Genomic DNA, 283,824 nt, shown 5'->3' on the forward strand with positions numbered 1-283,824 from the left:
AGCTGCAGTTTTCAGCCTCTTGCTGAATTTTGGAGGTTTGAGCATTCTTGAGAAAGCTTGGTGAGCCTTGCAACCCAACCACAGTGAACTGACAAACAGGTTTTGCTTCTTTGTCCTTTATCGGCTTCTGCTTGCCACTGTTTCCTTGGGTCTCCACTCTTCATCCATAAAATGGGCACAGTAATGCCTTCTTTCCATTATTCACCTGTCTAACCATCTCACCCGCCAACACTACAAGCCACAACTCCAACCTCTTGCTGCACCTTTATGCCCATCCCACAAATAGCCCTCCTCACAAAAAGCCAAATAAACACACAGCATTGATGAGACAGCCATGAGGACATCGAAATGTGAGCTCAGCCTTCAGTATGACCCTACTGAAATATTGTGTATAGGGGAATAGTTCATCCTGCATCTCACCCTGTGTGCTCATACGCAGCTGCTTTCCTGCCCCAGCAGTTCCCACCAAAATCTGACGGTTTGTGTTCATCCCCTATAAATAGGAATGTGTATAAAAATAACTTTTCTGCTTCGTTCCCTAAAAATAGGCTGATAGAAATCAGTGAGAAATTAGAGATAATTTTATTTATTTCTTCTTTGGTGAATGAATGGTCACAGACCTGAAAAAGTTGAAATCGGAGCAAGAAAACTGGCTGAGCATGTTGTTCATGCCCTCTGTGTCTTAAAATGGATTAATTTGCTAGGAAGATCATTTTGGATAAAAAGGGTCACGGGTTATTTACAAGCATTGTTTCTCTAGCTAACGTTGCTCAAAATTGCAAGGAAAAGGAGTTTATTGTCCTTCCATTTATTTCTGTATTCAGAGAAGCTCCTGTTTATCAGATATATTTTTAAATACAGAATTCCTTTAAAAGGTAAAGGACATATTAAACCCTCCCAGGAAGTGATAAGATTTCTGGTCTAATTAAGAAAGGATTTGGAGCATTGTAGCATCCTCAACTGCCTTCAGCGGAAGCTGTGGGCACACAGCCCCTGTGGAAATTCACTCTGCACATCCTTCACAGCATTGGACTAAGGAATTTGGGTTTGCAAGGTTTGTTGAGTGCCTGGCAGCACCAGTATTTGGGGCTCACATTCCTGAGACTCAGAATCAGGTCTGGACCAAGGCTGGGGTGCTTTGGTGGTGCGGTGCACAGTGGTGCTTCAAACTCAGATGGATGAGCAGAGGGCTGGAGGAGAAAGGAGATCCACAGGCAGAGTGAGAGTGTCAGCAATAGCAGGAATAGCCAGAGGATGGATGTTAGGACTGAAGTGCATCTGCAAGCCCCACCGAGCGGGTGATTTTGTACAGACCTTTATGTATTCCAGGCTGTGCTATTTCTCTCTTCATAAACAGCATCTGAGCAGCAAACTCAGCAGGCATGTGTGTTTGCCCAAGGCAAACACGGCTCTGCTGTCATCACTAAGGACTACCTGCCTGGTTCACACCCAGCCATATCCCCACCAAACCACTGAGGTTTCTGTTTGAGGCCTTGAGATGCGCTCATGGACTCACTGCAGGAAATCAGAATCAATCACCTTATGCCGGCAGCTTGCGCTTTCTGCCGCTGCTCTGTTAACCAGATTATGTTCCCCTGCTACCTTATTTATTTTGCACTCATTAAAGCCAAATTTAGAAAACTGTGAAGGCAACTCTGTTGTCCTCTGGGAAAGGTAGTGGGGGAGTCCTTGCTGCAACAAGCTGTGAGGAGGCAGAAATAGCATCTGGACAATCTCTCCTTTGAGACAGATGTGTTGCTGAGACGGAGATGGAAACTTGCTCTCAGTTTCTTTCTGCACTGGATGCAGGCTGGACTCACACATCTAAAGAAACGTGTGAAAATCACAATGGATGCATGCAAAGAAGGGCTTGTCCAACCCAAATCCCAGTCATACTTTACTGCAAGCGATGACGTTGCACTGACTGGGTCTGTGGAGTGAGTAGCTGGTGGCTGACAGATGAGTTCGGATTGGATATTAGGAAAAATTTCTTCTCAGAAAAGATGGCGATGCACTGGCACAGCTGCACAGCAAGGTGGTGAAGTCACCATCCCTGAAGGTGTTCAAGAACTGAGGAGATGTGGCACTGAGATGTCCCGTTCCCCATGGTTCAGTGGGCATGCTGGGGATGCTCACGTGGTGATGCTCCCGTGCCACACGGCATTACAAGGAGTGACTTTCCAGAGCAAAAATGACGTGTGACCATCGTGGGAAGAGGTAGCAAGGAGGTCTGTCAGCACTTGATTAATGGAGTATTTCCCAGCAGGCAGCTTTGAGCACAGCTTTCTGCCAGGGATGTTGGCAGTGCCAAGAATGAGACATGGGATCAGCACCTCTTTCAGCTGAGAAATACAAATCCAGCGAACAAACACAGCCAGCTTCTCTGATAACTTCCAAGGGAATTTGCACTTATCAGCACCACTTGCTAGGCAGAAAAAATACTGCTGGCTGACCACTGTCTTACACCTACGTTTTAATAATACTTTCCAGTGCATTCCATGGCAGGGAGGCTGGTGTGGGCTCTTTTGCTGAGCTTGCTCCTGAAATTTCCCTGGCTCAGGAGCTGGGTGATCACAAGACAGGCATCTCTGGCTGGGGGCTCGAAGCAGCACCACCAGACCATCTGCTTTTGATCTGCAAGTTGCCTGAAGCCTTTAGGCAGCCCCGAGGTTTCTCTCCATGCGCCCAATTTTGTCCTGGTTCATTTGCACTCAGTTGGCACCAGACTGAGATGGGTTGTGAGTGCCAATGTAATTCCTTTGGAAAGCAAAAGCTGCTTTGGCTTTCAGGCAGACAGCGATTTTATTTCTAGAAAATAGAGCTATAAACCCAGCTTGTGCCAAACAAACACTATGCAATGTCTGCATTAAGCTGGGGAGTGGGAGTTATTTCAGAAAGAGAGTGATATTTGTCATTCACCTGTCTGAGCAATGGGAAATGCTCTTTTCTTTACACCCTGTGTGCTTAATTTTCATCCTGGCCTTACTTCTTGCTCAGGTAAATTCCAGTCTCGAGCCTGCAGAGCTCAGTAGAAAAAAAATTTCCTTTTCAGAGCAGCACATACGTCTGCAGCAGCAAAGAGCCATAGGCAAGAAAGTTGCCTAACTGCAGGGAAATACATGAACAAGAGTATTTTGTCCCCTCAGCAGGCACATATAGCAAGAAGGAGCAAGATAAAAAAGATCATGTCTTCAACTGTCCATCTACCTGACAGGCACCCAGACAGGTGCATCAGAAACCCAAGGATAAAACAGGCAAGGCATGAGTAGCGGGCTGCTAAATTACATCAAGTGCAGCCACCAATTGCAGGCACAAAGGAAGGAAAGACAGCTTAAAAAAAAAGTATAGTGTAAGTATCCATTTCTAGACCAGAACTTGCGATGCTTGCAAACAGATATATCATTTGTGTCCAAAAGAGATGAACTATTTATTTAGTATGAAGATTGCCCCCAGCAATTGAGAATCGAAGGTTATCTAATGTCTTTGCCATAGGCTGCAAGTGTCTGGACAGTTAGCATATGCAGGCGAATTACTCACAGATAAGCATCCAGTAATTTATACAGCGCATTCCAGATAGAAACCTCTTCCGTATCAATTTCTGCCTGCTCTATAAACTGTTCCCATTCATCAAGTGGGATAAATGCACAGGCGAGCGATGAGGGTGTGCTGTGATCGGCGTGTACTTTATCAGTTAATATTCACTGAGGTCCCTTTGACATGATTGGAGTAAATCTTTCTCTCCTTTTCTTTGGTTCTGACCAGTCTATAATCTTCCAGTCTGAAAACCATTTCCACGAATGAAGAGTATTACCGAGACATAGGGTAAAAAATAATACGTAGAGAGAAGGCATTTCATCTCACTTTGGAAGTAATGAGACAGTTTAGTACGACATGTCATTTAAAATCGGGTTTTTCTTTTTCATAGATTCAGTATCCCTGAAGAAGTGACTGACAGACAGGTACATGGCTTATATTTATCTTAGCAAAAATACTGAGGTTGGCGCAAGCGGGGAGACAGTGGAGTCACGGTGATCCTCAGGAAGGCAAAGGGCAAGGCTCTGTGCATTGGGTGGATGACACAGACCTGAAGTTAAGCAAGCCGAGTTAGAAGTCTCAAAACCGCTGTCCCACGGTCTGGGAGGAGCTCTGATGCCAACATCCTTTGGGTAAGTCCTGGAAGAGCTTCCACGACTGGCCCAGGAGGCAGCAGGAGCAACGCATCCCGAGCAGTGTTTGAGGGAATACCTTCCAAGACTGAGAGTCTGCTGAGAAACATGGTTCCTGGTAGCTTTGTTTTGTACAGACCGCCAGTAGCCCACCCCAAGCTATCCAAAATGAATGCACAGCTGTTCCCTCAAAGCAGACAGATGCTCTGTGCCTTCTGAGGGTGAGGACTTCAGAATGCATTGCAAATGGAAACGGCCCTTTTCTTGTGTAACGAAGGTGTATCGCTGCCATCCCAGGCGTGGGAGATGCTGCCACATGGCTCTTAAAGGAAGAAAAAAATAGAGAGAGAGGCACATAATGAGGGCTGGCATGCATGTACTTAAGGCCATCTGCTAATGTGATCTGTTGCCAGTTTGTAGAGCTAGGAACCCATCTCCGCAGGTCATGAATGCCAAGAGGAGATGGGCTTTCAATAGGCACTTGCATGTGCTAATGGCTGCTGTTTATTAGAAAAATCTTCCCAGCAATGAAAGCTATTGAAGGAGGACTGTGATGCTTCTTGGGATCAGCAACCACATCCGCTGCTAGCAGTGGAGGGTTCCTTCCATTCCCTAATGCCTCTGCCCCTGTAGGGCAGCCCAAAGCAGGATCCTTCCCTCCTCTGCTTATCTCTTAGCTCTACCTAACCTCACAGAACAGATAAAAAAGGAGCGTTGAGCCACTGTTACAGCTACTGGATGCCTTAAAAACCAGTATATTGTTGGTAAAAAGAGCCCTGAGAAAATCAGATTTACTTCCTAATCAGCGCCTGGCAATGTCATCATCATACATTTGCATAAGCAGAATGTTTTATGCATTGTTTTTCTTTGAGCAGGTACCTCTTCATTCGTGTGCACTTGCTGATGTGTTCTCTTAACCTGCCACAGGCTTCCCCAAAGCTAGTAGCTGTGAATGCTTCTCAGATAATAATTAGAAGTATTCACCCTCTCCACATCCTTTTTGTAACAAAGACTTGAAAAATGCAACCTGATTATTATTATTTTTCTCTCTCTTTTCTCCCTTGTTCAGGTATGGGCTGCATGGAAGGCAGGTGCCTTTTATCCAAAGACAAGGAGCGTTCTCCATAGGAAATGTTTATGTACAAACCACAACACCAATCTCAGAAAATAGATTACCTCTGAGGAAACCATCTGTTTCAGCATACCGTGAACTTTCAGGTTAGTTCTTGTCTTTTATAAGACATTTATTCAAATGCCTGTGATTTCTCCCTCTCACCTGTCTGCTTGTCATCAAAAATATTCTGAAGGTTCAGTACGTTGATTCAGATATAATTTAAGAAAAAGAAAAAACCTCAAAAAAGTTCCTGTTACACTTTAAGGTGGGTGAGTGCAAATGAATGGAAACTGGACTGGAATAGTTAGCACTGATCTTGTGCCTCATTTAGTCATTGGTGACCCTGCCCTCATCAGGGGGTTGGAACTAGAGGTCCCTTCCAACCTAAGCCATTCTATGACAATATGATTTTTTTACATTATTTGATAACAAACCAACAGTCCGAAAACACAAATTATGAGAAGAAATCGGTTTCCATAGTCAAATCTGTAGATTTCCAATGAGATATTGAAGTTTTGGGTAGACTGGCCACCCCCAGCTGCAGGCTTCTTCTTGGAAGAAGTCATTCTGAGGAAATGTGTCACTTCTCCTTACAGCCCACACTGAGCCTCAGAAAGTTCCTTTGCTCCAATTACATTTTCTTCCATTTACTTGCCCTCTTCTACTCACATCAGAGTCTCTCAGTCTTTACTTAAAATCCAAGTGGACATAAAATGGACCAGTGCCAAAAAAGCACTCTTCATATCCCAAGTCTATCTAATAAGTAGCTTTCCCAACTTTATACAACACATATTCTGCAGTAAAATACTGAGGCTTTACAGAGCATGTGCCAAAAATACAGTTATCACAAAAACACATAGAAATCACTGTTAATTTCAACCCCTTTAAACATGTTTATTTTTGGAGTCATTAGTTGATGTGAAGGACGTGATAATGCGCTACAAATCTTTTCACCCCTGGATAATGGGTTACAACATGGTTTGGAAAATTAGTAACTTGAGTAATTAACATCCACTATCTGTTCAGTAGAATGAGTGGAAATAGGATTGGTCTGTCTGTCCGACACCAAACCAACCACTGTCTGCATTACCAAAGCCACCAGCACAATTAGCGCTAATGGACATCTCGTCCTGGAAAGACACGTTGTGTCACGTAGACAGCAATTTTCCCCGTAGGAAAGTTATTTAATGGATAGATTTTCATCCTGGAATCTAATTGGGTGCCTTTGCGTGGGAAGGATGGCTCAGGGTGATGTTCTGTAGTGTGAGGACTGAACTGGGATGAATAACTCAGTGGGTGTGGTATCGCAGTAAGCCCTGCTCTGGGATTGCTTGATATCCTCAGCATTGTATTTGATGTATGGGAATATCAAAATAAAGATGTTTTCTAAAACAGAAGTAAATAAATAAATAAAGCCATAGCAGCTCCATTCAGAGCTGGGCTCTCCAGAAAGGTTGCTCTGCCCTGGCGAGCAGCTTGAGAGCTGCGTCGGCGTTAATCTTTTCACTTTAGAGTTTTGCCCTTCCCAGGAAAAAGAGAGGAGGTTTTGTTATCTCGGCGAGACCCTACTAAGCCCAAAGTAGCATGAAACCTGCTTGCCTTGTAAACAGAGCCCAGCACAATCTGGGTGCCCCTGGGAGAAGCCGCCAGCCCCACTCACTGTCGGCCCTTTGTGCTGGGGAGGTTTTAATGCAGCTTTGGGCAGGGTAAGGATTTTTGTCGCTGCTATTAAGCACAGCCAATCAGTGTGCTCCCGAGCGTCCCTGCAGGCTGCAAACAAGCCTCGTAACCAATCAGATAGCTAAGCTTACACTTTCACTTAGGGGAAGCTTTGTTCTCCATCACTATATTGATGCAGAAGGGAAGGAGGGAGGCTTTCTCTTCCCATTCAGCAGCAGATGACAGGAGAGGTAAAATTGAACATCAGACCCTTGTCCATGGCAATGAGAAGTGATGCTCAGTGGCCCCTCCATGTCCCAGTGGAGAACTGCTGCCACTAAGAGTCTCACAGAGGTTTGTCTCCATTTGAATCAAGAGCTTTGCTGTGCAGGATGGATTTTGTAAGAGCCCTGCTGCTGTTGCTGCAGTGGCTGTGATGAAGCAGGAGTGTTGGTTTTCTCACTATACAGATACGTACATCCCATGTCTACTTCCCCATTCCCCAAATTGTCCCTTTATTCTTTCCAACATTCTACCATTTCTTTGGTATAACCTCTGATCTATTCCTCTGACATCTCCTGCTCACTGCATGCTATGGTGTTTTTCTCTTCATCTACCAGTCCATTCCATTTAGCAGAATATTTCCATGTTACAAGAAAAAATGAGTTCTTAGCTTGAATTAATTAACTGAAATTAGCCAATGTTAGTTTTAATTCAAACAGAATTTTCTATTTCCTGGTTTCTTTTCTTCCTAGTAAGGAAATATATCCTATATCTTATTTCTCTATTTTTAGTAAAGCAGGTCCTGGCTTTTTTGCTTCTCGGCAAAGCTTTCCTTCTGTTTAGAGGAAATCCCCTTTCCCTGCCTATTGAGTCCCACTTCCGCAGACCTTTTTCCTGGAAACATTCTTCGTTTAGTTTGTTCTGCATTTACTTTGCATTTCTCATCCTAATTTCTATCTTCCTCCCTACGGACATCTCATTTGCAGAGGGATGCTCCTTGGAGGTTTGCACTGTCAGCTTACGCCAGGTTTGTTGTGATCCAGCAGGCTCCATCCAGGGTGTGCTTGAATGTCTCGGCTGAAAAACTCCAGCTGTGGACTTGCCTCCACTCGCAGACACAGGCAGACTACCGGCTGCTTGATAGTTTATTTTAAATCAAAATATCAGTTACTCACCCTACATTTGTGTCTAAGCATTGATCACACTGTAAACAGGTACTTTGAGATTGCTCGGAAACTGTGTTGGAATAGAAATAGGGCACTGCCAAACACAGATTGCAGTGCAAGGCTGTAGTTATGAGCACAAGTATTGAGCCATGAATGAGGAAGGAGGTAGGTGGTGGTATGGAGATATTACACCTAAATACAAGGTCATTGAGTTTGTCTTTGATACTTTCTTTGCTTTTGGCATCTAAGAAAGAGGTTGGAAAAATCTGGAAGGTTTCAGATGAGGGTTCTAGGAATTATCTAAGATTGTGAAAACCTGCTTTATTCTGAGAGGCTTAAGCCCTAATCTATTCAGTTTATCCACATGCATGCAAAAAGCTCACTCAGTCACAGTCTGCAGCTCCCTACTTGGGTTAGAGATTGCTCACATTTATGGCTCTTTAATCTTCGTGCAGTGGGAACTGATCCTGGATACACCCAGACTAGCAATATGGCATACTTCAGCAACGCAGGAAAATAAGCTTTCAGCAGCTGACCTGCAGATGTGATGAAGTCTCTGTCGCCTGGGATCTTTAAATCAAGACTTAACATCTTCTAGAGGGTATGCTACAGTACAGAGAGGACTTGCAGGCATGCCTGCAGTGTAGATATTGCTGGAAGAGGTTCTGCAATCTTGTTAACAAATGCTGTATAAATAAATTAGCACAGTCATTGCTTCAAGCCTAAAAAAATCTATTAATACTCTCAATACCTGGTTTTTGAAATAATCATGCCATCCTCTTACAAACCACATGCCTGAAACTGTGGTCAGACTATGGGTTAATTATGCCTGCGAACAAGTCTGGATTGTACAGCTGAGAAATCCGAGGCAACAAAACCTTAATTGGCTTTTCCAAGGGCATCCAGCAAATCACTGGGAACGCCAGGCACTGAGCCCAGGGGAGAGGTGCTTCCTCCACTCCCTGCATCTCCCTCTTCCAACCGCTGATAACAGCAGCAGTATGGGCTGAAATCAACTGCAGGGCATGGACTTGACTCAGCATCATCTGGTTCTGTGCTGAGGGAGGCATCTCCCAGTCATGGTCTCCCTGTTGATGTGTCCAGCTCCAGACACAAGTATGTCATCACGCCATTCCTGAACTCCTGTGTTGATGGGCAGCCTTTTATTTGGACTCTCTTAAAAGTCACATCCCAGACCCTTTAGCTTCAATTTTAGCAGTTGAATGGACCTGCCATCTCATCCTGCCTCTTCTGACCATCTGATTCCTTGTGTTAAAGATTGGTCGATTCATTTCCCAGATCCACTCAGTCATCAGAGGTTAAGCAGCCCTTGGTTTATCTATTAAAGGCAGGCAATTAGTTCCCTCATGCTGACTCTCACTGAGAGTTGGTAGGGGACACGATAACCTTGTCCATGAAACTCCTACAAGAGTAGGAGCACGATGGCTTCACACAGACCCACGGCAGTCACCCACCTTGGAGAAAAATGGATTTCTTTCCAGCACGCAAACAGCTGAGTGAACATCCCCAAGGGCCTTCCAAACTGCTCTGAAAAAAGGAATCTGGGTGAAAAAGCTGCAAGGTTGGCAAACGTTGCCGCAGCCACGGCTGGTGCCCGGGAAAGGACAGTGCTGGGAGCTCAGCTAATGCATGTCGTCTCTGCCTCGCAAAGCCAGCAGAGGAGAAAATGTCAGAGAATTGGCCTGTCAAAATGACGAAGCTGAAAAAGCAAGAGCGGTGCAGAAATTCAAACTGTCGACAAAATGCTTGAAGCAGCCTGCTGGGACCAGAGCCCATGGATGTGCTCAGATGTGGGGGGAGAAACCACTAGCCCCATTCCACAGCACTGCTCCTGGGCTGGTCATGACCACCCCTTCCATACACCCAGGAGCTTGGGGAGGGGTTATTTTCTTTTATTTATTTATTTTTTTTCCATTTGGTTTTGGAGTGTTTCTGTGTGTGTGTTCAGCCTGTTTTTCCCAGTCTGATTGTTAAATTCTGTCTTTAATTCATGCAACTGATTCATCTGCAGGCCATTCCTCATCTCATTGCACCCATCTGAAGCACCCACTCTTAGTCCTTGGTAGTTTACTCTTCTTTTTTCAAACAGACTTGCCATTAGCACCTGTTCAGTCATCACTTAACCAACATAGGTAGCTCTACTACATGTGTCACCATAAATCACAGCCTCCAGACCGGGATATTTTTCACTCCCCTTCTGTGAGCTCTCCCCTGTTTACCAAGATCTTCCTGGGACTGGGTTTTAACCATATCCTAAGGCCCACTGCAGTAGCCTCTAAGGAGGCTTTGAAATTATATTCCCAATGGCTTGAAAAAACAAAACTTGAGGCTGTGGTGGCCCCTATGTGGATGGAATCCCTCAGGATTCTGAGAAGCTTTGTGACAAAATCCTTGAGGAGCTCCTCTTTGAAAAAGAGAAGCTCAGTGCTTCATCTCTGACCCAGGAGATCTGGTTCTTTAGGATCCCTGAACAAAGCATCTAGGTCCTCAAAAATGTTAGGTGAAAGGAAGCACCTCATTACTTTTGAGGACTTCAGCCTCTATGCCTCAGCCACCCAGCTCGGAGCTGAAATTAGGCATGAGTTAATTTGCAAACAGTTTCCCAAGAGGTTAACATCAGCATTAAGCTCATCTAAGTCTACAGCTCTTTGCAACAGGGCCAGGTCCTGGTGACAACATGGGGATATCACAGGCACAGCGGCCACTTACAAAGAACTGGGCTGCATTCAGCGGTAGCAATGAGATGTTCCAACCTGGACAATGGTCTATGAAGCTGTAAAATGGAGCAAGCAACAATCCCTTCCCCACGGGTTTATTCTAAGAATAAGACTGAGGCAATGGATGCTAAAGCAATCAGGGCTTCTCCAGACATGTGAGGTAGTTAGATTGACTGTGCCTCCACGAAAGCGGCAGAAATGCTTTGTGCAAGCTTGGTGATAAATTGAATGAGAAGGCTCATGCAGCCCATCTATTAACAGCTGGCCTCTGCAAAGGCTCCGGCAAACAAACACTGCAAATGAAGTCGCAAGATGATCTCTTTTCACAGAAAAATAACTTCTCTCTTTCCCCTTTTTCCCTCTCTTTTATACTGACTTCCATCAAAAGGCAAATGTACTGACAGCTTTCCTAAAGCGGGTGCCCTTCAGAAACGCTACAGCTCTCACCTGTTGGTTCAGCTCATTGGAAGCGGGATTCAATCTTGGCGGTGAAAAACAATAACAAAAGAAATTAATCCTGAAAGTGCTCAGAATATGCAGCAGGGTGGATGAGGAGCATCAGATGCCAGAGCAGACATCTGATGTCGGCTCTCCCCGCCGTCCTCTTTCCAAGCCGACAGATTCCCTCAGAACAGCAGAAATTCACGGCTATTTTTGCCTCCCTGATTAGTTTGTTTCAGTAAATCCCACTCCACTGATAGGCCCAGCTCACTTTAATTAGCTCTGGCACATTGACAACAAGAGGGAAGACAACACCACAGCACCGTGCCGTCCGGACACACATCACCAGGCAGTGACAAAAATAACCCTTTCTGCGATATAACAGCCAACTGCTTTTCCGACTGTCTGCTTTTATCCCTGTAAGCCTTTCACCTAGCTGGTGAAATTAGTCGGACCAATCCAACACTTTACTGAACAAAATCTATTTTTCATCTTGTGCTAGTAAATAGTCCCAAAACCCAACAGAATCAGTGGCTGTTTGGAGTTATTTTTCCACTGTCTCTCCCTGCTTCCCGCACCCTGTAGTATATTTTATCTCCTGCATGTTCAGGGCAATCTGGTCATTGCTAGGCAACATGTCATAATAAATATTTAATCGGCAGAGGAGCTTTCAGAGCTGCAGCCAAAAATTTTGATCTCCCCGCATAGAAAATGAATGGGCGGACGGCCCTTCTTCTGCAGCAAGAGGAGCCAGCCTGCATGGTGCACCCTTGGACTGGCAGCATTGGCCCTTGGAATCAGATTTTTGTCCATTGGAAGACAACTGCTTGCACATGTATGCATAACATGGAGAACTGGGGTGGGTAGACAGAGAATGGGTGCTGCAACAAAACCCAATCTCACTGGCATGTTTGTCCTTGCTTCCAGAGCTCTCTATCCCAAAATAGCCACACCCCTCACTACTTTCATTCCCCTTCTGCCGTCTCAGTTCCCTGGGAGGAGGAGCCCACCTGGAAGGTGCCATCTGAGAAAAGCTCACAGCTGAAGCTCTTGAGTTCACCAAGCAGCACTGGATGGGAAGTTGCCTCATTTTGTAAGACCTTAGCAGCACAGGGAGTTCTTCTCATGCAGCTGTCCATCACACTGTCATTTTTTCACAGCTGCCTTATCTAAAATGAGCCCAACCTGCCTGTCTTTCTGTGACTCCATAGCTGATTACTGCTGCTTTAAGCTCTGCTGTATCAGTGTTAGGAGCTTGGAAGCAAAGTGGAACCGTTCTACCTGGTGGGCTGCTCCTGTTTCTCAGCTGTGCATGACAAACATGAGTCTAGAGTCCTTGGTGATCCCCGAAAGAGTCTGTGTTGGCTCAGAAGCTATTTGGGGCTATTGCAGTGAGTACAAGAAGGTAGGCAGACAGTGACTGCTTTAGGGCTGCATGTGCCAAAGAGGATGCATTAGGAAGGTGCCTTTAGATGGCAAAGAACAGCTGGGAGGTGACAATTACAGCATCTTGGAATATACATTCATAAAATTTAGCTGCTTCCAATTGCTGCTGATTTGTGAAAGCATCAGAGACCCAGTTTGGGTCCCAGTGGAATCCAGACTCGGGCAGTTCTGCTTTTACACAGAGATATGTGTAAGGGCAAAGATCTGCATAAAGCAATGTCCTAACTTCTGATCTATTGCTTGAAAAAGCAATCCTTCTTCATTTACACTGGCCTTGGCAGCTTATCCACTGCTCCTTCTACTCTCAATTAGGAAACAGGATTTGTGGTCATGGCTCACTGAAAGGTCTCTGCTCTCCTCCAGAGGAAGATGTGCACCTTCCTCCCTGCTTCCAGATATCTGTCACAGTCAACCAGGACCTTTCTTCGGTTGTCCTACAGTCCTCGTCTGGCTTTTCTGCAGGGCTAAGCTCTGCCTTCAAGGCACTGACTCCTCTAAGATTCACTTAATGCAGAGAAGAGCAATAGGCATTTGTCAGATGAATGGAGCGCTCTTCTGTCTAGACTCCTTGTCAAACCAAGCACAACCTTAAAACAAATGACTGCAACAGGCTAACACTGACTCTGGGATGTTAACAGAAGTACAGACAAGGCTAGGGAGGGATTTTGAGCTTATCTGTTTGTTTTCTTCTTGGCACATAATGTGTGCTTTCAGCTGTTTGTGCACATCTGATGGTGCAGGATTTTGCCCACCAGAACAGCAAGCTCAGCATTGCCTCCCACGAGGATGGGAAATCCATTACTCAGGCAGCAGTGTTGTGCCTCTGATTGGGATGCTTTCACCACATCTGCCTGTGATCATCAATCAAGGTCTTTATTTCTTTGCAGGCTGAAGAGGAAGTGAGGTTGGAAGAAGTCTTCTGGAGCTCCTGTTAGCAGAAAGGAACTAGTAAGTAGTAGGATCTGTGTATATTTCTAAGTATGTGGGAAGCGTGATGTTTTCTGATCAAAACCTCAGTGCTTTGTGGCTGATTTACTTGTTTTATTTTGAAGGCTCCGAAGGAACTTTTTTTGCTAGAGAAATGTGCCCAATAATCAGGTGTGTGGAAAGGGTCTGATGCATAGCCCCACTTTTGTTAGGTGGGAGAAATGGAAGGCAGGGAATTTCTATTTCCCTGGTCTTTCTGCTAAGCTGTTGAGGAGCTGTGCTGATGCAGTGGTCCCTGCTGGATGCTCCTAACTGAATGGCACCACTTGGTCTCAGCCCAGTGGAGATGAGCTGACTTGTTAGCAAGAGCATTTCACCCTTACCTTAGGAGGCTGAGTTCTCAAAATGTCAGTGCCCCAGTGAGTGGGAAGGAGAGACCCAAGGCTGCCCTAAGACATGACTCACCTATGCTGCAGACAAAGCGTCTCTATGTATGGGCTTCAGATACAGCCAGCTCTGAGCTGCTCATGTAGCTCTGCAGAGCTCTGAGTTGCAGCACATGGCCATAGCTGTGGTGGTAGCAGTAAAACACTGGTGACCTGGGCAGCTGGGAGGCTGAGTGGCTCCTTTCGGTCTGCTGGCATGCTCTGAGGGAACCAAGAGTACAAGTGCCCAGTGTTATCTTGACAGTTTTCAGTAGGTAGCATTGCCCACCCATATCTCATATAGAGATGTTTCTCTTGGTGTGTCCTTTTCATCTTTAGTTAGAGGTATTGTATGCACTTTGAGGCCAATGTTTACATCTTTTTTTTAATCAGCTTTTGAAGATTTTTTTTTTAAAATTATTTTGGCTAAATATGTGTTAAAGTGTTTATCTTTGTTTGCTTAATTCTTTAACTTAGTTTTCATTCGATGATCCCCCATTCTTCTGCTGTGAGAATGGCAATTACATCGCTTCTATTCTCCTTCCTCTGACATACCTGGTTGCCACTCCAGTTCTCCTTTGATTTCATGTGCAGATATACCAGCGTATAAGTGTCACACAAGTAAGTTGATTTAGCCACACTCAGTTTACTTTGCGTGGGTCCCAGCAGTAATGCCAGTGGAGTGATGTGCACGTTGCCATGGGTTGGCAGACCATGAATTTGTATAGCTCACACAACTGTCTATTCCATCAGACCTCTGCTATCATTACTATCCACGCTGGGTACATCAAATCCAGCACAGATACGTCTCCCAAGATTGCATTCTCTCTCCGTTAGATAGAACAGGGCACCAGTTCAAAAAGTCACCGTTTCGAGTGATGGCGGCTGAGAATGTCTATTTGTCTATTAGTATGACATAAAGGTATGTTGAAGGCCCAACTGATAGTTGAAGATTCGACCAGGGTATTGACTGCTAACAGCATCTCAAGATGAGAATTGTATACTTTGAAAACCCCTAATTTTCAGAAGTCCCTGATGACTCTGCACTAACCTTTAGCTGACTCTAGGAGTGAATCCACTCTGGAAGTACACTGGAAGCACACAGCCTATTATTGCCACAACTTTTTTCCTCTGTACAATACCAAGAAGAATTAAAGACACTGGTAGTTTTTTTACCCCAAGCAATAATATATAAAATCCAGCACAGGGTCAAATCCCTGCTTGTCTGCACTCATTTTGTGTCATCAGAAACTCAGCTGAAGTCAACACTTAACTTCTCAGTGCAGAGTCAGCCTCAAAATTATCCACAGCAATCTGTGTGTTGTCACCCCCCAGAGCTAAATGCCTCTAGATAACGAGGGCAACTCAGGGCTGAATCCATCCTGAGTCCCAGCTGGAGGAGCCAGTCATGAATCATTACAGCTTAATGAACCCTGTGCTGAGGATTATGCATTGATGCAGGAGGTAGCATCCAAATTCTCCATCAGAAATGAACTGATTGCTTTGATTTTTGTTTTTTGAAAGTGCAAATGAAGGGAGTACACCCTGGAACCAGAGTTCACAGAGGAATATTTGTATGCTAGGATTCAGTTATAGTTCTGTTTGATTTGGGAGTGGAGCATACAGTTGCATTTGATTTGAGATTTGGACTATAATGGTCTCACCTGCTGCTAACTTTTTGTAACGGTAGAATACAAATTCTCAATGAGGTCACAATCCGTTAAAATGTTTTGTTTAAATTGTCACCTTTAATTAAATCATTTCATGTGTTTGGAGGTCTAGCCAGTTCCAGTACAGTCTTTTTGAAGACATTTTTTCCAAATATGAGACCATTAGACAAATAGTTTCATTTTATGCCAGCTGAGCTCATCTCTCGGAAGAAAGACAAGAGAGCTTTTTGTTTCCTCTAATTGTGAGGCATGGGAAGGCACTGGGAATGACGTGGCATTGCTGAGCAAGACATAGCATGTGATGTAGGCACCTTGGAGAGGACACTGGAGAAGGATGTCTCTGGTTAAGCTGCAACTTTTCCCTTTGAATAAGGGAGAAAGAGAAATTATGAATGTAAAAGTGCCCATTAGATCTGTAGTCCCTCTTTGTTCTGTCTGTCATCCTGAACATCCTAACATGATCACCAGTGGTTTTGCTCCTTCTGATTGCCAGGTTATATGCCCATGAGTATTAAGAATGTTTCTTCCTTGACTACAGCTTGGACTCCTTTAATTTCTTCTCATTCATCCTAACTTTCTTCCTTTCTCTAAAGGGAAATGTAAGCAGGACAGTTCAGGAGCCCACAGGTAGAGAAGAGATGTGATAAAAAGGGAATAGCTGAAGTACTGAAATAATGTCATCCCTCAGTATTTCCTGAGTTGCTTAGCACGATTTGGCAGAACAGTGATGTAACTATGAGCCAGTGGCTCTGAAGGCTTAAACAGACAGGAAGTCTCGGACATAAACAACTGCCCTCCATCACTGCAGCATCATGGAGGGGGGGAGGTGTGGGAATTAAACCAGACTTAGAAGTCAGTTTGCTTTCCATCAGAATGTTCTTATTTGACACGAAGAAAGGAAAAATCTCTTTAGCCACATCAGTGAAGCAATGTCCAAGTGTTCTCTTTAATCTTCCTTAATCATGGTGTTGCTGATTAACATTTGAATAGAGCTTCTAATTAGAAAGAAGAGACACATGCAACCTTACCCTGCTGAGGAGGTGAATTCTCATCTCCTACCACTCATCCTTGCATACGCTGTGCTGATTAGGGCTTCAATGGGACAATGATTAAAGAGGCCACTGCCACTTTGCAACCTCTCAATAGCATAGCTACATTCAAGGATTTATTTTCAACTAAGGCTTGAATAAATGTTTTGCAAATGTGAGCCACTCCTGCCAAATGGAAAGAGCTTTTAAACACTTCTGAAGCACAAGATGGAAATCTTGTTCCTTCCTTTATCGCACTAATCTCTGCCTGGGTATAACATGCCCTGTTCAGCCATAATGTGTTTCAATTAGGATCATGGTTTAAGCATATGTATTTCATTTGTTCATCTACTTCATTATTCAAAAAGCAGCTGAAACCTGGTGAAAACCTGAAAAGTACGCTATTGAAAAATCACTTCTGCCTTTTTGGACAGGAGTGTTTTGTTTAAGATCTTCCATCCATTATATAATTTATTACACTTATTAATTTGCAGTAGGTCTAACCAAAGACAGGGGCTCTGTTGTAATAGTAACTATCTATATTCAAAGAAGACCATAGCCGTAATCTCCAAAGAGTTTTTGATCCCTCCTTGAGTCAATTTATATCAATCCACTTAGACTGCTTTTCTGTGACTACCCTCATTGCAGGGCAGGGGAACAAAATTAACTTGATTGACCTAAGGCTTGGAAATGGAAGTGTAGCCATGTACTCAATAGGACCTTTGGGTTACAAAATGCTGGCAGGTGAACCTCTGCTTCAGTTTCTAAAGAAATGGGATCCTCCAGCTGCTTAGTTATTGGCCAAAGCTGCCCTCCTTCAATTTAGCATTGCAGGCTCTTCTGCACGCGTCTGTCTTGCAACCAGTGCTCTACATTCCTCACACTGTCCTCATTATCCCAAATAGCACACAAAGCCATCCCTGTCTGAGAACTAAAGACGTTTTCACAAATGGGATCTTGACAATATTTTTCATCCAGGTATCCTACTTCTTGTGATACAAGTGGACTCATTATGAGGAAGCATGGAGCTCTCGTAGCTTGAAGTCGTTATCAGACTGGGTGGAACAGAGGCAAAAGCAGGTGAAAAGGCATAGGCAAGGCTTGCAGTGTCATATCAGTGAGTTTCATTGAACTCTGGTGTAGATTTAGAGAGATTTTACATAGAACTATTGAAATAAATCCTAAGAGACCCTTCCCTTCAGAAGCACCTTTTCAGTAGTGAGCTATTTATCTAAACAGGTAAAAAGCCAATTAGCCAGATTTTTTTTAGCCCATTAAAAAAAAAAGAACTTTTTGTGTTTTGCAAATAAATTGTGAATGGTAGAGCTTGAGAATGGAAATCCAGCTTTTGCTGCCTGGGCCCACTCCATGTGAAAGCTGAGGGAAAGCCTGCTCAGCTCATCCCATCCTCTCCCATTCCCAGGTGTGTCCAAGTGTCACCAGCACCAAGTCTGCTCTGAAAATCTCAGACATGGCTGCACACCCAGTGCATCTCCCTTGGCTCTGCAGTGAGGCCTGGTTTGCAGGTGCCATCGCTGCTGGGCCTACCCAATGTGAACGCTCTCAGCAGTAAATAACAGTGGTTTGCCTCTTTGGCATTTATTTTGTCTGACATCTGGGTGGATTTACAGAGTGTCACTACACCTTTGAAAGCAGGAGAGTGAAAGATGAGCCTGACAGCCTGTACCACCCAGATCAAGCTTAATTCAGAGCCACAGCCTATACATCTACAAAAACCTCCCAGGAATGTCCTAAGCTAACTGGGAGGTGACCTCTACCAGCTGTGTCGTTCATCAGGACCTGTTAGCCACACTGCTGGGGTTCATCGGGGAGGGAACGGGCTGTCTCAGCCTGGTCCATCACTTGGTGCCACAGGACCTCCAGATGGCCACAGATCTCAGCAGCTGTCAGAGTGAAACAGAACATCACTCAATTGATATGACATTCAGCTTCCCGCAGCAGCAGGAGGAGCGGAGAAAGAAAAGCAAGGCAGGTGAAGAAGGGAACAGGTGAAAGGCCCTTTCTGAAGAACACAGAAAGCACAACGAGGTGGCATCCACGCATGCTTAGAGCTTATCTGTAGAAGCCAGAGTTCGCACAGCAGTAGGAATCACTGTATGTATGCACAGCAAGAAGGGACAGGCAGGAACAACTCCCTAAGCCAAAGTGAAGTGAGGAAAGCTGTTGGTCTCCATGTCCAGCTAAAGAAAACAGGAAGGTCTGTGCCTCAACTGTTCTGCACCAAACGATGTTTTTAGGGTCAAATTTGCTCTCTTTAGGGAAGAATGTGTTTCCAGCCCATGTTAACAGGAAGCTAAATCACTGCCCACCCACGCTGAGTGAATACAATACATTGGTCAGGGTCACCCTTGCTTTTAAAAGTCAAAAATAACACCATGTGTAATGTAAAGGACAAAGTTGAGCACTGAAGGCCAGTGACTCATACACAATATAAATTCAAGTGTTCTAACAGAGCAGTAGTGAACCAAATTGCTACAAAATGCAGGGCCTGGTAGGTAGCAGCAGGGCACTGAAGATGAAGCTCACGGGGTGATTTTAACAGGTTTTGAAACCTGCTGCCATAGCTTGTTTTTGAACACGGTGGTTCTATTTGGGTTCATAAGAGTGTCAGGCCTTCTGTGAGGTGAGGAGTGTATTTAGCTTATACTCGTCGTACTAACCTAATACATTAAGTCTAGAATACTGCATATAATAATAATAATAATTATTTAATTAATAATAATTAAAAAACAGTTTAATTACACAGAAGCCTGAGCACATTATGAGCAGAGCAACCCCCTCAGGGGAGATGCAGCCAGAGGAAGGATGGAGGACCTGCAAGAAAATGGTGTTAAAATAGCTGTACTGTTGTTACTTCATTGAGGTGTTAGATGTATATACATGTCAGCTTGGTGAGTCACTTGGTACAAGACGTTAAAAACACAACAAAATGCCTTAAGAACAGAATTACAGGTACCCCAGAGAGAGGGAGCAGATGAGTGCACCTAGGTACTGTGAGGCATTTTTTATTAAATCCAAGTGCAGAAACCCCCAGGTAAGGGCTTTTCTCTGGTCTCCCAGCTCCAGGAGGCTCAGATACGCTGATGATCCATTTGTTTTCCTGAACAGTAAGTAGAAAAAGCAGTGAGAGCCAGTGCCCATTGGAAACAGCAGCTCCCAGGCTTTGGCATTTCTATACAGCCCGTTATGACAAGAAAAGTGATTAGAGAAAGCCCAGCAGGCCCTGCCCATCGTTACAGCTGGATCTAATAGCAGGAGAAGATGGAACTAAACTTAAAGGGCTAATTGTGGCTGATCCTATTGCTCATGGGACTAGTTATTTCTTTGGCATATTGGCTGATTTTGGTACAAGGGAGTAGTAATAGTTTTGGCTTTGGTCTTGCTGTAGCCAGTCCAGCTGCTTGGGTTTGAGGTGGGAAGGGGATGTTTTTATTCCCATATTCCATGCCACTTTACCAGGCACGCTTTCAGACCTAATTAAGCTTAGCGTTATCATTGTTTTTATCACATTAAGATCCCACTTGGCTCTCAGCAGCACAGACCACAAAGTCAACACTGCATCTTTAAACAGAAACAACAGATTTTGGTTCAATTAAAAATTCATTAAAATGTAAATTAGTTTGTAGGGTTTTTTTCCTGCCTAATGCCTATTCAGTGTGGCACTCTAATGGTGCAAAGCATTAAGAGGAGGTTAACTCACAGCACAGAGACAAATTGCTCTCCATATACTCACTGCTTAAGGGATCTTGAGAAATAATTTAACCCTTTTCTCTCATCTACCTGGGTTTCCACCTCAGGATCTCCATCTGATCCCACCAAACTCAACCATTTGTCATGAGCTGGACTCTGCTTTCTGAAGTCTAAACTGCATAATTGACTTTATTGTGCAACTTTGCTTCCCCTTCTCCCTTGGAATTCTGCAGCTCTTTGGGATTTCTTTTTCCTGGCAAGGCCTGTCGTGAAAGCCAGTTGTTTCCTACCAGACTCTGTTAGAAATGCCAGAATTAATTTATTGGTTGTTTCCCTTCTAGCGGTTGCAGGAGATGTGGTGATTTAACCACACAGTTATTAAACCATTTGTTGCTTCTAATGTGCTATGAAGCCACGTGAGAGCTTTACTATTATTATTTTCCTTATCGTTGTAAACTCAGTCACTACTGCAAGTTCATTAGGTGTCGTTAATTGCTAACAACACATTCAGAACGTATGGTAAACGCAATTTAATTGAGAACTAATTAACTTGTTACAGTTATCTCATTACATGCCAATTAAACTTTTTAACATTCCTTTTCAGTAGATAAAGGAATGCTTAAAATCCCAGGGACCTAATTCAGGGCTGGTGTAAGGGGGTCAGCTTCACCTCCTCAGCCTGTAATGCGTTTGCTGACAGGGGTTTCGCTTTGCAACCTGCTTTTTTCGTAAGTCTAAGGGAAATCTAGAGAGTTCAGGTTCGATGCTTTATGAGATAAACGTGGCCAGAAAGTTTTGTTTTGCAGCTGAATCAGCCCACAGGTTTTGGTAAACAAACCTTCAGCTTTTCTGCATGTAAGGGCTGGGCTATTTACGCACTGTGCCTGCTCCCAAGTCCACATGAAGGTATCACTTGATAGCAGGCTTTGGATCAGCATTGTTGTGTTGTGTAATTTCAGGGGACTCTGTGCAGCCAAGCTCCAGCTGATTGCACACAAGAGTTCAAGGCAGCATGATTGACTGCGCCTGCCCCCCGCCAGCTCTGTGATCAAATCACATTTGCCTAGTTTATGTTTCTCCCCTTTCTCTGCGTGAATGTGTCAAGCAAACAAAGGAGAGACAAGTAATGGAAGAGAAGAGAAAAAAAAAAAAAAAAAAAAAAAAGCAAAGCCATACGAGTACAGAGTGCTTCCAGAGACACAAAATAAGCAGTTTGGAAAAAAATTGGGAACAATATTGCCTTTAATCTCAAAGATAACCAGGTGCAGTCATCCTAGATGTTACTACTAACATCTGTGGCTTAAAAAAAAAAAAAAAAAAGCAAGTCAACCTGTAGCTGAGTCATTAAGTTCAGAGTGTCAGTGCAATGATGGCTTTAAAAACAAACACAGTGTCTTCGAAAGTAAGAAGGATTTGAGTGGAGGTTGTTAAAGTGAGAGATGCTTCTTTTGTCACCATTGTAGCAAGGGACAAAGTCAGTACAGGGACTGATGATTGATTTCTGTTTTATCTGCTCACTTTAGTGGTTGTGTGAGCTTAAGGAACATGCGAGGAGGCAAGAGGGCACATTTGGTGGCCAGCTACACTAGGTTTTGATCCAAGCAACTTCCCCAGATTGTGAAGCAGGAGAAAAACTAAGTCCAAGAGTGTGGCTACCATTTCTAAGATATCTCAGCACAACACCATGAAAGCCACCTGAAGTGAATAAAAACAGCAGAAAGCAGAGGAAGGATGGACAAGTATTTTTGTTGCTGAGCAGAATTCCCCAGCCCATGTACTAGAGCAGGTTCAAGCACTGATTCATCTGCTGTGACGGCAAGCCACACTCCGTCAGAGAGAGGTGTAAGAAAAAGCGCTGGGAAAGGAGAAATAATGCTGGGTCAGGAAGGCAGTGCAAGTTGGTTGCGTGTCCTTCATGGTAAACCAGAGCAGTGGCTGTGAAGATGGACCCTTCACTTAAACCACAGGGAAGAAGAGTGTTGACAAAGCACCTATCTCACACTGCTCTTCCAGTAAGAGCCTTGCTACAACAAAAGAGGCTGAAGAGGCTGTTCTTACCCAAATTTGCAAAGGCGAAACTTGTCTGAAGACCTTTTGTGTTCTAAGTTTGTTGAATCCAAACAATTACATGCACCTTCCATAACCACTGTCATTTCAATTGACTATATTCCTCGAGTGGAAAGAGTGGGTGTGATGTAGTGTTACAGAGGTTAATAGGACATGCCAGAAGTCTCAAGAACAACTCTTCAGCATCTCTATCTGGGATGTGCTAAGATGGCAGTACTTGCATGGTGAATATATTTTTACTGTGCCTTTTTATGATGTTTTCATTATGTGCTTTTATTATGTGGTTATAAGCTGCTAGAATGGAAACAGGAGCGATAAAGCTTGATTGATCATTATATTCCCATCTATAAATGGGATTTTTTTCTGCCACCATGAACAACAGACAAGTTTGATTGGGATGCAAGTCCAAGCATTAAGCCCATTAAATCCAGCTCTTCAGGTCAAATCAGTGCTAATGTACTCAAGCCTTCTTTAAATCATCAGACCCTCATCTTTGAGCAGCTGGAGAGGCAGCTGGGAGACTTGGTGCCCCGTGTCACCCACAGGCCGTATGGGTTCTGCCACTTCTGAAATCCCAAAAGCTGGAGCTAAATTTGGAAACAAAAGAGGTTTTCCCAGGCTATTGCTTAGCATCTTGTTTCTGATATGGTCCAATTATGCGGCTCTAAAATGAGAGTTTTGTGCTCATTTAGTGCTTAATGATTCACAATGTGAGCAGCCTGACAAGTACCTCCAAACACCCCACGTCCCCATCACTGTCCCCATGGCATGGTGCAGTTTCCAATGTGCTGCTGCAGGTCCCACTGCCAACTGGTCCTGGTCTGGAGGAAAAGTGAGTCACGTGGGGGACATCTGCCATGGTGATTTCAGCCATGGCCAAGTATTGGGCTCTTTATCAGGAATTGTAGGTACACAGCACCTCACAAAATCAGGCTTTTAGGGGAGTTTGGTTCATCTCCGTGAAGTTCCATTACGTGCAATACCGTTCTTTATAAATGCTCCCATCTGCCAATGCAGGGTTTCATCAGGCTGATGAACACTGCTGCTGTTTCAGCTGACACAGATTCTGCATCTTTCTGAGCTGTACCAGAGGCCTATTCTCTGCAACACTTCTTTCACTGTTCGCCTACTATGGAGACAGCAGCTCTCAGGAAAATTTATCTCCCGAAGATGTCGGTGTGAGAAGAGGCTTTTCTCACACAGCCCTCCCAAACCTCCCTGCTGAGTCCTGCAAACAACCTGGTTGGACAGACGGACAGCGTGGGGAGGTGAGTGCTGGGAGAGGAAACACTCTGGCTTTCAGGGAGGCAAGAAAGGCAAATCTTGGCAGAAGCATTAATTTATTTATTGAAAGAAGCAAGGGAAATCCTTCTCTAAATAAAATAAAACTCTAAATAAAACTCTCTCATTCCCCAACTCCAGTCATTCACAAAGAAAGGAAGCGTTTTCCCATCCTCTGTGGATTTAGTGCCTTGTGTTGCTTGCTAAATATACGCCAGCATGCCACTTACTGCAGCGTGCAGGCTCGTGATCTTTGCATGGCTTCCTCCCCTCTAGGAATGCCATAAATAAATCACTAGGTCAGGAAGTCTGCTACATGCCTCTGGTCTGTCTTCCTCATTCTCTCTCTCCTTTTACATTTGTACAGAGCGCTTAAACCTGCCAGGAGCATTATGTGCAGTCTCCCTTCTGATGGTGTCTTGCTGCTCTAGGTGGAATCCAGCAGTGGATCAATCCCTCGTATTCCTCACCGTGGAGGAAACTAATGATCTAAGATCAAAACAAAAATCATATTTAGGCACAAGCTGCACTGAAGTTTTCCCTTCCTGAGGGGCGTGTATTGGGTTTGCAAAGAGGTGGCTTTTCACATGCATAGTGCTGCACAGCCAGGGTCATGGATGCAAGAACTGTTACATAGGATTCAGAATGGGAGCGTGACTGCAGTGCATAAAGAGCTTTTTGGATCAAATGTAGGTGATTTTTATCTGGCTGTGGTCACGCAAAGGCAAGTTCTTACCTGAGTCCTGGGTGGAGAACTTCAGTTCTTGCTGGCACAGGTGGGGCTGATCCAGGGCTGTGCTCACTGCATCTTCTAGCTGGAGATCTTTGGGAAAACCCCTTTGCCCAGCTTTACTCTTTGAGCAATTTCTTGATTCTGAAGTCTGGGCAATTCAGTCAGCAGCTCAGCACAGTACAAAGGACATGAAGGATGAGAAATATTAGTATAAAAGAGGAGAAAAAAGCATTCATTATTGATGGGGGGAGCAAAATGACAATCTCTATAGACAGAAATCAAGTGCCTTTCTGGAGCTGAAATGAGGTTTCACATTAAAGGCCTTTTGCACAGCAATTTTTACTTGGTAAAGAGAAGTGAAGAGAAGAAAAGGTTACGCACTTTACATACCCCTAAAGATTTTGTCATTTTGCTAAGTGGAACATATTGCTGAATCTCATGTGTTCCTCGCAGAAAAGTTCTCATTTGCAAAGGACCATGTGTGCATGCAGGATTTTCTTTTTTCTTTTTTCTGCATGTTTTAATTGCTGTTGAAACCTTTATGTTTCTGACTCGAGATCAGAATTTTCCCAAAGACTGCAAGAAGGTCGGGAGAGAGCAAGAAAGCTGTATGTAGTTATCATAGAAGCATAGAATCACAAGTTTGGAAGGGACCCACAAGATCATCGAGTCCAACCGTCCTTCTGTCACCATTACTACCACTAAGCTTCTAAATCAGTTCTTCCCAGGTGTGCTATTCACTGCTGTGATGCACTTTTGAGAGGTCAGCAGTGCTGCCCTTATTTGGATGGCCCCAAAAGAAGTTTGTCAATATATCCACTTCCTTCTTCACCTCTTTTTGAGTCACCTTCTCCAGCCTTTGTCTTCACTTGGACATCTCACAGGTGAGAACAGAGCCTGTTACTACTAATTAATCCTACAAGACCTCCCTGGAAATCTGCTCTGTGCCCATATGCAGTTTATTTCTTCATTTCCCATGCAGAATTGTTTATCCAAACCAGGTAGACTTACCCACGTGTCGCTGTTGTGGAGAGTAATTGGGCTTCTGTCAAGTACAGGACAAAATTAATCAAACCTGCCAACTCGAAGCAGGCCACAATGAGATTCAGATTTGACCTGTGCTTTAAGGGCCAGAGAATTCAGAAAGCAGTGTGCTGATGAAGGTGTTCTGCAGAAAGAAAAGCCACATTTTAGCAGCTTTGAACTGAGATAAAAGACAAAACTCAAAAACAGATGGGGTCTGAATTTGGCATCTGAAACTTCTATCTGTTTATCAGACACTTTACATCTAGCATTGTAAGTGAGAAATATCAATTTGGAATTATCTCAGAGGAGTGTGTTGTTAAATTCAAATAATTGCTAGTTGTATGCAAGAAAGGGGAATGCTTCATGTTTAACTGAGCACGTCACATATCCTGAGTCACTGAAAATGTGGCCTTGCAGAGAGCATTTTTTTCTCTGTGGGGTGGGAAGAGCATGGGTGAAGAGTGGGCTATGGCACAAAACCTTCCCAAGAGCACATCCTCCTCCCAGGCTGGCACACAGGTTTCAAGAGAGGAGAAGCGTGCCAGCTCCATCCATTTGCAGATCTCACTGCCTTAGCATCGGGTTCAGATAACGGGCAGTTTGCAGTTGTCACACGTTTTCTACCTTTCCCATTTTTTTGTGTGTGCGTGTGGTTAATTGTGAGGGGGTGGACGGCAGACCTTATCTGCTGTGACTAGTGGTGGTAAAACTGAAAAATTGTTTTCATTACCAGGTAGAAGGCTTTTCACATGCAAATTATCAATATCATTGTGAGGTGGCATTTTTATTAATCCAAACCAGCTTATCTGACCAAAAAGAAAGAAAGATCGTTCTTGTTTTATATCAAACATTTTGCTCTGACAATGGTAAGTCATATTTGATGAAATATTGCACAGATCACACCATTTTACCATTTACTGCAGGAGAGAAAGAAATAGAACAGACTAATGGATGGGGTTGGGTTTCTTTGTTGATGGTGTTCAGTTTGAGGATTTTTTTTGTTGTTTTTTTTTTTTTGCTTTTGCCTTTCTTTTTCCTTGTGGACATGTCTCCTAAGTGCCAGTCAAAAATGAAGGCTTACAAAAGCATTTTAACTTCTCTCCTTCTACACTGAAGAAACTGATCTGATTTTATAGATATGCGTATTTTTGTCTCTCTATTGTGTGCACTTCTCCTTCAGACAGTGGGAAAATAAGGTCATGTTCCCTATTGAGTCCATCCTTTTCTATTGATTTTACTTTCTTAAAATCGTAATAGAGCTTGAAATTAATACAGTTTAATTTTCCTGGCCCTTTCTTACAAACCACCAAAGCTTTTTTTGTTGCTGCTGCACCACTTTGGTCATAAAGACCACGATAGGCTTGGATTCCTTCTTCCAGTGGCAAAAATCCCTGGGGTGAGAAAATCACTGAGGGTTTTGGTGTCCACCCAAGGGCTGTCAGGGCTCCAGCTTCCATCATACAGGATGATATGCGGGTCTGCTTCTTTAGGCAGTTCATCAGGGAGCGACAACACAAGTCCTTAGTAGGTTACCCAGAGAGGTGGTGGGTGCCCATACCTGGAGACACTCCAGGTCAGGCTGGATGGGGCTCTGAGCACCTGATCAGCTGTAAGTGTCCCTGTTCAGTGCAGGGGAGTTGGACCAGATGGCCTTGAAGGTTCCCTTCTAACTCAAACGAGTCTATGATTCTGTGATAAGTCCTGGATCTTTCTGACCACCACCACCAGGCCAGCTCTCAGCTAGGGCTGTGTCTCAGTGCTGTGCATTAATAATGAACTATATTCATGCTTAAGACATGAATGTGTCCGGCATTTGGGAGCCCTTTCAGAAGACTGCTTTTTCTCCCAGGAGGGAGGTGAATGAGCTTATTGTTGGAACTAGCTGCCTCAGGATCTGGCTGGAAAAGATGTATCCAAGGGTAAACAGAGCCTGGAGTTTTTCCGTGACAATGAAAAGAGACTGTGTGCTCTTTATGCTAGAATGGAAACACCCAATACTTCACCAGGGTGCTCTACTGGAAGGGGAAGGTGGAGGATGTTGAGCCTATAGCATCAGCTCCTCCCTTCCTGCTAATGGCTCTACTGGGGAGGAGAAGACACACCGTGCTCCATGGGAGTTGCCTGCCTTCAGGAACAGAGGTTTCATTGGGGAGCACACCCAGAGGCCAGCTTGTTGCCTATAATGAGGCAATGAAATGTTGCGACCCTGCTTAGTACCGGCTCCCATCCATCATGACTGTTTATCACACCCAAGTGCTGTTTAGCTGCATAAAATGGGCTGTAAACTTTGTTCACTTTGTCTGACAGCTATGATGAAGGTTGTGTGTGTTTTACAGCCTTACGGATTGGAAGGAGAAAGGTCCCTTGAGACACCTCTACCCGCTCCAGGTCCCACCATTTGTCACAGCATGGGACTGACCCAATGGATCACCTTCATGGCCCTCCTCTGCTCACTCGACCTGCCTTTCTCGATGGTGCTTCTCGTATGGATTAAAAACATTTTAAATATGTATCATTTTTGCGCTCTCTGCATATCTGTGCCTTTCATATCCACATCTTAAATTCATCCCCTCTCTGTCAGTTGTTTGTAAATGTCCCTGGGCGTTTAACTCTTATTCCCTCAATCCTCCCAGCTATTGTTGGCGAATATGGCTGTTACATATTCCTGCTATTTCTGAAAGGTCAAAAGAAAATGTAAAAGTGCCATTTCTTTTCTGTTCTCCCTTCAAAGCCGCAAAATGCAATGCTGTGCTTGTGCACTTACCTTTGCTGTTATGCAAAGACTCTTTTTCAGTACACTTTATATTGTATTTACTGCAAGTGTTCAGGATGCAAAATTATTTCCTCAAATTATTAGAAATGAGAAGCTGTAATAGCCTTTTACTCTGTTTCAGAACATACCGCTCTACCACAACAGTCTATTTTCTACACTTTGCTCTCATCTTCCCGCTACTCATCTTACAAATGAAATGTAAAATTGTGGCTCCGGATGCTTATGGACCCAACCCTGCAGCATTTACGCACCTGTACAAGTTGAATCATGTGAGGTTTTCATAGTGGATTGAATGTGTGGAACGGTGAATACTTGAACTATGGCAATTACTCCAAAGCAGTTTGCAGTTCTTCAAGAGCAATGCGTTAAACTGGGATGCGCTGTCTGCTCATCAGACAGTTCTGGACAGAATGCTGTAAAGGATGGACTTGGAGCAAACAGGGAGTAAAATGTGTTCCTGTGGTCGGAGCCTTTATGCTCGTTCCTTGCTACTGCTATTGTACAAGTCCTGATCGTACAGTATTTAGCCCTCAGCAATGCAACAGAATCCCCAGGTTTTCACCACGGAGCTGCCTTTGGGATGTTACAAAGCCTCATTAATTGATTACAAAACAGTTCAGCACGCTGCACTGTTCCTGCATTGCCTACAGAGCTGGCAGCCTCCTCGCTCAAAGCCCAGCTGTGTGCCCAGCGTCCGGTCCCTGCCTTTAAAGTCCAACCAGCTGAAAGATGACCTTTCTCTCTGACCTACATCTTTCATAGGAATAAAGCAACAGATGACTCCAAGCAGCACCTCCACGGCTCTTTATGCAAGACCCTAGCAATGGAGCTCCCCAGTGAAAGGCACTGAGTTTAGCTCATAGCTCTCCCTGCTAGGGAGACAGCTGATAGCAGCGTTGCCATTGCCTTATGCAGGAGCAGAGTCAAATCCCAGCATGTCTTTTAACACCAGTTACTCCTCAGCATCTCAGCAAACCGGGCATCCTTTCTCCTAAAAGAGCTTCCCTTCCATCACACCATGAACAATCCCCACTTTTTGCTCAGCATCCTTCGAGCTTTCTGCTCTTGCACATCGCCACCGTGATTGGCAACCGAAACAGAAAGATCAGACAAAAGAAACTGAGCCACCACCTGGGATGGAGCTGAAAGAGATGCGGGAGCAGATATCTCCATCTGCATTCTCGAGGATTTGTGAGCAGCGGGAACCAGCTGCAGTGCTCCCTGAAATGCAGGGATCCTACATCTCAGGAGGCCCCAATGGCACCTGCAAGGTCATCCCTGCTCAGGATGCTGTGGGGCTCCAAATATGGTGAGCAAAAGGAGCCCAGAATGAATAAAGCAGAAGGAAAATGAGTGTTTCCTCAGATGCATGCAGAAGGTAAATTATGGGGCTACTTAAATTGTCTAAAATCACTTTCTCTCCAGGGGTCTGAATATGTTCTATTACAAAAGCTATATACTAGACTGTAAATTTGCCATACATACAACAGTGTAATTGTACCACACTCACCTGTGTTGTATTTTTTAACCTATAACCGTAAGGCTGATTTGGTCATCTCCTCTTCCTACAACAGGAGTTGCAGAAATCCTTAGGACAGGACATTGGCTCTAATGGGCTCCATTCACCATTTAATCCACATAAAGGGAGAAGTGCTCCGTGGAGTGCGTGCACAGACCCCCATCAGACATCGCTGCGACACGCAGAGCACCTCAGCATCCCTGCTAGGAACCCCAGGATGCAGCCAGCAGCCCTCAGCAGTGTACTTTTGTGTCAATGCAAAAAGCCGTGCACAACACGGAGGATGGCAGCTTTCCAAGTGGCCCCAGTTAATAGCTCTGCTTTGCTTAATGGAGCCTCCCATTCAGCCGAAAGATGCTGTTTTAAATATGTAAGCAATTAGTATCTCTCTCTCTCTCTCTCTCTCTCTCTCTCTCTCTGGCACCACATCTGTGCTTCTCCTATCTGCTGCATTACAAAACCGCCGCGCCCCTCTCCAGCCCACCGGTGCGTGGACTTCAACAACTCCTTCCTGGTCCTCAGCAACTTTCTGGTCCAAAGCATCGCACCGGGCTCTGGGGATGCTGTGCCAGGCTGCCGTTACCTGACCCTCTGCTCCCTGTGGATGGTGCGGCACTAACAGACATCGGGCCTGCAGGGGAAGGACCTTTTGGTGCAGTTTTGGCCGTTCTTTGTCCCAGACCTGTTCTCCTTCCTCCCAATGGCCATTTCCATATGTTTTCTATGCAGAAAGCGAGAAGCACCACAGCCCTTTCTCTCAGTGCCAAGCCCAGCGTTAGGATGCTCGCTGGGGCTGCCAGGGATGCACCCTGGTGCTGTGAAGCAGTTTCTACTCGGTGATTTCTGTCTGCCCGAAGTCTCCTGAGATTTCCAGAGTAAAGGCAAGGCCGGCGCGCTAAATACTGATGGAGCGCGAAGAACTGTTGTTACCAAAATGTGAATCAATAGCAACATAGACAGGTGTGATTAGTTCTCAACCACCTTTATTTACAACGCGGTTCTCATCCCACAAGCCGCGCGTTATCGGCAGAAAAACGCAAAGGCGCCCATCTCGCATTGTTCCCCTCCGACCCCGCAGAGGAGGGGCGGCGAAACCCCATCGCGGGGCTGGGGGCGGCCCTTCGGAGGGCTCCCCCCGGTGCGGGGCGGCAGCAAACTTTGTCCGCTGGGGGGAAGCGGCTCAGCCCCGCGCCCTCCCCCTCCCCACATCGGGCGGGGCGGGACGGGAGCTCGGCGGGCGCCGAGGGGCGGAGCGGCCCCGCCGGGCGGCGGCGGCTGTGGGGCCGAACCGGGACGCGGAGCCGAGCTCCGCACCCCGCGGAGCGGCCCAGCCCGGGAGCCATGCCGCTGCCGTGCCGGGGCTGGACGCTGGCTTTGCTCACGCTGCTCGTCGGCTTCCTCATCTTCGCCGACATCTCGGAGATCGAGGAGGAGAACGGGTAAATTGACGGAGGGAAGGGGTGCCGGAGGAGGAGGAGCGGTGAGGGAAGGGGGGGTGCGCCCGGACAGTTTCTTTGTCTCCGGCTCTCCCGGTTTCTCGCTCGTAGAAGTGGGAAGGAGCGCGGAGATAGCGGGCGGGGAGCGGGGTCGGTTCGGGCGGCGTGGGGCAGCGCGGTTCGGGTGGGAAGCGGGACCCGGCGGTCCCGTTAGGGACAATGGGGTGTCAGCCCGACTGGAGCCGCACCGCTTCTCTTAGGGGCGTTGAATAGCGGTCCAGGTAGGGCTGCTCGTTCCTTCACTGGTCCGGGTAGGGATACCGGGCAGGTAGCAGGCTGCTCGGAGGTATTAGAGCGGATAGCGGCTCGGAGAGAGGGCTTCGGGTGCGGGCAGCGCTCAGGTGTGGACGGGCTGATGGAGGGGCGAGTGGCAGCCCGGGGGAGCGGGCGGATGGGCGTGGTGGAGCCGGCACCGGGCGATGGGTGAAGGACCGCCGTGCTGGGGCCGGGACTCGCCCGGGGAGCGAGGAGGTATGGAGCGGGTACACGATGTGGGATGGGGGTGATCGCCCTTCCCGGTGCCTCTGTATGGCAGAGACGAAAGGAACCCCAAAATCTAGGGAGAGGAGCAGTGCCCTGCCCACCCCGTACCACCTCTGAAGGCTGGTTAGGAAATTAGGGAGTGAGAGGAACAGGAACGGAGAGGAGGATTTGCATTAACCTGAGGAACTCATTGCAGCAGTGTGAGAAAACAAGTCAAATAATCACGGCAACATGGGGGGCACTTGTGATGGCACAGAGTCCTTCTTTCTGCATAGGAGCGGGTGGCATTTCCACCGTTCAATATCAAAACAAATACCTGGCACTTGGCTGAAAAGAGAAAGGAAAGGCAGGGATGTTTGTCATTGTTTCATTGTTGTGTTGTGCTCAGTGCCACAGAAGCAAGAAGTGCCCAGAAGCATCCAGCCTGTAGGTTACCAGGCGGGATGGATTATTGCTTTGCAATCAGCTGGCACCATCTATATAATAATAAAGGAAATTAAATGCTTATGAAGCATCCTCCCCATCGGACAGGCTGCTCTGATCCCATTGCTTTCTTCCCATCACCTTTCCCTTCTTCGGCTCTTTCTTCTCTCTCCTCTCCTATCTGCTAGATCTGTCCGCTAGAACTTGCTGTGCCCTTATTGAAAATCCATTCTGTTTTGTTAGTTGCTCGTCCTGCTTTTCCCCCTGGTTCATTAGGGATTCCCAGTGAGTGGCTTTCTTTATTTTTATTTTTTTTTCTTCTCTCTGTTCTGTACATTGTATGGAAATTGGATGTTTGCTGGCTGCTTATCTCCCAGCCCTGGCATCTGAGTTTGTTGCTGTACTTCTCTGAGGAAGTGCTGCCAAACAGTTCAGCGGCAGCGACAGCAACAGGGTCAGAGGAGTTGCAGAGGAATAATGAGCAGCCCGTTCAGTACCACGCTTCTGCCAGTGCAGGAGGCAACGTGCACAGCCCTGTGCAGTGCTCAGCCCTGCGCTGCCCCACATCTGCTGCCCTCTGATAAGTGGGCATCAGTCCCGTGCTGGTTTTGTAGACAAGCTACAGCATGGGCTGGGACACAGAGCAAAGGTGAGACCCGGCTGTAGTAAGAAATAATCATAAAGCAAGACAAACTGACACTTGCTCCTTACTTCTCTTTTCCCATGCATTTCTTTATCCCCATTGCTCATCAAAAATCCCAGATGTGCTCCATGTCTGAGCTCCTTCACCCCATTTACACAAGGGGCTGCTCAGTGATCATTGCACACCCCAAAGCTCTAAGCAGGGGAGCCTGGTGCAAAATGCAGCTCATCCCTGTGTGCAGCGATGGTCAGCGTGATGCTGGGGAGATCTAAAGGTCTGTGGTTCATTCCTGGGCTTCAGCTGTGGTTTTTTGGAACTAGGCTGGGCAGGGAGGTGGTGGAGTCTGCAGTCTGTGGAGGTGCTGAAGAACCACGGAGATGTGGCACTGAAGGACGTGATCAGTGGGCATGGTGGGGTGGGCTGGTGATTGGTCTGGGTGATCTTAGAGGTCTTTTCCAACTTGAATGATTGTGGCTGTAGGAAAGCCAGCTTCTGGGCTCGCATGGTAGCAGAATTGCTTGCAAGCAGGAGTTGTAGGCAAAGGGAACTGTGTGAAAAGTGTGTGTGACAAAATATGCATGATGGCGCAGAGGAACCTCAAAGTTTTCTAGGAGCTCTCAGTGTGCAAAAGATGTTTGGAAACTACCGGCTTTTGCTCGGCCCTTCCCCAGGTGGAGATTATTTGGATGATGGCTCATTGTCTTGCTCTGCACTCCCCATTGCAGGCAGCTGGCCCTGGCACGCAGGGCTGGGGGCTGCAGGCAGGTGCAACTCTTTTCTTCCTTTTCCTTGGCATCGAGGCACTCTCTAATTATTGTGCAGAGAGAACAGCTTGCCCACTTTTACACGTGCCCTGCCCCCTGCCTGCGAGTTGGATTGTCTTTGGAAGGATATGCCTTGTAGGGTAGGAGAAGGGGGAATGTTTTTCTCTCACCTACGAACACTGAGACGTCTCAGAAAGAAAGAACAAAATGTTCATTAGGTTCAAAGTAAGAGTGTAATATTGCTGGCAAAAGGACCATATATATATGTATCTCGTGCTGTTTGCCCAGACAAGTTCCCAGCATCGCAGGTGAAGGGGGCTCGGAGCCGAGGCTCTGCCTGGCAGAGCTGTTTGAGGAACGTGGTTAGAGTCCGCTTTGCTCCTCCAGCTACGCACGGCCCTTCCTGCAGGCGGAGACGCTGAAACAACGAGGTGAGGGCAAGGATGGCCGCTCAGCAGCGTGGCGGTGCCGGGGACGTGCTGTTCTCCAGTCCTGCGTCCATCCGGACACCCACATCCCAACTCGCGGGGGATGCTGGCAGGGATGCGGTGAAGCCGAGACGTTGCCGGCGTCGTTGGCGCTTCGGTCCCCAAAAGCCGCCCGGTTCGGCTGCTGAACTTTCCCTACAGCCTGATGGGTTTCCTTGCGCTTCTCCGCCTCTTTGTTTCTCCCGAAGAAAACAAAAGAGATGCTTTGGGTAACGCGAAGCGATCGCTGCCGGTTCTCCCAACAGCCGGGATGGAGGAGAGGGCCAGACGAAGACAAAGGGCTCGGCATCCGTGGGGATAATTATCGCGAAATTCTGCTCCTCGATGCCAGTTTAAAGGCACTCTTTGTTATGCGTGTGCCGTCGCGGTCCTGCGGGGGTCCGGCTGTGTCCTGATTGTCTGTAGAGGGAGCTGGTGACCCGCTGCCACCAGGTGACTTCTCAAATTAGCGGTGAGCCATCTTAGGGAGCACTTGACACTTGGTAATGGGTTGGACTTAATGAGCCAACCTTTTCTTTGCCAGCCCAAACCGCGTGCCTTCCCATCCTGATTACAGAAGGAATTCTGTCAGCTCTTTGAAGCGAGGAACCGCAGAATTGCATGTTGCTGCCCTGCCCCAAAGCATGTCCCCAGAGGGCCGCTTTTTCATCGTCTGCTCTGTCCCAGCGCCTGCCTGTCCGGGAGGTTTTGCTCCCTCGGTGCTGCATTTGCTGCGGGTGCTTGTAGCATGCTGCAGTCATGCAACGCTTTTGGCAGTGGAACCGTCCTGCTTAGGTCCTTCAGGCTGTGATTTACTGCATCTGGTAACAAGTCACAGGATCACTAAGGTTGGAAAAGAGCACTGAGATCACCTGGTCTGACCATCACTCTGAGACTTGCACTACACTACAAAGTTTTGGTGAAAAAAAAGCGCCCTATTCTGCCTATTCTTGGTTTTTGCACGCTTACACACGTGAACCACCAATGATCTGAGTGGGCCCAGAGAAGCATTGCCTCTGCAGGAGTCAGCAGAGAGGCCTTTGAGTCCATTGGGTAGGACAGAACTCTCACAAAAGCTCCATGCTTTTTCAGGCTGGAAAGTGAAACCCATGTCAGAGTAGTGATTTGAATAAGAAAATATCAGGGTAGGCTTTGGTTGCAGCTCTCCTGACAATAGCTGCAGCAGCTGGTTCTAGGTTGGTTGCACAGCTCCCCTTGCTCCATCCCAGCAGAGCTTCCAAGTCGTGCTCAGTACCACCCCAGCGACCACAGTAACCACGACAGAACGCACTCCAGCAAGTGCTGCAAGTTTCCCTCTTGCCCAAGTGGGCTTTCTATTTCCTTTCACTACACCTGCAAATGCATGAGTTAAATCCAGAAGGAATTGGACACTGATAAAAGGCTCTGTTTTCTTTTTTTTTCTTGTATTCTGTGTTCACATGCCTGCAGCAACCGTGGTTATTCTGCTCGGACATCTGTTCATCTTTGCCTACCTGCATGCCAAATGTGCTTTTGATCTTCCAGAGGAGCATATCGCAGGAGCTGCCCCTCCTTTCCCTGGGCTTGCTGGTTACAAGTGTTTTGGTTTCTCATCCCTGAGACCAGAACTACTTAAACACTTCTGCAGGCTATAAAAACCAGTTGTTTCGAAGACAGGCTTCCTCTAATTGCCTCCATCATTTGCTTTCCCTGGACCTGGGTCACCCTCAGCAGCAAGAAATAAGCCCAAACCACAATACTAGGCAGCAATTGTTTTGCTTTTTCCCTGGCTTCTTTTTGCAAGGAGGGAGTTCCCTAGGCCAGCAAATTCACTGTGGGAGCAGAATTTAAGGTGTCCTTCAGCAGACACCGTGGCAAAGCAAGACGGTGTCAGCAGCTCTGCTCCTTGCATTTTAATAGCGGGGGAAAAAAGAAGAGAAAGCAGAACCTTATATTGTGTATATATAACCTTATAATATATATCCTTATAATGCCCTTTTTCTTTGTATCCCACTGTATATCTGAACAGCCTTGGTGGTGGTGGCCTTGAGAGAAGCATGTTCAGCAGTGCTGATGGCACTGTGGGTGCAGTAACTTTGCTGGTCCTGCTCTTGAATGCTTACAGGTTTCCTGTTTGCATGGCATTCGATTCATTGAGCTGGCTGCTGGTTCAGAGGATCTTTCCAGAATGGAGCACTGGAATCTTTCTTCTTTCTGCTGCTGCAAACAGAGTCCATGTTATTGCATATAGAAATCCACTGGGAGGATCGCAAACAACACACACACAAAAAAAACACAAGCTAAAGTCTGGCCACCTGCATGCTGAGCACACGGTCCTGCCCATCTAACACAGGCTGGGTTGCTTTTAAAAGCTCAGTATTGTCACAGTGTGGTTTTGGAGTGCTCTTTTGATGAGCATCTCAGTGCATTCTGATGTCCCAAGTTGAGTTGCACTCCTGGTACCCAACGTCACACTGAGGGTGCTTGGACAAAAGAGCAGCACCAAGAGGATGTTGCTGCCCAGGAAAGGTCCTCAGCACTGATGCTGACAGTGGAAGAAACCACATGAGAGGCTGAGTATTCCAGCGAGCCTGGAGACTACAGACCCTCTGATGTGCTCTTTATTTGTCCTGAAGATGCCACAAGAGTCACTGGAATTTCTTTTAGGGTATGAATGCACAGGGTGACAGGATCTGCTGCAAGACTGATGCTCTACTGCTTGTGGCTTCCAATAGCGCTGCTGGCTTAAAAAATGATCTCAGGAAGAACGCATAGTGTAGACATGGGTATTTTAGCAGTGACACTTTTGTCTTTCTCAGCTCTTTTCGAGGACTCTTGGTATTTTTCTTCTCCTCTCCAGGAGGGAAAAATCGAAATCCACAGACAGTGCTCTCATCTCAAGGCCTCTTTGGATCCTTTCTGTCTGCTTCTGTGGCTTTTCCTGTGCTGGATATTTCATTAATGTGGCTGGAGAAACTTTTCAAGAAAAGGGTATATGTGACACTGAGGGACATGGGCAGTGGGCACGGTGTGATGGGTTGATGGTTGGACTTGAGGATCTTAGTGGGCTTTTCCAACCTTCGTGATTCTGTGATTCTATGAAGGAGTAAGGTCTGCCAGAATGCAGGATGGGGAGAAGTAGAGTATGTGACGTGTCACCCCTGTGAGCATGTAAGTAGTGACAAAACAAGAGCATTGTGCGATGATGGACATGTGCAGACATGAGAGCTGGTGCTGGCTGGGAATAGAGCCTGTGAGACGGGGGGTTAGTGCTGATGGTCTGGTTACCCCAAAGGGATCCCCTTTCTCTATCTTGTGTCCTTTCACCTTTGGAGCTGCGCCTTTCCTGCTGCCTCTTTGCTGGTTTTGTCACGTAAGCATTTCAGCCTAATTGGCTTATTCCCTAATAAGCAATAGGTGTCTCTGTTTTGCAAACTCATGCATCTCAATTCCTGTGCCCTCGGCATATGCTGGCAGTGATTGCACACAGTGATTTGCAGCCAGGCTGAGAGCTGAGAGCCAAACCCTGCACTGATTTACACCAGAGTTGGTGCAGAGCTGGCAGGCGGGGCTGCTTCAATGCTCCTCCAATTCCTTATCCCTTCTGGCCCTGGGATGGGCGGGTGATGCAGGTGGAGCTGGGGCATGGGAGGGAGCAGCCAAATTAGTGAGGCTGATTCACGAGGCTGACATCCACACGGGTAGATAGATGGCTTTAAAAGAGGGGTGATTTAGATTAAATGTTAGAAGAAAATTTTTCACTGGGAGGATGGTGAGGCCCTGGCACAGCTGTAGAGAGAGCTGTGGGTGCCCCTTCCGTGGGGGTACTCAAGGCCACATTGAATAGGGCCCTGGGCAGCCTGAGCTGGTGGGGGCAACTAGACCATGGCAGGGGGTTGGAGCTCGATGATCTTGGAGGTCCCTTCCAGCCCAAGCCGTTCTCTGGTTCTGTGATTTTCCTGAATGCCCCGACACGGGCACTCTCTGAAATGCCTTCTTATGACTCGATAGAAAGAGTGGAACTTAGAGCTGCAAAAATAGCGCCTGATATTTAGGAAGTTTTTGACACTCTCTCTGCCAAGCTGTGACAATATGAACAAGTGAGATTTTAAACACATCCAAGTGAGATTTTAAATGTCTCATCAAGATGTATTGCGGGATCTTTCATCCTAGCAGGCAAATGCTTTAGAAATGTTCTCCAAATTAATCCCTAAGGAGGAACGTTGCTCAATGGGAGGGCACACATTGGCAGGTCCCAGTCCCCTTCGCACCCTGGCTTGAAAACCTCAACAGCAACTGCTGAAATATCATCAGGAATGATCTGCAAATACCAAACATCCCAGTGTTAGGATGTGTGATGCAGGCAGGTGGGTGAGAAGCAAACCTGAGAACTGTGTTTCTGGAGTGAGGGGAACGTGGGAGTGGGCAGGTGGTGTTGCCTGCAAGCAGCTGATCTCCAGCGTGAGAGACACACAGGTGCCAGCCAGTTCTGCCTTTTGTGCATGCATATGGGGTTACCCATGTGGTTTTGGCCAAGCCACTTCTCCAGTACCATCCCAAAATCATAACGTGCACCTAACACGTGAGGGCTGTGAAGACTCAATGAGTGGGTGTTGCTCATTTACACTCCTCAGAGAGAGCAGGCACTCTGAGCTCTCTTTCTGAGGAATTCGGATGAATGCATTTAGTTTGACAGTCCCACAGTGGGTCATGTAGATGCTACTAGCTCTGTTTTCCATGGATGAGAGCTGGGGTAACCTGCCTTGCCCAAGGTTGGGAAGGTGACCCAACATGGTAGAGTAGACCATTTGCTCTACAAGAAGTGCAAATGCAGCTCATTATGTGCTCAGAATTTGCTTGTGTCCTTGGACCATTCATGCATGTTGTGCCTGCTTCCCGTGTGTATTCTGTTCTGGAAATAAGAAGGAACCAGAGGTTGACTTTATAAAATATCCATGGATAACACATTTTTAAATTTGTATGCCTGCACATAGGGGTGTGTGTAGCCTGCTGTTGGAGACCCAGTCACCCAAAGAGGCTGTATGACCTACTTGTTCAGTCAGAGGAGCTCTAGTTTCATGTATCAAAATGGCTCAAAGCAAGACCAAACTGTGCTGAGCAACAACTAATAGAATTATTTAAGAAGAGGACAATGATGAGAAGGGAAACAAAAACCTTAAACAACCCATTCGTTGACAGAAAATAGAAAAGTCTTTGCATACCTGGTATATCAAGAATTCTTTATCCAAGAAAAATTTGGGCCTGAATCATAAGATAATTTTTCTTTCTTATCCTCTGATATATGAATCAGTGTCACTTTGCAACTGAGCACAGAAATTTTTGACCTATATAATATCTTAGATAGTCAAAATTCAGCTTGAAGAATCTCGAGGCAAAAATGAGAAAGGATGGTGTAAGCCAGTAATATGGCATTAGCACATATAGACGTGACTTATCACTGGAAAACACCCAAGCAGAAATCAAAAGAAGAGCGTTTTGTAAATAATAGGATTAGGGAGCAGGTTGGTATTTTGTGGGACTGGCTATACAGTCAAACTGATAACAACTAGATTAATAAAGTAATTCAATCTAAACACGGTGTAGCCCTAGAAAGCTTTTCAAAATCAATGCCTATCTGTACAATTTTAATCAAGGTTGGTCTTCGCCTTTTGATGCCAAGAGATTTGAAACTTCAGGTCAGTGAGATGTAATAAAATGGGCTTTGTTTGTTTGTTGGTTGGTTTTACACAGGACTCTTTAATTACTGCCTTCCATTTCTTAATGTTTGGCTCTTCCCAGATGGGATGGTGAGGTGGTACAGGTGGTTTGCCTTTGTTGGAGGCTATGGCAGACGCTGGAAAATATTGTGTTTGGCTGAACTGCGGGCATTTTGAGCCACTGGAGGGCTGAGCTGGATACCTCCATGTGTCAATCATGGCTCAGTGCAAAGGGAGATTGTAGGGGAGGTGTCCCAAAGTTGCAGTATAGGGCAGGAAGGAACAGAAGGCAGAAAAGCAGCTGGTTTTGGATGGGAGAGTTTTAGGATTGACTGGACCTTCAGGGAAGTACCATGTCCCAACCTCTCTGTATCTCTGTGGTTTGGAAAGAGGAGCCAAGCCTGGTGCAGGAAGCAGCATCACTGCCAGCATTCAGGTATCTGCCAACAGCAACCCCGCTGCTGCTGGGCCAGGCATTGGCTAGCAGAGCCCTGCTCACTCCAGCACCAATGAGCCGTCCCTTCCATGTTCATGTAGGACAGCAGTTTCATGTCGTAATAGGATATAGAGCCTATAAATACCCAGAAGGAAGGCAGCGTTTCCTTGCCCTTTTGGGTGTCAGTGCCTCATCCCACGGCTCTCAGCTGATCTGTCTGCATCCAGCAGCTCCAGAGCCTGCTGGAATTCTGGGAGGAAGCGTGCACGGGGCTGTCACTGAGGGCACATGAAGCTTAGATTGGATAAATTCATTTGAATAATACGTTGTGATGCTTCAGATCCTGATGATGACAGAGCATGGATGGGATGGAGCTAAGAAGTCTTCTCTGCTTCCTGATTTCTGTGATTCCCTCCCGCCCCCTTTCACAGAAATGGTGAACCAGAACTTATCAGGGAGCAGCATTTCTTTTTCTAAGCCCTTAATCCAGTCCCTATCTCTCTTACAGCAAGTGTGAAGGAGTGTGAATCCCATTTGGAAGGCTCCTTCAGAGGAGATGTCTCTGAAAGGCTGCGTGGTTTGCACGCTAATCCTGCCTGCTCCCACACCCTGCGGTGAACCCCATTAAAGCAGAGGCTTGTTAAATGCCAGTAGGCTCTAGGAATAAGCTAGTCCTGCTGTTCCCTTGATACACCAAAAAAAAATGAAACAGCTCACTGGCTCTCAGGTTTGTCAAAGGGAAAAGGAGAGTGTCAGAGGGAGAATCTCAATGGCTTTGGCCACAGATTGTCTCTGCAGGAGGGAGAGAAGGGACAACCTCTGTGGCATTTCCAAAGGTTTCACATTATGCAGTGCTGAGGGCTGCACTCAGCTTAACTAAAGGGTTTACATCGCATCCCACAAGCCTGAAAATCTTTTTAATGCTACCAAATGGTCATGCTCACTATTTCATTTGTGTCTAATGCATTTGGGATCTTTTCAGTTCTACTAGAAATAACATACTCCTGAGATACATTTTCATTAAGATATATATTTCCAGGTAATAATATTTCTGCTGGAAAACAATTTGGTTCTTTTTATGAGCGTGTTCATGTGGATATCTGTACAATGGAAACAATAAAACAGAGCAGTGGGTACGTGGCAGTTGAAATGTGTCTGCCACTGAGCATCACCTGAAAACACGGTAAGAGTTCTTTGTGACCTGTTAAAAACTAGTGAGCTGAATCAGGAAGGGGCTCTGCAGCCATCTAAATGCTGGACGAGGTTGTATTCATTGAACTGAGGATTGATGGGTTGGATGATTGACTCAGGTTTTAAAGAGGCTTGGTGCCACCCATCCTTTGTTACAGCATCAGTCCAGTGCCTGGTGTTGGAAATTTGGGATTTCCACTGGCACTGTTTTGCTCAGGGAGGTTTGATGCCCTCCTCGTGCCGTTCCGTGGCAGTGGCACTCAGGATCTCAAGCCCAGCTTGTGAATGAGCTGGCCTCGTAGCTCCAGCCTGCTTACACCAAATGTGAGACTGGGGGCTTCAGGGCACCAGTAGAATCAGAGGGAGCTGGAGCAGGGCCTTGGGTCTTCGTGTGGTCTTTGGAAACCAGGAGGAGGTGCACGGTGAGGACAGGGTCTCTGCAAGTCTCCCAGGAGGCTAGCGGCTCATTTTGGCTACAGTGGAGATGCTGGGTGGTCTTCAGTGATGGAGAATGGCTTGCGTTCTCCAGGAGAATGACCTGGAATCCCATCCGGGTTGGTCAGTTGGTCCTCAGTGTAGGACAGGGACATCCCTTGGCAACACAGAGGTGGAGGAAAACTCTGGGCACTACTCCCACCCGATCTGTAAAAACAGAGACAAGAAGAAATGCATCTAATGCAACCTATGGGCTGCATGCTGCTTTGACAGCAGAAAGCAGATGTCTTTGATGGCTGGTTAGAGAGCGCAGGTGTTGTTCATTGGGTTGGGTAGGAGCGTTTTTGCTGTAACAGTTCTACAGCTGCAGCAGGGCAGTGGTGACAGTGGGTGTGAAAAGCCCTTTGCAGGCATCAGGACATCTCCATTCTGAGAGGGTGGGGTGTGAGCCCTGCCTCAGCTCAGAGCCCTTTGGAGCAGGTTCTCTTGACTGTTGAACAATGCTTGGCAAAGAGGAGCTGGGTTTATAAATAATGCATTTCCTTTGTCTTGCAGGAGTTCTGGAGGCAGAGGTACAATCAGATCAGCTGTGAACAGCTTACATAGCAAATCTAATAGGTTTGTAAATTAGATTTTGTGTTCATTTGTTTTTGCTGTAAGGCAGCTATTAATCTGCTTCTCCTCTTTGCTGGATAGTGCTGGTCTTATTTAGCAAATGTATCTGTTTCTTTTCACTTCTGCTTTGCATTTTCTTAATCGTTTCTCCCCCCTTCCTCCCCTAGCTCAGTGCAATAATCATTTGCAAATAACCAAGGATCTGCAAGTTGTGGTGATTGAGAGAATGGGAGAGTTACTTATTGTGAAAATAAGTCAGTGATAGAGTTGCCATTTGCGTAGTTTTACTGTGTGCTATTAGGGGAGAGAGAGCTGCTTTGACATCAGAACTCCATTCGGTTTTATCGTAATGCAGTTGGGTAACGTTGCTCCATTGCAGTCATTCCGTGGCATCACAGCTTCATTCTGTGTCTGTGTTATTGTTATGATGATGTTGTGTCATCCCAGCCTTACCGAGTGATGCGGTTGCGAAGCTCAATGCCACCACTCAAGAAAGACAGGGCAGTGCTGTTCCATGGTGACGTCACAAGGCGTGATCAAAACACAGAAAACAGACCCAAAAAAATTGTTATTCCCAAGATTTCTTTACTCGTTTCCTTTAAGATTTTGACACTGACACCTCGTAGTAATTTTTTGCAAGGCACGAGATGGTGTGGCAAAATGCAAGAGTGGGAAACAGCCTCCAGAGAAGGTCCGTAGTGTTGGTATGTACAAGCTCACACCGACACTCTGGCAGCCAGCCTTTATAAACAGCCTTTATGAACACATTTCCTTTCCTTTCTGCAGCGTTACATACTTGGAGCCACAGTGTCCCCCAGGAGCACCTTCTGAGGGCTGGAGATGTGCTCCCAGGAGCTACGCATTGCCATGAGCCCAGGCCACCAGCTCTGCCCCATGTCCTCTTCTTTTCCCTCCCTGGGCTTCACCTGCCTTTTATCAGCATATTTAGAGACCATTCCCCAGCTGGAAGAAGCCCTTTGCACTACAGAGGGAGATTCCCTTCAGCTGGTAGCGAGTGCTTCTGGCTGTGTGTTTTTCAGAGTGCTCTGAAGTGCGAAGGCTTTTTCGGGGCTGCGGACACATGCGCAGCTTCTTGATGAGGTGCTTGGGAATTCTCTTTGGAGGGCTGGCTGGAATCAAATATGCAGAGGCTCCTTTAATTTATGCCATTTGATGTAAATTGCACTGAAGTGCTGGGGCTCGTTTGCCTCTTAGAGCAGGGATTAAAAGCTGGGGTCTCCCAGTGATCATCTCGAAACCACAGCGGGAGTTTATCTGGCTGTTCCTCATCCCCGCACTCATTTCTGGGCACGGAGCAGGCAGTATGGATGCTGAAATCTTTCTGTTCTTTTTCAACAGGAGAAAAAAAAAAAAAGTGATCTGCGAGCCAACGTCCCCATTTGGGTTCCACGTATCCAATCTCACAAGCAGACCCAGCAGCTCAATTAAACTCATTTCCCCCTTGGGTGGACTGCAGGTTGCACTTCTCTCATGAGGTTTTTAGCCTGGAGCTGAGCAGGCTGTGCTTTGGGGCACAACCAATCTCTCGGTGAAGTCTGGGGTTCTGCGTCTCAGCCTGCCTGCAGAGCTCCTGCTTCCATGTGCATGCGTTTCTCCAGCCCGACATCTGTGATTGTGTTTTATGTAAACTTGTAGGTCTGTGTTCATGTGAGCAAGCAGGAATTTAAGGATTTGTGTCTGCTTGAGTGTAGCAGAATACAAACAGGCTTTCAGTTCTTGTTTGGGTAATAACTACCATTTTGCTTTTCTGATGAAGTTTGAATTCCAGCAGCTACAGGCTCAGACAGTGATTAGAAATGCCATTGGGATGCTAACGGATCCTGTCTCTCTCCCTCCATCTCTCTTTTCTCTAGAGCTGAAGTAGTAATAAATGACTCTTCATCTCCAGCTGTTGTTGACAGAAGTAATGAAAGCATTAAGCACAACATTAAACCAGCCTCATCCAAATGGAGACACAACCAGACACTCTCTTTGAAGATCAGGTACTGGTAATTACCTATAGGACAAGAGACAGATCTGGTCCTCTCCAGTGCAAGCTGGCAAATTGCCTCTGTATATCATCTAAAGAAGTCAAGGAAGAAATAAAAAGCTTATCTCCTGCTGAGCTAGACTTCATATCTGTAAGCAATCGCTTGGAAATGAGTTTCTGGCTAAACCAGCTGGCCTTGCAGCCATGAAACATGGAGCTCGAGCCCCGGTTCCCAACCAGGTGCTACTGGGGTGCTACTGATCTGCCCAGGGTGGATGCAGAAACCCCAGCAATGGGGGAACACCCACTGGAGGGGCTGGGTGGGGCAGAAGAGAGCATCCAGTTGGAGCTAGCTGTTTGCATGCTGTTCCTGGAGGGCAAATGGGAAGCAAGAGGCCATCTTCCATATTACCCAAATTATCAGATTGGATATTAGGAAAAAAATTCTTCTCAGAAAGAATGGTGATGCAGTGGCACAGGCTGCCCAGGGAGGTGATGGAGTCACTGGCCCTGGAAGTGTTCAAGAACAGTTGAGACGTGGTACTGAGAGACGTGGTCAGTGGGAATGGTGGGGGTGGGTTGATGGTTGGACTGGGAGACCTTAGTGGTCTTTTCCAATCTTAGTGATTTCATGATCTCTGTACATCACCTGATGGGGCCATTTCTTCCATGTCCTCAGGAAACAGATCTTGAAGTTCCTGGATGCAGAGAAGGACATTTCCGTGCTGAAGGGGACACTGAAGCCCGGGGACATCATCCACTACGTCTTTGACAGGGACAGCACCATGAACGTCTCACAGAACCTGTATGAGCTGCTGCCCCGCACCTCGCCCCTCAAGGGCAAGCAGTTCCCCTCCTGTGCCATCGTAGGCAACTCAGGGGTGCTGCTGGGCAGCGGCTGTGGCCCTGAGATTGACACACACAGCTTTGTCATCAGGTAGGGCACGTCGTGCTGCATGCGGAGCGTGGGGTTTTGGGGTCTTGGGGAGGTGCAAGCGTAAAGTTTACCCATGCCAACACCATGCTTCAGTGCCTCTGCTCCTGGTGCTGGCGTCCCTGCAGACACAGTGCCCCATGGGCCTGCGGTGGTGGGTCCCCATGCCCACCCCATCTCCTCCAGAAGATGCTCAAAGCAGAGAAGAAGAGCACGCTTGCTCTCCCATCCCCAGCACCCATGCACATCCCTCAGCTGCGGAAGCCCATGGATGATTTATGGGCGTGCAGACTTTTGCTTTCTGACAAGTCTATTATGAGGACAGCCCAATCTATCAGCAGCTCACAGAGTCAGTCCCTGTGTGACATAGGGGTGAGGATAATGTCCCCTATGCCCCTGCTTAGAGCCAGCTGCTGCCTTCTGCCCATGGGGGATGGGGCCGTGTCAGCTGCACCCTTAAATATAACCTGAGCAAGGGAGCAAATCACTTACTCCAGCTCTGGCGAAGTTCAGGGAGGTGGTTTCGTGTCAGGCAGCAAAACTGCATGAGAAAAGTTGTACTGAGAATTGGGATAGGATTGGGATATTGAGTGATGTCTCCTCTGCCATATAACCTGGTGGGCAATGCCCATAGCGGGCTCAGTCCAGCACACAGTTCTGTTTATTTTCAGCCATTTGACTCCTGCAGTGAGCGGGTCAGATGGGCTCCAGGCCCAGCATGCCACTTGCTTGGTTTTCTTTCTGTTTCTCCAGCTGTAAAGTGGGGAAAAGAGCAGTAATGGCTGATTATGGAGACAGATGGTTAGGATGCATTTCCTGCTTGTTAACTACTGTAACTTCTCTGGAGAGCACAGCATGGTGCACAAAACCCCATATAATGGAGGAGGGGTTGCTGGCGGCTTATCCCACTGCTCTTCCATCCTCATCCCTCGTAGCCCCCCCAGGCTTGTAGAGCCCCAAAGGGACAACTATTAAAATGACAGAATGCAATTGGCTTTTGAAGGTCACAGTGTCCATCAGCCCACATCCTGGCACCATCACCCGCCGGTGTCATTGTCACTGCTGGTGCCACCGAGGCTGCTGTGAGCAGAGACTCGCTGGCAGCAGGGAAGAAGGGGCTCAGGATAATGTTACTCTAGCAGGGTTCAGGCTAAGGGCTGTGGGTGTCACATTGCTATTCCTGGAGAGAAGGGAGGCTGCAGGAACTAAGCCCTGCTCCTGTGCATGAGCAGGTAATGGTTTCTGGCTGGTGTTTGGGGCACTGTCAGCTCTCTGTGCTGTGTGTCCCACCTGACCACAAGCTGCTGCCACATGGGAAAAGCCATTTCATCTCAAACCTGCTGTGGCAGCAAACCGGGAAGGTTTGTCGCTATGTTTTATTTTCGAACGGCACCAGGAGAGATACAAACCCATGTAAACGCACCCACCAGCTACGTGCATTGTTAGTGCTGCCCAGAGACATGTGCACACACATCTTGGTGCATTGAGGAATGATAACCTGATGGTAGGATGGCTCAGTGTTTCCAGGTGAGAGCCTCTCTAATTCATTGCAAGACCTCATTCTCCCTCTGCCACCTTCCAAAAGTGAGAGCAAACAGACACATCTGTCACTGCTCTGGCTTTTAGCATCAACCCATCGCGACACTTGTCAGTGCACTCTGTCACTAAGGGCTGTTTGGTATTTCCACTTGCAGGTGCAACCTGGCTCCTGTTCAGGAGTACTCGCAGGATGTGGGCACGAAAACGGACCTGGTGACCATGAACCCATCGGTCATCCAGAGAGCCTTCGAGGACCTGGTGAATGAGACGTGGCGGGAGAAGCTGCTGCAGCGCCTGCACAGCCTCAACGGCAGCATCCTCTGGATCCCTGCCTTCATGGCCAAGGGGGGCAAGGAGCGCGTGGAGTGGGTTAACGAGCTCATCCTGAAACACCGCATCAACGTCAGGACTGCCTACCCCTCACTGCGCCTGCTGCACGCCGTCCGAGGGTGAGAACGTGGTCGAGGTGCTCAGAGCTGGGGTTTTGTGAGCTTCCCCAGCAGGAGAGCAGTCACTGCATTTGTGCTCCCTTAAGTAGAATCTGGTCGCTCAATGTGGGCTGGAGACTGCTTTGCAAGCAGGACCCTTGCTCTGCTCTATGAATATAATGTCTTCTGGCTATGCAACAGGGCAAGCCTAAATATCCAGGTTGGGTACTAAGAAAATTCTTTTCTCATAAAGAGTGGTTGGGACTGCACAGCTGCCCAGGGAGGTGGTGGCGTCACCATCCCTGGAGGTGTTCAAGAACCGTGGCGATGTGGCAGTGAGGGATGTGGTTAACAGCCATGGTGGGAGTGGGTTGACAGTTGGACTAGATGATCTTAGAGGTCTTTTCCAACCTTTTTCATTCTGTGATTCTAAATCTGCCTGTGCTTTGCTGGCTGTAAGCCTGGATATCGTCACAACAACTCCTCAACCCACAGCTAGGACTCTGCTAAGAGAAACGAGTGTGGTGGCCAGCTGAGCTGGTGACAAAGTTTGTCAGCTTGTGCCTGAGGCATGTGTGGAAATCTCACTTAGCTCCTTTGTACCAGGGAGCTCATAGGGGGGGAGAGACAATGAGGGAAGTGAATAAGAAGCTCAGAAGTTCCTGAGTAGCCCATGGGTACCTGTGATAGTGCTAATTGCATTGTTCATCTTAAATGAACTTCCAAGGCATCCTGATCTAGTGGATGGCAACCCTGTCTGCAGTAGAGGTTTTGGAACTAGATGACCTTCAAAGTCCCTTACAACCCATTCTGTTCTTTGAACTTGAAAGGCACTGGGGGGTGCTCTTAGGGTTGTCCCCAGCACAAGCCAGCCAAAAGGCTCTGGTCAATCCCAGGCAGCAACAAGGAGTGAGAAAAGTTGGGTCTGCCCTCAAGTGCTTCTGTTTGAGATTTCTTCGGGCCTCAGAGGCTTTTTACAGAAGATTCTGGCTTTGAGGTAAAGAAAGAAGGGCAACAATGTTGTGCTCACAGAAAAGGGGGGAAAACGACCCAAATTCAGAGCTATTCCTAGCTGTAATTGACTTACTTTCATCTATCAAAATAGAATTAAGCTCCTGTAATAAGTCCTTTAAATCAACAGGCTGCTAATCCTGTGCTGGCAAACCCTCCTGGTGCCAGGAATGTCCCGCAGGAAGCTCTGCAGGGCTGGCAAGGGCTGGGCACTGCTTTCCCATGGAGGCAGAGGAACCCCCAAAGCTGCTCATCTCTTGGCACCATCCTGGTGTGCTCCTGGCTGGCACCACATTGTCCTCATGTGGGACCTCCAAGGCTGGGGTGCAGAGGGCTCTTTTGAGTGTAGTATCAGTATTGATGTTTTCTTTGGTGCAGTGTCTTTAGCTTTGGGCTCTGGGATGGATTTAAGAGTGATTCAGTTAGTAATGAGTGAGCTGGTCACAGCTGAGGGTGGCTGCTGATACTCTTGGGAAGTTTTTCAGGCACCCATAGGGTTGTCTTGACCATTTGGCATCATTCCTGTGATGTAGTTTGGGCTGTGGGAGTACCAGCATCACTAGGAGTTCACTTATTTGTCTTCTGTGGTACTGCCCGGTTCCTACAATGTTCCTCCTGTGCTGCTGTGCCAGCGCCGTCCCTTTTCCTTTGCTGGGTAAAGTTGCCCTTGATTTATAATCTGCCTTAAGTTGATTTGGAAATCACAAAGGAATGGGGAAAGTGTTTCAGCTAAGACACTCTTTGAGATATTTTATTATTTCTTGTAGAAATAGCACTTTGTACAAAGACTAACCTTATCTCAGCCAACTTCAATTCAGCCACAAAAGCTTTGCCTTTACTCTTCTTCCTTCACTTCCAGTGAAATACATTTGTGAGTTCTTGACTCCTCCTTGAACCACAGTGCTTATTGTCCTGCTCTGCTCTCCCCCAAACCAGAATGCGTTCCAGTGGTAATCAAACACTTCTTCCTATAATTTGCAGTGCATTTGGGGCACTTGTAGAGAGTGCATTGCTGAGATAAATAGAAAGCATTTGTTTTCTGTTTTCTTTACAGCACCATTTGAGACATCACCTTCCTAGCTCTGCTGGTATCTTAAATGTTTGCTGATAGCTTTTGTGCTGATGCTTCTGGATAACTGTGCTGTAGGACCGAGGCATTTTTCACACTGTTAAACTCACCAGCTCTGCTCCCTGCCTGCCAGTAATGGGGAAAGCCATCGGCATTTCGATGGAGGAGCTCAGAAGCAAACCATGAAAGCAACGAAGCAGAGTCACTAGCAAAGGTGCCTGTTTCCAGTGTCGTTGCCATGCATTTTGGGGTGTGTGACTCAATTCTAAGAGGTTCTCTAAAATGTCTCCTGAGCAACACACCCAGCAAGTACAGCACTCGTCTTCTGGCAGGGAAGCAGGTGAGCCTGTTAGGAGACATCTGCTAATGTCTCCAAAAAGCCTTGTAATCCCTATTGCCAGGCAGCTTTTGTTAGAGAAATAACATGAAATGCAGGAGGCAGAGAGAAGAATTGTATCTGGAGGTCTGACTATTGTGCAATAGAATTTGTGGACGCGTTTCTGTTTGCTTTGTATTATCTAGTCTAGCATTTCTCACCGTGTCCATCACAGGGGTCTCTTGGCAGTAACCAGTTCTAATCCCATAAGATTTTATTAAGAGCTTCTTGAAAGAAGAAAATCGATAAATCTTCCAGCTATCCCGTTAGGTTTGCCAGCCAAACAGCCCTGACAGCTTGCATGTGTGCTTCGTGACAGCGACTGCCCTGCATGGAGTCCATAGCTCCCATAGCACAGCTCTGCCACCTGTCCTCAGAAACCCAGCTTGGTTGGATGAAAGGTGGATTTATCTTTGCTTCAGATGTCTCCCTGAGTCTCACAGCCAAACAACATCTAAGCCTTTGAGGTTTTAGCACGGGAGTGCTCTGAGGTTGCCTTTCCCATCCATTGGCCATGATGGAAACCTTCCCCTGGTCCCTCCTTGCCTGCATCCCGACAGTGCCTATCTGGTAGCCTAGCTGAGGGCAGTGGTGTCAAGTGAGGGACACAGACAGCTACAGGGTGCACGAGGAGGGGAAGTAATGACTCACAAGTGTGTGAATGGAACAGGATGGAAGACTACCACCCCTTGTGTGAGCAATTGTTCTTGCTTCTGCACAAGGAAATAAGGCACGTTGTATCCAAGCTATGTGTGTTTACACATAGTCCCCATGACGTTTGATTTGATCCTTTGATCAAGAAGAAGATTTAGGCTTTTCTTGGTAGGAAGAAGTGGAAAAGTGCAGGAGGGAAGGGGGAAAGAAACAGAATGATCCTTTTTCGGCTGCATTCCTTGTGTTCAGTCTGTGTGGAAATGGTTTAACTTGTGGGTGTTGAGTACCCTGTGTGCTAAAACTGGCATTGCAAATACCACAACTAGGAGATGAAGCCCACCACTACCCCGTGTCCAGCTTTTGGACTCCTGGACAAGACCTGAGGGGGGTCAGCTGCTGTTTTACCCATCCAGCACTGACCTATATGCAGCTCTTGGTTATTTTGCTGGAACTAATGGTGGAAACTAGACACACAGCCCAACAGGAGGATATAGGTCTCTCTCCTGGCTCCATGCATCATTTCCATTCTGTGCTGTTCCCTGCTGGTACCAGTGGGTCCTAGCATGCAGCAGTGGGAGCACAGGGTGCCCTCAGGGTGCTGTCTCCAGCTGCCTTCAGACAGCTTTTCATGAGCATTAATGGGAGCAAGATGTGTGTGGCAGACTGATAACGTGCTTCAGACAGGCAGGGGCTAGCACCTCCACAACAGCTTGTGTTTGTATCGCACTTCTACAAGTAAGCTGTTATAAAAAGGTCTGAAATTGCATTATTTCAGCTATTCTGATTTGTATCAAGAAATAATGCAGCTGAGGCCGCTGAAACTTGATTTCTTCATTGACCTGGGTTTCTTCTACTCATTTTATCAGTGCGATAGATTTTCAGTTCTTTCATCCTGTAATTTAACCCTCGCCTGTAGAGAGCACATTACCCAAGGGTTTTCTTGGATGCATTGGGATGCACCCACCCACTAGCACAGTACTCTGAGCTGCTCACTCTGGAGCCTCCGTCCTTAGCTGCCATCAAGTATTAGTTCAGGTACTCGGGCCCATGTCTAGCTTGCTTCCTTACAAAAGATGGCCTCGATGATTGTGGTGGCATTTCCCATCTGTCATTATCATGATCCTCCAACAAGAGCTGTCTCAGGCAATTTCTGCCTGGCAGCACTCAGCTTCCTGCTCATGGCTGCATCCCACTCAGGTGCCCGACCACCTCCAGAGCTGCTCGCACCCCTGGGGTTTATTTACACTGGTTCTGAAGGAGGTCAGTACGTGGGCAAGGGCTCTGAGAAAGGAGATATTGAGTTTTAGGACTGCTCTTTGCTCTTCCCTTTTAATTGCTGTCTCTTTCCATAAAATGTTGCAATTAATAGTTATGGTGATTGGTGTAGCCAATTTGAAAAATAATTACTGCCTGCTTCAAGATTATCTTTCCTCCTAATTAAAATCCTGGACCTCACATATTAAAGGTGCGCTGTTGACACAGCATCCCATGTGCGCCCAGACAACCTCATTTGGATTTACAAAATTAATTAGGTTTTATTTCCATCCCCAGCTGTTCTCCGCTATACTGGGAATGTGGCCACTGTCTCCATTGGCTAGTGGTGGGAAGATGAGATCTTCCTGCATAGCTCTTACACCCCATCGCAAATGGGTTGTTAAAAAATATTCCCCAAACATCACTGGAGGGTTTCCCACCTTCATTGTTTAAGAGACAAATTGCAAATGCTGTGATGTGGTCTGTGGTGTGGTTTGGCCATTGTGTGTTATGTATGGCATCCATTCTTTTCATTCTAAGCATCTGAGTTGGTCCCTACCCTGATGTTGTTGGAAAGTTTGGAGTGTTCAGCTGCCATGTGTGCTTTGGGTTGTTGTGTTAGAACTGCTTTCGATGCTAGTTGTGCACGTTTGTTAGTGGGGCTCTTCTGAGGTTGCCCCCAATCCTTTTTGTCATTGTTAATACGCTTCAGGTGGTGATGGTGAAGTGAGATGTCCCATGGGCATCATATGTAAGTGCAGTGGTGGTTTGTGTCTTCCCCCAAAGCAGGCCCACTGACAGGACAGCTCTTCCCAAGTGGCTTCCCTGCTGCCTTCTGTACCCTAATTCAGTGCTAAGTGGCTGTGATATCCTCCCTTTCTCTGCAGACATCAGGAGTCTGGTGTGATTACCTTGAAAGCAATCAAGGAATCTCTCATCCACCTGTGGGTTAAGGTGACCTCAGCACCGCTGCAGCCTTGGCTGCCCCATAGCTCAATCCTTGGGGCTAGGTATTGTGTTTGTTCCCTCTAGTATTTTTTTCCTCTTTCATGCTGGATGCTGAGGAGAGAGAGATAGGTGAGGAGGACCTCCATCCTAAAACACCATACCCATTATTGGCCAGCCCTGGGGTGTTAGACCCCTATGAACTCTGCTGTCCCCCGCCCTTGCCTCTGGAATTTGATTCACCAGAAAAGTCAATTTTCCTCTTATCTAGCTCTTATCTAGAGAACAAACGAGTACATTTTGTGCCTTGGTTGCTAAATTTTAATGGCTTTTGTGAAAAGCTAATTTGCAGGATTATGGCTCTGCTCTCCCGTGGGTTCCCGCTGTCTGAGCCCCAGACCCTGGGGAGCCCAGCAGGAAGTGTGAATGAGGAGTGAGATGCATTCCGTGCTCAATCTCCTGCACCGAGTCCCTTTGAAATACCCATCATAAGTAATCTGCTGGCAGACCCCGTGGTGAAGGCTCAGACAGGCAGTGGCGGCGTCACACATATTTTGTGAGGAAGGAACATGCCTGGGGACCTCTTCCACCACCCCAAACTTTCTCCATTCTGTATTTCCTCATCTGACAGTGCTTTCCTGCTGAGCAAACTGGACAAATTGTCCATGCAGTAAAGCACTGGCACTGGACACTTTGTAGTACAGGGATGCTGATACTGCAGTAACTTTTATCAGCATCCCAAAATGCTACTGCTGATGCTATTTCTGCTCATGCATTGCTATGGGATGCCTCCTTCCCCCTTTCTTTTGGCCATCCCTCATAAAAACTAGCGTAGTTTGCAAGTGAGTTCATCTGATCTCTGTGGCATGTGGTGTATCGTGGTAGGCAGGTGTATTGCGGTATGCCCTATTGCATATTTCATGGACTGACTTTGTGCATTGTGGTGATGTATTTTGACACAGGATTGCAGAGCAGTGGCTGGGTATAACAGGAGCACGGCGGTGTGCTTGAGCTCTCTCAGCCAGCTGACCCTTTATTCAAAGGCAAACGTTTTTGCAGCCCTGTTGTGTTTACTGTCAGTAAATCTTCGTTCATCAATGAAAACTGTCAGCTGTGTGTGTGTGAGTGTCTGCTTCAAGGAAGGGGCTGCTGGAGTCTACTTGACGTAAGGATGGTTTGCTCGGTGGTATCGATCTCCTGGGTTGATTGGAAGATAATTGTAGGCTGAAGTACTGAAGGCCAGCGTTGCAAGCAATTTGTTTTTCATAAAGGATTGCCAAGACGTGAGATGCTTCAATGCCATAGCAACACGCGTGATGTAACCGCCAGACAGAGAGCAGGAGATGCTTATTCATGAACCAACCCCTAGAGAGGCTTTCTTGGCATGGAGAACTCTTCTGCTAGTCAGAAACCTCTCACTTTGAATCACCAATATATCTCAGTCACAGAAAAAAAGTGAGAGACACAAGCTTTGGCTGCAGGGGGATGACAGGCTCTCTGCTCTTCCCTTGCAGGTACTGGCTGACCAACAAGGTGCACATCAAGCGACCCACCACTGGCCTCCTCATGTACACCTTGGCCACTCGTTTCTGCAACCGCATCCATCTCTACGGCTTTTGGCCATTCCCCCTGGACCAGAACCAGCAGCCAGTCAAGTACCACTACTATGACAGCCTGAAGTACGGCTACACCTCGCAGGCCAGCCCGCACACCATGCCCTTGGAGTTCAAAGCCTTAAAGACTCTGCACCAGCAGGGAGCCTTGAAGCTGACTGTAGGGGAATGCGAGGGGGACACGTAGGGCGGCCCCGGCTGCGATCCTGCAGGCTGCACAACCGGGGCAGGACGGGGAGGGGGCAGAAAGGAGCCCAGTGGGGTTGGGTGTCTTTGTTAATGCGCAGAGCAGCGGCACAAATATATATACGTGGTACCTATATATATTGACCTGAGTATTATAACTGTTCGGTGTTTCACCAAGGAACGGGTAGGAGACACGCGTGAGCATCTGGAGGGGCCAGCCTGGGTGAAACCTTGGGTTTGCTGGGCTGGGCCAGGCGTTCGATCTACGTCCATGACGTGTGATGGTGACCTTGGTTTTTGAGGGTATGTTAGGTGATGGGTAGACGTTCAGCCGTTTGTCGTGACTGGTCCGAGGTTGGTAGTTAGTTTGTTCGGCCAAGAGCGCCGCTGCCGGCACGTTCTTGGCTCCGTGCTCGGGGAGGGAAGGGGCAGGGAGCGGGGTGGGCAGGGAAGGTTTGTTGGCGGCTCTCACAGCTCAGAAGCACCAAGCAGGACCCATCTCCTGCCCTGCAGGACCTGGTGCCCAGCAGAGTGGCACGCAGACCCATTCCAAGTGGTGTGGGCGTGCGAGTGGCCCTGGGGGGATGCAGCCTTCGCTGGATGAGCTGGGTGAACAGTTAGGAGGATGCTGAGGGTGAGTTTTGAGGATGGGTTTTCCTTTCCTAAAGAATAATGCATAAAGGAGCAGAGATGCTGGAATGTGGCAGGAAGAAGGTTTGATGCTGCAAACCAACACCATTAGTATGAAGTGTCTTACTGTGCTCTAGTATAAGACACTCAACATCTGCCAGGGCTCGTGAAAACCATAAGTATGACGAGCTCTAAATTCCCAAAAGCTACCTGCTAAGCAGCCTGCCTTCTCTCCCCGTCCGAAAATAACTGCTGATAAATCAGCGATGGGCCTGAGACCCAGCCAAGTAGAAAGACCGCAGGACTTCAAGGGACTTTGTCAAGTCTAAATAATTTATTTTCACTTCCCTGCAAGGAGCTAGCACACTGTGCTGTGTTCCTGGAGTCCTGCTCTTGCCTTTCTTTCAAGCTCCAATTAGTTGTTGCTGCGAACAGTTAAATAGGATGTCAGATGGATCTCAATGGGATGCTTGCACAGTAATGAACGTCAAAGAAGTAATTAATCTTTTCCCGTGCTTTTCTGAGAGTCCCTAAATATGAAAAAGTTCTTACAATCACACATTGGCTTTTCTGTAAATTTGGGGTTCTTTTTTTTTGTGGGAAGCAACTACATTGGTCTGATTAGCCCATTTAATTTTCTGTTTCTATAGCCTCCTCAATTCATCTCCTAATTAGCAACGGGTGCCAGAGTGCAGGTGGGCCCAGGGTTCAGTGAGTGCAGTTTGGGTTTAATTTGTGTGTGAGCAAATAACGTTGCACAGCCGAGCCCTGGGCGTGTGTTGCAGTGCTTTCCTGGCAAGTTTTCTGCACCTTTGTGCCTCCTAATACCACTGTGGTTTTGAAGTTTAAGAAACGTACCTCCTGGGTCTGGTATACTTGATATTGTTTCTTTAAAAGCAAAGTGCTTCAAGTGGTAAAAGGAAGAGCTCTCTTTCATGTTTTGGGATGTAGACAGTATGATGCCCATAGGAACCTCCAGCCTGCTAATTAGTGTCAGATGAAGATGCCGAAGATTAAGGTGTAAGCAACTTTATAGTGGATAAATGTGGGCTAATCTGCCACCGGGGAACGTTTCTTTCCAACTCCAGAAAATGATTGATTTTATGTATGCTTTTTAAACCTGTTTAGGTTGTTGGGTTTTTGTTTTTTTTAACTTTCTTTTTATTGAGTTTAGTGACAGGATAAAGCTAAATCTGGCTGTGAACCTCTGTTTAAGCTGCTGAGGTTTCCTGAGACAGGAGGAGGCAAAGAGCGAAATTGCAAGGTGGAAGCCATCTGAAGTGACGAGGAGCATCCCGTGATTCAGGAGTGGTTGTGAACTCCCTGGTTTGGTACGGAGGAGGCAGGGATGGAGATGAAGGCCCAGGACTGCTGAAGTCAGCTGTTGTATGGAGGGGCCTGGGCCATGGTACTGATCGCTGTTAGCAAACCTTCTTTTTGAATAAAAATACAAGAAATGAAACAGATGTGCAGTTGTGATGTATTGATGGGGTAAGAGCATAAAATACCCTCCCCAGTTAAATAGGGAGAAAAGGGAAGAGAAGGGACCCGTGGCGGGTACAAGGCTATTTGTGTGCTGCACTCGTGGCCAACCCAAATCCCTGTTGGGAGTGTGCTTTGCCTTCTGTCTTCAGCAAATAGCTGGGACCCAGCTTTATCAACCTTGGCCCTGCCACTGGACCTCTTTAGAGCCTTTTTTTCTGTGAGGAGAGTTTGGGGACTGGGCTGCTGCTTGCTGGATAATTTCACATCCCATTCAAGGCTCTTCCAAAGCTCAAGGAATGAGCCTGTCATTACAGACCCTGAAGCAGGGCTTGGGCAGGCTGAATGAGGGCCCTCCTGAAGGTTTAGCTTGGCTCATCGTGCTGTGATGCAACAAAGGTAGGTACTCACATATATTGATGTGAACGTGGCTCTCTCAGGGGATGTCTTGCTCATTACCTTGAACTGTTATGGGGTATTGCTCTGGTGGTCCTTTGCACCATTTATACAGATCTTAATAGAGAGAGATGCTGCCTTCTTGAGCATCACTTCTTTAAAAAAAAAAAAATTAAAATTAACCCAATTTCTTGCTAGTGAAGCTTGAAACTATGGAAATTAAAGCTTAAAGCTTTGAGATGGGATGGCAGGCGTGTGGTTTGCTCCAGAGTGCCCTTGAGCATCAAGAGGTAAAACCAAGTGTGTGATCTCTGGTGTGATGCTTTGTTAACCACACACTGTTCTACCCATTCGGTGTTCCTGTTCTTTTCCTTGTTGAATTACTCACGTTTCATGAGTGGTTTATGAATGCAGTATCTCCCCAGCTGCAGGACCAGTGAGAGGAGCAGATACCATGAGCAGGTAAATCTTGTGTTTGACATCCTGGGATGGCTCAAATCCCAGCTCCACGTCAGGTCATCTCACTGCAGATATTATGGCACTCCTAGCTTCAGCTCCAGACTGGAGAGCCCACCACAACCGGGTCATGGACTCCGTGCATTATTTTTCACCGCCCGGATGATTACTCATCGCATGTTTTTGTAAAGAAATGACTGAGAAAGGCTCTGAACAGAGGTCTGAGTGATAACCAAAAAATCATCATCCTCTCAAGAGGATGAACTTCTCTCCCCAGTATTAGCAATATCAAGGCATTGGGCAATAAGCTCCTTTTCCAGCTGGGAATTGCTCCCGTTTGGCTCTGTTTGATGCACGAGCAAAGCCGTCACATGCCAATTGCACTCATAATCCAGCTGAAGGCAGAGGCATTTAGTTGCTTAACAGCATTTCCAAGCAAACTTAAGAGCAGTTCTGTGGGAATTGCAGTCAGCTCCCACTAAACCCTTCCTACACCGATGCTCTCACAACTCAGTGCATGAGCTGAGCACCATGGGTGGAAATATCTCCCGTTTGACATAGGCGTTCCTAGCACTCAACTCTTTAAACAGCTCTTTAAAACAAAGCGCAAGGCAGAAAAGAAGGGTGGCCCTATAAATAAAATTAATAATAATGTTAATAATAAAATTAATAATAAAATGAAATATAAACAATGCACCTGTTCTATAGCTTGGGATGGGAACCCAGCTCTCCTTTAAGACTGCACAGGTGCTGAGTTTACTATTCTTGTGCTCCAAGCAGGACTGAGCTGTATCTGTTACATTGCATCAGTGACAAAAAAATAAAACAACACAGAGATTGAGCAAGGATTAAGCACTGGGAAAAACAGCACTGCCAAACACCTAAAGCCATCCAGATCTTCCCCAAAGCTCCTGGCCAGAAGAAGCCATCAAGCGCTGCTGGAGGAGCACAGCCAGCAGCACAAACTAAGCCCTGCTATGTTGAAATGGTGGCAGGCCATCTGATGCCAGTCCTGTGCTTCTTGTGAACCAACCCCTCCAGGCGTTGTGACACAGCCCCAGCTGTTTGCTGCTTTGGTTGCCTGGAGAGATCCCTCCAGCGAGTGCCGATGAAGCACTCCGTGTTCTTGCACAGCCTGTGCAGCAAAGGTTAAAGCACATTATAGGAGTGCAATGGGCTTTGTAACGAGCACTTGGGAAAGCCTAACAAATGGCTTTCTAGAAAATGTTGCAATTTAGGTTTCGGCAGGAACCACAGAGCAAAGAAAATATTATTCTTGGACCATCAGTCTTGCGGTGTCTTCTGTAGAGGTTCCAGATGAGCTTGCTTAGCTGCTCTCGTCTCTGCAAATGACTTTGGATGGGAGGTTGCTTGAAAAGAGGAGCAGTGGCACACTCTGCTCCTGGACTGCACGTCAGTGTTCCATATGGGTGCAGAGCCAAAGCATATGGACCTGCATCTGTTAGGCAGGCCTGGCCTGGCCCCATGGATGGTTTGTAAAGCGCGTAGATTCATCCAGATTTGGGCTTCCTCCAAAGCAAGAAGCGAGCCAATGACTCAAATATTGTGTAAAGCCATTGAAACTAATGGCACTAAACAACAGCCATTTGTCTCCAGTTTCGTTTTACTTGCTGTAAAATAACGAGTTAGTTACGGGGGTGGGTGAGTGTTGTGTTGTGGATGGAAGCGTTGAAGGAAGCATGGTTAAAAGAAAACAAAACAAAAATCATCAAATTACTGCAATATATTATTCCCCAGAAGGGAGGCTGTGTCCTTCAACTTCATAACGTGGTATTTACGCTCCATCTGTGATCAGATTTAGAGATTTGCATGCACAATTTAGGAAACTTTCAATGGCAAACATAAGGAAGCTGAAGAAAAGATTTTTGAAGTTCTTCCGTAACTAAGACAATTGTCAGAAAAATTACCTTGTCAGTACTAACCACAAGCCTTGGACTTGGATTTTTTCTATTTAAAATGGATTGCATGCCCCCAAAGATGCTGGGTGCTGGCATGCCGTGCTGTTCCTTGCGTTGGGAAGGCAGTGTGTGCTGGGACACAATCTGAAGGCCAGAGCCTGGCAATGCTGCTTCACTCACCCCTTCCAAGGGCACATTCCTGTGCCCAAGGCCAGAGCTCGGCAGCTCCACTGCAGGCACCGTGCTGGAGGACTTCTGCATGTTCCATGGAATGCTGTGGGATGCACGATGAAAGCTGTGGGCAGGCAGTCTGACCGCCAAGGAGACGTGCTATTGTGTCAGCCCCTGGGAGAGTTCATAGCAGCTAGAAAAACCTCTCTCCACTAAAGGAATTAATTACCATGCATGTTAGCTCTGTGGTTTGGGGAAATTACTGTGGCCTGATTTCCTTCAGCGCTTTTATTCCTGGCTGGAGACCAGGGGAGTTGTTGAGGTTGCTGACTTAAGACACCATCGCAAATGCCTTGAAACGACGGGGCAGGCATTATGATGTGTAACCTGTGGGGCTCACTTGCCTCGAGTACAGCCTTCAGGGCATTTTTCTGGTGCTTTTATGAGAAGGGCAGGTTTATGGGCATGCCAGCCCGCTCTTAGAGTGTCCAGGAGAGAGCAGAAGGGCTGCAATTCCTTGGCTAGAGAAGCCAGGCAGCTCTGAACATCCCGTGGTTTATTTTTGGAAGAAGTCATTCTGGTAACTGCACGTGTGAAATGGAATGCAATTAGGGATGGAGAGATTATGCGTGTGGTGGAACAGCGGCCGCTTCCCAGCCAAAGGGATGGAAATGGGGAGCGATGGGGCAGGGCTGCGGCGGTGCTCTGTTCTGTGTGTTCAGTGTGGAACAGGGGATGGAAACACTCACATCTGTGATGGGTCTTTTATGGTCCTCCCAAGTTTTTAATTAAAAAAGCAATAAAAGCACGGCTATAGGAAACCGGGATGTTTTTATAATCATCTGCTATAAATTTTGTGGGTTTTCTTGTAGGGGGGGAAGAAAAATCAAAGAACAATGGTTTGTTTGGAGGTGTCAGAGCACTGAGTTCAGATGGAAAAACAAACCATTTCAGAAAGGTTTTGCTGCTGGGAAGCAGCAGTAAGTGCAGGGAGCTCTGAGCCAAGCGGCTGCTCAGCACCGGGCACATCTGACACAGGGATGTCAGGAATGGGAGCACAGGGTGTGAGGTGTTGGGTTTGGGCTAGGATGGTCCCAGCACGGCTTGTAGGATTTCAGCAGGAATATCTGTGGTGATGCAGCACGGCGTGTTTGGTGACAGATGGCTCAAAATGCTTTCTGCAGCACCTGTTGCAAAGGCAGTGTGACCGCGGGTGGGAAATGAATGCTGCTGTGTGATGGATGGCAGGTAATGAGGCCCAGAGCGGATGCTGCGGGGCATGCAGGCATTATGAATTTGGGGCAGGACGTGTCTATGGAAAGGTTTGTCACCTATTGCACATCCAACTCCTGGCTCCACAGAGGAGCACCCAAAAATCAGACCATATGATACCAAGATCCATCTAGAGACAAACATTGAACACTCCTTCATGCCATTGTGTATGCACAGAGAAGGGAGAACCTTTGGGGGTGGGAGAACCTCACCACTTCGCTGCCTTCAGACCTGACATTTGCCTGCACACTCAGCCATCCTTTTGCAGGAGATGGACCAATAATACCCCAAAATGCTCCTTGTTGCTGGGGCAGACACGCTCTGGGTGGGTGTTCTCTCTGCCCTCCAGGTGCTCTCAATGAAAGCCCACTACAAGTAGCCCCCGAGGACCGACGTGTGCTGAGCTTAAAATGGAGATCAGCTTCTAAAACTTAACGAGAATCTCTGTGAAAACAGAGGCCCAAGGATAAAACAACAACCGTTAAAAAAAAAAGAAAGAAGAAAGAAAAAAGCCTGTTGAATACCCATCCAATTAGGGCTTCCAACCGATCCTCATTAAACATCCGCTCCTGACATTTGACAGTGGAGTTTAGATGAGAGCTGTGAAAAAATCCCCTTGAAAAGGCTGACTGACGTTTTGCAGAGAAGTGTTTTCATAGGAACGCTAATAGTTTACAAACCCCAAGCTTTCAGCCAACCATGACAAAAACCCTTCTGAGCACGGCACTGGGGTAAGGTGACCAACTACTCGTGGTGATGTGCACAGGCAGTCCCCGGCCGTGGCTCCCCACACGTAAGGTCTTTGAAAAGGAGCATTTAATAAGATACAGAAGCCGGATTTTTTGGCTGAGCTGAATATGGAATCGCCATGGCAACCTTTCTTCAGAGGTGATCCCAGTCAGGTAGCAACAGCAGCAATGAGCAAAAGGTCAGCCCCGCAGGGGAAGATGGGCACTGATGAAGCACTTTAACAAGACCCGGAGGAGGTGGCATCTCAAAGCAACCAAAGGGCTCAGACACGTCCTGGAAGGTGGAGAATTCAGAGCACAGCACTCATGCGGGATGCTCCCAGCCAAGGAGGAGGTATGGCCGAGCACTGTCACTCCTGCAAGGGCATGGAGAGCCGTGAGACCATGGGGATCCACCACTGGGCATCCTGTGCTGCTGGGGAGGAGCTGGGAAATCCTTTGCAAATGTGCCTGTACCCAAGGGAAAGCAATAAGTGTGGGAAGAAAACCATCTGAAGTGACATCTAAGGCCAATTGCAAACTGATCTGGGATTTGCACTTCCAGATGCCCCGAGGTTCTCCAAGGAACATCCTCATACGAAGGGCTCGGTGTGATTTATGACAGTGCCCCACTGCTGTTATTCTCACACCACAGAGAAGATAATTTCATAATTATTTCATAATTTCCAGAGCTAAAGCCGGGCACCTGAAACCGGTGCTTAACAGTGTGGCCAACCACTCAAACAGTGCTTTTGGGGCATTGCTGGGTCAGAATGGGTTGGTGCAAGTGGCTCTGGGAAGACCAGGGAACAATTTAGTGGCAGGTCCAGAGACAAAACAGGGCTAAAACTCTCAATGCAATAAGGTTTAGCAGCAATGGCAAACACAGAGTGGTGACGTGGGAAACGTCACCAACATCAGACTGTTAAGCAAGACCTTAGCATCTTGTCACGGTAATTAATGCTGGCAGATGGACCTGCTGCCTCTCCCAGCTGTGGCATGTTCATGCCACGTGCCCTGTGCTGGGCTCTGGGGATAACCTGGGGCCCTACAGTGGCAGCTCAGACCATGAGGATGGGGCTGGTGGGGGTGCATCTCTTTGCTGGGAAGGAAGAGCAGACTACAAGCTGCTAGCCCTGCAGCTCAGCCTTCCCCCCAGATCACAAAGTTATCTCAGAGTAATACCTGTGGAATCTTCCTATATGCCATCTATTTTTAATTTTGTTATTTTTCAGTAAGTCTCAGGGTCTTTTTATTTTTCCCAAGCATTTTGCCTGTAACCACGAGGGCCAGAAGCTCACAGCCTTTGTTGTATGCATGAAAGCGGAGCATCTCAAATAATCTTGAGTTCAAGAGCTGTGGCTTCAAATCCCCAACAGGTCATGTGACTGGGGAAAAAATATGGTGTGAGTTTCCATAGCAGCTCTCCCCATCCCTTCAGTGCTCAATGCTCACCCACAGTTCCCAGCCCACTCCCAGCCAGAACTTACTATCATCTGTACCGTGGCTGCAGCTCTGGGTCAGGACCCTCACGCTCAGGAACAGAGGGGAAAAACCTCATGGAGGTCAGCCCGAATGAGAGAGAAAGCAGAGGGTTGGGAGGTTTGGGAAGTGTGGTTTTGCTGATTTATTGCTGGGAAGAGAGAGTGGAGCTGATGGTGAGCAGAAGGCCCGCAGGTCAGCACGAAACACCCGCAGAGCCCTTCCCATCCAGCACCGTGTGATCATTTTGTGCCTCTTCTTTCAGAAACGGGGACAAAATGAGCCGTGCTGGGTCAGCCTGCAGTCGCCGTTCCATTTGTCACCGCGGCTGCTCTAATTTGAACTAATCCCACTGCTGCTGATGGCAGGGCACTGCCTGCCTCCTGGCTGCAAGCACACGACGGCAACAGAAAAACAGCCCCTCCTCAGTGTGGTGGGATAATATTTCATAGCGTTGCCAAAATGGACCTCGGCCATTTATTTTGACAGCTGTAGCTTTAATTATTAACGTGTCGATTTTACAGTGTGCTGGTAAATGGACTGCAAGGCGTTTCATAAAAAAGGAATGAAGCCTCGCCGTGGGCTCGCTGTAATAAAGCAGGAGGGAGGAATGGGGAAAGGCAGTACCAAGGGACCCCTACCAGCAAGGAGATTGTGAGGAGAAGCTCTTCCTTTGGGAAACCTTGAGAGACGTCGTAACGTTGATGAAAACTTGGAGGTGGGTCACACATTTACTCTTTTCCAAGGGAACGGACTGAGAACCAACCGTCAGCCCAACCAGTCCAACCATCAACCCATCACCACCTTGCCCACTCACCACGTCCCCCAATGCCCTGTCGCTCGGTGGTTCTCTGCAGGATGGAGGGGAGCTGTGAGCAGGACAAGCAGTGCTGTTCCACGCCTCCACAGTTCCAATCCCATCCCACTCACCAGACAGGGAAAGAACATCTCTGCCCTTCAGAGAACGGCGATGTCTCAGTCTTTGCTTTCCTGGGGGATGGAGATGAAAGCCACTGTTTTCACAGAGGAGAAACTGCACAGACACACACGCAGTGGGATTTAGAAAGACGAAAAGCTTTCAGCCCTGCCAACGGTTGCTGTGTTGCTGGAATGCTCCCCTGGAATTGCAGTTTGGATGTACCGTGCCTTCGTGCCCCTCCATGAAGCAGATGGCTTTGCTATGGGAACTGAACATTTCATCAGAAGTAGATTTAATGGGAAAATATTCCTGGTTCTCCTGGGCAGGCCTTGAAACTGGTGTGAACTTGAGGATAATTTTGCATCTCCGCTGCGGTTCTCCGTTTTCCAAAGGAGGAGAACAACAGCAGCCCACGTCGTTACAGCTCTTGGAGAGAAATTGCTGGAGAACTTTAACTAAAAGCTCACAGCTACAGCAGGAAGCGTTTGGGATCTCACCATTCTCTGTGAGGTTGGGTTTGCTTTGTAACTGAGGCGTGATTAATTGGTGCCCATCGTGCAGGCTGTCCCAGGGAAGCCGCAATCATTCCTTCAGTATTAGTCCGAGGGGACCCATCTCTTCAGAGGTGGTTTTAAAGAGAGATGTGAAATGAGCTGAGACTTAACACTTGCATATCGGGTGTGGATAGGTTCACAAACTGAACTGTCGCTCCGGGCAGCGGGGCAGGCTGATCCCTGCAGGGTCTGCTCGTATGGGTGGGTAAAAACACAGCAAGTGGGCAGGGATTGTGCATACAAATGTATGATGTGCTGAGATAACCCTGCTCTGGGGGTTGCATTCTGCCCGTGACATCTCCCTGTGCAAGGGATCTCCCATTGCCTCCTCCCAGCGTGGCCAAAAGGAGCTAAAGTCCCTTCAGGTGATCCCCAAGTGGAATGGACACACATGACTGCAGAGGGGGCTGGGCCCAGCCCTTTGCAAAGAGGATTAGGAGCAGTGGGGGATGATTGCTATCATTAATGTCAGGAAGCAAGCAAACAGAGAACTCTGCATTCAGTATTTTGACAAAAGCCACGGGGTCTCTATTTGCACTCAAGTTCTACAAAATGCTCTGCAGCAAGGCTTGAAACAACAAGGCAGAATGTTTACGGTACTAATAACTTCTTTAGTTAATGTCAAGGCAGGTGAAGAGGGTTTCTTGCACTTGATCCCTTCTTAAAGCTTCGGCAGTGCTAAATGCTGGGAAGGAGCAGGTTGCACAGAAGGAAGGTTGCACGCTTTATGTTTCTAATCAGAGAGGGCTGTTAATTGCACAAAGCTGACACCGGACTGCTGGTGTCCTGGCTCATAACCTGCACACAGCCTGAAATCCAGTGTCAAACATCTGGATCTCACCAATCGTAGAATCATTAAGGTTCATTAATTAATTAAAACCACCCAGTCCGACTGCTGATCCACCCCCACCGTGCCCACTGACCACGTCCCTCAGTGCCACATCCCCACGGTTCTTGCACACCTCCAGGGACAGTGACTGCACCACCTCCCTGTGCAGCTGTGCCACTGCATCACTGCTCTCTTTGAGAAGAAATTGTTCCTAATATCCAACCTGAATAATACCCTAATATCCAGTTGTGCAGTTTTAAGCCTGGGAAATGTAGGCCACTGATCTTCAGTCTGATCTAGCCAGAGTCACGTCTCAGTGTAAAGGTATCTATGGACACAGCTTTGTCTATTTTTGCCTTACAGGAAGGTAACAAAAGGAATTTTATCATTCCTACTATCTTTCTAGTATGTAGAACAGGGTCAGCAAGAATAAACCCAAACCCTGGCAGGTTCTTTTTGTGAATAAAGGAATATGCAGGGTGTTTCATATGCCTTATCCATCTTTTTTAACCAAAGTGCCAATTCCACTGATCCCTTCAGACTTCATCTTCGCTGCATCCATCACGTCACTTCAATACTTGGAGTATCTTTAGCCGTAAGAAATATGAATAATAGCAGCTGGATTTTGTCTGTAAGGTAAAAGGAAAAGCCCTCACAAGCCTGCAAGGTAGGGAGGATGTTTAAGACAACACATGTCAATTCAACAAGCCAAATGAGGACAGGCATTAGAGACACAGCACGGCAGCACTGAGCACCGTTTTGGGGTCCCATATATGAATGCAAGACATTGCATAGACCATATCTCATTGCTGTGAAATCTCAGCTGATGTGCAGAGGGTTTTCTCACCTCCTGTGGTTCTGGGCTGCTGCTGTTGCTTTGAATTCTTTCCTTGCAATGAGTGCTCCCAGGAGTGCTGGGAAAACTCATAGCAGCAATGGCTGCAGCCCGCAATGTGGCTGTGGGTGTAGTAATGTGCACATATATATTGGTGGTGATGCTATCCTCGTATTGCTGCAGGGAGGGCAAAAGAAAAGAAACAAAATAAAGTGTCCACATTGTGAGAATACGACAAGAGCTCATCAGCCAGGCACTGGCTGCGTGCTAAATCCACCTCCCCCTATCTTTCAGCAGCACCTCAGCTGGATTTGGGGCAGGAACCCTTCAGAAGTGCTCAGCACACTGAAGCCTAATGCAGGCTGAAACTCCTCTGGGGACTCTGCAGTCCCAGAGCAACTGATGAGAGTTGGCCAGCAGAACATGCCAAAGAGCTGGGTGGGTCCATAGGGCGAGATGATGTAAAGCACTGCCCATGGCAAGGGGCAGGGTCTGTGCTGACCTTCATGCTGGCAAAGGCTGCAGAAATCATAGAAAAACTCAAGCTGGAAGGGACCCATAAGGATCACGGAGTCCAACTCCTGTTGAATAAATTTGTCCTCTGCGCTTTCCTAACGCCATCCCAGCAGGGCTTCCAACAAGATCTGCTTTGCTCTGTGCTGAATAGGAGCAGCTGCACATAAGGGCTCTCTGACTACGCACACACTGCATTTTTTGGGAGTGGTCAAAGAAGTGGAGTGAAAAACTCAGTGCTGCAAAGCCCCCATGGCTGACACGTTGTTATTTGTATTCTGCATGCAAGTTTCCTATCTTTGCACACATTTACATTAAAGTTTAATAAGCTTCATTGAGGTATTTTCAGGTTCTGCGGAAAAACAAAATGCCAAAGGAAGCCTCAGACTCTGGGTTCCTAATGTCCTTGTTCAGATTTCAGCTTTTTAGATGGTACATCAAAAAGGAACATAATGAAGCTGCTATTATTACTAATGTCTTCCCCATTATCCGAGTTGCAGGGAACAATTAAATGGCATCAATGACGTGCTGCTACGCTTGGGTGCACCACCAGGCTGCAGCGTGATTCACCTCCTATCTGCTCCTGCTCTTCCCCACCTGCTCCTTGTCAGCAGGCAGAGCACTGCAGCTCTGCTTCCAGCGAAACTCAAAGAAAACTTCAAATGTTTGGAGCTCCTTTCAGAAAAATAAAATAAAACGTGTGCTGAAAGCATCGCCCCCTGGGGGAATTTGCCCCCTAACAGCAGCAGCCCCTTGGTGCCTCCAGCGTGGGGCAAATTGCACAGCAGCTCTCCGTGATGCTGAGAACTCAGTATCAGCCTTGAAGTTAAAAAGCTGAAATTCAATCAGTGTGCAAAACTCAGAACCTTTCAGCTCACACCTATACCTCTGCAAGCTCTGTTTTTGATTTGCAGCTTTATTCCTCCACCTGGGTCTGAATGATGAGGAGTAGGGTGGGAGAGGCTCCTGACCAAGGAGGGCAGCTGGAAGGCATTGGGTCGTTGATGGGATGCTGCCCAGGGCCCAAAAGTTATAAAGGGCACAAGTAGAGGACTCACTGCAGGTGGTGTAGTGGCTTGTTTGTTAGGGGCTCGTCCCTGGATCTCCAGGGGTTTCCCAGAGACAGGTAAGAAAAGGCTGGAGTTTTTTTTCCTATTTATTTAGGGGATGAGATGTCTGAAAACTGAACTTTGATGTGGGCAGTGGTTGAGCTGTCTGTGATTTCCTGTAGCAGCAGCGTGGGATGTGAGGGTGGGCAGGAGATCTGTACTTGGTCTTTGGTTTGCTGCTAATGATATCTGAAACATAAAATGCCCAGAAGTTGTGAGCCTGGGTGTGGCAATGGCAATTTGGAGAGCGAGTACAGGGCGTGCTAGAGCAGTATTTTTGTATGGCTACAGGCCTGTGCTGTGCTATTGTAGGCTTTATTGCAGGCAGGATGGGGAATTGATACATCTGAAGTGCTGCGTTCTGTATTTGACATCTAACGTGGTGTTGTGAGCTGTCTTGTGTGCGTGTGGGTATTTGCTCTCACAAAAGGCTCCTGCCTGTTTGCTTTCTTGCTAATGAGATATCCTCACTCATTGCTTTGTTACGCCAGCTCTCATTTAGAGCTCTTTGACACGAGCAACCATTTTTCTGTGAAAGGCTGAGATCATACGGCAGGATTATGAATTTACTCCTGAAATGTCCCATTAATAAATGATAAAGTGTTTATAAATATGCAAAATAGATTATTAGTCAATTCTACAGAATCTTGGCTACAGGAGCATAAAAGTGTGCCCTGCAGCTTGTATATCTATTATAAAAAAGAGGAAGAAACTATAAAGAAATCCAGGCTCCCTTTCTAACTTCCGAGCAGCAAGTGCTGAATAATTTACTTCTGATAGTGATTATGTTAAAAGCAAATCATTTGTTTCCTTGAACAGCTGCAAACAATGTGCTGTAAATATGTGGTTTTAAAAATGGTGTGCATACACAGAGGGACAAAGGAAGTTGTTCATTTGAACAGCTCATTAAATAGCAGCTCTTCAGCACGAGGCTCCCCCAGTCCATGGGCACCCTGAGAGGTACCGTTGCTTTCTTTAAGCTTAGCAGGCTTTGGGAATGCTAATCCTGCTTAAATAGACCTGACTTCAACAACAGGAGCTCGGAGTGGAGGCTTGAGTGAAGTCCTATTTAATTTGGTTGCTGTCAAGGCGAAGGATGAGCCATGTCTGCTGTTCCATCGAGGCCCATCCTTGGCAGCTGGTGGTTGCAGCAACGGTTTGACCATTGCTTCAAAAGAATCCACCGTATCTCTCCTTTGCTGTGACTTTATCTATGAGAGAATTGCTAGCCCATAACAGCTGGGGATGGCAGGGAGGAATTCAGGGTTTTTGTGGCCAAGTGTTGGTGGCAAGGAGGGCAGAAGGGCAGGGAGCCCCTCATCCACTTTCTGGTGCTGACAGCATTTGCTCACTGTCAACACCTTGAAGTGGTCTGACCTCCTTAGAAAACAAGAAAAAGTACTTTGAAAGCCTCTTTTTCCTGCTTACCTGAGAAATACTGTATTACTGGTGGGCTCTGTGCCTTTAGGAGTCCTTAAGCAAGGAGTGGGATGGAACCAGGTGATGGCAGACGCTGCCCAGAAGGCACAGCTGAGACAACGCTGCTGACAGCCAGGCAGAAATGAAGTGGGGAAATGTCAAATGTTCTTGACCCGAGCTAAACCTTCACGAATTGAGGGCAGGAGACGAGAGAAATGTCTGTAAAGAAGAGCTGCTTTTCAGCTAAATATATTTGTACCAGGGCGGAGGCAGTCTGGAAACTGATGGCAGCAGGGGGGAACATCTTGGGGGTGTGAGGGCTTTACAAGTGATGTCTTGAGGAGCTGAAGATGATTTGAAGCATTTTATTCCTCTTTGCTTATCAGCAGCACTGTGCTTACTCTGAGCTGGCATCAGGGCTGATGAGGAACAGCTACATCAGCCTAGACTGCTTTGTATCTCCTCTAACAGACACAGGGCAGCACAAACGCACGCATTACCTGGCACGAAATACAGCCACGTTCAATCTTTCTGTACTGCTGCTGTTTGATTTCAGTGCTTTCACCCCCAGGGCTGGAAGGAGGAGTCCTAATTCAAAGTCCTTGGGCACCTATGTGCCACCATCTTCCCATCAGGTTGTTGGCTTAGAAAAAGTTGTGAGGCTTTTCCATCCTCTCCCGGTGCTAATTTGATGCCTGTTAGGACATGGAGAACTGTATCTGAAATGGTAAAGCCATTTGCTTTTTAGTTTTAACAGCATCGTTCCGTACTGTTGTTTTTTCATCAGATGGAAGTGCTGCTTTGAATTAAACTCAGCTCATTGAACATGGCCCTGAGCAAACGGTCATTAGAAAAGCAAACCAAGTGGGAAGCTGGTTGGTTGAGCTCAGAAGAGCAAGTGTCTGCTGGAAACGAAGGCTAGGAGTTTCTGGTCTCTTAGAAATTGGTAATTGCCAGCTGGTAGGGAGATCAACTGTCTTCAATGATGTTTCTGTGCAGCCTAGTTACAGACTACTTGGTCTTAAGCAATTAGAGCCGTTTCTGCTTCATACTCTAATAGAGCTCGTTGTCAGGCGTAATTCAAATTATCTCAGTGCTAAGCTAATGTCTCTTTGATAGCACTTGCCAAACATCGCTGACAATTTTGTACTTTTAAGTATCAAGGCATCCAAAGATCACTGACAGACACAGGAGGGGCACCCCTCCCTTCTCCAGCATTATAAATATGTATTGAGTTAACCTCGCGCTTGGGTACAGACAGTGGCTGCCAGTGAGAGCAGTACCTTGTATGAAGGCAGCAACACCACGTCCAGCAAAGGAAAGGTCGTGTTATACCTTGGTCTGTGCAGAACTCTACCAGAAATCAAAATAACCTGTTAAGAGGACCCATTTAAAATATATATATATGAGGACGTGCCTTGTAGCTTCAAGTTTCTCCCATGTCAAAATTCAGAGAGGCTAAAATGAGCATCCCCTTTCTGCCCAGAGCCCCAGCTGCAATCATCTTTATCCAACTCCAGCTTTTCAGCTCTCAGCTAAGAAATTACACCAGATTTTTGGTCATTTATCTCCCACTTGAGTTCTCATCAGAAAAGCAAGTGTGTGCAGATTGCAGCTACTGCTTTTCATTTGATCTTCCCTTCTGCAGTGTGCACCAAGTAAGGGAGCTAGTGCTGTTTGAACGTGGCTGGGTGAGGCTGGTGCTCCTCTCGGTGGGTCAAACTTCCTACAAACACCAGCTTTGCTGCACAACAGCTGGCTCGTGGCTGAGGCCTGATTACATTTTGATAAGCATGTTGAATTGGGTTTAACTTCACTTTGGCAGGACGTCATTCAAAAGGCACTGGCTGGTTGGCAGCTCCCTTCATTTACAGCAATGAATTAGTCTGACTATTAAAATAAGACATGAAGACATCAAGTAAGGAGCAACTCTGGAATGTGGAAAGAGGCAGAACTGACTCACGCAAGGGGCACTGGATCAGTCTGTCCCATAACTAGCAGCCCCTCCTCACTTTATATAAACGTAGTGCAGGAGAAGTCTTCAGAGGACTCGCTCACAGTCCTAAAAGGAGCATTAAATCCCCACATGCTTCGCTGCCCTGATGCTTGTCTCTAGCTGTTCAGCATCTCGTGTGCCCTGAAAGCCACAAGGCGGAATTGCATCAGATTGGGAACAGGGACGCACACCCGGCTGGAGGAAGCCTGCCCACTGCTGCCACGCAGTCTGGCCGCCCCGGGGAGGGGACACGGCTCGGCTCACTCCACTTGGCTCATAGCCTGGGACAACAGGGCTGCAGTTTGATGCTACTTAACAAGGCTGGAACCAGCAGTACTGATATCTTCACTACTGCAGAGATGTTTGCTTTTTGAATCCAGATGTCAATCTAGCGTATTGATAAGGAGTCTGTGCGACTACACGTATTTCTCTTCTGTGCTGTCACAACCAGTTTCTCTCCTTGTCACGCTCTGGTTCAGGCTCACTGTACAAACGGACGTGCAGCTCTCTGTACCAAGGCAGTGTGCAGGGCACTCTGAAGATAAGTGCTCTTCAACAAACAACAAACCCTTTCCCACCCTCTCCCTAAACACAACAGCACAAGGAGAGGTTTCAAGAACATGTTTAATGATGGCAGTTTCTACTGAAACATGAGATGTCCATTCAAACTTGTCTTATCAATTTTTCTTATTAAAAAAAGAAAACAAACACAACTTTTGGTCACAACAACAAATTCTCTTAAAACACTTTTAAACAAAGTTCAAGCAATTGCACAAAACAAAATGCATGGTCCTGATAACTCCTCACACAAAGACTGCAGCAGCAGAAACTCATCTAACAAAAGAAAAAAACCTTAATGAAAACCATAGTGTGCCACCCTGCAGAGATTATGCCACGTACAGTGCTTTAGAGGGAGCAGTAATGAAGAAAATGTTCAAATGCATTAGCAATTAAGTGTTCATTAGACTTCTACAAGTCGTTTGGAGCTTAGGATAAGCACTGACCTGTGTACAAGTTAGCGTGCTGAACGAGTGTTTGCAGTCATCTCCACATCTTCCAGGGAAGGGAAAGATACTACCTGTGCATTTCTGCCTTAATCCTGCAGGCAAACATGGCACGCTGACTTCTGCAGTTGGAGTAAGGAAGCTGTGATTCTGTGCAGGGTTTTCCTCCGCAGCACAGCATGCACAAAGAGGAGAGCCTCTAATTTGCTTGCTCTGTTTGACTCTGCTACTAGTCAGTGGATTTTGTAAGCAGTGAGCAAGCTGCAGGCAGACATCTGTAATAATGTTTCTTTTCATTTTCTGTAACAGAAAAATGCCTTTAAAATGCTCTTGAACAAAGCAAGCTCGACTATGCAACACAAAATAGCAGCAAATACTACGAGACAATTGCAATCGGATTAAATCTGCACTGTAAGATGCACAGAATGTTAAAGTAAAACATTCATGTAGTGGTTAATGGTTATTCCTTTCCAATGAACTAGATCTACCTGAACAGTCCAAATTATTAAAACTATGTTTTAAACTAATTCCTACAATTAAAAAAATATTCTTATATATACTATTAGATGAGTCACATCAAGTGCTCTTAAAATCTTAACTAAATATAGCTATAGAATATTTAACTAGACAATTTAAATCACATACAGCAACTTCTATAGAGGTAAACACTGCCTCACATTTGCAACAGCAACTGAGCAACATCAAACAAAGAACTCAGGTTGTTTTCATGACCGTGAGCAGTGGGGGAGGCCGGCCTTTTATTTTCACCGAGTAGCTGCTCCCCCCCTCCCAGCACTCCTCGGCTTATGGCATGTCATTTGGGACCTCTCTGAGGAGCCAGCTGAGCACTTCCATCTTCAACATCTGAAATGCTTGGTCCCCATCCACCACTGAGATTTGTCCATGTTATAAAACAGTGGGGTTTTTAGCCACAAGCAAGTGGAGCAGATGGCCTCTGCCAGCTTAACTCTGCAAGTAACCTGAAGTTGGTGGAAATAATTCATTTCAAGAACCGACTTGCCCTTGGAAAGAAGTAGCGTTTATGCTCCTCTCATCTTTCTCCTTTGTCACTTGGTCTTGCCCCTCTTTTGTACAAGGAGGCTTTATTCCCTCTATCCCCACCACTTCCAGAATGCCTGATGCTCAGCTTAATGAATTTGGCAGAAGTGTGGACATGAACATGTTGCCATGGTGTTTGCTCAGAAAGCACAGCTACTGTCCTTCATCGCCTCCTCCAGCAAATGCAAAAGGAGCTTTTAACCTAGCTTTCCTCTCAGCATCGCCACTTCTTTGATTTAAGAAGGATTCTACCTATCTAAATTTAGTTCCTGCTTTTCGAAGTACTTTAGTCCTGAAGAGACATGCTATTTCCTTCAGAATCATCCAGCCTGAATCCGAAATCTGTTTTACCAAAGTGGGGAAAGATTCTCTGGCTTTCATCTCAACCTGCAGCGCTGCTCAACCCACCAGTACTTACATGTTATACCATCCTGGAGAACAACCTGCTCGGTCCCATCATCAGTTCCTCTACTATCACTTAGTAGCTGACATGAAATATTGCTTAGTAACAGTACTGTGGAATGACTCAAATTCATTCCATGAATGAAAATAGCAATGCATTTTTATATTGCCTTGATGACTAATGGTAACACAACAGTCTCCCGTGGGATTTTTCCATGCCAGCTGAGTGGGATGTTTGCGAAGCCTTTGCGAAGTCACAGTTACAGAAAGCAAGCTACATTATGGGAGCTACTCTGATGAAAGCACAAGGCTGCTGGGGAAAAAAAAATCTCCCTTCTCCTCCTCTTACGGACTGCAGGGCCCATGGGAACCATGCAGAACCAGCATAGGTTATGGTATCATGACAAAGCAGTCTGGTGTTCTCAGCAATCATCAATTCCACAGGAAAAAAAAAAAAAAGGCAACTCACTGCAAGGATGGTTCTTTGCCAGATACTCTGCAGTCTCCTTGAAGGGTTGTAACTGTAGGAGTAAGTCAAGCAAACACTGGGACGATCCTAAGACAAACAGAAAACGTGTGGTTCCCAAGAAAAGCAAGGTTCTCCAGGGAGCTTTTAAACCCAAACTATGAAGGTTTCAAGGGTGAAGCAAATGAAGAGTAAACGCATCAAAGAGAAATCTGAGCTGCATCTGTGGTTATTCTAGAGGAAAACCACAACGTGAAGAAACAAAACCAGTTAGGCTTGCCTTTTCTAATGACTGCCTGGAAAGTATACATGCTTGTGGTTTCCTTAGCCTGATCCATCCAGATGCAGCTATCTCATTTTATTAGTGTCCTCCCACAGCTCTGACCTCTGCAGCGCGAAGCACAGCAGGGAGTAATGGTTCAAAATGCATCCTTGAGTTTAATGGGATTTGCCAAGCAGGTGGTAAGGGAAAACTTCCAGTTTTTTACAGATTAAGATCACTTATATAAAGCTGCTGTGACATATAAGTAGTGGTCTTTCTGCAGTCAAATCATTCCGTGTGAGGACTTACTCTGCTTAGAAAAAAGGTAATACAGATGATTGGTACACAAGTTACAGTAAGCGTAGGACACACAACAGTACAAAACACTTAAACTCCCTATGGAAGGGCAGAAAATTACAAAAATATATCTTTTTTTTTTTAATCCAAGATTGTTGTAGTTTAGGGCATGTCTGTTTCCTCCTATTTCCCTGTGATCTCATTTATTGTTGGTCTGATCAGAGCTCCTAGGGACAATGAAAATGTCATTATGAAAGCATAGTGCAACTGTAATGTTTAAAAAATCAGTAGCAAGTCAAGAAAATTTTCTGCACGAGTCAGCCTCTCACCTTTTTCCCCTTAAAATCCTATACTAAACATAGTACTGCATTTCAACATGGCTTACATTTTTACCACCTAAAGTCACAAGTCACTTCTGTAAGGCCAGAAAGAAAATACCCTTCTTAATATTTAAATGTATGAGCTGTCCTACAGCGAGCAAAGTTTAACAGTGATGAAAGTACTGAATTGGGAAAATAAGTCCTTGAGGCAGCTTGATTGAATCTTCCTCTTCTTCCTTCTTCTGCAAAACTTATTTAGACCATAATGAGCTGCAAGTTAGTACACAGGGCTGAATCTTGTCATGCTTTAGTGACATAGCAGTCCTCTTGAAGCAAGAGGGAGCTGAGTTGGCGAGGAGGAACTCCATCATTCCAACATAGTGGTTTGGAAACCAGGGAACTGAATGGTGACGTTTTGGTTGGAAGATTTGTAGCCTGCCGTACAAACAGCACCTCGAGGAGATGAGGCTTGGTTTGGTTGTAATGCTGCAGAGATGAAAGCCTCTCCTTTCACAGTTATGGCTTCAGCAGGTCCCTCAACAGCAGAATGCCATCTGGCAGGGCACCAGTGCTCCACAGAACTGCTCTACCTGGAAAGAAGCAGGGGAAATTAGTGCTTTTGTAGATTTGCAATTAAATAGCTCACAGACAGAGATGAGAACTGATGTGCATGGTATGGGGAAAAAAGCCTCAAAGGCAGTGTTATTCACTGATTGCTATCAGTTCCCTCCAGCAGCTGATTTCCACATTGACAATGGACACTGATATGAGGTTACTGTTATGCCAGGAGAAGGCAGACCAAGCAAAGGAAAAGAGCAGCACACCAGACAACCACCAGATTGTGTGGTCAGCCACTGTGCAGGCCAGAGCAGGGAGCGTGCACACAGGAGGAGGTTCCCATATCACTGCACGTGGAATAACATCTTGGACCTAACAGCTTTTTTCACATCAGTGCAGCTCCTGGCCAACCAGCATGTGTGGATTATTCACCTTGCAATGGATTCTCCTGCTGACTCCCTATTGCTTTAACTGCCTCAGGATTTAACAGCTAAAGACAAAAAAGAGAAAAAAAAGTCTTAATAGAAACTTGTTATACTGTCGTGCATGAGGTGAGCACCTTCCCATAGGACTGCACTGCCTGCACATAATCAGCTGAACTGGCCAGCAGAATGTGGTGTGCTCTGTAACAAGTGTGAGGGAAGAGAAGCTGTCCTTCAAACTAAGCAAAAAGTGCTCTCTAACTATGTATTTCCTCCCCTGCTGCAGATCCACAGGAAATCATAAACAGCAGCATCAAAGCTTTGGTAACTTGCTGTATTTATGGCAAGCAGCTGACTGAGTCTGTGATTTGCACCCCCTTCAGATGAGGGTAAATGATACACCTCCATTTATACACAACCTGTCACTGCTGCTGAAAAAAAAATTTAAGCTGCTACAAACCCCAGTGCAATTCACCTAGCATCATCCATAAAGGCCCGAGGCTTTCACTTGCCAAAAATCCATTACAGCTGCTCCCTTGAGAGCAAACACGCTGCTTTAACAAGCAGACAATGCCCCGCTCTGTTCAGGGCTGCGCACGCAGTTAGGATCTGGAAAAGATGTATTCAAAGAGAAGACACCAATATTGCAATCGTATATTTTGCGGAGAGACTCCCAGAAGACTGGAGCACATCAAAGCTGAGCCCCACGACGGTGATGAAGATGTATTCGCACAGTTCAGTGCTATCAGCACCTGAAAAGGGGTGAATCCAGAAATAATGTGCTCTGCCAGCCCTTCGGTACAGCGCATCTTTCCTCTGAAACGTCCCACCAGCTCTCCAAAGCCCTTTAGTCCAATGATGAGTGCATAAATGTTACTGACCTTCTCTCTGCCTGCCACCACTCCTCGCACATAAATCTTTCCGCTTTCAAGAGCGCTTTGGAAGATGCATTCCTAAAATGCTTCTGTGCTCTGCTGGTACTGCTGCTGTTAGAGGGAGAGGTGGCAATCCACGTGGAAAACAAACTGAGACATTTCACTTAGCTGACAGGAGGGACAGAAGCTTCAATGTGCCCCGAGAAAAACTCGTGGCTTTCTTTCAGTTCTTATTTAGGAGTCAGACATCTGGGTTGGGAAAATTCCACCTCTGATATTTAATTTCTGAGGTCTTCCTTGACTGCGGGCTCTCGCGTGGTGCGTCTCAGCCTGGACTCCAAAGGCTCTGCAGGAACAGTTGTGAAACTCACCCAGCTGGGCCCAGCAAGTACAGCAGGAGCAGAATGCACTGCCTCGAGCAGCTGCATTTCAGCAGGGAGAGGAGATGCTGATCTCCCAGATTACTGAAGTGCTTTCAAAGTGTTCGGGTACAAGGTACCACAGAATTTATTCAGTGCTTGTTTTGCTTTTTCTATTGAAGCTGACAAGAAATCCCCCAATGAATGACGCTGGAGTTAATAAGCTTAATAACCTAACAATTTTAATTACGTTTTCAGAAACTGGTTCTTTTCACAACTGTTCTAATCTCTTTTTCTCCTATTACTTAAAGCATTCTGCTTGCATTGTGATGAGGGATGAATGAAGTTTATTGGGGGTGTTTGCCTGTCATCTATTCCCTTCCTTTACTCTTCTTGAGTATCATGCAGTGCTATCGTGTAGGAGATCAGAAAATCTATGTAACTTTCTTTCAAGAAGGCGAAGGAAAGTGCTAATATAGCAAAGAGGAAAGGAACATTTTAAAATCAAGACCTACTGATGGGTGAGAAAGCACAGCAAAGGATGGGATTTACCTTTCCATTTAGCTCATTTTCCAAGATGTAATCCCATCGTAAAACATGAAATAAATACCTGACAGGTGGAAAATGATGACCAGTAATGTTGATATTGTCCAAAATCAACTGGACATGGATAACTTTCAGCCTTCTGCAGCACAGATTGAATCGGTGATCAAGAAATAAGCATTCTTTATGTTCAGTTTGCTTTCTTTGTGTAGCTCTGTAATAACTTCAGAGTAATTCTTTAACTTTTTATCCCAATGTCTCATTCAAAACCAGAGCAAATACACCAAAAGCTATCCTCCATATTAAAGAAAGATTCCCATGAAGCTTTTCAAAGAGGTGCTAATATCCAAGTGATTAGGCATCTTTGCACTGTGACAATCTCTGATTTACACTTTCAGCCTCTTGTCACATAGAAATTGTGCTCTCAGGATTAGAGAAGCCATTGACGGAACCATTTCCTCTGACTGCAATAAGATTGCAAAAGGGGCATCTAATCCAGCACCCTTGAGCTCCTGTGTCTGACAGAGGCAGGCAGTGGGTGGCTTTTGCCTCCATGGAAAAGATTATATTTGGTTGAGATCTGAAGTGTCTCATTAGGTTGCTTTATGGAAAGAGACAGCTCTTCCTTGGCCCCGTGGAAGAAGAGAGTGGGGGATCTATTGGGAGCCCCAAATCTTAGAGCCTCCTCAAGAAAAATGTAAACACCTTCATCCAGCAGCCCAATTTACACTGCCTGCTGTTCTTTGATGCCTCATGTAAGGCTGCAAACAAATACTTGCAAGGACAAAGCATGAAAGGAAAGAAAATTAGCTGCATGAGAACAATTGGAGAGGTCTATGTGCCTTCTCCCCTGTTGCTGCCAGACATCAACTGCCTTTTAATTAGGGCTGTTTGCATTGCATGGGGAACGTGGCTCAGAATCTTAATTACTCCCCCAAACACAGACATGTCAATGTGTACATCTCAACAATCTGGAGGGGACCCCAAACAAACCAGCCCTGAGTCCACCCCCATCATCCTCAGCAAAGACTTAAGCTACAAACTCGAAATGAGACTCCATGTGAGCTGTTTATCAGCTTGAGAAATATGTCAATACTGAGGTGATATATTTAGTGTTATGTACAAGAGGCACCTAACGTCGTGGTAATCCAAGGTCAGCACTTCAGGAGTCCCATAACTGCCATGCAGGTAGCAGCCCTATGAATCTAAAAGCATGTAATTGTCTTAGAGCCCACGAGTAACATTTGAGCTGAATGATGCTCATACTCCGTTGTGGCCCTACTGCATTGTATTTTGGAAACAATTCCATTTCCACAGTGTTTTAAATATATTTATGGTGCTTTCCTGGTGGAAAGCATTGGGCAAAGGCTGTAGCAAGTCACAACTTTCTGGAGAATGGACTCTTTTCCTTGTACTTTACAGCCTTTAAATCACCACTGAACAGCTCCAAAGAACACAGCTAATTTTATATGACTTTCTGCAGCCAGGAAGGCTTCAAAAATTCTAGGTTTCAGTGACAGAAAGTTGGTTTCTGCAGCAGATGTGGTAGCGCATATGTTACAATATTGAGTGATGTGCCCAGCCAATAGGCTTATCTTTCCCTACCAGCATGTCATGAGGAAAGAAAGAATTAAAAAAAAAAAAAATCAGAATGACACCTCTTTTGTCAGCTATAGCACTGCACCAGCGGATCTTCCCATAGCACTGGGCTGAATGAGGTTCAGCCTCTCTGAAAGCAATCCTTGAGATGGTGCAGTCACAGAAGTGCTTTATGTGAAGCAGCACCTTGCCAAAATCCCCACGCCAGGAACTGGTAGCACAGACAGGGGCCAGAAGTCTGTTGTACCATAGGCCAAGCGAGTGCTGCTGCTAGGAGGTTGATTGAATAAATCCAAACAACTGATAGTGACTGCTGGCAAGGAGGCACCTTCGTGTGAATATAAAAATAAATACATAAAAGGGAGCACAGTACATCCTAGCCTATGGGTATTCGTCAGGAGGCACCTGTTGCTCCTGTATCCCCCTCACAACTGCTTCCAGGTTGCTGTGGTTCGTTACACACACTGCTGTAGTTTAGCTTACGAGCTGAGACAGCAACATCATGCCATTCCTCATGCAACAGCCCCAGTGACAACTGTGCAGGTTCACCTGATGTGTTTGCACTTTTTGGATATAAAGGAGAGGGGAAGCAGTTTTCCTGCTGCAATAATTAACAAAAGTTCCTTCAAATCTGCAGGCACTTGCTGAACACCTATAACAATCCTATCACTCCAGTTATGTGGGTACCCACATATATTTATAACTCCTTTTAGCTACAGGCAGGCATTAGAGATACCTCTCTTTACATGACCTTGCTGGAATCTGCCTCCAGCTGTGAAAAAAAACAAACAAAACAAAACAAAAGCCTTAGGTGGCAAAAGTCAACTATTATTCTTTGATGGGGTGGGGAATTCCAGCTTCTACCAGGTGTTCTGTTAATTCACCAAGCATTGAGGGCACATCTGAGATGCTCGCTTATCTTGACACAAGTGCTACAAAGGAGTTCTTGACTAGTTTTAGGGGGGATTTTGGTGGACAAACTTGGTATTGCGTGGTTGCAAAGATCCTTTACTGGTTAACAGGAGACAGGAACTACTCGAGATGTGGTCTCTGAGAGGCACAAAGGTATCAGGAAGCAAATGTATCTTCAAAGAAGCTTTCTGATGCTCAGTCCTGCTAAGGGATGTCTGTAAGATGATATTCCCCTCTAGACTGAAGTAGCACTGTTTGAGCTCAAACTGTACGGACTTCAGGAAATATGGAATTTAATAGCTGTTGTACTGTGGCAGAAAGGAGGAATTCCCACAGATGAAGAGAGGACAGGTTGGCTAAGAATCAAAATCCCCTGTTGTCTCTGAACAGAGAATCACACAAGGTGAGATGAGCCATTTGAACTGCAAAGGAACCCACGAACACTAAATAGCTTTTGGGAAAGCATCAGTACAGCATGTGCTCCAGGAGAGCAATGTCAGATTACATGACTCTCATGAGTCACAGACTTTCCAGCACGCTCTCTTCTTTGTTCATCTAACATTTTACTATTAGATATCTTATCCTGAAGCATTGCCATGATGGAGAATCCTCTGTTCTCTGTCTTTGGAAAATCCCTCTGATGCTGCTACTGTAAGGTCACAGAGAAAGTACTCAGTTATTTCTGCTTAGTGAAGAGGAAGCAGGGCATGAGAAGGAGGGCTGCTGAAGGAGGCTGTGGTGAGATAGATTTCTTCAAGTTTAACAAAGTCTGGGTCAAACAAGCTGCTTGAGGAACAGTACAACCCGAAATTATTACTGTAAACAAAGAACAGCTACAGGGAATGGCAATAGGATGTCAAGGACTTAAAGGAGCCTTCTAATTCAGGCACTAATTACTTATGTTTAGCAGCATGACTCACACCCTTCATTGTTTTGAAACTTCCAACTACAGCCTGACTTTTACAGAGAAATAATGCAGTTATTTTGATAATGACCAGCAGAATGTGTGGTGCTGTGTGTTTTAGATGCTGGCATACACGTGCTTAGAACAAATACGTCGTTCCCCTTTCTAAAGTTAAGAGATGGCCAACTTGAGTGAAGTCTGAGTACTTTCCAGTTAGGAGTTGTCAAGATGTGCATTTTTATAATTAGAAAAGCTTATTTCAGCCAAAGAGAGACAGATTTTAGGGTAGGCCATATTTGGTTAAGAATGCAACTCAAGTGCTGCATATTGCTGGATGCAAATAAAAATAAGAGATGCAGATACCCTCGTGCCATAAATCAGTGTGCAACATCATTACATGCTGAGTGTCTGCAATAAATCTCAGGTCCAGAATAGGCACCAAAAGGTTTGGATCGTCACATTGCTTCTATCTCAGAAGAGACAAACACATTTAGGGAAAGTTTGTTGCTAAGGGATAATTGCTGCAAGGCTAGGGAGTGACCACAGTCTTTTCTCTGTCACAGAACAACACCGCAGCACATCTGAATCCAGAGGTCAGTGCAAATTTGCCACTGTTTCCTTTCCTACCATACTGCAATAACAGTGCCTGAAAAAGCAGGCCTTGACACACAGTCCTCTATCTACAATGTGTGGAGGCACTGTGAGTGTGCAGGAATGATTGCTGACAACTGCTGGAGAGGGGAAGTTCAGTCTGTTAAACCTTGTTAGCTATGTGGGGCATGTGTATCCTACTGAGCTGCTCTGCAAAGGAAAGAGGAGGGCAGAGAGAGCCTCAGGGTAGCAAAGTGGTTATTATAAGCGAAGGAGAGTAAGGAGCAGATGTGTGCTGAGAAACTAGGCACAGGAGCTGTAAAGCAGAGTGATAAGGCTCAGGCAAAGTGAAAGGGAGACAGTGATTGCCTCATCTCTGTCAAGGAGGCCCAGTGGAGAGAAAAGAACAACCTTTCCTAATAGCTCAGTAGAAATTCTGACTGAATGGGCTTGCAGCCATACCTGTATTTCACATCAAACACTGTTGAGTCTTCATCCTCATCATCTTCTTCATTCAGAGGAGCCATTTCTACCCGCTCAGCTGGAGTGGTGATTATGTCATACTTCCTGGTCTTCTTAATCCTCTTTCCTGACCTGAAACAACAGAGGTGGGGAGGTTAAGGTTCATATCTATACAGTATTCCTTAGAGGATAAAGCTGTTTCCTGTAGACACAAGCCCACCAACAGTCAATCACCGGTCTGTTGGAGACCTCCCCAGACACAAAGGCCATGGAGCCAGTCTACAGCCCGTCCTCCTGCTGCCTTTCCAGGGCTCCCATTTGTTCCTGTCAGTGTACAGAACCATTTCTTGTCAACTGCAATCTGGATCAACGTCAGTTTTTTCAGCTGCTGACAATCCAGAGATCATTTGGCATCCAGGGCTAGCACTGAGCAGCAGTACACTGCGCCGTCCTGCTGCCATGCTCAGTAAGCGAGGCACAGGCTTAATCAGCAGAAGCAACCAGTGGTTCAGAGAATGTTTAAATGGGACAGCTCAGGTTAACTCTACTGAGATGAGGGTATTCCGGGTAGGATCCTAAGGAGTGAAAGGGTTGGCGATATTTGGGTGCAAACAGCCTGCTATCAAGCCTGTCTCAAGGCTCCTCCAGCAAAACCCCTTAGCCTTGTCTGAGAAGATCTGTGCTCAGTGCTGTAGGAGTGCTATGAAAAATAACAGTTGCGATTTGTAGCCAACTGTACCTTTCTCCTCCCACAACAGCCTCATGTTCCTTCTGAAATGGAGGTACTCAAGTGCTTGCACACCCCAGGATTTTGTAAGATCTATTTTCAAATACTTACTTTCAATTAACAAACAATTGGCACGTGCCTTTTTGGCTAATTCCCTGCCCTTAGTTTGAATTGGGTGGGTCCTTTTTACTTCACCTACTTGTCCAGTGTATATTATGAAGGTCGCACTGCTTATGCATGAATCCAGTTTCATGATCAGACAGTGAAGAAGGTGTTGATGTGTACAGCTTGCCTTCAGGAAGGAAAGACAATGTCTTTGCAGAATTTTCCCTTTAACCTTTAATAAAACAACTGGCAACTGCCAAGCATGAGCTGATGCAGGCACAAGCAAGCAACCCCTAATTTCTGGTAATCACAGCTATTGTTCAGAGCAGGTCAGGACTGTGCTTTCACTGTCAAGAAGCCTTGCCCTGGCATGTTGTGCAAGGTGTGCTGGATTTGACACTGCCATTTTTGCACCAAGAACAAATGTCCTGTAAAGAGTTACACAGCAGGGAGATCCAAGGTGTAGCCGTTACCAAGAGACTGGGACTTGGAGCTGGGACTTGAAGCTGGTCGCATCTCCACCAGAGCTGACTACAGTGGTCCCATCTGGGCTTAAATGAAGTTTAAATTAGTGAGCTTTAGAGCTCCAGCCTCAGTGCCTCTGCATAGTATGGCTTTTGGCTTTAGTCTGAGGCTGAAGAAAGAGGTGCCGTCCCCTTGGGATGGATGTGTTTGCATTTCCTCCCTGGTTGGTTGCAATGGAAGAATGGAGACAGACATCTTCTGTCACCTAATCCTTACAGCAATCTGTGCTGCTGTACCTCACAGGGTGGGTTGTGCCATTACTGCTGCTGGTGAAACACGCCATTTTATATCCAATACAGTAGGAATCTTAACCTAAACACTTGAAATTTTTTTTCTGAAAGCACTTGTCTGTATCATTCTGCTTCTCAGCCAAGACCCAACAGCTAAGCGATGCAGGGAGGTCTCAACTTACACGTAATGCATTGCTTTTACAGGAATCATTTACTCACGCTGTGAAGCATAAACACACACAAATTCTAACCTATGTCTACCTGTCAGAACCAACGAAGCGCAGTCTTAGCACTTCACCTTATGTCTACAGATTGCAATAGCTTTCCATAGGTTCCCAGTTTAAGAGCCTACCCGCATATCTTGCTCATGTTAATGAGAAGCAGCCTTCCTCATTCCCTTCTTATTCTGCAGAGTTCATCTTAGAACAGTAAGTCTGGAGTGTCTGAAGCAATTACTGCAGAATAGCTATCTTTAGAAATGGCAAGCTAGAACCCTTTAGCCTCCAGCAATTAATTAGTCTATTTGGGCTCCATTTTAAAGGGGACCCGGAGCAGAACTCGCTGCACAGTTATCTCTTAATCCTCTGTAACCCTCACTTAACCGTGGCATTCATTTAGAAAAGAGAAGAAGTTGGTTTTGCTGGTTTTTGGCTCAGCCTCTACAATCATTTGCCCAAAAGGCAAGCTATTTTCTCCATGAATTCGACACCATTTTAACTAGCTAATTTATCACGAATTTTTGCGACGGTCACTTTTCTCACACTGGCTCATTTGGACAACTCCCCTAGGCTTCATCAGCACCAGAATCATTACCCAGGCTACTTTGAAGGAAAACATTAAGACTCTCCCTGTACGCACGCAAAACAAGTTTGTCTGTTGGGAAACTGCCGCACATGAAAACTGCTCAGCCTCGGTAGGATCCCTTTAATCATCAGTGTTGGCAATGCGAAAGGAAAAGCACTGGATCCAGGGGGTGGGAGCAGATTATCTTTTGTCTGCAGGCAGACGGCAGCGTCAGCAGAGTAGTGCAGGGAGGAACTAGAGAATACGAATGTTTCATGAACTTTTGAGACCTCTCAGGTAGGATGAGGATACGTCAGGCTTCGTGGGTCTATTTTCTACGCGCTTTTTCCTTTTTGTGGTGGTTTTTTTAATATATTTTAAGCAAACAAGAAAGCGCTGAAAGCTGTGGCCAGAGTATATCCCTGCCATAGCAACAAGGTGAATGAAACCCTCAATGAAACCCTCAGAGTGATTTCATTTGGGTAGGAGTGATAGTGCATGTTGCTTCTGCTGTCCAACTCCAGCCACCTCCTGTAAATGGGAGTGAGGGTGCAGAGGCAGCAGGGCAGGATGGAGCTTGGGATCATCAGAGGCTGGGATGGAAGGAGGTACTGCGGAGTGTCTGCACTGTGCAAGTCCCAGCAGCTGATGCTAACAGCTCCTTATGGCTTTACCACCAACTCTGGAGCCGCCATACAACCAGCATGGGGTAGGAAAAAGAAGCTGGCTATAGCCAGAAATATCAGCTTTCCACTTGAGACCCGGTATTGCTCCCACCCAAACCAGCTAGCCTTAACAGAAGGCAGATTTAGTGAGTGCAAAGCTTAACTGAGACAGAACGAAGAAGAACTGATCGGACCTGACGTGGAGGGCTGCTTCCAAGCGTTCCTGAGCTATTCAGCCTCTGTCCTTCTTGCTTATTTGCATTCCCCTTGGGCTGGAATGCCTCAGGCACTGCATACCACGCTGGTGTCTGGCCCGTAAGAAATCAGATGTATTCCCTTCACCGCACAGCACGGGGAGGGAGGACACGCAAAGATGGGCTGGAGCAGAATGCTGACTTTGTGTCTCTGTATTTTGACCCGGGGCTATTTAGATCAAGCAGCAGTCACATGCAGAACTTCATCCTTCGTTCTGAGGCATCATGTGGTGGAGTAAATGCCCACGCCAACTCGCTGGTTCATTATTTACGCCTCTCATCTATTTTAGTCGACAACCCTGATATACAAAGATAATGCTTTTCTTGACCCATAGAGAGAGGTCTCTGCATTTCTAATCTACCATTTACACTTCCTGCCAACAGCTGCGAAGGTAGAAGGCCATGCCCTGGGGAAAAAAAGGAAAGAGAAGAAAAGCCACGGCTATCCTTTCATAGTAGAATGTTTATTGAAGCCTGATTAAGCCAGCTACAAACCTCCCCCTACAAATGCAGCAATGCTCTATCGAGAGCAGAATTGGGGCCAGTTTATTTCCAGTACGTGAATTTCTTTAGCAGTTAAATATGGAAAAAATATTCCAAAAATATGGAAATACTAAGCTGGGGAAACTCCAGGCTTATTAGTGGCTGATAAATTAGATCAGTGGTATTTCATTACTGTTGATCAGTCTGAGTATCTCTGCTCTCTGGGTGGTGCTGTACATACTGAAGTTAAACCATCAAGTTAAGTCCTCGTGTGCTCTCAGGGTATGTGGTGTCTGTTGCAAACCAAAGCCGTTTTTTATAGCAAAGTCCTTGAGATGGAATATACGTGGTCGCAAAAGCAAAGTGCCAACTTGCTTAATGGCATGGCTACTAAGAGGGATCTGATAGCTATTGGGAATAACTTCAGGAACATCTAAATGAGACACTGCTGTGGTTCCATGAAACCCACAAGCAATTAAAATACATCAGTCGTGGTGTTAGCCTGTACTTTCAAGCATTTCAGTACAGTCTGACTGGATGTGCTCAGGAACTATCCTTCTTTTATAGGACAAAGCTATAGAAATGTTTATGATCTACCCAAATGCTTTAAGCCAGTGAATCCCAAAACAAGAAACAATCTATTCTGTCATGACTCCTCAGAGAGCTGCAAAGAGCCCAAGACAGCATTACACAGAACCCATCTTCCTTCCTTCTGCCAATTTGCTGTCGTGCTCAGATGAAGTCTTACCAGGTACACGGCCTCTGAGACCCAGGACAAATGTCCCGTCTGTCATTCTTCTCTCTGTGGCTCTCACTAAACTGCACACAGCTTAAATGAAGCTTTCCATCTGGGATCACAAATCTATGCTCAGAGTATCCTTTTTTCCCTCCATTTAAAGTCCTTTTAACAGTGAGGATTTCTTTTCTGTTCCTGGCAGAGGTCTGTTCTTTGCTGGAGTACTCTGACTCGTTATAATATAATTAGTTTTAAATCAGTGCAACTCTCTGGGGTTAAGGCTTGGATGGCCCAGAGCCACTGCCAGCTTTTAGAACAATGGGTCTTGTATCCTGTGATCATATGCCTGAACATTTCTCTCAAGCTAACTAATTGATACTGGTTTTGCAATTATTGGAAAACCAAGCTTAAGATGGTATTTGAGGAAGGAATTGTAAAGAAACATGTAATGCAGCAAAGCAACGAGTAATAAAACCTGCAGTAGCTTTCCTCTAAAAATACAGGTAAGCAGCAGCTGTTTCTAGCCTGGGCTTTGTTCATTCAAGGGCACGTCAAGACACATAGCAAACACTATTACAGATGGTGCTCTGCACCTACAGCTTTGGGTTGCTTTCAGCTGGCACATTTGAGCACATGTAACTTCTCCAGTTTTCCCAGAAGGCATATGGCTGTATGTGCTGGTAGACCATATCTGAAACATGATGTTTCCTGAGAGCTGATCCCAAGGATTGTATTACAATTAAACGAACTGTGCTGCGCCAGGACAGAAAAAATATTAGAATCTGAAGGTAGAAAAGCAAAATTCAAAACACAGATCAAGTAGTCCACTTGAACTGCAGAGATCATTCATAAGCTGTTTCAATAAACTGTGCTTTTAGGGAATACAACTTACTCAGTTATTTGATTGGGAACAACATGAAATTTGGTCTGCTAGGGGAAGGATCTTGGTTTGAGAGCATGCAGTGCCCAGGGACATAAAGGGAGAAGGTTCAGAACTGGACTTGCAAAAAAAAAATAATAATAATATTCAATTACTGTAGCCAATTAAGCCTTGCCTCACGCAGACAAGCAGCAATGTGTTAGCAGGCCTTGCTGGTCCCCAGCAGCCACAGACAGACAGAAAATTCAGATCACTCTGGGTAATTCTCATTCTGAATCGCACAACCATCAAATGGATTCAGAGCATAACACTCCTAAAAGGAATGAACAGGAATCCCTGAAATGTTGTCTTAACAATAGAGCCAGAAAGCTAGAAATCCATCCGTCCACGCTGTAGTTAAACAACTACAAATAATATATAGAGAAATATATTAGAATGAAATTGCAAAAAAAAAAAAAAGAAAAAAAAATCCAATACTGGTGACAAAAATATCTGGCCACTTGATAGTTTATTTCATCTCTATAATTCATATCTGAAAGGATAATTTACTTCCAGCAATCCAGAGCAATTTCACAGTGAAGGTTTAATCAAAGATTGGATTCCAGCAAAATCTCTTTAATAGGAATCCATGACACTTCAAAAAAAAAAAAAAAAAAGCAATGTTTTTGACTAAGCATGAACAAAGCTCTTATTCTGGCAGAGGAAAGCTTTACATTTATTGAGGGTAAATCTCTTATCTCTTTTGCAACAGCATCTCCTCCAATCTGTTTTGTCAGCTACAAGTGTGACATGGTACAAACATACCTGTTGGTATTTTTGTCTCGTTTCCCAGCTGGGATAATTATTTATAAACAAGTGCTCTGCCTGATAAACGTTTTTTTGAAGCTAAAACCTTCATTTCCCATTTTTCTTGCAGGGTCGATTAAAAATATAGGAGAGATCTCAGAGGGATTTTTCTTTCTTAACACATCTTTAATGCAACATTAACTCTGACAAGTTGCATAACAATGACTTTGGCATGGGATAATTCATCCACCATTCCAATGTGACTTTAATGTGGACCTATTTCTGCTGATTATGGTATAGGGAAAGGTCTTTATAGGCTATCAGTTTGCATACTTTGGCTAGAAATATTCACTTATGCCAGATCTGTTTGATACAAGGTCTTGCTTTACATCCAGAAGAAACTGAGGCAGAGGGTACAAGCCCTCTAAGGGCAGAAAGCAAGAGGGCTACAAACTTATGCTTTTCATTCTGCACTTACTTACAGACTTGCTAATTCTCATGTTTGTCCATTAGAACTGTATGAAGCTGAAAAGTGGTCGATGTTGATTAAAATAATTATTTTTGATATTCTACTTGCTTCTCCTGACCCGCTTCGCTTTAACGAGCAGATCTTTCCTTGTGTTGTCTTTGCCAGCTACTGCAATGGAATTTAGTTAAATGTCAATTTCTTTAGAAAAACGGCAGTTCTGATCCTCTCAGTCTCTAAGTCCACATTTAATAAGACTGCAGTTGTGATCGCTGCTGTTCCCAACACAGAATTAATTCAGAAACAGGAGAAGGGGAGAATTCAGCTGCAGCCACCGTGTAAATACAAAGGAGCTGCTTGGAAACAGAACAAGGAAGAATCTGCAAACTCTACTTGTTCAGTCACTTCTGTCACCTCCGACGCAGCGCACGCCTCCTCCCAGCTCCTCTTCCTGGACAGCGAGCTGCTCCACTTTCCAGGCACCCTCCTGCAGCCTGTACCTACAAGTCAGATCACTGCTAACTACTGAAAGTTTGTAATCTTCTATGGCAAAGTTAGGAGAGAACAGGCAATAACTTCGTCATCTGCAAAACAGGAACAGCTTTTAGGACTGCATGGGGACTCTCACCACTACTCTGAGATAAATAATAACACTAACAGTGCCAAAAGGAGATTGATATTCATTTCTATTTCTGCTTCAGCAACAAGCCAACCGGAGGACTGGCTTTTTAAAGCAACTGAGTTTAAATTGTTCTTGTTCCTCCAAGCAGGAGACGTTAGATAAGATTCAAGGACTGTTGGCCTAACTCAAGCACGTGCCAGCACCAACCTGCTCCAGCAGCGTGACTGAATGGGTCTCCTCTGGCTGCACACACTGTGTGGACCAGAGATGAGCACCAAGCAGATGCAAACCACCGCCAAGCTTCTTGCTTCCACCAGCCCTTCTTGCAGCTCTGCGAGCCATCAAGAGCTTTTTGCCCTTTTGTAATGTGTGTGGGAATTTGCATCCATCAGCATCTACACAACAGAACACCCAGGGGTGTTGTTCCAACTGATGTACTGCCATCGGCTTTGGGCTGGACCTTCTCAAACCAAGCCTACCTGCTTAAGCTTAACTTAAAAAAGAAGTGTTCTAGACCTGGTGTGACTTCTGCAACAGGGACATCTGCACGGCCCCATCTGCAGGCAAAGCACCGAGGCTGGAAGGCTCCTCTCTGGGTCACTCTGTCCCATATAGGCTCACCGTGTTCACTCAGGCTGAGTGTCTTCATGGCCAGAGCCTCGCAGGGCTGCCTCCTTCACAATAACACAGCAAACTGTTTCCTTACATTGGGATGGAAAGTGTTGACTGTCTTCCCCAGTCTGCGGGCAGCGCTAAGAGCCTGGATCCATCTCCTTCACACCAAGTAACCTGTAACAATGCCCCGCTGTCTCACCCACCACGATGACGTGAAACAGAGCGAGGACCTATCCACACCACACTAAAAGGGCCTCGAAACCCCCTTTTTTTTTTTTTTTTTCCTTCCAAATCAAAATAGAGCTCGTTACATTTCAACCTAATTCCCCACCCAGAAGTTCCACGGGACGCCGTTCACCCTTCTTCCCTTTTACCCGAGCTCAGGCTCGACGAGGAAGCCGACGAACAGCCGAGCGCCCATCGCACCGCCCCGTCCCGCACCGCGCCGTGCCGGCAGCCCCAGGCCCTTCCCGGGGAAGCGGGAGCCGAGCGCCGGGCGGCACCTGCCGTTCCCTACCTGAAGACGCGGAGCAGCAGGCAGGCGATGAGCGCGGCCGTGAGAGCGCAGGCCCCGATGACGGCGGCCTTCAGCGCGGAGAGGTCTCGGAGCAGCGCGGGCACGGGGCTCAGCTGGGCCCGGCTGCGGTTGCCGGCCGCTCCGTGCGGTTCGGCGGGCAGGCGGCTGCCGTTCACCGCCGGGCTGAGCGCTACCGCCGGCGGCTCCCGGCTACCGCGGGCTTCCGGCAGCGAGAGCAGCAGGCAGGCCGCGAGCAGCAGCAGCAGCGGGCACGGGGAGCGCATCCTGCCCGCTACGGCCGCCACCGCGCCGAGCCCCGGAAGGCAGCGGCGGCCTTGCCCGGCCCGCCTCCCGAGCGGCGCCGCCTCCCGAGCGGGAGAGGCCCGGCCCCGCTCACCGCTCACCGCCCCCCGCGCTCCGGCTGCGCTGCCCGCGGCCGAGGTGCGCGCTGTATGCCGGTGGGGCATCGCTCCCAGCTGGGGTTGTTCCCGCTGCGGGGGTCCTGCGCGCGCCGCGGTTGGAGGTCCCGCTCCCACGGCTTGAGCGCAAGTGCTGTGGGCTGCGGCTGAGGGAGATGGGATGGTTCGGTGTGGGGAGGAGGAGGTTAGGGGGAGAGCGCGTTGTTCTCTACGCTCTCTGAAAGGAGAGTGGTGAAGTGGGGATTGGGTCTTTTTTCTCAGGTAGCGATGAAAGAATGAGAGGGAACGGCCTCGAGTTGTGCCAGGGAAAGTTCAGGTTGGACGTTAGGAAAAATTCTTCTCTAGAAGTGGTGATGCATTACAACGAGCTGCCCAGGGAGGGGATGGGGTCACTGGTCCTGGAGGCATTCAAGAACTGTGTAGATGTGGCACTGAGGGATGTGGTCAGTGGGCAGCATTGGTGGCAGGTGGATGGTTGGACTAGAGGGTCTTAGTGGTTTTTTCCAACCTTACTGATTCAATGACTCGTGAGCTTTTCTTTCTTACCAGTGGGAAGCAAGGAGGAAGGATGCTTAGAAGAAAGGCTGATGGCCTGTTCTCACCGGCAATGGGGGAAAGGGTGAGGCAGGACTGGGAAGGATAAAGCTATCACTGCCGGCTGGGAGCCAAGCAGACAGGCTGAAGTTTCGTGAGCAGCACTGCACCGACAGACAGATGTCATGCCCAGGCTGGCCTGCTGTATGTAAGTCAACCATTCCTGTGTTTAAAGGGTGCCAGAGGCACTTGCCAGCTGGTGAGGATCTATGCAGTTAAAGGGTGTGTTAATCCATAGTGACTGCTCTATAAATACAGACTTGGATCTTATTACTTGTCTGGTGAGCTCACGGTGCTCGTGTTTCCTTAGCAATTGCTGCAGTTGTTGGCTTAAGCAAACAGATACGGTATTAAATGTGCACCATCCCTTGATGTCCACTGAGGTGTTTCAAAAGTCCATGCCTGGCTTCTCCCTGAGACTCAAACCTGTGATGATGGCTCTGCACAATCCCCTTTCTGCATGGTACTGCTGTTTAGGAAGGCTGTGAGTGGGCCTTGTCCCTGTGACTGATTTTACTCTTTCAAATGTGTAGTAATGCACAGCACTTAGGAAGCCTTCTCAAAAATGAGAGTAAAATTGAAAAACATTTTGCTTGAAAAATGCCTGCTTTCTATACATGCCACTGGACTCTTGGGGAGGGGTTCAATTATCTTGTTTCACTCTCGTGTTCCTCTGGAGACATCTATCTAAGAAACAGATTGGACTAATTTTATTTTTGTATGCCTGTTAAGTCAGTGGGGTAACACCAGGGATGTATGTGGCCCAATGGGTTCCTTAAGAACTCATCTGCTCCTTATTCCAATAACATTTCCCTGCCAATAACAACTGTTTTTAATTACAACATGCAACATCTGTCCAAATATAAAATGAAGTGATCACAGAGTTCAAGCTGCGATGCATTTGCATGGGCATTCTCATGGAATAAACCTCGTTGTGTTGCTGATTCAGCATCATTTTATATCTGTTAAACTGGAAGAATTACTAAAACTGCTTTACTTCTTTTGCCTTCAGCAACAAAATACACTGATCACTTCGACTTTGGGTCTAGTTTAATATCTATCAAATGACGATAGTCCTTTTCTTAAGATTCATGGAAATCATAGTTGTGGCTGTGAAATTAATCCAGGTGTGCTGAGTATTTGAGTAGTGTCATTAAGCCAGACAGCGAGAATAAATAGGGAAGCCTATGCTAGGGTACTGCTAGGACATAACTTAGTTTTGCTTGCCATGTGTTGTATCAGATTAGCACAGGTTTCACTGCTGCAAAATAATTGCTTGTGTCTGGGGAAAAGGACACGTTGCCACTGAAATGAAGTGAGAGAAAGGAGGAGAGAAGAAGGAGCTGATTTCCTTCCTATTAAACTCCGCCTATACTTCGAGCTTATCATGGTAGGGTATAATCCATGTGTATGTGTGTGTCAATCAACTTTGAAAAAGATTACACTGCTGGCAGTGTGCAGTTGGAAAGATAGCAGTGAATAATGTGTGGTTCATAGGCTTTCCTGGCCAATTGGGATATTGTATCAAACACCACCCACTCTGTAATAAAGGCATCCTGTGCTTTTTTGCAGGAAGTTCTTTGGTATGAGGAAATTTTGACATGTACAATGTGCAGAAGGGCATCTAAGCTGTCTGAATTGGTCATTGTTCCAGCTTTATTTCATTGCTTGTTTTTGCGTAGTTTCCCTGTTTCTGACATGGGGCCCAATTTATTTCTGTTCAGCAAAAGAAAAGAATCCAGCTGGGGAGGAGGTCAGGTTGGTGATGCAGACTCTTTCCCAAACACTGGTGTGAGCACTGTTCACGTGATTTATTAATTGTAAATACTGACCCTGATGCTGGCCCTGCCTGTTGTGAGATGTTTGCCAGCTGCTGCTTTGCCTCTGTCAGACTTCACTGTGTCATGCACTGCCATTCCTCTTGTAGCTCAGTGCTTTGCCATACAATGAAGTAAAAGATGTAGGGGCTTCCAAAGTGAGAACTGATTCTGGCTTGTCACGAGGCTTCGGGTCCAAAAATGCATCTGTCATTTGCTATTGCTTTTATTTTTGCTATTATTTTCTAATAACACTATTGCTAAGTGTTATTAGAGCTTTGCAGTGACATGTACTGGTCATGAATCGAGACAAAGGCACTCTTTACCCTCAAAAACGAACATCTGTAACTGCTGCCTTCAGTGCCCAGTGGTTATGCAAAAATGAGGGGTAAAAAGCAGATCTGTCCCATGTGGACAGCATCTTTTGTGTTTCCTGTGCAAGGACAAATGAACCACAAAGATTCCTTCTATGCTTGCTCAGAACTGAGTGCTGCCATCTTTGCAGTGGGGTGATGCAGGATAGTGGGAAGCACAAAATCCTTTTTGAGTGTAAAAAATAAGAATTTCTGTGTCTACGATTTTCCTGTGGTCGTCTTTAATCTTCTCGTAGCATTGCTGCTGTAGTGCAGGACTGCAAGCCTTGTAACCCGTGTCAGTTTGTTTGTTTCACATCCATTTTTTAATAGAATCGGACTTATTCCCAAAACATTCTGCAAGTTTGCAACAGAATTTGCTGTATTGTATGAGTGCATCAGTCTAATTTTCTCTAAAATGCTTTGCCTGAAACATCTGTAACTTGACTAGCATAAAGCAGGCAGTGGTGGATGCTAAATCTAGCACTTCTGTTGGACGTTTATTGCTACTTTTGCTTTTTTTTTAATGTTCCTGCAGCAGATATTTCAGTCTACTAAGATTTATGCTGAAAGCCAGCACGGAGAATTAATATTTATCGACACTACAGAGTTCCTCTATTTGACAAGGTACAATTGTACCAGTATGTGCGGTGTCAAAGATATTCCAAACAGTTTAGAAATGATAAAGCTCAGGATTTTTCTGGCTTGTTTTGATCCCCCTAAGAAGCAGACTTGTGCTGTTGGATTTTTTTTGATGCTCAGATGAGAAGCAGCACAGCAGAAGTAAAAAAAGGCATTATCTACGTACAGAGTGCATCTCTACCTTTGCTCTGTCCCCTGCCTTTTAAGCTGCTTCTTTATGGCCATTTCTGTCCTCAGTAATCTGGTTCTGAACATAATTGGGTTTAACCAGCCACTCGGTGACGGTGATTAATGATTTGGGTACTTTTTATTGCACTCCTTGCATCCAGGTAATTTCTGCTCAGCGATGTCTAGACATATGTGGGAATAGAGGCGTGACTGTGTTTAGAAATGGGACCTGCTGAGTGGGAGTCCCATGGTAAGTTACCTCTGTGTACATCCTGCATGAATTTTGCCTGTTTTGCCTGTCTTTTCCACTGGAAGAGGTCAAGGAGTGTCAGAGAGATGCAGCTGTGACCAAAGGCAGAACATTTCACGAAGCTGGTTCTGAGATTATACTTCAGCAGTGTTTGAGCCACATCTGAATTTCTCTGAATGAGACCTATTGACTTAGATGAGCCCTGAATTTATTCCCTGGAATCTTCATTCTGCAAAGCAATAGAACATTATATTCCACCACGTTGTGTGTGATGCTGAGGTTCTGTTCAATTACGATTTAATTTCATTTTGTTCTTTAATTAGGACAGATTGGGATTTGTTCCCATCTGTTCGGTGGAAATCCCAAGTGGCTGATTCTTAGGAAAGTAATATCTCAGCTCTGATCCATTTTTTTATGAACTGCACAAGGTATTTAGTGTAGTCACTTCCTGTTCAGATGTTAAAAGACTGAACCAATGGAAAATGGCTTGACTTTCTTGAGAACAAAGCATGAAGCCCCAGGAGGAAGTATATCTTCCGAGGGCTTCCCAGCATCTCAGCTAATTTTAGACAACATAAACTGATCCAGCTGTCATTGCTGTCGTAACTTCTCAGGTGATTTATTTCTCCTTAGAGTCAGAAGAGAGGAAGTTTACCCCAAAACTGAAAATACTAAACCAGTGGCAAGAATCAGTGTTTTGGAAAGGAATCACAGAACTGTAATGCAGAGGGAAAAGAACCCTCATCTTAGCAGAGGTAATGTAAAAGGACCTTCGAGTTTTTTAACCTTGCAATAAATAGCAGCCATAAAAAAGACTCAACTTTTATAATAACAGTATACTTGTTCTTCAGATTATCCTTGGAACAAATAGGGTGTTAGAGCAGAGGGAGCTTGGAATCTTCTTTATAGTCCCATCCCTAAAGACGCCAGTAAAGTGGGAAGCAAGACATCCAAATTCTCTTCCAAATGGCAATATCCAAAGGAAATATTTGCAGATTGTTACTATGTAAATAATCCCTAAATGTTCCCCTGAAATTTAAATTAATTTCGCAATCCTAGCTCCACATTCTGAAGATACAGAGGACTTCTTCAGTAAATGTGTTTGAAGTAAAGCATCATTAGTATGTCAGCTTTGCAAAATATAATTTGTTTCACATGGCTTCAGGGTTGTTTTTTTTTGTTTCAGCCTTTTTTTTTTCCCCTCACGGATGCTTTACTGGTATTTTTTCGTGTCATTTGCCTACACTGGGAATCATTCCTGGTTCCTAGTCTGGAATGTGACATTTCGCAACTCTGTTCTTCAATGACATCATGTGGCTTGTTCTGAACAGAGCAGTAATAAATACAAGCAAGGGGAGTTTGCCAGCCCTTCTGCAATAAGCATTCTACTGGAACAGTCATTTGTCTGAGATTTGAACTAATTCATGGGGTTTCGATTTTGCGTAGTATGTCACATTTTCCATGTAATTAGGACAGGGGGTCCCACCTGGATAACAAGGAACCTCTATCTTTCTTTCATCTCCCCTTTAGCAGTGGTTAATGCAAAGGCATGCGCTCCCAAGAGCTTTGGTAGAAGAACGAGATTTTGAGGAGAAGAAATTCAGTCAGTGGAAAATGCAGGAAGTGTTTGGTTTCCTTTCTGGTGAGAGCCTGCTTTTCTATCCTGTTAAAACATGAACCTCAAGGAGACTTCACGTCAGGGGTGGGAGTTGTTTTAGCTTTTCCCCTTACTGAGCTGTTCTTTCAGTTTACACCTGCTCAGTGTCATTATAGACTTGAGCTCTCAGTAGCAATAATGCTTTTGGCAGAAGAGCCTGGTTCTGACTAGATAAAACTAGGAAGTGTTTCTGCTACTGCTTCTGGGAATGGCAGATTTCTCTATTTATGGATGCCTATTACAGGAACATCCCCATTTATGGAGAATGCTCTTTATGCATTGCTTAGAAATGCACGTGAAAGTCAGGTTGCCCATTGCTTTGGGCTTTCTGATGACTTCCACAAAGCACCCAGATGTATTATAAGGCACTCAGAATAAGGGAGAAATTGCAAGAAATGGTTCAGAAAATAAAAAAGGAGATGAATCTGGCTACATCATTGGATTTAGGTGAGTTGGGATTTGTGGGAATGAATACACCTTCTGTGTAAGAAATGAAATGTACTCACGTTGAGGCAAACTACCCTCCCAAGGAGTTTCTGCAGAAATAATGCATCTTCTGAACAAAGACCAGGTGGGAAATGAAGTGTGATGTATAAAGGAGCAGTGCTGAACGAGCACACTCCTTCCCATGCCTCAAAACTAAAAACTCAGGCCACTAGCAGAGATATAAATGCAAGGAGTGACCAGGTCAGGTATCATCAGAGGAGTCTTAGAGCTTGTATGTCAGAAAAGAGGGCACATGCCACCAGAGTTTATGTAACTTTAAAGGTTAAATCCTTTTTCTGGTGACTGTCTACAGAACCTCAACCAGCAGAGCAGTAAAACCCCAGTGCTTCATCTATCAAGAATGATCTGAGGGCTGCTGCCAGGTCCTATTGCTAATTAAAGACCAGTGATCTAGAGCAAACAGTATCTTCACATATGCTCGTCTGATTCCTTTGGATCCTCCTACTTAGCACATTATATTAGACTGTTATTTCTATAACCTTGTAAAGCGTTTATGGCTTTTTACAGACACTTAAAAGCCAGTGTTACTGCTGTAAAAGGCTTGCAATTTAAGTCTAGGATAAGCAACAGATTTCTTTTAAATAAAGGCTGGTGCAATCATTAAACTGGTGTGCAGAGATTATCTCTTAAACAGGTTTCTACAATAACCATAATATACACAATGTCAGAGTGTAGCAGTTAATCTGGGGGAAAAAAAAAAAAAAAGGAAAGGAAGAACACCAGCAAACCACAAATCTTTGTTTAGATTGAATAACAGTAATCAAAGAACACAAAAGCCAATGATGACTTTGCCTCCCACTGCTTGGCTGGCTATTCATGCAGTGAATCCCGGATGGCTTGCTGAAGTGCAACCTGAAGGAAACCAACACGTAAATTAAGTCGGTTTTTTTAGATGATTTGCAGACTGCATTCTTTGAGTGTTCTGCTTTATCTCAGCTGCATTAAATAAACTCATCGGGGTGGTAGCTAATAATCTTGTAGCCTCAGATAACTTCGGAGGTTTATTGATGGTGTTACAGTGACTGCCAAGTAGCAGGACTCCATACAGGGCTACAGGTGACCAGGATGTGAAACAAACAGGACAAAAAAAACCCTACTTTTCCTGTCTCTTGACCTGGCTGAACGACTGTCACCATCACACGTGGCACTTGTTTTGTCATTGCAGGAGATAAGTTGGATGAAGTCAAAACGGGATTTCTATGAGGGGATATGTGTATGCTGTAATAGAATTTCTCATGCTTCAGTACCTACTTACATCTGTCTTAAAAGCCCTGTACAGGTATAAGAAGCAGAGGATCCATCTAAGCCCATGTATGGTTTTGCAATAACGCATCTTGATCATTGTCACTATGAAGGCAACCCAGGGATATCTGCACACCATTTCTCATATAGACATCCTCTGGTGTGTGTAGCTGATCTTCAGCAAGCCCAGTGCTCTTGGAGCTGCTGTGTGACTCGCCTACCCCACAGCATGCATCTCAATGTGACTGATGTCTTTGGACATATTATGCACTTTTCCTGTTCATCCTCTTACCCTGCGTGGGTATGAGCCACTGATCCTAGGTGCTCTTGTGTGTGTTTCCATGCTGGGTACAAGTGCTGTGGAAGAGCTAGTTAATGATCAAGAGAAACTTCGCCAAAACATCTGCTTGTAGGAAAGGCAGGGAATCCTAACAGCTGATGAAGCATGTATAGGATGAGACAAACTGCCTCTTGGCTCTACTGGAACGTTCTCCTTTGAACAGTGGCGGACTTCAGCTCTGGTTCAGCAGAGCAATGCTTATGACTGTTGTCTCAGCACTGGCCTTTCCCTGTCATGCTGGTGTCCCCCTGGAGCGACAGCGATCTCACCCTGCCTGCAGTAACTCTGGGAGGAGATCACTTGGCTGGGGTCTGGAAGCAGTTCCATTAAAGCAGTTCCACCCCGTGACATCTAGCTACAGACTCAGCAATCAGTGGATGGCACATTCTAGATGTGCAAGTAGCATCTGCTCTCTGGGGAAGGTAGGAAAACATCTGTTAACATCTGCAGCCAGACTGCAAAACCCCCAGTGTGAAGCAGACCTAATGTTGCTTCATGGCAAGGTGCATACCTGGAGGGGGCATCCCAAAAGGTGCACAGAGGGAAATGACAGCTCTTGCTTCTGCTCAAAAAGGGCCTCAGTGCTGTGGCTGTTGGTGCTGTTTTTGTTTGGTATTGCTATGGTTTACATGAAGGGATTACTCTGTTTTTACTTTAGAAGTTCCAAGTCTTATCTTTGTTTGGCTGGAGGGTCTCTAAGGATGAGTGGAAGCAGTAGGATTATGACCTTGCTAGATCAAAAGATAAAAGATAAGCAATCAGGAAAAGAAAGATTATTTCATAAATTGCTAGAAACTCACTGTTGCTTCTTTTCATCTGTTTAATTAAAATACTGGAAAAATATGTGGGGTGAGAATCTAGATGTTTGAAAGATTCACGTGTCTCTCCACTTTAAAGAAACAACCCTATACCTACTTTTTCCTCTGTTTAAAATGCAAAGAGCAAAGAAGAAAGGGAAGAGGCCTGGATAATCCTCAAATAACAAACACATTTTTTTCAGCTAATTTTTAAGCCTTCTTTATACCTGAAGAGTAGGTGTAAAATGTTTCCTTTACAAAGTAACTTTAAATCAACTAAATAAATGCAGCTTTTCACCACAGAAATTGTCATTTAAGCCTTGCTTTTGTGAGCAGTAATTTCTACCCATCTCTTGTTTTTGCTGTCTGAAACACCATTTAAAATATTTTCCGCATCAACCCAAATACAGCTGACAGTTTTTGGGAGTAAGCACTTCAAATAAGGTTGTTTCTAAGGAATTTGCCTGGTGCCTAACATCTGCTGTCAGTGCTGTTATCAGCGCAGTGCCACAAACCCTTCCTCACCTGTGCGATGCTAATAGGTTTATTGCGGTCGAGATGAAAGATGTCTGGTCCATAAGCCTTCCTGTTTCTCTCCATTTTCTTCCACCGGTTCAAACACCTGAGAAGGGATGTAGTGTTTATGGAGTTATGAGTCTGAGCACTGTTTGGAGCCAAGTGTAACCTACAGTCCTCCCTAGAGGGGCTAATTCACCACGGTCCCAGCTACGAGGACTGGCTAATCTAGCCTGTGCTCTACCTCCTGCCCCATGCTAAATCTGCTGTGCCTCTAAATGCTGAGCACCAAGACTCCTACGTGCACACGTATCTTGAATCTGCCTATGAATGTTGGATCTCATCTCAGATCAGCCTATCAGCCTCTTGAAATTTCAGTCTTCAACTTTGCACGTTGAATCTCTACCCTGTGAATCTGGAGTAGTGGGGTGAATATTATTAGAGCATTAAGCCCTCACACAGTCCAGGGAGTGGTGTGCCCATTCTCTAGAAGATCTGATAAAAAAGCAGCTCATCTGAATTCAGCTTGGAAAATTTTCCACTTTATATGTGGTGCTTCCTGCCAGCAGAATGCAAAGCCTTTTATTGGAGTAAACCTTCTCCAAACCCCTGGGCAGTGGGTAATAATGTCTACTTCTATAGCATACTTGAAAGCATTTTTTCAAAGCTTCCACTACCTGAATAACACCATAATGACCTTTATTTTACAGAGGGATAAAGCCATGCTAGGGAGCAGCAGAGGCTGACAGAGGAAGGCACGGCAGCGCAGTATGTTCTGCAGGTCCGTATGTATCGCTTTGGTTGAGCGATGTGAGTGGTAAATTGGAAAGCACTTCTAGGTCACAGAGAAACGAAGTCATGCAGACCAGTTGCTCCCTGCTTTTGGGACAAACAGGCTAGAGGGCATCAGCTAATGCCAGACAGGGTGAGGGTGGACCTACAGGAAAAGATCATTCCTCCCAGGTATACAAATTCTTTAGCTTTGGGTGTTCCAGGGCCACGAAGAGCAATCTGGCATTGTGTTGTCTTGTCTCAGCTCCACAGCTGCAATGCTATGTCCTACTGTTCCTGCAGAATGCCCTTCCTTTGTTACTGACATAGACCCCCAAAGGAAAGGGGTGCCACAGCCTGGCAGGGAAGCCAGAAGAGTTGCTCTAGACTAGCCAAATGTTCCCTGTATCCCTAGGGTATAATGATACATGATCCATTTGCTTTGACAGTGTCCTTAGGAGCCTCCTGCTCTTAGACCACTACTTTCCAGCCTGGAGGTGCTGGGTCTGGTGCAAACTGCCTCTAGGCCACAGCACATTCTGAGTCCTAAAGCCTATCATGGTGAGAAGGCGGTGATGTCTAGAATCCATCTTTCAGTAGAGGTTGTACGTTTAAATCCAGCCCCAAATACTTAAAGGGAAGGCAGCAGACATTTTCATTTGTGAATTTTCATCTGCCAGCAGAGGAGCAAGTGTAGATCTCAGAGAAATAAGAGAGATTTAGTTATGCTTCTATGAATAATCTACTCTTGTCAACAGAGGTTGCTAATAGAGGCTGTGCCTGGGCATTTGGATGGAAATTAATGCACTGAGGAGACAAAGCCTTGTGCAGTTTGCAGACATGACACTAGCTCAGTGAATGGAAATGATACATCGAGTTTTATTATAGAAGATTCTTGGTAGACATGTTTATTAAATGCCTTACCTGCCAAAGGCACTAAAGGACTTCTCTGTGATTTTCTTCCTGGCTTGCTGTAACACGGATCTCCAGCTTCAGCTGGAGTGTGTCCCCACATACTGCATCTTTTTATATTTTTTCATCATGGCACAGTCTTAATGAACATCACCTTTAAAGCCTTTAGGCGTCGAGAGATCCAAGACTTCCAACCTGTCTGGCTCTGAAAGTCACTGAGATGTTTTCACTCTGTGTTTCCAGTCTATCCAGATTCCTTTGCATTCTCTTTCTGATTTCCCTAGCATTTGTGATCCCTTTCAACTTCATGTCACTTTTGTGAATGCCTGTCATCCTTTTGTTCAGTCCTTTTTTAGAGTCATCAATATCAACGTCAAAAAAGACCGAGGACCTGATCTCTCTGATGCCCTAATAAACATAATTCTGCAACACAATAACTCCCTGTTTAGCATTCTTCTTTGTCTGCAGCCATTCAGCTGTGATTCAATCCGTGGACTATTGCATTCAGATCATCCAGAGAGCTAGATTTTATGAGGTGATATCAGATGCTTTACCAAGTCCAAACGTGCTCACAGATAAATTTTAGGATAGGAAAAAAAAACAAAACATGAAAGCATCAAATCTGCTCTTTTCAATCCTTGGTTGAGCATGCTAATGTGTATCACTAAAGCTTCTCTTCTTGAATGACTTGAGTCGAAGACCTCATGAGATAGGAAATCAAATTCTTTACTTCATTAATCACGCATATTGCTTTTTTGTTTGAAAAACTTAGTGTTAAATTTAATCAGGCTTTACCTTTCAGCCATTGTTTTGTGTCTTTTTTCTCTAGATTAAAGATTGTCTAGTATCCAACCGTTCCGAGCTACGTTTATCAACGTTTCATGCAGTGATCTTTTAGTTTTGTCTTTTCTTTTCCTCACTAACGTTGCTCTTGATTCTGCAAACTCTTCTTACACACCTAGAGAAATCAATCAGTCTCTGTGAAGAGGAATATCTGCTTTCATAAGGCAATTTGCAGGCTTTGAACTAGAGTTTATAATTCTACCCATAAACAGATACATCAGCTCTGGCAATACTCCTTTTCCTACAAATGTTACTACTGCTTGTAGGTTCCCTGTTGTGTTTTAATATTCTTCTCTACATACATAACCCATTTTTGATCATTTAAAAGCTTAGGTAAGGTTCAGTACAATGATACATGTAAACAACGGTCCTGGATTTTCTACACACTCAAATACGGACAAATGCAGAGTAATGACTTTGAAGTCAGTGATGGAAAACAGGTATAAATGTCAGGGGAAGCAGATACAATCTCTTTCAATATCTCTGGAGCAGGCCATGCAGAAATAGCATCCCAAACAACATCTATAATCAGCTGTTCATCCCGTGCCTCCAGTCATTCTCTACATACCTCAGATCCCATCTCCCAGCTGACAAGAAACCCAACTAATCCAAAAATGGAATTACCTAATTTTCTTCCCCATTATCTGAGGCTCATAATAGAAATACGGAATGACCTGGGGTGTTTCCACAGTGAAACCAAAGAAGCTAGTTGACTCTCAGGTCTCAATTCTCACTACATCATATTTCCATTTGCTAAGGTCAGGGTCAAACCTGGTGGGTTTTCTGCTCCCTAGGTATTAAATGAAATTCTTTTAGGGTTAAAGAGGGAGGGAGGAAAGAAGGGAAAGAAAGAGCTGGAAGATTTATTTAATGGAAAAGCCTGCTTCGCAGGAGCATTGTTCAGGGTAGCTGAGCACCATGGAGGCAGCTCTCTCTTATTCTTGTGCCTGTGATGGATGGTAATCTCACAGGTAGGAATCAAGAGGAGGTGGAGATAGACATACACTTTCTTTACTCTCTCAACATACCTCTAAGCCCAAATGTATGGGTCTCCAGGTCTGGGCTTAAGTCTGAGAGCTATAAATAAGGATCTGTAAGCTGTCTTAAGCTTGCAAATCTCCTGATGCGGTAGCTCAGTCCTATGAGGACACACTTCATTACACTGATTACTCAGGGTCAAAACTGAACTTCAGCACATCCCACAGAGCTGGACCCCCTGCAGGCAGACACAGAGCAGGGAAGAAGTGGCACCCGCAGAGCCCACAGCTCTGTGCTGCTGCTGTGTCAGTCAGTGGAGCTGAGATTGCTCCTCTCCTGAACTGTAGCAGCGACACGTGCCCAGCAGCTGCCTGCAGTGCCATGTGTTCGGTTTCCTGGCATCCAGGTTGCTAAGGAAGCAAAGTCAGAGGCTCTCCTCCACCATCATCTCTGTTGTTTTGTAGTGCATGAAGTGCACCAGGGAGGTTTTTCCCCTGGGCCTTGATCTAGACTCTCGATGGAGTGTTTGACTTGTGTGGTAGTGAGATGCCAGAAAGTTAAACAAATTATTCCAAAAGCAGAAAAGGTTAAAAGCTCTTTGCTGTGAGCTCAGTGCCATGAAATGATTTTGCACTCGGTTTTGCGCTTGACAGTGTCAGAAAGGCTCATGTTTTATTTCTGAGCACCAAAGCTAGGTCCTGTGTCCTTGTCCGCACGCCTAAATGAGGGTCAGGCTATGAGTTCAGGCCGCGGTGTGTTTGCCACGGCTCATGTAGTTCTGCAATAGCTTTTCATAAAACTTCCCTGATTGCGTGACTTCCCATGCATGATGCTGCTTTATTGGCATTCGGGTGCTGGAGGGCATCAGGCCTGCCTAAAGTGTAGCGAGGAGAGCATTAAAGATGTCCTTTCTTCCCCAGATACCCCAGTCCTTTTACACTCCTTTTTTCCTCTCCACCGCTGCTGAGTAAAAAATACAGGAACAGTAATACGGGCTGGGAACAGGACTCCAGTTCTCAGTAAAGAAGTTAAATCCTGATGATTTGGTACCTTTCTTTTCCTATATATAAAAAGAGGGACTCCAAGTTCAGGAATATTTTGCCGAACCTTTGGGGGTAACAAAATGAAGTTTTCTCCCTTGTTGCAGTTTCCCTCTGGAGGCTGCAGTGGGACCATGGAAGTGCAAGTTTCACCAGGGGAAATGAAGCCAGACAGATGAAAGGAAGCAGCTTCTGTGAAGTGGAGAAGGTCAGTGAGTCAGGCAGGAGCACTGATCCATGTGGCGCATCGTGAAGATGCTATACAGCACATTGAGGGTATTTTGGAAAGAGAGGCCGAGCCCTGGCTGGCAAAGTTACGTTCCTATAGCTGCAGTGATGAATGGGGAATGATTCCTCCAGCAAATGTGCTACTGTGAATGGAAATCACTTTGCCAGAGAGTAGATGATGCTCGGCATGGCTCAGTTCATTTCTTTTGCCTCCTTGCATCTCATCCACAGGTCCTGCAGGGTACAGGTATCACAGCTCAGCCTCCACCTGCCCCTGGCATAGCCCAGGCTGTGGGAGTGATTGCAGGCTGTGGCTGTGCTGGAAGGACAGGCGGTGGTGCAGATCCCTTTGCAGACAGCTGGGAGTTGTCACAGCCTGGCTAAATACGTGGTTGGAGCCCCACTGCAAAGCTGCTCTGGCTGGAGGGAGATTGCGGTGACTTCATGCAAAGTCCTAGGGAGCAAAGGCTTGTATAGATGAAGGTGTTTCCTGGTTCAAGCTGTAAATAACTGCTCAAGTTGCAAAAGGATGAGTCCTTGGTAGGTAAGAGCGGAAGAATGAAAGCTGGGAGGATTTTCAGTGCTATCATTAAAAGATGTTTGAGATTCCAGGAGCAAGGTAGTCCTTTTACACTCCTTTTTTCCTCTCCACCGCTGCTGAGTAAAAAATACAGGAACAGTAATATGGGCTGTATCTTTTCCTATATATAAAAAGAGGGACTCTAAGTTCAGAAGTATTCTGCAGAACCTTTGGGGATAACAAAATGAAGTTTTCTCCCTTGTTGCAGTGCAGTGCAGGTGGGCTGAAAAGAACTGTAAAGCTGCAAGAACAATGCCAGTCTTCCTTAGAGATCAGTGTTGCTGCAGCTTTCTTTCCTGCTATATTTCAAGAGGTTTTTACTAACTCTTGGGTCCTCTTAAAACAGATTGTCTGATTCCTGGCAGTATATTTTGAGCGCCCAATTTGTTTCATGGCACAGAAGCATTTGTGGACCATGATGTTTCTATGTCAACACGTGCTTGAGGAGGCAGTTTATTCAGCTGAAGTGGCAGGTGTTAGAATCCAGATCAGAGCTCTCTCCACATCATTATTTTTAGTAAAGGACTTCTTTTTTAATAAGGCATGTTGATATGTTTTTCTCTACGTGGGATTAAAAGCACTTTAGGCTCATGCATGGAATTTCGCTTTATAAATCTCTGTGAGTGCAGATTTTCTCCACTCTTGTCCACTCTGGTTATATTGCCTTTGTGAAATGGGAATAATAAACCTTGTCTGCTTCCTGAAGGGGCAGGGAATTAACTCTCTGAAGTTTGTAAGACCATATAAATGCCTTGCTATTATTAAAGTTACTGCTATTCAGGGCTATTACATAGCTGCCACATTTCACTTGAGGGGAGGTTGCCTTGAACTGGTAGGTGAAGTGAACACAGTATATCAGGGTGTTATGTTGGAAAAAAGCTTTGGGATCTGTAGAATGAAAGGCGCTGTATAAATATGAGTTATTTGCAAAAATGGATTTTATAACCCCATCACTCTCCTCTGGTGTACCTCTTAATCTAAGGGCTCCAGTATTCTTTATGAACATTTAACAAGATCTATATTAAGCTTCAAACCTCTTCAGTGCACATATTTTATATTTGCATCACTTTACAGCCTGAGTCAATGCAGTGGGAACAGATTTGGTTTTCTGCCCAGCTCACACAGTAGGTCAGCAATGGACATGACTTGCCTGCTTTGATAATTAGTAATTCATAGTGACCTGCTGTCTGAAAATGGTGAGAGACCTGCCGTAACTTTAGGAACAGGGGCCTTTAAAGCTGTAATGGTCTTGGAACATGCATGCTTCTTCCTGTCCTTGCAGCTTTTCTAGGAATAACTGATGGTTTCACTTAGGCTCTGGGTAAGTGGGTTTGGATTACAGGCACAAGGCTCTGCCTCTCGGGCTGGTTTATCTGTGTTGGATCCATATTCACTGTTCCCATTCCTTTCATAAATATTGGGACAAGAATAAAAGATGAAAGCCTGTGAGTATCTCCATTAATGCAGTTATGGTGATGTGATGAGTAAACTATACAGACTGGGCTATGGAGGCAATGAGCTGGCATTTCTCAAAGTTCTGTATTCAGGCTGCCAGACTCTTCATTGCTAGAAGATAGAGGATGTAAGCCCAGATAAGCAGTTCTTGAAGGAAGATGATGAGAACTTCATTACTCCTGGTCCTTACACTTCTAACCTGTTGACCTTTTGAATCTGCTTTGAGTCTTTATTAGTGGAGCAAAAACATTGTTCCTAACCTTTGCTTTATTATTTCTTCTTGGGAAGATGTGAGACAGGAACCACATTTTGATCTGTGATACTTCACCAATGTGGAACGACATTCCTGAAAAGCAGCTGTTTCAGACTGAGTCTGGTAACTTGTTTTGAGCTTCCAAAGCCGCAGAGCAACAGCAGGGCACAACCGCTCTCTTGCTTCTGCTCAGGCAAAGGCTCTCCCAAGACAGTGTCTGTGGGAAGTCAAGCCAGCAGTATGTTACTGTCGTACCAATAGACCTGATGGAGGGCCATACTCACGGCTGAAGAACTTCTAGGCACAAACAGGCTGATGAGTCTCTTTCCTCCTCAGCAAGAAACGCTGTTGTTTTTGAATTCATCACCTGTGATGCTGAAGAGTATAGGAGCAGAGCCTTTCAGCTTGCTATGGGAAGCAGTGGGCACGTTTGCACAGGATGTGTGTGGACACGTGCTATGCCCCGTGGATTGGGACTGAGATAGATAGTGTGGGTATCCAGGTCTCTCTTTGCTCCCGTGTGCTCTGGGTCCCTTCATTAGTATCTCTGCCAAGTATCTATTGATTTCAGGCACACTAAACACAGTCCCTAAAACACATTTGTTGCTTTATGTCTTCGGAGTACTCAACAAGCATTAGCAAATTAATCTTTCTAATGTGACCTGTAAAATAGATAAATATTATTCTTGCTCTGTAGCCAGAGAAATGAAAACAAGGAGATACAGCAGCTCCATCAAGCTAGCCTGGAAAGCTTTGTTAAGGCCAGAAATAGTGAAGAATTCTGACTTTTGATGGCAGTCGCCGTCTGTGCTGCCACAGGGAGATGTACGTGTGGCATCCTTTTCTAGAGGAATTAACAGCAGAGAACTCATTTGTCATTGTGCTGATAAGCGAGAGGTAGCATGAATTCTAATTCTTAGCTCTGCAATCCACATGGACTTCACCAAGTCTGGAGCTGCCAGAAGGGACTAAGCAGAGCGCGATCCCTGTGCGCAGCATCACTTTATGTTAGATGTTCAGCTATCTATGCTCAGCTGCGTTTACAGGTGCCACAAGATTTAGAAAATGAAATACTGTGAGACAGCCTCTTGTTTTACAGCCACTTCATTTACAGCTGCCAAGTAAATTGGATTTTGAAGAGGCATCTGAATTTAGGATGTTTCTTTCCAACAAACCTCCTGGAACTGGTGAGTCTAATAAGCAGCCTTTCTACTGATACTCAGTAGTCTTGCTTGTCCTCATCTGAAATCTGGTTGGAGGGAAGGTGAACTATGGAGGCAGGAGAGTACCCTGGATTTGAAAAGCAAAGAAACTTCCTATTACTGCTCTCAGTTTGAGCTAAAATTTCTCTATAGCATTTGTAGCTGCCAGCATGCGGGTGGAAATTATTTGCCTTACTTTTGCTTGCCCGTGTTTTGAATAACGTAAGTCTTAATAAGAAAAAAAAATACAGCCCGAAAGCTTGACATCGTTTTGCCCCATTTGATGATCAAAAGTTCTTTTGTTCTTTGTGCTGCTCCTGTAGTTTTACATGGAGAAGTGGGGCTGCACAGGCAGTTGCAGAGAAGAGGATTAAACTCCAGGAGCGAGCACCGACGATACCTGGAGGTGATGTGTTTTGTACAGAACATTTCATTAGCTCCCATAATGCTGTCTAACTGATTCTTGTTCATTAGCCATATGCATCCCAAACCAATTGCCCATGTAGCTTTATCCCAGCGGTGCATATACAGAGCTGTTCTGGAATTCAAGCTACCCCGTCAGTAGGAGATGAGGGAGGTTGGTCCATCAATATTTCACCGCATTTCTGCCCTGCGACAGAAGTGGCTGTGGGATGTTTCTCTCTAGCTCTTGTGCTTCTCAAACTTATCTCCTTGACAACTTTAAACAAGGTTATTTTGGAACAGGAGCTGTCAAGAAATGACTCCAAGGAAGTTTTCTTGTTAAAACATGTTGGCTCGGCAGCACCATCTTCTGTTCTGCCCTTTGAACAGCCTTGGACATCACACAAAGTGAGTGAGTGTTGTCTTGGCTAGCTCAGGGCAGAAGAGAGTTTGAAAAAGATGGAGCTAATGCTTTCCACGCTGGGAGCCTGAACCATACAGCTGAAATGGGAGGTGTGGGTGCAGGTCTGCAGAGCAGGAGGACAGCAGGGCTGTGGGATACAGCGGGAGCTCCTTTGAGCAGCTGTGGGCACATTGCTGGCAGTACAGTGGAGAAAGAGACCATGTGCAGATCCAGACTCCAAGTCTGAGAACTCCAGGGAAGTTGATAGGTCCCATCAGTGTGTTCCCAGCACTTACAAGCTCTGTTGCCTTTATCTTTGCAGTATCAAGCTTGATATCTCACCATATTAATATATATGTACACAACTGCCTACATGTGTTACTATAGCATATATATATATATTTATATGAGAGAATATCTATATTTTACTTCTGACTTAGAGTGCTGTTGCAGGCCGTAAGTAATTAATACCTGAGCAACTCAGATCCTTGCATGGTAATCCCCACACAAGAGAAGAGTGTTCCTATAAAAAATACAACAAAGGCCTTAAATCTAAACCACAGCAGCTTTCTTGTCAGAGACACTCGGTGGCAGGAGCCTGCAACACAGCCATCAGCCCCTTTTCAATATCCAGAACAGAACAATGTGGGAAATACTTGGACAGCAGCCACAGCTCTCATAGCAGCTGCTGCTACATTTTTGTCAGGATTAAGTTCATTTCAATTATAGAAAGCCTTGTGATCACCTGCTAGGAGGTTTTCAGCAGTTCGGGTGGCCGAGGGAGTGTATACAGCTGTATTTAGCATTAACCCCCTTACGTCTCCAGCACCGTCCCATTTGCAGAGAGCTCTGCAGACATTCCCTAAGTAAGTGCTTAAATATAGATTCCTTCTTCCTTAACGGCTTGATACGAGTGGAATTTTTAAAGATCCCTATAAATCCTCATTTACTTCGGAGAGAATTTAAAGGAACTGAGGAGACCGAATGAAACGGACATCGCGTGGTGCGTCCCTTTGTTGCTGCTGCATTGCTCAGGCCGTGCCAGTAGGGGGCTGAGCACTGCAGCTTTTGGTGCTGTCCCACCCCTTCGCTTTCCATAGCGAAATGTAAATGGTGCCAAGGACAGGAGTGCTGGCCATCACCACAAAAGGGAGCATTTCATTGGCACAGGGGCTGGCGATGATGCAGGCATCAGAAAGCCACGGCTGAGAAAGCAGCGTGGAAGCCCAGAGTCCTCCGTGCAACTTGTGTGGAAAGGGAGAATAAGAGGAAGAAGAAGAAGATGCCCCATCCCTGGAGGTGCTCGAGGCCAGGTTGGCTGGGGCTCTGGGCAGTCTGAGCTGGCAGGTGGCACCCAGCCCATGGCAGCGGGTTGGAGCACAGTGATCCTTAGGTCTCTTCCACCCCAAGCCCTTCTCTGATTCTGATATGACTAGATCCTGCTTTGAGAAGTGGTTACAGCCAGAGGATGCACGATTTCACATGGGCCCCCAGTGATCTTATCCCGGGTGTAAATGAACCCAAGCAGCCTGAGTATATAGGTGGTCATTAATGCTCATCATCGTGCCATTCCTTGCTGGTTGTCACCAGAGTCACTACAAAGGTGACGAGTTGGCAGTGAGATGTGGCCTCCAGAGTGTCTGCACTCACATTCCCTGTGCCTGTCTGCTTTCACTCGTGTGTATCCTTCCTTTCCGTCCCTTTTTGAATGAGACAGAGAGGGATTTCTGACATTTGGATGCCACAGACCAACTGATGCTGTTCTGCATGTTTGCTTGTCATGTCCCATCAGGGCCATGGCACCATCACCCAGCATGTGTTGCAGCAAAAAGGGACAGAGAGCGAAGCGGCCGGAGGACAACATCAGCAAAGAGGAAGCCTTTGGTGACAGCAGCGAGTGAGGGGCTTGGCAGCTGTGGGAAGTGGCTTCTAAGGAGGTCTGGCACCTCACCTTCTGGTAATGTGTCTGGCAGGCGAGCCACAGCTATCGTTTGGCTTGAGGGGTGCTGTGATTTGGTTGGAAAGTGGCTAAAGCCAATTTTTAAGCATCTGAATAATTGAAGCTTCGAAGCACTTTCCAAAGTGCTGCCAGAAGGTTGTTCTCAAAGGAATTCATTTTGTCTAATTAAATATCTCTGTAGAGCTCTCCAAGTATCAAACCAAAATATCAACATGCAGCACTTTGCAGACTGATAGGAGTCACGCTGGAGCCTGGCACTGTGAGCTGACGGGCGGGCAGATGGAGCCGATGGTGGCGGTGGAAAAGTGAGAGGATAAACCACCCTTTCTACCCCTGCCCCAAATAAACAGTTTCGTCCCCCGTCTCAGTTCACCCAACTGTAAAATGTCTAGAAAATACTTGCTATGGCAGGACTTACCCAGAGGGAAGCTGGTCACGGTCATGGAGCGTGAGACAAAGGCTTTGTGTGAGCTGAGAGCTTTGTGCTTTTTGGATGGTGTTCTGATGAGCAGGGGCAGTAGCCCTGGTGGGAACCAGAGGATTGCATCTCTGTGCACTGCAGCGAGGCAACACTCAGTGCTTGCAAACCCCGAGCATCCAGGCCTGCCGGTGTGCCCACAATCTCTGGGTATTGTTGTATGTTGCACATCAGAGCACTGAGCTCCAGTCTGGAGCCAGAGGGCATCCACCGCAGAGTCCTGCCCTGGCACATCCTCCTCTTGGGTTTCCACCTCACATAAAACACCAGGAATTTCTGCTTTCAGCCTTCTGCAGCTGCCATCTCCTTTTGAAGTCCCTACGGAGTGCATACCTTGCATTACAGCTCCCCAATTGCTGCTGTCAGCTCCTCTCTATTGAAGCATAGTGTTTACATACATTGCTATGTTTTTGCAAGCCAGAGAGATTTTTCATGCTTGGAAAGCAGAGGTTTTAAAAATATTTCTTACCGTAACACCTTCCATTTTATAAAACCCCTAACAGTCCTTACAAATGAGGTTAAACAAAAAGAAGTGGAGAATGGCAAAGTCCTCAGAAGGTATAAATAGCAGTTGAAATGCCAGGTGCAGCCAACTGCTGCTTGGTGTGTGTTATAATATGTATGTTAAGTACCATCTCAATTACTTCTCAGACCATTCTGAGTTCGCTGCCTTTACCTACAATGAGCCTTTTCTCTATTTATAGGAGACTCTTCTATGTTGTTCAAATGCTGGGTGAGACTCCACAAGGTGAAAGCTGTCAGATGCTGATTACCTTGCAGCAGACAATAAGTAATCCTGGGGGCTCGTTTAGCGAAGCTACAGGCACTGAGATGAACATTTACATGCCGGATGGTTTCCATTGACAGGAATAAGCTTTTTGTTCGGTTAAGCAACTGAAAATAATAAGGGATATGTAAAAAACACTCAATGCTCTGTTTCTGTGTCTACTGATAATTTAGCACGTCTGGAAGCTGATGTTTTTAATGGCCCCATTCCTGTCAGTGCTGGAAGGCTCCCAGGGGTGGATAAGGGCTCAAGGTGATTTTTGACAGGAGGGGGAGCTCTCTCTGCACCAACTGCTGTGGAAACACTGCTTGCTTCAGGCGGAAGGGCAGAGGAAAAGCCACGCTCACCATTTTGTTCCTTTGTGTGTTTTCTCATCTGCTCGCAGGAATTTTGCTGTTCTAACCTCGGTGATTCAGGTTTATACATTTATAGCGAAGCTATATAAACCTAGCAGTAATGCAAGCTTCTGTGCAAGGTGTGGTTCAAGAAGAAACGTACCTGCTTAAATCCGACTGCTTGGTTGTTTTGGAGGAGGTTGGCACAGGAAGGGGATGGTGCACTGCTCACATCCCTCACGTCCTAGGGGAGAACGTCTCCCTTGTAACGTCAGGAGTTGCTAAAAGAATGCGAGGCAGTAACACACGGTATCCAAATTTCTTACTAGCAGCAGAAGATTTCATATCAGATAAAAGTATTGTTGCCCTTTAAACTCAAATAAATAAGAAAAAATCAAGGACTTAAACATTAAGAGGGGGAAGGGAAGGGAAGGGAAGGGAAGGGAAGGGAAGGGAAGGGAAGGGAAGGGAAGGGAAGGGAAGGGAAGGAAGGAAGGGAAGGGAAGGGAGGAGGGAAGGGAAGGGAAGGGAAGGGAAGGGAAGGGAAAGAAGCTGCAGCAGGATTAATTTCTTTGAGATTTGCATGTTTACAAATAAACATAATCTCAGTTTTCTGATCACGAGGACTCCATTGGGGCAGTTCCCTTGTTCAGCTGTTCAGCACTGTGCACCATAACTTGTTTGGGCTGTTCTGGAACACCTTTGTTTCTCACTTGCAGCATACTGCTGCTTACTTTTCAGTTTATATCATCCCTTTTGTCCAACGACAAAACACCATACATCCCAACACACACACACACACACATCCAAAAGCCCCAGCGATGCGAACCAATCCAGAAGCTAAAAGCATCATTTATTTCTCGGCGAGTTTTTCCTGCATTCCTAACTTCTGTTTGTTAATTTAATTATTTTTTTTTCCCCCAGCTATTCCGGGTTTTGCAGCAGGGCAGAGGCCCGGGGCTGTGCAGCCGGCAGGTGGCAGCAGCTCGTTTCCAGCGGGGCCGGAGCGGATCCCGGTGCGGGGCTGCGGGCACTGAGATCGGTGAGCGGAGCTGGAGGAGCCGAGTTCTATTTGCTCGCCAATTTTGCGCTTCGTTTCATTCTGTCCATTTGAATATCAGATGTAGTTTAATTCTCCTGGCTGTTAACGCGCTGAGCGAGTAGGGCAGATGAGCAGCCCTTGGCACTTGAATTCCCAATTATTTTTTTTTGTCTTAACTCATAAGGTGGAATTACTTTCCAGTTTACTGCAGTGGACAAAGTGCGTGGCAAAGACGTGTTTCCTTTTTACACGCTGTGCTGGTTTTGGTTGGATTACAGCTGTGACCTCAATCTCTGTACACGAAGGTATGTAATAGAGGATTTGCACAAGTTGTGATAGGTGTTAGGCAAAAAGCACAGCCAGACAAGCAGAAGTTCCTTTTTGCAATTCTGATCTTTGTCTCAGAACAGGAGGGATTTCAAGTCTGCTGGTATCCATCTGGTGAAGCATCCAGAACATTCTTCATTTTCATTATTTGTTTCTTCTCTGTTGAGATATTTGGAATTAAGAAATTGTGAGATCCCAATGACTGTTTTAACACGTCATCAAAACAATTCATACTTCAATAGCCTTCAGTCACAGTATGACTGCCTGCTGAAATAGTTTTGCTCATTGATGATAGAATGTTTCTGTGTTTAAACAAGACATCCTGTCACTAAAAAGCCAAGATGGAGCTTTCACTATAAAATTCCTAGCAGAATGGCATTTCAGGGCCAATTTTATCTCTGTGTATTTCACAGTTACTTTCAGGAAGATTCAGAGGACCTCAGCATTTCATGCTGACAACAGGATGGGATGGAACAGAGCAGCCCCACGCTCACCATGGAGGAGGAAATGGGACCAGTGCTGCACATTTTCCAGTTTCTGGCAGTCCCCTCTCAGGAGAGGTCAGTACAAACCCTTCGGTCCCAGTTTGCAGATGTGGGTGTGAAAAATCTGTCTTCACATACAGTGGTGGGATGGCAAAGAGACATCGTTAGAGTCAAGGTCCCCCAGAAACCCTTTCCTCATAGCACTGCTTTAGTCTCTAGCCTACCCTTGGCATTCACATTCATTTTTTCCTTAAAGGCTTTGCATTTATTCAGTGTAATGTGTCAGTGTGGTAGGGCTGTGCCAAGCAGAGAAGCAGCCCTGATGCCACCACCGCAGGCATTTACCAGCACAGCTGTGCCAACAGGACATGGGGCTGAGGCTGGGGTTCTGATGTGGGATCTCTCAGCCACCTCCCAAGTGCTCTCAGGGCTGCTAGATGGGCATTCTATGTGTTTTGGAGAGCAATATGCATATTTTAGCATATTTTTCCAGAACAGACAACTGGAACCCGTATCTCCATGAGCAGAAAGTAAATCCCAGTTTCCTGCAAATCTGTGTCCTTTATAACTGGATTCCACTGCAACCATCCCAGCTGCCTGCCCACCCACACTAGGCAGGCAGGATGTGTTGTGATTAACTGTGCAGTAATTGTCAGCTAAAGCACACGTGTGGGCTGGGGGGGCAGCAGGATGACAGATGGGTGCATTTACAGCCTCCTTACCCCCTGCTCAAGAGCATGGGATTTGGGGGAGAAAGACAGAGACTTCTGGTGGGTTCATGCACTTTTCAGACGGGGCTGAGGTCGGAGCTCAAAGCGTTGCAGGGAGGCACTGGCAGATGGTGCAGCACAGCGTTTCCATGGGGAAGTAAGACAGCAGGACTGAGCCAAGCTAAGCCAGTTACTGTCTCATGTGATTTCACAAAATGTCCACTTTCTGTATCTCTCAAACATCCTGCCCAGGTCTGCAGCTGCAGCTACCAGCACAGCAAAAAGCTCCTGTTGGCTGTAGCTGTTTCTGCATTTGGCCTTTTTTAGGCTAACACAGAAATACAGAAAATGTATAAATACAGAAACCAGAAATGCAGTTGGGTGAGTGGAGCTGGTAGTCTCTCTCCTTAAGTTCCTCTTCCTATATTTCCTCTACGTCTTCCTGTCCCCCTATGTGGTCAAACCTTACCCCAGCATGAAGGAAACGCAGAGCACGCTGTGGTGGCCGTGCTCTTTCTCCCCCACTGCTGTTTTTGCAGGCTCAGCAGAGAGGTACAAAGCTGCAGCAGGAGCAGAGGCACCAAGGGAATGCTCAGCAGTTTGTTATGAAGGGCCTGAAGCTGCAGCTTGACAAACATCTCCTGACATACTGGGGGCTGGCACCTGGCCTGGTCAAAAGCCCTCTGTTTCACTGTCACCCAGAGCTGCTCCCCAGTCCAGCAGCCTGCAAGGCCACACAAGCACTGCTGCCAGCTCTCTCTCATGGGTCTGTACCCAATTAAAATGACTATTAACTATGGCTCTCATTAGTGAGATTGACAACGACAACTTTTAATCATGCGCTTGGCTTGTGGAAGAGGTGGAGGAGGGAACGGCTCACTTTTCCATTTGCCACGGATACGCTCTTAAAAAAGCAACTACAAAAATTCCCTGCAAGTAATTTGAGTGCAGTGCAGCTGGATTTTAAAATTCAAGATTTAGGCCTGAGAAGGACAAAACATGTTTTAAATCCCCATTTTCTTTCCCTAGCCAGATAAATTTGAGCAAGGATCAGGTTCAGTTAAGATGATTTTCCACAATGATTTCTGTATTTCTGCCAGGACTGAATTTTTACATCCTATTTACAGTGGTGGGGTAGAGGTGCTGACATGGCTTCACCCCCACAGCGCTGCTGCTAAAGACACACATGGAGCTGGCCTTGGCAGCTTACCCAGGGCTCTTGGGAAACAGCTCTAAAAATAAGCCTGAGGAGAGCAAGCTGCTTGCACCAAGTGGGTACAGCACTGCTGCTAGCTGCACTACAGTCCCAAGACACTGCCTAGGGTTTCTCTAGAATCACCACCACAAGATGGGGTTAATGGCTCAAGGCGTGCTGGGAAGCTGGCCTGGTTTATGAATGCCTTTATCTGATATCCCGGGTGTATGAAAGGGAGAAGAAAAACCAGCTGAGCTAGAATGGCCCTGTGTGGCCAAGGGTGGGGTTGATCAGAGTGCAAAGATCAAACACAGCCAATCCGTGCTGTGTCCCTCTGTCCCTGTATTAGTCCCTGGGAGCTGTGCTCTGCATAGGGCACTGCCCTTCCCTCACCTCCTGCTGAGATGCTCGTTAGCCACAAACCACACGGTGAGCCCACTGCAGGTGCAGGCTGTGACAGTTCTGCTTGGTGCAGAAGGGCTGGCACTGCAGGAAACAGCCTTGTACTGAACAACACATAGCGTCTTAAGCTGGGGGCAACAATGTTATCTTGATTTTGAAAGAAACCCAGGCCAGACCTTTGAGCAAAGCTGAACCTGGTTGTTTGCAGTGGGGGGATCTGCAGAAATCAGGAAGCTTGAGGCTTGCTCAAGCAGAAATGCTTGCTCAAACCGCAACAACTGAAGGGGAATTTAAGAGAGCCAGGGACTTTTTACAAGAATTTGCTCTTTTCACACAATGTGAGTTCCTTCAAGCAAGCCAGGATGGTGTGAGAGGAAATGTGAGGGTTGCTCAGGGGTCACTGTGGGCAAGACGGAGCCAAAAGGCAGAGCACTGTGGGCTTCACAAGAGCTGGAAAAATGAATTCAAAATGAATATTCACGTGGATTTCTATGCCCACTCTGGCTGGTTATCCAGTCACTGCCTGCATTTCGTCTTTCCTTATGACAACAGTATCCGCTATGTGGAAACTCAGATTGCATTAGCAAAGTTAGAAAAAAGCCAACAAAGCCATGACACATCTGCGTTCAGCTCCCTCATGCATGGTTACCGAACTTAAACTCTTTTGCTGTCTGTCAGAGCATGGCCTCAGCAGTGCAGCAGAAAACACCAGCAGCTCCACAGGAACAGAAGCACATGGCCACAGCTTACTCCAGCCTCGGATGCTGGCACATAGATCTCTTCTGAGCCCAAGATGAGCTTTCACCCACAATGCACATTTGTGGTTCTTCCAGGAGGTCTTTGTAGCAGCATTATGCAGTGCTGGAGAGTTTCATTTCATTTTTCTATGCAGCTGTAAAAGGTTTCTCGGAAACCAGAGATCGTTGCATTTGACTTGAGTTTGCTTATCTGCCAGAGGCTGTTTCAAGTTACTCTTTGCAGCCTGAATGAATCCCGAGGTGAGAAGGAGGCAGCAACAAGTGCTCTTTATCCTTGTTTAGAAGTCACTGCTTCTAATTATGTTCCCTCCTTATAATCATTAATATCGAGAACTACAAAATAGGTCAACCTCTATTAAATGTAATGACTTTGCCTGCGGAGTTGGTGATGAAAGCAGCTTCACAGTAAAGGTTTCCATTTAGGGGGAAGCTTCTGTTTCAAGAAGTCCCCTAACCCAGTGCAGCGGCTTCATTTTTCATGTGCTGGTTATAACAAAATGCAGAGACTAGGATTGAGATTTTAATCAGCAAAAACCCAGGAAAAACAGAGTAAAATCTGAACATGCAAATTAGGAACACAAGAAGACCAAAAGACAGGTTGCTGCAGGTCTGGCAAGCAAAACCTTAATCTGCAGAGATGACTGAGAGCTGCATCCTCAAACCAACCCGGGGTCATCATGAGCAACAGCTGCATGCCGCAAGAGGCAAGCAAGAGCAGCAGGTTTGCCTCATTTACCTGTAGATAACTGGGAATTCCCTGCATCTGGTTCCCTATAGGTGCCCCCAGAAAGCAGATAGCGTGTGCTGTTTCTTATGGCAGTGAAGTGAAAAACTTGTTATGGATACAGGAGTTCATTTTGAGATGTGAAAGACTGCTGGCTGTGTAGCAGCACTGCTTCCTTCCTGGTAGAGGAGTCCTGTCCCATTGGTAAGTCCGTAATCTCTAATGTCTGATTTTCACCCAGCAATAGTATGCCGTTTAAATGGGGTATTTAGTGTTATTACAGCTATTTGCATGACTCTTTAGATTAGCTGTAAGGCAGGCAGGCATAGGGCTGCCTTAAGAAATTGGCCTCTTTTTCACTTGAAACTGGAAGTAAAGATGGCTACGGTTTTTCAAAGCAGCTGATAAAAGCCTTGTGACTGGGGAAGTGAGATTGTTCTTTTCTTAAGGACTCCTACAGCTGCTCAGGCAGATTGTTGCTGTGATTTCAGCTCGTGGTAACTGTTAACTGCACCATGCACAGGTTGCCATCTCTGAGGCCGTGCTGAAAGCAGGTCTACCATGTCTCCTCTTTGCTGCTCAGCTCTCTGCTTTCCATTTCTACCACTGCAGTCTGCTGAAATACCATGCAAATACTCCCTGCCTTATTAACGCCCCAGCGTGCCGCTGACGCACTGCAGACCAACCTTCCCCGCTTAAAGGGGATTCTCGCCCTTTAAGAAAAAGCCCGCAGTAATTTTCCATTGCCCTGCTCGCTCTTGCCTACGTGGCAAGAATTGTTTGCGGAGGCCGGAGCGCGGCAAGCACCGATCCTGCTGCGTTGCCTGGGCACCCGCCTCCCTGGCTGGAATTGGGATTCTGTCCTCGTGCTGCGGGTGGGTGACGAATGCTGCCCTTCCAAAGCAGCCTAGGGTTGGAAACACCAAGAGCCTCTCCAAATCGTGATAATAATAGATTGGGAGTTATCGCCTGTGATGATTTCTCTGCCTTCGCGCAAAGAATTGCTTTATTAAAACGAGGTTTTATGGTGTTTGCCATTGCAATAGTTGCTTCTGCAAAGCAGCGTGTCACATCACAGAAATCGTACCAGCAAAATCTCTTAAATCCCCCTGCTTCTGTTGTTCTCATTTAATAAACGAGATGGATATTAGCTGCTCTGCAGCCTGCTAAACAGATTTGTTGGGCAGCCCCTGGGGTGCCAGTGGGCGAGTCTCTGCCGCAGTCTGTGGAGGGCTGTGGGAAATGCCTGAAATATTTGCAGCACTGCTGACAAGCTGTGCAGCAGCAGGGAGGACTGCCTGTACGTGCTTTATCTGCCTGCTGATGCCAGGAGAGTGCAACAGGCATTGCCGTGGTGGCTCAGGGATCATTTATTTGTGTGAGGCTGGATCTTTCCACAGATAGCACAGCTTCTGTGTGCTCGTTAGCTGCCTACATTGTTAAGGATTTTCCCTACATCAGTGAGGTCTACCTCCTGTGTTGGGAATGACCAAGCGCCCAGATGCTCAGGACTGAGCTTCCACATCCCGAGGTCACGCTTCCCCTCATGAGTAACTTTGAGGTTAGAAACAGCAGCTTACCCACCTGGTTCCCTCTGCTCAGTTATTTTTTTGACTTGTTTCATCTGTCCATGGATTGTGAAAAACTTCAGCTGCTGCCTCTGAGCAATCTTACTCAACCTTGGTATAAGTTTAGCCTTTGAAAAGTAATCATTAGTAGTGGCTGTTTTTCTTTTCACTGTATTTTCAGGCATGAAAAGCAGGAGGTCTGGGCTCAAGAATTTTCCAGCCAACCCAGCAGCCTGCAAAGGGGGCCCCTTACTAACACTGGTTTGGCCCCATTCTGCATCAGCTCCAACGTGCTGCCAGTGCTGGACTTTGCTTGGCACAGTGCAATGCAGAGGATCTGGTCTGCCAGGAGCAGGACTCACCTCTTGTTGGAGCAGTCAGGAATGTGGGTGAGTCACTGCCTTGTCTGAGGAATGAAACCTTAGATCCGGGTTTCTTAAAACTCTGCTTTCAGAACTGCAGTGGTTTTGAAGGCAGCACATGCTCCTGGAGCTCCTTTGCCTCTCAGTCCTAACATCAGCTTTCGTATTTTTCATTTCTCTATCTTTTAGAAACACGCAGAAAGGAATACCCATTTTTGCATGCACTCGTAAGTCTGTAGGATCCCACAGAATTATCTAGGTCAGAGAATGCAAAATGACCTGGCATTGCCCATCCTTCTCTGAAGCACGGCCTTGATACTGTGGTCCTGCCAACTTCTGTCCCCAGCAGTCAGGGCTCGTGTTCTGTACAATCACTGCAGCAGGAACTGCTCAGGGTTCTTCCACAGCAATGTGACTAATTAAAGCCATCTCAATTTCCACGTGGCACTGGAATGGTCTTTGAGGCTGATTTGTTTAAGGAAGGTGAGAAAAGCAGAGGAGAGAATACGCAGGGAAAACAACAGAACACAGCATGGTCTTCCAACTTTTGTAGCTTTCAACTGTTTAATTAAGCATAGGGACCAGTGGCCATTTTGTGAATGGTTTATCTGATTTCAAAGGGTTTGGATATCTGAGGAGCTATTGCTACCTTTGAAAATAAGGCTTTTCATGTGGATGCTTCAGCATGAGCTTAGGTTCTTCCTGTTATGTTTGCAAAATGGAAAAAGATGATACTAAAACATTCCTCACATATTCCTCGTACCATTTTCCTTCATGAGTATTTGATATCTAAGCCTGACCATATTTTATTTATGTAATCAATATTCTCATTATCTATTTATTGCTGTTTTGCTTTTTACAATTTATGATTTAATTATACGAGTTATTCCCAAGTCCTCTATATTTATTCAGTAGAGAGCATGGACTGCTGTGACCACATAATTATACCAAAATGAATTTGGGTTCCTTTTGTTACAAAACATTCTAGAGCTGCAGATAGAAATTGAATGTATGATAAGCTCTGAGCATTGAGATTACCAGAAAAACTATCTATGAAATCCTACAGATTAAGGTCATGCATGAGTTACTAATTCTCCCTCCAGTGAGGTTTGATTGCAAGATACGGTGAGCTCCCACTGACTTCTTAAAATGAGATGGCTTGAAAAATTGACCAGATTCTGTCAAATTTGCTTTGCTGCTAGAAGAGCTGGAGGTGTCGAAGAAATAAGAAACTGTCAGGAAAGAAAGAAGCAGGGACCAAGAGAGGGTCAAAATCCCTGCTGGCTAGCAGCTTGAGAGTGAAGGAAATCACTAAGACTCCTCTTTTTTCTTTTTTCCCCTATCGGAACTTGATCCGCTGTGGAATTACGGTGCTCACAGCAGTGTTTTTGGGGCTGGGACTGAGGCTCCATTGTGCCAGAATACGCATCCTTCCAAGTAAGAGATATGAGAGCAGAGAAAATATGGAGAACAGAATAGGGGGGTAATAGGGAAAGGACCTCTATCCTACAGAAAATTCAGTCACTGTCTTCTCCCATGAAGGCAGAGATGCATCAGTCCACAACTGTATGGGGAAAGGCAACAGCAGCACATGCTTTTCTACCTCAATTTGCTGTTATCTACGTTTGGTCAACACGTTTCCCTGTGATCCGTGCAGCAGAGGGTTAGCACTAGGCTCATCAACTTAGAGAAAGTATTTTTATTTGTTGCATCTAAGTACCTTTGAAAGGTGCCAAACTGGATATCCCTCTAGCTTGTAGATTTTTGCTTAGTGTTGACTTGCAGTGCACCGTGTGGCTTTGTGCTTGCTTACCTCCTGTTACACCTTGAAGCAACATGCCACAAAGCCCTAGTTTGCTGGAAGGTAACATTGGATTATTCTCCATGGGCCAACCCTATGGGAATGATTTAGAGTAACTCATTTTGCCAAATGAGTGAGGTGTATCTTTACAGGGAGCAAAGCACTGTGACTTTAATGGTTAAATATCAGTCAGCTGCACACACATTCCTCTTGAAATAACCTGTGGCCGTAACAGTCTCATCCTGCTGGAGCTGTTATTAGTCTCTCCCTTTCTTCACGATGCCTGTAACTAGGGCACATTGCTGCCTGGCTGCACATCCCAAGGGAGCCTGGTGGTGTTTGTACAAATGTGATTGGGCTGCAAAAGGGGTGGAGAAATGCAGTTCTCTGTGCAGGATATATTTAGTGAATGCAGCTGTGGGAGGCAACAGGAACAAGAGAGCTTTTGTACTGCCAAGGCTCAGAGCTTGCAAGCCTAAATCTGCCGTTTGCTTTGCAATACATTTCTTCCCCTATACAGCGTTTATTTGAATGTAGATTTGCACTTCAGTGTAGCCAGAGCTCTTCTTGGAGCTTAGAAATGAGATGTCACAGTGCCAACCCTGTTAGCTCCTTCTGTAGACTCTGTACTTTCTCCTGGGTAAGGAGGGAGATTTGACCTCGTTTTCTCTATTGGAGAGACTAGTGTTCTAGGAATAGGTGTGTTGTAGGAATAGGTGTGTCATATGCTGTGGCTCTTGCCTGGAGTGGAAGCAGCCTTGCAGTACCAGGATGGCCTCTCCACAGCAGCAGGTGGGGAGCTTAGTGCATTTCGTGCTGCCATGTAAACACTCCTGGCTTCCCTGACAGTCTGATCCAATATTCTCTTGTACGTCATGGAATATGAAGAGAGCACAAAAATAGGTCTGCTGACCTGCCGAGTCAAGTGGGAGCCTGCTGCCCTTAGGTGCCCAGGCGTGTCACTGGAGGAAAGGGCTGGGAACTGAACCTTGTTTGTTTGTTTGCTTTGTTCTAATGCTGTTGGGGATTAAAAAAAATAAAAATAAAGATGAGTGTGTGGAGGACTGTGTCTGGGCACAGGGAATTATGAAGATTAGAGGGAGATGGGTTCTATCAGTGCTCTCCCATGCACCGAGGTGTTGTTCTGCCTGGAGAGGTTGCACAGGAAATGCAGTGCATCCCCATAGGATGGCACGGATCTGGAAACGCATCCGGCTTTATTAGAACTGGCGTGCTTTAGTTCTGGATGCGGCCGTTTTGTCCCTGCAGCGCTTTCAGCCCCTCACCTCCCCGAGCCTGTGCCTGAAGCTCGAGTTTCCCCGCAGCGAAGCGGTTAACTCCCTGACTAATTGGCTCCGAGAGCTCCAGCCCTTCGCAGCAGATGACTGCGGGCGGGGGAGCTGCTCCCTTCCCCCATCACAGGAACAACCGCTGCGCCGAGAAACCCAACACCGCGCGGCCCCGGCCCGCAGTGCCCCACGGCGGGGCGTCGTCCCGCAGCACTCGGGGGTGGAGCGGCTGCGCGGGTCAGGCTGGGGCTGTGAAGGTTCTGCCCGCACCATCCCTGTAGGGCTAAGAGCAAGGAGAGAAAAATAATAGCGAACACAAAAGAAAGTGGTGTTCGCGGCCTCCTGCGGGATGCCCTGCGCCTTCCCAGGCGGCGGTGGGTCGAGCCGCCGCCATTTTGTGGAGCGGTGGCGGGAGGAGCCATGTTGTGGAGCCGGAGCTGCTCTGTCTGGAACGAAACAACCGCCCTTCTCTCGCCCTCCTTTAGTGCGAAGGATTCTAGATTCAGACTTAAGATAAATAAAGGAATAAATTATATACATATAAATTAAAGACAAGAAGGGAAAGTAAGGAAAATATGTTTTCTCAGTAAGTGAGCAGCGGGAAACAAAAGTCTTCTCAGAAGGCTGCAGAAATGGCGGAGCTGGAACGTGGCTCTCGCTGTGCGCCCGGTGACAGCCAGAGCGCCTGATGTGTGGCCAAAGTGCAGGGAGGATGAGGTGTTTCAGCAGGAGGAAAACGGTGTTTTTGTGCAGTATTTGGCTCTGGTAGGAGAAGATGGCTGTATACAAAATAGCGGTGCTTTCTGATGTGGCTTCCAGGTGTTGAGATGGATAGTTTTGATTTAAAAATCTCAGGCTGGCTGCAGCTGTCAGAACTGCCTGTTTGATCAGGAGAATATGGAGGTTTTTGTCAGGGACGTGGCCAGTCTGACTCCCCTCCAGCAGACAACCCTTAGAGCAAAAAGCAGCGTTTCTGTCATGGGCCTCTGGTGTCTGAGTTTACTTTCTTTGCTCCTGGATCTTTCCCTTTCAGAGTGTGTTATACAGCTGGTTTGTTTAATGAGGCTCTGGGAGAGGGAGCATTAATGTTGACATTTGGGGATACAGAAGAGATTGCTTCATGTGATTTTTGGTTTTGTGTCATTGTTTTCTGGTTTCAGACTCAGGAAAAGCTGCTCATCTATTTTTCATGCTGCTGTATTTTTATCCTGGCTTCCTAATGAGGCAGAGCTTGTGAAACCATGCTGTTGGAGGCCTTTAGCGTTCGATCCGATGCTGTGTTTTCAGCAAATTTCAGTGAAGTTTGTGGGAAGCTCTGGCTTATGGAGGCAAATCAGTGCGTCCACTAGGGAACTTCAGAATGTGTGCAAGGGCTCATTTCTCTGCTGTCCTTCCTGCCCAGACCACCAGCATCTTCTGGTCAGTGATGCGTGGCACAGAAATACTCCAGCCCATGCTGTGTGGCACCCAGCCCTGCTCAGGACGGGGGGCAACGAGCTGAGACTGTTAGGGAGAGGAAAGAACCTGTACGCAGCAGTAGGATTTCAGAGAGCTTTACTCATAAATGAAGCCAAGAGTCAGCTTCTTCCATGTTAACTGCAGTTCAGTTTTGCAAGGTGCCCGATTCCCTGTCTCTGCCTCTAAAAGAGTGTTTCCTTTTAAATTTGTCTCCTACTACAAACTGCCTGGGGCAGTGATTCCTTCATCACAGTAAAAGAATGGAAAGAAGCCTTTTTGCAACCTCAAGATCATTATTTTCTTGATTGCCCATCTGTATTCTACTTGGGGTACCTTAAATCCATAGGTCAAACATGTCCTGAAAGCAGCGTGCATCGATTGCCAGCAGCATGTGCAGCATAGAGATCTGGCACAAAGTTGATGTACGTCTTTAGTTTGTTTTTGTAAGACTGCATTATTATCATAAAGGATATAGTAATTGTGATTTATAAAAATTACTTTTCCAGCATATACTAATACACTTTTCTGAACCTCTCAGTTAGGTTCTGTTTTCTCCTAAGCTTAATTCCATTTTAGCATCACTTGAGTAGACTTTCTGCATTTATATAATTGATCTTCAACTTCATTTATGTTCCAGTTTTCATCATTTTTGAGTGTGTATGTGTATATAAAGACAATCCTTTATTAATCTTTTAAACATGAGTTTTTGTTCATGCAACAAAAGCTCTGTCTCCAAATACTCATTATCAGTACTTGATTTGCTAGCCAGCAGCACAATATTTTAATAATTGGGGTTAAAAAAAAAATAAAGTCAGTTATTAAAATCCCAGTGTTTCAATTTTGCTTGTTATGATTCTGAATTATTCAAGCATTTCACTTAATTTCCTGCACATACACACTTGTATTCCCCATACGTTTCCCTCTACAAAGTGTTCTGGAATCTTTTTTGTCTTGTATATGTGTTTGCTCTTACTCAAAATTCTTGCAGTTCATTTCAGATCCTTAGGACAACATTCCATTTAGACACACCAAGAAAAAGCTGGAGTGATTCCACTGACCTAAATGTAATTACTCAGAGCTGAATTAAAGGCACAGATGTGCAAGTTAAGGCCTATATCTGGAGTAGCAAGAAGAGATCAAAATCACAGCTTTTGTTAAAATGTTAAATGTTTCTACATTTTAAAATGAGACTATTTGTAGAGCAAGTTAATAACTTTTAGTTGCACCCGGTATTCAGTCTTGGAGAAAATAAGTGATCTTTTTGGGCACACAGAGCCTGAAGATCTTCCACTGGGCAAAACTGCAGTGAAGTTTGCAGTCCGATAGTGATTGGATGTCTGACCTGAGCTATCTTGTCTTCTGCTCTAATATTGCAAAAAGCTACTGCCCAATGTCGGTGCTGTTCTGACAGTGCTGTTCTGACAGTGCTCCCTCGGGCTACATATTTTGTTTTTTTTTTTTACCTGTTCCCTTTTGATATTAAATCTAACTAAATATAAAAAAAATCATAGTGAATTATTTCAGTGAGACAAGATGATCATTATTGATGACTTGGTTGGAGAGAGAGAGAGAACATTTGTTTCAGCATGCAAATTCATTGCTTTCAAGTATTAAACCCTCTTATTCTCAATAGATAACATGCTGGACGTGCACAAAACTGCTTGAGTTCTGGGCTGGGTAAGGCCCTGCCAGCAGCCAGTGTGTTGCAAATGAACTGCAGGAAGAAAATAGAAAACCTCATGGGTAACATCAGTCTGACACAGAAGCTGTTTCTGGGAAGGTGACATTCTAATCCAAGCACGTGCCTGATATAGTATCACTACATCAAAAATTGATTTTACTCCTCATCTAACTAGTGTTGACAGATATAAAGGAGTTTGTTTTGAGCTATGAATATAAGAAGTCTTCCTTTTATATATACAATGCGTTGTCATGCTGGTTGTCTATAAAATTTAAAAAGTAGGCTTGTACAATTTTAGAGAAAAGCACGGTTCCTGTTACTGCATGTGGCAATTTGCTGAATAATGCATCATTTTGTCAACTATTATATAGTAATCAATAAAATGCCCTGTGGTGCTACCTGTGCAGAAGAGAAAGGAATGAAGATTGTTATGGAAACAGGCTGTTACTGTGTTGTTTGACTTGCTTGAAACAAGAATCTCAGTTCTGTATTGTATTTTTAGAGACCTGGGTTGTTTTTCTTCTTTATTGTAGAGTAGCTGTAATTCGTCTTGTTCTCTCTGAGTGAAATTCATCATGTTCGTAAGGGTAGCGTGGAGCCCTCGTGGCCCTGAAACTCCAGAGATTGATCAAGAAAAAACACCTTTTGTTATGTTTGTCATCAAAACTTTCATAAGTCTGTCTTGATGAAAATAAAAATTGAGATTTAATAAAAAATAAGAATTAAAACTTACAGAGGTTTTTTCCCTTTTTTTTTTTTTTTTAATTTGTAAACACAAATTTGTGCTGTTTTCCCTATTCTTGTGCTATTTCTTAAACCCTGAAGCAATCAAACGTTACTGACTCGCATTTGAAGAGAACAAACTGGAAGGGTGAATAGATGAATGATTTCAGGAAGTAAAATTTAAATCTGTACAGGGGATAAATCATGGTAGAATGTCAAACTGTTGGAGTTTAAAAAATACTACATTAACTTTCTAGAACTTCTAATTTTTTTTTTTTCAGTTGTATTTGAAATCCAAATATTCTGAAGGTTTTGCTTAAAAACTATTTTATATGTGTGTGTATATATATATATTTAACTTATCAGCTGTGCATGTTACCTTGGAACACAGGAGTATGGTGTCTTTATTTTGAAATGTGAAGTTGGGCATGGCTCTCTTAACCTTGCCAATGCTTTCTTTTTTTTTTTTTTCCAGACTCAAGATGAAATGATGACCGTTCCCCATCACAGTAGAACACTTCTATGACGTTGCAGTACAACCAGAATGGTAAGATAAAGAATACTGATTGCAATTCTGCATTTTAAATCCTACGGATTTATCTAACCTTTGCATAACTATCAAGTCTTCTAAGATTCCAAAGCAGTGAACAGCGTCAGTACAGAGAAGTTAAGGAATATAACTCAGGTGATACAACCTGACTTCTCATTGTGTAGCTGTTAGTGTTAAAGTTCCTGGGAATGTCCACATTTGTCTCTTGTTTGCTTTCAGAAGTGATGTCAGTTATAAGCAAAGTTGCATCATTCTTCTATATGTCCAGATACTTGTTAGCACTTGTACAAATTCAGGTGTTGAAGTAGTACAAATTCAGTGTGTGGAAGGAGTTGATCAGTTTTTTTTTTCCACAATGTCCCACTCCTTTTATAAAAGTTTGCCAAGCCAAGAAGAATAGTTTAATAGTTACCTAAGAACCAAACTTGACAAACCAGGTCATTCCATACAAGTAGCTGTGGTAATAAGCTCCAGAATCTAAATATATAAAAACATCAAACTTCAAATTTCAGAGCTCCTTGAAGAAAAGAGCTCTAGATTTCTCCAGAAGAGCAGGTGTGTATTCCTTAGTCAAGTTAATATGAAGTGCAGTAAGCACCAGGCAGTAGTGACCTTTTTTCTGTTTGCCTTATTGTGTACAGGAATTCACACAAAATGAAATGAGCTGGGCAGGTTGTTTGGGTGGTCTTAGATCTAAAATCTGAGCTCGGACCACAAGATCATGTGTACAGAAACACTGTCAATTCTTTGCATTCTGACCAACAAGTTAAAAAAATTGCTTAGGATAGGAGACTAAATGCCACAAAAGATATTAGTTCAATTTCTCATTCTCCTTATGATATTATTTTTGTATTGATAAATTATTTTTCTTTGAAAACATAAAAAGAGCTGAATTGTGGTTAAAAGAGTTTAATTTTGAATAAGCTGCAAAAAGTACTGGAATATGGCGTAGCAGACTGAAAGATTTATTTTCTTTACCATACGCTTGTGACAGCAACAAAAATTTGTTTCAAATTATTCTTGGTCGTAAACCTTTCTCTTGCTGCTCAAAAGTTCATCATTCTACATGGAAGCACCATAAAAGTGCTAGCAAAAGTGCCATATTAACAGGATTGCAGTTTTCAGTGTTAAGTCATAGCAGCAAAATGGGCGTATGCAAAATTTCTCTGTAGATGGGTTTGCAGTTGTTTGTTATGTGATGATGAACGAAGGTCTGAGCTTGAATTCCAGTTCCAGACCCAGAGTACAATGAACAGCATGAACTGACTGCTAGAACTGTTGGTGCTATCACTGCTTGCTGTGTAAAAGTAGCAAAAAACTTTAGCTAGGATCAATATACTATAATAATCTTTACAGTCACAGAGGGAAGTTGGTTCTGTGCTTAGAAGAACTTTGTCTCTATTTACCTTTCTGTTTATTGACATTATTCTGTGTCAAAGTTTAGTCAAATCAATATTAGTCATTGTGAAAAGTCCACAAATGAGAGCAGTGCAGATGCAGCTGTGTTCGCTCAGCCTTTGTGCATGCTGCTCCAAAATTGTAGGTTTTCAGAAGTGTGATCAAAGGTAATTTTTATCTGCCTGGGTGTTACTGTTTTTTTAATGGTGAGTAAATAAGAAGGAAACACAAGAGAAAACGCTGTTTGTTTTAGTAACACGTTATATACAAAAATGGAATGTAGGAGTAGACTTAGTTTAGGGTGAAGTGACAATTTCTGTGAACACACTGGGGGAATTTAAATGCCTACCACAAAATAGCTTGTGTGTTTGAAGGGCTTCTGCTATGCTGTTTGATAATGACCTTCATGGAAGCTGGGGGGAAGGTTAAAAGCTCACAGAATAAAATTGGGTGCCTAAATTGGGAGTTGTAGCCACAGATGCAGTCTCAGAAAACATTTCCCAAGTTAGTAATGGAAACACTAAGTTGCCTCATTATTATCTGATAAGTGCTTCATAAAACGTGGCTGAAGTATTTAGTTTAATGATACACAAAGCCAGAAAATGAAAGTGCTATCTAAAATTAAATACAGTGTATAGAGGAAATTGCAGTTGCTCAGAAATAAGAAATTTAGAAGGGATAACTGTGTAACCATAGAGGTGGTAGGAACAAGAATCTAGTGTTTGTGCAGAGCTGACCATGGGGGATGAAATGGTCTGTCACTGCTACATGAACATGAAATTCGTCTGATGAGTGTACTCCCTGGTTGGAGTGACTGTACTTACATTCCCTTCCATACAGCTCACTAGAAGCCAAGAAAGGAGAGAAGAAATGGATCCTTCTGTAAGTCTTTTTGGAGCTGCTTTTGCCTTGGTGGCCAGGAAGCAAATGAGCAGCACTGACTATATTTAATTAGGGTATTAGACTTCCAGTAACATTTTGTTTATACTTAAAAGCAGTAGAGTAATTGACTGTTAAAAACATATATCTGTAAAAGGTACAGGAATAAATGTTTTTAAAGATGAATAATCTATTATATTAGATAGTCCTGGGTGTTGGAGAAAATCAGATAAGCGTGCAGGTCAGGTCTTGTTCAGTTATAACCTTAAACCATTCTGACTTGAACCACACTATTCTTACGAAGTGCAGTTATGTCTTGAACACTTGATCTCTTCTTTTCCATTTCATGTGGCTGTCACGAGTGATCGTACTGCATATGCTTTTCTAGGAATGTATTCTGGGAAGAAACAACAGAAAGGCTGGGAGTTGTATATTGAACTTCATGTCTTTGTCCTTGCTGTGAAGACAGACCTTCCACATTGAGTGAAGATGCCTGTGTAAGTAGCATTGCTTTTGCTGTACTGTACTTTTATCTGATTTGTGCCTCATCGTGGTTGCCTTTCCCTTCTCTTCATTGTTGGTATTCTTCCAAGGAGCACAGGCAGCACCTGGGTTCTGTGTATGCCAGCACCTTTGCATGCAGTTATGCATGCACAGTTCCACTGAGAGCGAGAGGATTAGCTTTTGCTTTGCAAGAATCTGAATGGAAATGAAGGCTGCAGAACAGGTTCCCTGTACCCCATATTTTCAACAAACCAGAACTCCAATTCTGCTTGTGGAGAAAAATCAAAAGGCCTTTTGTGCTCTGCCAGTGAGGATCCAGTTATCTGCGTGTTTGCCCCACCAGTACTTCCTTGGCTGGAGGCTCCCTTTATCACCATGTGGGCCACCAGCACTGCTTTTAGGAGACTGCCAATGCTATATCACCACAGTCTGTAAGGCAGCAGATTTGTGCAGTCCTGCCATACAGTCTCCACCTATCCTACGCAGAAAGGTCTGTGTTTCTCTGTATTTTGCAAAGAAATGCATCTCCCAGCTCAAAATCATTATCCTTGGGGACATTAGCGAATGATTCTTTCCAGCTGACCAGATACTGGCTTTTCCAGGGCTTCAATTCAGGAGACTGCTGCTGCAGTTCAATTGCATGATTTCCAGTGCCGGACTAGCTCTCTATAGGCCTTCCCCAAACATTTCAGGTATTGCTGACTTAATTGCTGCCATACCTACTCACATTACTGTACAAAAAAAAGAGGAAGAACGGGCCATCTTTCTGCTTGTAACAGAATAAGACGTGCAAACAGAAGGAGAAAGGCATGCTAATCACTCACAGTGATCGCTGAAGCATGTAAATATTAATGATGTCATTGTCACGTTAGCTGGGTGCAGAGCATTATCCTCACTGACCGGCTGCAGGCTGACTTCTCAGATGCTGGTGGCCAGCACGTGGGGATGCTCCCATCCTCTTGGTATCTGGTTTCCATGGCAGTAGTCAAAATAGGAGACAGCGTCCTGGTGAGGTTGGCATATGAGCCAGTTTCTATGGTGTTGGCTAAAAAAAGCAGGGTGCTGTGTTCTGTTTGGGTACTTGTGGTGTTTTTGAGAGGCACTAATGCAGACAGTGATGCTGCAGGCAGGCAGGTGAGCGGGTTCCTGCAGCTCTGTGCGTGGATGGGTGTGTGGAGCAGGTGGAGGCCTCAGAGAAGGCACTAGGGTGAAGGGAGAAACACCTCTGTGGTATGTGGTGAGCTGGGCCCCGTCCGGACACGGCTGCTGGAAGGGCCCAAGTGAGATGTCCTGCCTCAAGGACGAATGAGAGCTGAGGCACTTTGTGAGCGCCTGAGGATTGTCGAAGCCCCGTCTGGGAAAGAGGCGGCGCTTAGCTCGAGCGGGGCCGAGGCTGGGTGGAGCCGGGGATGCCCCGGCCAGGTGGGGCTGGGGCCGCCGCCGGGGTGGGCGCTCTCAGCCGGCTCCCGCCGCCTTCTTCCCCCTGAGGGGAGGCCGGGGAGGATGGGGCGCGAGTCCGCGGCGGGAGGGGCGGGCGCGAGGAGGCGGGCGGGAGCCAATGGGCGGCGGCCGGCGGCCTCCGAGGCGGGGAGCGGTGGTGCGCGCGGCCAACAGGAGACGGCGGCTGGGGTGCGCGCGGGCCCGGAGCGGGGAGGTCGAAGGAGGGCGCGGCGCGGCCAATAGGAGCGGTGCGCGCCCTCGGTCCCGGCGGGGAGGGCGCGGCGTGGCCAATGGAGAGTGGCGTGCCGCGCACGCGTAGTCGTAGGCGGCGGCGGGGGGGGCGCCGCGCGCCGTAGGTTGGGGGCAGGGGCGGCCCCGCCCCTTCCTCGCCGCAGTGAGTAGCGAGCGGGCGGCCATGTTGTGCGGGGGGAGGGGAGGAAGGAGTTGAGAGGAGACGGGAGAGACTCCCTCACACACACGGCACAAGATGGCCGGGGAAGCAGCCGCCGCCGCCGCCCGGCTCCCGGGCGCTTTCCCCGCCGCTCGGAACGGGGGGGTCCGACGGGCGCTCCGGGTGCCGGGCTCGGCGGCCACGTCGGGCCCGGCGCTGCGGGGACTCCGGGGGCGACGGAGCGCGGCCGGGAGAGCCGCCGAAGGGCTGCGACGGGCGAAGGGCAATGGCGCCGGGCTGCCGAGCCCTGCCCGAACCTCGCCCTCGGCAGGCGGGCGCGGAGCCGTCCCCCGGGCGCCGGCGGGGCGAGGAGGGCGGCGGCGCCCCGTACTCGGGGCCCTCGTCGGCCGGCAGCGGGCTGCAGTCGCCGGTAAGTGCCCGAGCCGCCCCGCTCCTCATTGTCCTTTGTCCTTGGGAGGAAAAACAAAACGTCCTTGGAGCCGGGAGGGGGAGGGGGCCGCCGTCGCTCCCGCCGTCCCGTCCTCCCCCCCCGCCCCTCTCCCCGTGGGCGGCCCGGGGGACCCCGGCTCTTCTTCCCGAGCCCCTCCGGGCCGAGAGGGGACCTTGAGGCCGGGGTGCCGCGGAGGGAGCCCCGCTACGACGCGTCCTCCCCGCCGCCTCTCGGGCTGCGGAGCGCTCCCCTACCCCCGCGTGCGGGGCGGCCGCGGGCCGGGGAGCCGTGGATGGGGGCGACGGCGGGCGGCGGCCCCGGTGCTGCGGCGGGCGGGGGGCTGCGGGGCCGCACCGCTCCGTGCAGCGCCGAGCCGCCCTACGGCTACGCTGCAGCAGCGAGAACTCGGGGGGTGCGGACCGTGGCACGGCAGCAGTTACGTGCTTAGCCCCGAAGCTCCCGTCTGTTTAAAGAGCGTTTGTTGCCCGTCGCTGCTCGGATGGGGGTATGTTGTCGTAGTTGATAAGAACAAAGACGCCATGTCCTTTTCTCTTAAAAATAAAACTTAGTGGGTTTTTTTGGTGGGGTGTTGGCTTTTAACTCTTTCTAAACCAGCAAGTAAAAAAAAACAGGCTGCGGATGAGACAGCTCGGTACTTTATTGAGACAATGGATAGGAATATACCGCACTTGGAAAGCAGTTGTTCAGGTGGTGAACTTTAAAGAAAACTCTAACAATTACGGATGATACGATTTTGCTATTTAAATGGCAATATGAAAACTTCCAAACATGAGGAAAACAAAGATTGGTGGTGCCAAGTCTGTAGTTTGAAGTTGGCAAAATACTACGGTTGTGATTTAGGCGATGGTAGGAGAAGAAAAGGTAGTTATTTAAATAGGAATTACGCGATACGGAGGCGAATGGGTTCCCGTGTGACAGAAGCTTTTAAAAAGCATTTATTGGGTGACAGTTTTGTACCTGGTGTTCAGTCCGTGCATTTTTCAGGGAGCTTGCAGTCATTTCTGTTCATACAGCATTTCTATCGTTGTTTTTCTTGTTAATAATTTAGAAGTTGTCCGACACCTATTGCAAGACTTTTAAAAAATGCAAGTTTAAATGGAATGTCTGATGTTTGTTTCGTGCTGGCTTACGTTCAGCAATTACCAATTTAGGGGTAAAGCTGTAATTCCAAATGTGTAAGAAGTCATTGCAGTAAAGCAGGAGGTAAATATTAAGAACTTCAGTTTTAATTGGATATTGTGTTGCCATATTTATTGCATTCATCTGTTGTACAAGATCATAAAACTCCGTTGCAGGTTTTAAATGCTGCAGTTAGAGGTAAACCTACATTTTCATTATTTCCTCTACAAACACGAATCGTTGCAACAATGAAAGCTGCCTTTTTTAGAGATGGAGATAGAAGTTTGAGCAGCCATTGGACTTGTATCACCTTTACACAGGGTGCTTCGTATCTGTATTTTAGGTTTGGATTATGGCTTTGTAATTCCAGCAACAGTTCTGCAGTGTTCAGAACAGGTTCTGACATGCAGACTTTGCAGAAAAGAAAGTTCTAGCTTTAGGTGGGGGGCTCTATTATTTTGCTCTTTTTTAGTATGTGAGGGGAAATATTTTCAAATAGCTTTGGTTTGTTTCTTTCAGCTGCTGAAGCCAAAATAGCAACTGTCTCTCACAATGAGTTGCTTATAATTTTTAACATATTTTGTTTAATATCTGTGCATTTTTGTGTACATAGGATGTTGGTATTTTAATTTAGGTCCTTAACGTAACATGAAAATGATTTTTAATTTACCTACATACAAATGGAATTATTTCAAACTTCTTCCAGAGTATGAAGTAGCGATGGTAAATGTGAGTGCTGCAGAATTAAATGTTGAGGCTTTTCACAAAAAGCGAGGGAAGTTGGCTGAAGGTGATGCAGATATGGTGTTGGTTGTGTTGAGGAGCACAGTTTGGGATCTCATTAAAGGTCGGAGAGCTGAAGGCTTTAAAACTGTATTCGGAAGGGCACAAAAGAAACCTTATTTGGGGAAATGAGGTAACTCTTGACTTAGCATTCAGAGAGACCAATGAAGAAACCATTTCAGAACTTGCAGTGATAGCAAGTAATTTTAAATAACGTCCCTACTTGCAGGGACTTTAATGTGGGAAGAGTGCAGGGACTGAGAAACGTTCTGCAATACACAAATGACTCCTAAAGAAAAACTAAACTGGTTAAACATTTGATCTTTTAGTCAAAGGAATGGGAGACAGAGGAGCAGATTACAGCCCTTCATGCAGAAATATAGATTGTGCATGTTGTGTGTCAGTCACTTTTCATCTCCTGTGTTTTTCTTCAGCCAAGTACGTACAGTCACCCGTACTTTTATTTTTAGAGTTGAGTTATAAAGATACAGTTACTGCTATTGTAAGTTTTTCTTAACTTAATAATCATCAAAAGGTCAATAAATTTCAAGCATCTTGTCCTAATTTTCCAAAGCAAAATGCTGAATATTTGCTTTTTTTTGTTTTTTGTTTTCTTTCAGGTAGAGTTCCATGAACAAGACCTTATTTCCTGAATGGCTTCCAGAAGAATCGTTGGTACCTTATTTTTTTAGGTAAGAGTGGTTATAACTTGTGTTAGTACGTACAGTTATTGTTAATTAGATGATTGTGAGTTTTGCTTTTTTACTACTGTGGGGAAAAAAAGGAAAAAAATTCAGCTTAAGTTGGAAGGAACGCGTTTTATAAACGGCTTGGACTTCTTGGGTGCCTTCTTTCTGCAGACACAGTTAGACTTACAGAAATTAATGAAATACACGCCACCTCTCCTTTTCACTTTAGCTTTTCTAAGGTTATTTATGAAAGTGGATTGCATGTGTGTAAATAGACACACATGTTGTATTTGGGGGAAATGACAGTGTATTTGTATAGACCCAAGTAACTGCATGCGTCCCGTTTCACCTGTGAAAACAGGCATTCAGCTTCAAGAACTGTATTTTTTGTATTCAGAAAGTTTGTAGCATTAATGCTTGGGCACATGGTGACATCTGTGTGTGACAGAATAACTTCAGGCTCCAGGTATTTCTGCAGAAGGCCGTTCTGCGGGGTCTTTTTTGGTTTTGGAGAGCTGAATGTTAATGCTTGACAAACACAGATATTACCTTGTATTCTAGGTACAGTTTTTATCAGTTGTAAGACACCCAATTGTTTTCAAGAAGTTTATATAGGTCAAGAACATTAAGACCATAGATAAAACCTGTGTGTGTCTTTCTTCTCTGACAGACTTGTTTCTTTTGCTTTGTTTTTCTTTAGAGGCTGTTAATGGATACGGAGGATTCAGATGGCTGGTCAAGTAAAAGACCTTGATCAGAACTGAATGCTGTGTGTGCCAGGTATGTTACACCATTGGTTTTTTGTTCTTAATTCTAGATGTGTTATTTTTTTAAGCGAAATAAACGTGACGTGTTTAAGCTCAGATCTTGTTGAATTTTCTTTCCAATCTCAGTGCATTTGAGAACTGCTATTACGTGCTAAATAATGCTCAAGTCTCTTTACTAATTTTCTGATTTTTATGTTATTTATAACACATTTTTTAAGAATCTGAAGTGAGCATAACTGTGAAGTAAGCCTGTGCTTATGGGAGTTGCCATTCTTGTCAACGACAACCAGTTCAATCAAACTTTAGAAATACTTAAACTGAAGGTACTGATTTGTTAACAGGTGATGTTCGTGAGTTTTTATGTACTATTTTTACAGAAAAAACATAGAAATTCTCTTTTCAACATTTTTTTTTTACTCTTAGAAGCCTAAACCCACACTCAGTCTGAATAAAAAAAAATCTTGCTGTCCTTGCAGTATCAGTTAACCAGCGCTCCAATATTTGATTATTATTATTATTTTTTTTACATTTTGAGGTTCTGTGTTTAGAGACAGAGTAACATGTTACATTTGTGCCATGCTTTCAATACTGTATAATTAAAAGTTGGGAATCTTGTTTGTCTGTCTTAACTGGTTCCTTTCGCAGCTTACGATGCTAATGTCCTTCAGTGTAAATTCGGGACCTAAGAGCTTAAAGGCATTTACTTGGAGATATGCAGCAGAACTCTCAAAAATACTCCTTACAATTTGCTTTTAAATATACACAATTCATTCTCATGAGTTAAGAAGACCAGTTTTACAGACTTACCTGAGTGCAGCTATTCTCCTTGGCTTGGATGAAGCTTCAGCCTGCTCGTATGAGAGGAGTTAAATACCTATTTTCATTAAGCATTTTAAATCTGTTTGTATTGTAATGAACTTTTAGCAGTAACTCACTGCGCACAATAGGCAAGATGGAAATCAGTCAGTGTTTTCAGGTAATAGACACGCACCGTGCTCCGTGGATGTGCTGCAGCAAAGCACAGCTAATTAGAAAGGAAATAAGTTGTTCAGGGCATTCTGGACCCTTGTTGTGCATCTGCTTGAGGAGAAGTTTGAGAAGTAGAAATTAGGAGGAATGATCTGATACCTTGAGAAGAACAGCAGAACGTACTTGAAATCCCATGTGAATCTTCAGTTATGAGGGGCCAGAATTGCCAGGCATATTACAGTCTATTATGTAGACTAAGCTGTGATTCACATAAAAGCATATTCAGACCTTGCTGGTAATAATGGAATTAGTCTAACTCCAGATTTGTACCCTAATACTATATCTTTAAGCTACAAAAGTTATCACTTTTAATGACTTGCTTTTAAAAAGTGCTTATGAGCCGAGTCATCTTGACTGACACGAGCATTTTAGAATGCATATGAAATTAAGCTCTTCGGTCTTAATTGTTTTATGTGCTTTGTGTATGCCATCACGATGCTGTTTGTGCTGAGTGGATACTTACAATACAAACAGTTTTAAAAGTCCCTTGCTGATTTTGTGACCTCTTTGGAGTCTCTTGTTTTTGTATGAACGTGTTTTCATTTAGTAAGTGGCAGTTTGCTCCTTAATTTGGGTATGCCTTTCTGGGACTCGAGGAAAGGTTTAAGTTCATGACCACACTGCAGCATATTAATGAGGTGTAACATTTGTAGGATTGACAGCTCTTGTGGAAAACCAGTGGAATGGCTATAGGTTGTATCATCTTCACAAAAATACTTTCTTATTTTCTCCTGATAAAGAATGTAGTGTCAAGTCAGTGGTTTAAGAGCAGCTCGTCTCACCTCATTGTGAAAGGAGACGTGTTTTCCTGCTTCATGGACATACTAGTGCTAATCTCTTGGTGAAGGAGTAGCATCTGTGCTGCAAAGCATGTTTTCTGTGGGTACTTAGAACATCTCATTGTAGTCTGGAAACATAAGACACAACTGTAAGACTACCAAAGAAGCCCACATTTATTTAAAAATCAAATCATATGCTATCTACAGCAGTTACCGTGACCGGTTTGATTAAGAGATGTTTAATTTGCCATGTATGAAAGAACCCTAAATTGGAAATAGACGTGTTAATTGTCTTAAGCTTGTGTTTACTGTCTTCCCAGTCTGCTGCTCTTGGTGTAAGCATTCAGCCTTTGTGGTGCATTGAATAGCTAGGGAGTGAATACCTCATGGGTATTAACAGTTGTAAACTAAATTGTTACAGTGTGTTCGAAAATAGTGAAAAAGTGATCATATGTTTATGTACATTAACATATATCTTAGTGTTGTTTAGAAAATTCACTGCTTGATTTATCTGTTCAATGTAGAGAGGTTTCACTACTTCTTAGCAGTGCCACCACAACAAATACTAGATCTGTTCTCCAACGTTTTGCTGAGTTGGGAAGAGTGCTGTTTGGTCGGCTCTGAACTTGAGTGTTTTGGTAGAGGAAGGTTTTACTTTGTACTGTTACAAGGCTGGGTTTCATGTCCTCATACAAGTTTCTGAGCAATTACTTTAAATGAATGCTAACTCTAGATTTAAAGAAAACAAAATAGCTTGAAGGTAGATAATGTATTTTCATTGTTAGAAATGATTGAGTGCTGTAAGTTGAAAACCTTTCAGTGGTTGACTTGACTTGGTCTTCATGTATTACATCACACACTCAGCGTTTTATTGAGTGTCATGTTAGATACAGGAGAGAAGGAGACTTGAAGGACATAATTAAGCCTCTTTATCTAGTTCATATCTTAAGCTTTTTATGTGTGTTCTGAGTAAATGACTGATAGGTGCCTCTTGAATGATCAAAAGCTGGCAACCATGTTGTGTTCTGCACAGCACTCATCCACCATTTTAGAAGTGCCTTCATTTTGTGCTTTCATTTAGTAACGGCTGTTGGATCATCGTTTTAAATACATGTTTTAAACATAAATTCCATGTTCATCTTCATACCCTTCATGTTTATGCCACTTGTGCACTCATGATCTTTATTAATTTTTCCTTCCTAAAGGGATTTTTTCCCATATTAATTGTTTCAAGTGAATTGTAACAGCAAAGAAATAACTGTTCATCTATTTTTCTTTCTGAGTAGCTATGAGTTTGAAGATGGGAATGTATAATACTGTAGGAAATGAACCACACTTCAATGTCATCATACAGATTTATTAATTTTTACTTTGTTGGAGGCTGTGTTCTAGTATAAACAGATTCTGAGAGATCATGAGAGAAGCAGTTTCCTTCTACACTGGTTAGAAGGCAACTTGTGTATCTCATGACTAGGTTGATTGGTATGGATGAAATTCAGTAAGAAAAGGAGAGGGATTGGTCAGTTTGTGACGTTTCAGGTTTTATTTTAATCTTTTTACCTCTGCATAACATGATTCTTAATAGATGTTTATCAGTGGGGATTGCCAATAAGCATTTTCCAAGTGGAGTTTTCGTATCTGGGACTTGACCACAATGAGCAGCTTTGTAAGATACAGATCAAATAACTTGTTCCATGTGAGTCTGTTAAACTATCCTACTGCATCTAACTGATACCACCTATTTGTGAAATGAGTATTTTAATTACTTTTTTGTGGAAGGCAGATCAGTTTCAGCATGTTTCCACTTGGTTTATTTTCTCTTCAGGAGATTGATGAATAGTTTTTTGGGGGAGAGTTGTACAGATTCTTTGATTGCAGGTTGCCCAGTCATCCCTCAGGTTCAGATTATTCATAAAAGTGCCTTCCATACTTCATGCTTGGGAGTGCTTTTATTCAAGGGGGGAACTTCTGTCATAAGCCTAGGCTCGTGTTCTGGTCTGCTACATCCTTGTCTATGTTTTTATTTTTTTTTCCTATTAATTTAAGCATTTAACATACTGTTTTCCCTGCAGATGTGTTGAGGAAATGATTTACTGTAAGCAAAATAACTGCTCTTGGTTGAAGCACTGGTAAGTTGTTATTCTTAATAATGATTACATTTTAGCTGTAATAGCAACTAAGAAAGAAAAGAACCAACATATGGCTGTAATGTTGAACTTGCTGAAGTTTTTGGCTGAATACATTCTGAAGTCCTTGAAAATGTATTGCTGTGCATGTGTGTGTTTCTACAAGGCTCTCTTAGGAGGACCACAGCAGCATTCTTGCTGAGCTATAAGAAACAAAAGCTATCTTTCTGGAGAAGAGCTTTCATATGTAATTGTGGTATTCTGGTCTGCTGCTTCTGTCACTGAACTCCATATTTACAAGCATTATTGAATCATAAATTTGCTAGTTTAGAAGGGCTTGATACACAAATGCCTGTCACTACAAGGGAATATTCTGCACTTAAAATTTAGGTAACAAATGGTGCGGAAAGTGTCACAGCAGGATAAATTTGCCTTACAAGCATTTCATGTTGTCCTTTTATGCTTCTGTCAGCCTCAAGAGAATGGCTTTGAGCAGATAGTAATTGTCTCTGCAGACTTTTTTCTTCTACATTATTCTGTTTCTGTTCATCTTTCGGAGTGTTTCAGCTTTGCAGAAAGTTGTAATACAGCTTGCTGCATTAAACTGCTAGCTGATAAATTTTCATTTAAGAATCATTCCCCATATAGTCAACATGTAAAAATGACAGTAGAGTAGAAGAGTTTATTCAGTTCTGCACTGGATGAACGTGGGGATGGAATAGATTCCACCTCGCTTTACTGAAAGCAGTTGGGTCTCGATAGCCATTTGCTGACTCTGGCACGTTCTGTGACTCTTTTAGGAGCTGTGAAATACTCAAGTCCTTTTGTTTTCCTGTCTGCTTAAAGTTCCAGCTCCTGGTTCTACATTTTCAGTTAGGCCATCCATTGGATTTGTGTACATCAACTGACTTTTTAGTGGGAGGCTCTGTATTCCTGTGGAACTGTGCTTCAGAATGTACGTTTCTTTAAAAGAAACAATTTCTTGGAGACAGTTCTTTCTATCTGATTGAGTAGTGCCTGCCTTAGGCTGCAGGTAGCTTGAAAAACATGTTCCAAGATGCAGATTCTCCCTAATTTCAGTGATACACGGTAGCTGTTAACTTTTAACTGGCTATGTTAGCAGCAACCTCCAGTAACCACACTTCACTAGAACCAAATGCCATCAAAGCTGCCTCACGTGCTAGAAAAGCAGCTGCTCCCAACTCACTTGCTTTCTTCTGTTCTGTTCCTGTGATGTGAGGACTAAGGTAGAGAGAGTTCTTTGGAAAGGAAAAAGGAGCGTGGGGGGGAGAGTCCTTATTCGCTCCAGAATGTGTTGTGGCCTTGTGCTACTTTTGTTACGCTTCATTTTGGAGTATTTTATCACTGAGTGTGCGGGGTCATGAAGCAAAAGAGTGGAAAAGACTAACCTTAAGGAATTCAATTTAGTGTGCGGGCATGTTTTGGTAATCTTGGCTTAGCGTTTCACCAGTTCTGTTCTCTGAATTTTATTATGTTCTTCTACAAGTATTAAACTACCTTTCATTGTGCAAGTGTATGCAAAACAGCTTATTTCTTCAGATGTTGTAAGCAGATGTTATTCTTTCTAGCTGTTCCTTGAAACTTGCTGAGCTGCTGTCCACTGTTACCTTTCTTCCCTGATCATCTGCTATAATATCTAAGCATGATTTATTAATGTGTTGCACTTGTCTATGAAATATTTACCTCTTTCATTTTGCTGTATGTTTTTCCATTTTTTGTCATTGAAATGTAAATAAGCTGTGTCAGATCTGGTTTGTTGAGGAGGGATTAGGCTTCAAGTTACACACTGGGTAATTTTTCTGTCCTTATTTTTTAATCTTTACCTCAAGGAAAGGATAAATGTGAAACTGACAATTGGAGTTAGTTGTCTTCAAGATCTGTTAAATCAAAATGAATTTGCAAAAGAACGTAGGAATGTTTGAGTCTTGAAAAGCTTATTTTAGTACCGTATCTGGTTACCTGCTAGCATAGATCTTGCTTTTAACATGTTTTAATACACTTTTAAAATACTTCTGATTTTTAATTCCTTTCTTAATTAGATGGGAGAGGAAAGCACTAGGAGCTTTAATGAAGTTAACGTACTTTGCTATGTGCTGTAAAATCTACGTGGCTTATGTTCATTCAAGATACTTTTTGTTTAAATGAAACTTATGGTTGGTTTTGAAAATAGTACTCCTGTAAAGTGCATCTGTGCATGAAGTCTGTCCTTGGTCACATCTTATGTTAATCTTTAAATCTGAAAAACCTGGAAAACTGCTTTTCTCAGTTAGAAATCCATGATCCCACATGAATTGTTTTTTCACTGCTGTGCTTACTTGAACGTGCAGTAATGTGAAAGGGGACTTTGGACTGCCCAGAGCACCGAGTTACTTACTTGGAGACTCTTAATGTCAACAGAGGGCACATCTGCTTTTCCTTCTAGTGCAAAAGTTACCAGAGGAATCTTCAAAATCTTTAATGATTCTTGAAAGTAAAATTTTTAATCAGCTTTGAAATACAGAACTTGAGGTTTCATCTGCCAGAACCTCGTTCTGTCCATTCAGCTCCCTCTGTTGGAGTCCGTTTCTTCAGCAAGCAATTTCTATTCTTGTATACAAGCCTTGGAGTATGAGAGACTTCAGTCTGAAGAACTTGTAACTGTGTTGGTGTCTTACACACTTGCACTCATACGTGGCTGTTTTATATCTTGCCATTGGTCTTCAATCTCAGTACTTCAGAAAGGCTTTCAGCTGACACCAAAAAAATGAGACCACAGTTTGAGCAGTAAGGGATGTCTGTTGCTGCTTTGGTCTCTGAACAGATACAGTATCACATAAGTATCTGAAGCAAAAGCTTTGTAAGCACAGATGTTTCAAAAATGTTACCAGTTTGCCAGACTGGTCAATTTATTACCAGTGGTTACCAGCTTGAGGGAAACAGTATTACATTGACCACCAGGTCCTTTTCTTTATCTTGGCCATTCTACTGGGTATGGAAACAAATACATCAAATAGTAGGCAATAGAAGTTGGAAAAATGGGACTATTGTCTAGCTGATGTCAGAATTCCGCAGAAGGAATTAAGTATTCATGCTATCTGGCAGAAATTTGGCTATTGATGGTTACACTAAATGCAAGATCACTGCATATGTCTTAGTGGAGGAGAATATTTTAGCAATGCTGCTGAAATTTCTTAGCCATCTTTTTCGTGAAGACAACTTGTAAGCAAACAAGTACTGTGAAATCACTTAATGAAGAAGTAAGTTTCACCTGAAGCATATTGATTGCTTTTAAGACTTTAGCCATTACTGTGGCATCTTCTTGATGCACAAACAACTTCTAGACCAGTAGCTGTTGCAGCATTTTCTTAATTATGCTAACAGTTCTGTTTACTGCTAATTATTTTGCAAGGTCAAAAGAAGAGTGTGAAGTGAATGTGACAGGATTACTTGTAAAGTTTTTTGTACTGCCAAATGTAGGTGAATCTACTAAAGAAATTTGCCCTTAAATGTTTCTTGGCAGATCTCATTAGTGTTTAAGGCAGAAAGCTAACTCAACTGAAAAGGGCCTTTCAAGGTTGAGTGATATATAACTAAATTACGTTTTTGAGTGGGGAAAGCTATTATCAATAATTAAATCCACTTATTTCTTGAAATAAATAAAACATTTTAAAGATACTATTTGTAGGGCTTCCAATGCGCTCCTGTTAATGCTTCTGAATATTTGATCATAACAATAGTGTACAAATTTGTATCAGTGATTTTTTTCCCTCCCCCTCCCCCCTCATGTTTTGGTACATGTTTGAACATTATTGTTAAAAATAATTATTTATTTTATAATAATACTTGATTTTCAAATGGCTGAATGAGTTTGAAAGTAGGCTAGTATATCAAACGATCATTCAAACCAATCAGCCAACTCACAAACTGTTTTTTTAGGTTAGCAATGAAAAGAAACCCTTCCAGATATTTAATTTGTCCTAAACGAGGATGAATTGAATGCTTGAAACAAAGAACTTAGGCAAATATGTACGTTTTCAGAAGCAGAAATCAAAGATCTCGTGACTAAACACTGTTTGTAGTGCAAATGATGCACAGTGTTTATTAAGGAGAGTGGATGACAAGATCCTGCATTCCACTTCTATGCGTTGTACTGTTTTTCCATTGTGTTTAAATCAAGGAGTAAACTTAGCTATAGAGGAATGGAGCATAAGGCCAGTAGGTGATTGTGGAAGTCAGATGGAGGCCTGCTGCACTGGTTCCATCACTATTTACTTTGCTTTTACTGGTAATTTTGAGATGAAGATGGGGAAACTTGGATAATGGGGGGCCACTAGGTGGCTCCACTGATTCTTGCTGTACTGTGGGTAATTTCTGTATCCCTTCTGAGAATGTGCCCAGGACTCTCACAGGAGCAGCATAGGGGTGGAGTTAGCTTTCAGACTAAAATGAGATTAAAGCTGTGCACATTCAAAACAAAATATATAAATATATTGTTAGAGTGCAGGTACTCAAAATCATAAAGCCATTATAAAATCTTTATTGTGTTTCAATCTATTCTCTTGTGGTCATTGTTCATCTTAGAATGATATTTTGACCATAGAGTAACTTCCTGTACTTGATGTTTGAGTGTTAGGAGTACGAGTAGTTTCCTTGAAGTACCCAAGCTTCTTATTCTTGGAAGAAAACATAAAGATGGAGACATTTGATTTTTGCTTATCACATAGAATTCATTTGAGAAGTTTAGTTTTTGTAATTCACCTGTGGGCTAGATTGTTGTTATATGAAGATGAAGTTGGAATATGGCTCAGGAGTAATATGGTGATTTTGCTAAAGCAACTAATCTGACTTGTGACCATATTCATCTGCTTTCTGACATGTTTCTTCTCAGTAGTAACCAGATCAGCCATCCTGTTTGTTTATAAGTGTTTTTTTTTTTGTTGTTGTTGTTGTTGAACTGTACGTCTCCCATAAGCTAGAAAACTGGATTATGATGGTGTAATGTCAAGAATGTCTTGTTTCCAGTCACTGTCTTTATGTAGGAAGCCAGTTTTCATACTTTTGTGTTGGTTTTGGTGGATCACTGTGTTTAGAAGAAAGGACAGTGAACAGCGGTTGAAAATTTTGGGGTTATTTATAATTAAATTGGCTTTTCTAAGCAGTGTCAGCTTTAGTTGATGGGTCAGACCAATAAAGATGGTAAAGAGGGCAAATATCTCATGTTTCCTACTATTGATTTATCTAGTGTTTTAACACTATAGGAAAAAAGATTAAATGGAGCTTATGGGGCCTGAAAAGGGTTCTTGAAGTTGAAATCATTCCTCCTCTGCTTCTTTACAGTTTGGATTAAAGTTCATATTTTTGCCTTTTGAACTGATGACCTTCTTAGTTGGTGATAAAAATAGATATTTTTGGGTGCATGATATGGAATGAAGCGTATTCTAAGGTACTGTTGTTGAATGCTTTAGTTTAAAGATAAGATGATCTGTATTCCAACAGCGTTTTTCTTTTAATTTTCCATTAAGAATCCAGTAAGATGAAGAATGTCAAAAGGAGTCTACGAATGAGAACAAGATGGCAGTTCCACTCTTGATTGAGAGGTTGAGGAAGTGGACTAATGCATGAGTGCTGTGATATTTCTGTCCAAGAGAAGCACGTTAAAACGTGGACTCCTGTGTTTTTTAAACCAGAGAAGATCTGGGTTGTGATCATCCAATCAAAATGGACTTTGCACTTGAATTGATCAGGGGACTGGGTCAGTGGTTATCCAGTGATGGATCTGTTTGAGGATTGGGTGGTAAAATTTTATTCTCAGATTATATATGTTTAAGAGGGAAATGAATTTGGTAAGAAATCTGTTACTATCCCATTGGACAAAATGTATTTTTTTTTTTTTAAAGTGACTTAATAAAAGGTTTTGGTTTCTTTCATGCTTTGTGTTTGTCCTTTCTGGCTGAATATTTTCTTGGTCATGTTGATATTTAAGTGTTATATTTTTGTTTGCTATGAAAGTGAGAAATACTTTAGCTGCCAAGCACTAAAGGCAAGGTAAAAATTTCTTATGTTCTTAATGTTTAAAATGTGGTTTTCATTTACAAATTATCTTCACTTTGCTATGACTTCTAATGAATATTTATTTTGGTTTGTTCATTCAGGTGCTTAATGTTGGGCACTTTTTCTAAACTTGGTGTGTTGTCAGGGTGCTTCTCCTAAACTTTCTGAAGTTATTTTAAGGTGGAATCAGTATCATATTGAAGGCTGGGTAAATGTGTTATAATAAAGGAGTACTTAAATGTTTTCTGTAGGTTTGTAAGATGTGCTTATTCAGTCGTGTGTGTGCACAGAAACTGTTACCAGACTTCCTGGACAACATACTTCATAAACAGTCTATTTTCCTAAAATTGTTCTGTACGTGTACCTAATCTGTTTCACCACTATTTAATGTGGGCATAGCTTCCTGATTCTGTACCATGTATTTGATGAGGAAAGCTGTGTTAATTTTCTTACTGCTGCATCTGATGGTTGCTTTTTCAAATGAATTTGAAAGTGGTTCTTATGTTAAAAAAAAAAAAAAAAAAAAAAAATTCCAGATCTTTTTGTGAATGAAATAATTGAACTATATTTCAAGTACATTTCACTTGAAATTCATGGTTGTCTATGTCAATTTGGTCTTCGTGTGTAAGACAGATCTCATTCTGAGAACTTAAGCAATGGAGTTTTTTGTTGTTGTTTTTGGTTTTTTTGTTTGTTTTTGTTTGTTTGTTTATTTTTTAAGGAAAAGAAAGGAGAGAAGGAAATGGGGTATTCAGTGATTTTGCTCCTTTAGGCCTCTTTAGAAATATCCAGTTTTACCATAGTGAATTGTTCATGCTTGTTTGGTCCAGCTATTTCGATGATGTTGATGTCAACGCTTGCCTATTGAAGTTTGCTTTTGCCATGCTTTATGAGGTGGTGTTGGATGTTGGGACCAACTTAGAGGTCCACATTCAGATGAGTGGATTTTCCTTACTGTTAACCGAAAGCATTTGCAATTTTGTTGTCGTACTCCTTGGTTCTAGTTTAGGTGTTAAGGGGTCTTCTGTAAATCATTGGTAAACTGACGTTCAGTGAAGTGGATGCTGACAGGAGAGTGTACCTTATTGCACCTCTTGGTATGGAGATATGATAGGTTGTTGGCACAAATGGAGAGCAAGTGTGTAGAGTTCCAAGGAAATTTATTGGTTCAGCTGTGGAAGCCAATGTTTCCAAGCTGTTGGGATGCTGTGCTGCGGATGGTCCTTGTAGACATTGGAACTTGCCCATTGCCCTCTTCTCCTCCATCAGTTACCCAGTGGCTGATTTCCGTCTCTGGTTGTGATGGCTACAAATATGGAAGAAGTCCTTGTGATTTAAGTTGTCTGTTGCTTGTGGGGAAGACAAATGGCGGTCAGGATGAAGAGGCTGGGGATGCTTGGTTCTGCTCCATCTCTTCTATGATATGTCTTCTCGGTACCCCAGATGTTGGACTGTAGATGTGGCTTGATTTCTGAATACGCATCTTGGATGTTTCGCGGCTTTGAATTCCTTTGTTTAAAATTTCCTGGCAAATATTAATGACTTAAGAATGGAAATGAGAAATAATTCATTTAATGGTGTGAGACTTATTCTACAGCAGTGCCTTCACATCGCTGATGAGGTTGCCATAGCAGTTGGATTTGTGTTGCAGGGACAGACCACTAGGGAGGCGCTGTTGAGCTGGAAGGGGTTGGTAGCACTGTGGGGCTTTTTCAGGAGCTCGTGGCGCTTCTGTCCCAAGCACTACGTGCAAGTATTGGATGACAAAAGGAAGAGCTTTTGTCTGGGGGTACTATGACTTAATTTAAAAATAAATGCCCCTCGGGTGGGGTGACCCCCAAGGTGGGCTGTTGCTGGCTGCATGGCTGTGAGCTCCACTGCCATTCTTTCAAAATGGCTTGTAGCAGCAGCACTTCCTGTCCAGGGAGGAAGTAATTTTAGCCCATGCACTGAAATATTTAGCAAATCTTTAAAACAAAAGGAACAAATTACGTTTCTTTCTGGTTTCAAAAGGGTGGCTGAGCCACAGGGGGTTAAGGTGCCCCTTCTGCTGGGGTAGTTGGAAGGAGCCAGGGCTGTGGGGGGTAGCAGGCACCCTTTAGGTGGAGGCTATCTCTTTTTTTGGTAGAAATGAAGGGGTGGGTCCATGGTACATCACCTGAGTTGTGGGGTAAATGTAGAGAGTGTCAATCAAAGGCAGAGCTCAGAGCTGGGAAGGAGCTCTAGATGGCGGCTGTGCCTTAGAGAGAGCGCGCTCAGCTCCGTGCCTTCCCTAACACTTTACGCAACTTTCCCTAACTTTCGGGCAGCCTCAGGGGGCCCCCACAGCCCCTTGCCTCTCCTAGGCACTAATAGGGGGCCGAGCGGACCTTTTTCGGGCAGAAAAGCAGCTTTTGAGGGCTCCCTTTTCGTGCCTTGCTGGAAAGAAGAAGCCGTGGAGAGAGCCCAGGTCGTTGTTTTTCCAGCTTAGAAGCCATGGCGTACCTCCATTTTTGTGCGCTCTCCTAATGAGCTTTTTCCCCCGGACATTTTTGTACTAATTATCGTTTCTTTTGCTTTACCGACAGCATATTTTTGGGATTAGAATATATATATTTTTTCTTTTTCTGAATTTCGTATTTTATCATTCGAACTCTAAATATTTTGGATCTAATGTTTTTCCACGACCCGAAACTAAGATCGACTTGGTCCTGGCGGCGGTGCATGGATCAGGTAGGTGAGCAATTAATAATAATAATTTTTAGATTTCTGCCGTTTTAAGTACTTTGATTTTCGACCGATTTGGGCTGTATTCGGATGACGCAATAAGATAGAGATTATTTGCATCCAGTGTTACTTTGGGAAAGTTTGCAGGATGCTCCTCTTCAATGTTTATTCCCTCGTATTTTTTTCTCTAAAAAATGATTATTTGTTTTAAATCTCCGTTTTGCTGTGTCGATCAGTTTTGTGTATTGTTATAACAATATCATTGCAGCGTCAGGACTTTGTTCCTGATAATGAAAGCCAGTGAAACGAGCTGGGACCTTACCTTTCTTTCAACTTTTGACAGTAAATACCTGGGCACAGGACTTCAAAGCAAGCAGACATCCCTGACCCCCTCTTATTATTTAAGAATAAAAAGATGATGAGAAATAAGGACAAAAGCCAAGGAGAGGAGGGTTCAGTCCACAGCAATGCATCGAGGTATGATCTATCAACTTTCTTTTTTTTTTTTTTGTAAAACCTGTGAATACCCTGTTTACTTTGACAGCCTTGGGTTACTGTCAGTGCTTAATACAAAACATTTTACTGATTTTTGTTTCCTTTTTAAGGAATGACCTTGAGATTGTTAGCATGCCACACCCTAATTTTTTTGGTAGCAATTTCTGAAAGTTGTGTTGTGACTTAAGGGCCCATGTCATAGTCAAAAGGTACTGTACCTTTATTCAGGGGAGCCCTTTTCTCTGTATGATGTTTTTCCAGCTTTTGAATTTCAGTTTTTAGGTTTTTTGTGCTGTGAAAAATGACCTTGTCGGTTTAGCCATTGCTGCATTGCACCATTTTACATACAAGGCAAATTTTTCTTTGAAGAATCTCGGAAGTCTAAACTTTAACTGAGGGCCATACAGAAGCCTGGTGTAGTAGTAAATTATAGTAAATAGACACAAGAAAAAGTTGCATGAATGAAAAAAAGCTCATTTTAAAATATAAACTGAAAAGTGCCTTTCTGTCCGATAGCCCTTACTTCATTTTTTATTTGAGCTTGTGGAACTTTGATGCTGTTTTGATATTTTAGAATATTTTCATACAATTTATACTCAACTTTTCTCCTGCGGTCGTAGCATTTTGTATTATAAAATATAAACTGGGCTGCTAACAAGAGGCTGCAAATCATTGTCTGTTTATTTAATGTATTATTGCTCGGAGTATTTTTATTTATTTTGTGAAGTAATTAGATTCTTTACAGATTTTTATAAACTGAACCTTGATGTAGGAAAAGTATGGAATACTGTGAGAATGTTGGTTCATTAAGAATGCACGAGTATAATTACCAGTTGCTCATTTTTATATTTAATGGGTTGACTTAAAAAAAATTGGAAATTAATTTACATGCATTTTGTCTTCTGGTTTGTAAATACGCCGAGTTCTTGCATTTTGTTAATTTTGATGGAATTCTGGCCTGCTTATTATTTTTCCTTTGGTGTTAAGTAATTTTTAAGTCGCACTAATAAAAAAAAATTCTGAACAGTTTGTGGTATCACATGTACTCTTATGTGATGTTTGCAGGTGTTTGACTGGTATTTTTGATGTCCATTATTTAACGTTAAACGCACACTTGAAATACTGTGGGGAATATAATTAAAATGCTGTGACATTCTAAAATATATTTATGGTATTTGAGATGTATTAAGACTGCAGTCAAATTTTAAATCCTAAAGCGGATGGGGGTAAGTTTAAAATGATTATTAATAACGTTAGCTTCAGGGATGTTGAAACACTATATATAGCACCTATACAGTGATGTTATAGTAATGCAATCTAAAAATAAGTCAGATTTTCAAACTTCAATATTCATGTTGTTAGAAATATGGCTGATACTGCTTTAGAAGTCTTATTTAAAAAAAAAAAGAGTATTCACTTTGTTTTTCTGGTTGTTTTAAGTGCGGATTGACAGCTAAAGCAATAATAGATGTAATTTGCTCAGGAAATCAAAATTAAGGTAGTGTGTCTGTGCTGAATACAAGGTGAAAACAGAGACATCTAGCAGTAGCTGCACAGAAAGAAGACCTTTGTGTTTTTGTCCTCGGGGTGATTATATTTGCATAGTCTCACATGTGTGATTTTGCTGATTTCTTTGAAAGGTTGTTTATCTCGATGGATTTATACGCAACACCTGTTGTGAGGTTACCCTGCCTCTTCCACTGTTCCTCCCTAAATAAACTTGCTGTGGGTAACATCCCCTCACCTGAGGTGTGGGAACAATTGAACATGGGCTGTTTGTGAGTGAGCCCTGTCGAGCTGGCTTCTGAGCTGTGAGTCAGCTGAATGTCGTAAAATGGGCTTTACTTCCTGAGGTTGACTTGAAGTTGCAGGGGAAATGATTTCTACGAAGTAAAGCCACCACTTTGCTTTACTGCAGCCCGGAGCTGCACTCATGTCTGCACTTCAAATGCTGCTGGCCTTTTTTTTTTTTTTTTTTTTCCTGAGTTGTGAGAATATGTACATTTGTGAAGTCCTGGTATGTAGTCCTGGATCGGAGGTGTGGATGGTGGCAGTGGGTGGATAAGGTGGATACAACCACTACCACTTGAGCTGGAGATGCCAAAATACAGGACTAGGAAAAGATGTTAAAGGAGAAGAAAATATAATATTTATATGCTCCTTCAGTGCGCAGCCTGGGGAGTACTTGGAATTGACACCTGCGTTGCCAGTCTTAAGGAAGTGAAAAGCTGTGTGAACAAGCCAGAATCCCTCTGAGGATTGTCCTGGAGCAGGCGGTCATTGCTGGGGACAAAATGCCGACCCCCCAGTCTGTGAGCTGAAGGAGTGCTGTGGTGGTGCCTCTGGGGGAGCAGCCACACCTGCCCTGTGTCCCCTCTCCCCAAGGTGTGCTGGGCCTGCCCTGCTGTCAACTGATCAGTTCTGGGCCACCTCGTCCACGTGGGTGAGATGGGATGCTACAGCTTCTAATAACCACCACCTGTGTGTTGGGGGCATGAATTGCATGTAGCCAAACACAGTCCTGATGCTTCCCAGTGTCCTTCGTTTTACCCTTTTAGAAGAGTGGGTGCTTGTGCTGGACACGTTCAGTGTAACCCTGATGTGAGCTGCAGCAGTGCAATGCACGTGGGGGTCCTGTGACCCCTGCAGTGGTGCAGGGATGGTACACAGCGCACAGCCACCATCTTGGTTTCCCTTGGCTCGCTCCCTGCTTTGTTGCAGTGGCTCTTACATCCCTGCATGCAGGGAATTTGTTACGAAGGCTGCAGGGCTGAACAGCCCGTTGCATTTAGGTCTCTTCTTGCCGTTTTGGAGGAAAAAAAAAAGGAAAGAAACAAAAAAAAGAAAAAAAGAGTTACAGCAGGGTGGGCCTGAGGCTGTGTCGTTTGGAGCAGTGGCTCTGACTCGGCAGTGGCTCTGTGGGCAGGGTGCTGCAGGCTGCGCTGTGGGCTCGGCCCAGAACGGCTCGCTGCTCCTCGGCAGCCATTTTATGAAGATGTAGTTCCAGACAGAGGACTTTGAGCGGGGGGGGGAGGTGGGGGGACGAGGCTGCCGAGCAGAAATGGCTGTGCCTCTGTCAAGGGGAGTACAGGGCAGCTCTTCCTCTTTTGCGGCACGGAAGGAAGGCCACGATACCCCGCGAAGGGCGAGGGGAAGGCCGCACCGCCTGGCATTTTGGTGCGGGTCCGGTCGAGTCACAAAATGGCTGTTCCTTTGTGCCGCATAGCTGACAGACATACTGCATTGCACTGTGTGTACTCAAAAACAGCAGGAAGTTGCTGGTGGGGAGTTCAAAGGCCATCTTGTGCTCGCCGGGGCCGGGGATTGGCTGCGCGCTTGCCTGGTAACAGCTGGCTGGACGGCGGCGCTGCGGGGAGGCTGGGCCCTGCCTGGGGCTGCGTGCGCAGCCTGCCTGCGCGCTGGGTGCTGGGAGCGGGCTGCGTGCCGAGCGCTGGGTGCTGTGGGAGCGCTGGGTTTCCTCGGTGGGAGCCCAGCACTTTCACTCCCATTCTCTCGTCCGATGGGCTTCGGGGTTTCTTTTGTGCTTGTATGAAACGAACCGCGGGCTGTTTTTGGAAGCGAGGAGGGGGTGACTTGGAAATGAGCGGGGCTATTTTTGCTGTGGCTTTTTTTGTACTTTGGAAGTAATTGCAGAATATAGTATTCCTGAAGCATCTGAATGCTTTCCGTAGCATTTCAGCTTGCAGCATCCCTAAATCACTGAAAATTTAATTTCCTTTTACTCCCAGCACATCTTGTACAACTGGCTTTATGCAGGCTGAGTGGAGGCAGTGACTGTATTTACCAAACCAGAGTTCTAGCTGTCTGTCCACGCTGGCAAGTTACCGTGTAGCTGCTCAGCCGTCCTGCGTGCACAGTCTCTTTCGGTTTCACTTGCGCTGGTGCATTCTTAAATGAGATTTTTCTTCTTCATCCTTGATCTTTTAACCCTTTATGAAGCTGTCGGAGGTTTTTTTGGAAAAGGGAAAATGCTTTCTCAGAACAGGAATCCAAAGGAGTAATGTGCGAGGAATTTGTACAAATAGTGATGTAAGCTGGGGGGGGGGGGGGGGCAGCCCAGCCCACAAAGGAGATTGTTCTTCTTTCATGACTTCTGTTTCACATTATCCTCTCAAAGGAAATGTCTCATCAAATTACAAACGCGCAATTCTGAGACCTAAAACTTCTCAGTTTCCTGTTTTATGACTGCTGCCAGGAATGGATACTATATATAAAGACTCACTGACTGCAGGGAGCTGCATTTAGCTAGATTTCATCTCTTTTGGATTGTGTCCTTTAGTTAAACTTTCTAAGCTAGCTAATTAAACTTTATATTTTCTTTAAATGCATGACTTCTGCTGAATAAAAATGGAAAACCAGAGCTCACCTGGGTAATTCAGTAACCCTTCACAAACACTCCTGTAGCACGTGGCACGTGTTTCTGCCAGAGCTCTGCTGAGCTGGGGCACACATACCCTGCCACAAACATCTCCTGCCTGCATTTCACAGTGCTGCTGCCACAAGAAGCTGCTGTGCTGAGATCGGAAATGAAACGCCTGTTCCGCTTCCTTGGGTTGGTGTTTCACCTGCAGCTCTGTGAGGGCAACAGTTACCCTCTGCGAACCTTCCCCCATTTCCGAGGAGAGCTGACGTGGAACGCTCCCACAGATGGGGGAGAAATAATGTCAAGGGCGCAGCTGTTTCTTTCAGAGTTGAAGTGAACTTCAAGTATACACCTGGGGCTGTGAGCAGTGCCTGAACTGATGCTTCTGATGCCATGGCTGTGCTGCTTTTGAACTCCAGTCAGCTGCAATGAGGAGTGGGTTTGGCAGCTCTGGCTGAAGTGGCTTCTCCTGATAAATAACATGGAGGTGTATATGAGCACCTGTTGTGCTGCAGACATCAGTCCCAGTAGGAATTGCACTTTTAAGTTAGTTGAGTTCTGAAGATCAGAAATGTTTCTGTGGAAGGCACTGATGGATGGAGAAAATGCATGCTCTTTTTTTCCGCCTGTTCTTCAAGGAACGTGAATATAAACAAAACAACACTGAGGGAAGGGGTAGCCTGGATTATCATAATTAGTTAAGCAGCCTTCCAGCAAAGGATGCACTGCCCTACTGACATGGTGTCTTACATAAGTTTTGCTGGTGTACTTCTATGACAAGATGTGTGCTGAAAAGCCACCAAACGAATTGCTTCCAAGAGGTGGTGGGGTGCTGGTAAAAACTGCCTGTGTCCTGCAAAGGATCTTTGGAATGAAAGCAAAACCAATGAGAAGAAAAATTAGTGTCTAGTGGCTTGTGATGAAGCTTTTTTAAGTGTCGCACTGCTCATGCCTCTTTTCTTGGAGCTGGGAATGTCTTCTGGCTATAAGCAAAATGTTGATTAGTCTTTCCAAATGTGCAGTAGCGTTTATGACGCTGCTTGTGCAGCACTGCTACAAAACTATAATTTTTCAATACATTGTTCACTTAATGTTAACGTTTTGAGATCATCTATCTAGAAGCAGACTATATGGGATCCTATCTGGGATCCTCTACTGGTGTGGTGCTGGTAACTGCTCATACAGCCTCACATTTTGGCTGGACTCCTGGGAAGCTTTTGCCAAGTACTGAGCCTCATAGCTTGCTGTGCTCTTCATCGGTTCACTGCTCACAATCCTCTACTCCCAGCTCCAAACGATTGTGTTGCAATGTGAAGAATTCCCTGTTTTCAGAACACTCAGATCCTTAGGAAAAAAAAAAAAAAAAAGATGTAACAGTTTGTTTCTTGTGAATTTTCTTGCTGGGTGCAGAAGATGTGGTGTAATTGTTCACATATTAACTTGAGGAGTCATTTATGTCTCTTTCATGGGGAGGAGCCTCTGCTCTGAAGCCAGTGGGGCTGTCGATTGGAGGGCTTTGCATGCCGTGTGCTGTCTGTACAATGGAGTCTTATTGCGAGCCTTAGATCTGTTGCTTAGAAAAAGCTTTTAACAGACACATGGAATGCAGTTCTCAGGCTAGGCCAAGTTACGTTCTTCTGAACTGCGGGTCATCTGGCAGCAGGAAGGAAGATGTGCCTCTGACTTTTTGTTACTGATTCTAAGTCATTCTCATATTATTCTGTTTCTTTTCCGCATTACTTCTCAAAGGAAACTTGCAAATGTTAAAGGGAGAAAAAGACACAACTTCCTTGCTGCAGTAATTTAGAATTGGCTTGCATGTTGTGTGCTCCGCAGCCTCCTTGTAAAGAACACGAAGCTGCAAGACATCTGGCAACATGCACTACTTCCATTGTGCTGCCCAAAGCAGGAGCTGGAGTGGCAGTGGGGTACGGTGAGTTCCCCCACCCCTTGTTTCAGCCGTCTGGAAAAGTATAGGCACCTTTGACTGCATTGCACGGAGGTGCTCAGTGCAGTGTGTGGTTTGGAGTCACTCAGCAATGGATGTTGAGCATTGCAATGCTTTGCTGCCTTCCCAGGGGTGGGAAGAGCTGTCCTTTCAAATTCCTGAGGACTGCAATTGTACTTTCCTGTTGGTGCAGGGAAGGATGCTATGCTGCCTCAATGGCGCTCCTTAATCAAGCAGACAGGTTGTGACTTCTTTTGTCACTGTCCTTTTTTTTTTTCTTTCTCCCTGCTAAACATTCCAGGCATTTTCAGCCTCTAGCCCAAAGATCAGAGAGCAGGATAGCCCCCTCTCCCACTCATGAATGAACTGCTAGTTTTGCTTTATTATGCAAGCATAATGTGGTCCCTTTGTAGTGGGGGGAAATCTAGAAAATATTTGTCATTCGGGATAGCCCCATGTGCTTTGAGCTGCAGCAGAGCAGGGAAGGATATATTTAGCTCGCTCTGTGCTCGGGATTGCTTTGCCTTTGGCATTTGGGAGTCCTGTGCTGGAGCAAGTAATAGTGTCTGTGAAGATTTCCCTCTGCCTCCTCCCCTTCCTGTCCTTTGAGCCAGGCTGGCAAGTGGCACAAGCCAATTCAGATGGTTATTCAGATAGGATGCCTGCTGGGTGCATAATCCCCTGGTTTTAGCGGTAGCACTGTGGCCCTGTTGTGCCTGTTGCTGTGAAAATGCAATTAACACCCACTTTCTGCAAGCCAGGCTTGCAGTCACGTGTGGAAGAAGAGTTACCATGGAGAATATGCAAGTGCCTATTGAGGAACAAAAGTTGCCTGTCAGTGAGTGAGATTGGGGAAATATTTTTCTACCTCCAAATCCCTCAGTTTCATCTGTGTTTTGAAGGACACGTTGGTTATCTGGCAGTGATATAAGCCATGGGCTCTAGTGCCCCATGACAGCCTATCCAGATTTGCCCAACGTATATTGTGAGTATTTTTAAGGTGCTGAAGAGCCTCTCTGCCTTCAGTGTAGTGAGTTTGGAACTAGAGACACGCAGTGCGTGAGTACTGCTAGCAGAGTAATGGCAGTATTTTTCTTCCTCTCCATTCCCTCCCCCACTTGCTTTGTTGCCTGCAGGAGATAAGTTCATTGACTAACCCAAGCTGGGAAACTTTAGTCTTTGTTGACTAAACTGTCTCAACTGTTATCACTCGAAAAAGCCATTGCCTCAGGAGATGGGTGGGTGCTTATCACTTGTTTGAAAATAAAGCATGTAGAGTTATGAATGGATTTATTTTCAGTGACACAGGTTGGGTGTTATTCAGTTAGCTCTTCTACAAGCTCTGTGTACTGTCTCTTTCTCCACAGCTGTACTTCGTATAGCGTTGGCTTGTGAACTTTTTTCTTTTCTTTATGCAAAGGATAGATCCTATTGAGAAGTTTTCAGTTCCTGTGATCCATTTATTATCCCTTTTTATCAAGTGACCTGTAGCCACAACACTCATGTTGCTTTCCATGGCTACAGGTGAGATTTACATGGTATTTTTTTTATTTTTTCCCAGCTACTGTGTGTCTTGGGCCATGCATCACTATTAACTGATAATGCTTGTTCCTAATATACATAAACACAGTGTATGTTTGTATATAATAATAGAGAACATCACATTTATATTCAGGGAAATGTTAAAAAGAAAACTGTGGGTTCTGGCTGGATCAGTGCATGTTACGTGTTTTGTCACATTCCCTTTGTGTGTAGAACCACCTGTGTGTAGGTCACATTAGGAAAGCATATCTGTTTAAATAGTTGTGACTTGGTGGCTTGCACTGTCTTTGCCACTGTGTGCTTTGGAGTAAATCCAGGGTTACTTCCATGACTGGTGCTGTTGGTGATGCTGACAGCCCTCACTGAAGAACTAAAGGGAGTGAGAAACCCCTTCTAGTGGTAAAGCTGGACCTGAAAGATGCACCCCCAGGGGCTGAGGGAGATGCACAGCTGCTCAGTCTCGTGTATCTGCTGGTGTATGGACTGGAACATGTCCCAGCCCCTGAACTCCCAACTGGGGTTGCCCAACTGGGGCTGGAATGCAACTGACCCTTGTGGCAGGATCAGTTGGTTCTGCCAGAGGAGGAGGATGTGGATTCAGGTGTAGCCAGTCTGGCTTCTTCCTACCCCAAAATCGGAGTCGTGCTGCTGGCCCCCTTCTCCAGTGTACTGCTAGGCATGATGTACTTGCACTGTTCTGGAGACCCAGTTCGTGCTGGCTCGAGCAAAAGGTGAGTGTTGGGAACATGGGCTGCCAAGTAAAGGTGGGTGGGTGGGAGTGAGTGCTCCGTGTCCCCAGTGTATTGACAATGAGCTGAGATGAAAGTGGGGACCTGGGCCTCTATCATGCACACACTATGTGAAGCTTTGCTCAGCCGTACAGGGGTGAAGCATGTGTTTACCTGTGGGTATCAATGAGCTTCGTTTCTGATATTATCCAACTCCTGGAGCCTGTGCTGAAGACTGTTTTGAGCCTGTACTAGGATTATTTGGCTAGCACCAGGGTTACTTGGCCAGCATCAAGTGCCAGTTAAGCTTGCAAAGCCTAGCAGAGTGTTGCTGTTGGGATTCAAACTTGTTTAGATTCAAAACAGTGATGTGTTGAGTACTTAAAAATCCTATTTCCAGGAGGGATTTGGCTTATGGAAGGATCTTGGACCGTTCATCCTCACTTCTCCCACTGGCTGCATTCAACTTCTGTCTATTGAAAGCTGAGTTCTGAAGTGTGGGCAGAAAGGTGCTGGTAAGGGCCATTTCCAGGGCAGCTCTTGACTCCAGCAACATGTTGGATCAGTGCTGAGAGTTGTCAGCTTGCCTTTTATCTCTGACAGCATCCGCTGTTTTTACTTGTTGGGAGCATTTAAAACGTTTTGTTGCTGTTAGCAAAGATGATCTCCTATAGAAAGAAGTCATGTTGCTCAGATGTGAAATACTAAGTGCTAACTCAGGAGGCTTCAGGCATGCTGTAATTGCCTTGTAAATGTAGATGCCTGGTTGTGAAAGGTCTTATCATTGCCGTTCAGCCACTTATTTCTTGGAAGGAACATGTCCTTCTTGGTAAGGGATGATTTAGTTGTTTTTTGTGTATTTTTTTCCTTCCATCCAGCAGATTCTTAATTAAAACAGAATTATAGCCTGAGTAGTTCTTAGAAAACAAAGGAACATGATCTGCTGAGCATTAGCAGATTGTAATTTCTATTAAAAATTTTCTCACTTTAATGCAGTTACCAAAATCCAGCTGTGGTTTTGGCATTAATGGGTGGTTATCAATACTGAATTGGAAGCACGTGGGACTGGTTGGATTTTTATAGCTTACCCTCAATTATACTGTAGTAGAAAATAGGCCTTTTTGGATGTTAACTCATGTATCTTAAAGCAGGATGTATTCCCAAACCAGCCTCAGGAAAGAGCCCTTCAGTGTTGGCTTATGTACAGTGGGGGGACCTGAATCGATGTGTCACATTGCTAATCCCTTGTATTCAGTTTGCAGGTGGAAGCACTGCCCCGATTGTCTCAGTGGTATTTAGGAGAGATCACTTTATGGAATTGGCTTTTTATTATTAGCATTTTAATATAGAAACAACGACAAGCACAAATCCTTTTGTCTTAACTGGATTTCATTGTTTTAATTTGCAGCAGCATAGAGAAGGACATACAAGAGTTTAAATATAATAGATATCCAAGTAACACAACTCTGAAACTTGTGTTTCATTGCTTAAATTACTACTAGGGGTCTTTCCTTAGTAGGGCAGGTGTGTGCAGCATTTGTGCCTGTCACTAGAGAAATGGCCTTTTCAGAAAACACTATTCACATCAAGGAAGAAAATGATAGTCTCCATAACGTAGGTAATGTACAAGAGTGATGGCTATTTGTGTCTAGGAAGGCTGTGTTCCTCTGTCCTTGTAATAAAGCTTAGGGCCTTGAGAAACAACGAGCTCTGGCGTGGGAGGAGGCCAGCAATTGCTGCTCTGTCTTTGCACAATACTGCAATGCTGTCTGACCCCAGCATTGTTCTAATTTTTTCTAGCTCTTGCTAATAAATCCAATTGAGGAAAAAAATATATATATTTTTTTTTCGGTGCCCCATGGAATACTGCCAACTTAATGCAGTGCCAGCCTCATGTTGCCAGTGGTGTGGTGGCAGCAGGGGTTTGGATGCCTCCAGATGTCTTCTGAGGTCAGGGCCCCAGGGTGGCTTCACAGGATGTGTCCTGCTGTCTCAGGAACAGCTGGTGAATTGTTTTCTTGGATGCTTTTGCAATGGTTTCTAATAAAAATCCCTTGGTTTTCTTGAATAAATGCTAGATATTCCAAAAATCTCCAGCAAAGAAGTTTCAGTGCTTCTTTGAAGGACGCTGAGTTGGAAAAGTGTGGTTGAGCAGATGTCAGTGGATTTGTGGATGAATTCAGGGACGACCTTGGGGGCGCGGGGGGAATGGTGTGCCTGATGGCCCAGCAGGGCAGGGCCAGGCGTGGGAGCTGGGAGTGCCGCAGCTGGTGGGCAGGAGCTGTGCTGGTGTGCAGAAGCAGGACACGGTGGCGGTTTAGCTGGATTTTCCTGTCCTTCTGGGAGGAAGCACTGCAATACCCTCGTGCCTGTCCAAACCAACTGGGACAATGAAACCAGCAATCATCAGTGATGATGCATGCACTCCCCTTTGCTGGAAAAGCCTCTGTGTCTCTTACCTTTGTTTCAGCTCACAGCTGATTTTTATTCCTGTCCTCCCACTCCCCCTTCCCCCCCACCCACAAATGCAAGTTCTTCCATTCTCGGCCTTGCAAACAAACCCAGAGCACCAACCACCCCAGCAATGAACACCTAAGATGGTGGAGGAGGGATGACTGTGAAATGGCGGCCGGGAGCTTGGCTGCGTGCCCTGTGCTGGAGGGATTTGGGATGAGGCTCCCGCTGCGCTCGGCTGCTGCCCTCTGCCCGCTCCCTGGGAGAAGGCAGCTGCAGCCCGGCTGCAGGGAGGCCTCGCAGGACTTAACAGCAGTTCTGAGCATCTGGGGCTGAGAATGGAGATCCGACTTCCCCGGTGTGACCGGTCCCATCTGCACGTGGATGTGCATGCCAGCAGCAGCTGCCTGCAGCTAGTGGATGCCTCTGATGTGTGTGTTGATTTCTGCATCTTGTTATGTAATTACATATATGCATTTATTTGGTGTATTTTTAATCATGATCTCTGAGCAGAGTTTTCAATGTATCTTGTATAAATGGAGGAAAAATTAAAAATCTGCTTTCCCTCTGTGAAGTTTTTCTGGCTCTTTATTCATGATGCTGTATTTGCAACGTACTCTTAAATATAATGGAAGCATTTAGCAGCAGATAAGAGCTGACTTGGAATGAGAAGGCTCCTTGTTCAAAGGATTTGTAGTCCTGTTACAACGCTGCTTTTTAGCTTGTGACGGTGGGATTTCTAATACTGCCTTACTGGCAAATATGTTACAATGAGTTTTCCATTTTCTTTAATTGGATTTGAAAAGAGGAACAGAATACGTGCTGTGGGAGAGATTGGACAAAAAGATATTTTGAGTACTTTAGCCTCTCACTGCTTTGTTTTATTGAGGAGCCTGTGTTTAACTGAATGTTTGGTATATTAACATGTTGATGTAAAGCATGTTAACGTTGGAGGAGATATTCTGCTCTCCTTTTACTGGATAAAGCTCCTTTCTGCTGCTGAATTTACTCTTTTTGAAAAGAATGTCATGTTTTCCAACACATGATACAGTGTGCACAGTGCTTGGTGCTTTCAGAAATTGGATTGTACCAGGATGTAGTGGAGAGAAGAGCAGGAGGACCAGTGCTGGTGGTATTGCTCACACTGCTCCTCATGCGGCACCCCTCATTGCTCTGGTTGATGAGCAGTGATTAGGAGCTGGTGCTGTCCTCTCTGCATTCAGCAGAGGTGAATGTGGAGTCCCCTGAAGTGAGTCCATTTCAGTGCAACAAAGCAGAGCATACGTCAGGAGCCACGTGCTTCACGCTTGCATTTAGGCTATTCCAAGCTTTGCAGCTTGGATGTGGCTCAGTTTTACTTGTTGACAGTTCAGTTAAAATATAATCTCTTCTCTCTCTACCATTAGTCACTCGGCATCCGAAGAAGCCTCTGGCTCTGACTCTGCAAGCCAGTCTGAGAGCGAGCAGGGCAGCGAGCAGGGCAGCGAGTCTAACAGCAGCTCCGAGTCCTCTGAAAGTCAGTCTGAATCCGAAAGTGAATCAACGGGTTCGAAATCCCAGCAGACCCCTCCTGAAACCAAAGAAAAACCAGCCTCTAAGAAGGAAAGGATAGCAGATGTTAAAAAGGTATTGCCCCCTGCTGCTCTGCAGAGCCGTTACCCTGCACCCACCGTGAACGGGCAGAACACAGGCCGTGAACCTAGCTGTCTTTCACTTCCCTGCCACTTGGCAGCCTGAATTGCACGTCAACCAAACAAGCTCCCTCCTCTGGTGTCCCCAAGCCCCTTGCTGGCCATTTGGTTTGTGTACGTATGGCCCTGTGTCACTGGTGTGAGTAGGAGCTTGTGTGTTCGATGTGACAGCCCTTTGGGCACTAGGCAGGTAATGAAGGGGGAGAAGGAGCCTGTCTTCAGTAAGTGACACTGTCATCTCATCCTCTCCCTCCGTCCTTCCACTCCTCTCTCATGTCTGATCTCTCCATCTAGAAATAGTAAAGCTTCCCCATGGGTTGCAGCTTGGGAAAGTGCTTATCTTTTATTTGGACCACTTAGTTTTGTTTCCATCACAACCTGCCTCTTTGGAAAAAAGATGAAAAAAGTGATTTAACCTTTTTATTTGTTATGTTCAGAACAGTTGTGTGGTTTTTTTTTTCGTTTTTTTTTTTTTTTTCCACAGCTCCCTTAGCAATCCCTTGTCCTACCTACACAGGCAGGCTTACCCTCACCTTGTTGCTGCACAGGTAGAGGAGGGCTTGCAGGTGGTGTGCCTCTGGTTTGGTGCTGCACCTCGGCTCTCTGCTTGACTCAAGAGGTGGAGGCATTTGAGTAACACACCAGATACATGAGGGGAAAAGAGCCCGAGTGCCCATTTGGAGATAGGAACTTGGTGAAGTGAGATTTTTGGAGGAAGGAAGGTCAGGTTAGGTCAGTGATTTTCTGCCTTGTGGTGTGTGACTCGCCTCTTCTGCATAACTGTGGCTTGTACTTTGCACAGCTCATTCACAAGATGGAGTTTTGTGGAGAAATTGCTATGTATGTGACGCATAAGAAGAGCAGTGCTTGCAGCCCATGTTCCCCACATATCTGCAGGGGAGAAGTGAGGCGTTAAATACAGCATCCGTATTTCTTCCTCTCGCCAGTCTCTGGCCTGCCTGCTCAGGTTCCAGCAAATCTCCCATGTTTAGGCTGCCAGTGAAGGGTGTATTTGTGAGGCAGTTGTGGTAACAACGTTCAGATTTCTGTTTTATTGTTGGTAAGTGGAGACTACTGGAAGTTGTGTCTTCTGTGGCCTTCTAGAAGCACGTTCCCAACAATAAACATTAAGATTACACCATGAGGGAACGCATCCATATAGAAGAGGATAATTAGCATGGATAAAACTTCTAAAGGTCAAGACACCCTTTAATAAGGAAGGTTCTCCCTCCCTTAATTCTGCTGTTAATGGGCGTTTTCCTTAGCTACGTCTAACCTAGACATGCCAATACCTGTTTCCCTTGAATAACCAAGTCAATTAATTATATTATTGTTTATATTCTATCTCTGTCTAGACACACCCATGAAGGTGAGGTTCACTTGTGTGTGGTTCTATTCTGATGTGTAATGGGAGGCAATTCTTCCTCCAAAAGCTCTGCCACTTAAAAGATAAAAAGAGAAATTCTTCAAATAGTTGGGAGAGCATTTTGAATTGTTCTTTCATGTGGGACAATAAACAATCTCTTAATTTCTCTCTGCCTTTATTCCTGACAGACAGACACGCCAGCAGTTAGGCCGCTGTCAGAGTAGCCTCTTGCTTTTCCAACAGCAGCAAAAAAAAAACCTGCCAGGCTGCAGCCTTGCACTCATCATGCCTGCGGTCCCAAGTCACTGCACTGACTGGCAGTGCATTTTGATTTCTTTTTCCTGCCAGCTGCTTGCTGAGATACTTGAGAACTGGAGGGAGAGAGAAGCAGATAAGTACTGAATAGGTTTAGAAAGCTGTACAGTGATAAACTGCTGAGGGCCAAGGCAGAGGGATTGTTTTAGGTGTTGGAGAGGCGGGTCAGGGGTTTGCATCTGCCCTGTAAAGTTTCTGTTGTTATGTGTCACCAACACAGTCATGTTCCTGTACATCAGGACATCAGTTCTTGAATCCCTCTTCTCCTCCTGTCCATCCAGAGGGAACAAATGCTTGCTTTTGTACGCAGTATGAAGTTGCTGTGGGGCCTGGTTACAGCTCACAGAGCACAGCCCTTTCCAATAGTCAGCTCTGCACTTCCACAAGTCCTGCACTGCCAAACTACATCCTGCCAATGCATTCAGGAGAAGAATAAGGTGGTCTGGCTCGCTTGCCATCCAGGATGGGTCACTGGCTTCGCACGTGAAGTTGCTGCTGGTGACCTCTTGCCACTGGGCTCGGCAGGCAGCTAATAGGATTTCTCTATGGAAAACAGTAGTGAGGGCTGTGTGCGAGAGCAAATCATCCCTTTGTGTTGGTAGGTTCATTCATTCCACCTGCACAGTGCTGCCTCTTGTTGCTGCTGGGGCTGGCTGCCTCAGTGCTCTGTCCTTCAGCCTAAACAAGCTAGAAAGCGCTTTATGCCCTATGGGAGAGATGACCAGTGTAAAGATAATGCTAAGTTAAATTGTATGCTTGAAAGCATTACCAAATAGCCCAAAATAATCATGATCTGTTTCAGATTTTTAAGCATCTGTCTACTAGTTGCTGCTATCAAAATTCCCTAATGGTGCTATGTTGATTCTTTTCTTTTTTTAACGTTCACGGTCAAACCTCTCTAGAAATCAGAAATAATGGAGCGAAGCAGGCCTGCTGATGGTCTGTTTATTTTGCAGATGTGGGAAGAATATCCTGATGTTTATGGGGTTAGGAGGTCAAACCGAAGCAGACAAGAACCGTCACGATTTAATATAAAAGATGAGGTAAGGAAAAAAAAACAAGAATGAGGGATTACTGAACATATAAAAACAACTAAAACCAGAGAACTAAGGCAGGTCTCATCTGCATTGCCTTGTAAACACCGAGTCCTAGCCTGGTTTGTGGATGGTGGAATTCAGAACTGAGGTCCTGGTGCTGCACTTGAGTCTACGTGGCCCAAAAGCTCCGATCTCAGAGGCATGCTGCATGGGCTGAGGTCTCTGCACACTCATCTGGCCACTAGAGCGGGGCGTAGCGTGGGTCGTGCCCTGCTGTAGAAACCTGCTGGAGAGGATGGGTGCATGTTTAAAAAGGAAAACACAAAACCACAATGAAAATCCAACCAGGAATAAAAGAAAGTGCCCAGAAACACCTCCGACAATCAAACGGCTGTTGTTGCCCATCCTGGAATGGATCGTGCTCAGAAATGCATTTGTGTGCGTGTGTTCAGCTTTATGAACCATCACTTTGGTTGAATGTCAGGAGTATTTTGTGCTTTCATTGAAGATGGCAGTCAAAACTTGCTGTTGTTCCTATCTCAGGACTTGCTTTTTCCTTGAAGATGCAGGAATTAGCTACAGCCTCCATTTCCATCTATCAGACCTTGCAGATCTTCAGGAAGGTTAAGTGGTTAGAGAGGAGTAAAAAAAAACAGGCTTAGACTGAAATTGCAGGGTGGGATACTTTGATATGAAAGCAGCTGGGAATCTGCAGAGAAGTAGCCAGATTTTGGGCAGGGCAGGAGCCTGGTGGTGCTCTCAGCAGGTCAGGCTGTTTGTGCTTTGATGCCAAAATACACCGGTGGATGCCTGAGAGGTGCAAGCATAACACAGGTCTCTGCCACCTCCTGCGCTGGATGTCCCGTAGCAGCAGTTAGGAAAGCCCTGTGGCACGTCATTGACTTGGGTTTTGTTTTCCTTTTCAAGTTCAGGAAAGCCCAGGCTCAGCGGCCGCCTCTCTGTGATGCCCCAGCGTGCACTATGTGCTGTGCTGGCACTGTCACACCCGCCACAGACCTCGCCTGCAGCCCCAGTGCCCTGTAGGGGTTCAGGTAAGTCCTGTCATTTTTTGTTTTACAATATTACGTGGTTTTGCAAATGTTGTTTTCTTTTTCAATATCTTTATTTCCTACTATTTAAGGTACGATAAAGTTTAAAAAAAAACAAAAAACAAAAAACAAACAAAAAAACTGAGATGTACAAACTTTGCTATACCACAAAATATTGTAAAAAACAAAAAAATAATCCTCTGAATGAGCCCTTCATGAAACAGAAAACCAAAATTAATGAAATCGGAGCAATCCATTCCCCCTTCTCCTCCTGAAGCTTCCCATAGAGCAACTCCAGTGGCGGGTGTGACGTGTCAGGCGCAGTGCTGGGGCCTCGCAGAGAGTGGGACGTGGCAAGTCTTGCTGTTGGAAGACCCAAAGCAGCAAGGGGAGGCACAGCAGAGCTGATCCTGCACGGTGCTGAGTGCTGCTGGAGCTGGCAGTGAAACAGGGCACTTGACATCACCTAAGATTGCTTTTTGCCTTTCAGGGCTAAGCCTGTCACCAGTAATCTGCTCGTTGTTTGCTGCTTGGGACTTCCAGCACCATGTCTAGGAGCTTTGAATTGTTTTCTTCCCTAGCATTTCTATGCAGTACTAGCAAGCAGCACTGCCTGGGCAGCGGGTCAGACTCCGTGCCAGGCTGCAGCAGGTCCAGCCTTCTGACTGCCCCTGGTCAGGGTGGTGGAGTTGTTTCAGGTTTTGAAAGCTGCAGTCTCTGCCAAGACCACCAGTTTGGGCAGAGCTCCTTCCCCTGTAAGTGCCTGAAACGCTTCTGGGAAGTGCCCTGAGGGCATTGGGCACCTCATGGAACTCTCTGAAATGGAAGCAGAGAGACTGACAACTTCTGATTGAGACAGAAGTGTGGGTTGTGAAGGGCAGGAATCAGCGGTGCTGTTTTGCATAGGGTGAAGGAACTGCCCAGAGCACTGAAGCTGACTCCAGGAACGAGAGCACACGTGAGCTTACAGTACAAACGGTCCTTGCCTGTGCGTTTTGGGTGCAGCTAATAAATCACCTTCAGGTTTCAGCAAGGGGAACTGAAACATGCAGAGCAGGGCAGTCAGGAAACAGCGTGCCCAAAACAGGCACAATCCATTGGCTATAAAGAGGATGGTTTGTAATTTGCATTAGTAATAAATGTCACGGTGCATCTGTTCTGTGAAAGAGGCCACAAGTCGTGCACCGCAGCTGTTCCCAAAATATGTTTGGTTTTACCACTGTAAAAAATACATATTTCTTCTCATTTGCATTTTGATTAATGCTCTTTCTCACATCTTTGCTGAAAGTTCAGATTTTAAACATCAGAGACACAAGAAGACTAAGCTGGCAAGCTGACAGCCTCCAGCTTCTCTGCTGACCTTGGCCTCTGCTAAGCCTGAAATGAGCAACTCCCTGAGCTCTGTCTGAGATTTTGGGCCCTCCCATCTCCTAGCAGGCAGCCTGAGCTCCGGAGCACTGCCTGGACCGTGCCAAGGGCCTGAAGCCCCCTCTGTGGGCTGGTGAGGGGACAACCTTGGGGAGTCTAGGACCGGAATTGCAAAGCTGCTGCTGCTTTGCTCTGCTTAGTGCATGTTTGTGGTGTCATGTCTCGTATAGCATTCCTCCGTGGTAAGCTGCAGCATAGTTAATCTAGAAAAGCGTGTGCACTGTAAGTGCTAGCAGAGAAGAAAGAATGGTGGATATCCCATCTCTGGAGCCGTTCAGGGTCAGGATGGATGGGGCTCTTGGCACCCTGATCTAGCTGCAGGGGTGTTGCCTTTAGAGGTTCCTTCCAGCTCAAATGATTGTGTGAAATTATACGGGAGGATTGGATGAGGCATGGAAAGGGAGGACAGACCCTTCCTCTGAGGTGGGGAGTGCAAACAGTTAAGAGGCAGGTCCCTAGTCCGATTGGAAGAGTGGCGTAGGAATTGGTTGGGCATGTTTGCAGCATTCAGTAGAAGGGGATTAAGGAAGGCAATTGGGCTAGCACTGGTGTGCAGGCTCAGAGAGACAAACACACACCTGGCATCTCTCACTGGACTGATAAAATCCTGGTGGGGACTGAAGGCTGAATTTGTCACCTTTGCCCATGCCACTTGGGGAGATGATGTAATTAAAACACGAGTTTAATGCAGTCTTCCCTTCCTGCTGAGGGTGGCTGGTGGGCACCCTTGGGCCAATTGGAGCAAGTCAGTGCTACGTTCTACAACTGGGTCAAGAAATTTGAGAGATTGCTATAGTATGGTCTTCCAAAAATTGTTTTAGTTATTTTGTGATTATTACATGTAGAACGGTATTAAGCAGCTTTCAGCCATGGCAGGACCTGGGCAGCTGGTGCCGGGATGCCAGGAGGAGTGGGTGAGAAGTGATGCCAAGGTGGATGAGGGCACTGGGGAGCAGAGGCTGAGTCACCGGGTGCGTGGGGTGGCTGTAGCAGCAACAGGCAGTGGTGACTCAGGCTGGGACTGGCTGTGTCAGAGCTGAAAGATCTGGGCTTGCTGCCCGAAAGAGACAACGGCGCTTTGAGCAACGCAGCTGGAGGCAGCTGAGCTTGGAGTCACAAGTTAGATTTGTTTCAAGGCAGAAAGAAAAGAGGAAAAGGTGAGTTGTTGAGATGAGCAAGAGCTATGTAGAAACTGCAACAGAGCAGGAGAAGAGCAGAGGCACTGGGGAGTGGGCAGCAGGATCTTGAAAAGTAGGGCTTTGTCAAGTGGAATGAAGTCCAGAAAACAATAAAGGGTGTATTTGGTTTTCTACAAACTTCACCAAGTTAGACTTGGCAGCTTTAGGTTAATGGTTGGACTTAGAGATCTTTTCCAACCTAAATGATTCTGTGATTCAAATCTCATCCTCTCTGATGCAGAGCAGAAGGAAAACTCACTGCTCCCTACTCATTTAGACTCTTTGTCTAAAGACAGCAAAAAGTAAGTGCTCATTGAGAGATGGCTATTGAAAAATATCCCACCCGCACAGCTGGAGTCTGCTGTGCTGCAGTCAGTGCTGTCAGCCAGTCCCTTGTTTCCTGGATGCTTGATGTGTGAGACGGGGATGTCAGGCAGTGGAACAGGCAGTGAGCTGTTCACACTGAGCTGCAGTGCAGGGGTGTCACTGTGCCGCACGTCAGTCTGGCATGAAACCCCCGAGGGATTCATCAGCGCCCTCGGTCTGCCACAGCATCCAGTACTCCATTTTGAGCAAAAAGGAAGTTTCTGTTGGGAAAAGGAAGATGGAAATGAACTGTACCCTGCCTCGACTTCTGATCTTGCAGCTCGTGCCATTTCATGCCGTTCTCTGAACAGCTCTTGGCGTGAGCCTCGCTGAATGTGGTGGGTGTACAGGAGGCACAGACAAAGACAGGCTTCATCTGCAGGGCCTCTCTGACACAGCTTGGATATTGCAGCAAAAAGCAGCATTGAAAAGAGGGTTTCAGATGAGCAGGATGCTTACAGCAAGCAGTCCTGAGGCTTTCCAGAGCATTTAAATACTCTTTAAAAATCTGCTGCTTTCTTCTGCAGTTTGCTCCCTGCTGATTTGTGCTTTCTGTAGCAAGTGTCTAAGGCAAAGTCTTCTGTTTGTTTCGGGGTGCTGTGTGTGCAGGGATCTGTTTCTATGGTTGACTGGCTTTACAAAAATAGGGTTGTGCACGACAAAGCTTTTCTAGCTTTCTCAGCCAGTGGGAGTTGATGACACCCACGTTTAAAATAGTTTAGCAAGGACATAGCATCTCTCTCAATATATTTAGCTAGAGAGACTGCTGGTGGAGGCTGGTATGCTTGCAGGAAGGAAGGCAGCAGGGCAGGGTCTGACCCATCTGCTTCCTCAGCTGCTTTGGCTGTGGGAGAAAAATCCAGGAAAGCAGGGAACACCCTTGTGATGAGAATGTTGTCCTTTTAGGAGAATTTCCTTCTGTATAGAAAGCTTCTGTAATGAAAGTAGAGCTGGTCATGCATTTGTGTGATTGCGAAAGGTAGGTCTGCAATCACAGAAATGCAGTCTGATCCATCCCCAACCGTTACTGGGTTCATACTGACGTGGCAAGTATGGATGCTCTGCATTCTGCCACTGCACTTTTCAGTTACAGCCTTGTAAAAGAGCTGAGCCGCTGCAGAAGGAGCTGTGTGGGGCAGTGGGCAGCACTCCTCCAGCCTCATGGCTCCCCAGAGCATCCTTCTGGCTGCAGGGAGAGCGGTGCAGCTGTGTCTGAGCTCACCTCACCCCACCCCACCTGCGTGTGTCCAGCTGTGTCCTTGGGGAGACGATCCGGGGTGAAGCCTACAACCTCATTTTTCTTTCTTTTCAATTAAAGGCAAGTAGCGAATCTGAAAATGAGAGCCCAAAAAGAAGAGGCCAGAAGCAAGTGAAAAGAAAGTAAGTTTCTAGGGAAAAGAGTTTTGAATCGTGGAATTATTATTTATTCATTTGTTTTCAGAGTAATAATATTTGTTTGACAGGCATTGTCAACATGAAATGCTTGTAAAATGAATTATTTACTATTTTCAGTAGTAATACTCCGGGTGATAAAAATTCAAGTACTAATGTAAACCTAGGATGGATGAAATTTTCTAACATTTTCATTGTTTGTTTTCCCATTTTGCCTGTCGAGGAAATCTAAACAAGCCAGCTTCACTTTTTGTTGTCAGTCTTTCACTTCTTCATGATGTTATTTATTCTTCAGTGACACTTAAAATAATTGAATCTTCACTCCTTTCCCGTTCTTAGGAAATGGAGAATAAAATGCCAAATCATTTTTTTTATCTTCTGTTACCCTCTGATAAGTTAAAACAAAACATTCCATTAAGGATATTTTGGATCTCATCACAGTGGCCAAATTCACTTAGTTTTACTGCCTTTTCCATCCAATCAGTACTTTTAGTTTTCCTAAACACTGAAGTGTGCTGATGAGACCTACTGAGCTGCCTGCTGGAGAAAACTCGAGCACAGCAGGGTGCCATGTGGTCCAGCTCCCTCTCTCCTCTTTCTTGCTTTTTAATTTCTCATTCTGTTGTGTACAGCAGTGCAGTACAACAGGGGAGGTAACAGAAGACAGATAGGGCTGCACTAACATGGACTTTTCTGGGGAAAGGACTCCCAGTTGGAGAGAGGGGGCATTTCAGAGCCGAGGTCTTGCTCTGAACTACCCACATAGAACCTGCTTCCTTCCACTAACACACAGTGGGATTTGGCTTCAACCCTGGAAACTTTAATTGCCTGAAGTTAAATGGCATGCGACTTAGTGCTCTGGGTTTTGAGCAGCAAGGAGAAAGTGTATCAGTGCATGTCGTAACCGTAAGCGAAAGCGAGCACTTCTCAGAAATGTCTGTTTATTCAAAATCACCCCGAACATTTTTTTTTCCACCTCATTTCAGAAATGCGTAAGTGGAAAGGAAAGCTAAATAACTTGAAGCACGCCCGGCTGTGCGGGGTGCAGCCCTGCCACAGCACGTGGTAGGAGCCACTCGTGCTGCTCTGCTAACTAAAATCCAGGTGACTGAGACCCGTTCCTAGAGGCAGAGAATTACAGCCTAAAATCCCCAACACATCACAGCCAACGGCTTGGTAGCTGGAGTGCCGTGTTGATTTGTCGTGATCGTGGCCTGGCAGGATCAACCCGGTTGGGTTGGGTGTCTACTTAGGCAGGTATTTGCATTGAAATACGGTGGCCCTTGATCAGCTACTTTTCTGACCGTAGAAAAAAGTGGAAAAGAGAGATTTCTGGTGAAGAAGAGGATGAAGATGGAGGGGATCAAGGCACCAGTGCAGAGAGCGAGCCTGAACCGAAGAGAATTAAAGCAAAAAGACCGGTCCAAAGGAGGTATGGAGTGGTTGGTTCAGTCCGTATCTCTTTTTCTGTGTGTCTTTCCTACCTTTACGAGGGTGGAGAGGCAGCTGCCATTTGGTCCTAAACCATGTTTGTTTTCTTCAGTGTTACCTTTGATTACAAGCCTGGTTGCTTTGTCCAGTGAGTGGAGTAGTGATTTCATAGTTACAGCAGACTAAAAGTCTGAGAATCTAATATCTGAGATGTGTATGTTCTTAAAGACTTAAAAAAAAAGATGTTGAGGTAAAACACTTTCTCCTAATACTTATTTTAGAACAATGGCCAAAACCAGTGTTAAAAAACCTCCCAAACTCCAGCGTGGGAAGAAGAGAAAGAGACAGGTGTCGTCTGAAGATGACGATGATGATGAAGATGGTGAAACTCCTAAGAGACAAACTCGACGAAGAGCAGCCAAAAATGTCAGGTATGAAAAAGTGTGAGGTGGCTTGCTTAAGCAGTGCATGTGCTGAACAAGCACTGAGCCCCAGGGTAAATGCTGGAGGTCTTGCTCTGTTCTACGTAATAAGCCATTCTTGTGTTTCTGGGCAGTCAGGGGCTTTTGATCAGTTTGGTTTTGGTCTTGTTCAGTTACAAGGAGGACGACGATTTTGAGACGGATTCTGATGACCTGATAGAGATGACTGGGGAAGGGGCTGATGAACATGAAGACAACAGTGAAACTATTGAAAAAGTCTTGGACATCAGGCTTGGAAAAAAAGGAGGTGTGTTGGCTATTTCTGAATTCAGTCATGCACTCTCTGTTTCTCTTCAACTGCTCCAACGTGTTTGCAATTTTGAAGCCTTCCAGTGAGGCCCAGGGTTATTTCAGTCCTCTTCACCCTTTCCTGCCTGCCTCTTCTTTCTTTCTCCTAGAAGGTTTTTTTATTTGTTTTTGTTTTTAAACAATCTATTATTGAAAAACCTAAAATGTCAAGTTTATATGCTTGGCAGCTGTCTTTTAGTGTCTACACATTTTAAAGATGCAGTCATTGCTCTGCAAGTTCTTGTTTTTCTCCCCTTTAAAACATAAAATGTTGCTTCCAGTAGAGTCAGTTTTTGTAGCTCCATTGACAAAGCCATAATGGGAAATAAAGCTAAAGCTTTGTTCTCATAGCCATACAAAAGTGTTTTTGTAAAACTGAATGGCCTTGAATATTTTCAAGAGACCTTTGAATTATATTAAAGAAAAAAAGGCATTTATGATAGAGATTTAAAAAGATCCTGTTGTGTGAAGAACTTTTGTGTGCCTGCCTCATCGGGTTCAAGAATCTGTAGGATATTCTTTGTGCTGTCACAAAGGATGTGTTAGAAAAACAACTTCCTGCTTTAATGCACTTCGTGGCCAGTGGTTTTTAACAAAGGTACCAACTGCAGCCTGATTTCTTTTGCAGCCACTGGTGCTTCCACCACAGTGTATGCAACTGAAGCTAATGGCAACCCTAGTGCTGACTTTGACCCTGAAAAGGATGAGGGAGAGGTTCATTACCTGATCAAATGGAAAGGCTGGTCATACATCCACAGCACATGGGAGAGTGAGGAGTCCCTGCAACAGCAGAAAGTGAAGGGCCTGAAAAAACTAGAAAACTTCAAGAAAAAGGAGGAGGAGATCAAGCAATGGTATGCTCTATTTCAACCAGTGATACATGGCTTTGGGTGAATCTTCTTTAGCCATAGGTATGCACAGTCAGGACTGAAAACATTCAGTTTTTTTCTTGCAAAGCATATTCCATCCAAAGCAAATGTTTTCAGTTCACAGCACTTTTCTCTCTCTCTGCCTGCTGTAGAACCATCCCCCTCGTAGAAACGATATCTGTAGTATAGAAAGGGAGAGAAGAGGCAGAGCTTTACAACGCTGCCAGTTCTCAGGCTCAGGAGTTGGGTAGCTGAGAACAAATAAATGGTGCACTAGTGAATCTGGCCCCGGAGGTGATACAAGAGCTCCTACTTAGCAGTGAAACCTGGCGTGCTAAACTAAGCAGCTGTGCTGGGAAATAGGGCTCATCTCAGGACACGCTGCTGAGTTTTGCTTTGCAGGCTTTGTCAAGCCAGCCTTGTTAACCCTTGTTAATGATGAGCCTGTCTGTATGTGAGTTTTTGTCTGACCTCCCCAAGGACTATAAGGAGAGCTTCTGTGTGTTTCCAGAGCTTCCATCCCTGACTGTTTGATTTTCATTTTAGTGACTAATTCTTGCAGCAGAATAAGGAGTCATTTAACAGGGAAACAATGAGTATCTATGACATTTGCTTCCCAGTAAAGCTTTGTAATAGGAGATGCTTTAGGAAGCATTAAGAAATGTGTCATATAAGCAGTAGTTTGCTTCAGTGACTTAACAACATAATCATAAAATAAAGTAGAATTTCTATACATGGCCTCAGTAAGCACTTCAACACTACAAAAGCATTATAATGCCTAATTTGTTTTTCTTTTTGTATCTAGGCTGGCCAAGGTATCGCCTGAAGATGTGGAATATTTCAACTGCCAACAGGAGCTGGCTTCAGAGCTGAACAAACAGTATCAAATCGTGGAGAGAGTAATTGGTAAGTGAATCCAACACTTTTGGGTGAAGGGATGAAGTAAGACAGAATGAGCTTCCTCTTTCTCCTTGTCCTCCAAGATCCCTGTAGAATGGCATTGAATGTATTTCACTCTCCAGGAGGTTGTTGATGTTGCTGCTGCTGGTATAGTTCTTTGACATCAGTTCTTTGCAGGCAAGGTGTTTGCAGAAGCACAGGCCTGGCTGCTTCCAGGTCTGCTTTCTGTGACACTGTGGTTAAGGATGTGGTTAGGCTGCAAGGTGGCTCAGGGGTTAGATTTTCATGACTTGTTAAAAATAAAAAATGGGACTTTGCACTAATATTTTAGCAACGTCAGTCAGAGATGCTGGCATCCAGTTGCTTTGGGAACTGGCCTAGAGAGCCGTACAACCTATTTCCACACAATTCTTATCAAAGCACTCGATGCTCTGTCTGTGCTGCTCCCCCTGCTGGCTCTCAGCACACCAAACCCTTGTTTCCTTTGTGTCTCCAACCACAGCTGTGAAGACCAGCAAGTCTGCGACGGGGCATGCTGACTTTCCAGGTAAAGGAGCATTTTTGGCCTCTCTAAACTTTTCCTACTAGCCAAGACTTGTACTGTGTTTGTAGGGATGGATTAGACTGCCCTTGTGAACCATGCTTGTGGTTCAGCCACAGAACTGAGGTTTGGGCTTTTTTGCATATTTTGCAGCAAACAGTCGCAAAACATCCTCGAATGACCCCGAATACCTGTGCAAGTGGATGGGACTGCCCTATGCAGAGTGCAGCTGGGAAGATGAAGCTCTGATAAGCAAGAAATTTCAGCACTGCATTGACAGCTTCAACAACCGTAACAACTCCAAAACAATTCCTACCCGGGACTGCAAGGTTTGCGAGCTTCTCTTCTCTCCTCTTGCTTTGTTTCTCCGGGCTGGGTAACGAAGCAAACTGTGTGAATATGAAGTTTTGTCAGAATAAATGTCAGAGAATATTTTCCAATATTTCCACTGGCATTTGAATGGTTGCTTGCTGTTCTTGTACTTTAGACAGAGATGTGAACCCCTTCTGGTTTCATCTACTCGAGGCATGGTGAGCATGGGGGATTGGGAACTTTAATTAATCCTTGCAAAGTACTTCTTCCTGAAGAGGTGCTGCTACAGCAATGCTGATTTTTAATATCACTTGAACGGAGAAACAGCACACCAGGGAGAAGAGGAAGTCTACAAGATGCTGATACAGTGTGGGAGAGAGATGGAGTTAATGGAAGAAAAACCAGAAGGGACGAAAACAGAAAATGGAGTTTGTTCCATCTAATAGGCATTATATATAGCTTATTGCACTCTTGTGGGGACTCAGCCCTGATCATCAGGACTGGAGGTCAGCAGGCAAAACATAACGATGCTGAGTGGCGTCAGAACTGTAGAAACCAGAAGCAGATTAAGAAAATGTGGATGGACAATAACTGACAAACCAATCTACACTCATTGCTGAATCTGCAGATTTCATTGCTGAATTTTCAACCTTACCTTGTCTTTTTCTTCAGGGGGCTTACGGTGTATTGTTTTCCTCAGGTATTGAAGCAGAGACCAAGATTTGTTGCCTTGAAGAAGCAGCCTTCTTATATTGGCAGTGAGAACCTGGAGCTGCGAGATTACCAGCTGGAGGGCCTCAACTGGCTCGCTCACTCGTGGTGCAAGTAAGTACATACACTCAGTGATGCTCTGGTCAGCACTGCAAACGAGCTATGTTCATTTTGGGTCTCCTAAGCTTTGTCCCAATGGGATCTGACCCTCTTGTTCTCAAGTGAGGTTTTTACCCAGCCTTGAAGTGATACAGACGCATTAAATCAGGACTTAGGTTTGTTCTCTTCCTTCTCAGGAGCAACAGTGTGATCCTGGCTGATGAAATGGGCCTGGGGAAGACGATTCAGACAATCTCATTCCTGTCGTACCTCTTCCACCAGCACCAGCTGTACGGGCCTTTCCTGGTGGTGGTTCCTCTGTCGACTCTCACCTCGTGGCAGAGAGAGTTTGAAGTGTGGGCACCTGAGATCAACGTGGTGGTTTACATCGGTGACCTCATGAGCAGGAACATGGTGTGTAGTCTGACAGCAAAGCCTGTGGGGTTGGATGGAAGCACTGGGCGCTGTTCTGTGCAGCACGTTATGTGTGTGACATGCTATCTGCTGGAGCAGCTGATGGAGACTGCTGCATGTCCTCTGAATTATTTAGACAGGGCAACAAAAACGTGTTGTGAGCCTGGTGGTGTCAGTAGTGAGATGATGGGGTAATGTCACAACAGCAAGTTGTTTGACTTCATTTTGTTACTTGTCTAAATTTGTATAAAAACCACGTGTGCACTAAAACAAGCTGCTCCTTGGACGCCCTTTGCTCATCGAATGCTACATTGAACAATAGAGCTTGGACTTGATTGGAGATCCTAGCTGTAGCTACAGTAAAATAGTGATTGTTAACTCTTTGATAATATTCCTTGATGATAACATCTGTTGTTTCTTGCAGATACGTGAATATGAGTGGATCCACTCTCAGTCTAAAAGGTTGAAATTCAATGCACTTATCACAACATATGAAATTCTCCTCAAAGACAAGGTGGGTAAAGGTCCAAGGATGTTTTATTTAGATCCTATCTTGCAAATGGGGAAGCCAGCCTCTGACTAGTGGGTTTCACTTCTTTTTCTTCCGTGGTGATGGAGAACACTTCTTTTCCTCCAGGCTGTTTTGGGAAGTATTAGCTGGGCCTTTCTAGGCGTGGATGAAGCCCATCGTTTGAAAAACGATGACTCTTTGCTGTACAAAACATTGATTGACTTCAAGTCCAACCACAGGCTGCTGATCACTGGCACTCCGCTTCAAAATTCACTCAAAGAGCTCTGGTCCCTGCTGCATTTCATCATGCCTGAGAAGTAAGTCTCCTGTTGGTGCTTCATAAAATACCTCTGTATGTTTGTCTTGGCCGTTGATTAAACTTGAGGGAGAGCAGAATGGCAGAAATCCCTGAATTAAGCTCAGTGGAGTTAGACCAGCTTAAGGGGAACAAACACCGGTGAGGAAAAGCAGAGTTTAAATAACTAACACAAGGAGTATTTCTGGCAGCAAGGTCAATGAAGAAACTTAAAACATGTCTTTCAAATCTATCTGCTGTTTTCAGTGCCATCTCTAAAAAGCTGAACTTGTTTTAAGCATTTATCTCAGCCATTTCTGAATTTCCCAGTACATGGTGTTTCAGCTGTTCTCACTAAATGTTTTATGGCAGTCCCTGGGAGTATTTCTCAAAGACAGCACTGCCTAGCTGATTGTTAGCGTGTCCAAATTATAACAGATGTTTTCTTAAAAACAAAACAGGTAATGTGCATTGCCAAGACAGGTACGTCCCCAAACTCATCCAGATGATGTTTGACTACAGAAGGAGTTGTCCCCCTAATTCTTTGTTGGATCACAGAAGAAGCAAAGGGAAGATCTGAGGTCTCCCAGGTGGAGAAAGACAGATATCCACATTTCAGAGGAGTTATAGAAATCAGCAGTCCAAAAAAGTAATCTGAGCAGTGTAAAACAAAATCTAGTTGACAGAACCCTGCCTAAGGATGGGCACCGTGGAAAGTTCAGAAACTGCTGCTAGGTAAATGCTAGCAGGTGACATCAGAGTAAATATTGGGGAAACCTGGGATTTTGGGTCCTGGAAGGTTGTGGAACTGTGAAGCTCAAAAATAAAATATTTAAATAAAATACTGAGATACTTAAACTCAGAGAGCTGCTAGCTTTGCCACCAGTCTGCTCAATTAGCCAGAGGAAAGTGAACTTTGTATCCTTCACTGTACGTACATCAACTCGATGGTCTCCTATCTCACTGTGTAGTGCTAGCATATTTGATATATGCTGTTTGGTACCACAAGACAAGATATTCTAACTCCTTTCTGTTATTCATCTCTGTTGCTAGGTTTGAGTTCTGGGAGGATTTTGAAGAAGATCATGGGAAAGGTAGAGAGAATGGCTACCAGAGCCTTCACAAAGTCCTGGAGCCGTTTCTCCTACGCAGAGTGAAGAAGGATGTGGAGAAATCTTTGCCAGCCAAGGTGGAGCAGATCCTCCGTGTGGAAATGTCTGCTTTGCAGAAGCAGTATTACAAGTGAGTCATTTATTAAGTTACTGGGAGTACCAGCAGAAGTGGGTGCATCTTTCTGTGACTTGGGAATATGCACAGTATATATAGGACAGAGTATGCTGTGTCCTTCAGAAGGCATCAGTGTGGCAGCCAACACCTGTAGCAGGAAGGGCTTCCCAGTAGGAGTGCAAGGTAGGGTTGGGTGGTATCTCCCCCTCATGTTACTGGATGTTGTGTTGAGGGACATGGTTTAGTGGGAGCTATTGGTAATAGGTAAACGGTTGGACTGGATGATCTGTTAGGTCTTTTCCAACCTTGGTGATTCTGTGATTCTATGATTCTATGGTTACCCAGCTCTGAAACTACTGGATATGCTTTTCTAGCATCATAGTAATTCAGCTGGCCAGCTTTGTAGGGCAGGGACTGTATCGTGGCAGAGTAAAGCTCAGCACGGAATTGTGGTGCTAGGGAAGAATGTAGACTGATGCCTGAATTAAAGTGTCCCTGAAGGTTTTGTATCTCGGGCTCCAGCAGGCCTGCTTTGCACTGTGAAATGATCTGATCTGTTTATTTTCCTGTCTGAAGGTGGATTTTGACAAGAAACTACAAAGCTCTTTCAAAGGGAACAAGAGGAAGCACATCTGGTTTCCTAAACATCGTGATGGAGTTGAAGAAGTGCTGCAACCACTGCTACCTTATCAAGCCTCCCGAGGAAAATGAGAGAGAGAATGGCATTGAGACCCTGCAGGTGGGCAGAGACATTGCTTAGCTTCATTTTTCCTTTATTTTCTACTTCCTGCCATTCTCCCTATGAGATAAGATTTGGTGAAGCTTTTGCTTCTGACTATGGGAAACTGTCGTCACAACTGAGCCACTGAATTTCCTGCCTTTCCCATACACTGACAGCAAAACGTTGTGGCCATTTTGAGCAAGAGGTGAATGCAGTGTGAGAACTATCTTGGGTGATTTATTGTGTCTGCGCCTTCTGCTGTCCAAGTATAGATGATTTGATTAGAGAGGTAGAGGAGAAGTATGGTACCAGACAAAAAACAGTTCTCTAGTGTACGTAGGAGTATGGTTGGAAAGCACCAGCTGGAATGACGGTTACTTTTTCAGTCTCTGATCAGGAGCAGTGGAAAGCTAATTCTCTTGGACAAGCTGCTGACCAGGCTGCGGGACAGAGGCAACAGAGTCCTGATCTTCTCCCAGATGGTGAGGATGCTGGACATCTTGGCAGAGTACCTGACTATCAAACACTATCCTTTCCAGGTGAGAAATAGCATGTGGGCCTCACCTGAAAATTCAAGAAAATAAGGAGGGAGCCTGAGCAGTGAGAGGCACTGTCAGTAAGGTGTCCCTAAGGGTGACTGGATTACAGATTGCTCTTACTGAAATGCACTGAATGGAACTGGAAAGTCCTTTCATTTCAGTGTGGCACACGGGGAAGGGAACATATGGAGAGGCAGAAGCCAGCTGAGAGCGTGGGATGCTTCACTGTGTCTGATGCTTCTTGGGCACGGCACATCTGTCTTTGTGTTTTGCTGTCTGTAAGTGATAATGGTATGTCCTTTGAGAGCTGTAGATGAAGGCTGCTCTTACAACAGTCTTGGTAGTGATGTATAAAGTGAGAGTCAAAATGATTGGCGTAAACCTGCACAACGGATTCAAACATTTATTGGTGGGTGTTAATCACTGAACAACCTTCTTGTGGTTTGGACCTTGCCTAACAGAAACGCTCGTACTCCATGATCTATCTCTGTAGCTGAGATCAGCTGATGTGCTTATGCCAAAAGCCCTCGGATGCAGATCTCCCTGCGTATACCAGCACACTGTTTTGTACAGACAGCTCAACACTGAAGCTTGCTTCCCTTGCTGGCTCTCTGAAGCTATTTAGAGATGCTGATATCTGCATTTCTTTTGCCTGAGGTGGCTAATGCATCCTGTGCAGCTTGTTTCCATCCAATTGATGCTGTCTTGCCATCTTTCTTGCTGTTTCTCTGGACTTCTGTCACTGCTTGAAGGTTGCTGCGTGGGGCACGTTTCCAGCATACAATCTCAGTAAATAAAGCCCCATCTTTGCAAAATATTTCCTCTGCTGGGCTCCTTCTCTGGCCTTCATCCTGTAATAAGCCCTGAGGAGAGGATAGAGACTGCAGAGATCCTGGCTGGGGGCCTGTAACAGGAGCTGGAGCGTCACTGCTGTGTGACTGCTGCCTGAGCATACCACCTCCTGCCCTCGCAACGCGGTGTAGCTATTTTTAATTGGTGGCTATTTTTAATGATTAAACACTACAGGCAGGGGATGGGGCTATCAGGCTCCCAGAACTTGATTGCAACAGTTCTACGGGGCTCTTTTCCTTCTTTATTTTTAATTGTTATTGCTGGTTTTTTTTCTTCCAGCGCTTAGACGGCTCAATCAAAGGGGAGATCCGAAAGCAGGCGCTGGACCACTTCAACGCCGACGGCTCTGAGGTATGGCAGATGGGTCTTCCCTGCCTCCAGAGGGGTCTGGTGGGTGGCAGGAGGGAATTGGCTCAGTTCATTCCTTTTTACAGGACACCTGGCCCTTTTTAATACAGACACAACATTTTGCAGTCATCCATATCGTTTGTTTCAAATCTCCCACATCCAGAGAATGGGGCTGCAAGGCAGATTTCCAGATAGTGCCAAAGAGGCTGGAAGAGCCAGAATCTAGCAATTCTCTCCTTATGGTCTGAGGAATGAGCCACTTGCTAAATAAATCCTCCCGTCTGAAGTTGTTTGTGGATATGAAATGGCAGAGGCAAAAGGGAGATTTTAAGAATAGAAGAAGTCTGGTGTTGGAGGTGAAAGTCTCCGGTGTAATAGGAGAGGGCATGCTGAGCCTCTTGTCAGGGCTTGCTGACTCACAGTGACTGGTGCAGGGCACTCGTATGCCATCCCCCAGCCATGGGAAATGTCTGTCCTCACTCCAGGAGCCTGCGCTCTTGTTTGGCACAGGAGATGAAGAAGGTGCTTTGTGATGGTGGGGAATGTAATAAATAAAAGTGAGAAGACAGAAGTGCGGGTGGGAGAGAAGGGAGGAGGACTGTCCATGGCAGCTGCTCTTTCTCCTCTCCTGTGGGATCTCAGATAATCCCGATTTGTCCTGGCACTCTGTACCTTTGGGCAGCGACTCAAACATTCCATGTTTGGAACTGATCTCACCCCCAACAGACTGCAGACAACAAAAGCACGTGTCTGTCTGCTGCCTTCGTGGGGATCTGATGTGCAGTGTGATCTGACCTTCAGAAGTGACTCCAAGGTGCCCTCACCTGACCTTCCTCACTTTGTGCCTTGGCTTTCAGCCTTTTCCTTCTCTTCGAATGAAGTACGAATGCACCAGAGCCTTCCTTGGTTTCCTTGTGTGACTTTGTAGTCACCATTTCTATTTTATATCCATGGTGATAGGCTGGCTAACTTAGTCGTTGTTGTTTTTTTCCCCAGGACTTTTGTTTCTTACTGTCAACACGAGCTGGAGGGCTGGGAATCAATTTGGCCTCTGCTGATACTGTTGTTATCTTTGATTCGGACTGGAACCCCCAGAATGACCTTCAGGCTCAGGCTCGGGCTCACCGCATTGGACAAAAGAAGCAGGTCAGAAGAGTTACCTCGAGTCATTTTCTCTGTGGCTTCAGTGTGTGCATTTAAGAGAGCACCTACATCACCAGAACTTGTGAAAACATGGTCTTTTTGCCCCAGGTCCTGGTTGTAGAGTTGTAGAGTAACGTTATCCCAAACTCATTTAAAGGTCAGGAAACAAAAAGTCAGCCCAACATTGCTAGATGTTTCTCTTGATGTTTAGTCCTGGTGTGGTTCCGAATGAAGAACCCTGTCAGTGGCATCACATTTCTTAGTCTCACGTACTCCAGTTTTTTCTTGCCTATAAAAATGGCTAGAATATCCATTTTTTCCTAGAGTTTCATTACAGATGTGGGAAGTTTGATGCTCATTAGTATTTAGTGCGATTTTTTTCAGTAGATTTGTACTTTGCCTTTTGTTCACTACAAGATATGTGTTAACCATCCTGCTTTTAAGTGGTCCCCCTGAGACAAAAGAATGTGCTTGTCTTTATTCTAAAAAGGCAAATCTGTGCATGAAAGTAGCCTGTCAGCAGACGAGTCTCCTCTGAAACAACTCAGGGATGCATCACTGTGTCAGCACAGCGTGTTCAGGTCCTGGAAAATAGCTCTGTTCTTCTCTTGCTCTTCAGGTGAATATTTACCGCCTGGTCACAAAGGGTACAGTTGAGGAGGAGATCATTGAGAGGGCCAAGAAGAAAATGGTGCTGGATCATTTGGTGATCCAGCGTATGGACACCACTGGACGGACTGTTCTGGACAACAACTCTGGGCGATCCAAGTAGGTGGTTGTGTCAGGAGGCAGACACATCTGATAGAGCATGTGGCATAACCGGCTTCAGCTTCTGACATCTACTGATTTGATTGGGTATGGGGCAGAAGAGAGCTCTCACTAATAAGTAGCGGGAGTTTCCACTAATTTGCCTCACACAATCATTAATTTGGACACAGAAGGTAAAGATGATCAGAAATTGAAATGCATTACCTGTTTTCTTTACCTCTTCCCACCAGAGACCATCCTGGTCTGAGGGAAGCTGGTGGTGGCAACATGGAACAGAGTTTTGTCAGCGACCTCAGACTCTCCCCATTTCCTCTCCATAGATGGGGCTTGTAGCCCTCACAGTGGCTGTCCAAGCCAGAGCAGGAAAGAGATGAACGCCGAGGAGAAATCTTGCTCCTCATTTTAAATGGGAAAAACTTCAGAATGGCTTTGTGCTGTGACAAAGCTGACTTAACAGCTCTAAACCCTTCTTCATTCTCTTTTCTGTTTGCAGTTCAAATCCTTTCAACAAAGAAGAGCTGACAGCTATTCTGAAGTTTGGAGCTGAAGATCTCTTTAAGGAGCTTGAAGGGGAAGAGTCAGAGCCTCAGGTAGTTTGAAATAGAAATAACGTCACTGTTGGTAGTCCTCTGCAGGTCTGCACTGGGGATATATTTATGTCTGCTCACTCTTTGTACTTTCTATGTGCATAAGAGCAAGTTGGTGAATAGGGTGCATGGGAGTCCCAGGAAGCTGAAGGAGGAGAGCTCTGGTGCTGGGATCAGGGGCTGTTGTTGGGGGTTAAATAACAATGTCACCAGGAGAGTCCCTGACCTCCCTAGGATTCGTGAGTTAGTTATAGCACAGCTTGAGGAAAGCTCCACTCTGTGTCTCTGCTGAGCACCTCCAGCTTCTTTCTTTTTGGGTTGTTCTCATGGAGACTCTAGAGCCAGCACAATGAAGTCATCAGGTCACTCCCTCCTTTCTCATCACAGCAGTGCTAGGCAGTTTATTATTGAGTGCTTTGACCAATTCTCTTAATGGCTCAAGTAGCAGAGCTACCCCTGAGGGAAAGAGTTTATACATCTCACTGCTGGAAAATTTTCCCTGCTGCTCAGCCTTGATGTTCTTTTTCTTCTATCGCTGTTTTTGTATGCTTTTGTACCACCTGAGATAGTTCATTCCTGCCCCTCAGTGATGACACCCTGCAGATGTTAGAACTTCATTTAGGACATATCAGCACAATCAGTATTTAGCTATTGCACCCTGTAAGTCTATTCTCAAAGCCTTCTGTTCCTTCCTTCTCTTTGACACGCTTTCCTTTCTGACTGCTAGGAGATGGACATTGATGAAATTCTGCGTTTGGCTGAAACACGAGAGAATGAAGTGTCTACCAGTGCCACCGATGAGCTGCTGTCACAGTTCAAGGTACAGACCCTTGAAGTGGGGTGCAGGATCATGGCTCCCCATTCTTCCCATAATGGTGGGGTCAGGAACAGACAGAACAAATCAGGCCCAGCGAGAGGTGCTCTGTACAAAGCAGCTTTCTGAGGGGCTGCCTGGACTTAGTAGCTGGGCAGATGTGTAGGTATTCATTTCCTTTTAAGTGGTCTTGAAGGCTGTGAATGAAATGCTGAATTTACCAAATTTGGAAACAAAAACGATAACTTGGGCTCAGCAGTACTTTTTAAACTGCACGTACTTTCTCGAGAGTTGTTAGCCCAAAGACGTGGCAAAGAACCAGGAATGTAGTGACATAAGGATCAGTTATACAGTAATTATGGAAACGTTGGCAAAACTCCTCTGGAGAAGAAGTTGAAGCTTAGCAGACAGCTCTGGGGTATTCCTGCCAGGGGAGGGAATTTCTGAAAGCATTTCTTTGCTTATAAAAGGTGGCTAACTTTGCAACCATGGAGGAGGAAGAGACAGAGCTGGACGAGAGGCCCCAGAAGGACTGGGACGATATCATTCCCGAGGAGCAGAGGAAAAAAGTGGAGGAGGAAGAAAGGCAGAAAGAACTGGAGGAGATCTACATGCTGCCTCGCATCCGGAGCTCAACGAAAAAGGTACAGCATATCTCCAAGAGCTGAGGGGCTGGAGGCCAGAGCTGGCAAAGGCAGTGCTTTACGGGGAAGCTTTCCTGTGCTTCTGCCCCTTCTCCAAAGCTGGTTAGGGGTAACCCACAGAGTCACGTTGGCCTCTTGTTGGCATCAAGCATTAGACCCATGGTTCGTCATACAGTGTAGGAGCTCACACTGGATTTGGTACAACTCATGCTGGGCTAGACAGAGAAAACCTGTAGTGAGCACAGGGCAAAATAACTAAACTAAACTACTGCAGATCCTACTGAAGCTTGTGGTTTTCAGTCTGTTTCTTTTCCTTGGGTTCTATAGCTATTCTCACCTAAATGTATCTCTTGAGAGCAAAGAGATACCATCTTCCTAAGTTTGTTTTTAGGTGATGTGATCTACTCGAATCCAACAGGAAGCAGTCTGTGAAATTGCTGAAATATGGGACTTAGGGAGATTGTGAGCTCTTCTCCGGGATAAGATGAGGAAAAGATTTGAAGTGGAAGCTAGAAAAGGATAATTTGTATCGTGTGATTGCAGTAAGGCAATTGCATCTCACTTCACAGGTGTCTTGGTTTTCAAAATTCTCCAGATACCAAGGAGCCTAGGGTACTATAGCACAAAACCATGGAAAATTAATCTGTTTTAAGGTCTTATACCTTAGTAAATCAAAGTGCAGTTGAGAAACTAAAGGCTGTAAAGGAAGGATGACCACGGGAGTCTTAGCTAGCCAGAAGTGGCAAGTGTGCACAAACTTACTGGTTTGATTACATGGTCTTCCATGTAATCAGCAATCTTCAGGAATTGGTGCTGAGTTGATTCAACATAAAATAGTGCCAGCGCACGGGAGGTATGGAAAAGATTGGCAGATTAGCAGTTAAACAGCCCTGCTATCCTTCTGCTGCATACAGGCTCAAACAAATGATAGTGAATCAGATGCAGAGACAAAGAGAAGGCTTCAGAGATCGTCGGGGTCAGAAAGTGAGACTGATGATACCGATGATGAGAAGAGACCAAAGCGCCGTGGACGTCCTCGGAGCGTTCGAAAGGATACTGTGGAAGGATTTACTGATGCTGAAATCCGGAGGTCAGTGCTGAGCAATAGGGATGGTTCAGTAAACAAGTATAGAAACCCCACACAGGTGTTGAAACTGCCTAGGTAATCTAAGAGAAGTTCAGCTGTAAGCATATCAGTGGTTTATATGAAGCTAGTTCTTTGGAACAGCTTTTGCACTGTTGTCCAATTCTGTTTGCTACTGACTGATGGCCTTAATATTCACATCTGAGTAAAATGAGCTGGAATGTCTTCATTTAGGCTGCAGTCAAACTGGTACCTTCCTAGAACCAATCCTTGAGGCAGCTGTCCAACCTGATCCGTGTGGATTCTGTGTTACAGATGAGACTTAAAGTGCCATGAGATAGTGCTGGAGGAGCCAAGGACTCTGGCCTTCCTGACATTTTTCTGGCAGTACTCCTGATGAGTTAAGCCTAAGTGAAAGGCAGGCTCTGTCTGGCAAAATGAACCCCATGAGAAGCAGTGGTCCAGTCAATCAGAGCAATAGTGTATCCTCTCCTGCACTGTGTCCCAGGAGTCAGCTGGGGGCTGAATTCCAAAGTATTATTTTCTTCTCATATTTTCCTCTCCTTCTCAAGCCTTTCCCTCGGGCCCTTTGTCCTATGGCTCTGCCCAGAGGTTTAGCCAAAAACAGAAAAAGGTTTGTGAGTTTTCGTTGCTTCTGTCTCTAATAAATGTATTTTAAAAGGGGAGATACTGAAACTTTTTGCATTGTGGCAGATGCCCTATATACAGCCCTGAAACCATCGAGGAGGAAAGAGGTGTTGCAATGTGACCTATAACAGCTGTTTTGGTTAAAGTGCTGTAGCTGAAAGAGGAAAAGATGGAAAAAAAGAAGGGAAAAAGTAGCTCATTTAAAAATAATCTGTTAGTTGAAGCCATTGAGTCTACTTCCAGCACAGAGCACTGTTCAGTTGCAGCAATAGTGTCTACTCTTGCCTTGAAGGTGCCATTAGCAATGGCAGTGATTTTCACAATAAAAAGTAAGAAGTAAACATAAATAGCGATTCTTGTCTGCAAGGCTGTGTGATGGATTGCACCACATTTGGCTGTTCTGCAAGAGGTTGTTACACTTACAGCCTGAGCTTTAAAATTACTAATGACATTGATGTAGTACCTCTTGAATCCTTGGAAATTGAAGTTAATAATTACCCATACGGTGAGAGCTAAAGCTTTCTTCTATTTTTTCTTTTACACTACAGTCGTCTCTCCTCTTTTCTGTCATCTGTCAAACATCTGACATTCATAACAACGTTCTGTTCTTCTCCAGCTGAGGTCACAGAACTCTTTGTAGGGGTTACTGGATTAAGCTCCCCAGTCCTGAGTGATGCTTAGCTAATCAGTGTGGAATGTGAGCTTGATAATACGACAGGCTGTAATTAATATATCCAAACATATTTGTGATATTGGACACATGTTTTATGGCAGTTGCTTTAGTTCCTTTTTTTTTTTTTTGTTCTTTTCTTAGGTTTATCAAGGCTTACAAGAAGTTTGGACTGCCTCTTGAGCGGTGAGTCTCAACCTGGCCATTCTCCAAAGGGTTATTGTGGGGGAAATGTTGTGTTTCTGAGCACTGCCTTACACATAAGTGTTTGTCAGCCTCACCTGACAGCACAGAGACCAACAAGTTTGCTGTCATGTGCTCCAGTAACCCAAATGCTGCCATATGGTCTTTCATGTCTCGGTTGGTGGGCACTGATGAATGCTGCCCAAAGAGCAGCTGGAGCACTAGTGCTGTTGGCACAATCTGGCCCTCAGGGCATTTCCATCCTGCCTTGAAAGAAGCAGGAGCAGCTGTCTGAGCAGCAAATGTAACTAAAACACTTGTCAAATTTCTCCATACATGTTACAAAGGCTGCTGCAAAAGTAACTCTCCTATTTTATGATGTTGGCCACTGATGTCAGAGGCAGGTCTTGGTGGTAGGGCAGTAGAGGTCGAATTTCCTATGAATTGGGAGATTATGATGAGGGAACTGCGTACAGAGCTGAGTACTGGCTTCGTTGCAGTGGAAATGATGGTGGCAGTGTTGGAATATCACAGAGTTTGTGCAAAGTGGGTACTGTGAATGCTCACGCAGAAAGGACACTGTATGCAAGTTTGCCAGGAGCTACTGAATCAATATGAGGCTGAAGGTGACAGTTTACTGGATCACATTGTTACTGGGGACAAGATGTGGTGTCACCATTATGGGCTGGAGCTAAAGCAGAAGTCCATGATGTGCTGACATGCAAATTCTCCATTGAATAAAAATTTCAAGACAAGGCCTCAGTGGATAAAGGGATGTGCAGTGTCTTTTGGGATAGGAAAGGGGTGATCCTTCTGGATTTCCTGAAACCCAGACAAACCGTCAACTCTGACGACTACTTTGCAGTGCTGACAAAGCTGAAGGCTCAAAATTCCTGAGTCAGGCCAGAGAAGACAGGGATAACACCAAGCCCTGTGCCAGTTTGGTGATATTGGAGCACGTTGCCAATCTTGGCTAGACCTCCTACCACACCCACTGTATAGTCTGGATTTGACACCTTCTGACTTCCATCAGTACAGGCTGATGAAAGATGGGTTGCATGGCAAAGTTCTCCTAGCAATTAGAGCTGTGAAACTGTGGGTCCCCTCCACTGGTGCAGATTTTTACAAGCATGACATGCAAGCTCTTTTTCTTTGCTGGCAAAAACGCATAGCTAATGGTAGTGACAGTGCTGAAGAACAGTGTTTTGTAGCTGAGAATTTGCAATATCAAATGGTGTTACTGTGCTCTTTATATCTGTTGTTGTTTCCACGGAAATAAATAGGAGGCATTACTTTCAGAGCAATCTAAATTCAAGATTGAATGTGAAGCATCTTTCTCTTATCTCTTGAAGGGATGTGGGGAAAGACATTGCCCTCAATTCTGGGTCTGCACAGCCCCAGTGCTGTGCCCCAGCACGAATAAAAGGAGACGTGTGCATGTGGTGGGTCTGCTAAGCTGGCACCTTTACTGAGGTCTTGGAGCCAGAGCAGGAATCCCTGCGTGTGTTGTCTGAAAAATGACTGTTTTTTCAGCTGGTTTTGCTCTTTGGTTGTGAAATGCAAGGTTTGTATGTGATGTTGTGAAATTCAGCCAGGCAAGAGAGACAGCAGATGGCAGCTTTTGACCACCAAACGGAGCTAAGGCAGCACTGAGGAGGAGGCATAAAGCACACTGGACAGTCATTGTGCTGGTTGTGCCACAGATAGACAGTTCTCACCTTTGCTTTAACACTAAAGAAGATGAAGGCCTGGGTCTGTTACACTACATCTACACTGTGTTGCAGTTGTCAGAACTGAAAAAAGGACTAAAACCTGTACCAGCCCCACTCATGAAGGTTTCACACCTTCATACACACACAGCATTCATTGACAATCAAAAGCTGTCACACACTTCCTCAGGGAGCGACTGGGATTAGAAATGCTACATAAAATATAAAACTTGCAATTTGTTTTTCCCCTTCCCCAGGCTGGAGTGCATTGCCCGGGATGCTGAGCTGGTGGATAAGTCTGTGGCTGATCTGAAGCGTTTAGGGGAACTCATCCACAACAGCTGTGTGTCAGCAATGCAGGAATATGAGGAGCAGCTGAAAGAAAACCCAGGTGAAAGTAAGTGAGAGCATTGCTGCAGTTAGAATGTTTTTGGTGATAAGCTGATGAGAAGCCATTTCCTTGCTGCTGGATGGGGTGGCTGTGCCACACTGCAGCTTCTTAAATCTTCCCATCTCCAGCAGGCAGCTGTTGCCAACAGAGATGCACAGGGGTTTGGAGATGCAGGGCTGAATTTCCCACAAGGTCTCTGGTTGTTTCTGATGTATAAAACTTGTGAAGCAACGCTCCAGCATACTTAGATGTATTTTTAAGGTGAGGGATGCTTTAGTTGCAGATCTAAGTGAATTGATAATGATAACTTATTCTGGGAACCTACGTTTGCAGATTTTGTTTAAAGAAATTGTGAGTAAGGTGTTGATCTCTGTGTCTGTCTAGGCATTGTTTTTTCCATACAAAAACATCCGTTCCTAGTTACTGTGTTTTGTTACTAAGCAGGGAAAGGACCTGGGAAAAGAAGAGGTCCTACCATCAAGATCTCCGGTGTCCAAGTGAATGTGAAATCCATCATCCAGCACGAAGAGGAGTTTGAAATGCTGCATAAATCCATCCCTGCAGACCCAGAGGAAAGGAAGAAGTGAGTTTGAAGGGCGAAATGGGCAACACAAAAAGAGGCTCGGGGAATTTGGGTTTTGTAGTGGAAAGAAACTAGCCTAGATACGTGGATTTGCTTTAGCCCTGCAGCATTAAAAGTAGCTCATGTTTGCAATGCCTTCAGGTACCGCCTGACGTGCCGTGTCAAAGCTGCCCATTTTGATGTAGACTGGGGAGTGGAGGAAGATTCTCGCTTGTTAGTGGGAATTTACGAGCATGGTTATGGAAACTGGGAACTAATTAAAACAGATCCAGAGTTGAAGTTATCTGATAAGGTAGGTGGTTTTGCATGTTGCTCATATCGGGTCCATTACAGTCTTCATAGAGAACGCATTTGATTTAGTCCAGAAACAGATGTTTGTTTGTAGCCAGTCCAAAAATAATAATAAATAATAACAAGGAAAACAGCAACCTCTGTGGAATGCTGCATGCTTGATGGAAAGCAGAGTTGTCTGATTTGATTGGCAGTAAATCTTCTTTGAACAGTCCCATATGCGCCACACTGAAATGATGCAGGAAGAAAATAGTAATGCTGACACGTGTGGTTCCATGCACAGTATAGAGGGCTCTTTGCATAATTGTGACTTGATATTTCCTCGAGTGTCTCACGAGGAGCTGAGTTTGAATTTCTGTTTGGAAGTTATTTTTCACAGATTTTACAGTGCTTATGTCAGGAGTGGTCTATGTTAGCTTCGAGGGTACAGTTCCATGAGTGGCTGCAACAGCAAAGCCAGCTGGAAAGCCTCTATCTAGTTCCTCCGTTCTTCAGTCATTCCCATAAGAGCTCTTTATAAGGGTCACATTGAAACGATCCCGCTTACAAATAAGCAGCCATCCCTGTGTCAGCACGGTGGAAGGAGTGTGCACTGCAGCACTGCACTGAGGAGCACTGGGACACTGCTAAGCTTGGCTGCCAATATGCCTCATTGCCATGACATCCCCTCTAGTGCTTTTAGCAAAGATCAGACTGTGATTGAGATCCTTCCTACGTGAAGTTTCAGAAAAGGAATTTTACCATTTCCTAAGACACACCATCCAATTTCCAACAAAATAAGAAAGTAACCTTAGCTGGTAAGCTGAAATACGTCCTCCACAAAGCAGTACCTTGCAGCCTCGTTTTCCAATAAAAGTTCTGTGTTTGTACATTGCTGTACCAATGTCTGAGGCCACCAGAGAGGAAAGGCTGCTCTGACAAGGTTGTCACAAGCAAATCTGATGAATCAAAGTGAGCGGACTCAGTACTGCAATGCAAGTACTTGCAATTTGCAGGGCTTTTTTTTTTTTTTTTTTTTTCCTTTGCACATCCAAGATTGTAGAGAATCTAGAGAGCTGCCTTGGGATCCTTTTACCTGCAAAATGCCCAGGGAAAGATTCTTGCTTGGTGCTTTGCTTATGAATAGACAGGGGGAGTCTGTGTGAAGTTCGTCAGGTTGGTGGAAATGCTTGAGCCTTGTCATTCCCCCTAGAAGGTGCTGCATCTCCAGCCATTTGCTGCACCTGAAAGGAGTTCTGCCAGTGTGTAGTTCTTTTGCCAAGGTTTGATATGTACATGTAAATTTATATATTTTTTCTTCTTTATCAAAGATCCTACCTGTTGAGACAGATAAGAAACCTCAGGGAAAACAGCTCCAGACCCGTGTTGATTATCTACTGAAACTGCTGAAGAAGGATTTGGAGAAGAAAGAAAATATGAAAGATGGGGAAGAGGTGAGATACATCTGCTTGGTTCAGGGCTTTTCAGAACGAGGGGTTGGTTGCTAGTAGGAGTCAAGCTTGTGTGCCTAGGTTGCTGAGTTCGTCCTACATGAAAGAATATTGACTTGTCTGTTGTCTGATTGCTTTGTGATGCTAAAGTGATAATAGGTGGAGGACAAGTAATTAGTTATTGCACTTACCAAGGGACTGCAATATGACACTTAATTCCATGCTAGATTTTCAACTTTTGTCACTTAGGAAAAAAAAAAAACAACTCTGCAAGTTGAGTGTGCACACCACTGAGGGAGAGCAGGATGCCTCATGCCCTGTTTAGTATGCTATTTCTGAGAAGTGATGGAATAAACAAGTCTGTGTGCTGAAAACTCCCTCAATTCTCAGCAAGGGGCACTTCAGGCTATTCAAACAGAATATAAATTGTCCTAGAATTTTTTTTTTTTTAAATATATTTTGCTTTTCTTTTTCCCATGTGGAAGTTGCATCATGATATGCTCTGGTAAATATCCACAAAATACCTGGTGTCAGTGGGAATCAGGTAGTGTTCATCCTTGCTACCTCGTTGTCACTGGTCCATGTACAGCAGTCTATAGATGTTTGAGATATTCCCTTGACCTCTTAAATTTCACAAGCAATTCCTCTTTCTGGCTGACATTTGTTTGTCTAATTTTGTATGTGGTCTGCCAAGCTTTCCTGTGGTTCCTCGGCATCCTGGCACCCTGCAGGACCTGCAGCTGTTCAGGAGATGGGCTGTGCCTCTAGGAAGCAGCTGTAGGTATTTGCTTGCTCTGACTTGTTCTGTCTTCTCTCCAGGGCAAGCTAAAGAAGAGGAAACCACGAATAAAGAAAGAGAACAAGGCTCCCAAAGTCAAAGATGAGCATGGGAACGAACTCTCCCCTCCTCGGCACTCAGACAACCAGTCAGAAGAAGGTGAAGTCAAGGTGAGTCAGCTTGGATAGCAGTTTTTCCAGGTTTCCTTGGGCTGTACTGTTACTATGGAAACTCACGTTGAGAAGCACCCCTGGCAAATGTCCGTGGAGTCGAGAGCAGCTATAAAGTGCATTCCCACAAGAGACTAGCAGGCTTACAAAAAAAATGTGTACAGGTGTTGAGGTGGAAGAAGGACCTTTTCCACCTGCTTTTTTAGGTCAGTACTTGAGGTGTTTTGGGGAGGATGCTAGAAGGGCCACACATCCACGTGCTGACCTGGAGGAAGGGTGGTCTCAGGACAAAATCTGTTGCCCTTATAAAGAAGGGAAAGAAGAATTGTTTCCTTCTCCTTTTCAATATATCAGTCAGTGGTGAAGCTGGAGTTTACCGAGGTCATATGTTGCTTAGAAAACCTTCTGTCATTGAGTGGTTTGGCTTGTAGTCTAAGGCTTTTTGTTCTTGTTCTGATCAGTATCTGCCTTATGGACTTGAGTGTTCTCCAGCACAACTGGCATAGGAAAGTGGTGCTTATCTGAAGTCTGCCAGGGGCTCATATAATTTTTATGCCCTCTTGTTCAAGATTGTTTGGGTGGATTGCAGCACTGATCTTGCTGTTGGGCTAAAGAGGTGTGAGGGCAAATCTGGATGGATCTCAACAAATGCTTGCTTTTCAAAGATGCATGTTTTATGGAAGAATGTGTATGTGAAGTGAAGGACTCCAGCTTTGACTGTGCCGTGACTGCTTTTCTAGGATGATGGCTTGGACAAGAGCCCAGTGAAAAAGAAACAGAAGAAGAAAGAGAACAAAGAGAACAAGGAAAAACAGACAAGCACTAAGAAAGAAAAGGAAAGTGATAAAGAGAAAAAGAAGACAAAAGAAAAGAAAGAGAAGGTATGCAATACTTAAGAGACAAGGAAGTCTAAGCAGAGGGGTAGGCTGTGAGTCATTAATAAAACACTGGGGTGAGACCTTATCCATTCTGCAACCCTGCTGACCTTCCTAGTGTGTAGAATTGCACTAAGGAGTGGAAAAGGCAAAATATCCCAAGCCTTGTGGAAAAGGAGCAAAAAGGAAGAAAAGATTCTGTTGGACTGTCTGTAAAGTACAGCTGTCCCTGTGACAGCAGCGTGGCTCAATAGCTGGTGTGAAGGAAGAAAGGGTGCAGAGCATGGAGTACTCAGTTCAAAGTTATGTTCAGCTGTGATTTATCACAGGATTGGCAGCTACTTGTCTGCATTCCTCTCTAATTGAAATTCACCCCAAATAACCTAGTGGACCATTCTGCCAGGACTGAATTAACCTTGTGGCAGTTCAGGACTCATCAGAATGAACGTTTCAACACCAATGGTATGTCATAGGCTAAAATGTCCCTTGAGTTTTGGGTACGACTGCCTTCAGGCTGAATTCAGATTGGAAGAGAAGTAAAAGGTTCTGGAATGATTACTTGATGTTCCTGTCCAGTGGGCAGGTGTGTACTATGTGCTTACTGTGTTTTGACACTGAGGTCACGCGTACAAACCACAGAGCTTCATTGTGTATGTAGGGGAAAGTTTGCTTTCCAGTGATTTTTTTTTTGTGTGTGTGGTTTTGACTACAGATAAACCATATAAGTCAAAAAATTACACCTAATTTAAATCTGAGTTTGCTTTCCAGAACAGCTAGTTTGAGGACTAGTGATGCTGTATGAAGTTGCAAGTCCTCATAGGCTTGAGACTACTCTAGGCTCTTTGCAAGGGGCATATATTCTTTAGCTTAACCTCTCTTCTTCAACGCTGTTTTTTTTTTCTCCATAAGCATAACCATAATATTCAGGTCCAAAACATTGGCTCTTAGTTCCCCCTGCTCCCTCAGGGATGACATAAAGCTAAACAGAGGCATTACAGCAAAACAGTTTGAAGTCTTGAGAGGAAAGTTGTAAGAGCTGTGCCCAGGGTTTAACGACTGCCAGTAACAATAGTGTGCAGGCTGTTATTTGGATCACTTGGGGTCCTGCAGACTGGTTCATCATGTGATGTAATTTGTCCCTGTAAAGCCTAAAGGTGGTGAAGCCAAATCTGGAAGTAAAGGGAAGAGATCGCAAGGTCCCGTCCACATTACAGCGGGGAGTGAACCAGTCCCTATTGGAGAAGATGAGGATGATGATCTGGACCAAGAAACATTCAGCATAGTGAGTATTTCCTCAGGAGATGGGATGATAATGGCACAGCCTCCCAGTAAGCCAGTGTTTGCTTGTACTTCATCCAAAGGTGTGTTTTAGGTGTCAGCACTGATCTGTAAATCCACTTCAGCAAGGAGAGACCCTCCTCATAGAGCCCCACACCAATTTCTTATAGTTGGTCTGACAGCATGACAGAACAACCCTGCCCAAGAGTTGCCCAGCAAGGGTTGTCCTCTGTGTCTACCAGCAGCTGCTGTACATGGCACCTCAACAGGAAGAAATTTCAAAGCTCAGAAGAGCTCTCTTTTTCAGCTGATCATATCACAGAATCATAGAATGGCCTGAGTTGAAAAGGATCTCAAAGATCATCCAGTTTCAACCCCCCTGCTATGTGTAGGGTCACCAGCCACCAGACCAGGCTGCCCAGAGCCACATCCAGCCTGGCCTTGAATGCCTCCAGGGATATGGGGCATCCACAACCTCCTTGGGCAAGCTGTTCTAATGTGCCACCACCCTCTGAATAACAAGCTTCCTCCTAATAGCTAACCAAAATCTTCCCTCTCTTACTTTATAACCATTCCCCCTTATCCTATCGCTATCAACCCATGTAAACAGTTATTCCCCGTCATTTTTATGTGCTCCCTTCAAGTACTGGAAGAATAACCTTCCACTGCTCACTTGGCAGCCTGGGTCACAGATGATGCAGCAGCCTGATGTGGCAGTCTTGTCTGCTGTAGGGGCCAGCGAGCCATTTGCTCTAGGTGGCAAAATACAGGGGGACTTGAAGAGTGACCTTGTATGGCTGTAGTTGGTATGGAGTTGTTGGAGCTGTGTAAGCACATCCCTAGCCGTATAAATGCTCTGGCAGCAAACATGCCTGCAAGGCTTGTAAAAATAGCCTAGTTGTTGTGACAGATGCTTCTTTGTCTGACTTACACAGCGAAATGCTGAAGTATCAGTTTTTAAAAACAGTTCCGTTCTTTGAAATCTCTGTATTTTCAAATCTGTGTATTCCCTGTAGGCCCTATGTTATCTTTATCGCTTTTTTTTTCCCTTTTATTTTCCCTCTGTGGTGCATGAAAGGTCCAGTCGGGCACTGGAAACCTGTCTGATGTACTGTCTGTGCAAAGTGCTGATGCCTCCAGTAGGAAAAGGTGATGCTTCCATCTCGTGTCTCCCGGTCTTAATAAAAGCAATAGATTAAAGCAAACACAGGCTGGGATGGACAGGGAGGCTATTGAGAGCACTAATTCAGCTAGGGCTGCTTGTTCAGCGTGTCAGTGCTCAGTTCCACTTCCCTGCCTGTCCTGGGATCAGCCCGTGTGCGTTTACTGTTTGCAAAGCAAACTGTTCACCTCTAAAAGGCTGAGGGGACAGCAGAGATGGAGAGACCCATCATTTCCTGATTATTTTCTGCAGCATGTCTAACGAATTGCTGCTTTCAGAGATGATTTCTGCATGCCTTACGGTTAGATAAAGCTCGGTTAGATAAAACTAATACCTCATGCTAATTGAACTTCTTTCAGCTCTGATTAACAAGGGAACAGTGCAGAGCCCTTTGCCAAGTGAATCACTTTCTATTGTTTCTTTCTCAAGTGCAAGGAAAGGATGAGACCAGTGAAAAAAGCACTGAAACAACTTGATAAGCCTGATAAGGGACTGACGGTTCAAGAACAGCTGGAGCACACACGCAACTGCCTCCTAAAAATTGGGGACCGCATCTCTGAGTGCCTTAAAGCCTACACCGACCAGGATCTTATCAAGCTATGGAGAAGGTGAGGGATCATTTTGTTTTCTGTTGCTAATCTGTGATATTTCAAAATGGCACTTGTAGGCTGCTGGGTTTTGTGTGGATGAGTGTGCTATTTGCCTCTTACTGAACGTAAGAGAAACCTCATGTTCTGTAGCCCATTCAGTCCTTGACCAGCTTCTGGTGAGGGTTTTGTCTCCAAGTTGTGCTGGTTTCATTTAAATTGATTTCAGAGCTAGTTTAGAGAAACCAGTGCAAAACAACTATTCTACTTCTAAGGCTTTGTTCCAACTCTCCTGAAACATCCTGTCCTGAGCTGGAATGTGACTGTTTTCCTTAGAGGGCAGAACTGATTTGGTGTTGGTTTGAAAGCAGATGGAAGTTGAACAGCTCACGTAGCGATTAACAGAAAAAGTTCATGTCCTTCTAGGAACCTGTGGATATTTGTGTCAAAGTTCACAGAATTTGATGCCAGAAAACTGCACAAACTCTACAAGATGGCTCATAAGAAAAGGTCGCAGGAAGAGGAGGTGAGATGAGAAGTGCCTTTCTTCTAGGTGCTTTCTTTACCACTTGTTGCACTTGCCAACACTTGGGCACTTCCTTGCTTCACAAGGAGGTGGGTGGCCCACAAAACGGGGGATCTCCAGCCCAGGGCCTGACAGACTGGGCCATTGCTCACATAATCTGGGTTGTGATTGAAGAGCAGCTGAGCTATAACTCTCTCTTACCCCTTGCAGGAGCAGAAAAAGAAGGAGGACATGGCCAGCATGCCCAGCATGAAGAAGCCGTTCCGCCCAGAGCCTTCGGGCTCCAGCCGTGATCCTGCCATGTCCCAGTCTCACGTGCCTCACAATCCTCATTCCCAGAAGCTCCACATGCCCCCTTCCCACGCCCAGCAGCAAATGCACGGGCACCCACGTGAAAGCTACGGCCATCCCCCCAAGAGACACTTCAGCAACACAGGTGAGTGCTGGGAAACCAGAAGCAACCATTCCTCCTAACCTAGTGGCTGTTTGCTCTGGGGCACAAATTGTGGCTGCTCAGGTTTGAAGGTGATGGGATGGAATGTACACGATTGCTGTTCTTACTGCTGGACTAGAAAACATGATAACAGTGCGGGGAGAGAGTATAAAAACAGGAGAGAATGAGATTAGAATAATGGTGAGGATATACAAGGAATAAAATGGGATCCGTACAATTTAGGGAAGAAAAAGTGAAAGGAGCAACAGTAAAAGGTTATCAGTTCTTTGAGGATTGAGCAAAGAAGTACTGGGCTTAAAATTAAAGCACAGAACACACTTCTCACTGCTTTCCTCATTGCAGACCGAGGAGAGTGGCAACGAGATCGAAAGTTCAGCTACAGTGGCAACAGCAACCAGATGTGGGGCGGGGAGCGGCACCACCAATACGAGCAGCACTGGTACAAGGACCACCACTATGGGGACCGGCGATCTCGTGGAGACCCGCACCGGAGCTCTGGGAACTACAGACCAAATAACCTCTCCCGCAAGAGGCCGTACGAACAGTACAGCAGTGACCGAGACCACAGAGGCCACCGGGATTATTACGACAGGTAATTCTAGTTCCTCTCGGGAAGGCTGGCAGGGGTTTGCAGCAATGCACCCAGCCACCGTGGACAAGCTTCCTTAGAATCATTAAGGTTGGAAAAGACCTCTAAGACCATCCGGTCCAACCGTCACCCCATCCCACCGTCCCACTAAGTCATGTCCCTCAGTGCCTCTTCCCCTGGGGAGCTGACCTCCACGCACCCATTTTCTCTCTGCAGGCACCACCACGACTCCAAGCGCCGACGATCGGATGAGTTCAGGCCTCAGAATTACCACCAGCAGGATTTCCGACGGATGTCTGATCACAGGCCGCCCATGGGATACCATGGCCAAGGACCTTCGGACCACTACCGGTCCTTCCACACAGACAAACCGGGAGACTACAAACAGCCCCTTCCTCCACCTCACCCTTCCGTATCGGACCCTCGCTCGCCCCCCTCTCAGAAATCTCCTCATGATTCCAAGTCGCCTCTCGATCACAGGTCACCTCTGGATAGGTCGCTAGAACAGAAAAACAATCCAGACTATAACTGGAACATTAGGAAAACGTAAAGTGACTGAGAAGGGGGGGGAACACATCTTGAAAGACTTGGATGCAACAACCAGAAACTCTGAACATGCTGCTATCATCTTGCTGGGTCAAGGAGGATTTTGGAGGAGCAGGTGGAGGAAGACTCAGTTCTAATTTGGGTTCCCATTTTGTTTCCCCCCTTTCTCTCATTGAACATTGGAACCAGACTTGCCTCATTCTTTTTCTTTGGTTTGTTTTCCCCGATCCAACGGACACATGGAGAATTTTCCTCAGCCACAGTGTTTCCTCAAAACCGAGAAGGCGGATCAGTGCTGCTTAGGATTGTGCCAGAAGGCTGTGTGCCTGCTTGGTCTTGATGTTACATGACAGATGCTGCTCTGGGACTGGGGATAAACTGGTTGGGCTGGGCTTTGTGTGTAACCAGCATAGGTCAATGGATGGTATATTCCAGGAGGGATAGGAGATTCCCTCAGCATCCAAGCTGTTGTTGTCACAAGGGCTTGGTTGAAAGAGGAGCTCTGTGTCCCAACAGTGACTCCAAAGGAGTTGGATCCATGCTGGTGACAATCCATCACTTTTCTGGACTCATGATCATTTCTCGTGTCTTTATCCATTTCAAGAAACTGGCTCTGCTCTGTCTGCCATCGTGTCCACTGCCGCAGAAGAGCAGAGGGGGATCCAGGGCTGGAATCAGCAAACCTTGACTCTGGGAGACTCTGAGCTATGTGAAAAAAGGCAGACTTCTGTAGCAAAGGCTTATTTCACTTCCAACAAGTAGGAAAGAAACTAGGGCGAGAGCAGTATTTCCTCATGGACAGGGCACAAGAATTCAGAACAAGACCCCTCTTCTCTCCTAACGTGGGCAGCTTGGATATCCAGGAATTAACACAGGTGCTGGCTGGGAGCTGTGAGTTACCAGGACAAGAGATGGCTCTTGGCATCTGGGGACCCTGAAACTCCTAATTCTGGGCAAGTCATTTCTCTCTGTGCTTCACAAAATGGTGATCACAAACCTTTACTACAACCAAAAGATAAGGAGGGGGTGGTAGCACAGAGTTGAATGGCAGTGCTGTGAGCTGATCTCTGTCTGGGAATGGTCACACCTGTCACCTTCCTGCCACCATTCACCAGTCCAAGTTGGAGATGTGCCTGCGGGCTTAGCACTTAAGTGAGGAGGAAAAAAAAAAAAAAAGAGGAATTCAGGACTTGGTACTTAAAAATTCCTGGTGCAAATGTTTTAGAGGCCCAGCGTGGCAGAAGGAGAAGAGCGGTTTGCAGCCCAGCTCAGTGGGATTCAGAGCAAACATTCCTCCAAGTGTTGGAGTCATTGGAAATGATACAGAACAGTGTCCAGGCAGCGGTGTGGGGAGCAGTTCTGCACAGGTTGCTGATCAGAAGCCAGTGTGGTCTTTGTCAGTAGAACTGCATCCCTGCAAAGAACAAAGCTCTCTCAACAGCCGGGCTGCCCGGAGCGTGGTGTCTGCGGATGCTTCGTCTCCCAGAGTTCAGTATTAAAGATCAGGCCGTTCCAGGCTGCTCTTCTTGGTGGGGACAGAAATTGAGGCTCTGTTAAGATGCCAGTATATGACCTTAATAAGCTGTGATGTCCTTTCCCTGATAGGCTGAGGGGTGTTGAGGGCTGGCCTTCCTGCTCCAGGCGCTTTGGAAAGCGCACACAAATCAACACTAACCCCCATGTCTCCACACCGTGCTGGAGGCGTTGAGGCAACGCGTTGCTGCTGCCTTTCTCACTAAGCTGTGATTGCACTTGCTGTGGTATTCAACAAAGAGGTCCTTTCTTTTCAGAGGTATTAGCTTTTAAAGTAAAATTGGAAGAAACCTCACAGGGGCAAGGAGAAATTGCTCTTTTCACGTTCACACAGTGGTGCTATCGTGATGGAAAGTTTGTGCCATACAGTCGTAACAAGAGGCAATACTGGCCAGACCAGTGTTACAGTTGGTGCAGAATAACTTCAAACTTCCAACAAGAGGCACTTCTGTGCCCATGCACGAAGGGTTCTGGTCGTCCCAGGTTCCAAGCATGAGGTGGTTTGGGGTTTCTTTCTTGAAACCAGTGCAACAGCAAAAGCTTTGCCCGTAGCCGGCGAAGAGTGGTCCTCACTGTCACATTGCTTTGCCACTGAACAGTCACCTGGTTTTGCTCACTCACAATGGATGGCTCTTCACTGGACTGCACGTTCATGCGGCTGGAAATCTGCAGGGAAAGTCTTCCCCAGGTGTGCGTGCACACATTTTATCCCCTCAAAATAGGGACCAGACGTAGTCACTTGGTGTGAGTGGCATTGGAGGGGACAGATCCACAGCCACAAACGTCACCGCGGTGTCCGTGTCAGCATCTGCTACAGCTCTTCCTTCTCAGCCAGCTGTGGGGTTTCCCCTCTCCTCTTTGCAGGAAAAAGTAGCAATGTGTTGGGTTTGTTTGTTCATTTGTGTGTTTGTTGGTTCACTCGTTTGTTCGTTCATTCGTTTTGTTCGTTCGTTCGTCTTTTTAAGAACGTTTTTCAGCCTGAGCCCTGGGAAATGTTGTGAGTTCAGCCCGTGGAGTCGTGCAGAGCAGACAGGCGGTGCGGTGCCCAACCGAGGTGGCTCTCTGAGGTCCCTCACGTGAACAGTTTAAGTGACCCCCACACAAATATTTTTCTGCTTTCACTCATTTCCTCCCCACCTCCACCTCCCTCCAGGGAGAGAAGGACTCTTACTGTAAAAGTCTTTTAAACCTGTTGACTAAAAAAACAGTAATTAATATTAATTTATATTTGTGAAGAAAAAAAAAAATGCCACTGTCCTAGTGATTTCTGATGTAAATATGTTGTTTATATAGTATGTATTAAATTTTCCTACATTGTAAAACTGCTGTACTTTTGATTCTTGTATATTAAAAAGTGTTCCTGAGGTTTTCAGAACTGTGCCAGACTGGATGCAATGCGGTGGGTGCTGAAAACTGGGGGTGTCACAGGATTGTGGGACCCTTCCCTGTGTGCCAGGATGGGTATTTTCACTGTGCAGGAATAAGCGTCTCCAAGTTGTTCTTCTCAGCTGTTTTATGTAATTTTGCAGCCTCTGGTGATAGAGGGGTTGATCCAGACTTGGAAACCCCTTTGGATGGGAATTTCCACCTGATCAGGAGAAGCTGTGCCATTTCCTCACTGGTTTCTATCCAGGATGGTGGTGATGTTTATCCAACCTTCGGCTCTTTGGGATCTCTGGGGGTACACAATCCTCTTTTTGACCCTTTATTGGGACAATTCCCCTTTCAATGTTCCCGGTTCTTTGGTGGCCCTCTCTCCAGCTGCGATGCGATGGCTGTGCTTCACTTGCTTTTTCCCCTCCACCCATTCACACCGAGTCCCCAGTGAGGCACAGTGCAGGGACTGAAGCCATTTCTCCCAAGTTTATAAGAGCTCATTGTAAAAAGGGCTTTTGCTTTTCACACCTGCAGCCACGGCGTCCTCCCCTTTCCAGCCTCTCTCCTGCTGAACTGAGCCAAGTTTTGACCGGGAGTGAAATTTCACAGCTGAGTTACGTGCCCCTGAAAAATGGGTTTCCTAATGGAAAGAATGATGGGCTGTCAGAACGGCGAGGGGCTGGAGGCCCTGCAGCGGGGGCTGTGGGAGGTGGGCTGCCGTCCTGCCCTGAGCACAGCGCTGCGCACCCAGCCGAGGCTGCGGGTCTTCGTTCAGCGCTGCCTCGTCTCGGACGCAGGGGAGCCCACGGAGAAGGTGGAGAAGCTCGGGGCGGACGAGGCTGCAGGTAAGGATTTGGGCACGGTGGTGGAACGTCAGGCTGATCCGCTCACAGACCGTCCCCAGCCCAAAGGGACCCGCACGTGGGCTCGGCCGACGGCCACGCCCGCCCTCGGCCGTGTGAGGGTGCGGCACAGGGCCGGGCAGCGCCCGCCGCTCCCCAGCAATTCCCCCGCCCGCCCCGCACCTGGGAGCCGAGCCCCGCCTCGCTCAGGCCGCGCGTTCGCCGCGTGCCGTGGCACAGCCGGCCCTGCAGAGGGCGGCCGCTTCCCAGTAAAAAGCCGCCCGGGGGGATCTCGGATCTCGTGCTGCCCTGCGGGCGGACAGGAGCTGCGGGGCCGCTGGGAGCCGGGATGGGGCGAAATTCGCACGGTTGGGCCAATCCCAGCGCAGGGACGCGGTGTGAAAGGCTCCTCGGGTTACGGGTTGAAGCGAGCTGCTTCGGGGAAGGGGCGGAAATGGGGCAGCGGGTGGCGAGCAGCAGCAGCATAGAACACACCGGGAACAAAACGAGACCCACTAATTTATTGTCAAAAAAACCCTCAAACTTTACTTGCGTTTCTCTCAATAAATAATTTACAGTATGTACAGGCGGTGACACTCCGTGGGTCTGAGCGCAGGGACCATCCTGTCACACTTCTCCCTTCCCTACGCCTTTTTGTTTCCGTCGATCGGGTCTTTCTTGGCCACACTTCACCTCTAAGCAGAACTGGGTCGAACACAACCAAAATAAAGTGCTTCACTGTTTGCTTCTAAAATAGGGATACCCCAACCACCTTCTAACAGCCGACCACCGGCTGGGCTGCTCACCCCAACAGCGGGACTGAGCCATGCGGTAATTAAATAGGCTTTCCTTGGCTGGAAATTACGCTTTATGGGTAATTAGGGGAGGTCTTACGGGATGGATGTACTTGTTGGCACGCTGTGGCTTGGTCAGTTAAGACCACATTGCACCATGGCTGTTACCTATGGGGTAGCAGCAAGAGATGGATGTTTCCTCTGAGTGAGAAACTCTCTGCCTTTCAAAATGGGGGTTTGGGGTTTCCAAGAGACAAAAGTCTGGCTATTTAGTATAGCAAAAACGTCCCCATCAGCCTTGCTGAGCGGTCAACACGTGGGGAAGCCCAGCAGCCCAGCAGTTGGTCTCCTCAGTGCCGTCAAACTGCGATATCCTTATTTTAAAACCTGCCTAAACAGAATTCCTGGGGCACCAGCAAACAAAGCAAGGAGCAAAGTAGTAAACACATCTTTTTTTTTTTTTTTTTTTTTTCCTTTTTTCCTTTTTGTTACTTTTCTTTCCTTAAACGTTTAAAAACCAATTACATCTCTTCATCTGTACAGTCACACGAGATCAATGCCGGGGCTCTATATATTAAAGAGACAATATAAATTACATCCATTGACACAATTTTGCATTTCTCTGCTGCTTTACAAATGGAGCTCTAGAGCTGTTAGGACACAATGAAAAGTCACGCTGAGTATTTACACCAGGCTGCCTCTTGGCACCAGTTCTGACTGCCAAAGGTCGCCTATTCCCACCTCTTTTGGTGCTAGCTTGTCTCATCATGCCCAGAGACCTCCCTTGAGCAGGACATTCCCCCAAGAGTGATGCATGTTTGGGGGATGACTTATGGGAAATTCCCCCTGAGGAAAGGAGGGAAAATCCACAAAGAGGTCTCCAAGGTGCAGACCAAAGGTGGTCTCCTTTTGTTCAGTGAGCAATGAGGTGAACCACAGAGGAATACGGGAAGAAGGGAAGCACTGTGTGGTGGGGGAAGGAGATTATCCATGGTCTTGAGGGAGGGAACAGACATCTGGGGGCAGATGGGGAGGGGGGCCCTCTGCTGCATCCTGTCTCCTGGCTGAATTTCTAACATTGCCCCATTCCAGAGACAAGCCCAGATGGGCTTAAGGTGCAGTGGGTCTGCAATGGGGTTGCAAGTCATGACCCTGGGAGAAGGAGTGGAGCAGAGACCTAGCAGCAAACAGAGAGGGATGCTCCTGCTTCAGGACCTGGCTGATCCGCAGGCAGGTAAGGGGGTGCGGGGCTCGAGGGGGTGCAGATGGGGTCTCCCACTGAGCAGCCTCCCCAGTGCCAGATTTAGGGGAGCAAATGGCACAAGGAGCTCGTCTGACACTGGGCAGAAGTTAAAGAAAATGCTTGAATACTGGCCAGGTTTCTCCTGTCACAATCAAGAGTCCTCAGTGGGTCCAGGTAGAGACAAGGGAGCCAGGAATAAAACTGTGGAGTGAATCAGCCAGGTGAAGTGGCTAAAATAGCAGATGCCCTTTGAACCACAGAAAACACAAGCTGTAGCTTGAGGATCAGGGCCTCCTTCCACCATGATACCTCGTTTCTTTCTGTGGTCAGCCCCACCATTTTGGCCCCTGCCTGTTACTTTGCATTGCATCCTGCAGCGATGGGGCTGCAGAAAGAAGCACACCCCAAAAAGTGGAGCCCAGCCACGTCACGCTTGTGGCTCCCTGACACAAAGCCACATTCACACACACCAACATCACAGTCACCATGAGCGTTTTGGGACCGTGGAGCAGCGGTGCAAGGAGGTGGGGGCTCCCCAGCACTCATGCTACAGAAAGGAGGAGGATGAAGGTAAGGGCAAGTGAGGAAGGACCTCCTGAGGTGCAGTCCAACAAAATCTCCCAAACGTCCTCAGGGCAAATAGTGCTCCTCCTGGGCAAGAGCTGGGGTGATGAAAGACTGGGTGCTGAAAAGGGGCTGAGATCTGAGGACGATCCACGTGTTCCCCGTTGGATCCTTTTTCCAATCTCTCCTTGTCTAGTGCTGTCATCTTGTCCCTTGTCCTCTCCTGCTCTCCTTTCCCCACAGCGTGAAGGAGCAAAACTCTATAACAAACCCAACCAACACTGACTCAAACTCAGCAGTGCTACCCAGAGGGCAGGGAGGGCCCAGGGACGCTCCGAGGGCGCCGCGTTTCCCGGGGCTAGGGCCCGTGTCCTTTCGTAGAGGTGCAGTTTATCTTTGTTGGAGTGAAGCATCTTCACGTCCTCAAAGGCATAATAAGCAGCCAGCATGAAGTTGACATCCCCCGTAGTCAGGAGATCAAAGACGCAGGACTGGAAGTAGAGGTCCTCTACGGGCAGCTTTTCCCTGCACTTGGCCGTGGCCGATTCATAAGTGAAGGCCTCAGGGGGCGCCGGCAAGCTGGGCCCCTTCCTGCGAGCACGGCCCTCAGCGGCCTGAGCCAAGCGGAAGGTCTGGAAGTCAATCTGTTGGTTGAGCGGACAGCCCCGGAGGCACAGGTAGAGGCCCTGACTGTCCCGGTCCTCCACGGCGTTGACCACCTCCTCTGGCATACGCACGGCGAAGGTGAGGTAGCGGCCCACCTGCCTCACCACAATGGTGGTGCCGATGTACTTGGCCTGGATCTCGATGTGCTGACCTGACACCTTCTCGGTGATCTTCAGGCTGTTGGCTCCGTGCTTGTCGCCGCCGTTCTTGGAGCCATCAGCAAAGGCAGCAGGGAGCTCGTCCATCTCTGCCTGGTACACTTTCTGCTCCACGCATTCCTGGAAGCTCTTGAAGATGATGGTGAGCTGTGAGAAGAGAAGGATAAAAAGGAACGGGGTTACAAGCTGATCCCCTAAGAGCACACAGCCACCACCAGGATCAAGGTGGGAGGTGAAAACGCCGCCTGCTCGACCCAGCCAGGACTATGGCCTCCACTTCAGGGGCAGGCACTTTCTCCTAAGAAGCTGCCCCAACTTTACACACCCAGACAAGATGGGTGCTCCAATTTTACATGCTCAAATATGGTCATCCTGCTTCAGCATGGAGGTAAAGACACCATGCACTGATGCCAAGACCCAGAGCCTGGACTGAACGCACCACTTGGAGCTGTGCTGTTATCTCCAGGCCCCACGCAGAGCTCCCATGCAGCTGGAGCTGGTTGCAGGATCACCAGGCAGAGGCCTGTGGTGGCATGCCCATGCATGCAGCACTGTCTCACCCCCAGGGCCTGGCTCCAATAGGTAGTGGAGCTTCTCTGACTCCCATGGCATTCACATCCCACAGTCCTAGCCTCCTCCCTTCCCTGGCTTTGTAGACAAACGGGAGCTTTGCCTTTGGACCCCAGAACATGTTGTGCTCCATCTCAACCACATGCATTTAGTATCTTCAAACAGGCGTGATACAAAGGGGAAAATGGAGGCAAGTCGAAGGCCTGGGCTGAACATGCGGGTGGCTCCCAGCCACTCTGCTCCCAGCATGAGCCCAAGCTGTCCCTGCCCCTCTTCCCACCACTCTTCCACTGAGCTCCAGATGCTCCCAACCCAGTGGCAGCTCTGCTGTCCTCTCCTCGACCATGTCCTGAGGCATCACCTTGCAGCACTACCCCTCCCACAGATGTCCCACCACCTTCTCTGGATCCTACCCTGTCTTCTCTGGCTGGAAGGCATAAGGGTAAGTCAGAGATCGTCAAGCAGAAATACAAAGAGCGCCTTGGAGGAAGAGGCTTTCCTTTCAGCAGCACATGGTCCACTATCAGTGGCCCAGGAATGCTTCCCATAGCTTGTGCTGCAGATCTCATGACTAATCTCTTGCCACCACAAGCCCGTGAGGGAGATAACGGGTGAAAAGACTCAATTAAAATAGTGATCTTGGGATCCAGCCTAGAATTGAAGGTCCCTGTGTCCTCAGGGACCACCTCCCTCCAGCCAGACTTACTGCACCGCTTCAGCAAGTTTTTAATACCCTTTGGTAAATAAGGAGTTGCAAGCATCAGTAATTATCTCTTAGGATGTTTATTAGGGACATGTCAAAACCAAAATGTCAGCTTCAGCTCAGGCTGAAACAGTCACATCCAGAAGTGGTGGCCCTAAGAGCCAGCCCCGGGTTTGTTTAGACCTCAGCTGTCCCTGAAAAAGTGCTGCCGTCATTCCCAGTCTGCCTTTGCACAGACATCTGGAGTCCCTCAGGAGGGGACTTAAATTTGTCATCCCCGTTCTTTTGTCTGTATTGCCCCCTAAGTTATAGCAGCCATGGCTCTAAATTGCACCGAGAGAGGTTCAGGTTGGATATGAGGTAAAGTTTCTTCTCAGGAAGTGTTGGGTGCTGGCCCTGGCTGCCCAGGGAGTGGTGGAGTCACCGTCCCTGGAGGTGTTCAAGAACCATGGGGATGTGGCACTTAGCGACATGGTTGGTGAACATGGTGGGGATGGGTCAATGGTTGACCAGATGATCTCTGCGGTCTTTCCCAACCTTAATGATTCTGTGATACTATCCAATCTCTCTAACTGTAGAGACAGATGAGGAAAGTCTAGATGGGCAGCTGATATTTACAGCCAAACGCCCGCTTTCAGAGGAACTCCCACTCTTACCCTCCCCAAGGAGATGGGCAACTTGTTGAAGAGACAGCTTTTGGGAAAAAATGGCATTCGGAAGCACCTGCACCCTGCTCACGAGCTGTGCCCAAGGCTCACCTTGCTGGTGGCGGTCGCTGAGGAGCCAGGCAGCACCGGCGTGTTGGTGACCTGGACGTTCAGGTAGTTATTATCAATGAGCGGCCAAGCCCCTTGCACCTTGCAGGTCTGGAACGTGTCTGTGAAAGTCCTGAGGTGTGGGTCCCCGAAGAGCCCGCAGTGGGTATAGTTGGGAGCTGCCGAGTGTTTGTGAAAGCTCTTCTCATAGTGGCAGATTTCGGGGCTGTCAGAGCGCTCCTGGCTATCCCCGGGGGGCAATGTCCGGAGGCGGGGCTGGGACGTGGGGCCATCTTTGGAGCAGTTGTGTTGCACCATGAGATCGTCTATGCCATGCACGGCCGAGTGGTAGGCCAGGTCCCCCCTGCAGGTGCGGGCGGTGCGACGGGTGCAGTGCGCGTAGGCGCGCAACGCCGTGCAGAATTCCGGGGTTTCCTCTGCTCCCAGGTGGTGCGAACCCGACGTGGCCGCCCAGAACTCAGAGTTGCACTTGAGGATCTTGCATGGAGACGTCACTGCGAGGCAGGGAGAAAACACAACGGGGTCAGTGCTTGCGTGGTGCCCACCTTGCACATCGTGAGGTCCAGCTCTACTCCTAGCTGGGTTCCCGCAGCCCAACCCCATCATATTGGTCGCACCGCGTGACGTGACCTCGCTGATCAGACGTGACCCTCTCACATGACCCAGCTCTCATGCATCAAAGCCAAGGAAGCCAACAGAATGTGCCCCGATTTAAGCCAAGAAGGGAAAGAGCACCCGGCCTTCAGATGAATGTTCCTGGGGGAAAACAGGGTGTTGAAGAATGGGACTCATTCATTAACAGGATAAGGCAGGATCACTAATGTGGTGGGAGAAGCAGTGGGGTTCTTAATGTGGTGGGAGAGATGCAATGGGGTTTTTATGCCCTTTTAGCACTTGACATTGAAAACGGTGTGGGGCAAATTACCGCGTGTTCTGCCTAATCTTCACCATGGCAGAAATCCATGGTCCTTCCTATTCTTCTTCCCTGGGCATGGGAAAACCCATCCCCAGCACAGTCACTGTGCCCCAGACACCCAGTGATACCAGCACTGAGCAGAGCGGGATCCGAGCTCAGACACCGCGCTGCCAGGTTTGGTGCTGCAGCTGAGAAGCCGTGCACCCCTCCTGCAGCACCCCATGCTGCAGTGCACCCCCGGGTGCTCGGGGAGCCTGGGGCGGGAGGCAGGAGGCCCTTTCCCTACCGTGACCCATGCAGAGAGAGAACGGGAGGCTGACGCAGAGGAGAAAAACCGGCACAGCAGGGTGCAGGTTGCCAGCCGCCCCGCTTGCTGTTGCCCACGCGGAGAAGCCGAAGGCAGCAGAGCCTCTGCCGGGCTCAGCAAGCTGGAGGAAGGGAAAGGAAATTTGGATCCTGCTCTTTTTTGTTGTTTTTTTTTTTAATTCCCCTTGCCAGTGCTTATTCCCCAGGGTTGTGTGGCTTCCCTGGAGTGGAGCTGAACGCAGCTGTGCAAAAGCACATGGCGTTCACTGAACAGCATGCAGACACTGCTTGTGCCAATCCGGAGCCCTTCTGGGTGAACCCAGGCTCGCACCACTTAACATTCATGGTGCTTTCCTTCCTCTCCTCTTCATCAAACCCCTTCAGAGGGCTCAGAGATGGGATCAGGCACAAAAGGCAGCAGAGCAACAAGAGAAAAAGCCCCACTATTTCCAGATGCTTTTGAATGTGCATATATTCCTGTCTTGGCACTTGTTTAGAAGGAGGCTGGCAACGCATCTGTGCCAAAATCATTTCACGTTTGTTTAAAAAGAAAGTTACAAAACCCAGCATTGTTGCAGGGAAAACAGCGTGTTTTAGTTTTAAACACTGCAGTGTTGGAAACCTAAACACAGTCAGTGCTGGAAAATCAGAAAGAGAGAGCAAAGCTATAAAACACTCAGCAGTCCGGCTCTTGGGCTGCGTGCTCTTTCCAAGAAGAGCGAAGTGCAAATAGGAAACGGTGACAGGTTCCTCACAGCTTTAAAATTCTTGTTTTAATAAGCACAGATGCTAGCAACAGCTCTGAGAACCCAGGAGCTGTTTCAGCTTGGCAGTGTCCAATTTAAACCTGCAAGAAGCACTGTGGAAACCTTTGTATCCAGCTGTAACTTGCCATCGGCTGGAGGTGACCTGAAAACAAGCTTTGGACCTGAGACATGGGCTGACACTTCTGCTGTGGTTGTTACAGCTCATACTATAGCTGCACAGTGCCTGAATGCAGAGAGAAAAGGGAAGGTCGGTGCTGGAGGTGGCATTCCCAGTGGAAGGTATGAATTAAAATGCACACAGAAATTTGACTGGTACCACTACTGCTGGCTGTCCCCGACGCCTGTGGCACCAGGCAACAGGATCCCTGCTTTCCCATTATGCCTAACGCTTTGCTCAAGGGTGCCCTGAGGCTGCATACAGACAGATGTTGCTGCCCCTGGGAACAACAGGACACATCCCTGGGCATTCAAGACCCACAGCCCTGGTTCCAGACACCGGGATGAGCTGTATGGAATTCTCAGCAGGAGTGAAGTCATAACCCATTGCTCAAGGACCATCCAGTCCAGCCCCTGGGCAGCTGCTGCTGCAAAACTGTCCCCAACGCTCTGTGCCCAACGCATCCCACACTGCCACACCACTGAGGATCACTCACTTTATAAGGTTCAGGGTTAAAAAAAAATAGTAATAATACCCACAATGGCAAGGAAGCCCATCTCTTCCCTCCCTGAGCCCGAAAGGGGGAGCATTCCTCTTTAAGATGTTATCGCTTGGGTTTGGCACCCGTCCCCTTCTCACTGTTTCGCACACGGCCCCATATAAGGCCACATTTCCAAGCCAGGTGCCGTGGCAGCAGCACATGGGGCGGTGCACAGCGGGGCTGCACACAGCCGTGCTGCTCCATGGATGTGCCTCCCAGCAGGCTGGCGATTTGGCAAAGCCCTGGGGGTGCTGCCTCCTCTTTTTGCTATGGTGTGGACTGGCCACCGGGGCTGGATGGCTGTGGGTTTGCAGGCAGGGCTCGGCGGGCACAGCCTTGCTGTTCAATGCAATGATTGTGCAGGCACCTGTGTGACTCAGCCCTGGGCAAGACACATGGCTGCCACCACCACCACCATGCTGGGGACACAGCACAGAGCCACCACGGAGGGCAGCAAACGTGTCCTGTTCCACGCCGTGCCCCTTCCCCTGGCAGCAGCTTTGGTACAGTCATGCAGGCTGTGCATTTGTACCTGGGCCAGGGAGCGATGCTTATTCAATTTCACATAATCTATTTTCCATCTCCTCACAATGGATCTGTTTTAGCTGTTTATCTGACTTAGCACAGGAACAAACCCCTCCTGAGCAGGAAACTGAGGAGGCTCTCCAGGCTCTGCATGACACCCTCATCTCTGGGTGACACTGTCACTGTGGTCTGTGGCAAAGGGACCTTCAACCTGAGGACTAGGTGGTACCAATGACACCTGGCCTCCTCACTTCTTCCAGGGGCTTGGTGCCATTCCAACAAGGGACAACATTTCCTTCAGTGTCAAGGCTGGCAGTTTAAAAGCTAGACAAAACATTCAGTGACAGCCACTCTGCCAGCTCAGTGTCTGCGGTTGTTCAAGTGTACTTCCCAGGAGGACTTCTGCAGCCCAAGGTGACCACAGGCTAAAAAGCAGTGCCCCTGCTGTGGGAGTTTATCACCTTTACAAACGTGGGTCCTGCTTCTAAGTGGATTTTATCTGCCTTCATTGTAAGGACATAAAAAGAACCAGCGAGTTTCTCCAAAGCAGTAAAAAAAGTCCGTTAGTAACCAGCATGTGTTTCCCACAAAGATATTTACACATGGCAATCAACTCACTTGTCAATCCTCCAGATAAGCTAAACGGTTTGCACTTTTAAGTTCCCACTGGAAGGTGTTTGCCCAGCCCTGCAATCAGCCTGCTGCCTCCCTTCCCCACGGCAGGAGGCTTTCTGCAAGGCTCACCTCGCCTCTGCCTGCGCACACTGGGATCAGTTTATCCACGAGCCATGGCCATCCACCAGCCCCCGCAGTGTGCCTAGCAGTGGTGAATTCACCATATTCCATCAGGCACACTTCCCTGCTTCCCAAAATCAGTTGCCATCAGAGAATCACAGAAACGTTAAGACTGGAAAAGATCACTAAGATCATCCAGTCCAACCATGGACTCATCACCCCTAAGCCCACAGAGGATCATGAAGGTTGAAGAAGACCACTATGGCAGAACCACACCGTGCTCCCCTCCAGCACAGCCCCGCTACGCTGCACGCTTTAAGGGTAAGTTTTCAGGCTTCCTCCACACATACATCCAACTTTAAGAGCCAAACTTTAACCATCTTCTAATTATCAGTGCCTCTGTTTTCGGGCATCAGGTTACCCGAAATTCATTTACCCAAATTACTCTCCTGCAGAAAACCAGCACAAACCCAACAATTCATCCCTTCTCCTGTAATTTCTCCAGCAATGAGAATTACTGGAAATTAGCTTCAGTAGTCAAAAGCCAGTTCTTTTAAGAGTCTTGGGTGCATGTTAACCAGACCTGTTAATTTTAAAGCGTTCACTGCTAAGAGATGTTGTTTAATATCCTCTTGGTTAGTAACGGGCTGGAAAGTATTTCATCACCCACATGTGATGCAAATACATCACCCCGCTTCTTTCCAAATACATGGATTGAAGTGTAGATGTGCAAGCCTCACACATGCAGTAAAAGGCCTTTTCGGAGAACACAGTAAAACGTAATTACCTTTGGCCTCACATCTGAGCACGTAGACTCGGTCTCCTAAACACATATTTATTTAAGTAATCTAAATAAACATATTTATGCCGACACCTCCATAGGAAAGGCACGGCTCTCGGCTCAGTTCGGGGAGCGTGCAGCTCCTGCATGGACATCGCACGCAGGAGAACGATGGGAAAAGGGCTGCAACGACCACAGTGCTCCTCGAACAACGTACGGAGTGGATCTCCTCCTGCGGAGCTCCTCCTGTGAGGTTTTGGGGTCCGGACCCATGGGGATGGGCAGCATCACCCTCGGCCCAGCTCCGACCCGGAGCTCCGCCAGCGACCTTCTTTGAACTGCTAATCAGAGCCAATCTTGCCGAATAATAGCCTGCTTATTATTGCCTCGTTTGCATAACAAAGAGGCCCAATAAAACTGATTTGACTGTGCTCAGAGGGGGTGTGAAAGATCAGCCCTGAGAAAAGAGCTGCAGGAATGCAGCAAACTGCTCCAAAGCCTCAACCCAGGAAGAAAGACAATGCAATTTGCCATCAAGAAAAGCCCAATAGACCAATAAATTACCCATGTGCAAAGGGATTAGATCAGGTTTCAGTTGCGCTGAAGTGGGGGGAGGAGGACCGAGAGGAGGGAACTGCAGGAGAAAAATAAACCTGGCTCTTAAAACGCTGCAGCTCATATTTTGCAAGGGCGTGCATGGGGAGGTTGGCTCAGCTGAGGCACCTTCGGCGCTGCAGCCTGCATTTCGTGCTCTCTTCCAGTGGCCAAGGCAGCAGTAAATGCATTAAAAGCATTAAACCCACAGATGCAATAAAGGATGTGCTGAGAACTGGGTTGAATCTGCAGCATTTTTAAGCCCAGCGGTGGTGTTGCTTAAAAGGATGCTGGGGAAGGCCTCCATTCGGTTTGTTTGTGCTAAAAAGAACACAGTTTTCCCCTCTCAAGCACTATAGCATCTGGAGGACCTGCCACAGCCAACTCCCCGTTGTCCTCAGCACCGAGTTCATGGCCCCCATCCCTCTTCTCCCAGCATCACAGGCACGGGGCAAGCACAGGCAGGAAAACAGCAGCGTCAGTGCCTTCCCCGGCCATGAACTGCCAGATGCTGTGGAAGAAGCCCACGACCATTCCTGTCACAATCAGCCCTTCTGGCTCCGGGTCACCGCACTGCGGCACGCTTAGCTGGGCTGAGCGCATCCCCTCCCAGTGCCCAAATGGGAGAGCTGACATCAGTGCAGAAGCAGCAGCCCTCTGCTTTGGAGCTTGTTGTGATGCTGCTCCGACTGGACCCAGCAAATTTTGAGACATTCAAGATGGACCGGAAGGAGGACTGAGGATTCACGGCCAGAGCAGCAAGTTGCAGGTTGGCCCATTTTGCTTTTCGGCTTCACTGTGGGACTCAAACTTCAGCAGTGCCTTTACTTCTTTGGTTAAAGCAGCAGCCTGGAGCTGTGCTGCTGCTGGAGGCTTGTGGAGTTTTGCTTCACAGACACAGATGGAGAGCTGGGTGGACAGAGGAAGACGAGCGAGGGAAGCAACCTCCTTTGATTCTTCATCTGCAGAAGGGCACTAACAAAGCAGCTCCCCGCCACGTCACACCACGGGTTTTCCTGGCTGCTCTCCCAACACCAACAACATCCGTGTGAACCACCTTGGAGGAGAGCTCCATTTTACAGATAAGAATATGGGGCCAGGTAGGGATTCACCCAAGGTGAGCCTGGTGGAAAACAAGGCGGTTTTCCTCCCTCAACCCCTATACGAAACGTCAGCCCCAGCTTCTGCAACAGCACCTGTCCCTAAAGCGGTGACACAGCTGCCCTCAGCCACCTCCTCCAGCCACCAGCCCCAGCCACCTCAGGCCTGGCAGCCCCACAGACATCTGCTTTGGATTTCCATTGCGCTCCATGCACCCGAGCTGTTTTCCCAGGGTGCCTTTGAAGGCACAGCTGCCACCCACCAGCGCCCGCGGGCCCCCCAGGTGTGGCAGCGGGTCCTTCACCCTCCCCCTCCTTGCCCAAGCCGCAGCAGGGCTGGCAGGGAAGCACTCAATGCTTACAGGTGTGGATTCCCTCTAGGAATAATCATCCCCGCTGTGCTCTTGTGAAATTTCAACCCTTCAAACGCAGAGGTAAATGAGACACAAAATGAGGAGATGGAGAAAAGCCCGGAGCACATAAATCTGGATGAGGCAAATTTATACAATTAAATGCCTGCCAAAAAAATTGCGGCATCTCCATCGGAGGCGTTGAGTTGAGCACAGGGCGGGGGGTGGTGGCACAGCACCTAACCCAAAACCTAGGTGGGACCCAAGAAATGCTGGGGTCACACCTGGGGAAGCACAGGGACCAAAGCGCCCATGAGGTAAAAAGTAACAGAAAACCATCCAGCTTTGCCCAGCCATCCTTGTGCTCAGCCATCCTTGTGCTCAGCCATGCCCACGGCTGCAAAGCCCAGAGCCAGAATCTCTCAGCATGCAAACTGCTCAGTATGCTCACGCAGTGCACAGCAGGACTCAGCACCCTGCACATCTTGCTGTTCTCGTATCCGCAGGGACTGCAGCCCCGCACACCGCGGCCGGGACGTTGCACAGAACTGCTCAGTTGTAGGAGCCAGCTTGTTCTCCGCAGTCAGAGCCCTATGACTTCATCAAGGGGATGGCATCTGGTTTTGCAGTTGGACATAATTCAATTCTCCCCCTCGCTGCAGGAATTTCAGCTGGTGAAGCAGTGATTTACTCAGCCAGGCTGCACTTGAGTGCAAAGCAATCTCGAAGCTACAATCGAACGCTCTGTTATTTTGAGAGCTGACGGACAAGACGAGGGAATAAATATCCCAGTGATGGGAGCTCTTCTTTTAATCCTGGCTGTTGCCAAGTGCAGGTTGCAAAGCTTTTTAAAGGCACTTAGGGGCTCTCCTGTTAGAAATGTGCTCAGTGCCCCAAGATAAGACTCCTCAGCTGTCCCATCTGCACATCTGAGCACAGCTGCATCTGAGCATCCACTGTCCCACTCCAGACCCCTACATCCCCACCTCACTCCAAGCTTGCAGCAGCCCTGAGCTCTCTCCAGCCTCATTTAAACCATCTGGGACACCAACTTCTCTTTAGGCCCCCATATTCTGCATTTACTGGAGTACCCATTTAGCTGTGCCAAACCCCCATTGCCATTGCTTTTTTTCTTGCCATTCCACTAATGTTCACCCAGGGCTGAGCTGGAGGGAGAGCACAGAGCTCACTGTCACTGTGCCCCAGCTCTCTGGGGCCAGCAGGTTGGTGCTTAGCCCCAAAGCCCCAGGTCAGGAAGTTCTTCGGGCTGCACCGAGTGCTTTCGCACACACACCCGCATTGGCCACAAAAAAGGAAACCTCAGCTGCTGCCAGTATAAACCCAAAGTCACCCCCGATACTCCCCCATTTCCAGTCAGCAAGGGCGTAGAATCTTGCGAAGGCAATTTGTGGGGTAAAAACAAACAAAGTGCCCACCCCATATCCAGGTACAAGGCCAGCTCAGCATGTAGTACTACAGAGAAGCCCATGTACTTCCAGGCGGACATCTGAATCTCTCCCCACTTCCCAGCACTGACAGTGTCCTCCCAGTCCCAGGCCCTATTCAAGGGTGCTCAGGTGGTGTTGGTTCAGCTCCTCTTCTCAATATTGGCTTAATGCTGTTATCACATCCCTCCCTGCCAGTGTGACAAAAGCTGTTGGGCTGAATCCTCCCTGGGAATCTACCCCCTTGCCCAGGTGGACCAAGGGTAGAAAATGTTTTGAAGGCAGAAGCATATTTCAGGCAGAGCAGCCGAAGCATGCCACCATCAGGGAAAACCGAAGTGAACTAGAGGACGTGTGGGAGAGCAACAAACTGGACTGATTTTCAAAAGGATTTGTAAGAAAACTCAGTGCAGCCCCAGGTGGAAGGCTGAGGCACCCCAGACACAAGGGTCCCACGAACATCCAGCAGTGAGGGCTTGGTGTGAGCACCATCCTGCTCCCCATGCAGGACTTCTGCCAGTGGTAGCTTTCTGCACACCGCCCCCCCCCCAGGACCTCCATGGAGTTGAAGCCAGGTTAAAGTCATTGGTGTGAAAGCAGTACACTTGGGAATCCAGCACAAGCTGCATGTAGGGGGGGTTATGCAAGTAAATAAGCAAGGCAGGACTCAATGAGGCAGCGACCCAGCCCACCAAGCCCCACGTCCCCCCAGGTTTTGGGGTACTACGTGGCCGCAACACCTCTTTGGGTGCTCTGCCAACATCCTTCACTGGGAAACCAAGAGGGGGAAAGGAGAAAGAAATCCCCCCCACGCATCCCATCCCCATCTTCCCACCCCCAGAGCTGGCAGCGGGCCCCCCCAGCACCACACACGGGCAGCACCATCCGTCTGCTCCCTGCTCCCGCCGGCTCCGGATCGCCCCGTTTTGCCAGTTCTTTGCACCTTATTTGACTGCTGAAGGGAGAATCAAACAAAGCAGGCGGGCAGATCGCGTATCAAGTTCTTTCTTGCACCGTAAATCTCACAGCCCCAACCCGCTCGGAACAGGGCATTGTGGGTGCTGCGATGGCTTAACCCCCCAAAATAGGCGTTTGTGCACGGCTGGGGGGGACGGCTCGGCGTGAGCACGGCACAGATGGGCTCACTGCATTTAAGACAGGAGGGCGCAGAGCAGCGCTTTATTTACTTGCTGCATGTGTGTGCAAGACGGCTGCACCTACAGTTATGCAAAAGAAAGGCATAAAATTTGAAAAAGGGGAAACTTGTGCTCAAATACAAGATAAACAAACCTGGCAGAGCGGAGCTCGAAGGCTGTTCGCTCTCCCTCCTGCTTTCTCTCCTTCTCCCCCCCCCCCAACTTTTTGCAAGCAGAAAAAAAAAAAAAAAAAGGAGGTAAAGAAACTGGAGAGTTTTGGAAGGAACAAATCCGCCTCTGTGGACTCGGTTTCCCCTCCCCCAACAAAAACAAGCACTCAGGGCTTGAAGGAATTTGCAGGCAGAGATCTGCCAAAAACATTGTGAAAAACTATGGGGGATTCATTGGAAACAGATGGCGTTTTCAGCTGTAATTCTGAAATTCTCTCCTTTTCTGACACAATACAAACAAACCGGGGGTAGGGGCCGGGGGGCAGCGGTGTTACGGGGCAGCGCCGGTGCGGGGCCGGGCCATTTGGTCGCCGTGCAGCCATTTGCTGAACCCCTCCCCAACCCCCCCCCGCCCCCACTTCGACTATCTGCGACCGAAACAACGATGCAAAGGCTGCAGCACCCGCGGAGGGCAGGAAGGTGACGGCGGGGGGGCCGGGGGGCAGCCGGACCACGCATCCCGCCCCAGGTGAGCACCTCAGGGCTGTGCCCCTCCCCCCCCACCGCCTTCCATTCCCAACCGCATCCCCTCGTCTTGTTCCCATGCCAGCACAGCAGCGGCGATCGAAGCAGACCCCCCCGGCACTCGCACCCATCAACGCATCAGTGGGCATCAGGCGCGCTCAGGTGCCCCCACCGCTATTTCAGGGCACCCCCAAGGACGGGGAACAGCGTGGTCTGACGGCTGCTGTCAGAGCGAATCCCTCCTGCATCGCCCTATTGTTTTCAGTTGTTTGAATTATTATTATTTTTCTTCCTTCTTCCCCTCTCCCTCCCCCCCCCCCCAACCCCTCCCGATCGTCTCTTTTCCCGTGAGATGAGGCAGCGGGGAGACAAAGAGGTGAGCGCACGGCAAAACCCCCGCCAACGCTCGGGGTGGGGGGAAGCAAATCTCAGCCCCCCACTCTTCCCCGCTCCTCTTAAACATGTGGCCAAGTGCTGCGGAAAGCACAGAGGAGGCCCACGGGCAGGGGAGAGGAGATATGCAGGGGATGGTCTTCAAAACAAGAGGTTGGTCCTTACCTGGAGGGAAGATGCAGAGAAAGACAGGGAGGATTTGGAAAAGTCCCAGGGCTGTGGATCCTGCCCCTCTCCCCATACCCATCCATCCAGCTCGAGCTTTAACCACTATCCTCTCCCTGGAAGAAGAGTTTAAAAAAAAGAAAAAAAGGAAAAAAAAAAAAAAAAGGAAAAAAAAAAAGGGAAGGGAGGAAAAGAGGAAGAAAAAAAAAAAAGGAAAAATAAATCAATCGAAAGAAAGAATAAGAAAAAAAATAAAATCTAAAAGCCCCACATGGCTCCGAGGAGCGATGCAGGGACGGGCGGCCCCAGCTCCTCCGGTGCCCTCTGCACTGGAGGATTACACAGTTTTCCTCCTCCTCCTCCTCTCCCCCCGCCCAGCCTCGGCCGTCCGTCACCCGCCGCCCGCCAATGGCCGCCGCCCGCCCCGCGCCTCCTCCACTCCGCGGCGGCGGGGAAGGGGCAGGGCCGGCGGCCACGGGAGGCGGAGGGAGCGGCGGGGGGAGGTGGCAGGGACTGGGGGTGCGGCCTGGGGAAAGCGGTGTGGTACCACCCCCCCCTTCAAATGTCAGCGTTTGGAGCTAAAAGGCGCCAAGGGGAGGGGAGCTGAAGCAGGGGTTGTGAGAGCTCGCCCACCTGTGCGGGAGGTGCGAGCCTTTCGCAACCCCTCCGGGTCCTGATGTAAACCCGGCTGAGTCACAAGTGCGGCTCTGCAGTCCTCAGCCCTGCACCGGGCTGAGGTCTACCTTTGCGGAGGGGGGGGGTCCCCTAAATGCAGCCCGCAATGCAGCCCGTTGTGTAACTTGTGCTTTCTCCAGACCTCTGCTGAATTAGCTCTGGGTGTGCAACGTATCGTTTTTTTCTAGGGAAAAATCCCACTGTTAGTGCCATACGGTGGCCCCAGTGAGTCCTGGAGCTCCTTCCTGCTCCCCAGCAGCAGCTCTGAGCACAGCAGACGCTGGTTTGCCCGCTGGGCTCCAAAACTCTTCTTCCTCCCACCCCTGGGTGCACAGCGGGACGAGGCAAGCAGGTTGGACCTGCAGGTCCCAGGGCTGTGCTCCACCCAGGGAAAGGCAGAGCCAGGAGGAAAGCATCCCCTTAACAGCCCACTCGGATCTATTTAAAATTTCCCTCAGAGGATATTTTAGCCACAGTGAACTAAAGACAACTCCTGAATGAGAGTGCCCACGGGTGCAGTATGCTCCAACTAACGTGCTTTAACTTCCCCATTTTGGATTGTCAGCCCTCCTTTGAGGGAGTGCCCTCTCACCATCTGAATGCTTTCTCTCTTCTCTCTGAGGGGTTTTCAACAAAGAAGGATGCTGGCTGTTCTCCTGCCCCTCTCCCAGCTCTGAGTGCCCTCTAACATGGGGCCCTTCCTGCCATGGCCCAGCACAGCCTACAGATGATCGCTGACTTTGCTTCCAGTTGTCCTTGGAAATTGCCTTCTCTTCTGCCTCACTGCACCCTGATGGATGCTTTTCAGCCTGATGGTAGCTTCAAGTCTCCAAGAAGAGTCCGTGATTTCCTCCCTACAAATACCCCACAGAAAGCACGTGGAAGAGGAGACAAGAAGATATCCCTGGAATGGAGGGATCTAACAGTGCCTGCCTGGTTCTCCTCGGAGGCTTGAGCCCCTTGGCCTCCAGATGAAGGAGGGCTTTGTCCAGGCTGCAGCCAGAATTAAAATGCTGGAGGTTTTCCAGATGGGACCCAGATGGGATCCAAAGATCCTGGGGCTTTGCCTGTTTGATGGGAGATGTGTCTGGGTCCCGCAGCTGCACACAGATCATAGGATCGCAGAATGGTTGTTGGATTGGAAAGGACCCCAAAGATCATCCAGTTCCAACTCCCAGGTGATGCCTGCTGAGGGCAGAGGGAGCTCCGCCAGGCGGGAGCTGGTAGGCTGCATCCAGGCCTGAGGCAGTGGGGGAGGAAGGCCTACAGCAGGCACCTCTCTGTGGGGGATGTCAGATGGGGGCAAGTATGGCCCTTCCAGCTGCTGCTGCCACCCAGGCAGAGGTGCTGATGGGTGTGGGCACAGGCTGCAAATATTCTCCTCTTCCTCTCACCCCCTCCACTTCTCAGCCCCAGTTCCTTTCAGCTCACCCTTTGCTTTTCCTCCGGTATGAAAAATGTCCCTCCTGCTATCACTGATGACAGACAGTGTGATCTATTTGTTTTTAACTCGCAAAACAGCCAAATGACCACCATTCAAAATCCAGCTGCTAAATAGCTGCTGCTGTGAGGCTGGTCGGATTGTCTGACCTAAAGCCTCCCCGCTTTGGTGTTGCTGTTTTGTGGCAAGCTGACACATGGAAATGATACACTAAAAATCCTGTTTGAGGCGATATTTTAAAAATGAGATCCTCGTTGGAGCTTCTGCCTTTGGTACAGGAAAAGCTGTAAAGCAATGAGCTGTTGCCCCTGGCTCTGGTTTCTGAAAAAATTTCTCCTTGACTTTGCACAGTTGCATCACGCATTGCAAATGGGATTGCTGTTTTTGGCACCGATCAAAGCAGCGGATTTCACTGGAGAAAACAACAGATGTGTCCCAACTGAAACGGCAGAGCATGAAAAAGCCCCAAATAAGGTGTGTCTCAGCTCCTGCTCCCTGCTCTGTGCTTTTCAGGTCACCTTCACCTTTCTGATTAGCTGAATCAAAGACGTGGACTTAAAATCAACCACTAAGACCAAAGCAGCATGAAGCTGGGATTTCTGCCTTGCCCAATGGGGCTCTGCAATATGTGTTGGAGAGCACTGACTGCAGTTTCCCTTGCTCCTTTCCTTCGTGAAGCCAGGATGAGGCTCCCTGTTCAGGCAGCCCAGTGCTTTTTGCAAACAATATGTGGGAAACCACCCACCGCTATGTGCAAACACCTCCGAGGCACAGTGGAGCTCCCAAGTGACACGCAGGGAGAAATCCCAGCCTCCGTCAGCCGACAGAATCCTGCTGATGCTCAGCCGGCCCTGCTGGTCTGAATTTATTTTTCAGAGCATTTCCCAGTGCGCTCTGCCCTATGCCACACTATGCATATCTGTGGGCTTCAATGGGGCTGAAGGAATGTGCCTAATTTGAACCCTAAGGTTTAAAGGTGATGCCTTTCCTTACAGCCTTCCTAATGGAATTATTCAACACCTGTAATTATATCACTAGAATAGTAAATATGAGTATTTCTGAGGGCTGTAACTGGTAGTTAGAGGAGTCCTGGTCTGCTCCTGACTCTCCTGTGAACTTCCTTTCATGCAGTGATCCCTGCACAACTGCAACATGCCTTTGCCTTCTCTGCCTCAGGACAAGGCGTCCTGTTCGTGTCCTGGCTGGGGTGAGCTGTGATCAGGAAGTTCATCTTGCACCATTCAGCAACGAGACGTGCTTGGGTTAAGCAGAAAAAAGCTAATCGTTCCCTAAAGGAGGAAGGGAAGTTTGTAGTGGAAACCCCCAAATTATTATCTGGGGAGGTTTGCGAACCAATTCCAAAATGCTTATGGAAGTAAAAGCAAACACCTGTGCTCTGAAAGATTCCCTTATTAGAGAAAAAAGCTCTGAACGAGAAGAGAAATAATGAGAAAAAAAAAACCAACATTTTTCACATCTTTCCGCAATAAGTCACACCTCTTGTGTTTGCAGTATACTGGGAAATTCATTTCCTTTCCTTCGCTATTTTTTTTTCAATTATTATTATTAAATACTTTTGCAGTTTCCCCAGCTGACAGCACAAGCAAACTCTGCTCTCCCTGAACTGTGTGCCTCGAGCCTGCTCAGCAAGTGCCTGAAGCCTCTTCCCTCCAACCTGTCACCTTGCACTGCTGGTAGCAAAGTGTCCCTCCAAGGTCTCAGCCATGCACTGAGTGTCTGATGTGAGCGAATGGGGCAGGCGTGCTGGGACTGAAGGCTGCTGCGTGGCAAAGTGCAGGAAAGCGTTGGCTGCCTGGGATCATCCACCTGCCTCTGTGAACGTTAGACTCACTGACCCGGCTATGCAAAGAGAGGCCAGTGGGGCGAAGGTGGAATATGCATAGCTTCGTAGCACCAGTAAGTAAAGTAGAAATGGTGCGTTGTCGACCTGCAACTTTGCATCTGCCGAGAGTGGCTAATTAACGGCAGCCCTAATTGAAGTTGCTGTGGATTACCATGCTTCAGGCTCTCTGTTCCGAGTGCCTGCTCCAGACTTGCAACCTCCGAGCACTCCAAACCAGCACAAGGCAAGCAGAAGGTAGAAAACTTTGTCTCACTCATCACAGAAAGTGAAACGTGGGGATAGTTCCCATCAAATTCAGTTCGTCACGTCCCTGCCTATGACAGAGGGATTGCAACTAGATGATCTTAAAGATCCCTTCCAACCCAAACCATTCTATGATTCTGTGATTCTATGATTTTTTGTTTTTTATTTTTTGACTGGTGGTATTCCTTTCTCTGCAATCAAAGGGAAGGGAAAGCCTTGTGGGGTAAGAGTCCTGCACGAGGCAGACTGTAGCTCTCCCTTGTTCTGTAGGGTTTGGAGGGCTGCCTAGCATTCACTCTCTGTGTATTTAGTTCTCTGCAGGGTGTTGCACTTTCTAGTCTCCTCTTTGGGGTAAGAATCAAGCACTACCTCTGTAGTGTACCTTCTGCACATCTGGGCTTCTCTAAAAAAAAAAAAAGAGGTGGGCTGGGAGGTGCCCAGGATGAAGTTCAAATGGCCACATGTCAGCTCAGCAGAAAAGATGGGTAAACCTGAACTGCCAAAAAATAAACAGCACAGAAGAATTCGCACCCAGAGCTGGGTGTTTATCAGCAGAGACAGAAACCAGGCTGTGCAACGGGACAGGGGGGCAACCTTGGCTTTCCCTGCCGCCTTTAATAACTACTGCTGTCTTGAGAAAGTACAAACACAGCTCCTTAATCCCACCCCAACCTGGCAGGTCAGCTGAGGACATCTCCTGGGTCTCCACGTTTAAAGGTGGGGCATGACATTGTGCGTGTTTGTGAATGTGCATCTTCAGCTGAGAAAGGTGTCATTGAGAGATCTTATGGAAAATGCTCTGTGAAACCCAGCTTGTGTCCCCTTGTGTCAATTCCTGACAGCGATGGCCAGAAATGCAGGAATCCCATAGCACACATTTTGTGCAATTACTGAGATTCCGACGTGCTGATTCAAAACTTTTTCCTGAATATCTGCAGAAGACACTTTCCTTTTCATGGGGTGGGAGGGGAGCAAAAACTGTAAATCCAGCACTTCTCTATGTATTTCAGGAGGTGAAACTGGGCCGGTGGCAGCTTTCATGGGGGGAGCAGTTGGGGGTGGCCGTGGCCCCACTGGGTGGTGCTGTTAGCCCTGCACCGCCTGCACAAGGATCCAGTTTATAAAATAAATGCAATCCAACGCCGCCTTAAACCACATGACATAACAGCAGCTTGCGAGCTCCCATTAAAATCTCAATTTGGGGAAATTGATTCTACCTCTGAGCAATTGCGATGCAATTACTCCAACAGGCAGCAATCAAGAATCACATCAAAACAACACCAAACTTTCATCTCCTGCCTCACAACCACCACCACAACAAAAAGCACCTGTCTTGCAAACACAGCCCGGTTTCCTTCAATGTATATAATATTTAAGAAGAGCAACGTGCAGGTCCCAGGCTGGAAGCAAGCCTGGACAGAGGCTGCAGGGCTGGTGCTCCTGTACTGTCCTGACTCAGGGCGATCTGCTGCTGCTTTACACCTCTCCCACCTCTGCATCCAGGCTGGGATCGGGGGCTGTTTGCAGAGCCAGTTCCCCAGCAGCGAGGCCAACCACGCTCCAGCTGTGTGTACTCTCCCTGCACACAGCAGCAGCCGCCCCTGCCCACCTCCCACATCTGGCCAGCTGTTAGGCATCGCCCACCCTGCCCACGTCCCACATCTGGCCAGCTGTCAGCCTCCACGACTCGCGATCCCCACCCAGCGCTTTGAGACCCCAGCAGCGCATCTGCAGACCAGCTCGGTCACAGCGACTGGCCCCGCTCTGAGCAGACCACCGATGAGAAAAGGGAATCTTTTCCGTTCTCATCGGTGGTCTGCAAAGAATTATTCGGCTGGCTTAGCCCAGGAAGGTGCAGCTTTAGTGGCGACAGTCAGGAGGTGGATAAATTAATAACCGCATGCTAGCAGCGAGCCGGCCGGATGGGAAGGGGACGAGCCGGGGTTCCGTATAGAAGAGGCCGGGGAGGGAGCAGGCAGCCGGGGCCATGCGGGGGGCCGGGGGCAGCATGCGGCCGAGGGGGCCCCGCGCAGCCCCGCGCAGCTCCCGCTTACCTTAGCGGCCGCATCAGCCTCTCCAGCCCTCCGCGGGGGGTGGGTGCAGGGAGTTTTTGGTTGGTTTTTTTTTTTTTTTTGCCTTTTTTTTTTTCCTCAGTAAGAAAATAATAATAGAGAAATTTAAAAAAAAAATTAAAAGAAAGAAAGAAAGAAAGAAAGAAAGAAAGAAGTAGCGGTGGCGGGGAGGGGGGGGGAAGGAAGGCGGCCCCCCCTGCCCTGCGCAGGGCAGCCCCGGCGGGGAGCAGAGCGGCCTCGCTCAGCGGGACGCGGGGAGCCGCATCGCCCTCCCGGAGCATGTGAGAGGCAGAGGAGGAGATGGAGCCAGATAGGGAGGTCTCCTCCCTCCTTCCCTCCTCCCTCCTTCGCTCCGCGCACGCTGAGCAGAGCCGTTAGCATGCGGCGGAGAGGGGGGTGGGGGAGCAGAAGCAGACCCTGCTATGGGAGCTGGGGGGTCCGCGCTGCAGCCCTCCTTGGGCAGCACGACGAGGCTGCAGGGTCACCCCGACGCGAGAGGGGTGGCGGTGCTCCACCTGCAGCAAGAGCTGTGGAGGGGATGGGGGCTTGAGGCGCATCATTGTGTTGGTGGGGTATTGTTGGGAGAGCCGGTTTCGGGGGAGGGAAAGGGACGCTCTGCATGGATCTTTCAGGCAATAGGGGAGAGATGCAGACCCTGGGCGGCACCCCTGTTTAAGCCCTATCTCATTCTCTCCCTTCAGCCCCCTCACCCGCTGGGGTGAGCCCAGGGTGGGCACCAAGCTCCCATGGAGACTTGGGGACACTGTAGCACACGTGGGCACCAGGTGCCCGCATTTCTGATGGGAAAGCTGTGGGTGCAAGGCTGTGCCAGCCGGTGCGTCACACACACAATTAATTACTGCAGCCCCAGAGCCACAAATGTGCTAAATATGCTGTCGGTGTAGCGCGTGGATAATAGCAACCCTTTGCAAAGCGTTTCTTTCTCTCCTTTCTCTCTCTCTCTTTTTTTTTCCCAGCTCAAGAGACAACAATTGCAGAGAGCACACAGCAGCTTTCCGCCGCTTGATTAAGTCAGCAGTGAAGACAAAGTGTGCCTACACAGCTTAAGGAGGATCTGAATGTGTGTTAGGTACAAATTAGAAAATGGATGTGATTTAATCACAACAAATCTAAACAACCCTGCCGCAGAAACCCTGCCATCCAGGAGGTCTTTTTCTTAAATGTGGATATGATGGGTGTACAGTCCTGACAAAGGAACAATGTGTTTGAGGATGAATTGTTAAAGCAAGAACAGAGAAAAGGCTGGGGGAAAGGCTGATGTATACCAGATATGTTATCAGCTATAGAAAGAACCATTTCCTTCTGTCATACTTATTTGCAAATTACTTTGCAGCTCTGAATGCTGTGGGGTCTGGATGCTGTAGCACAGGCAGGGGTGCTGCCGCCAGGGCTGAGAATGGGCACAAAACCTTGGAGATCTTTCAGAAATCCCCATGGCCACTTCCCCCAGCTCTTATCAGCACGCTGTTAATCTTTGGCATCACAACAGCAGTTGGCACCTCCAGTTCCAAGTGCAAGGTGCGTGTCTTTGACCTTGTTTTCTGTGCCCCGTGCAGCAGCTTGGTGCAGAGTGCAGGTGGAGGTGTAAAGACCCTGGTTCCGAGGGTGCAGCTCTACCCTAAGTGTGGTGGGGAGATGCTGTGGGAGAGGAGAAGGACACCATGGAAAATGGACTGTTGGTCTTACTGATAGGCTTCAACATCACTGGTATGAATTAGCTCGCAGTATGTAAATTCCAGCCAGATGAGAATTAAAGGCAGGATGTTCAGGCTTCCCTTCTCTGCCTGTCCCAGGAATGCCCAGTTTAGTGCTGTACTGCTCATGAATTTATCCTTCTTCCTGCACAAGGACCTGCTTGGCCACAAACCAAACCAAGCGAACAGTGCCGGTAAACTTTGTCCTTCCACAAACCATTAAAGCAACGTGACCGAGTCGGCAGTTAAAGGAGGAGCCCTGGGAGAAGCAGAGTGGCAGTGTGAGATCAGCAGGCAGGTGGTGTCCTGGGAGCTGCAGGGTGCAGGTGACGTTGGGAATGGTGGCATGTTGGAGTGTGGGACTCATGGAAGTCATCCTCACGGGCTCGTGGGTATCACTGGGTTGAGCTGTGGGGGCAATGGAGAGTGTGGGATGCACAATTTTTCCATTTTCTTTTCCATTTTCACAGAAGTCACCTGAACATGTTATTTCCGTGCTGCAGCTCTCTTCCTGACCTCTCCAGGATCTGGCTGATCCTGATCTCGAGATGAAAGATTGCCACCTGACGGGCTGTGAACACCAGCCCGTGAGATTAGGCTCTGAATTATTAATCCAATCAATGACTGCCTCCTTTCATCATAGAGGAGGCACAAAGGAAAGCTATGGGAGCCCTGGAAGGGAGGGAGAGAGGAGAAAGGGAGAGAAGTAACCGGTGCAGATTGGTGTCCCTTGGGTGAAAGCACCTCCACGCCTGGTTCTGGAGGCAGGGACAGCAGCACCATATGATTGCCTATTTGAGGCATTGTGGGGAAACTGATGTCTCTCAGCTCCTTTCCCTTTTGCATTCAAGAGGAAGGTACCATAGCCCCATCCTAGTGAAGGACCAGGGGAAAGGGAAAACTCCCCAGTTCTGAGCCCTGTGTAGGAAATGAAGCCAACTGGAAACAAGAAAATAAAACAGCATTTTTACTCCAATTTTCGAGAGGTTAAAAAAAGCTATTGTGCTAATAAAGCTATTCTTTCTGGGAAGATAATGCAAAGCATTGCTTCGGTGCTGGCCAAAATGTCTGAGAAACATTTTCCTCCATTTTCATTAAAATTCAGATCAACATTACAAGTGAGATAAGAAAAGAAGTGTACAGTTACAATTCTGTAGCGGTTTGTGATCACAACCAGATTCTGTAATCCCTACTCAGGGGGTTTTAAGAGTTCAATTTAGCTTGTTTCAGAGCATAGCATTGAGCTCAGCCAATGCTGCTCTCCCATACAACTCTCATCTGCGCCCTGGTCACAAGAGACCCGCGGCAGGACAGGCTGCGCAGCCAAGCAAAACCTCCCTGGTGTATCAGCTGCCCTGGATGGGGACCAAGCCTCTTTTTTTTTTTTTCCCCTTACGGCCATGTATTAAGACTCTTCTCTTATTTTGAATCTGACATTTGCTTTAAGTATCAGAGAAAAGTGATAGCGGTTCAACTGCAGCCCGAGCAGTGAGTGCACAGTGTGGTGACGGAGAAACACCACGAGTCATTGCTGTTGCCAGGTATTTTTAGAGAAAATATTTAGGACATGGTCCAGGACAGGATTTGTAATTCTGCCCTGCCACTGCTGCTGAAAGCTGCATGTGGGCACGTGGCTTGTGTGCCAATGTCCCTGCCAGCAACCTGTGGGCTCTGACCTCAATGGGGCTTTGACCCACGGACAGGACTGTCAGCAGAAGCATTCCTCCTCCCTCTCCTGTGCTTCAAACCATCTGACTTCAAGGTACTTGTGGCAGGCATAGGAATTGTCCCTTGGGTTCAGAGTGGCTATCCCACACTCATATTTAGGCACATAGTGAAATATCTGGCTGAGAGTGACATTTAAAGTTGAGCAACCCCTGTTGGATATATGGATTTAAAGAAGGAACTGTTAATTTCAGTGCCAGGCTGTGCACAGATAAATCAGAGAATCATTAAGGTTGGAAATGATCAAGTTCAACTATCAATTCATCACCACCATGCCCACTGAACTGAAGTTACAGAGATATAGAAATGGACAGGAGTCAAGTGGGCTTCTGGGAGCAGCCCCAGATGCTGACAGCTTCTGCTGTCATCCCTCAGTGTTACATCTCAAGATGGAAGAGCAGCGGATGTAAGGACAGTGGCAAGAGGATGCTCCCTCAGCAAAAGTGGTCCCTCGCTGTGACACAGAGCTCTACCTCCATTTCCAGGCTTCTGTGAGATTAGAGAAACATTTGCTATCATGATGTTTCCTAAAGCAATCTGTGAAGGGCAGCCTGGGGAGGCATTTGGGTTTGATGTGAATGTAGGTTGCACTTTGCTGAAGTGTTTCATTCTAACCACGCTGATTAGGCTTCCCGCAGCGACCATTGCATTGAAGGCAGGTCTGGCCAGAAGGTCCCTCAAGCATCATCTGCCCAACAGTTTGGAGAACCCACCCTTCTCTGGATAATTCAGTCCCACTGGGTGCTACGTGCAAGACTCCAGCGTGTACAGTCTTCATTTCAGAAGGCTACAGCTGAAGAGAGATTGTAGGGATAACATTTAATTAGAATAACGCGATGGCCAAGCCACAGACCAACCCTTGGAAAAGAGAAAGGAGCTCCAAGAAGCTGGGGGTGCCCAAAGGTGCCCCTTCCTGGGACCTTCAGTGCCGCTCACTGCTCCGCTCCGGTGCCTTCATGTGGGGGGAATACAAATTGGGCAGCACTGACATATGGAGGGGGAAGAATGCTCAGCTGTGAATTTCGGGACGGGTATTATACAAACCCAGCCACCAGCACATCACCTTTTCAAAGGTTTCAAATCCGCTACAAATTGCCTCTGAATGACAATGAGAATTTCTCGCCCTTCACAAAGCCTCCCATATTAGCATCTTTATTGGAATAAACTAGCTAATTTCTCCAGTTGGAGGGCTGGTCTGGAGAATCCCTAATTCCAATTAGATGGATATTCATCAAGCCTCCTGATGCAGGCGGGGAGGCAGGGAGGGGCTCACCACCTGCCAAACCCAGATCAGAGACAAAGAGAAGGGGACGGCTCCGTCCCCAGGGCCAGCAGCAAAGCTGGACATTGCAGGGTCCTTTTAATCCTCAATTTGTTCTTTGTGGCACTTGGTAATTCCCAGGCGCAGGGTGAGGAGGCTGAACCCAGCCTGGCAGGAATAATGATAAATCTGTGTGCCTTGCTATTGCTAAGGTGCCTTTGATGACAAATATACCTTCTACTAAGGCAGGCTGAGTGCAGCTGGGCTGAAGCAAACACGGACCAGAGGGAGGTACAGTCTGTCTGTCCGTCCATCCATCCCGAACAACCGTGCAGCAACTTGTAATGAGATTCACTGTCAGCATTTATCTTGTAAAATGGGTAGTGGGATTTTTCCAAGCCAAGGCCTGATGCCTTGCACTTGGCTGCACTGCAAAGGTGAAATTTCTTTTGTTGCCATTGATAAATTTCACACAGAGAAATGAAAAGAAAAAAAAAAGAGAGAACTTGAAGTCCACAATACAAATATCCTCATACTAAAATCTAATGATCTTGCAGGTAAATGGAGTTAATTTTTCATTACGAACCGAAAACATGAAGCGGGCTTTTCTTAGACTTTAACTCCCTGCAGCAGGGTTTTTTTTAGATGTCAGAGGAAAATTTTTCACTCAGAGTGTCTGTGGATGCCCCATCCCTGGAGGTGTTCAAGGCCAGGTTTGATGGGGTCCTGGGCAGACTGGTCTAGTATTAATTGGGGAAGTTGGTGGCCCTGCCTGTGGCAGGGGGGTTGGAGATTCATGATCCTTGAGGTCCCTTCCAACCTGGGCCATTCTGTGATTCTGTGATTCCGTGATTCTGTGAGGTGCTGGCACAGCTGCCCAGAGAAGCTGTGAGTGCCCCATCCCTGGAGGTGCCCAAGGCCAGGTTGGATGGGGCTCTGGGCAGCCTGAGCTGGTGGGGGCAAGCAGTCCATGGCAGGGGGTTGGAGCTGGATGGGCTTTAAGGTCCCTTCCAACCCAAGCCATTCTATGGTTCTATGATATTATGAGTATATGATTTATTTGGACATTCCTAGCGCAGCACTGGCTTGGCCCATGGCTGGGCAGTCAAGATCTGGCCAGGAATGGCACAGATCACATGGACTGACTGACAGCAGGAGGGTATTTTCCTTTTGTTTTTGAGTTCTTGGATTTAAGCTCTGGGACGTGGCTGTCTGCGGGCAGTGAAGCCTTCAGTGGTGGCAGATCCTTTTGCATCAAGCCCACATTGGGTGGATTTCTCAGTTCTTCCCAATTGATAAGCACTGTCCCCAGTCTCCCCATGCTGTTTGTCGCACATCCTGTGCAAAAAGTCCCAACACTGATCTCCCCTCACCTCCTTGGAGGGTTAATGGAAACAGGAGATGCCGGTAAACAAGGCTGGGCTGCGGAGGGGAGTGGGTCAAAGGACAAAAATGAGGACAAGTCTGCACATAGCCTTGTGGCTGCCACCTGCCCCAGCCCCGAGATGGAAATTGCTGCCTGACTCTCTTCCTCCCATTAAAGTATCCCCTTCATCGAGACTGTGCCTATTTGGGCTAAAAAAAAAGATTAATTCCATTTTTTTAGAGGGTTTATTCTCCCACAAACAAGAGGCTTATCAAACTCCCATGAAAGCAAATCATCTCCTTCTGTTTTGCAGGCTGTTTTTGAGGCACAAAAGATTCTGCTGAGGAGGGGATCTGACCCAACACGTGAAGAGCAGTGTGCACTTACTGACCATCACCCAGAGCACCGAGCTGCTGCCCTGCCTGGTGTGACCTGCAGGACACAGACACGCAGTGGTGCAGAATGACAGTGCTGCTTGCTTTGTCACCAGAATCGAGCCTTGCTATGGACTTATTTATGGTGGAAAAATTATATTTGAGAATTGCTTCACCAACCTCTGACACGCAGCCGCTGCTGGGGTGGGAACCATGAAGGGTCCGTAGGTTTCCCTATCCCTTACAGGTGCTGTGATCCCAAACATCTTTCATCAGTGCCCTGGTGACGGGATTAGTGTGTATTAAGAGTTTCTCTTCTCATCTCTCCCAGGGAGGATCAAATGCAGTGAAATATCCCATTTTGCTGGTTGCTTTTTGAAAAATGCGTGGTATGTGTTTATGTTAGGAATGTAAGGTCAAAGGAGCAGGAGCACAGGACACGGGGCCGCATAAACCCTTTTAGGACATTGGGTTCGGTCCACGCATTGTAGTCCTGTTTGCAAAACTGTTTTAAAAGAAATGTGTTTGTTTACCCTCAGCACATGTGCCACAAAGGCTCCTCTTGAATCACCAGTGTTTTCTGGGAAGAAACATGGAAGGAAAGCTGTGGGTTTCGTGGTTCCTTGTCCCTTAGTGAAAGACCAGCCCCTGTACCAACGCCCCAGGAGCACCATGTCCTGCACCTGTGAGCATTCTCCTCTCTGGGGAAGTTTCCACTCTACCCAAGGAACACAGAACTATTGATGAGGTTTATCCCATTGCTTTACGTTGGCTGGTTAGGTCTAGAGAATGTGGCTTTGATTTTGAAAGTTGTTTTGCCAGAAATCAGCACTGAGCAGAGGACCAACACTGTAGATTGCATTAAGGGATGAGTAAGAGGGGATGCTGAGGAAATTGCATCCAGCTGAAATAAGGTATTGGAGCAGGTGAGTTTAAAAACTAAAAGTCATTTAGGCTGCATGAATATATGAAGCACATGGACACTGAAGCAGGTGGACACTTCAGCAGTGACCACCAAGTCAGCCAGGTCACTCACCTGCCATATGGTTTGAAGCAGGTCCCGCACTGAATGGTGCAAATAGCAAGGCCACAAACCCTCTCAGGAAACAGATTGACAAAGACAGGGGTTATTTAACAAGCGGTGGGGAGAAATCAGTGATAGAGCTACTTGTTTGCAGCAGCAGACTGCTAAAAGACAAGCTACTTGTTCCTTTTCAAAGGCCTTGGGGAAAAAAAAGGGCCATCATTTCCAGGCAGGAATTCTTCTGAGGAGAATATTTTTGTGCCTGGCTGAGAAGAGATGAAAAGGTCAAAGAAAATTAAATTCACATGCTCAGAACATTTTGGGGCAGGTGTTTTTCCTAAGCCAAATTTCAGGCTTGGGAAGGCGTACCCAGGATTTATGCCCCTCCTAACATTTCACCTGTTGCACGAGCACTGGAGGGCAAAGGATTTCACAGCCCTGGCAGCCTGGCTTCTCTGGACCCAACTCAATAACTTTGCTTCGAGCTCATTGCAATTTGTACAGCTCGAATGAAGGCTCAGATGAGCACTCCGGTCTGGCTGCTCATCACTGCATTTCACTTGGCATGTAGGCTACGGATGAGGAATGCACAGAATTTCCTTTTCCACCCCGTCAGATCCTGTCTTGAGCCTGGCCCAGCCCCAAGAGCACAACGGATGCAGCTGGAGAAGGGCAGGTCCAATCTTGCTGCTCAGCTCCAGTGACACTTAACCTCCTCTGCTGCTGAGCTGCTTGCAGCTGGCAGTGGATGCTAATGAGCATCAGCCTACTGAAATGGCTCATCAGGGAAGGAAGGGGAGATGATTTCTTTGACTGGAGAAGGCAATAGAAGCTGGAGCTTTAATGGGAGAAGATGACCCTCAATCTCCGTGAAGGTGGTCTTTGGTTTTGCAGCTCAGATTTTCTATTGCTGTTGATCTGCATGAGAAGGTAACAGGACCATGGGTCTCCCTTCTGGCTGCTAAATTTGCTGTCAGCAGTTTTGCCCCACTGTAAAACTGACTGCAACTAACTGTAATTTCTTAGTATGTGGGAATCAATAGGGAGCTCTGAGCTATCAAATAATGAGGTCAGTTAATCCCTGGCGTTGCTCTAGGGAAGATGTTGGGGAAGAATGGCAGCCTTTTGGGGCAGGCTGTCTTCTTGGTGACACCTATGCTCTGTGGGACAACAAGGCTTTCCCACAGGTCTGTTAGCTTGCCCTTGGTTGCGAAGGGAGCTGTAAACATAGGATCAAATTCTGTCTTATCTCATCCCTAAAAATGATTTTTCTTGGCCTGGAATGGAACGCTAACTGGCTTTTTTCCTACAGCAGCTGTACAGCAACGATGTCCTTTCCCTTGAGCTTAAGCACAACTTGTGGATGGGTAGGAAACTGCTATTGCATTTCTGATACAATAATAACAATAATTCACATTGTGTCCGAAGATACCCACATTTAATTGCTATCAGCGATGGCTTTACTGGTTGAAGCATCTTTATCACGTAAGGAAAAAAAATTTTGCTCCAGGGACGCTCCTAAGAAATGAAGAAGAGGATTTTATTTATATATTAGTTTTGGTGGAATAATCCCAACAAACAGTACATAAGTTGCTGCAAGTCAGATTGAAAAGGCGTTAGAAAATATTTCTCTTCATCCCCAGATCATAGCTTTCCTTTAAGGGAAGGACAGTGTCTTAAAAATAGCCTGCAATTGAATTTGTTAATTAGTCTTTATTTTATTTATATATTTAATTTCATTGACGTAGTTAAAGGCTGCATAGGCTGAGAGAATTAGCATCATTTTTCTCCTACTTACTTCTTCGCCTGAAAATTTCTAGGACTGTTGAACTTTCTCTTCTGATTTTTGCAAGGTCTTCCTTTGCAGGGTAGAAGCAGGTTTGCCTAATAATGTTTATTAACCTAATCAAAATATTAACAAAGACCTTCTTTAAACAAAGTGCTGGCTAGGCACTGGAGTGAAATATCTGCTAGCAAATCCTCTAAGTCTAAACTAGAGAGGAACTTTGCTCAATCATTCAGCTTTGTGTTCCTAATGGTATTGTGATTTTACAATTCAGTAACCATATAGATCTCAATTGTCACTTGATTTTTGCAGCATCAGAGAGAAATAAAAACTCATTTGCTGGGAGTTCTCAGGCTTCTCTCTCCAGCAGTAAAGCGTCTAACCTTAGTTCTTGTACATATTGCTCTCTTTGGCCTCCTTGCTGATTATTTTGGGTTGGATTTAGTTTAACCCAAAGCAATCATCAGGTCACTCTATGACTCTGGAAACAATTTTTATTTATTTATTTATTTATAACTATTTTGCTCGTCTCCTTTTGTCCTTCCCTTCTAGCTGTAAAGCAAAAGGCTTCAGCTGTCTTTTCTCCAGAGAGATCAACAGCAGCGTGTGGAACAAGCGCTGTGCTAATGAAATTCTGTCCTGGCTTAATCTAAACAGGGACTTTGGCTAAATTCTGTTTGCACAGTGACCCCCCAGCACAGAACGTCCTGAGGATGGCTCAGCCTGTGGGGGTGGTCCTGGAGAGACTGAGCCTAAGGATTTCACCCACATGCTGGGATCCCAGTGCTGATCCCATCCATAGCTCCTGCTGCTTTGGGGACAGGGCAGGAGGGGAAAAAAGCAGTGATGGGGAGGAAGGGTCCTGCTGCATAGTAGAGCATCCTACTCTGTGTGCCTTCTCTCTGCAGGTAAGGGCAGAGCCTACCTTGCCAGTGCAGAGCATGGAAAATTCCCTTCCAGCCTCCGAAGCATAGTGCAGTGATGCAGGATGTACAAAATGGACAGCATTTGAAGTGTTTCCTTATAGGATAATCAGAGGAAGTCATTGTATTAAATATCCATTTGTGTCATTAGCCTTTTATTTGGTGCTTTGTCCAGACATCCTGTTTGCTTCCCCTTTGAAGTAATGAATGTTTCCTGTGTGCCGGGTCCCATCCCAAGCTCCCGTGCAAAGGTACCGAGCTGAGGTCAGTTGTGTCCTCAGTGCATCTCTGGGTTCACCTTGTGTGAGGAGTTCTGGGGTAAATCTAGAGCTCACCTGTTGCCCTCAAACTGCCCTCCTTGTGCTGCGAGGACAAACAGTCAGAGTTGTCACTTCCTGGCATTTGAGATCCCGTGCTATTGTGGTTGGACATTACTGCAACATTGGCGTGTTACACTGAGTGCTTCTGAGGTCTGGTCTGGCACTCAGGGCACGTGGAACAAATGCTGAACTGTAATTCCATATGTTAGGAGGCAGCAGGTGGGAAGAGCTGGGGCCTCTCTGTCTTTAAACCTAGGAGGTGACAAGCTGCTCTGCATCCCTCTTCCTTCCTCCTTCTTCTTCCCATACAGGGATCAGTGTCCTGCTACTTGTCTGCAGCAGCTGCCTCATATCTGCTACCTTATGGATCCCTTCCAACTCAGGATATCCTATGATTCCTCCTTCATCATCCTTCTGCTGAACCTGGGACCTCCACAGCGAGCAGCTAAAGGTATTCTGTGTCTACACCAGGGAGAAGAGAGAAGCTCTCTGTGAGGCCTGGAAGTATGATGCATGCTTATGAGCAGGCTCTAGGCACATACAATGTACTCATTAAATGCCAGCAGGAGGGATTCTAGCCCCAAAAACCACTGCAAGAGCTGCATGACCCCTCATCCCCAGGCGGAAGTGGGAGGACGCCTCCATCTTGTAATCTGCATCTGTCAAAGAAGTGCTCTCCTCATTTTCTGCCAGTTTGGGAAGGGTTAACGAGGGAAGCACAGCCCCCAGGGGCCAGCACTGTTGTTCCATGCAGATTGGCTTGTTCTTGTTTCTTCCATCGATCGCAATCACTCAGAGCTGTGCCTGTAACAAACTGCCTTAAATCATTGCAATCATAATAAGCACACCTTGGTAAATAATGCATGAGGTATCCATAAGCCTATATTCATTAGGAGGAAGGCATGGTAATCATCTGGGCTCAAGGAGGGGCTTGGCTGATGGGGCTGAGCTGGGTTTGGGGCAGGCTCCCCAGCCTCTCCAGATGTTGGAAACGTAGGCAGGTTCCTTGTCACCTTCATGAATTTTGCACGAGATGTTTAAAAGGCCTCTAAGGTTCACAACGTAATACAGGTTGGGTGGAAGTGGGCTTGTGGCGAGTCTCCAAATGGTATAATAGCAAGGCATCACAATTAATCGTGTTTAATATGTTTTAATGACTCAAAGCACGTAGTGCGTTAACAAGTTGTGCTGTAGGAGCCTCGTAACCAAGTTAATGGTCTGGATATTAGAAGCCATTGTTTTAAAACAAATAAAAAATGCTTTGTTTTCCCTTTGTCTTGAGGAGCAGAGTGGCGTTGCAGCATGGAGCCCTTTTAGGGCAGTTCCATTGGGCGTTAGTGCCATCCTGGTGCTGTGGCCTTCACTGCAAGGTTTTCAGGACAGACTGCAAAGGAAATTAGGCAGAAATTTCCCCCTTTACTTTTTTTGTTGTTGTTTGTGTGTGAAATGACAGCAATAAGGACAGTTTTCTTTTGTACGGTTAGAAGGGATGGAGCTGCAGCAGAAGCATTCCTGCTCATATCAGACAGCTGTGGATGGCAATGGGTCATTTCACTCCATTATGGTTTCTGGCAAGTGAGTATTAAAGGGTGTGTGAGGGCATCGTTTCTCAGCGATGACTTCATTTGGCTGTCTAAACAAACAGCCGTTCCTCACCAGGTGCAAAGGGCCTTCTATTTGTTTTTTAACTCCGTGAAGGGGAAAAAAAATACCTAAAGGGAAAATAGCAGATCCTGTCTGTTTGACAGCCACGGTGGTCTCTGCCTCCTCAGAAAACAGCAGCAATGAGCACTGCGGGGACAACTCGCTCCTTGTTCAGTTCCAGTGGATGTCTTCGTTGCCAGGGTAAGTCTGTTCGAGAGCCTCCAAACCACAGACCTCCTGGTGATGCTGGTTTGCTCAGGGTTGTCTATATCCAACAACCCAATGCCTAGAAGTGCTCAAAGCCAGGTTGGATGGGGCTCTGGGTAGCCTGATCTGGTGTGGGGCAACCATCCCATGGTGGCTGGTTGGAGCTGGGTGGGCTTTTAAGGTCCCTTCCAAGCCATTCTATGAAAACTTGGAAGTACTGGTGGGTCTGCTGTCCCTGGAAGGAGACGTTACCTTTGAGAGCTCTCAGAGATCCCATCTCTGCTTGTAACCAAACCAGAACATTTCTGCTTTATACACACAAACCATTTACGTGTACTTCAGAGCCCTAAGTAGACCACACTTTAGATAAATTTAAAAACTCCGCTCTCCTGTTGGCAGACACTTCCTAAACTTTCACAAACTGCTATGCCTTCATTTTTGAAGCTGTGTTTTTGTCCGTGATGCTCTTCCTGGAAGACTGTTGCAGAAACTCACAGCTGGTGGTTACGGTTAAACATAAGGAAGAACAGTCAAAACTTCTCCTCTCTAAAAACATATCTGAGTGCCAAGCTCTGCCTTATCTCCAGGAACAGCCTGAAGAACTCGAGACGATTTTTGGGTCCTGGGTTCTCTCCAGAATCTATTCTTTGTGCTTCCTTCCAGTGTAATTAAAGAAATAAATCCCCCAGCAGCTCAGCTCCACGCAGAGCAGAGCCCCTGCTGAACTAAAGTGATGATCCTGTCTATTCTATTCTGCAGTGTTGTTAAAGTATCTTTTTTTTTTTTTTCTTTCCCCTGCAGTTCTAGCTGCATCATCTGTCACAGTGAGAAGCAAAATGACGAAGAGAGAAAAGATCAGTAAATTTTAAACTGGAGAAGAAAGACCATTCAACCCAAGCAGCAGCAGATAAATAGGGAATCATTACCTTCACTGCCCTCATCTTCACACCAAGCTGCTTCAAGTGCCACTTGGCTGGGTGATGTCACAAGAGATGTGGCCATGTGAAACCATGAGTCCTGTCCCCATCCCCTGGAAGTGGAACCCCTGTGCTGGGGTTTGCTGGGACTGGGTGTGATGTGGTGTGATGGGGAAGCAGCCCCTGGTTGTGCTGCTCAGAGCCCATCAGATTCGCTCCGAGCCAGGAGTTGAGCCAAAGCCTTCAAAGGTGAAAGGCTGATCCACTTGCCACCCCCACCCGTGCTGCTGAGTCCCTCTGCTTTGTGAAGGAGATGCTGAATTTGGGGAAATCACTCCTGCAACCCATAAATGAATGCATTGTGAAAGCCCCGCTCACAAACGCACTGCAAAGAAAGCCCAGCAAGGTTGCAGACAAAAGGCAAGGACAATCAACTGAAAGACTCCCTGGCTTCAATTATGGTGTGTGGAATTTAATTCCAGTGAGTTTGGTGGGGTTTCCCTACCCCCACAGCCAATCAGCCCCAGGGAAGGGCCAGCTCTCAGATAGGCTTCTCAGAGGGCTCAGGACAGCCCGCAGAGGTATTAGGCTCCTAAGAGGTTTCTTATGCACAGAAAGTCCTGTAGATACCAAAAGCTTGTGCAGATTACTTCTGGGTGAAGCCGTAAAGCTGGAAGTGAAAGGAGCTGGGATTCTTGAGGCTTGGAAATCCAGGCTGCAGAGAAGAGAGGAGGGAGGGTTAAAGCCCGTAAATAGTTCAGAGCTAATGAAATGGCTGGGTGTGGGGAAAAGGGGAGAATAGCTCCTTTTTTGAAAGCAGATGAGGCAAGCATGCCTCCCAACATACTTTGTGCTCATAAAACCCAGTCTGGGTTTCTAGGTAACTAATGGAGATACCCTGGGGAGAAGTTTCTAAGGGTTTCTCACAGTTTCTAGATTTGAACACCAATGCTGAATATTGGCTGTGGTTATTATGATCCAGACTGACCTCCTGGCTATCCCTGTTAAATCCCAAGTCTTTGCATCCAAGTACTGTCCTAGGGCTGTTCATCCTTCTGTGGAACTCGTCTCCATTTTGTGTCTTTTTTATCCGCTAAGCCTCGGTATGAACAGGCATTGCACTGAAATCAGTCTGGATGAACATTGGTTCTGTTTGTGGCTTTTTCCATGCTGGCTCCCTTGTTTTTGCTGAGCTTCAGACTAGTTAATCCAGTGTGTAAATGGGAATCGAGTACATTTCTGCCACCCAAAACACCAGAAGGCTAAAAGTCGAATCTTAAATTCAGGAAATCCTGGCATGGCAAAATGGGGAATCCAGCTGGGATTTGTGCACAAAGCCTACTTAAATTCCAGTTACAAATTTTGTGTTGGTCACTGCTGTTAAAAAAGCATCTATAGGGCCAATAAAGAGCCAGCAGACCATTCCTGCAATGGAACAAATGGATGTCAGGATAGAGAAGATTCAGATCCTTCTGCTTGCAGCCAGTGCTCTGGTGAGCAGGCGGGGATGCTGAAAGGACAATGGCATGGAGGTAATTTACTGCTATGATTGAATTTAATATTGCTAGCGTATCCGTGCAAAGTGGTGGCCACACACACAAGGATGCAGGACCCTTTCCCCACACAGACGGGGGGTGAAGGGTAAATGCAGAGGAAATAAACAGCACACACTGCTTCCAGAGGTCAGTCCTGCACAGATGAGTGCAGGCTGCCACTGTGCTTGCAGAGCAGAAGGAGCTATAGGTAAGGGAGAGGACTATTTGTTCTGTATGTCCCTACAGCCATTGTTTTATCTTCAGATCTGTTTGATTCCCCTACTATACAGTCTCTGGGAGGGCATACAAATTGAAAGCTAATTATGCAACTTGATACTATCAGTTGACAGCTGCCTATCTCTGCCCACATATCCTGAGCGAAGGAAACCACCTCCATACCTGATTTGCAGCCTATGGAAAAGCCAAGGTGAGCTGGCTGGGAGGGTCAGAACACTCATACTGTGGCAATCTTGTGTGGTTTCCTTTCTTGCATTCACAATGTGTGGTAGGAGCAGAAGGGTATTTCTTCAGCTTGATTGGGAAGAGCATCCGAATTACCATCTCTTCCATGTAGCTGAAGAGTTCTGACGGGTGGGAAATGCCCAGGTTTTCTTTCAGTTGGCAAATTCTGTGTTCTCAGTGATATCCTGATATCTGCGCCAATCTCTGCAGCTTTCACATACCTCCTGCCCAGAGCTCGATCCAACCCATTGCATTTCAGATTACGTAGAGAACTTCTCTGTTGGCAAACTCAGCCTAATAAAAAGGTTTGAAGGATATTCCTGTACTTCCCAAGAACACGCAGCTTTTGAATTGCTATTTCCCCTGGTATTAGGAGTTCTGGAAGCTGAAGCCAGCCAGGTGATCAGTATCTCTAACCACATCATGAGGGCTCCTCTTGGGAAAATGCATCTGTATAACAAGTTGTTCTAGGTGCGTGAATGAAGTGTTGAAAATCAGCTGAGGGGCAGAACATATGGGGAAGGTACGTCTCTGGATGTGCTGAAATGTTATCTCCAAATTGCTTGTTAAAACTTCATTTTAGTGTCCTGATTCAGATCCTGTTTATTCACGTGCAGTCAGGAGTGATTTCCCCTGAAGAAAAGAAATACCCTGCATCTTGAAGCACTCTTTGGTTTGGAGCACAAAACAATTTCCACTTAACCTCATTAGAAGCCCTATTTGAGGGGAATTCTCTGTCAATATTGAGTATAATCACCTTTGGCCCATGCGTCCTTTCCTCTACCTGGCCTTGACCATCAGCCCCGTGTCTGTTATTTTTGGGATCCAGTAGTGCTGCTTTGGCAGGTTGTTGAGGCAGTTCTCAAGTAGTCATTCAAATGCTGTTCAAAACCCTCATCTAATAAGCTAGAAGCACAGCAGCTTCCAGAGCTGCACTCTATTCCAGCAGCTCTCCTTGCCAGCTAGAAATTACGCTATTTTCCAATTTCATTATTACCTCTGTTTTTTATTACAGCATCATTAGAGTGAGAAAACTGGAAAGGAAGTGGGGATTGTATAATGCAGGAAATAGTGAATTAATACCTCTACCATATGATGGAATGGTGCAGAGCTGTGACAGTGTCAGGGAAATATAGAGCAAGTAAAGACTGTGCTGGCTGGATGAGGGTGAGACTTCTCTGTTTGCTCACAGAGGAGTATTTGCTCACAGAAATAGCTATTCCTCAGAAATGCGAGATTTGCATTTTCTTTCTGCATGTGCACGTTGCAAATAAGGCCATCGTGAGGACATGGAATGTGGAAAAAATAGCTTTTATTGCAAATAGATGGGCTGCGGTGTGTTGGCAAAAGAAGGCTGATTTATTGCCTGAGAAACAGTGTCAGAGCATTTTAAGGAAGGGGCTATGTATGATGATAACAAAGAATTGTCTATTCCTTACTGTGTGGCTCTACAGTGCTAAGCCCTGAGAAGTGTTTATTAGCTCTCGAGCATTTATAACTACCAGCTTCAGCAGGCTGCAGTGAATGGGAAAGCGCAGCTCCCACAGCCAGCAGAGTGAAGGGGTGTGTCTTTCATTCTGAAAGGGTAGGCAGCACTGAAGAGAGAAAAAAGCGCCGGTTTTGCTCCTTTTCTTCTTTTCCTATGACGTCTATATATTCAGGCTCCCTGTCCTTACAGTGACACACAGATCAGACCCAGTTAGTTACTGTGCACCCCGGAATTTGGGACGAAGGACAGAAATAGGGTACTCCTAGCTCACGATTTCTACAGCTTCTTGGATAAAAGCCTCTGTGAAATGCGTCTCCTAAAAACCCATTTTGTTTGTAGTAACACCAGAAAGTAATTAAATGCTGGTATGTATCATTTTTATTTTGACGCTGCCTTCTGAGATGCTAAGCGATTCGTTAGCTTAAACAACTCGGAGCACAATCTGCATGTGTCTGTTGTGCAGTTGTCAGATGGCAACAAATGTGCTTTTAATCACAGCTTGTTACTCAGATCGCTGGGTTGCGAAGGGATGCAGCTTTTGGAAGCGACTTCTTTTATATGTCTTCTGATCATCTTGCTTGCCTGACAGTGCTGCCATAAAGATGCTTCAGAGGAGCTGCAGGGTTGTAAGAGGGGAAAACAAAAGTATCCCAGGGTGAACCGAAAGCAACAACGGGCACAGGACTCTGAATTTTCAAGCATCAAATCCAGATTATCCATTTCTAGAACTTCTCAAAGCTTTAAACTCTTTACAGCCTGTTGAGAGCAGAATGATCTCTGACTTCCTGAGAGGAGGCCAGCGCTGGGGTGGAAGGATGCAGCTGCTCCGCCAGCACTGAGCGCTTCGATGGGATGTGAGGAATCCTTTTGCATCCCTGAAACCAAACCAGTCCCTCCTGCATCCCTAAAACCACACAGGAGAGGGGAAGGGAAATGCATTTATCTGCCACAAGCCACCAGCAGTTGTTCTGTGCCATCCCACTGCGGATTCTGGCTGGGTTGACCCCCAGCAGGGCTTTGGAGGGCTGAGATTTGCAAAGGCAAATTATGGGATGTGAAATAAAATGCCAGGCGATGGATGAGAAACATACATTTATTGAGGTGTAACAGTCAATTGCGTGGCTGTTAAAGAGGTGTAACTGTGTATTAAATAATCAGTTCAGCTGGAATTTGTTTAATATAATCACAGCCTATTAAACCTGAATTAAGTACAGAGTTAAGTGTCTCTGGGACACAGCTGAAAACACTGCCAGGAACGTTTTATGTTGCCTGAAGCCCTTTGAGGAAAACTCCCACAAACACAGTCTCTGTGAAACTGCCCTTCATTTGATGCAGGAAACACAATATGGGATTTTTGTTTTTTTGTCTGAACTGTGGTTATCGAGCAAGTTTTGCCTAATCCGAGACTTAGTGTAGATGCAAAAATACCTGACTGATTTTCTGGAATGCCTCCTTTGTAGATTTTGTATGGCCTTTTGTGGTTCACTTGCACATCTTTGCTCCCCTGCTCCATGTGCAGCCATTCACAGCATCGCAAAGCGAGTCCAAAGTAAATGCGAAATGCTGCAAAGTCAGCACAGATCTGCTCTGAGCTGGCCGGGCTCACAAGCAGGGGATGTGAACAAGGAGAAACTCTTTGGCTCTGGAAATGTGAGGTTGGAGGACCCCCACGGCTGCCCAATGCTCAGCTCCCACCGCCTTCTCGCTCTGTTTCCAGCAACACGGTGGTTTGTGCCCCGGTCCCTGGACTATGGGTTTGCAACCTGAGCGCCTCTGTGTAAGGAATGCAGCAGCCACAATCCTGTTCCCCTCCCTCCTGCTAATTAGCCCACGTTTAACACCCAGACAAAACTGCACCTGCACTGCCCTGGGAAGCACAATGCTGGGGCAGCAACAAAGCGGTGTGTTGTGGACCCTGAAAGCCCTGAGCTCCATTGCACGCAGCACTTTGAAAAAGCATGATAAAAAAAGGAGGAGGAGATTCTCTTGCTCCTACTTTTCACTACTGGAGAGAATGGGTGAAAGCCCACAAAAGCGGCTTAATAAAGAGGAGAGGGAGAACAAGGCGAGGGGAAGTGAGGGCAGGCTGAAAGGAAGGAGGACTTTCCAGGTTGCATTGTCCTCTTTGCCTTCCAGAGATCCTGAGTCAATGTCTCAAAAGCCGTCGATGACATCAAGTTGATTGGTTTTGCTGCAGCCCTTGAAAGCAGTGGTGGGGAATCGATGCAGCCCAGGATCTGCTTTTAGGAGGACAAAATGAGCCTTATTCATGGCCACGACAAAGGGTCCTGGGCCCCTTCACCTGTTTCTTCCCTTTGGAGGAATGGTGCAATGCATTTTCTTCGGTCTCTTTGGCCAGATTCTTCCCAGAAATCGTTGCTATTCAGCAGTAGGTGAAGGTTTCCTTTTTGAAATCTTTAATGAAAACAGTATAAATAATGTTCTATCTTCCACCCAAGACGGACAGAATTATTCCTTCTCCCACCTACACAGATGGAAGGAATGGTTATGTATGGATTGTGTTTTCCTACAGCCAGGCTGGATGACAATCTGGTTGACTTCTAGGACACAGCTTTTCGAAGATGCTGCTTCTTCAGCAGCTGCAATGCCCACGCTGGTGGGATGGCTGGCACGTGGGAGTAAATGCTTAATTAGGAGATTTCTCACAGAGGCAGTGGGACAAGGCCTCATTAGAAGCTTCAGGCATAATGTTGATCTCAAAACACGAACAGAATACTTTCAGGCTTAAATAGCAGAGTGATCACATCAGTCCCTGCTAGAATCCCTAGGTGTCTAAGGCACTGGACAGAAATTAGTATCATCAGTTCAAACACCTTGAAAATTGGAAATAAATTATGCCAGACACTGGAGACAGATGGCATCCATACACCAGGCAGAGCCAAAAAGCCCAGCGCTTTGGACATCTGTAGATAAATTCCCTGAAGCACCTGGAGCAGCAGAGAAGAGAGGAGAAAGTGATTTGTGCCTGAGAATGGATGGTTTTTTTGGAAGTATCACTTCAGCTTCATCCAGAGCACAAGCAGCAAAGAGAGAAACTCATTCACTAACCCAGTCTTCTGCTGTGTCCTCCTATAGGGATATAAATATGGCTGAAAAATGTCTGCACTGTTTATTGCTTTGAAGTCAAATGTGCACCAGCTATTTTCAGAAACATGGGAGAAGTAATGCCTTCTGGCTGGCTCTGAGCTGCTAGGTCGTCTGAATAATTTCCCTTTCCCTGTCCCCCTGCTTTTATATACACATGGAAAGGCAGACATGGATATTTTAATGTATGTATTAAAAGTAGACCAAAAGTTAGCGTGCTGTTTGGAGATGTGTGGCATAGAAATAAATCGCAGAGGAGAGCAGGGAAGGAATGTGTGCTGCTCCCTGGCAGCCTTGGCTCGCTTGGGGCTGCACAGCAGAGCAAAGCACAGCTCCTGCCTCACAGCCTCAGTACGAATACATCAAGCTCTTTTGTTTCCCACGTGTAGGGTCAGTGTTATTTGCTTTCTGACCGATGCGACTGCATCAAGCAAACCAAAAATGCCCTTGAAAAGCTGATCCAGCTCTAACCAGTCAGCGAGATACGGGACTTGGGAGGTAGCAGAAGGCTGCAGGACCGATCCTCAGCCTGATGCCACCAAGAACAAATGAGATCTGCACGACAGCACCCCACGTTTCCCAAAGCTCAGAAAACACGAAGGAACTTGAGACAAAGCTGATGGCATAGCCCAAACACCAGAACAGCTATGGACAGAGTTCCCTAAGAATGCAGCCAGCTTGTAATACTCGTAGTTATCCATGGCTTTCCAGCCATACAATGGACAGACAACTACATGACAACTCTGCGCTGTCTCCTGAGGGTTCTGTGTGCACCAATAGAGAGACAGAACTCTAACAAAGAGAATGGCAGTGCTGGAGGTTGTCTTAATTGAGTGCTAATGGGTCCCAACCGGGAGACAGGCTCAGCTGGGTGCCATTTGCTCTAATTGATAAGAAGCCCTGATTGGGTCCTTGGAGGGTGCTGGTTCCTCACTGAACTTACTAAAGGGAAGCTGGAAAAGGAAATCCCTGTTGCTTAAAAGGGAGAAGTTTTAGTTATGGATTTTCTGCTGCAAAGCAAGTGGAAAGGTTTTAAAAGAAAAAAAAAAGCACCTACAATGGAGCTGAGAATGGGAGAGTAGTGGATCAAATGAAGTTGCTTTGAAGAAATGATTTCAACGTGGAAGGAAGTTGTTCAGTGCAGGTAGGAGAAGGATCTTTGGTAGGGGTTGCTGGCAGCTACGATAAATGAGAGCTGTAGTTCTGCTCCTGCTGTGCTGCTTGGGTAGTGAGTGAGCTGGGAGATGGGGAGGCTGCAAGAGGTGGGAAGGTACTGCTGTTGCCCTGCTCCTTCCTTGCTTGCAGCTGCAGAGCTGCCTGCACGGCTTGCAGGAATGCCGTGTGCTGGAAGGAAGAGACTTTGGAGCTTCCCAGTGAGGTGTGGCTCATCAGTATCTTAAGGTGAGGATGCTTACTTGAGCTTGGGTAGCTCTAGTTGCTGCTATGTGAACAGTGGTGTAGAGCTCTGTGTTGGTGCTGCATGGAGGACTGGGGTTAGTAGGAGAGAGCTTTCTTCAGGGTGGCCCTGAGTGTGCTGGCAGTGCTGATATGAGTGACAGTCTTCAGCTTATAGATGAGATGGTTTCTGTCCTCTTGGAGCGTGCTTGTTGCAGCCCTTGCTCACAGCAGGGATAGATGGGCCCAAAGGAAATAGGATCTTCTGCTTGTTCCTGAGTCTGCCAGAGTTAACCCTGTGCAAGTAAAAAGGAAGCTGAGTTACAGAGAGGTCATGCCTCAAATGAGGTCTAGCAAACCTAAATTTATCCTGTCCTCTGACAGAAATTAGACTGGAACGATGCAAATGGTGGAGGCTGCTGTTTATTTTGCTTCTGTGATGCTGAAAATCCTGGATGTTTTCCTTTTTTGGCCAAACTGACCCACGGTGCCTGACTCTATACCTTCAGTGTCTCAGCTGGAGCCCTTCAAGTCTTTCCCACCAATAGTTTCCTTTCCTGCAGGAGGGAGTTCAGCAGGCATTATACAGCCTTGCTGTGATGCCAGGCACTGGCAATAGCCTTGTTACTGAGGATCCCTCTTCCTTTCCCTTTTTCCTGCTAGAACCATGAAGCACTTGCAGCTGTGAAGGCAGCTTCTGAGCATGGCTTACCTGCTTGATGCAACTCGAAGGAGCTCCTTAGAAAGCCCCTGTAAAAGTATCCAAGGGATGGGTGGGTATTTTGTTAGGGTGAATATCTTTGCCTCTGATGCATTTTTTTGGTCATGTCTTTGAGCTATAACTGGTAACAAGTGTTGTTTTTCTTTCTTTAATCGCAACCTTAGATGGTCAACAGCAGATGCTCTGGGGGAAGGGGTGAGGGAGCAAGCAAGGGATGACCCTTGTGCTGGTCTCTCAGATGCAGCTACCAAACAAGACTGCCATAACCATATGAATTCTGTGCATCTCTGCCAGTGAAGAAAGAAAACTACATCAGGCATATCAAGGAGACCAGCAGAGTCTCATCACTGAGTGTGCCCTGCTGACTTATCAGCTTTTAAATTGCTGACAAATGACTAGTTCCTGTAATGATCCAGTTCAGGGGGTCCCTACTTGGAGAAACACTGGGATCCCTCTGGCAGGGTCATTACTGGAGGTCGTTAATCACTGATTTGATATTCAAAGCTGATGGCGAAGTCAAAGCGGGTCAGCGTGCTAATGGTCATCAGCAGTGGCAACGACCAATTTCCCCGGAATTATTGTCAGCACAAGCAGCAATAAGCAGCTCAGAAAAGGCAGTCCTTTATTTTTACATGGAAACCAATATGAGGTGGGTTGTATGAGCAGAGTGAACCACGGCCAGACAGGAGGCAGATCTGCTTCTAATTGGGAGAAGAGAGATGCAATTGTAATTCTGCAGGCAAGAAATGTTTCTCAGCTGAGGGCATCTGCTGTCATCTTCAACTGAGGAGTTAAGCCAGGTAACGCTTCTGGTTAGCGTGAGGGAGCTGGTGTTCCCTACAGGTGGATGGTGAGGATGAGTCCATCCTCGTGGCTGGAGAACGGCCCCTGGTGTGGGGCAGAGTCCTGTGTAGCCCAGTTTGGAGGTGGTGTTGTGAGTTCTTGAAGTCATTGCTTGGCTCTTTCATGGGAGCATGCTGCCTAGAAAGGCTGCAAATTCACCTACTTTCTGGCCATCCCAGAGATACCTCATGAACAAAAAGCAGGTTCCTGGTGCTTTTCTCCAGTCCCACATATGGTATGGAGGCACACAAAGAGTGCAGGCTGCTGGTCTGGCATGTGGGCAATTTGCTGTGAACCCTCTCTTTTATGTCCTGTAGTGCTCTGTTACAGAAGCTCGATTTTCCATGAATACAAAATATAATAAAAATACTTTGTTTAGCTGTTTTTAAGCACTTTAATGAGTAGTTTTCTCATATTTTTATTCTCTTTAAAACTCAAATGAGATCACTAATTCCACCCCAATGACCTGAAGCAGTGCTGCTGTTAAGGCTTAGAGCAGTGAGTGGGGTCCTCCATCTGCACCTCTGCCTGCACTGGTGGACTCGGAGTTGCTGTGCTGGTGTCTGCGTAAAATCAGAAAAAAAGATGACCTCTGCCCTATGCATCTCCCAAACTAACTCCATCCTGTTATCTCATTTTTCTTTGGGGAAGAAGGATTCCAGCTTTGCTTCAGGGGTTACTTGTTGCTCTGAGTTATTGTCTCAGGATATGTGAATCTGAGCTGCATATTGAAATTATTTCTATGGAAGCATGTGTGGTGTGAGCACAGTACCTCTGGAAACTGGGAGAATGGAACAAGTGCTATTTGATCATGCTGACCTTTGCCAAAGGTAGGTTTCCATCTGGGGATGAGGCAGGAGCTTCATCTCTCATTGCTGCTCCGCTGTCTGAGTGGTTTTTGACTGGTGCGAGTTTGTCCAAAATGGACACACATGTACTAGGAATTGGACTTGAGACTAGCAATTAATTTCACATAATACCTTTGTTGTCCCTGCCTTGGACCAGATTTGAACTGGTGACCTGGAGATGAAAGTCAACATAGTCCCTTAATAGTCCCCTGAGGCAGGCAAGGCAGCCTCCTTGCTGGCTGTGCTGGAAAGGCTTTTTCCCTGCCTTCCCCCCAGTTTAGCCCTCACCCACCCCCTTCCTTCCCACCTCCTCCAGCTCTTCTTTGCCTGCTGGGCATGACCAGGATAAAAGGAAGAGCAATGAGAGCCACATGTGGAGCCTTTTAACCCTTCTGTATGGCCTGTGGTGAGTCTGGCAGTGGCAGAGTTGTGTGATCCCTGAGGGTCCTCTGGATTACTTGAGTCTCTTGTCATGGCACTGAGAGGGGGTCATGTCCTGTGGAAAGCTCTCTGATCTTACATCTTCTAGAGAAGAAGTGAGGATGTCAGTCTTATTGCCTTCTTGTTTGTGAGCCAGGCCCCCATCACCTGGCCATGCCAGTACCTTGGTGAGGTAGCACACTGTTATCCTTCCAGTGTCCAGACCTGCTTTGGGATCGGTGGCAACCCCTCAGCACTGCTGTATGGGCTTTCTTCTACTGGCGGTGAAGGTGAATGTTTTGGGCTGCATCCTTGGCTACAAGAGCTGGAAAGTTCCAGGCCTTCCTTCAGGCTTTTGCACCTTACTGCAGCATGCTCAAACATTATCTCCCAACTCTGCTGCAAACAGGTCCAGAAATCAGAGAAATGCTGAAAACCCCACGTGTCCCACTCTGCCTTTGTTGGGCAGGCTGCCAGATTGGTGACACAAGCATATCAGTAGGGGGGCTTTTTGCAGCAGGCTCCATGCTGGGGGGTGCTACAGCCTTCCACATCTCCCCACCAGCTGACACTGAGCAGGAGAGGCAGACCTTCCCTAGCCAAGAGAGAAGTTCTTTGCCTTCTCTCACAGACATCTTAAGGACCTTACAAAGCCTTTTGCACGTGGGCTCATGGCCCTGGCAAGACAGAAGCTGCCTGCAGGCAGGATAACCCCCATTTGGACAGCTTGATGAAGACATCACTCATCAGGCATCAGCCCTCTCCAGGTAACAAATCTCCTGGCCCTGCTTTGCAGGAATGTCTGCAGTCAGCACTCACACCTGAGGCTGTCCGCTTTCAAAGCCCTTCCTCTCTGCATGTGCTGCTTTTGGGACCAGGCTCTGAGAAGAGCCGCAGCCAAGCACCTCCCAGCTGTTGGAATGGTGAGAGAATGTCAGCATGGGGCAGGAGGGAGGGGAAGGGGATGGGTCCTGCTAGAAGGAACCCAGCTTCCCCTCTAGATTGTCAGGATCCAGTGGGAGGATGGCTAACGGAGCTGGGCTGCTCCATTAATACCCGCCTATGCCTTTTAATCAACCCTACTGTACAATAATAGTATTATTAATAATGAAACTTCTGTACCATAATTTTTTTATCCACCCCAAGGGTCACAAAGTGAAGTGGAAAACTGAGGAAGGGTTTACATGTGTGAAGGACGTTAGTTGGTGAGGTTGGTGCTGGTCTGTGAGTTAGCATCTCTAGGTGTCTTGCCATGAGGAGGTGAGGAGATGACAACTCAGTCCTTCTACTGTCATGCAGGAATAATACAGTAAAGGTGTTCAGCTGCAGAAGTGAGGGCTGGCAGCCCTATGAGGATCTACTTCTTTTCTACATTGCGTGATAGATGGGAGTTGGCCTCTTTTCCCAGGTGACAACAATAGGATGAGAGGTAATGGCATTAAGTTACGGGAGGTTGAGGTTGGATATTAGGAAAAAAGAATTCTTAGATGGGTGAGGCATTAGAACAGGCTGTCAGGGAGGTGGTGACCTCCAGCATCCCTGGAGGTGATGAAGAACTATGAGGATGTGGCACTGAGGGACGTGGTCAGTGGGCATGGTGGGATGGGGTGTGGTTGGACTGGGTGATCTTAGTGGCCTTCTCCAATCTTTATGATTCCTAAAGTAGGAGAGGGGAACGTTTATGAAAGCGTGTCTGAGTTGTCTGTTTGGAAATGGATTTGGGCTGGGTAGGTCCATGCCCACTGAATTTTGGGTAATCTGCTCCACCCAGGGATGGTGCAAGAGGACCACTGTCTGCCTAGTGCACTGCATTGTGCAGTCCCACACCTCCTGATGGATTTTAAGTGGATTCTGCTCTGCACTTCACTTTCTACACAAACTTTACTCCACCAGGATAATAATGAGATTCAAGTGGGGAGAATTTTATATTAGTTGGTCAGGTGTCAGAGGAAGGGATAATTTCTTCTTCCATGCAAGAGGACGTCCAGCCACGTTGCAGAGTGGGTCTTTGAAGCACTGTGATGGCTTTTTGTTAGGGAGAGAAACGTCTCCTTGGAATAACAGGAAATATTTCCGCAGTCCTTGCCATGTGTCCTAAAGTATGAATTGCCTCTAGCACATGGAGGGTGCTGAAAATAGCAGCATGCAGACCTTCTTGGAGGAAAAAAAATTTAAGTGGACACATGGTAGGCACCGGGAGAGAGGCAGTGATGGAGCCCTTCCAGGGAAAACAACCCTCTGTTATGGGTCACGGAGTAAACACAGATGTCTTGAATTGCAAGTAGCCAGAGGAAGCAGAGCAGAGCCATCATGTGGGATGCAGGAGAGGGTTTGCCCTCTGGGCAGCCCTGCTGGGATGTTGGCTGTGGTGTGGGACAGCAGTCTGGTTTAGACATGAGCTCGGGGAATGGCAAGACAAAACCTCAGTGATTTAATAATAATAATTAATGATTTAATAATTTTTAAGCATGCATCTGGTGTTTCATTTTGAAACTCAGTTTGACCGTGTTCTTTCTGGAAAGGGAGCAAGAATAATCAGGGCTGCAAAGAGAATTGCTGTGCAATGAGAGGTGGAGTAGCTCAGCTCTCTGCACTGAAGAGGGACCTGGATGCTGACCTCACTCAGGCTGCAGGCAGTTGCAGGAGGAATAAATAGTAAATCTGGGCTTATTGCCATGAATAATATGATGTCTTTACATCCTGACCTAATTGTATTAATTCTTCATGGCAAATATCATATGGAAGTGGCTGATTAGTACCTAGCAATGAGACTGGTATTGGCCATCTGGTGCTCCTGGCTTGGGAGGAAAAAAAAATTGAGATGAAATAAAACTGAAAACCATTATAAGAGTCTTTCAAATAATGAATTAGCTGGATTCATTAAATTCCAGTTCAAATTTGTCTCTACTGCTACTCATTACTAGCCAGGACATGAGGAGGTTGCATGGCTGTATCCAGGAGGATGGTGAGGATACTCCTTTTGCCTCCTCTCACATCTCCTTTTTGTAGCTTTTCTTTTTGCTTTCCTTTTTGTCATCACCCTTGTGTCCCTTTGCCCCTGCAGCTGCTGCCCTCACTTTACACCTAAGCAGCAGTGCCATGTCCTCCCTGGCTCTAGTTTTGGGGTGCAGTGGGTGTTCAATACGTGCAAGGAACAGCAAGGGGCAGTTGCCCATTGAAAGCAATACTATAAATGAGCCCCGTTTCCTTGCTCCCAGATATGAGATGAAGCTGTCTGTCTTTGTCTGGTTTTCTACATCCCTAATAAACTCTGGGTTTGCTTTTAATTTAAACCTTATTTTCTTTTCCCTCTAATAATTAATGATTGAGCCCAGTTGCTCGATGGAGCAAGAGTGCACTATAACCAGGGCCTTCTGAACAGGCTCCTTATTAAGCATGTTTAAGTAAACCCCATAACGTTGAAGGGTGAAGGCTTGGGGTTGGTTCTTTCCTTGGTTCCAGGATGGAACCTTGGGTTTTTCTTCACCTAGGACTATAATATTTCCCTTTAGTCTTCTACTGTAGGTATTAAGCTGCTTTGAGGAGATTATCTTGTGACTGTGGTTCCAGTATGATGGGTTTGGTCACCCCGAGGCTCCTCTGACTGCAGGTTCTCCTCCCCTGTATGGCACAGAGCTCTGACAATCTTGCCACTGAGGGCTGACAGGCAGCTGGGGGGCTGCAGTGGGGGCTTTCCTGGGTATTTCACTTAAGCAAACAACCCTCAGGTGGGATCTCCTTCTTAGTGTTCACAAAATCTGTCTGGGTTTTGAACCATTGACCTGCAGGTCAAAGGCTTCCTGCCCTGCTCCATCCCCAGAGAACAAAGCCTGTTGTTAGCCACAGCTCAGGTACAGCTGCTCTGATGCCTGGCTTTCAGTGACTGTTTGCTTTTGGAGCCAAATATGCAGCTCCGCAGTGTCACCCCACTGTCGCATTTTGGCTTTTCACACCTTTTCATTCCTTCAAGTTTAAAAAAAAAAAAGTGGGAGCTGACAAGCCATATACCGTGCAGTGGGCCAGCTCCTTCATCCTTCAACTTGTTATCAAATTGCCATTGGTGTGTTGCAGGCGTTCTACTCAATAGTGGATCTGCTCAGCTCACCATCTCCTGCAGCCCCTCTTGGACAGCATCTTGCTGAATGCCCAACACCCACCTTTTCAACACATTGCCAACCCATTTGATGCTTCGTTCTTATATATCAGCCTGGGACTTTGTGTGATAATGTGCCCGTGAGGCCAAACCTATATGCTGTGCCGTGTTTTTGGATGGCTGTTGTGATGTAGTGAGCGCTGCTTCTTACAGTGACTGAGCCCATTAAGGACAGGCATTCTGCCCTAGGATCACTCCACTTCCTAGGGATAAGCGGCTCTCTATTTCTTCTGTTATGGGGTCCTGATGATCGTTACTAATCTAAAATAAAAGACATCTTGCTTGAAAGAAAACCTTTACCAGCTGAATATGGGAAAGTTAAAATACATGGAGTGCTGATTGATGAGGACATGGTATGTTATGGTCTTTTTTTGGCTGTGGTATGTGGATGACTGATTGCCTTGTAAAGACAGTGTGATTAATATGGAAGGTAAGCTATAATAGTGTTCCATGGGGTGGGAAGGGTGAATTCGGCTGGATACCTCTCCTTCCCCATCTGAAACAACACATCTGTGGCAATAAAGCAGGTATTAGAAGAACACCTGGCACACTGTATAAGAAGTGCTACAAAGAGTCGCAAATAAATAAAACGAGCTTTTATTGGCTGAAAAATTAGGAGAAAGATAACAGCAAGTGACATCAGCTGCAACTGACGGCACTGTGCAAATATGTGTAATTATGCAAGCAATTTGCTTAGCATTGATGGTATCAATTGTGAGTTAAAAAAAACGTCCTGGTGCACTATGGGAAGGTCCATGCGAATCTCAACAGGGCCCAGAGCCCTATACCGACCCTACTATGTTTGCTCACTTGTTCCTGTGTTAGTAGGACCCAAATGTATTGTTTTCAAAATATTCTTGCTTCTCTCCAGTAGTTTTATTGCTACCAAATCTGTTCTGTGCCCCAGCACAGCAGTAGGTGGTTATTTAAAACAATACATTTCTCTTCTGTGCGGTTCCTTCTCAGAAGTCTCCACTTGTTTGGGATTTAACTAGACTTCTGCATGCAAATTTAATGTGTCGTTATGGCATACTTAGGAATAATTAATATGGAAGGGTTACTGGGAAATTAGAGCGAGGGACAGATTTGTGAACTCAACCCCAGCAGTGCTTTTCCTTTAAATGCTGGAGCTGATGACAGGTTTGATGTGAGAGTGTCAAGTGACATTTACTAGCCAGGAGTATTTATATTTTGGATGTGTGTGGTGGGAGAGTGGTTTCTTTTTTTTTCCCTCACTTTTTTTCAGTTCCCAAATTTTGCAGCTGTGCTTTGATTTACACGAAGCAGACAAAGTTGTGAGTTTACAGCATTCCAGTTCCTTCCCTCATTAGGAACCTGGAATGGCGTTTCCAGCAGTCCCATGGGGAAGGGGCTGCAATACCCTGAGCACAACACGAAGGCAGCTGAACTTATCTCATGAAATCTTGGCTAAAATGGGGGCAAATGGAGAAGTGTCTGGTATGGCAAGGAGTTCTTTTTCTTTGTTTTGACTCATCGTGGAAGGTTGGAATTACAAGGGGTGCTCTTTCACTGGCTGACTCCCTCACTGCCCTACCTTTCTGAAAGCACAGTTTGAGGGTGGAAACGGGGAAGCTGTAGATTCTCTTGGAAAAGCTTGGAGGGGATGGAAGCCTTGTTGTATCAGGATAAAATTGGCTTGTTATAGAGGAGGGGAAAAGAACTCCCTTGGAACAGCTGGAGCCAATCCCCATCGCAGTCAGGATGTAGGGCCAGATGGTCAGGTCTGGTTTGACAATTATATATATATTTTTTAATTTAAATGAAAACATGCTTTTGTTTGGGGGAAAGAAAATAATTGTTACCAATTCTGCTGCGAACAAATGTAATGAAAATGTAGTCCTTATTCTGAGAAGTTCGCAGCCTATGAGTGACTTGGGTATCATTGAGCGAGGAGGGAGCAAATCAAGGATGGGAGGAATCCGCTCTTTTTTTTCCCTGGCTTTTGGAACCCAGCAGAAACACAGAGAAAAATTGCTGGTAGTTGATGTATCGACCTGTTTTCATTATAACTTGGGTGATTCTTTCAACTGAAAGAGAAGATATGATATGTCTTGATTAAATGAAATGTCATCCGAGTGCTGAATTAATTGCGTAGAACATGGGCAAGGAGTTGGTATTGTATTAATTTGGCTGCTCTGGAGAACACATCAATAGGCTGTTTGCAAGTGATGACTTCATATTGTCATCTTCCTTGAAGGGATCTTACAGCTTTTTGCAAACATTGATATATTGAGCTTGGTAAAGGTAGCAAAGTATTAAAATCTCCCTTTCATACAAGATAGAATAGCACTAAGAGGGCTGTAAGGCTTTTCTTCTACAGTTCAAAGTTGAAGGGAGTTTGCACAAACTCCCATATGTAGGGATGGTCCCTAAATCACAGGAGTGTTAATGTTGGAAAAGACCACTAAGATCATCTAGTCTAGCAACCAGCCCACCCCACCATGCCCGCTAACCATGTTCCTCAAAACAAACCATTAAAAGCCTTTCTGGTGCCTCGTCCTACTGAGTTGCACCAAAGGGATGGTGAGAGAAGATTCAGTTTCTGTGGTTTTTAGTAATGGAGTTTTTAAATGAGTACCAAGTTGTGTCTCTGCTGGTGGCTCATTAAGAACTGGTCACAGCTGGGGGTTGGCAAAGATAAAGATTGCTTTTGCAAGCCCAGACTGATTCACAAGTGAGTTGTCATGTACTGCTTTCTGGAGAAAGTCGATTATAAATCAATAGGTTTGGATTTGAAAATGGCTTTTGGCAAATATGTTCTTTTTAATATACCTACGTATGCTAAAGCAATACTAAACGTAAGGTGTCAGGAAAGGTTAATCCGAGCCAATATCTGAGTGGGGTCCTGTTTTATTTGAGATGTCTTCAAGCTTGCTTTGAGTGTGTTCCCTGGACTTGCCACCACATTAAATAGGTCACCCAGGGCTTGAGAAGGGCTTGAATCTGAGACCTGTGACTTTGTACAAGTGCTTGAAACCTGCCTTTTTGAAAGACCCCATGGGAAGAGGTACAATGATTGATCAACCCACGATGCTGCAGCCCCAATTTAGCTTTTATTTAGGGCAAGACAGGATAACGGTGCAGGCTCGCTGCCTGCTCAACCCTTCACCTTCCCATAAAGACAGCTAGGGCAGATTCTGTTGTGTCTAAGCACGGAGCCCTCCCAGCCAGGTAGTGTATATAAATAGCAGGAATCGTTACTGGCAATCATTGCATGAGATTTTATAGTGCAGATGTAGTTTTATGGTTATTATTTATTTTTATGGTTCACTGGATCAAGGCCCCTGTTTACTTCATAGCTCTCCAATGTCAACAATTATCAGGCAGTTGCTAATTGGGGCTGGATCAGAATCAGCAGCCTATCACTGAATATCTCTGTGGGTGACATTTCTGACACCTCCAGAATCGATGGCAACAAGCCCAATGATGCTGAGGAAGCCAGAAAGTTATCCCATTTCCCCATGCCCATCTCAAATGACGAGTCTGAAGGACTCAGAACGAGTCTTGATTTCCATCCTGATGAAACTAATGAAGCATGGAGGAACACAGTTAAGTCACAAGCAGTTTTTTTTTTTTTTTTTGCATTAGTGGCTGGATGCAAGGGGGGGATCAAGGGTGGTTTTCGTGTTAGTGGCTGTATGACTGAACAGGATGGTGTTCTGGAGAATTAGACGCATGGATAATGAGGATACAGACAAGGGAAAAAGGAAGAATGATATTTTTTCTATGCATTTCCAGGGGGGCAAAGCAAAAACGGTGCTCCCCACCTGCTCTACTAGTGACACAGCCAGGCGTGTGCCGTGCCATCCTTGTTGTCCCCGTTGCCATCCAGTTGCTCTGGAGCCCTGCAACAGCTGCAGCGTGGGAGGTTGGCTTCATTCAACCCGGCATCTTCTGCAGCTCGGGCGGCAGATCCGGGCAATGCTTCTGAGCTGTGCAAACAATTGACATATGTGCAGTGAGGACGGTTTGAAAATGTGCATTTGAAAGGTTTTAACTCTTGTGTTTTTTAGAGTAAGCCACTCTGCTCGCTTGCCACGCGGGGAGGTTGCAAACTCCCCAGAACTGCTTCTCCCAGCCCTATATTTCACCTTCCTTTTGATTGTGCTGTCATTTTGAGACTTGAGATAATAGGCCATTATTCTCAGAATTGCTATTATATTTTATTAATAGGATGGGAGGTGGGATTTATTGTCACAAACTGGGTATGATTTGCAATCATTGCGCTTGCAGCTCTCGAAAAGGGCAAATCATTTAGCTGCCTCCTTTGATGGATGCGGGCTCTGATCTGTTCCTCCCTACTTATCCAGGTCTTATCAGCATTTGCAGCCTATGGGATAGGCCTGCTGAAGTCGCTGGCATGACCAGCTTGTCCCTGCAGTGATGGGATGGAGGCTGGGGTTAGGGCTGGTGGCTGGAGCCCAGCAGGTCTGAGTTCTCCTCTCACATCTGCACGTGTGGGTGTGTATGTGATTACAGAGCCCGAACAAGTCTGTTCCTGTATGGAAGATCAGTGTTAAAAGTGTGTTTTGTAAGAGCTGGCCGGGCTCCTGTTTCCACATTACTAACTCAAAGCAGTTAGCTGACTTTTTTGGGGGGCCTCTGCTTTTCCAAATCAGCGTGCAGCTTTGTCTTGTCCTTCATAAAGGCTGCAGGAGTTGAGAGGATGCGGATCAGATCTGTTTTCACAAGGAACCTCTTGGTGGAGGTGAGTTTATCCCAGTGGGCTGGCCATGGTGTTATACCATGGATAACATGACCCATGGTGGTAAGGAAAAATAACCTGCACTGGGGGATGGGACCAACTCTCTAAAAGACTCCTGGTGCTTACAAGATAGCAGCAAGCAGGGACATGTTGGATCTAGCTCTGTCTCTCGCTTTGTCTCTGTACAAATCTCAGTTCCTCCAACCCTCCTGATGCTTGCAGCAAGGAGTTTGTTTTCTTTTCTCCTGAAGTACTTGAACACCTGAGGCTGAAAATCCTGTTCTTGCCTCTGCCTCCCCTTGTTCCTGTAGTGCTGTGCTTGCAAACATCTCCAGATGCCTGGGAGCAGCAAGGGGTTGGATGTGTTGGCAGGCTGCTGTGCTGCTGGGGACATTGCACTGAGTCCTGCCACCCTCTAGGGAGAGATCTGCTGGTCTGCCCCAGGTTCTTCTAGGGGGCACTTGTTGGTCCCTAGAAAAGAAGTTTGGACTGGTGCAGGAACATCATGCTGAGTATCACCTTCATTCATTGTCCCTGGGGAGTTAGAATCACTTAAGTTGGAGAAGACCACTAAGGTCACCCAGTCCAGCCATCAACCAACCCCCACCATGCCCACTGACCACATTCCTCAGTACCACATCCCCATGGTTCTTGATCACTTTCGGGGACAGTGATTCTACCATCTCCCTGGGCAGCCTGTGCCACTGCATCACTGCTCTTTGAGGAAGAAATTTTCTGTAATATCAAACCTGAACCTCCCCTGGCACAACTTGATGCCTTTACCTCTCGTCCTATCGTTGTTATCTGGGAGCTGAGGCCAACCTCTACCTTGCCAGAACCTCTTTTTATGCAGTTTTTCATGCAGTCATCAGGTCTCCCCTGAGCTCCTCTTCTCCAGTCTAACCCAGTTCCCTCAGCTGCTCCCCATCAAACTTGTGTCCAGACCCCTTACAGTTTTGTTGTCCTCTGGACGTGGCCCAGTGCCTCAATGTTGACTTTGTAGTGAAAAGTACCTCCAGCATCGGTAAGTTTGAGCACTGAAAAACATCCTCTGGGGCATTTGAAACATTACCTTAGAGCTGGAGATAGGGTGAAATTGTCCTGTTTTAAAGTTACGTTTCACATCATGCAGCTGGGGCTGCCGTGAAGTGGCTTTGTGAACCTCATGGTGGAAATGGGCACTGGGGTGGTAGTCTGCCTCCATCAGCATGAGGAGATGGAGAGGGGATGGACAGCATGCTTTGCTTTGTTGGCGTGTTAACTATCCCTCTGTTTTTGGGTTGTAACATCTGGGGTGCGGGGGGCAAACAGCAAGAGTGGCCCTCGGGGGAAATGAGACACCTGTGGTGTTCAGTTGCTAGCCATTGCCTGGCTGTTTTCTTTTTCACATATTTCTGCCTGTCAAGCCCAGAAAAATGGTATTTAATTTGGAGATAGGCTGTACAGATGGAATAAATATATGCATACCTATGCCTTTGGTTAGGTTTAGGTATTTGTTGAGGGCACAAAAATGCTTCAGTGTTCTTGGATGAGGGTCTTGCATTTTACGCAAAGGAGGAATTTAGCTTCATAGTTGCCTATTAAAGTTGAAGCAGCCATCTTGTTAAACTTGTTCGTATCCTGGATGATCTGTTGCAGTGTGAGTGTTTCTCAGTCTGAAAGAGGATGCTGAGATCTGGCCTATGGGAACTTGAGCACGGGAGCTGTGTCTTACCCATAGGTAGGGAGCTGGAAGGCGCTTGCCCTGGCACCTCTGCCATCGGTCAGCATTGACAAACTGATATCCTGTGTGGAAGGACACGAAGATCTTTCCGGAAAGAAATGCTCTCAGATAGTCTTATTGACAGAGGTGGAAATAGAAATAGGGATTATTGACTCCCTGCTCAGTCTGTAACCAGCAGGTTCAACAGCTGAAAGAAATCAATTGGGAAGTCAGTGGGTGCTTCATGGTATTTTAGCACTACGCTTCCAATATTTCTAACCGTGCTCTATTAGGACTCACGCTCCGGAAAATCCCATACCAACATTGCAGTCTGGTGTTTCCAATTGCAGAGCTGTTAATAACTTCTGAAGATTAGGACAGGGACTTCAAATGTGTGGAGCTGCATTCAGGACCTGGGTTTGCGTGTTTGGTTTTTACTACCTACTCCTGCAAGAAGCAGAATGCAGCTATCAGATCGAGTGCTATTTATTAATCCAAGCTCTTTGGAGTAGTTTCTTTTGTTACAAATGAGTCATTAAGTTAATCCTGTGTAGTTTGCTGTTAAATCATATATCCTGATATTACTTTATGTTAATAGAGTAAAACTTTCTTTGGCACTGCTATTTCTGAACACCCCACAGCTAGCAACATTCAGATTCATATAATTTTTTTTTCCATTTTGTAGGGTTTTTTTGAAGTCCAGTTCTGGCACAGCTTCTTTTCTCTGGTTATTTCTCTTGAGTTATTAGGGTCCTATCACTTCTGGGGACAGGGTTCAAAAAGTCTTTGGGGAGAACAGGTTTGTATCCTGAATTTGGAAGCAAGTGCTACAGGCCCCAATTTGCAAACAAGGAACCACAACACTAATTATTTTTGTTGCTTATTTAGCTCTTGATGGAACCAATGAGTCAATTAAAATCACCACTATTACTTAGAGTGGCATGAAACCTAAATGAGGAAGCAGGAGAGGTAAGTGACAGTGCCTTGTGTAGGAGGTTCTGCTGTTGTGATGGGCAAGAAAATGCAAGTCAACTTGGAAGCTCACTTCTGTTTAAAAAAATTAATAAATAAAAAGAAGCAGAGATGATGATGATCACAGGCCTCCATCAGTGGAGATTTAAGATGGTAAGTACTGTAAAATCATGTAATAACTCTTACAGCTTATTTGTAATGATGATGGATGAAGCAAGCCATGAAGAGGAAGAGCATCCATGTATGCGGGACAAAATGCACTAGAAAAATTACAGTTTGGGGTTGAAAAAAAAAAAAATCAACATCTTCCAAATGGCTCTTGAGAAAATTTTCTTTAACTGTGGGAAATTGGCATAATGATGTAAAGCCAGCCTGGAAAGCTGCACAGCACTTGTGGGTTCGAACAGTGAAATTAGAAGTAACGTATATGCTGAGCTATGAGACAGATATTGCCTTAATGAAAGGCATAGCAGTGACACTGCGTGAACTTAATGTTTAGCCAGTGACGTCTGCACTTCACGAGAGCCCATGGGAGGCAATTAGGAGGGCTGCAGAAGGAGGGAATAATTTTACCTGTCAGCTTTGTAAGTGGGCAGCTTTTTGTGTGTGCGTGCGTATGTACGTGTATTTGTATGTGTATGAAATAACCAGAAAGTAATGAGATGGAGAGGCTCGGTGGGGTCTGTCAAAGCTGTGGTTGGAGGTGGGGAAGCAGCTATTTTCAAACCCACAAGATTTATTTGTGGAACTGGTGGAGAGGTGGGGGGTGAAGGTAGCAGACTAGCCTTCAGGGCTTTCATCTGCTTTAAATTCAGGTTGTTGGGTTTTTTTCTTTTTAAATGGTTATTTGTGAGAGTGAGCAGGTAGGTTACCATGTATGTCTTACAGATGACTTCATTACATTTGTATTTAAAATTTGCTCTCTGGTTATTTCTTTCCATGTTTTTCAGAATGTGACTGAGTGGTAGATGGAGGAGGCTCCGAACTCACTGCATGCAGCTCATGGGTCTCAGGTTAATTTAGGTCAGCTGAGATACAATGCTGGACTAAGAATGCTGTTGTTCTGTCCAGAGTTAACCCAGCAAGTGGAAGCTTTCTTTTCATGGAATTGTTAAGGTTGGAAAGATCTCTAAGATCACCTGGTCCAACTGTCAACCCATCACCGCTGTTTTTGGACTGAAGATGAAATGGTGCCAACCTCGTGCCAGCAGCTGTGCACCAGTTGTCCAGGAATGTGGAAAACACCAGAACTGCAGTGCAAAACACACTTGAATTTCAGGTTGGGTATTAGGAAAAATTTCTTCTCGGAAGGAATGGTGATGGAGTGGCACAGGCTGACCGCGGAGGTGTTGGAGTCATCATCCCTGGAGGTGTTCCAGAACTGTGGGGACGTGGCACTGAGGGATGTGATTAATGGATATGGTGGAGGTGGAGTGGGCTTGGGCTTGATGATCTTAGAGGTCTTTTCCAACCTTTATCATTCTGTGATTTTCATGTTTGGCTGAAGCCTGATGTAGACCTCATGGTCACTCTGTTCTTCAGCTAGTACTGAACCCCTGATCCTTGGCCTCCCCTGGTTTTGGAAGATATGAATCTGGGCTACTTCTCCAGAGCAATGAGGGAGAGCAAGAGAACGCTGAAATGCCAACAAACATCTCTGGACCTTGGCTCTGTTGCTCTGAAGTGGAGATGGATCCAGCTGTCTGGATCTGATTCTGTCACTCATCAAGGTGCCTGCTCTGCCAGAAGTCATTGGCCTATATTTGTGGGCAAAGTGAATATACAGCACAACAGCTGGGAGCTCATCTTAAAGTAGTGCTTTGAGCTAAAACACTTGTGTGACTCACAGGCAGTTATCTTTGGTGGAATATGAATGAACCAGAGCTCAAAATCTTGGCTTGAACCAAGGGTAGAGGTAGAAGATGCCTCATTTAGCCTGAGGAATGCTTTTGACAGACACATTGCTGCCACATGGCTTGGCTGGGAAAAGAAGCTGTACCTCTCTAGTGAATGGAAAGATTTCACTGAAATCCTGCTGTAGCAACACCAGGTTGTCTCTTGATCGCTTGTAGTCCAGCAATGAGGAAGAAACTCAAAGCTCATTCAAACTTGCTAATGGAAAAAATCACACTTAAATCTGTCTCGTGGTCTTGTGTGAGTCACAGCAATGTTCAGTGCTTATCCTTGAGTGGAAAGGTTCTGGTGGGGAGGAGCTGTGGTGTTATTTTTCCAAAGGGCTGGTTATTCAGCTCTGCCCAATTTGGGAAGTGGGGCTATCTCTGTCTTGCTGTTATCACCCTTTCAGCAAGGCAGATAGCAGCCAGCGCATTACTCACCATTACCCCATAGCTATCTGTTTTCTGATTATGTGTTACAAGAAGTGGCAGCCAAAGCCACGAAGCCTCTTCAGCACTGGCTGAAGTTACCTCCTATGAGCTGTGATTCTCTTGTCCTCGTCACCTGCCCTGGAGGCTGTGAGCCTTGGTGACTCTGCTCTGTTGGCACTCAATTAGCCACTTCTCCTGGGGATTAACGCGTGGGGAGGCTATGAGCTGTGCTGCAGATAAGTTCTCTAACTTCTCAAAACTGCAGTAACGAGAGAACTTCTTCATAGTTAGAAAAAGAGAACTTCTTTATAGTTGGAAAAAAAAAAAGCAGCTCTCAACCTGTTGCTTGCTTCTTCCTGACAGCTGGCTCTGAGGCACCACAAAGGTATTTAACCTCTTACTGCCACTTTGAAGCTCTGTGTAGGGTTTCAGTGGCTGCACAGGAAATTCTTACAGCTGCAAAACAGCACTAATATGAGGCCATTCAGTACAGAGAAGCCACCAACTTCTTGTTGCAAATTCATGATGCAGTGCAGACCTGCTTGCCTTGCACTCATCTGGGTTTGCTCCGCTGTGTGCTCATATGTGTTAGAGTTGTGGGTCTGCATAAGCAGCATCCTGTTTTTGGAAGCATTTGCTCTTTTGGTGCTGGATTGAACTGAAGATCGTGCTCTTAACATGTTCTTTCAGGATTAAAATGAAAGTTTCTGGAAAATAGGCTAGGAGCTTTCTCTATAGTTCCTCAGAATGCACAGAACTCTTAGCAGAGGTAGCAGTCTTAGCTTCACTCGGGTGATGGGAGAAGATGGGGTGAGAAAGCACCTGTCATTTCCTCTAGGCATGATAGAGAGGTTTTAGGATTGCATAGGACACTCCTATGACATGTTGCTGGGCTTGTTGGGGATGTGATGAATGCAAGAAACACATCCTAAACAGAAGCTCTTAGTTTTTTGTTTTTTGTTTTTTAAAGTAGGGTTCCTGCTTTGACCTGTGAAGACACAGAGGTGAGAAAGCTTGAAGAGCTATTAATGCCACCAGGTTGGTTTGGTAGGAGTGGAGGCAGAAGGTAGCACTTGTTCAATGTAGTGCCTGGCACAGTGCTTTGTGTGATCACCCTTGAGTCTGTCCTGGTGCTAAATGTCCCCTTACTGGGACAGTTTGTGTGTACATGTATAGAGGAGAATGGGAACAGAAAGGAAGCGGTGTTCGTTCATAGCTGTCAAGCAGGATGGAAGATTGACAATTTTTGTCTCACAAAAGGGTAAGTGATGCTGAACTCTCCTTAGACAGATTCCAGTTGAACACAAAGCATTTTAACCTCTTAATCCTCGCTTCTGAATTATAGCTCAGACATTCAGGGCTTTGTGGCTTTTTGGAGCTTCTCCCTTGTGTGTGACCCTGGTCTCAGACACATAGTAGGGCAGCTCTGACCATTGCTCGGTGCATGCTGAGTGCTGAGCAGAAGTGCTCATCCTGTCATCTCCTGGCTTGTTTGCCTCCCTATCTGACCCCGAGGGGAATTCATGGGAATCCTCACTAGAAAAGAAGCAAGCCTGAAGTGACTGTAGATGCAAAATGTCATTTCCCACTGTGATTTGAGCAATCTGAACCTGATTTTTATCTCGCCCTTCTAAGGAGACCTCCTCATCAAATGCTGAAAAGCTCCTCCATGTGTTTCCCTGTGTGCAGACCTCAATGACTGTGTATCGATAGTGGTGACACATACGAATGCTCCATTTCCCTTTTGGCCTTGTTTGCATTAATTTTGGTTTTCATGTTTGGGCTTTGGCATAAAACCCAGCAGAGAGCCTCTCATTTAGTCAAGGCCGTTTCAGCATTCATTGCAGATGAGCATGGTGCTCCAGGGAGCCAGTTGTATACTGGGCTTTGCCAGTGATTCATTTCTGGACGCTGCCTGAGCGATTCCCTCTGGGCCTCAGTTTCCTGTTCTGTAGAATAGAGATAATACCCGTTTATGGCCCAGGGCTGCTTTGAAGCCTTTACAAAGTTAGTGAGTCTGTGTTTGGATGAAAGTTGTTATTTTTTTCGTTTCTTTCTTTTTTTTTTTTGTAAAGCAGATTCAAAATAAGAAGTGCAGCTTTCATTCAGGAGCTTGTATGAAGTGATCAGGACTGCAGAATTCCTGCCCAGGATGAATGTGTCTGTGCTGAGCACTGAAACAATCATCATGTAACTTTTCTAAAAGCACCCACTGTCGGTGCCCATGCCAGGGTTGGCCGCTATTCATTCTTTTTTTGTTTATTTTATGTAAATCCTTTTTTTCCTTCTCATTGAAAGCACAAACAAAAAAAAAAAAAGGGGGGGGGGGAGACAAAAAGTAGAGAATTTTGTTCTGTAAGCCCCATAAAATCGATTCATCCCGACGAAGGTTTTAACCGTGCCAACCCTCTGCTTGAATCTAAAAGAAATTCTTTCTCCCGACTGTCACATGATGGGGGAAGAAGTGAAAGCAGAAATGAAAGAGGTGCAGACTTGTCCCCTCGCTTTTCTCGCCCGGTTCCCTTTATGTGTGCTCTCCCACCCCCTCCACCTCCCTCCCGCTCTGCCTCAGTTCCCATTGAAATGTCAAATGCAGCAGTTGTCTGCGAGTGAAAGAGGGGTTCCCTGGTGGGAACGGGCTGCCCTTCTAACCTGGAGGCCTCGGCTCTTCTCTTCTCCCTTTTTGGTGTTTCCCATCCCACTTTCTCAGCAGATGTTGTGTGGCTGTAAAGGAATGAGTTTCTTTTCACCTGGCCATGTGAATGGGCTGGCACAGAAACACGCGCTCATTCTCTCAGGCTCTGGCAACAGCTTACACAGAAAGAGATTGTTTCTAAGAGCCGTCTTTTTTTATTCTTTCTTTCCTTTTTTTTCTTCCCCTTTTTTTGTTTTTAAGAAGGAGATAGGGAGGAAAAAAAGGCGGAGAGAGAAACTGGCTGTATTTTAAGCTTCCTCCTTGGGTGCCAAAGGAGCCCTTAGAGTTTTGTTTCTACCACTTTTGTTCCTTTTATAGCTGGGATTCAAGCCGCGGGCTTTCAGCTCCCCTTTGTCTTAGCCCCGCTTTTCCCAAGCAGTTGACATGAGAATTGTATGGCAGGATGGAGGTTCAGCCAGGAGCACTGCCTCTGCTTTAGTCTGGGGCTGAAGTGTTCAACTCTCTCAGCAGCTGACTTGTGCAAGTTAGCGAGCGTGTGACATTTCATGTGCTCTCTGCAGGAAAAAGATTCACTTTCAAAAGAGTCCTGCCCGAAAATATGTGTCAGTGTGGTGCAAAAATGCTCAAACTATCTTTGTGGTGTTGTGTTCTTTCTTTGTCACTCTGCTAGTTGAGATAGCAGAAGCAAATTTCAAGTCAGTGAAATAGAGGTTGGGGAGTTTTCATGCTTTCTCCTTTCTTCCATCTTTCTTCCATTTTTGCCTTCCTGGTGTTGCTAGGTGCCTTCTGCTCTTTATCATTTCATTGTGAATTTAGGCTTGGTCAACTGAAGAGCAGCAGAGAGGTACCAAGGAGAGATGCTCTCCTCCCAGTGCTGATGGCTTTGTGCAGCATGTGTTTGGCCAGGTCTCTGCTCGGAGCCCATTCAGTACATTGAGGCTTGGTGGATATTCAGGAGCAAATGACAACACCTGGGATCAGGAATCGTTTGATCTCATCCCACCCTGATGAGACAAATGCACGTGCTGAGCCTGAAAAATGGACTTGTCATTTACTGATTTAATGAGTAAATAATGAACCATTCTGAAAATACTGCTGGGATATTATGCCAGTGCTTCTCTCTGAGTATTTACACACACTTTAACTCCAGTTGTTTTTTGTTGTGTGTGCGTGTGGTTTTTTAAAAATCCGAAGTTTATTTTTACAGTGGTGCTTGGAAGGCAGTAAATAATCCGCAAGGAATTAACAGACAAAAGTCTCTGGCTCTGCTCCACCCTATTGAAGGCAAAGGCAGAACTCCCATTTATTTCAGTGGAAGTAAGAAGTAGGGCCTGTGAGTGTGAAAGATTAATCATTTTTATGATCAGGATATCTTTGCAAGTGTTGGTCTTTGTCCTTTATCTGGCTGAGGTCATAAACGAATCACGAGCATCTTCTCAGGTGGAATTCAGACCTGTGAAAACAAAACTTCTACATCTGAAAGCTTTTGGTAGGTTTTGTTTTGGGATAGTATTTTGGAAAGCTGAGCTCAGTGTGTTTGAGATATTGAACTGACTCTCCATCCATCCATCAGCATTTCACTTCTCCCATTTGTACGAAGGGCCATTTTTGGAGATGTGGGACTGGAGGAGTCTCAAGTTGAACCTCCTGCCTGGAGAAATGAGCACAACACACATCCTCGACAAAAGCAAATGGGGAGGAGGTGGCTCATGCCTAGTAAGGAATGCTGCATGCATGGTGCTAGTGGTTAGGAGTTTACAGAAGCACTTTTCTTTGTTCTGGTGCAGCCAGTGACGTTATTTTTGTAAGTAATAGGATGATATAACTAACTCAGAGGTATAGTTCTTATTTAGTTCTGTCAATGGGCTCTAAGTGACCTCGTGAAGGAAGCAAATATCACTGTCTTGAGTTTTAGGTGAGAACCTGAAGCTCGACTGCATGGCCAAATATGTAAGGACAGGGTTCAGCCTTTTCCTAAGTCCTATCCAGCATCTTATCCTCTGCCTTTTAAAAGCTTTATCCCTAAAATGTGTCTTGAGCAAAGGACTCCGTATTGTAGTTTTCCTATTGATTCCTTTCCTGGAGTTTATGCCTTTTGGAGGAGATGGGGCATTGCTAATTGCTTCAGCTGTTCTTGACTGTTACAGGGCACTTGAGCAGAACTGTGCGGCCTGAGCGTTTGTACTTTGTAAAATAACCCTTCATCCCTGCAGAATGGAAGGATTAACAAGTTTAGCCTCCTTGATTCATCTCGAATTATTCTCTCCACCATCTTCGTCTGTGGTGCAGCGTAGCTGAAAGTAAGGCAGGGCTGCCACTAGATTAGCTCAAGATGAGTGCCACAGAAATGAAGTGCTATTGTTGCTCTTCAAGCAGTGACACTGACCGAAATAAAGGACATTTGGGTAGGAAGTAACTGCCTGCTATCCATGGTGTACCCCAGCTTGCCATGAATGCTGGCCGTGCTAGGCAACCAGCAAAGGGAGCTGCAGGCAGCTCTAAGCCAGGCCAAAAAGGGAGAGAAAGAAAAGACCAACCCTGAGAAAAAGGGGTCCGTTCTTCCTTGCTGTGCTCTGAGCTGGAAGTCTTTTTATTCTCATCTTTTGTTGCGTTTCCCCCTTCCTTTTCATGCCCCAGCAGTGGGTCTGGGTGCAGGGGAGCATTGGGTGGTCACGTTCCACCCCTCCTGTGGTTTGGGAATTCTATACAGCTGTGTGGGTGGGGTCAGGCTGCGATGCTGTTTGTGACCCATGGAAGGGAGGGTGACACCCATGGCTCCCTGAAGGAAGTGGGTCTGACTCTGGGTGTTGCCAGAGCTTTAGTGTCACCTATGGGTAAGCAGCTAGCCACAGCGTACAAGCCTTTTTGAGGCAGCTGGTGGCTGATGTGGACTACTGAATGCTTAGTCTCCAACCGATTTTTCTGGTTTGATGCTTTGAAGAAGGCAGTGGTGGGCAGAAAGATGCCAAACAGCTTGCCCAAGGTTGGAGGAGAAGCCTGTGGCAGAGGGGAGTGGATGGGCAGTGGGACTGCAGCACTGGCCCTGGGACTGTGACAAAATGGGATGGGAAGTGAGAGCAGGGATGCTTTCCCTTTGGTGATGATCTCACCTCTCAAATGTATTTTTTTGCTGTTTCTTTTTTCTTTGTTTCCCTGTGCCCCCTGAAGAGCTGCTGCCCTGTTAGAAAGGCTTCGTCTCACCGCTGTCTTTATCATAACATGTGGATTTGCAAGCAGTCAGTTCTCAAAATACGTACCAAAGCTCTCAGTTTGAATAATCATTGTTTCTCTCAGATGCCTTCCATCTTTAAGCACCGGAGCAGTGCTACCCCACGGAGATTGGGGTGCTGGCAGCACCCCAGGGCCCTCCTGTTTTTTGGCACAGGTTGAGGCTGAATGTGGGGAGGGCTGCCAGCAGGGCCAGCTGTAGCTAAAAAAGCAGCCTCCAGAGGGAGAGAAGGCTTTCTCTCTCTCGGGCTTTTACAACCAATGTTCAAAGTGAAATGCATTTAGAGAAGAAAAGGCTGGGCTTTCTGGCTGTACAGGATTCAGCCCTGCGAATCTGCTCAGTAGCTTCTCTCCCTTTGATGCTGCTTTTTGGTTTGATCTTTCCCTTTGCTCCTGCTGATGGCTGGGGACTATAGAGCTGTGCCTGGGATGAGGAATCTCATCTAAATGGAGGCAGATCTGAGGATCTTTTTTGGTCAGAGATGCATCATCCCCACATGCAATAGGACAAACGTGCAACAGAAAACAAATGGAAAACTTTCTACTTCCAACAAGGAACCCTCTCGTTAAAGACAACGAGAGGTTTGCAGCACCAGCCCTAGAAACAGCACTGAAAGTTATCCCAAACATGTAAATGAAGCGAGCTCCAGCGATGGGAGGCCAAGCCACCATGAACTCGCTGCATCATGTTATTAATACAAAGAGGGGCCTCAATTAATTAAACTCTTACAGGGTGACGCAAAAGCATCAGAAGAAATTTGCGGTGCACGTAAAGACAAAGCGTGTTGCACCATACCTAATTGCCAGAATAATTATTTTCTGTTATGCAAATTATCATGAACAAATTCACTGCAGCTCATTTGTGTGTATTTAATTATCATCAAGAGCTGGGGTTGAGGGACTAGATTTAATATGTTTGTAATGAAATAGCAAGAATTTTGTGTGTGTGTGTGTGTGTTTGCAGAGAACTCGTTATTTTACCACAGCTGGATTTGTTTATTTTAAATAAATCGTTATGGCAGATACAGTTTTGCATGTTTGCTCATTTGCCGATTTATCATAAAAACTGTGGTTTCAGTTATATGGGTGGTTTCTATCAAACACACATGATCCCTCTTGCTTGCAAGCGCCATGTTTCTGTTTTAAGGAGGAGCTCAGCTTGAAGAGAAGATGAGTTTGCATGCAAATCAAGAGTGGAGAAGTGGGAGGAATTGGGACAGCCATCATTGAGAAGAAAGCCTGGATGGATGTAGGTTTTGTGCTGGACTTTGGGTCTTTATGCCTTCAGGATGACTGTTTTAATTCCAGCCTCACCCATTTGTACACCAAAATGGCTCTTGGCTTGTGTTTTTGTGTTGGCACGTGTAATGATTCTATGATCATAATAAAAAGCAGTAAAAGTGGATGTGGGATGCAAGATACCACTTCTGACATTTATGTGGGTCTTTCCCTCTTAAGGTGCAGGTTTTCTGTACTAGTGCTGAGCTGAAGATACTGAGATATCAATTAAACCCTCAAGTTAGAAGAAAATATTAAATTTGGGAAGAAAATGCCACTTAAACGTAATTGTTTGCTTGCCTTGGTTTAGAAGCAATACCCTGGATGCAGTTGGCTTCCACCTGATGCCCAACCATTCCATGTGGTCACTGCTCCAAAAAGAAGCAGAGAGGTTCCCAAACTGCCCGGATCACAGCGTGCTCCAGAGGTGCCAGGTAACTTAATGCAACTAGTAATACTAGCCATAAGCACAAAACAGCAAATATAAGCAGTTGGTTTCCTCTTGTGGATTTGAATAGGAGATGTAAGCATAACAAAGAAGGGGTAAGGAAAGGACACAAAGGTATCCATGTAGGCCAGGCCAGCTTCTGGTGACATCACCTGAGCCCCGAGGGTGCCCGCAGAACCATTATGTGCTGTGTCTCTATGCTGGTTTGCATATAATTGATGGTTCCTCCGAGGTTCTGCCTCCCCCTCCTCTGCGGGACGCCCTCCTCTATGTTAGTTTATTTTTTAAATAATTAACAGACTTTGTGACTGCCTGTCTATGCATCCCCTTGGAATTCCTCTCCAGCTGCTCTCATCCATCCCCACAGCTCCTCCCTCTCCTCTGCAGTGTTCTTTTCCTCTCACCGCATCTTAAAGCGTTGCCTTTTGTTTTGACTTTGCTATGCAACACAATCTCTGGGCACTTTTTTTGGAACAGGATTCCCTATCGCTGTTTGCTGGTGGCTGTAATTCTCTTCTTCCTAGCAGCTGCCATTCCTAGCAAAGATTTTAGTCTGAATAATTCTTGTGGGTGGGTGTATCGTGTTAGAGACTTCAGCTGTTATTGATAGTGAGGTCAAGAGTCTGCTCACACTCTCCCATGAATCCACCTTGCTATGGTGTGAGCAATAGAGAAGCCGTAGCACTTTTTAACTGCTGGGAAAATCAGCTATGGGATGTGCTGGCTCCCCTTCTACTGCCATGTTGGCTTCTTCCCAGAGCCAAGTCCTATGAGCAGTAGAACTGCTGGAGGCATTTGCTCTGTGTTCTGTATAAATGTTCAGTTGGAAATGATAACTTGTGCAAAATCCCTGACTGCTGGGGAAATGCTAGTTTCTTGGTCTGGTTTTGGGAGTGAGAGATGCTAGGACTGTGCTTGTTTGGTTGAATGGGGCCCTGAGCAACCTCATCTGGCCTCCATTTGAGTGGTTGGCAACCCTCCTCTGTGGTAGGGGTCTTGGAACTGGGTGATCTCTGAGATTCATTCCATCCCAAGCCATTCTATGATTGTTTCATCTCATCTGGACCTCCTCTCATTGTCAATGAAAGATTTAATCTGTTTCTCTTTCACTCATTTGAGGACCATCTACCCATTCTAAAAAACTTTATAAATGACCTTGCTTCCCATCTTTACTTGCCTTGGCTTGCTGCTCTCCAGACTCAAGTCTTAATTGACACACAGCTTGTGGCATAGCTCGAGGCAATGCCAATAATGCACATATTCATGGCATGGCAGGCCCCCTCCCTCAGCTACCATCACTCAAAAGCATACATCAGACAAGCTGCTGGCTTTGATGTGGCTCCTGGGTTTCCTCAAGAGAGGAATATTTGGAATCTCTTTGGCACTGTTCCTTGCGCCAGACATTACAGCAATATATATCATAGAATGGCTGAGGTTGGAGGGGATCCGTAAAGATCATCTAGCTTCAACCTGCCTGCCATGGGCAGGGTTGCCAACCACTAGATCAGGGTAGAAATGGCCCAGCTCCATTGGGAGGAATATTTTGCAGTTCCTCAGCAGATAGGGCTCTGTTGGAATAATCAAGAGCACTGTGGGCTTCGCAGTGATGGGTGCTATGGAAATGTTAATGATTAGGGCTGGGGATAGTGATGGGAGCCATCTGAGGCACCTGTCAGTGGATGTTAGCCCTGCAATTAGGAGGAGGGAAGAGAAGTCACAGCAAGAGTGATGCTGTGGCAGGGAGGGCTTTTGTGTCAGCACGCAAAGCTTTTATTCTCTGCAGGGCTGCTGGGATTTGCTCTGGTCTCCTCCCAGACAAATTAACTGAGAACAACACCTGCTCCTTTAATATTGACCAGGCTAATGACAGGCTAACTGCTGCAGACCTGCACTTTCCTTCTCTCTTTTTAATGACGCATATGTGGGCTGTGAGCTCCCTTCTCTTTCCCTCTTGCCCCCCAGCCCACCTTTTCCCACCCCAAAACCACCACTGGAGATCAGAACAGTTGAAAGATTTAGAACAATCCCTCCCCCTCCTCCCCTCTCCCAAAAAAAAAAACCAAAAAAAAACCCACACGCACAAAAAGCCCACCATAAAAAAAAAAAAAAACAAGCTGGCAAGAGGTGAAGGGTATGTAATTGCTATTCCTTCTGCAGCCTGCTAAAGCTGCATGTTTTAACCATCTGAGGACAGCAGGGAATTTTCCTTTCCAAGAGAGTCAAATGTGGGGGTTTCATTTTATTTCTTTTCAGGAGGGGTGTGGGGAGAAAGAAGTGGACTTGGTTTTCATTGGGATTAACTAAAGCTCCTTCCACTTTTATGTTGGCAACATGAGGTTTCATCAGACCTCTGATCCTGCACTGAATAAAAATATAGCATTACCGTCAAACTGTAAAACGGAGGGCTTGAACTTAACTGGATTAAAGTGCTTTTGAGACAGCATTCTTTGTTTAATGGAGCGATGGTGTGGGGCTGCCATGCCTGAGCATCCTGCATCCCTGCTGGAGCATCTAGGGGGTCCTGTTCTCTGCTGCAGGCTGGGCAGCCTCCTGCTGAATTTTCTCATGGAATATTTGTCTTGATGCTCCAGTGCTCCCTCGCTGCAATTCTGTGGATTTCTTCGTGACAAGGCACCGCTGACAACAGGCTTGCTAATCAGTAGGGTGCACCTCATCTTCATGGAGATGTATGCATGTGCTTTAATTGCAAATAAATGCAGTGAGCCATATTTGCCTATCGTTTAGAGCTTGCCTTTCCCATATGAATAAACACAGCTTTGGCTGCTTGTTCTCATCCTCCATGCACACTGCTAGTGCTTTCACAGCCTGTTTGCCATCGTTGGCTCTTTGCTTGCTGCTTGGATGCTTTCCTTGCCAGATTTTGCAAGATCCCCCCCCTCCTTCCCTGTGAAGGAGGCATGTTCTACCTGACATCTGCTGATGGTCCAATGTAGCGAGGGTTTGATGCTATGTTTTACAATGGAGCCCAAGACCTAGGAGAACCCATTTGTGCCACGTTGTGCGCTGTGCCTCTGTCTCGACGAGCACTTGGAGGTATCCCCATACGTCCAGTAATGAGCATGGGCTAATTGCCTAGGCAGATAGAAAAATAGATAGGTAATTTGTAGCTATTTAATTTTACATTAGGCAGAGGGATGTTAGGGGCAGAGGCTAATGTTGTTGGCATTTCTTTTCAGGGTTGTTAACCAGATATGCTGCCTCTGGGGCATAACAATACCTCCCTCGGTAGTGCTCTCTAATACTTTTATTACGTTCTTATTAATTTAGTGATGGCTTAAAGTCTGTGAGGCACCTTCCAAGGCATGATCCCTACCCTGAGGACCTTACAGACTAATTCCAAGGCATGATACAACTGGGGATTACTCAGTGAGGGCAAGGGCCTAATGGAGTATGAAATGGCTTCTATTAGATAAATGGATAAGAGTGAATCAGTGGAAGAGTTAATCACATGGCTCCGTATAGGCACGTGGGCTAAGTGTCACCTTGGGGCAGCAATGTGGCTGAGGTCACTCCAAGCAGGGAGCAGGGATGGAGGCTGTCCGTCACCTCCCACCTTGTTGGAGCAAAAGCAGAGCGTGGTGGGTATATTGCAGAATGAAATCCCACAATGGTGCCTTTTTGCCTTGGGTTTCAGCTCTCTGCAAAGTGAAGGCCCCAAAGAGAGGAGAGACCCGGAGAGGAGCGGGGGCTGCATGAGGGCTTTGCTCAAGGGTGGCCTCAGCACCTGTCCTCCTCGTTTGAAGCCTGGAAGCTGCCCAGCACGGGACAGATGGGGCTGCTGGGCAGCGACAGCTGGGGGGGCAGAGGGCAGAAGGGATGAAAGCGAGCTGGGCAGCCCTCCCCTTGCTGCCGGGGAACATTTGGTGTCCATGTGGCATCTGGCAGCAGTACTCGCTTCTCTGGCATTTCCTCTGGTGAAAGGAAGAGCAGAGCAATTTGCTCCCAGGAGGCTGCTTTGCTCAGCTACAAGGCAGCAGCCGCGTCCTGCCCCAGCTCTTTGGCTTGGTGCTGCAGCACAGACCCCAAATCGCCCCCAAACCAGGAACCCCCAGTCAGGTACATTTTCTCTGCCCTGATTTATTCCCTTTATTATTTGTTTTTGTTTTTTTTTTCTTTCAAACTGCCAAGGAACAAACAGTTGCATCGCTTACTTTAACAACGAGTTGCTTCAGCAACTGGACATTGGGTTTAGCGTGGCTGGCTGCATCTTCTTGACATCATTGTTTGATTTTTCAGTTGCTGGAGCAACAGATTGCTGGGAAGGACCAGCGAGGTCGAGGTTTCTCTCTCTTTCTTCCTCCACATTGCTTTTCTTTAGGCCCAGAGCATCAGAGTCGGTTTGCCTTTCACTGAAGACACACACTGTTAACATATGATGGGAAGATGTCAGGCAGTACTAGAAGAAATGGAGGTTAGGTCAAAGGCTTGTTACAATGGGAGAATTCCTGCAAAACTGGAGAGAAGAAAAAAAAAAAAAAAAAAAAAAGAGAGAATGAATGAGCCATTATATTTTGCCAGATCTGAGGGTGGGGGATGACGTGGCTCCAACATGCTCAGTGTCAGCCATTTGCCATGTGGCATTTTTCTATTGATGATTCTGAACCCAAAGTTTTTCCAAACCAGAGACACAGCTGGGATGTAAAATGCCATCAGGTATTGCTATTTAAGCCAATGCCATAATGCAACTCCTTGATTTCCTCTTAATATGACTTCATGCATGTGTTCTTCTGAAATTTTATCTTTCTTAACTCCGTTTTCCTGGGAGGGGAAATACAAGAAGAAATTAAAAGTTAACTTTGACAACAAAATGAGAGAAATAATTAAAAAAGAAAAAAAGAGAGAGGAAAAAAAACCCTTGATGTCAAGATAATGGAAACTGTCATTAAAAGTTACTTAAAAATATAAGCTTTTCTTGTTCTGAGAATTCCTCCTATTATATCTGACTGCCCAACTCATTCCAGGCTGTTATAATATATATAATATAAGTGCAACCTTTTTCACAATGAAGTTATGGTTTCAGTGTTACACCCTCACTGCCCGCAAAGTACACAGACTTCAAATTAACAAATACACATGCCTGAGAGTCTACACAATGTCAGCCACAAATATGCATGCAGGAATGCTGGTTGCTAGAGTTTGGAGTCAGCTATTAGCGAACATTTGTATGGCGTTCAGATAATTTGTTCTTAAATGCCACACACGTACCACACGGTTCTGATGTGGTTTGGGGAGCCATAAAATGGGATTTCAAACTGGTTCTGTCCCTACTCTTTACCCCATAGTTCAATTAGGGCTCAAATGCGTCTCAGCCGTAGGGCTGCCGTCCTGGCTATGGGATATTGCAACTCGCTGGGTTTTGTGGAGGCTGGAAGGCACAGATGCAGCTGCTTATTAGTGAATAGGTGCACGTGCCAGCCTGCAGTGAAATGTACTTGAAATAACCTATCCTATATGCTTCTGCGAAGATGATGGCCCCGATGATTTAGCTATTTCAGTTCCAACTTGAATTATTCATGTATTTGAAAACACTCATGAATTATTTGTGTTTTCACTAAATATATAATTTAAGACCCCAAATCCTTCCGATGGAATATACAAATGAGATTTAGTTAATTCTGTTGCTTGAAGCTGCTGCCCCTCGCTGTAGGCTTATGGGTGTGCCATGGCACAAGGAGGTCTATACCTGCATCTGTGCCAGCCCTGATTCAGCAAGAAAGAAGCTCTAACTCAGCTTGTTTGCTTCTCAGTGCTGACTGAGAAGTTTTGAGAATGGTGACTCTGTTGTGCACAAATGGATTTAGTACTTTTGTGGCCTCCGTTCCACGAGGTGTTGCAGCTGGATATAAGGTGCCCGGCCACAGATGGTCCCTGCAGTGCGGGCACAAACTCACAGGCTGGTTCCAATGCATTCGGTTATTTTGGAGACATAACTTTATCCTGGCAGTCCCTATGCCGAGTCCAGTCCTGTCCGTCATCCTCAGGCTGACACAATGTGGGCAACCAGCTTACAACTGGAGCACGTCGCATCACGTGCTCGTGTTAATTCAACAAAAATGTCTTTGTGCTCGATCCAGATCAAATTCGTCCTGCCATGAAATCTGGGAGTACAGATGCGATATTAATAGACGTGGAGGCACAGCCTCGGCCTCCTCTCCTCCCCAAACATCTGCAGCTGAGGGGGCTGCTGCTGGGAGGAGGCATGCTGTAGGGACAGCCGTTCTGCTCTCGTTTAACTGCGTGAGCTCCCCAGCACTTGCATTCATTTTGAAGAAAGTACTTTGGCATAACTGACAGAAAATCTGGTCCCTGTACCTCAAGGGATTTGTTCCTTCCAGGGGAAGTTTGAGTAGTTGCACTCTAATAAAGCATCTTAACGTAGGATGTCGTTTGTCTCTTTTTTTTTTCTTTTTTTTTCCTTTTTTTCCCCCTCGTATCTCTGTCATTGCAGCAGCACTCTTTTGTATGATACATTTGATTATTATTTGTATGTAATACACTGTAGATGATATATAGAGGTATATCTATCTATATACAGATATTTATGTAAAATTTACTCGTAGTTTTCCATCAGGTTCCCTGTTCTTTTTTGTAGAATCATAGACTCATTAAGATTGGAGAAGACCACTAAGATCACCCAGTCCAACCCCAGCCCATCCCCACCGTGCCCACTAACCACGTCCCTCAGTGCCACATCCCCACGTCCCTTGAATGCCTCCATGGATGGTGACTCCACCACCGCCCTGGGCAGCCTGTTTCAATGTCTCACCTCTTGTACTGTCTGGAAATCTTTCCCTTACATGCCTTTTGACCCAAGAGCTGAGATCTCCCTCTCTCTATGAGCTGATTAACGCACTTTTGTGTTGTTTAAGGCACTGACTTCTTACACTCGTTGCTTGGTGCGTTGTGTGTGTGTGTGTGTGTGTGTTCAACAAAAGCCTTTTCTCTCTTCATCTCTGTACTCTGGGACTGAGGCCAACTTGTGATTGTAATAATGTATTCTCTTCTCAATACTTGAAGTGATGTGAAAAAAAAAAAAGAAAAAAAAAGAGATTTTGAAAATGAAATAGATTAATCTATAGAGCTAGAGGGGGGAATCATGCATTTTAATTAGCTCCTGAAAGCAATTTTCCTTAAAGTAGTACATCCAGGTGTGCAAAAGTATTCTCCTGCTTTGAGAGTCTCGCTTGTCTTTCTGGGGTCCTTGGAAAAGAAGGTGACAAGTGACGGGTTCGCTTGAGATGCTTACATTGAAGGGATTGAGCATAGGGCAGCTCAACGGGACCTGAATTTTCTCAGGCTGCAGAGGGCCTGGAGAAGTGTTTGATTCCTTGATAGATGTTTATGGACTGGTTGTACGTGTCTGAGCTGTCACAATAAAATCTTGCATTTGGGAATGCTGGAGGCTCTTCAGCCTCTTCCAGCCCCAATCTGCAGAGGACACAGGATTTCATTCACCTCGCTCTGGATTTCATGCCCCAGTTACGCAGACTGAAATTTCTTGAACTTCTTTTTCAATCAGTCACTTTGGCACCATTGTGGCTTGGGCCGTTCTTTTCTGAAGTCTGTTTTAATTCTTTACCTTTGTATTTTAGCAGCAAGTTGCCTTGAATTTACAGTTCCTGTTGAATTCCTCTAAGAATAGCACCTAGGTTTCCTACACTGCAGCTGCAAACAAGGTTTAAAAGCTTTTGGGATTTCTTGGCAGCTAATAACTCCCAGACTTCAGCATAGTTCATTTTCGAAATGTTTCTCATGCTTCAATCTGGACAGCATTATGCAGGTCAGGGAATCCTGTCAGACTGGGGGCCAGGGGAGGATGTTCCATCAAAAGCTCTTTTGGCAGTCTTATTTTTTATTTTTTTTAAGAAAAGGTCCAAAAGGACATTTAGGAATACTGCTTAATATCCTTTCCATCCAAAATAGGAAAAGCACCTGTAACTGATGCCAAGCACAGGACAAAATAAATAAAAAAATCCCAAGTAAAGACCTCCAACTGGAAATATTTCCTGAATGATCTCACTGAGAATCCCGTAAGTGGCTGGATCAGCTTTAGGGCGAGGGGAATACAGGCTTGAACTCCTTACTGAAAGACAAGAAAAAGCTCTTCAGAAAAAAAAAACAACAAAACATAGAGCCAAACTCAGATGCAAGCTGTTAGAGCTGCTGGGATTTTTTTCATTCCCGGTTGAGCCTTTTTGACATTTGCATGGAAAATGTCATAGGGATACAGCAAGACTTGAGATGAACCAACAGGTCCAAAAAGTTTCATAAGATGATTGCTTGTTGCTTTCATCCCGTGCCCACCCTGGTGTAGAGGTAGAGCTGAGCAGGAGCAGAGCCTATAGGGTAAATCTGGTTCTTATGGACTGGTTACCAGTAGCAGGGGTGGGGTGGCAGAAGGCTTGTTTCATGTCATTCTGGCCATAGGAGTTCATCCAGCTGTGCTGTGCAGTAAGTGTGCAAGTGTTTGGTGTGCTGTCTCACAAAGACAGGAGCCTTGTAGACTTCTACCATCAGAGATTTCAGGCTCCCCTTCATTACTGACTTGCACTGTTCATAAGAACAACCTTCAAGGTTTTAGCCCCATCATACTCATCACCAAGGCAGGGCTTATCTTAATTGTCTTTGCCTCCACCTGACGTACAGTCAGATACTGTCTCTGCTTTTTAATGGTGCATCAGCAATTGGTATTTATTTTAGATTTAATCAGACAGCGCATGTCACTAATATCTCAATAATTGTGATTTTGCTGTCAAAAAGGAAGGAGATGAAACTTCAGAAGGGCACATCAAAACTCTGAATCTGATCTCAATATAATGCGATTCCCAGGCAGGACTGATTGTAATAACAAGGGATAGATATACAGAGGTTCAGGACCACAGTCCAGAGAAAAATGCACAGATTTTTCTGTAGACTTGGGCCAAACTGAGCCACAAGGAGACACGTTTGAATGACGTTTAAAAAAGCACCTGTTCAAGCATTGTTCAGAATTTCAGTGACCTGTGCACTACTTCTCTTCCAATCTTCTGAATTTTATCCATTCATAGAGGTTAAGCTGGAAGTATCTTAAGGAGTGGAATCCATCAGCCCTGGCTTCCTGCTGCACTGGAAATATTGCAAGGCATTTTTCCTGATGCATTTCTTGCTGAGGCTCAGAAATGTAAAACAACGGAACCACTCAGATCAGATGTTTCCAACCTGTGAGTTGCAGATGAGTTTTAGTGGCCTCCCTCTGTTTTAACAGCCAGAAAAGAGGGTCCAGAAGTCTCTCTTTTCCATTGCAGCATGGGATCATGAAATATAAAAGACTGAAACCTGCCAAAATAAATCCTCACTGAAAGCGTGCTTGGAGTTTTAGAAAAAATGTGCAGAACTTATCTGAGTTGAATTTGTTTGCGTAAGCACAGCGTTCATTTGGCTGAAGGTGATCTCTCATAGAATCACTAAAGTTGGAAAAGACCCCTAAGATCACCAGATCCAACCGTCAACCCATCACCACCATGCCCACACATGGAATCATTAAGGTTGGAAAGACCTCTAAGATCAAGTCTAACTGCCAACCCACCACCAGAGTATCCACTCGTAGAACCATAGAATCATTGAATCAGTAATCTCCTCTCAGGTGCACTGCAGGCTGCGTGTTGTAATGCTGAGACTGAACAGGGACAGCGAGGCTCAGGGAACCTCCACACCACCATCTGAACACCTTCAAGTTGCCAACCTGATGCGTTTCATCAGAGTGGGCTGTTCTCTCACAGTGTAATCGCAGAATGCAAAGTATGAATCTGTGGCTGAAAGTGTCTTCAGAAAAGAAAGTAATGCATATGCCATATGGTAGAGATTGATGTCTGGTAATAGATGCTTCATATATTCCAAGAACATCATTTTCTCCAAATGAAAATTCTTACTCTTTAACTCTTTTTTAGCCTACAGCTTTCTAAGCCAAGATCTTGGCTAATTCTGTTTTGCACGGGGTGGTTCTGCCTTCCTAGAGGTTTCATCGCATCAGTACTGAGTGCTGTGCCCTTACTCCCCAGTGCTCCCCATGGTCCCAGCTTCACTTTGCCCTCATCCCAGTGCCTTGGCAGGGAGGGCTGCACGGTGCTGACAGGCTTTAATGGGATGCAGAAGGGGTTGCTTTCAACAGGGGGTCAGCTTATCTCTTTATTTACTGTCTGGGAAATACTGTCGGGTTCTGAGAGATGAAGGGCCTGCACAAGGAAAAATACTAAATAGTTTACAAAGCAGAATCTCATTTTCAGGAGAGAAGTGATCCTTCAGCACTTGTTAAGAGTGGTGTTGATAAGTTTCCATTGGATAACTGAAACCTGTCTCTGTTCTTCAACAGCAATGCCTCACTTTCTTTGAGTGTCCTCAGTAAAAATAACCTCTGACTGCTCTTTATTTATCAGCCTTCGTCAACAAATATGGAAATGGAGCCATGTCTGGAGTGGAAGATGAGCAGCGTTCAAGACAATGCTCAGCACGAAAATTTCTTGAGCTGTAAATGAAGAAAAATATCATATTTCCCTGAAGGCCTGAGGGGGAATGCAAAGCAGCAGAGTATGCTCCGCAGTAATTTAGGAAGAACCATGCATGAGGAAGCACTGGAGAACAGGCTGGGGGTCTCCTCAGAGCTCCACACAGTGCCTTATCTATCACCAAGAATGTATATATATATGTACATAGTCCAGGTATGCTTTCCTCCCTGAGATGTCTCTTTTTCTTCCTCACTGTGTGCCACTCTGACCAAGCTGGTAAATTTAAGTAGGTGTGTGTGGAGGCCTTGAAAAGATGTGTGGCCAAATTCAGGAGCATTTTAAAGCACCAGAGCTTAACACTTCAACATGATCTCTTCTGGTTCCAAAAAAATTCACAGGTTCTAGCGTGAGCTGCAGGGATGTATGGTGGGGTTATGTGTTTGCTTTGGACTGGAGCCTACAACCAGCCCACAGGGATCACAGCCCATTGTGTGCTTTACGCAGACATAATGTAAAGGTGTATCTACACCCCAAAATGCAAAATGCATCTGTAGTGAGTCACTTTTGAGAGGTAACAGCCAGTCATGCAGAGAGAGGAACAGCTTAGTGAAAGAGGTGGGAATTGGTCTTGAGACTTGTTTGCAAGGCAAATCTCACTGAGGTTGCCCATGCAGGTCTGCTTTCAGCTCATTGCCAGCTGCAGGTGAGAATCTGGTGAGGGAACAAAGAACTGAAAACAAAGAAACAAGAACACTTCTAATCCACTGCTTCCTGCCAGCATGACAGCAGCGAGGATATCAGAATCCTAGCACACGTGCTTTCTTCACCTGTTTACACAACAGAAGGTTGGGAAGGAGAAAAGCTTTCTCCTTGCTTTTGTGCATACTGAGGCCTTGGGATCAGTAGATGTATTTTTGGATGTATTTTTGGATGTATTTTTGGATGTATTCCTTCTGTCATTTGTGGCGTGCAATGGAGAAACTCAATTAAATGTCAGGAGGGTGAATGAGCTGGACACACAGCAGAAGCCTAACAAATCAGGAAAGTAAATGCATTCCCTGTTTGTATCAGTCATGAGTGAGTAGAACTGATCCAAGTTGAAGTCTTTTAACTCCACTGAAGGAAAGCATCATGTTGTTCAGACCACCATCAGATAGGGTGACAAGTTATATCTGATGAAGTCCGGGGGGCACATCATCGTTCAAAACAAGGGACTGAAAACAGAGCAGAGAATTGCAGCCAACGTGCTGGGAAGCACTCCAAGAAAACAGGAAAGCTGCTTCTCTGTATGGATGAGATGTTAACTGGATGGTGGAGTGAAGAAACACCATCATAGACAGAAAGACCTTCATTTGCAGAGGTGGACCTTATTCAGTGTTGTCTTCTTCCTCCTGGATAAGTGCATGCCTCTGCTGGCCAAGAGAAGGTGCAGAAGATGTTCTGGAACTATGTGATGGCCCTGAAGACTGTAGATCCCTTCATGATACACAAATCGTGCATAGCAAGAGGACAATGTTTTTAAGTCTTCTTTTCCACCAGTTAACTCTGCCTACAGAGAGAAGAGTCCAGAGGCAATCGCCAGGGATGTTCTGCTGGAACAATGTTGGGGATGCACAGTCATTGTTTTTTTTTTCCCAAGGAAAAAAAGAGACTGCCAGCAGGAAGGGGAAAGCCTGCCCCTCTTTTTTACTTGATTTGTACACAAGCAGCCCACTGTAATCCTTGCCATTGGTGTTAGCTTGTCAATTTCAGTACGGTGAAAAATGGCCTAGAAATAAGCATGGGCTCTTGTTAATGGAAGAATGGTTTGTATAACTGGTAGTAATAAATAGGTAGATAAATCACCAGCAAACATAAGAGCATTTTTTAGCTGCCTGAGGAAGATGCAGGTAATTCAAACAATTTTCTTGCCTGTGTGAAGGGAGGCAGCTGCTGAAAACACCCACTCCTCAACACATTCATTGGCTTTTGGCCCACTTGGCGTGACTGCTGCCGTCACTCTTCAAATTTCTACTTTGGCTTAACCTGTCAGTCCTGTTGGTGCTGGCAGATTTCATTTTCATCTCGTCCCTCTCAGCCCATGGGCCTGGGTAGAGCTGAATATCTGTCTCACAATGGCACAAAGAAGAGGAGCTTCCAGATGTACAGAGAGGAGAAGACATCTGGTCTCAGCCATGCAGTCTGTCATGAGCCAGTTGTGTGGTACCAGGCAATTCTGAAATGGCTCAAAATGAAGAGGGTGGAAGGGTTGCTGAGGTTTTTATGGCCCCGTTTTACAAAGGCAGAAGGGTCCTGGGGAGAAGGCTGGGTGAGAGAACCTGCCAGATGTGAGGAGATGCTGAGCCAGAGGAAAACATCCAAAGAGTGAATCAGATTTTCTAAGGGAAGCTGCGCAGAGCTATTTTTCAATGCAGTACAATGTTTTCATGTGCTCCTCCAGGCTGCTTTCTCCTCAGTGTTGTTCACCATAAGAAATGTTTTCAATCTGGTGACACTTCTCCACCCTCAGCCCCCAGGAAATGCACATAGCAAGCAAGAATATATGGGCTTTTTTCAGGTTTTCCTTATTTTAAGAAAGAATCATTTAAATTCAGGACAATCTATGATCCAACTGTAAAGGTACCTCAACGTTTTGCTGTATGATAAGCACAAATAGAAATTGACTATCTAAAATTCAAACAGATATCCCCCCAAAGCCCCTAACTGAGTAATCATCTTTCCCACACGCAGAATCACCCAGGGTCAAATTGTCTACTGGTGTAAACTGGCAGAAATCCATTGAGTAATCCCATAAATCAATTTAATTAAAAGTGTCTTCTGATGTCTTTGTTTAGTAATAATGTTCAGTTAAGAAGGTGTTATAGTCGGAAAACAAACTCCCTCTTTGCATCGCTTACACCTCCTCAGTCCCTTAGTTTACTTTTAATGTTTTTAAAATATAGTTAGCTTTTAGCACAGCAACAACGAATGTGCTGTTTGTGAAGA

General features: G+C 46.1%; 5 protein-coding genes and 2 long non-coding RNA genes across 26 annotated transcripts; 4 read left to right on the forward strand and 3 right to left on the reverse strand.

The window, feature by feature from the left end:
* Positions 1–4,293: 4,293 nt before the first annotated feature.
* Positions 4,294–11,535, reverse strand: LOC104912854 (uncharacterized). The gene is made up of 3 exons (XR_004161072.2): positions 11,294–11,535; positions 9,584–9,656; positions 4,294–4,488 (listed from the first exon to the last, which is right to left on the reverse strand). It is a non-coding gene; the product is annotated as an uncharacterized LOC104912854 (long non-coding RNA).
* Positions 11,536–31,102: 19,567 nt separating this feature from the next.
* ST8SIA2 (ST8 alpha-N-acetyl-neuraminide alpha-2,8-sialyltransferase 2) lies at positions 31,103–56,633 on the forward strand. 2 transcript variants are annotated; one of them, XM_010717503.4, is made up of 6 exons: positions 31,103–31,332; positions 42,483–42,545; positions 44,417–44,545; positions 45,212–45,469; positions 47,161–47,454; positions 54,257–56,633. In XM_010717503.4, exons 1-6 carry the CDS (start codon positions 31,235–31,237, stop codon positions 54,540–54,542), a joined length of 1,128 nt encoding a protein of 375 aa, XP_010715805.1. In that variant the 5' UTR covers positions 31,103–31,234; the 3' UTR covers positions 54,543–56,633. The 2 variants fall into 2 exon arrangements, with proteins under 2 accessions (XP_010715805.1, XP_010715806.1); XM_010717504.4 differs by lacking the exon at positions 42,483–42,545 and having other exon boundaries at positions 31,105–31,332.
* Positions 56,634–71,857: 15,224 nt separating this feature from the next.
* Positions 71,858–91,063, reverse strand: FAM174B (family with sequence similarity 174 member B). The gene is made up of 3 exons (XM_085233816.1): positions 90,681–91,063; positions 82,287–82,418; positions 71,858–75,651 (listed from the first exon to the last, which is right to left on the reverse strand). The coding sequence occupies exons 1-3, from the start codon at positions 90,962–90,964 to the stop codon at positions 75,648–75,650; spliced, it is 420 nt and encodes a 139-aa protein (XP_085089942.1). The 5' UTR covers positions 90,965–91,063; the 3' UTR covers positions 71,858–75,647.
* Positions 91,064–91,321: 258 nt separating this feature from the next.
* Positions 91,322–201,495, forward strand: CHD2 (chromodomain helicase DNA binding protein 2). 16 transcript variants are annotated; one of them, XM_085233802.1, is made up of 50 exons: positions 91,322–91,841; positions 113,534–113,651; positions 113,836–113,956; positions 114,392–114,538; positions 118,306–118,456; positions 120,002–120,209; positions 127,610–127,681; positions 130,350–130,458; positions 135,291–135,362; positions 136,060–136,139; positions 140,007–140,063; positions 145,583–148,823; positions 149,161–149,294; positions 161,775–161,994; positions 164,697–164,783; positions 170,117–170,178; positions 171,500–171,622; positions 171,903–172,052; positions 172,217–172,350; positions 173,020–173,245; positions 174,066–174,166; positions 174,663–174,707; positions 174,855–175,030; positions 175,714–175,838; positions 176,021–176,237; positions 176,662–176,751; positions 176,875–177,065; positions 178,097–178,285; positions 178,847–179,009; positions 179,378–179,530; positions 180,662–180,733; positions 181,727–181,876; positions 182,493–182,641; positions 183,135–183,231; positions 183,956–184,048; positions 184,513–184,686; positions 185,601–185,776; positions 187,233–187,274; positions 189,238–189,377; positions 189,813–189,954; positions 190,096–190,246; positions 191,556–191,678; positions 192,495–192,623; positions 193,364–193,504; positions 194,646–194,780; positions 196,368–196,546; positions 196,952–197,051; positions 197,262–197,487; positions 197,848–198,097; positions 198,311–201,495. In XM_085233802.1, exons 13-50 carry the CDS (start codon positions 149,233–149,235, stop codon positions 198,642–198,644), a joined length of 5,517 nt encoding a protein of 1,838 aa, XP_085089928.1. In that variant the 5' UTR covers positions 91,322–91,841; positions 113,534–113,651; positions 113,836–113,956; positions 114,392–114,538; positions 118,306–118,456; positions 120,002–120,209; positions 127,610–127,681; positions 130,350–130,458; positions 135,291–135,362; positions 136,060–136,139; positions 140,007–140,063; positions 145,583–148,823; positions 149,161–149,232; the 3' UTR covers positions 198,645–201,495. The 16 variants fall into 16 exon arrangements, with proteins under 16 accessions (XP_085089928.1, XP_085089930.1, XP_085089927.1 ...); XM_085233804.1 differs by having other exon boundaries at positions 113,853–113,956; XM_085233801.1 differs by having other exon boundaries at positions 113,534–113,956.
* A 1,416-nt stretch (positions 201,496–202,911) lies between these two features.
* RGMA (repulsive guidance molecule BMP co-receptor a) lies at positions 202,912–225,063 on the reverse strand. Of its 2 annotated transcripts, XM_085233814.1 has the most exons (4): positions 224,750–225,063; positions 218,473–218,588; positions 207,849–208,360; positions 202,912–205,964 (listed from the first exon to the last, which is right to left on the reverse strand). In XM_085233814.1, exons 1-4 carry the CDS (start codon positions 225,046–225,048, stop codon positions 205,254–205,256), a joined length of 1,638 nt encoding a protein of 545 aa, XP_085089940.1. In that variant the 5' UTR covers positions 225,049–225,063; the 3' UTR covers positions 202,912–205,253. The 2 variants fall into 2 exon arrangements, with proteins under 2 accessions (XP_085089940.1, XP_085089941.1); XM_085233815.1 differs by lacking the exon at positions 224,750–225,063 and having other exon boundaries at positions 218,473–218,829.
* On the forward strand, positions 217,101–218,699 carry LOC146543561 (uncharacterized). The gene is made up of 2 exons (XR_014885811.1): positions 217,101–217,918; positions 218,000–218,699. It is a non-coding gene; the product is annotated as an uncharacterized LOC146543561 (long non-coding RNA).
* Positions 225,064–232,849: 7,786 nt separating the features above from the next.
* LOC116217101 (uncharacterized) lies at positions 232,850–242,645 on the forward strand. 3 transcript variants are annotated; one of them, XM_085234071.1, is made up of 5 exons: positions 232,850–233,162; positions 235,573–235,712; positions 236,746–236,836; positions 236,960–237,106; positions 237,914–242,645. In XM_085234071.1, the coding sequence occupies exons 1-5, from the start codon at positions 233,086–233,088 to the stop codon at positions 237,972–237,974; spliced, it is 516 nt and encodes a 171-aa protein (XP_085090197.1). In that variant the 5' UTR covers positions 232,850–233,085; the 3' UTR covers positions 237,975–242,645. The 3 variants fall into 3 exon arrangements, with proteins under 3 accessions (XP_085090197.1, XP_085090198.1, XP_085090199.1); XM_085234072.1 differs by lacking the exon at positions 236,746–236,836 and having other exon boundaries at positions 237,010–237,106; XM_085234073.1 differs by lacking the exon at positions 236,746–236,836 and having other exon boundaries at positions 237,034–237,106.
* Positions 242,646–283,824: the final 41,179 nt, after the last annotated feature.

Source organism: Meleagris gallopavo, chromosome 12 (assembly GCF_905368555.1).
Source record: "Meleagris gallopavo chromosome 12, MGAL_WU_HG_1.1, whole genome shotgun sequence".
NCBI classification, from domain to species: Eukaryota; Metazoa; Chordata; class Aves; order Galliformes; family Phasianidae; genus Meleagris; species Meleagris gallopavo.

Coding starts and splice junctions, on each gene's coding strand:
- ST8SIA2 (XM_010717503.4), top strand. CDS start 31,235: ATGCCGCTGCCGTGCCGGGGCTGGACGCTGGCTTTGCTCACGCTGCTC. Junction 31,333..42,482: donor GAGATCGAGGAGGAGAACGG/GTAAATTGACGG, acceptor TTTGTCTTGCAG/GAGTTCTGGAGGCAGAGGTA. Junction 42,546..44,416: donor TTACATAGCAAATCTAATAG/GTTTGTAAATTA, acceptor TCTTTTCTCTAG/AGCTGAAGTAGTAATAAATG.
- FAM174B (XM_085233816.1), bottom strand. CDS start 90,964: ATGCGCTCCCCGTGCCCGCTGCTGCTGCTGCTCGCGGCCTGCCTGCTG. Junction 82,419..90,680: donor CTGCTGCTCCGCGTCTTCAG/GTAGGGAACGGC, acceptor CTGTTGTTTCAG/GTCAGGAAAGAGGATTAAGA.
- CHD2 (XM_085233801.1), top strand. CDS start 149,233: ATGATGAGAAATAAGGACAAAAGCCAAGGAGAGGAGGGTTCAGTCCAC. Junction 172,351..173,019: donor CAGGCTTGGAAAAAAAGGAG/GTGTGTTGGCTA, acceptor TTTCTTTTGCAG/CCACTGGTGCTTCCACCACA. Junction 187,275..189,237: donor TTTGGACTGCCTCTTGAGCG/GTGAGTCTCAAC, acceptor CCCCTTCCCCAG/GCTGGAGTGCATTGCCCGGG.
- RGMA (XM_085233814.1), bottom strand. CDS start 225,048: ATGCTCCGGGAGGGCGATGCGGCTCCCCGCGTCCCGCTGAGCGAGGCC. Junction 208,361..218,472: donor TCTCTGCATCTTCCCTCCAG/GTAAGGACCAAC, acceptor CCTGCCTCGCAG/TGACGTCTCCATGCAAGATC. Junction 205,965..207,848: donor CAGCGACCGCCACCAGCAAG/GTGAGCCTTGGG, acceptor CTCTTCTCACAG/CTCACCATCATCTTCAAGAG.
- LOC116217101 (XM_085234071.1), top strand. CDS start 233,086: ATGACCCTCAATCTCCGTGAAGGTGGTCTTTGGTTTTGCAGCTCAGAT. Junction 233,163..235,572: donor CTGTTGATCTGCATGAGAAG/GTAACAGGACCA, acceptor CTTCCCATACAG/GGATCAGTGTCCTGCTACTT. Junction 237,107..237,913: donor TGGATGTCTTCGTTGCCAGG/GTAAGTCTGTTC, acceptor TTTCCCCTGCAG/TTCTAGCTGCATCATCTGTC.